Here is a 288,358-nt window from a genome sequence, read left to right on the forward strand (position 1 = left end):
AACCTCAAGAACAGGGAGAGATGTTAATGGAGAATAAAGCAAGAAATGTGTAGAGAACAATAGGAAAGGGTTGAAACATGTCACTCATACTTCCTCATATCCACGACTCACTTTCTGATAGATGGCGCTCATCGTCTTCATGTTGGTCTTTCGCCACTGCCGTCCCAGATATTTGGTCTGCATTTTGAGCAGTTTTAGCACGTACAGCTGCATCATCGCATGTTTAACCTGCAAATTCTCCAACATGTTAGTATATTACAATACTCCTATCATCATGTCATTTCCTATGTATTCTTACCGTTGTACTTTAAAAATGTTAAACCAGGGCTGTCAAATTCACTCTATCTCCACAAAAATGATAATATGCATTGGCCAACACCAAACATTGTACACAACATATCATACAATGATAACTGAGAGCCTGATTCTTTGAGCAGTGAAACTCTCACAAGTAAGTCCTTCAGTATGAGAACAAACTCAAATGATAAGGATATACATACTGTACCTTAAGTGTGCGCTTCAGTATGGGAGCAGATTTGAAGACAACGAGCATCATTATCCGGGAGTGCTTCCATTTGCACAGCTTGTTGAGGATTCTGAGGAGGTTGGTACAGGAGAACATGTTCCTCCAGCAGCAAGTAACACTCCCATGGTTTGAGCCGCCACCCCCCTCTCCACACCCACCACTTGGACTCCCTCCACTGCCTCCGGGGCTTGTGTTACCTCCTGCGGGACTCCCACTCCCAGCTTCCAGGGCCTCGGCTGTCATCTCTGGAGGGTCCCCAATAACACACGCTGGAAAGTCTAACAAAGGTATCCTGGGGAAGAGAAAATTAATGTGAAAAGAAGCAACACAAGTAATAATTAAAGTGTTTGATTCAACTTTTATTTGGGTGATTAACAAACATTAAGTAAAGATAATTTTGCTTGCAAATTTTACAGTCATTATCATCACACCGTTTCATTGTTTCATGCCGAGACAAAGAGGATATGAAAATGGATGTGTTAATATAATATAGAACTATACAGTGTGTACAGTATCATTATAACCCAATCCATACAGCTGATGCAATGCTTGAAATTAGTATGGCAGTAATTTCAGCAATTTTGTTGCTCAATGAACATTTGTTAGGGATAATCCACTTTGCTGGGACAATTTTCGCAGAGATTTCAGTCAAAACTGATGAGCACCGAACATGTTTCCTTTCACAAACTCTTCCTCTGTCTCAAATTTAATCTACCAGCCTGTTTATTTTTCCTAATTCCCCAACATTAACTGCAAGAGGAACAAATCTCCCTGGTTTGTTTTTTCTCCTTTCAAGTCTTTTATTGGCCGGACTCAAAAGGTAAATACAGACTTTCCCTTCAGTCACTGTTGTACATTTATTCTTAGTTATAACAGATCCACCCTGCTAGATCATCCCCCTTTCAGAACAATGTTGGCAACTCACGTGTTCTTAGCCTGGACGTAAGCCATAATGTTTTGATTGAAGAACTTTAAGATGAGCGGGATGCAGTTGGCAAAGACGAGATGTTGGGACATGAACTCAAACTGGTATATGTGATTGATGCGGAAGTGTTTGAGGAGCAGCAGAAGCGTGGCTGACACGGCCTTCACCAACACCTCCTTGTGGCGGTTCACGTCTACCCCAAGCTTCATACTCTGGACCACCGTCATACTGTGGGGTCAGATAAAATACAGTATTAAACAATGGAAAAACTATACTGTTCCTTCCAAAACTTTTCATATAAAATTCCCTAACCCATAAACACCTTCCCTAGTTCCTCTTCCCTCCATAATTCCATTTTGATTTTCATACCTTCGAGTTAATTTAGCCTTGCAAAACCTCCTCATTACCTCGTCTCAGCACGTGAACATATTTTCCCCCTTTTGAGAAACTTGCTATACACAAACTTCTCCTGTCTCTCCATACCCCAGGTCAATAGTTTTTCATTTCCTTATTCTCTCTATACAATACATCAAAACAACCTCAATACTCAGGATGATAAATAAATCTGTTGTGGAGAGAGTTGGTGAGTGAAGGAGCATTCCAAGTGTGATGATGAAGAGGAAGAAAAGTCCTGGATTAGCCATACAGTGAGGAGGCGCAGCTGTTATGGGGTGTCAGAGGGAAAGTATTGCACATGCAGGAAGCGACCACAAGAAAGCCCAAAGGCTGGGTTGTTGGATGAAATGAGGAAGATCAAGACCAGAGGAGAGTGGATAAGTAAGATGTCAAGGGTAGAGAGCCAATGATACTTAACACGGCTACATGAATAACTACTGTGACTGACCGATTCAATTTGATTTGACTTAACACGAGTGATTTCATTTGATTTCCCAGACTGATGTTTTTAGCCAAACCATCTTGTTTTATTATTAATCGCTAAATAGTTCAAATCTAAGAAATAAAAGGACGGGGAGATATGTACTCACGGCATTTCTTCAGGCAGCACATCGGCCATAATGTTTATGGAGTCGGTCTTGGCCTTGGAGGTGGGGGCTGCTGCCAGGAGGATCTTTAACAAGGCTATCATACACTGTGGTAGCGTTGGCAGCATGGCCTGAGGGAACAACACCAACTCACTCACTCACTCTTTTTCATAAATGTATACAGTCTATGTAAAGTAGTTTTTTCTCCTACAGTAAACAAAGCCTTTATAATTTCTGACACAGCTAAGATAACAGCATCAAAAGACTGTCCCCACATGAGCATAACTGTATATACACTTCATACCAACATCTGTACTAATATATTTATAATTCTGAATATAATTTTAAACTCTATGTCAAATCTATTTCATCTGCAAGCTGCTGGTATTTTGAACACTTGTATAAGCACAGATGAATATAAAACAAATTGAGAGATATAATAACAAGTAAATCCACCCCTCTAGATCCTAGGAGGTGCCGCCCAAGCTAGAGAGGAACGCCACATGTCCAGTTATCCGACACAGACACCAACAGACCAAGACCTTACCTGGTAGAGGATCTCGGAAGGTGTCTGGGGGATGTCTGACTCGGGGTGAGATAAAGGATTCCTCGTCATCTCTTCCTCTTGTCTGATTTGAATTTCCGACAGCGACACGTACACATGCTGTTGATGATGATGATGATGATGAAGCCTTGAGAAAATTCCTGATATGGTACAAATAAATCAAAATGAGCAAAATCACTAATACTAACCCCTACTGAATTCACAATGACCTATACTGAATTTACTGAATGATTTGTGAGATGCAGTATAGAACCTCATCCATATACAGTTAGCACATACCTATACTGTAAACTCATTCATCATACAAACCCGACACATTTCTTACCCACACATTAAGCCTTACCATTTAGACCTGACACATTTCTTACCTAACCAAACAGAAGACTTACTTTACTGAGAACCTTGACACCTTCATGAATAGGTAATGGTAGACCAGCCAGAGATGTTCTGTCTCCCTGCAGCTGAAATCCCACAAATTTTATACGAGTTGAATCTAGGAATGAATCTATGTCCTTCTGTCGAACTTTTGGAGTCCACGGTAGACCTGCGGGAGACAAGTCCAAATATAAGGAGGGGGGAAGAAGGTGTTTTAGAAATTACAATAAATATGTTGTGCCACTTGACAAACAAACTACCGGTGCTCCAGTTAATAGTTGTTTGGACCATCAAAACAAGACACACACAATTATCATTAGGTATTATCTGGACTAACATTGATCTACAAATCCTGTATAGTCTCTCCCTCAGCCAATTTCAACACTGTACTTTTAGACTTCCCTTATTTAAACAACTTCATCTCCAGACCTGAAATCTTAAGTCTGTCTCTCAACCTTACTCCACTCTATACAACATGAGCTAAAACAACCCAGTAACTTACCATAACTACAAAAGAGAATTAAGGTGTAACAGATGGTGAATTTGAACTGTTACTATTTCAGCGAATTCTTATAAACTCTTGATAATCATTTGTGACTCACCCTTATTAGTTGTATTATTGGGTACGGGCGTCCCGGGGCGAGGCGACGGAGGTTGAGGTAGGTCGGGGGGTTCATCTATATCATTAGTGGGCTGCTCGTCATCATCGGCAGCAGCAGTTAGGTCTAGTTCCCCTACACTGTCATCAAGGCTGCTCTGTTTCATCAGACCTTGCTGCTGAACACAGGAAGTTTTATTCACCAACTGACATAACAACATATGCAAAGAGGATAAAAACAAAACAACAAAAATAATTAATTACCAACTAGTACAGTATCAGGATTCACAACATATCATATAATCGTGCACTAAATTGCTGGTTCCACCCACTGACAAATAATGTACGTACACCTGTAATGTTTTGCCACTCAAGAACAGAAATCACATTCACATATACAAGCCCACATCTCAACACTAAAGCACAAAAGAAGTGGAAAAAGATAATTAATGTTGGCATGGCTTATATATGTCAAGCTGATGGGAGTCTGAAAATATCATATGATGTGAACCTAAGACAGTACTGTAGTAGTATAGGAATAAGAAAACAAAAAAATAATTTATCTTTTACCCTATACGGTACAGTATCGCATTCCTTATGATGTGTTTCCTCAGAACACAGGAGACTGGTGATAAAAACACTGTCAAACAAAATAGACTTTGCACGTCACAAACTCCATCTCTGTAACACAAGCCTTAGTCAAAGTGTAGTGCAGACTGTCCAGTTCTCCCTCTGGTAGTGTCAGTGTGGAGGAATGGCTGTGTTGCTTCTATACTTCTCACCACAGAAAGTTATAACAAGAACAAAGACGGTAAATTACAACCTAGCAGCTCAGAGGTGGTGAAGGGCCTGCACGAGTCTACAACTTACCCGTCTAAATGGTCTTCTTTTCTGGTTGTTTTGTTGTTCTATTAGGTCAGCTGCTGATGCTGGGGGGGAGGACGCTCTCATGGTGCGGGCCACGGTCAGTGTGTCCTCCTCACAAGGCTGCAGGCCGTACTTATCCCGGTATGTATCTGACGAAGAGGCTTTCATCACTACCCAAGGCTTTCCATAAATATTTTGGTAAAAGATCCAAAGAAGATTTGAGAAGGCTGAGGATCAAGGGCTTACACAGTATACGGCAAATCATTTTCCTGAAAAAACTAAGAGACTCGGATAAAATGAATACGAGGAAACAATAATACTGAAAGTAAAATCTGCGCTGTCCCCCAAATGTCACTAATCAGTCACCTGTGCTGTCAACTACGAACACACTGACCCAACTTAAACTCCAGGTAGCATTAGGGTGTTTATTCATTGGGTGAAACAAGCTGGGGGTTAATCTTCAAGTGATCCAGAAAATCTTCCAGGAAGCAACATACTATTACTCTCCAGCCACTGCCACCTCTCCTGACAGTATTCTACCAGGGTGTTGATTGCCTTCCCATTACCCCATATACAGTAACCCCTTTGACCTCACCCCAGTACAAAGTCTTAACAATCCCCTCATCCAAACTACTTGAAGGTGTCACTCTTAATATACTCTGTCCCTTAGGTACCGCAACTCACATCTCTGGTAAATAACTGAAGTGTTTGAGAGATGCTTTGACTTGGACTAAAATTAAACCCAGAAGCCCTGTAACTCAAACTTTCAATAAATAATCTCAACATTTAGAAGAAGACTGTGTTCCCATCAACTTGCTCTCAATAAAAACTCACTCTTTAAGACAGCTAGTTGTTGTGTTCCCCCTAGTGATGACAGTAACACCTTCCACAACAAGAGCAACACCTTCCTGATGGGGAAGTGTGGCGCAGAAGAGTTGCAGAACCTCGTCACCATCCCCAGCAGCGTCATGGCTACTAGTTCCTCGTCCTCTCCCTGGGGTTGGCCCAACTCCTCGCAGAAGTATAACCTGTAGTGAAGGTTAAGTGACTCAGTGATGCTTGCTGAACTGGACACACCACTCCTGTTATGTTACTGTATTTCCTTGAACCTCTTAAGTAGAAACTTGTACATACATTATAGAGTACGTACTGTAGATGCATTTGGGTCACGAGGTTACTAAAGGGAAAACGTGTTATAAAGTGGTTATTTATCAATGGGTCAACTGACAAAAGAGCTGAGGGCACCACCACTCAAGATGTATGTAAACAGTGACATACAAGGATAAATGAGACAAGAGAAAACTTTGAAATCTAAGAGATAATTGTTGATGTGTCTCACCTTGTTTGTGTTTGTGCCTCCGTGTCATCATCACTTGGCACTCTCAGTGTCTCCACAATGGTATACAACACAGAGAGGATCACTCGCAGGTCTGCAGAGTCAGCTAAGCTGGCAGACACTGCAAGCTTACGTTGGTTTTCATTACCTCCTGTACTCCTAAAAAAGACAATTCACTAAATGAGGTAAATAGGATGATATTTTATTGTGTTAGTAAGCTAAGTTAGGAATGATGAAACTTAATTTACGACAGCCAAGAAAGAATGATCTCACTCTATCTCCAGGTGCAGGAGCTGGAGGAAGGACGGCCACACACCACACTGGACCAGGAGGAAGACGTTGCGTCGTGCCCACATTGTCTGTTCACGGTCACTCTGTACCTCTCCCCAACATCCCTGTAATATAATAATACAGGTAATAATATTTATTCATTTAAGTTGTCTTACAATGTTTACAATTGGATAAGCTTGTTTATAAACTATGCAGCTATACATTTCAACATGAATATAGACAAGGTAGGTATATGGTGCAATAGGCCATGGGAATACACAGTTCCCTGAGTGGCGAGACAGTGGAAGTGCAGTAAACAACAGTAAGGCAACTTGACCAAGGACAGCCAATAAAGTATAAGTACACTCCAGCAACATCACACTAAAATTAACACACTGCATGATGGCAATACAAGTGCAATATGAATTTGAAGAATAAATGGTTTAAAGCCTTGTTGGGATATTGTCAAGAAATGCCGGGAATAATAAAAGTTAAAAAATGTTTAATTATACACCTACACCTATCTTATGAGGATGAAGTGTCTTAGTGCAGCAGTGATTAAGCCTCTAATGGTGACAGACAAAGTAAACTAAACCTACCTGACCCAACTTTACTGAAAAAATACTGAAAAATCACTAGGTTAGGTTAGGTTTATTTGGTTCATTATATTTGTCACCAGTAATGATGTGGCCAAACATTACATTCTTGTCCTTATTTCTATATAAACATACATTATATACAGCATACTGTGTCCATACATCTTTCTACTACAGTCAAACACAAATTGTCACACTCTGTACCTGAGAAATGTACAAGATGGCTCGAGCAGCTCTCATGCGTAGTGAGCGGTTACACAGCTCCAGGTGGTCGGCCAGACGAATGATGAGAGTCCTGTGGCTCACGTCTGAGGCCGACTGCCACAGCGGCAAGACACCGAGCTCTCCACACACTTCCTCCCATGCCTAGAATACACAGACACATGATATAGTGTTACAGTAAACCCTAGATAGCCATTCTTGCAATATACCGAGTGTCTAGAGTATCCTCATAACTTAAGTAAACACACAATAACAGAACTGTCAAGACATCTTTATGCCAAGTACAGGTAGAATAAGTTATGATTTTAATGGCTTTATATCATGGTTGGTGATCTTATTTAATATTTTTTTGTTTTTTAAATCAGATTTATTTAATTTTTGTCCATGTTTAAGATTCAATGCAACATATAAAAAAGATCCTTTTCATTACTATAAGTTCCTGTAGCACTAATAACACCACCAAACAATGACACTAACAATAACATTTTAACTCTTTGTGTGACAGAAAATAACCAGGTAGTAAGACTCACCTTTAGATTAAGCTGGAATTCTGGTCCCTCAGTATAGGAGTAAAGTTCTGCTACCTCATTCTCGGGCAAGTCAGCATCATCGTAGTTGAACTCTATGTCCGGGCAGTCCGTCATACTGGCCTGAGGAGAGACAGGTGAGGTCATGGTCACAAAGCAAGGAAGTTGATGGATCATTTACACTGTGTCTAGGTACTTAATATGGTATTATTATCGTTTTGGCCATGCAACAAATTTTAGGTTTTAAGTTTAGGTTAAGTTATGTAAAGTTAGGTTAGGTTGAAATTATGGTTTTCTGATGGTTTGTGTGTTTTGAATGACCTCCAAATAGATGCATGTCCAAAATGATAATTTTACCAATTTTTCTAGGCAGTGGATATTTTGCCGTGACCGGTAAGTTCCTACTAACGCTATTTTACCATGAATGCACTGACTGGGTAATCGTCCATTACCAGCAAACAACTCGAGAATTATATTATCTGTGACTGGCGGCATTTGGCATTTATTTCGCCATGAGTCGATCGTTGTGTAACTATAAACATACCTTACCATATATCTGTCATGCACAGAAACTTATCATTATAAAAGAGGCGACATTTACTAGAACCAAATAGAACCTAACTTAACTAACCAAAGAAACCTACCTAACCTTACCTAACAGAAAGTACTTAGCCAATCAAAGCACACACACGGTAAAATTGCATTAGCAGAAACTTAGCTGGTCACAGCAATATATCCACTACGATTTTATTTTTCTATACAAGACAAAAGCTTTCTAACCTCTCCAACACCAGGATTCGGATAGAACCCATTTCGTCGCCAATCCATATCGTCACCGAACCGGTTCGTCATCAATACCTCAACTCTTCACCAATATCAATTCCGTTTCGTCACCACTAACAGTCGCTGGTATTAATGACAAATTGTAAGATATTATTTTACAAGAATAGAAATTACACATGTATACAGACGACTCGAGAAGTATTGTGTTATTATTGTACATAAATATTAATTATTTAATAAAGAAAATTATTAAAACATTGGTATATAAACCAAATACAGAACAAATGAAGAATTATTGTGTTATTACTATACATGAATATTATTGTTCAATAAAGAAAACGATTCAACATTGGTACATAAACAAAATACAGAACAAATGAAGGTGATTTGGCACCAGCGCATGAACCACCGAGCAGTGAGATGATTGCAGGAGTATTAACAATGTTTTTATTACTTATTTTCGTTTTTAATAAATTGTCTTGTGTTTTTTTTATTATTTTATAACCCAAGCAACAGTTATTATCAAGTACATAAGGGGAATGAACGGGGTGACGAAAGGGGTAAAGCAGTGGTTACGAAACGAGTTAAAAATAGTGGTGACGAAATGGACAGACCCCCCATGATTCCCCCCTGTTTATTTGTTGACATCTGAGGCATTTGATTTCACCCACAGCAACACTTCCAACAATTTCCCGAATATTGCTGCATTATATGATTTATTTGGGATAAAATGAATCAACCTAACTAACGTATTCTAGGTTAGGTCAGGTTTAGTTTGGTAGATTAGGTGGTAAAATTGCAGATTACGGCAACCAAAAAAATCTAATACAAAAATTGTGTTACCTAACCTAATGTAATATAAGAAAATGATCATTGAAAAAATTGTTCTATCGATTAAGTGTAGTGAATTTCCGGTATTTTGTGGTTGCTGTTTACTGCAATATTACCAGTTAAGTTAGATAGTTTCATTTTATCTCAGATCGCAAACATTCTGGACTAAACACCAACATTCTAGACTAAACACCAACATTCAGGACTAAGCACAATCAATCTGGACTTTACACCCACAACATAAACAATAAACATTCAACAGCCTCGCCCACCATCAATCAATATCTCTCCCTCCTCCTCCCTTTAAACACCTCTATCTCCATTTTCTCCCCTTATTTCCCTGGAAGGTTAGGGTACGAGAGGGTAGAGTATGGCGTCACTCACATCCGAGTCCTGTCGCTGCCTGGTGAATATCTCTCTCAGCTTGGGTAGACTCCTCTTGCCGTCACCATTATCCTCCATAGTGTTGTCTTGCTACCCGGACCTGTCACTGACGCCTAGTTCACTATATGGCTAACTGGCACGACAATTCCTCTCACTTCCCACCATCACCAATAGATGGCATATTAATGTACTCTACATAGGTCAATAAATAGATTAATAGATAAATAAATACATTAGTAAACATATAAATGAATACACATACACAAAGAAAGGAAGACCGTTATAAACACTTCGATTTTTGTGAGAAGAATTAATAGTTAAAAAAATATCTTGCTTGGTGGGATGTGGAGGAGCTGCCAGAGACAGTCTTCTACAGTATACTTTAAGTCTTTAACCTGCGAGCTACGACGGTAGGTTACCACAGGGACCCGAGAAGATGACTTTTTAGCTTATGCGTCTTATAAATCTTGCTTCACAAACCTCCTTCAGACACAAACTGTAGATGAAGGTTATGGTGTGGACGTCATCTTCTTGCACTACCAGAAAGCCTTTTTAATACTGCCCCTCGCCGACGTCTCCTTCAGAAGTCTTGGCCTAGCTCTTGTGGCGTGTGAGTGAGTAGACTGATGTTACTAATGGCGTCAGTATTTTTTTTTTATGAACTATAAGCAGTACACATGAGCTCTCCTCCATGACAGTGTGAATCCTAAACCAAGTTACAATACTACTAAACCAGTATTTGTATGAATGAATGTTTACATATGTGTGTGTGTGTGTATCTTTACGTACAGTATGTGCTGGGGGGGGGGGGTGATCCATGCGTCTAGTGTCAGGTTTTAGTGTTTTTCCCCAGTGGTCAAGGTTGTCCAGGACCCGGCCCACAACCTAAGTAACCTTGAGAATCTTTCTCCTATACCTATCCTCTAAACCTGTCCGCTCTGCCCTGCCCAAGCCTCAGTAATTGGTCTCACTTGACTAGATGAAAATTGTCTTCATAGGTATCAAAGACTACAATAAGAAAGACGGGAGAGCAAGGCGAAAACCGCGAAAGCCACATAGCATATAGTTGGCTACGGGATCAACAGATGGTGTTAGTGTGCCAGGCGCGGGTAGTCTGAACGTCATCTGTCAGGAGTCTGCAACCTTCCTTTTCCCGGCCGTATGTGGCCGGGAATTTTTGTACATGCGGCCAGCTGAACGACGTTCAAAATTCGGGCTATGCGGCTGGAAGTTTTATCCGCGAGCTGGTGGACGTTGACAGCTGCCGCTCCACTACAAACACTGGCGTTATCCCGGGCTTGATCCACGCTGAGTGCTCCCTAGTTTTCTTTGCACAGCCCCAAATATTGATATGTTTTATACATAATAACATTATAAATTAATCGTGAATATATGTAGAACAAGGTAGTTTATATAACAATGAATTATTTAGTTGCAATGTAGAAGAAAGAGCGTGTGTTGTCGCAACTCGTCTGTTGTTACCTCAAAACTGCATCTTTTACTTTTATCTACTGATAGTTATTAGGCTACGCTCACTACCGTAGATATTTCTGATAACTGCACTGGAATTACGATGGTCATATACACTTTTATATCAAACACGAGGGGATTTGTGCATACATCACAGCTGTGTGTAGGGTCAAGTTGCTTGCTGACAAGCTTCGTCTGCTAGGGCCAGCACAATGCTAGACAAGGCTAGGCTAATTTTTCATTGCATTTTGTTTACCTACAAATTTAGCTTTTGCCTATCACTGTGTCTATAATTAATTGCTACAATTAATACTTTTTGAAATATGCCGCCTCCAGCAACAAAGAAACGAAAATTGCAGAAGAAAATCTCAAATTTAACCTTCTTTGAGAAAAGGAATTCCTTGTGATTGCAAAACAATCAGAAGTGTATTTGCTTACCTTTGTGAAAACAAGTACCGTTCAAAGCTCACCAACATTCACACCACAGAACTTGTGAAGGCTGCTGCTACCAAATTTAAACCAAATTTTGCTGGAATTGCAAATCATATCCAGGCTCAACCCTCACATTAGTTTTAGTATTGTTCTGTGAGTGGAATGTGAACCCTTATTTCGCATTGCAAAAGTCAGCTTTATGCTACCTTATAGTAACAGCGGAAAGACATATTTATTCAAAATATATCACAAGGCTTTCTGCTCTGCAATATATCGTTAGGTACCTTTCTGTTTTGTTTTGTTTTGTTTTGTATTTCAAATGTGAATGCCTGTATATCGGTATTGTTTGTAAGAATTCTTCTTAAAGTAAAATATAGTCCTGCATTTCTGCTTGCTCATTCAATCCTGTGGAATGCGTTATTGACTTTTTTTGTCTGAATACAGCTGCGGCCGATCGCTGATTATTTTCCAGCTGAAGTGGCCGACTAGTATAAAAAGGTTGCGGACCCCTGGTTTACAGGAAGACCGGGATATTTAACCATGAGTGGGCGTCACCATCACCGTGTACCGTGTGCGCACGTACAAAAACATATCACCCTGAGCTTGTGTTTAACATTTTCACGTTGCTATATAGCATTGATCATATAGAATTTACTGTGTGATATTGTATGTGTGTGTGTGTGTGCATGTGTACACATTAAGAACGTCAAGGGAAAGACGTCAATGTAATATTATTACCTTGACGTCTTTGCCTTGACGTTCTTAATGTGGATACATGCACACACACGCATACATACTGACACACACACGCATACAATATCACACAGTAAATTCTATATGATCAATGTTATATCGCAACATGAAAGCGATAAACACAAGTACTCCTTTGGTTACCATGGAAACATGGAATGCTACCCTTATGCGCCCCGGGCTTTTTAGTTAGCCGCGTTGCCAACAGATGGCGTTGATCGGAGCTTAGTGGCTCACGTTTATTTTTATTGGTAAGGGTAGACGCTTTCCTGTCTTTATTATTATATTCTTTGATAGGTATCTTGGCCTCACTTAACAGGTAACTTGACTTCATTTCGCTTGTAAGTTGAATTCGTTTGAATAAGGATGATGTTCTATTTCCGAATTAAAAGCTCAATACAGTATATTTATATATATATAAGGAACTGAGATGGAAGAAAATACATTATATCTACAAGCGATTATTGTCATCTTGGTAACTACTGTACCTAAGTTATTATTATTATAGAGCATTTGTTGTGATGAGTGATATAAGAGAAAATTGACATCTGTATACATATAAATCTTCTTGTTTAAGTGTTTTACTTTTGGTGCAAATTAACGGCGACGAAAACAGTATTGATCATATTCGTTTCGCCATTTCTTGAAAAATATAAACAAAACGCACGCGATGCTCGATGTCTCCATTTTCGTCTTCAATGTTTCTATAAGAACTTGATCCTGTCTATAGAAACTTGCTCCGAAAAATACGACAATAGTGGTAGGAATAAAATAAAAATAGTATAACAGTCCTTATTCAATTACAACAGGATAAAAGTTTACATATTACAAACGTTTTCAAATTACCCCAGAAGAGATAAGAATTTCATTAAGTTCATTTAATGAAGCAGAAGAACCATCCCATAATACCCAGCTACTGTATACTGTACGTGTTGTCAGGTTCAGAAGAAGCCGCCCTGCTGGTTAGGAGAACTGCAGCAGTAGTAGTTGTTGTTGTAGAAGCTTCTGCACCAGTACCTGCACCCACCATAGCCGTAACCTGGGTTGTGGTTGAAGAAGTTGTTGCCCCAGCCTTGTTGAAGTCCCGGGTACCACTGAGAGTTGAAGTGCTGTGGGTTGGCTGTCACCACGACCACAGCCGCCATCACCAAGCATGCTACCAGTATTGTCTTCAACATTGTACACAACTGACAAAGAAATAATGTGCGTTAGTCTACTTTTCAGAATTATTGTATATAAATATTTTATACTTCAGTGGACTAGGGATTCGCCACCACACAGTTCTCTGAAGGAGTTGAGTGATGGTTTGGTCTTAGAGAAAACAGAGAAAACAGTCAGATGAAACAAATAATGTCAAATAAATATACAACATAAAATTAAGCACCACAAGATTAAAAAAAAGCGTGTTTTAAAAAAGTACAATATCTCCTGAAATAAACTTACTGATAAAGTTTAGTTTCAGGAATAAGTTTAATATAATTGAGAAGTATTCTATTTACAAGATGAAAATATACTTTTAAATTGTTAGTACGGAGACGTAGAGTACAACTTACCCTATGCGAGTCTGATGTAACTCTTAGCGAGGAACGGGTGATGGCTGCCCCTATATACCTCCTCTAGTAGTTTTTTTTTATACGAGATGCGCGCAGTGTGTCACCTTAACCTTGCACTGTCCTCCATTACGTCTAAAATTAACTAATATAAATCACTTTCTTCATTCCCTGAGTCTATTTTGTATATGAGTATAGATGGAAGTTTTTAATGAGAGTAGTAATCATCGATATCATTCACTGAAAATGGGAAATATTTTTATCAGTGGAAACGCTCACTAAGATGACAATACCGCTGGGCCGATATAAACTGGATTGGGCGTTCCCGTTTATATGATGTGTGTGTGTCCTGTACTATGACTTTCTGAAAGGTGTTTAATATTTCCTGAAAGACGCTTAATAACCCTGCCAGCTGTAATAAACCCGACACAACAACAATAATAACAACACCACCATCTTTTAAGAGTCCTGCGCGGTTAATCTACTAACATTATCAAGGACGGGGTTGATTATTCTAAGCCACTTCAATGTGTTCCTTATTCTTTAATACACCTGGCCACTGTTTCCCCCACTGACACACTATATTGTAGTATAGTGTGACAATACCTATCACTACAAGGAGATATTATAGGTGTAAATGATGGGAGGGAGGAGTGAGGGAGGATGGAATACAGAGGGAGGGAGGGTGGGAGGAGGAGTGGAATACAGAGGGGAGGGGAGGGTGGGGATGGAGGAGCGAGGAAGGATGGAATACAGAGGAGGGGAGGGGGGATGGAGGAGGAAAGGATGAATAGAGGGAGGGAGGGGGGATGGAGAGGAGTGAGGGAAGGATGGAATACAGAGGGAAGGAGGGTGGGATGGATGAGTGAGGAAGGATGGAATACAGAGGGAGGGAGGAGGGTGGGGATGGAGGAGGAGGAAGGATGGAATACAGAGGAGGGAGGGTGGGATGGAGGAGTGAGGAAGGATGGAATACAGAGGGAGGGAGGGTGGGATGGAGTGAGGTACTAAATATGAGGAAGGATGGGATACAGAGAGAAGAAGGGAAGTATGAGTGAAGGATGGAGTGCAGAGGGATGGAGGGAGGCGTGAGATAAAAGTTACATAATAGACCCCACAACACCTCCCCAGGCTGGCTGGATTGTTGGGGTGTGGTGTGGAGGAGGAGGAGGAGGAGGGGCCCCGGGAGGGTCCGAGGGACAGCTGTGGTTACCCCTGAGAATGTGACCACACCCTTACCACAACTACCTTGGCTCCTCCTCTGTAGTCATGTAATAGCCACATGATCATGAATCCCACAAACACACATGGATACAGCTTCTCTTAACGTACAGGTGTTATAATACAGGTGTTATAATACAGGTGTTATAATACAGGTGTTATAGTACAGGTGTTGTAATACTGGTGTTATAATACATGTGTTATAGTACAGGTTTTATAATACAGGTGTTATAGTACAGGTGTTATAATACAGGTGTTTTAGTACAGGTGTTATAGTACAGGTGTTGTAATGCAGGTGTTATAGTACAGGTGTTATAATACAGGTGTTATAATACAGGTGTTATAGTCCAGATGTTGTAATACAGGTGTTGTAATACAGGTGTTATAGTACAGGTGTTGTAATACAGGTGTTATAATACAGGTGTTATAGTACAGGTGTTATAGTACAGGTGTTGTAATACAGGTGTTGTAATACAGGTGTTGTAATACAGGTGTTATAGTACAGGTGTTACAATACAGGTGTTATAGTACAGGTGTTATAATGCAGGTATATTATAGTATCATCCCATGATTCAAATTATCATAGATTTTTTAAAGACTTTTATTATAGTTCAAGAAAACATAATCTATAAGCATTCACTTAACATATATCCTGACTTAACAGTATATGTTATGATAGGCGGGTGGTGTGACACTTGTACGTAAGGAATTAAATTGAATTGGAGGAGCAAGACAGTGTTGTGGCAGATGGGAGACTTGCAGGTGTGGTGGTTGAGAGGCAGTACTGGTGCAGGTGTGGTGGTATACTAGTGGTAGCCGGGAGACTTGCAGGTGTGGTGGTTGAGAGGCAGTACTGGTGCAGGTGTGGTGGTATACTAGTGGTAGCCGGGAGACTTGCAGGTGTGGTGGCTGAGAGGCAGTACTGGTGCAGGTGTGGTGGCATACTAGTAGTAGCCGGGAGACTGCAGGTGGTGGCTGGAGAGGCAGTACTGGTGCAGGTGTGGTGGTATACCAGTGTGGCTGAGACTGCGTGTGCTGGAGAGGCACAGGGCACGTGGTGGGTGTGGCTGAGAGGTACTGGCAGGTGTGGTGGTAGCCAGTGGTAGCCGGGAGACTTGCAGGTGTGGTGGTTGAGAGGCAGTACTGGTGCAGGTGTGGTGGTATACTAGTGGTAGCCGGGAGACTTGCAGGTGTGGTGGTTGAGAGGCAGTACTGGTGCAGGTGTGGTGGTATACTAGTGGTAGCCGGGAGACTTGCAGGTGTGATGGTTGAGGCAGGTGTCATAACAGCACTTCTGGGAGCCCGGGCAGGAGGAATCGCTGCTACACTGATTTGGTCTCCCGGCGAAGCGAGTAGGGGGGCACTGAGGCCTGACTGGAGGGCATCTGCCAGGCTTCACTGTGGACGACAAACATCATCATCATCATCATCATCATTTCCATAATTATCACCTCTCATAACCATCAACATACACTGAAATCATACTAAGGTCACACACACACACACACACACACGACAAACATAAACAATAACAGAAAACCAAACAAAGACAGACAAACAGACAACTTATAAAAAAACTTCCTTGAGTTATTCTTGGTTAAATCGACATAGTGTTTACAACTGTTTATCTACCTGCACCGTTTATATACATACTCAAGTAACTGGACTAATGTAAGCTAAGACAAGGCGTAGGAAGATGGAAGGTACTGAAAGTGACAAGATGATGTGAAGTAGTGTTATGTCTGTCTGTCTGTCTCTCTCGTTCGACGTACCAATGGGTCGGTTGCCAGGGTGGGAGCCGCCATTCTCACAGCAGTAGTACTGATTATAAGGGGTCCTACACCAGTACCTGCAGCCGCCCCCGCCGCCACCGCCACCGCCACCGCCACCACACCCGTAGCCGCCGTTACAGCCGCCGCCGCCACCCCCTCCTATGCCCGCAGAGATGAAGCCCCCGCCAAAGCCGCCACGTGTTTTCTGAGCCACGGTAACAGCCGCCACAGCCGCCAGCACAAAAGTCGCCACCTTCATTCTCACCTGATGAAAGTAGATTTGGGAATTATTTACTCAATGTAATCCTTTACACAATGATCAAAGCAGCCAAATGAGTACATTACTTCACACTGTAAGCTGAATAGGATAGGATAAGTTAGGTTAGGTATGGTTTGGGAAGGCTAGATTACGTTAAGGCCAATAGGTGATAATTTAACCAAGTATATGGAGTTCATGTGTCAAAGAGTTCAAAATAAAAATGAAGAACTCATTTGTCACTGCTTCAGAATAACTGCTGTCTTGGGGTTTATATACACTCCGTCTACCATTACCTGGGTAAGTTTCGGGGAATCCTCGCTTATAATGTCATTGTTGTTGGTGTTTCTTCATCGTGTATGACATCAACATCACGGGAGCCTCTCAAGTGCTGACGATAACACCTCAGGGTGATGACACTGCTCCTATCTCTCTACTTCGCTGAGTTGTTTATCTTCGCCAAGTTATTTACGTCATTTGCTATCTTGTGTACTTACACCTCTGTATACTGTTTTAGATGCTAGTGCTTTACTTTATTAAATGATATAACTATTGACAGAAGAAACATGAAACAAGTAAATCAGATACATGAAAATCCTCACAGAAGAGATGACAATATTGTGGGATACACCAACCAACTTCTTTATCCTTTCCTTCTTGACGGTGTGACCAATACAACGTTGTCACCATTACCCACGAAGATCTAACTTAACCTGCTCCAAGACTCACCATTTTAGTATACAAATAAATAAGACAACACAATAACAACGCTCTGTGGAATAATAATATCTCATAGTTCGGTTTTTATCATAAACTATAACTTTTCCCTCTTGTTCGACGTGTTTGTGTACGACTCGCCTCTAAGTGGTTGGTGAATCAGCCAATCAAAGACGCCGTCGTTCTATTTAAAACTATGTCATGTTAATGTACTGCAGGAGGCCAGCTGACAGCCCCTGAGGTGCTCGCTTAAAAACCCACTGGAGTTATATCATAGTTATCATGAATTAATCTCATTGACTAGCATCGCCAACATACTCTCGCTTAATAGAATATATATATATATTTGCTCATGTAAATCACCAAGACACAATAAGTCAACTAATTCACCAGGATACACAGAGTTTGGTGGGAGAGGGAGGGAGGGGGGGGTGACCAACACACACACACACATCACCTGACATAAGCTTAAGTGCCTTCACAGTGCATCATCAGTCTCACCTTGACAGCTGCTGAAGGTAGAGATGAACACCCAGTGTCAGGTGGCCTTGGGAGGGAGGGAGAGTGTAGTGAAGTAGGGAGGGTGTGGTGGGTGAAGGATGGATGGAGGGAGAGTGTGGTGAGGGAGGGAGTGAGAGGAGAGGCCATTTTGTGATCACTATCTAAAATATCATTGGAATCTCTTAAGAAAACCAAAACAATTCTTTAAACATCTTAGTTTCCTCGACTTTGAAATTAAAATAAGAATATTTTAATCGGGCCATAACAAATACAGATACGACAATATTGATATGACAGAGTCGAGCGCTGGATCATCACGACAAGACAACACTCCATTTGTTGTCAGCATATGTAAACAACAGTTACATGGAGAGTGGAGGGGTGCTGTGTGGTAGATGGAGGTGGAGGGGTGCTGTGTGGTAGATGGAGGTGGAGGGGTGCTGTGTGGTAGATGGAGGTGGAGGGGTGCTGTGTGGTAGATGGAGGTGGAGGGGTGCAGCAGTGTGGTGGATGGAGGTGGAGGGGTGCAGCAGTGTGGTGGAAGGAGGTGTACTGTAGGTGTAGTTTCTGTGCCTCGTATCATCACCAACTTGCCCTCAATGTCTTCTTGTTAACACCGTCATGTCACCTGTTGTTATGACTTACACTTGTGCCTCTCTCTTTCCTTCACTCTCTATCATTCTACTTCTTTGGTTATTTATCCCACTTCCTCTGTCTCTCATTCTTTCTCAATCTCTGAATTTTGTTTCTCTTTCACTCGCTAATTCTCTTTCTTTACTTAATATAAGAATTTATGGATTAACAGCTCCACCACCTTATCTATCTGTGGTAATGATCGTTTTTCTAAGACGAGCGAAGAAGTGTCGAACGAAACCGCACAGTCATTATGGAGAAGAATGACTCAGGAATGGTTCATCCTCGGGGGAAAACTCGCGGACGATGGCTTGTGACAACTGAGGAAAGACTACAGCTACGTCAGGTGGAGGGTGTGTGGATGGAGGGAGAAGGAGGGTGAGTGGGTGGAGGGAAGTGAAGGAGGGTGAGTGGGTGGAGGGAAGTAAAGGAGGTGGGGATGGAGGGAGAAGGAGGGGTGTGTGGGGTGGAGGAAGTGAGAGGTGGGATGGAGGAGGAGGCAGGGTGGGAGGGAAGTGAAGGAGGGGGATGGAGGAAGGAGGCAAGGGGAGAAAGGAAGTTGAGGTGAGGGGTGAGGGAAGTGGAAGAGGGAGGAGGGTGGGTGGGTGGAAGTGAAGGAGGGGGGAGGGAGAGGGGAGGGGAGGGGTGAGTGGGGTGAGGGGGCAAAGGAGGTGGGGGATGGAGGGAGAAGGAGGGGTGTGTGGGGTGGGAGGAAGTGGGGAAGGGAGGGAGGGGTGTGAGGGAAGTGAAGGAGGGTGTGGGATGGAGGGGAGAAGGGAGGTGGGGGAGGGAAGGGAAGGAGGGTGTGGATGGAGGGAGGAGGGGTGAGTGGGTGGAGGGAAGTGAAGGAGGGTGAGGGGTGGGAGGGAAGTAAAGGAGGTGGGGATGGAGGAGAGAAGGAGGGGGTGGGTGGAGGGAAGTAGGGAGGTGTGGAGGGAGGAGGGGTGAGTGGGTGGAGGGAAGGAAGGAGGGTGTGGGGAGGGAAGACAGGGAGGAAGAATGAGAGCAGAGAAGGAGGAGAGGAGGGTAGAGGAAGTGAAGGAGGGTGGGTGGAGGGTAGGAGGTGGTGGAGAGTAAGGAGGGGAGGGCAGTGGTGGGTGGAGGGAAGGAAGAAGGGGATGAGGAGAAGAGGAGTGGAAGTAAGGAAGTGTAGAGGTGGATAGAGAAGGAGATGAGGGTGTGTGGGTGGAGGGAAGTGAAGAAGGGTGTATGGATGGAGGGAGAAGGAGGGTGAGTGGGTGGAGGGAAGTGAAGGAGGGTGTGTGGGTGGAGGGAAGTGTAGGAGGGTGTGTGGGTGGAGGGGAGAGAGGAGGTGGGTGGAGGGAGAGTGAAGGAGGGTGTGTGTGGGTGGAGGGAAGTGAAGAAGGGTGTATGGATGGAGGGAAGTGAGTGGGTGGAGGGAAGGGTGTGTGGGTGGAGGGAAGTGAAGAAGGGTGTATGGATGGAGGGAGAAGGAGGGTGAGTGGGTGGAGGGAAGTGAAGGAGGGTGTGTGGGTGGAGGGAAGTGTAGGAGGGTGTGTGGGTGGAGGGTGTGTGAGTGGAGGGAAGTGGATGGCCAGGTTAGGACGAGGTTGGGTACGTGGTCGACCCTCACTGATGCCTTACATAACCACTAGTTCGCCCTGTTCATTGTCCACCTTCAGCTCAATTATCTCTTCCTTTGTCTTATATACGTATTTAGCTGATTGTCTTCCTATGTATTCTTCTATCTCTTGTTTTATCTACTTATCTGTCTACATGTATATTTATTTTTCCTTTTTTTTTCTCTCGCTCTTGTTCTGTTTTACTGGTGGTCAATATTCACTCGTCTAGTTCAATGTGTAGATGTATTCACTGCCCATCTCTCAGCCGTGTCTTATATTGTGCTGCACATTATTCAAGCAATGGGTAATAAGACTCAGCTGAAGTGTGAGTTAGTATACAGCAGCGTCAGGAGCCACTAAACGGAGTCCCAACACCTTCCCGCTTCACCAAATATATTCACTAAGAAAAAAAAAAAGAACACGAAAATTTTATGAAAGCTAAATTTTATTCCATCCTGAAAAAAAAAGTTGTAAGCGATTGCAGTAGCAGTTTTATACAGAGATTTTGTGGGATTTATTTTTACTTGTAATATTGCGAATAAACAACACCAAATGAGCCTGTGACAATGAAACAGCAACGAGGCACAACAGAAGGTGGAGCCCAGGCCGTATTAACTATAAGAGCTACGATGGTTTTGGTCACGTGTGGTCAACAAGGTTGATGATGACGTAACCACCACCACTACATTGATGTTATCTGGTAATACTAGTAGACGTGCGGCTTACATCTGGCAACACTAGTAGACGTGCGGCTTACAGGTGTGGTGCTGGAGGCAGGTGTCGTAGCAGCACTTGTCTCGGCCGGGGCACCTGGAATCGTCACTACACTGGGTGGGACGAATGGCGAACGACCTCACAGGGGGACACTGATGCCGTACTGGTGGACATCTGCCAGACTTAACTGTGGATATAAGACGAGTCAGTGTGTGTTATAATTATTCTTTATGTAGGAGTAAATCATGTTGTTCTTATCCTCAAAAGTCAAATTAAAAAGCAAATGATAAACAACAGAAGAACATAATTGTACCAATCTATAAAAAATAAATACGTTGGCGACATTGCACAGAATTGAGAGGGTTGTGACTCACCTCTGGTCGAGAGCGAGATTTGAGGGTCAGAGTTCTCCTCACAGCAGTAAGACTGTCCCATGGGTGTCCTGCACCAGTACCGACAGCCGCCTTTAACAGAGCCTCCTTTAACAGAGCCGCCATCATTCAGCCCAGCGATGAGGGAGCCCAAGTTGAACCTGGTCTCGGCGGCGAGGGTGACGGCGGCCAAAGTCACCACTACCAGCACTGTCACACACTTGATGCCTCCCTGTGCCACAGATAGAGAACAGTCATCTCAATACAAGAAGGGAAACAGTAGTCTCAGACGTGACTTAATCCAACTCACGCCTCAACAAGACATACATTTACGCTAACATAAATGAATTCCCTGTTTTATAACTCACCCTAACACTTTACGTTTTAGCTTGCATTACCTGAATTTTAAGACAATCTTCTCTATATTTTAGACTATAATAATGGGCTTCTACCACCATCTACGTGATGTCACTAAGCTGCAGATCTTACCATGTCTGTCGTGGTATGAAGCTGTCGTGTGCTGGCAGCTCCATGCACTTGTTGTATATATACCCAGGCTAACGGCTGGATGTTTGCTCCAGGAAATTCTTACAACACTTCTTTGATTCAAGTGTCAACAAGCATTTGGAATCCGCCAACCTTTTTGTCCTTGAAGGAAGTTGACCCTCCATCGTGTGGGTCCTCACGATCATCTATTTGTGTTATGTAGTTATTATTTATCTTTTATTATTATCACCAATACAAAAAAATAATACGGACAAAATTACAGTTTCAAAAGTTCTCGAGCAACAATACATAAACATTATCCTCGAGTATTTATAGTATATGTTTAGGATACTCCATCTTCTGCACGAGGCAGTGGAAGTAACTTTTCCTCTATAACAACAATTGGAGGTTTAATTTAAGATAATATGTGGAATATTTATGTGTTAAATCATATAAGAGAGATAATATCAACAAAGGATTTACAGGAACATTAGGATATTGTGAAAGTTTCTGCTCTCGGGATTTCACGTAAGATCTCTCTCTCGTCAAAACAATATCTCTCCGGGAAACCCCAGGAAGGGAGTGTCATGTTGAAAAGAAATATGAAGATTTGATTAAAAATGCGTCGAGTGTGAAGCTTAGGACAACTTGGCTGAGGTTTACAACACCCGTCAAACATAACCGCTGCACAACTTATCACACCAGCCATCATTTTTCCAGATAGGCTCCCCACTGACTCCACCCACTACAATGACTGACTATTCACAAAGCAAAAATGAAACCTAAAGATTTTTATACAGCCTTCATGATTGGGTAGTGAAATAATTGTGAATTACGAGAGAACTGTGAGGAAGAACTGATTAGGTTAAGTTTGGGTGTGTTTAGGGAGATGGAGTACCGTGAGTGTGGTGAGCCTGCGTAGCTACGTGAGTGTTATCCCCGCCTCATACCATGGTGAATAGCTGCAATACGAGTACGAGATATAATCAAATGTTACTTGTCTAATATCTTATAAAACAAATAAGATTGAGTTAGGTTAAATTAGATTAGCATTAGGGTGGTTAATCTTCAGGTGAGCTGTTGAGACCTTTATAGCGGTTACCATTATATCATTTTCCCTCTTTCTCCACTCAGGTAATTAGACAGTCAAACATACAGTCACTCAACACACAGGTATGGACACAAAAATTCAGTTTAGTGTGTTCAGTTGTTTCCGGTGTCAACTCAGCCTCAGATTCAGTGAAATGGTCGTCATGAGGGGAGTCGGCGTGTGTGAAACGTCAAGTTCAAGGTTATTGTAGTGTAACCGTTCTCAGAATACATTGTAGACGGAATAATTAATGGCTTTGGGTAAATAGGTTTTTTTTCCATTATCGTGTTAGTGGCTGTGTGTGTGTAGTCATGTTCCGTGTTGTATTTGTGTGTATAGGTTTGTGGCTATAGAACGAGTCTACCCTGATTACATATTAATATAACAGGTAAGAGACTACACATAATAGCCTACCTTTTCTAAAAGAATTATGTAAAAAAATTACGATCGTGAAATTACTCTTGAGTTTCTATGGTAATAATTAAGTTACTGATCTGTCACCTGCAGTATGTGACCCCGGGTGTTTGTTCTTACCTGTGTGACGCAATGACAATCCCAATATTGTCAACCATTACACTGCACATCCAGGTAAACCACCATTAGAGGGCTGGGGGGACAATCTGCCAGTATATATAAATGAGCCAGGTGTGACATTTCTCAAACAATCGTCTTTACCGCGACTGACAACAAGATGGTAAGCTTGACCACCTCACCTAACTTGAATTACACTTTGTTAATTACAGTATTTCCTCTATTCAATATACTAATAATCCACATCAGATAGGTCCTCTATATCCTTTAATGGGATGTAAATTTACCGTCACTAATTCTGTCACTAATTCGTCAGTGAGGGTAATATTTCCATCAATATTGTCTTCCGTTCTTGTAGGTTGACATTAAGAGCCTGAAGGTGGCGCTGCTGCTGCTCTCCTTGGCAGTCATCACTGTTGCTGCCGACACCCTACACAGTCTCGGCTCTGGGCGTCATCATGTTGGCGCTGTACTGGTGGAGGGAGCTGCAGAGGGCGTTGGAGGCGTGGCTGTCGGTCGTGGTCCCCGAGGGAGGGTGGTGGCCCTTGGTCTGGAGGCTGGTATGAGAGGGGGCGGCTTCAGGGGTCTTGTGGGAAGGAGTGGATTTGGAGGTGGTCTTGGAGGTAGTCTTGGAGGTAGTCTTGGAGGTGGTCTTGGAGGTGGTTTTGGAGGTGGCCTTGGAGGTAGGGTCATAGGTGGTGGTTTTGGAGGTCTTGCAGGTAGTCTTCGAAGTGGATTTGGAGGAGATTTTGGAGGTAGGGCCATAGGTGGTGATCTTGGAGGAATTCTTAGAGGTGGTTTTGGAGGTGGTGCTGTAGGGGGAGGCTTTGGAGGAGGGGTTGTAAGCGGTGGTCTTGGAGGTGTAGGGAGTGACCTAGAAAGTGACTTAAGTGTCGACCTCGAAACTACAAGCGATGCCGTGCTTGGAGGTAACATTGTAAAGCGTGGCCTTGGAGGTGGGGTGGTAGGAGGAGGCTTTGCAGGTGGTGTTGTAAAAGAAGGCTATGGGGGTGGTGTGGTAGGAGAAGGCTATGCAGGTGGTGCTGTGAAAGGTGCTTTTGGAGGTGGTATTGTAAAGAAAGGCTTTGGAGGTGGTGTGGTAGAGGAAGGTTTTGCAGGTGGAACTGTGAAAGGTGCTTTTGGAGGTGGTATTGTAGAGAAAGGCTTTGGAAGTGGTTTTGGGGGTGGTGTGGTAAAGGAAGGCTTTGCAGGTGGTTTTGGAGGTGGTGTTGTAAAAGAAGGCTATGGAGGTGGTGTGGTAGAGGAAGGTTTTGCAGGTGGTGCTTTTGGAGGTGGTATTGTAGAGAAAGGCTTTGGAAGTGGTTTTGGAGGTGGTGTGGTAAAGGAAGGCTTTGCAGGTGGTTTTGGAGGTGGTGCTGTAAAAAAGTTATGGAGGTGGTGTGGTAGGAGAAGCAGGTGCTGTGAAAGGTAGTTTTGGGGGTGGTATTGTAGAAAAGGCTTTGGAAGTGGTTTTGGAGGTGGTGGTAGAGGAAGGTTTGCAGGTGGTGCTGTGAAAGGTGGTTTTGGAGGTGGTGTTGTAAAAGAAGGCTATGGAGGTGGTGTGGTAGAGGAAGGTTTTGCAGGTGGTGCTTTTGGAGGTGGTATTGTAGAGAAAGGCTTTGGAAGTGGTTTTGGAGGTGGTGTGGTAAAGGAAGGCTTTGCAGGTGGTTTTGGAGGTGGTGTTGTAAAAGAAGGCTATGGAGGTGGTGTGGTAGGAGAAGGCTATGCAGGTGGTGCTGTGAAAGGTAGTTTTGGGGGTGGTATTGTAGAGAAAGGCTTTGGAAGTGGTTTTGGAGGTGGTGTGGTAGAGGAAGGTTTTGCAGGTGGTGCTGTGAAAGGTGGTTTTGGAGGTGGTGGCTCTGAAGGTGTCAGGTGCCGCTATAACTGGTGCAGGACGCCCCCGGGTCAGATCAATTAAAAACTATCAACAAACTCGCCCTCTCTACACAGGTAAAACGCCCCTATGGGAAGATGTCACTGTAGTGCTGAATAACGTAAAGTAAAGTAAAGGAACGACTTGGTTGAGTATTACAGCAACAAGTAAAAAATAGAATTACCTTAATCTACATGTTTACTTTTTTTAAATCTTAGGTTGGTCTTTTTTTTTGTATTTTGCCTGTAGTTCCTGTAAGATGGTTTACTTGTGTTTGTTTCTGGCTATACTGTTCTGCCTTTGAGTTGAGATAAAAGCAAATTACTACATCATTTACTTAAGTGTCAATTACTGTTCTGTAGTTAAGAATACATTAGAATGTGAGTGAGATGATTATATGCAGTACATTAGCCTTCTCTCTTGTTTGTTATAATTAGGATGGGATAATGTTTGTGTTGTGTTTCTCTTTTTGGGATAGTAACAACCCGGGGCTGGTGTGTGGTCAGTACATCCCACAGTAGCCAGTGTCCCCTTCTAGAAGTCGGGTACTCGTCTCCCCAGCCAATGTAGCCATAACTCCAGTACCCCAACAGAGAGCAGTATTACCACAACTATACCTCCACCACCACACCTGCACTACCACCCGCCTTGAACATTATGATATAAACTAAGGACTGAACAACTGAACACACCAATGAACTTTAGCTGTAATGGACCCTCGATATAACGCACTTTTATCTCAAAAAAGTTCATTAGAAGGAGGTATAATATGTAACTATCCGAGTGGTAGTTATATATTTCTTACAATACATAAATAAAAATATATCCTTTGGTTTTAAGATTATTAGGAAGTTAAGAAATAGGGAAATAAATTAATTTTGACGAGCTTCTCCTTTACACTTGTACTGTCTGAATAAACAAGTTAAATTTTATATTAATGCTTATTTTCTGTATATGTTTTAATAATGATTTAACGATTAGAACACAAGAGTATTAAGATCACTGTGCAGAGAGTGTGGCAGGGTGGTGTGTCAGTCTACCATCAGTGGCATCAATCTAATAATAATAAAAACTACATTATTTTTATGCCAATGCAACGTTTCATACCATAAGAAAACTTCAACAAGAGTTTTTTTTTGTTAATTCTATAAATTACTACAGAGCCCAACAAAACAGTACCTTGCCTGCAGCCTTCCCTACTGCAGCTACGACACCAGTCTATAATGAACACTTTCAGTCCTCCTCCTCGCCAGCCACTTACGAGTCCAGTAGTTTTTCTTTTCTTCGATTTCTCTTGTTTCTTTTTAATAATAACCAGAACACCGAGGATGGCTGCTGCGTTGTTGTGTTCCATGGCGGCCTTACTTCACTTGTTTTATTCTTGAGGAAACAGTAGGGAGAACTAGACGAGTGACCACATTCTAAAGAAATTCATTGTATTTTTTTTTTACTCTAAAATTCTTGCTTAAAATTATTTGCTAAAAAAAAGCGCTCGTGATGATGACCCGGACATTTACGTAAAATATTATTGGAAACTGACAAATCATACACTGTTTACTTCTTGGGGGAAGGTAAACACGTCTCCCTGATTCCCTCAGTAAACAAACACTGACTGCTGACACTTAACAGAGAGAACAGTGATAGTTAAGAAGGAGAGGAGATAATAAAGAAAATGGTGGAGGAGGAAGAGGTTCATCAGGCCTCATACCTGGGCAAATATGAGGAGGTTAAGGTCAAGGTGCTCGCTCATAATCGTCTTCTCACAGCCACTGACGATGTAAGTATCTGTCATGTGGGTTAGTCTCTGGTACAGTATTCTCACTATTTTTATCCAGTAATTTCGTTGTTTCAGTAAAGATTCGTTTGTGACTATAATGGGAATTTAAGGTAAAGTGGAGGAGACAGTGCTAACCAGCGCCCCCCGACCCCAGCTTCAAAAGAAACGTACCTTAATATGAAGGTGGGTCTAGTGCAGCGATGGCATCCAACTGTTACACCTGAACAGGTATTTTTCCATTAATGTCGGTTCTCTGCTATATTTTGGACACTTGCACCGACTTCCAGAAGTTCATGATCACATATTAAGAAGCACAGATGGCTTGTAATAACTTATGGATTTTTTATAATAGTGGAGCAGACTGTTAGCACCAGAAAGACTATGAAATTACACCAAGTTTCAGGATATGTTGTTTGGATGATATAAAGAAAATTGAAATGACAATGCACAGAACCTTTTAGAACCTTACCTTACCTAACCTAACCGTTAGGGTGCTTACCGTCTCCTACACCTTTACCCGTTATTTGTATGATTCACATCCTTCATCAAATAAAGGTGAACTATTACTGAAGTGCGGCTGATTTTGGCAAAAAAACAAATTTCAAGATTTCGATAATGCCCGGTGGTCCATTCTTACTAAAATCAGGTATAGTTCAGTGATGGTTTGTTTTTTATTCATCAGTGCATATGGAAGAAGTTACAGTACAGTACAGCACCAGCTTTGTACTTCATAAGTACATTAACATACAGTACCATACTGTAATGCATTTATTTTTTCCTTGCTCCTCACTGGATTTGGATTCTGTGCATTGAAACAATTGTATTGATGAAGATTCCACTGAAATAAAATGTATCCTGTATAATCACTGTAAAGATTTGGTCATCATACACATTTATTGAATATTTATTTGCAAATGAACAAATTGTTTTAATTTTAGATGAGAGTAGATAATGAAGAGATGAACTAACATAACCAAGCCCATATTGCTGACTGATATAAAACTTGATTATTCAGTTTTCTTTAATGCTGCAGCACTTCTTCTCACACAGATTATGTGAATCAAACCTATCCAAGGTGAACTTTGGTTGGTTAGTGTTGTTTTCACATTTTTCTCAAAGTTGAGAATCAGTCTTGAGATCATCACTTCTTAATGCTTGTCTGTTATTTAGTAACCTACCAAGGTCTTTATGCATATGGATACTTTTACAGAGTGGGCGGCATCCATTGCATTGGGCAGCCTGTGGGGGACACGAGGAACTTGTCAGCTTCCTTATAGAGCACGGAGCACCTGTCGACAAGTCTGATGATGTAAGATTTTTTATGTTGGGCTAATGTGGACAAGGATGTACTTCTGGGTGCACTATTAATGATCACAGGAAAAGCCAACCAACCAAACTTTGTATTATTTTTAGGTGGGTTAACTTTGGTTGGTTCACTTTGCCAGTTGATATTAATGAAACTTCCAGAAACTATGTCCTTGGTCTAGTGTCTCCATAAGCAGATTTTACTTTTGTGTAGAACAGTTAAAACATATATATTATACTGTATAACTGCTGAGAGAAGAGTGATTTTCTATGCTCTGTAGCTCCACTAAAATATTATTTATTAAGCTCTCATAAATACACTACAATATTATTGAATAAGTGCTGAAGACAGATGTTGTGGTAAGCAGAGATGCATGAGAGATGGAGACCACTGGCAACACAGCGAGTGAGGCTGAGGATAGTCAGTTGTTCACGCTCTGTAAACAAAGCACTGGAAATTTAATATGATGCAATAACTTATTGGGAGGGTTATTATTTTACTATAATATATTTTATTAACGCATCGCCAAATGAACCTAAGTCAGTCATCATCATCGCTTTACGGCCATTTTCCATGCTTGCGTGGGTTAGCCACGGTTACCTGATGGCGGCTCTCCTCTCCATACTGCATGGTCGGTGGTTCGATTTCAGGGCACTCCCAGTTCACCCAGCTGTAATTGGGTACCTAAGTTTACATCTTGGGGAAGTGAATGCAGTTGAGTGCAGTACTAGCCATGCTGCCTCCATGTGTAGCAGAAGCTTAGTATACAGTGTATTGTATCTACACTGTTCCTAACAGGCAGTCATGCATATGGGACCTACTCTCACAATTTTATTAATGTAGTGTTTTTTCTTCAGTGTGGTTGGTCACCATTAATGATCGCATCTTCAGCTGGGCGAGAGCAAGTGGTGAGGCTGATGATTGGCCGTGGAGCTAATGTTAACACCAAGAATAATGGGGGCCACTCAGCACTCCAGTACGCTGCATCCAAGAATCACCACGAGGTACCAGTTTTAATGTTTGTTTAATAAAAAAGGAAATGAGTCTTAGAGAATTCACTGCAAGGAAGATATTAAATACTGTCCATAGATAACACCCACATCCTCTAACATAGGTGTACAGTACATTAATTAATATATTTGTCATCAACCAGATTGTGAGTATATTGATGAACAATTGGGCTGACGTGAATTTACAAGATAAGCTGGGAGCAACACCTCTGCACCGTGCTGCATCGAAGGGCAACATACGTGCCATGATACCCATCCTGCAGTGCAACAGGTGTTCCATCAACCTGCAAGACTCAGAGGGTAACACTCCACTGTAAGTCCTCTCTTATCCAGCATGAAAACAAATCAATGCAAAACAGAGTTAAATAAACACAGATACTGTACACAGAATAAAAGTGAGATTGTTTATACCTCAAAAATGATCACGCAGAATATCACCCAATGTTCTGACTGAAGCAGACTCAATGCCTCTGGCATGGCATGCCAATTACTATACAGTAGACGATCATTTTACCACCGATCGTTTATCTGAGCCAGGGCTTTACCGTGCTTATTAATTGAAACCGATACCACTATTTAACTGCACCAAACTCTTTAACCGTGCCACCAAGCACGTGGGAATTGGCAGGAGAGAGAGGTGGCTCTAGGCTACTCGCTTTCATCTTGTAGTGTACTATTGTGTATTGTATGATGCTTTTTTAAGTTACGAGTTATGTGAGATTATTGCGTATTGTATGATTTGATTCTATATCTTTCTGTGCCATGTTCTTTGATAATACAGGGGGTATTCATTCTAGTACAAACAGACATTTTTTTTGTTATATTCCTGAAAGGTTAACCGCTAAACAAGCAGAAATTGAATGAGAGTGGTGGTGATACACATATAGTTGTGTTAGAAGCTCATTATCTCAATTTTTTCTAATGGGGGGGGGTGACCCCCAACCATGCTTAAGGCTTAACCGTGAACCACCCTCAAGCATGGTAAAATGATCGTCTACTGTCTTTTCATGTCGTAGGAGTAGTTAAAATGAGGATGTTTTGACTTCTAATCTAATATGTCTTTTATTTAATTCCCTTGGCCATAAAATAGAATTTCATGCATTACTTAAGTCCTTTTAGTTTTTTGTCACAGTATATTAATGTTGAACATTGAGAGAAGTGTTGGCCATACAACCTCCTTTTGTCCTGAAGGCTTCATATACAATGTGTTGTTGTATCATTGTTTTTAAGTGGCCAGCATGCCAATGGGACCCATTTTCATTGTATTAATAATTACAATTAATTACAGACATCTTGCTTGTGAGGAGGAGCGTCTCGAGGCAGTGCGGCTGCTCCTGGAACATGGTGCTAGTACACAAATATGCAACAAGGCCAGAAAAACAGCACTAGAGATGACATCCTGCCCTTCTATCCGTCGTCTCGCACATATGAATGAAATGTGACAAGTCTAGCCTACTTTTAAGTTACCATTATGTCCTTTAAGTTTATTGATATAATGAATAAAGTGGATATGCAAAGATACAGATGTACTCTTCTGACACAACATTATTGACGCCCCTGTAAGTTTATCGGTGATTGTCCACTTATTTTGTAACTACAGTATATATTTCACTTTACCTTTTTAGGGGGTAACACCAGTGGTGGTAGAGTAGAGGTTCATTTACTACTCATAGTGCTTTAATACAAGTCTAAGTGTGTTAAAACAATGCCTGTTTCAACATACATTATAAAGGATGCCATTAACAAACTCCAAACAGTATTCATCAACTTAACAATTCCAATATTGTTGAGATTTCATAGTACAGTATTATGCTTTTTGATGAAAATAATATGTACCAAATTGTAAGTGTCAATGTGAAGTAAACCATTTAGCAAAGAGTCAGCCAGCAAACTTAAATGGGTTCTGTTTTAATCATGTCATATATAGTGCAGTACAGTAGGCTGAAGTCAATAGTGATAAGCAGTGTGAGAAAAGTCTTGAGTAGTGATTGTCAGCTCTGTCATGATGTGGGTAAAAAAAAATATATATATATATTTTTTTTTCAATAAATATATATATTCTCAGTAAGTATTGATTCAGTGCTCATTATTGAGTTCCTCTTTAGGAGTTTTTCTTAAATTAGAAACAGACCTGATAACCACAGTCTTTGGGGGTCAGCCCCACAGCTGCTGCTCAACATTGTCAATTTAACATTTACATTTTCTTGATATTTCCTTATCCACTCCCACATACATAGGATGAATTAAGGGAAAGAAGAACCTCTTGTTCATATTGAAAATAAATATGACTCAATCCTTGTTCTCTTTATGTTTTTGATCTATGATGATTGTTTCTTTTTTGCACATTCTGTATGAACGATTGTGTGTGCATGTAACAGTATAAAAAATAAAAATAAAATAAAATTATGTATTACGTACATCTAACCAAAAATACGAGTTGAAAAATAACTAACGCAGTCTGGCCAGGTAGACGAGAGTTAGTGGGATGTAGTTACATGGACAGTCTAATTTGGCAACATACAAACACACATTCACTTCACACACACCCATGTTCTTTACTTTTCTTATTTTATAGCAACATGCCAGCACCACGGCAATGTATTGTAAAATTTATCGTGTTTTACTATTTTATGTCTGACTCAAATTTAATTGAATGAACAATACAAGTATATTCAGTGAAGAAGGCAATTTAGTTAGGCTTTGACGAGTGTTATCCATGGCCATGAAGCCAAACCCCCTATTTCCCATAAGCCTTTATTTAGTCTTACCAGCCACAGATTTGCCAACCACGGGGTTTTTCAGGAACCTAACCCCCACAGTTGGTGAGGGACTACTGTACTATAATGCTATATGATTTTTATATGAGCTTTGCATTGGGGAAGGTTTTGTTGCAAAAAAAAATTTAATACTGTACTGGTTGATACTTTCATTTCTCATAGTGCGTGGGAGAACAACACCCCAACTTGTTAACAGTCTCACCACCATGTACATGTGGTGTAGTATTGATCCCTGCTGTCACTTCAGTTCTCAAATAGCAGAAAATGAAGCGAACAATGTTGACTACAGTGTATGGGAACAGTATACAGGTGTGTGTGCTCTGGGATTCTGGGAATCCTTTTATATGTTCATGTACCTGCGTGTTAGTGGAGTGACATCCCTGCATGTGTTAATGGAGTGACATACCTGTATGTGTTATTGAAGTGACACATACCTGATGTGTTAGTAGTTAGTTGTTTCACATAATCAATGCATTAAAGGGCCCCATACACACTCGTACTGGTCCACTTCATAAAAAGAACTCTCCCACACACGATTCAGTCTAGCCTCAAGGCACAGCTCAGTTACCTAGGACACGATAACGTGCTCAAAACTACGGCCACTGCTAAACAATGGGGGAGTTGAACATACCTGCAATTATAGCAGCTGCTGCAGGACATTTATCAAGGCAAGCCTGCCAAGAGAATAGGAAGAAATATCAGACAAAGTGGACAAAAGTGTTGAATGAAAAGGCAAGACTATCATATACAGTATGTCATTATTAAAAGAGTGCGATTAGAGCCAAGAGATTGGTTCAATTACCTTAAGATGGACAAGGAAACCTACCTGAGGCTATCATCTCTTAGTGTATCCATTAAGGAAAAAACAAAATAACTGTATGCAGGAAGCCATTTTTCCACACGAGAAGTTGTCTGCAGTTTCTCACAAATACCTCCATACTATGAAGATGAAGTTATTTATTTTTTTTTCCCCACAAACCTTGGGATATTATTCAAGGGCAGGTCCAGGGGGTCTGGACCCCCCTTTTAAGAAAAAAGGACAATCCTTTTTTTAATTTCTTATACAATACAGTACAGTGATTGATATGCCTAATGGCTTCAACAAGGTTAAGGTACAGTATATTGACCTATTCTGTCCTCAGTTATAATTTATATTTTTAATATACAGGTACATACCGGTATATGTAAACTTCATTGTGACATGTTATTTCTACCTAACACACATGCACACATTGTTTAGAATCCTTCTGAAAATCCTGGATCTGCCCCTGGACATATTATACCTGAGACCTATGATGCAATTAAATGAGCTAAGAAAAGTAGCTGACTATAATACCACAATTTTTGGGTGTAAACATCACTGGTGGCAGCACTCGACTTCATAGAATATGTAACTTTCTTAATTTCTTTACGAAATGAGTCTCGTATTATTGATTTTCGTTGACACTTCTCAATTCGCTGAAGTGTCTTTCTCTTTCAATTTATTAATTAACAAATTGTAAGCTGCAATTTCTTTTGCCTTAGAATATTCATTAACAGGTGTTTTCCCTATCTTCTTGTGTGGCATTCACTCACAAACTGGCCAGAACTTCACGGGTGGGCAAAGCCAAATATCAAGCAGTGCTTAGTTCAATGTAGGCCAGAGACCACTTGAATGAGCCAAAATCTTGGCCTAAACCAGTCCCAGTTTTGCCTGAACACCTTCCCATGAAGGAGAAACTTGAAATGCTAGCCATGGTCGTCAATAAATGCTCTGTTCCCAAGATAATGCAAAAATTTTGAAATTAATATACTGAAACCATATACCTGTAGTGTGATCCACTTCATCCCCATTGAAAGTGAAAATGGGTCCCATACACACCTGCATAATCTTCCCTACTGTACATAACACATGTTGCCAGGCAGCTGTGGACTTGAGATGGCTATGCATGTTGTCACTGATTCATGTAATGAAACTGTAAAAGTCATGAAAACCATTGTTGTTGTCAACATATGTGCCACCTAGTAGCCAGCCGGTGCACTAGAAGTACCAAACTTTGTTCCCTGGTGATGCCACATGGCTGCAATCCTGTAATTCAATGATTATTGATCAGTATCAGTGTTATTACTTAGCATCGTTTTTTTTTTAACATTACAGTGAGAGGACATCACCCCAAGTTCACGGTGTACTATGTTTTGGTGACCATGAAGTGATTTTTGTGAATTTAAAGAACATACTGAACATACAATATTTACCACAAATTTAGTGATGTTGAAGATGGTTGTTGGTTTATTTTTCAAGTCATATTTCTCCATCAAAACTTTGCAGACACACCTTTCTCATGATCTTCCAGAACTGCTAACTTGTCCTTCAAGCTACATTCCTTTCTGGCTCCCTTATGATTTCCATGTGAAGTTGTCTCCACAAATTCACAAATAGTCCACAAGAGTTAAGAGATGCACACACAAAGGCTGTAGCAGCGTAACTGGCTTGTAAACGTAGCTGAGGCTGGTGTTCGTGTGTGCCAGACAGCAATCTAGATTGCCAACTGGATTTTTCTTGGTTAATCCAGACTTTTACCTGGTGAAATAAATCTCCTCCGGATATCACTTTATCCAGAAATTCGGTTAATATGGACTGGATTTCCCCCAATTAGTCCAGAATAAGAGGGTTTTACTGTAATGAGTATTGCTTGTGCCACACTACTCGACTGCCAAAGATTTTGTGGTTACTTTTGATCAAATACAGGACTGTATATACAGAAATTTCTTAACTATGAATTTTTAAAGGCTTTATTGAAGCTTTCTACATGCCGCTTTTATGTAATATGTCCTAAAATGTATAGTTCACAAAAAATTAAAACCTATCAAAAAATAAAAAATACAGTGGACACAAATTTCTGCCCATTCCAAAATAAGGTGTGACCCTTGACCTTACAGCCACCACTAGATAATACACACTCTCAAGTTTGGTTATGCTCTTATCTGGAAACTTATATATGATGCAGTGACCTGTGGTACTATGTTTGGTATGGTCCTGCCTGGACTGTAGCAAGTACCCAAAATAATACAAATACATAAACAGATACCAATCATTGCAGATAAAACCCACCACACGGAAAAATGCAGTGCTCAAAATTTTATGTGTTTTTTATGTAATTCTGGTAGCCATACATCACCCAAAACAACATTTACCAATAACAATATTGCAAGAACAATAATAATCCAATTGCAGATGAAGATATTACAAAAAAATTATATACAGTACATAATTTGACAATTTCATTGGTGGCAACCACTGAATTCCAGCTCCTTGAAACCTAACATTTTATTACCCTAAGTTTTCATTCTGTAAAATAAAACTTGTGATTTTACAAATTCATACAGAAATAGTTATTACAAAAGAGGTTGTCAATCTACAGAAGTTTTGCATAAATCCAGAAGATACACTTCCCTTAGCCTTTACAAAATGAACATCAATACATGTATCGTTAATTGTCCGTTTACCTTATATTTACCTTTGTACCTTAGGTTACATATCATTCATCTCTCATGGGATGTGTCCAGTAAGTATTTTGTATTTTGAGGTCATCTGATGATATGCTAGTAAGCACAGTTTTAGCCTTTTAATTAAAATAAATCATATCTATTCATCAGATATACACCATAATTACGTCTTCATAAGTATTGTCTAAATAAACCTACTTATAATATGAAGAGGTCCTATTGAAATATCACTGAATTCCAAAGAAGTTATCAACCATTATCCATCAGAGTGCACAACACTTCTGATTCAGTAATTATGTACATGTTATTCAGGACTGTGGCATCGTTTTTGTATTACATTGACTTGACAAACCATATATACATATTCTGAAAATGGGCATCAGAAGCTTGAACCTTTATGGCTGTTGGTGAGCAAGTGAGATCCAGACTTTTGTGTAATAATCTAAATGATTCTGAGTGAAGGCAAATTGTATGATGAAAACTATGCCATCTTCAATTTTTAGTTTAAATATATTTTTATTTTTCAATTAATATTTTGAAATAGCCACTTGGCAGGTTTTAGTTTCTTTAAATCTTAATTTATAATTTCTAAGAAGAAAATTTGTGGTATTTAAGTTTTATTGTTAAGATAGAAGAGATTGCCCCCATATTGTGTAACTGAAAATGTTTCCCAAGACACTTTAAGACAAGGTTAACAAATATCACGTACAAAAGTAAGAGCACAAGAAAAAAAAATTATGAACAAGGTAAAGGAGTAAGAAATCTTCACTAGAATCACTATTTTTCTTCTCGGCTGTAAACTCAAAATTAATAATTTTTGAAGATAAAAAGTAAAATTATGAAATTTTTTCTCAAAGTCTACCTTAAATAATGTAATTTCATGTACATGTAGTGATTAATATGAAAAGGGAAATATAAACAAAAGCTTGTGGTACTTGGGAGCCGGCCATCTCTCACACCCCAGCAATACAACTTGAGTCTGTATCCACTTAATACCAACTAAAGCAACACGTCACTGTCCACACTCTTTGGTAATTAAGCCGTACATAATATCCACGAGAGATCAGTCAACTTTACTAGAGTCATGTAACCTTAAACAAAATATATTACTATGTAAAATGTTGAGGTTTCACATTTTGTTAACCAGAAAAAAAAAATAAAGGGACTTAGACTTTTGTGAAGTATTTTCCTGGGTAGAAAAATATTGGCAATACTGTGAAGGGACTACACATACCCTGAGGAAAATGTTAAATTCTAGATTATATACCCACCACCTTAATACATCAGTAGACTACTATTGACAGTCTTCCTCGTGCACACTTCCCCGCCACCCCATGGCCACGTTAAACCTCATACTAACTCTCATCTATTACATGATGCACTGTGCGTCATGATCATTCACCAGGTATCCCCTGCTCCATGGTCAATTTGTATGTAATGTCACCCATTACTCAGTTCAGCATACTGATTGTTTGCCACCGATATGTTCAATGTTCACCAAAATTTCCCAAAGCACTTGATTGACTGTACTGTTCATCAGATGTCCTCCATTGTTTAACTGAATAATTTACACGGCATCTCCCTCAGTTTGGTCGACTAGTGCCTACTGAACAGTCACCAGTAATGACTCGGGAGTACAATTTTTTTTTTGCCAAATTTCCAATTTTACTACATCAACGTGAATTAAATTCTTTCAGACTATCCCACAAAGAGATCAACTTATGCGTGCCGACTGCTCACCAGTGTGTAACAAATTACAGTCTTACTAGTACGTACCAATATTTCACCACACTTCCCGTTGACTTGTGCACTTTGACTTGCGCCGACGTCCCTCACTGCTTGGTTAAGTTCCATGTGAAGTTCACCAACATCCCTCATCACCAGGTGTAGCAAGTGTTCACAGCTGGGTGACTTGACATGCTTGTACAATAACTGGTACTGTATAGGGATTACCACTTGGGGAACATGAAACATTTTTATTATAAAATACTGTACTACCGAATATCGCCATGGATGAATGTTCACTGACGTTGCAACTGAAAGATATTAATAAGGTCTAGTAAAAGTCACCCATTATTCAACATGAAATAATTTCGACAAAGCGGACAGCTTTTCTATAGCGTGCACACCGAGTCCTGTTCTTGAAGGAAGGTGGCAAATGCAAAACAATCCTGCATATTACCTTGTCTATCAAGGTATGAGAAGCAGATGTGAGATACTTGTACTGTTTACATTTCACATAGTTTTTGCTGCTGTTGTCACAACAGAAAAACAATTATATTCACCCAAACACCCTGGTCAGGCTTGATCTGACATCAAGTGAGGAAAAAATCACTAGTCTGACCTTTAGAAAGATGGGTATTAAAAGAAGGGCGTCCTGGTGTGAATCCTTTATTTGAACTAATTCTATCACATTAAAACTGAAATAGAATATACTAAAACACCAAATCTTCCTGTTGTGTAAGGCCATATCTGTGGTAGTATTCACTCCAGTTTTTCATTATTCATTAATAATAACTTTTCCATTGTTCAGTAATAATTGGTTGAAACAAGACCTGGGGCGGCACACCTGGACGTCCCCGGTCCAGAGTTCCAGGTATTTGTGTGCAAGTCTACTGATTAAATAATAATGACACCTACAACTACCTATAATGATGACGCCGATGATGATGATGATCTCCGGACCCACAATGGTCAATGATCTCCCAGGGTAAGGGTGATGGGGAGTGGGCAGGGGAGGGAGTAGAGAGGAAAGGTAGAACAGGGTTGGAAGGTATGGAGGGTCGGGAGACAGAGCTTGGGTTTTGTTGCTGTGACGACACACTCGCTGCCGTCCTTGATTTTATCTTTTTACATAGAAAAATAAGCATTTTTCATGGGACTATACAAGGCAGGATGTTGTTGTTGTTGGGGGAGCCACAGAAGCCAGGAGCAATACTTCGTACCCAACAAGACAATGTTTCTATACCTGACCCAGGAACATAACAAAGAGGGCTTAAGTAATATCTACGAGCAACTGTGCCAACGGCCCAGCTGCCACACCACCACACTACAACCAATAATACAGTACACCATCGACGACCACTACACCCTCAAAATCAGGAGAAATACTATCAAAATAAAAACTGCAGATCCCAGCAGCCCAATGTGATATTCACTACAGTTTCTAAAATGCTAATGTACAAGTTTCAAGCACAGCACTGGCACAGTCTGGATGCTCAACCTCCTTAACTCATTCATTAAGAGATAATCAGTGCCCGCCCAGCTGATTTTTTCTGAAAACAGTAATCTGGAATAAGTCACTATAAGTGTTGGGTGCCCAAGGGCCACAGACGACTCTCCTGGCACTTCCGTGGCTTCTTGCTGAGGGAGTTGGTGGCGGAAGGGAGGGAGGGAGAAAGAAGGCAGAGGAAGGGGCTGATACGCAGCATGGACCTGCTCAAGAAAACACTTCGTTTTCCCCTGCCGAAAGTTGCTTCTCAATCAACAGAGAACACGAGACAACTTTACAATTCAAGAGGCACCATTGTCTAGAGCCATGGTGACAACACAACCTATTGGACAGTGTGCTGGAGCCTCTTTGGTGATTAAAGTTGTGAAAAACTTTCCTCCCCACCCACCCCCCTCGGTTGAGGGGACACAACCTTCCTCCTCTGGGATAGGCTAAAACCCGTCCAGTGTCTGAAAGTACTTGGGGTTGACATCTAGACCACAAGGCCTCCACAGCATGTCAATACCAAGCCCTTTACTCAATATTAAAGTGTGGGGATTTTTTACCACATAATACATTAAAACTAAGAACAAATATTGAAAATAAATATGAAACTTGAATAAATAAAGATGTATTGTGGAGGAGGCAGCCTGAGCATATGAAGCCACAGTGATGTGGGCTTCTGTGTGTGTGTGTGTGTGTGTGTGTGTGTGTGTGTGTGTGTGTGTGTGTGTTTGCTTGCTTGCTTGCTTGAATACATGCAGAGATTAATACAAAATATGCCATATATGCAATCATGAAAGATTAACTTAATGTTAGGGAATTTGTAAAATTATTCAATTGTAAAGAACACTAGCAAGCACTAAAGATGTACTGTATTCTGCAAATATAAACTCTGCCATGTGTGTTTGTGCATGTGTGCATGTGTAAGAGCCATACACAGTGGGTAAGAATGTCTTGTAAGAATGACAGTGTGTAATAAGTGACATACACAGTTTAAGAAAGGCATACGTACGTATGTAAAAATGACATACAGTGTGTAAGAATGACATAGTGTATGTAAGAATGACACAGTGTGTGTGTGTATGTGTAAGAATGATATACAGTATGTGTGTATGAGTGCACTACATAAGGGCTACACAGTTGTGTGTAAGAATAATACAGCATGTGCAGTGATAAACACTGCATGTGTAAGTGAATAGTGTGAATATGTAGGAAGGAGCACAAGTTTGTGTGTAAATTTAGTGTGCTCATTAATTTCCGAGGAAGTTTGGGGAACTTTGCGGGGAGGATAAGAATAAATACTGAGGTATTCACCTGCAACCGAGGCAATTGGAAGTAGTAGTCCCAGTTTTGTCTTGTTGCTGCAGTGCATCATGACACCCATCCATGGACTGTTTCAAGTGCTATGTAATAATAATAATCTTGACGCACCCGACTATGATTAACTTCTTTAAGAATAATGTATGCATCAATCAGTAAACAAAGGTGCTCGTGTCTACACCTTGGGTCACTGGCACAAACAGCAAGGAGTCAAGAGTGGCTCCCTTCACCATCGCCCGTCTCGCAGTGCGCCCCCCCCCATGCCGTCTTTCACCCATGTCATTTCAGTCTCACCCAATTTTGCAGTGATAAGCACTACTAATTTTTTCTCACACTGGTAAAGGACTATCTATGAAGGAGCACTGAAACGGCTATGCCCAATGCATTTTGAACATTTTCAAATTGGTGCGAGCTTAAGTGTTGGAAATAAATTTTTGTGGAGCTGGCTTTGTAAAGCTGAGGGAACCCCTGGTTTATATCTTTCAAACATTATATTGATATTACTTTTTTTATAAGTGACAAACGAAACAAATCATGTTTTAATGAAACACATTCATGCACGATGACTTATGGGAGAATGCATCTGTACCAATTTACACAAACATGCCAAAATTCTGATTAATTACAAATTCTTGCCATTTCTAAAGGGCAACGCAAGTCTCCCAATAAGTGTGGATGAACATCAGTATGCCAGGCCAACGTGGGCTAAGTCCTTGTGACGGCGGGCGGGCGGGGTCTTGGACATGCACGCGTAACACTGTTGTGACGTTTTGTGCCACTCCCTCGATTATTCTTGGGATAAAACCATGGCAGGAACACTGAATTTCACTGAACCTTACTGGATGTTAAGGGCAGATATCGGTGAAGGAGGAAGTGATGGATGGTGGGAAAAACTCATATTAACAATGGCAGTGGACTGAGGATTGTGATGGGGACTTCAGTAGGATGGAGATCACACAGCGCAGGTTGCACCATTCAAAATCCAACCAACCTTGTACAAACTCCTTAAAATGGTAAAACTGGCTAAAATACTTACTTATATATAAAAACTATGCAAAAAGTTAAATAAAAACACTCAATTAAGGGAGTCACAGGTCCCCGGCAAGGCAGGCAATGAGGAGGTGCAGGCCCTGCCTGAGGCTCAGTGACAGCTGTGGGTGAATTAACAAATGAATTCTTGATTATATGGGTAGTTCTTTACCTGCTTGGTCTGAGGAGTGGCAGTCCTGACTGTAAAGGACTAAAGAATAACTTTAGACGTACCGCATTCTACGTGCCACGTCCACCACAGAGTGGGACGACGCCCTCCTGGATAGAGAAGAGGAGTTGAAATATTTTCATAGTCCAGCGCCTGTGTAGAGGCAAGTGATATTTTATGTTCAGAACTACAAATCTTATCCAGAATTCATTGTGCTAAACACACACCATAGCCACGGCTAACTTGAGCTGCAAACTGGAAAGTTTGTGTACAAAATATTGATCATCTCTCCATGATAAAAGCCTCTTGGAATGTACGTTACACAAGAGTGCACAAGGATGGGGGGATCAGACATCTGGGGTAGTGCGGCACTGCTGCTGGGGCATAAACTTGGTCACAACAGTGTTACATCCCCCCCACAAGCCCATGCACCACCACACGATGCTGCCAGGCCTGTCAAGGGTAGCGAAGAAGAGGGCAGAGGGTAGAGTGGGGGTTGGATAAGGTGGTCGTAGAGTGCACCAACCACCACACTCGCATACAGGTGGCAGTACAGTACGCAACCCACCGCACTCCACATTCAGGTGGTAATAATAGTACGCAAGCCACCTCACTCCACATACTATTAGTCCACCTTCACTTTCTTCTGTGCTGGTTCGTCAGTGCTGTCTGGAGGGCTAACGGAGACTGAGCTGGCTGAAGCTACCCCGGGCAGCTTGCTGGGCACATCCTGAGTGTCTGACTCACTAATGGCTTCTGAGATGGATTCGCTGGGAGCTTCTGATGCCGGCTCACTTGGGACCTCTGACAAAGCCTCGCTGGGAGCCTCAGACACTGCCATGGAATCATTAGTGTCCTCACAGTTTAAAATCGAGGCTCTGCTGTTCTCTGCATCAGAGGTGCCATTGGTATTTGCCGTGAGATTTTCCTTATTAGCAAAAGCAGAATCCATAGAGTCGTTGCTCTCATCTGGCACGGGACCACCCTGGGGGACACAAACAATCAAATTAATCATACACTAATAACCACATGGATGGTCCTCAGAACACACATTGCCTCTCGAGTATGTTTTTCCTAGATATTCCCGGCTAAGTTGGGTGTATCTAATATGGTGGAAAATATAGTAGACCCTTGTCATTCACTGTTTTATGGTCCATGGCTCTCAACCCCCCCCGCCCAATCACATAAACAGCACCTTCCCACCCCATAACCACTCTCTGGGTGACCACAAGAGACAGGTAGATGTGACTGACTGGCTGGTCAGCTGTTCACATATGTAAACAAACTCAGTAACTCATCTGGGTTGAGTGTGGGATTTTATTCAACTATAACCATCATCATCAACCAGTGCCAGAAAAAGAAGCACAATTAAACATTTCACTTACATTTTTTGCCTTTTGAGGAGACTCTGTCAGTGAATCTCCATTCTCAGTAGTTTGCTGTGTGGACGAGGGGGCGGTAGTAGTAGAGAAACCAGGCATGTCGTTAAGGAGTTCCTTCTTCAACTCTGATAACACAAAGTGCGCCCACAGTGCCATCTCAACCTTGTGAGGGTTCCACGTAGTTGAGCTCCCTGAGATAACAAAGGTGTTGAAAATTAGCACTAATACACACAGACTTAACAATATTCTCAGCTGCACCTTCTCTTCTAGCCATCTTTAATCTTATTTCAGAACTGAATAATAAAAAATTAAAATGGGTACAACTACATACTGTACTAGAATACAAATCAAACAAGGTACTCTGCAAAAAAAATTATGGTTATAACACATAAGAATAATATTAAAAAAAAAGCCGTAATTTCACAGGAAACATTACTGTACTTGTTCCGACTGTGGGCCACAACACACTCAGGGGGATGAGGGTAGCATGACACAGTAGTACCAGCAATGATATCTGCACCCTTGTACTTACTAACTGTGGTGTTTTAACTCAAGTGCTATAAATATGCTGCAGTACACAATGAACACAAAACAAAATAGAAAATTATGCAACTGTCATGACCAAACTTATTTTTTTCCAATACTGTACTGTTACAAAGCTAGACAGTGACTGCCTTTTAGTTTAAAATTTGAATCATAAAACCTAACAATTCTTGTTACGTAATATAAACCTATCCAGTACATTTTGTATTAGACGTGACTGTGTGTGGGGGTAGCAGGAGGGCAGGTGGAGTGACCTGGTATACCACCATTACTATCTTACAATTTAACCTGAGATGAAAAATTATTTTCTATTGTAACCTTTTTATTCATCTGATGTTATGCATTTCGATTTTTGTGGCGATAAGATAGGTTCGGAATGCATGTCCTCAATTCCATTAAGCTATTTTGAATATTGTCAAGTTTTAATTTTAATTTGTATATAAACAAAAGGTCTGTTTACACCTAGTAGGCTATAGTGTCGTTTGTGTGCCACGATCTGTAAGTGAGAGACAACTCCCTCGAAAAAGGATAATATTCACTTGTTCTTTTAGTCTCCACAATGAAGTCCAGCTGCTTTGAGGAGACACACTACAGTACATAGGTGTCTAATAGAGAGCTGCTCAGGGTTGGCTAAGGTGATGTATACATGCGGTACTGAGACAACTGAAAGTGAGACTAGTAATTATTAAACAAAAAATATAAGTATAATTGAACTGTGAATGGAATGGTAGGAGTTAAAAGGCTAGACCAAGGAGATGGATATATAGGAGGATGGTGTATGAGTGTTAGGATGTGGCATCAACTACTTTATGAGGATGGATGACAACAAACTGAGGTCGGTGCCACCCCCATCTGGTTCCGGTCTCCCAGTTATGTATCAGTGATGGGCTGCAGAAAGAAGAATTACTCAGGCTCATTTGAAAAACAATACAGTTCAAGTTTCTTACCTTCTTTATTTAACCTATTAGCTGCTCCTTTGAGTTGCTCCACAAAGTTGAGAAGTTCTTTCGTGGTGTAGTCGATGCCTTCAATTTCTGGGATTGCCAAGAGACACTCGTCTGCCATGAAGCCACACAGCTCTGGGTTGCCCGCTGTCAAGATTGCTGTAATCAGAGAAGAACAGATATTAAGTTTAAAATATGAAAATTTGCAGATTACTACACAGTATATAAAAATGACATTAAATTTTTTGTTCATAGCCTTGCCAAAAAAAACCATTTCTTCACCTTTTTGTAAGAAAATAATCAAATGAAAAAATAATTTATTTTTTCACAAATGGGAGTAATGGACGACGACTTAATGCACGCATCCTCAACTGTGGGCGAGTGATTAAACTGTGACACTGTACCAATACTTTCCTATTTTACAAGCAGGGTGGTGATAGCATTATCCTCACTCATTCTGGTCTTCATACCTTCACAATAAACACCTGAATTTAAATTTGAGGAGTTTTTCCTCCACCAGCCAGTAGAATGACAAGCTGTTCCTACAGCAGTACATGAACAAACATTTCAACTTGTCATGTACAGTACAGTGGTCCCTTAATTGATTAAGAATGGACCAAAATCAACTTACAGGATACAGATAATATAGTAAAAAATTGGCAAACCCACAAGAATTACTTTTTTTCCCAATTTCATTAATAGGTTTAACTTGTGCAGTAAGCCATGTACAGAGAAAGACAAAACAGGAAGGCAGATGTTGACAGAGCACAGCTTTCAGTGTTATATCTAATAAGTTACTTCTCTAGAATGGCTGAAGGTCTTGGGGCCAACATGTATTGGGTATCACTTGAATTTTGAAAGCCCTGATATACTGAAGGGCAGAGGTGACCATGAGTACTGTTTAAAAAATACTTACTAGAAGCCATTGCAGGACCGACACCTTTCAAGTTACATAAGGCTTGGATGGCAGATGCCAAGTCCTCCTTCTTCATCAGTGCACGGAAAGCCTTTCTGGTTTCCGCCATACAGAGGCGGGGCGTGTTCATCTGGATCAAGTCTTTTAGTCTGGGCGAAAATTTTCCACGCTGAAAAACAAGCAAAACATCCGTGAAGTCTGTTGGAGTTAAAACAAAGAATTAGAACAAATAACATATTCTATTACTAACCACATCAAAAGACATTAAGAAGATGACAGTTTGTCTGTCTACAATAGTGGTTCTTAACCTTTCTGGAGCTGCACCCACCTATGGCCAACCTTGAATCCATGGTGGCCCCCCTGATCCCATAAGGGCCTAACAACACATTTTTTCAAGTTCCAGTTTCACCGCCTTTATTGCTTCTCTTGATCCAAATGAACATACTCATAACAAATGTAAAATTTCTAGACGTTCAATTGTATTTCACTTGGAATTAATGGGAGGGTTGGCACTGCTTCTTCTCCACAAACATGTGAATTTTTGGTGAGGCTGAAGAAAAGAGTACAGTACACTGAATGTCATATTCAACATTCACTTTGTTTCAATACTTAAGTCTTCACAGTAACAAATCTCTCACAAAGGTAGATGGAAGAAAAAGGAAAAATTTGCAACACTTGCTGACTAAGTTTTGGGTAAACTGGCAAACATTTTACCCAAAACTTTTCCAGTGGTTAGGAATAGGAAATCATCTTGGGTAGATGAATTGAATTTCATCTCCAGAAACTTAAGAGTACCTCCCAAGTGTTGAAGGTTTCACAAATTTATTGAAATTTTTTTGAAATTTAATGAGAACATAAATAATCTTAAGATCTGCACATACAGTATACAGTATGTCTGTAACTATTCCGGAAGTGCTTAAAATAAACTGGGAACCCCACACTACATTAACACTGTCCCAGCTCAGTCAAGCAGAACTGGAGCTCTCATACAGGTTCAAACACCATTGTTTTTTAATCTCATTTAAAATTTTTGTGTTAGTTTCTATTACTTCTTTATCTCAAAATAAATGTCATATTACCCCCCTGAGGGACCCCTGAAATAGTACAATGTCATCTCTGGCAATACTACATGAAGATAAGATTAATGAATGGCAAGTTTTTCCTGCCTCACTCTACCGACCCATTTTTAATTTCAAAATTATTTAAATGGGATAGATATTTGGAGTAAAAAGTCTATTAACTCCTTTGCACGAAAGATTGAAATGAACCCCCAAGTTAAGAACCACTGATCTACACAATAAAAACTTACAACGCTAACCACAACTCTAAACAAATGTGTTAATATTATAATAGAGAAGCACCTCACAATAAAACTTGATTAAACTCTGACATGCCTAGGGCCAGGTTACTCACTACCATCTACTTTAATGATCTACTTGTACTGAAAATTAACAGTTTATCATCTGTTCACTTTGTAAACAACACACCACGTTTCACCTCATAAGGACACAGCACTCATGTTATTATAATATTTGTTCTAGCAGCAATGTATCAGTTAGGGACGAACCCAAGAGACTAAGACATATAGCTATGAACACTACAGGCATCGATTAAACCTTCATACAGTTAAACCGTCCATTCTAGAGGGATAAGAAGAAATCAGTTTGCAATAAAAGCAAACCTCTCACATCACTGTAACTACTGTATAAGACTGATCAAAATTCTCTTCAGGTTGTGTGAAGTGTCGCTCCCTATTTTTAAATTCTTATTCTTCCTAAACAAAAATGGATGTGAAAACATTCCTGCAACTCTTTATCATCCAAACGGTTAAACCCTCTCCATTTATAATATAGAAATTAAAGACAGTAAGCCAAACACAGATGAAGTATGTTAACTCTTGATGGGGAGTAAAGAGTTTAGGCCATCATTCCTTAAACAACAAATTCTCTTGACTGTCATCATGTTTCTCATACTGTCTGTAGAACTTTGTATCTACCGCTTGATCTACAGTTGCTTTGAAACACCCAAAGTTCATCTCTACAGTACTGTATAAAGCGACAACAAACACATACTCTACACTCATTACACAATGCTCCTGGTCTCAAGTTCTTTTATTCTTTGCATTACTGTTAATTTCAATCTTTCCATTTCCCTCTACCAGCTTGTAATGTTAAGATTTATTATTTATGTTATAAGGAAACCTGTCCTTATGTCCCCTCATATTGTTCCCTACAAAATAACCTAAAGTCATCAACATAGCTCCTTCCTTATACACTTAAGAGGCAACAGGTTTACTAAGGCTGAACTAGAGTTAAGTGACCTTCCTCCATTGAAAAGAATCCCTCTAGAAGTTTTTGCAGAAAAGAAATTGTTGTCTTGGATTACCACCACCAGAGGGAGCCATAAATAGTTTGCTTACCGAGAGTTTCCATTTCATACAGAGACAGAGTTCTTCATGGGTGAGGTGAGCATCTTTCCCTCTCGACTTTATCTTCGTAGGCAGTTCTTTTTGATACCTGGGGAAAAACAATAAATATTAGCTCATTTGACATACCACACAACTTTATTACATCAATACAATGATTGGAATGGTGAAAATATTTTAATTATTTTCACCATCCCACTCTCGGCCTGGGCTTCCCAACCGGGTTCATTTTTCCGAGGTCAGAAAAGAGGGTGAGGCATAGAAGGTCTGGTTAAGTCAATGAATTAACATCAGGTTATGGGAACATTCAAAGGAAGAAAGTTGAAATTTAATGAATACTATTTTACTGGGAAAAAGTTGCCTATACTCTGCCAGACAAGCTGAAGTGGACAATTTCTCTCATTTCTCACATTACCTAGATTTCACAGCCACGACAGAATTGAACTGATGACACAGTGGACCTTACGGAGAAGCAGGATTTAGCAAAATATTTACAGAAACTTTCAGCATATTTTCATGATGTAGTGCAGTTCCCCATTCAAGATTAATTCTCCAATGCCCTTGAAATGCCAAACTTTCAGACTGACAATGAAGCAATGATGAAAATTCTGACGTCTGTGACAATCATGCCATGTTATGGATCAGTTTACCAGACGCACCCAGTGGTTAAGAATCATGCTGTCATAGTGCTTGTATAATTTGGAACCCCTTAAATCTGTGAAGCATTTTCTCTTCACTAGTGTGCATAAAATCTAATTAATTACTGTACTACCACAATACAGTACAGCACACACCAGGTACAGAAACTGAAGCAAATAATCATAAGCACATGGTGCATTGGGTACCAATGTTTACTTTTAAATAAACCTATCTGGGATCTCGTGACGGGGAATCAACACATCAAAATACTATAATGTACTGCACAAGTGTTACAGCAATGAGAATAAACGAATGACCACAAGGACAGTTTGTAGAGTAGAGTACAGTATTTGCTCTTGATCCCCACCATCCAGCATGACCACAGAAAAGGGCTTGAAACAGAAAGAAAAATCAATTCCCATAATCTAGGTTTAGTCTTAAGTGTAGAACCATAACAGCTTTTCAACCACTGGTTCTGGATATCACACACATACAGTGGTCATGTTAACAACACTGTATGACTCACTCAGCTCACACACCAATGCACCCTTCTCTAATACAGTACTTGTAAGACTTCCATTTTCTGCATAATGGTCTACACACTGTTCTTCCTCTGCACAACCCAACACCTAACACTATCACTCTCACATGATTGTTGGAAACGATTATAGACAGAATTCACAATAATACACCCCCAAAAAATTAGAAAAAGTGTAGTTCTGTGAGATGTTCACACAGGAAGAACAATGGCCACAAGGTGTCAGGGGGCTACAACACACAGTAAACAGACTGTCCAACTAGAGAGACTTGTGCTCGACAATTCTGGTCAACTTGACTGTGCTGCAACATGATCTAAATAGACCTAGACTTTCAATATGCTCCTAAAGTAACACACTACAACAAGACTGGTTTTAATCCACCAAACAAAATGTTTCCTACAAGCATCATAGAAGACATGTTCTACTCATAAAACACATATTATTTGACTTCTTTTTAGCATTACAAATTTTATTGTAAAAATTAGCTTAAATTCACATTAAAAATACTAAACAGTATCAGATATTTTCCATCAGTTTATCAGTGTTTACTGTCAGTTTTTTGACAGCGTAAAAATTATTGTACTGAAGTACGTCAAATTCAACACTCACTGTGCTAATAACTCCTACTTTATAAAAATATATACAATTGTGCAAATAGTGATGTCTGTGAGGGCTTAAGTGAGCAACCCCAGGAAACAGTGACGATAAGCGAGTCAGATAGCGGACAAAGGATCAACCTGTGGACGTACAGTATGAGGAAGCCTGGGGTTATGTACTGATAACAACACTGATATGTCACTACACTATAAAAGTCTTGTACTAATTAAACTTCAATCTCTTTACACTTAAAATTTTGTGTACAGTACATTATATCAACTAGTACTGGTTCAGTTATGATAAAGAGGCACTAAAGTAGGTCATACACCATACCCATTTAAACATGAAAGAATATTATAAACATCATACAGTAATACACATCACCTACCAGTCTGTACCCGTCCACGCCATGAATGAAATTACTACAAAATTCACTGTGCAGGATCCTCTTCCTGGCATTACAGTACAGTACTTCAATTTTGTCCTATTTCAAGAAAATCTATCTTAATCTCTTCCTATTGCCCTCAAAATTTTTGGCCAAGAAGCTACAGCTGCCAAGTCAACACTCTTGAATGTGATAAAAAAAATTGTGATCCTGACAGCCAGTGGAGAGCAAACCATAAATATGTACAGTATGCTGAAGCCTCTCAGGTTTTCCAGGATACCCATTTGCCAGAGACCACTCACACCCCCTGATGACCATCACTTTCATGAGTGATTAGAGGCCACATTTGTCTTTTAAGATTTGGTTGTGTAATAAGTTACAACAAACACAACCCAGTCTTCCCCCTGTACACATTCCAACTTGCAATAGTATGTCAGTAACTAGGAAGAACCTTGTGATGTCAGACAGCCTCCAGGGACACACTAGAAAGTGGGTGGAATCTGGGTTGCTCCAAAATGATACCGTTATAAATGGATTTTAAGGAGAAAACCCTCATGTATAACTTGGGAGCAAATTTAAATTGACTTATGAATCAACAGCCAGCTAAGTAATGGTAAGAGGTGGAGAGACGCTCTCACTGTCATATGGTTCACAGCCTCACAACCAAATGGGGAGTTTACAGTCTTCATAAAAGGTAATTTGGCACACACCTTACAAACACTTCTTTGCCTATGCAGAATTCTGGAGCTGTCCTTAGGTTCAGAGGCCAATTATCCTATTCAGAAATACATTTCATAAATATGGAATACAATTGTTTAGGTACTGTATGATAACCCAGTGTTGTTATGAGTACCCATGAACACAAAGAACAAATACAGATAATGTTCTAACTAATAAGTTTCTTTTCAATACATGTACACACAGTCTCTGCACCCAAAACACACAATACAGACATGCAGTGAGGGATGCAAATACAGTGTATCGCCCATCGCTAATGGCAACCTTAACCTACAATAAATTATGCCTATTATACTACAGCTATTACTGTATCTTGATGACATTCAACATTAATGGACCATATGGGGGTGTGAATGGTGGTTGATCATGGAGAGAATGTGTAATGAGGAGAGTACTACCTGCTGCTCCACATGTTTTAACACTACAGGTTTTTTATACAACTCTTTCTTTGTTTTAACACTTTAGTTTTTTTATACAATTGCAATCATTACTTTTGTGCATGCTTTAATATTTTACTTTTTACAAAAGCAATCTTAAACAGCTGTAGAGAATATAGAAAAGTTTGGGGAGGGAGAGTGGAGCACCGCACAGTATTAGTAAAACAATTACTCTATTGACTAGTAAGACTCTCTTATATATACAGTATTAGTGTACAAGTGAGTCTCAGTAGTTCTAGGAACCTAACCTGTATTTCCCCATTTCATAAAAATGAGTGTTTACTGTACTGTACAGTGATGCTTCTATCATAAATACATTTAAAAAAAATTTACCTCCCAACAAAAAACAAAAAAAAAGGATAAAAAAAGTTTACTCACAGGCAAACATTAAAAAATACATTTAGTGAAACATTCAAGGAAACTCGACATAAGCTGGGTGAAGGTCATACAGTGTTTGTCTACACCACACAGCAGAACACACCAACAATAATCTTTTTGACTCGAGTGATTTTATCTTTAAATTCAGAACACACCAACAATATTTTTTTTTACTCTAAGGTGATTTTGTCTTTAAATTCAGTCAGATTGTTTTGTTTCGGTCGCTATCTGTAATCTGGTGTACAGTGCAGCATGTAGACACAGCCTAAAAGAAGTCAAGGAAGTTAACTTTTGTAAATAATGAGAGAGAGAGAGAGAGCGAGAGAGAGAGCGAGAGCGAGAGAGAGAGAGAGAGAGATCCACCACCTAGTACCACGACCCCCTGCCCTTTACACACTCACTCACCCCTCATTAACTACAAGTGCTATGCTCAACATTCATGTCACTAAATTCTAATTCACTGGTGTTATTCTATATGTAATATCTTTCCAACTTCTTTCTCCCAATGCTTTTTTCTTGTTCACTATGTTAGTTAGCCTTTGTTTACCTCTGTACAGTAATATACCAGAACTGTCTAGGTATGTAAGTTGTTTGTACTGTATACTTCCACTGTCTTTGTTGAAGATAATATATCAGAGTAACTTCCTTGTACATCCTCATTTAAATTTTTATGTGATTAACAAACCCAACAACATTATCGGTTCCCAGCTACAAACAGTACTGTATGTCTGAGGCAATTTTTTGTGGAGGAAAGACATTTGTAGTTTGTAATTCATAGCACAGGACTACAGTGTAATTACTGTACAATGCATGTACACAAACTGTACTGGTAACTTTATGTACAATGTGTTAAAATAAAAACTGAATAAACAGATAATATTTAAGACTGGTTAAACAAGACCTATTTTCCATGATCACCTAACACATTAACACACCAGAGCTTTCATAGGATAACCTAAACATCAGCCCTTGTGTTTATATCACCTTTAAGACTAATGCTAACCTAACCTAACCTAATCTTTGAAACCCCAAACATTATTTTGTGTATATACTCTTAAATATTTTTAATGCACACACACAGTTCAAAGCCGCCAATATCACCCATTAGCAACTTTTTATTCACTCTCAAGAGACTTCGCTTGATACTATACAGCACAAGTATACATTATATTGCAGAGTGACTGGATCCTGGAGCAAACACAGACTCTCTCTTTATTTACCACCACTCAATTCCTTTTAGTGCTGTGACATATGTGTTCTACTGTGGTGTTCCCCTTTCACTGAGGCCCTAAGATATCTACAGTACAGCACAGTACCTCGTTTAGTCTCACAACCCGGCACGATGATGAAAAGAACGATATCACAATAGACATAAGATTTCATAATCCCAGATATATTTTTGGTATTGTTACTTTCTTGAAACTCACAGTATTTTTCCATTACGTTCTCTTATTCTTTTTATTCTGGAGTGAAGTAGTGATACATAAAATCTATATTTCCCCGAGACCTCAGAGGTACAAATTTAACCAAACAGATACAGTTGTAGTTCAATGTACTATTTATAGCTGTCATCTTGGGGTAGGAAACGGCAACTGTAACACAATGAGAAGGTTTTTGCCCACACCATCAAAATAAACATCCTAGTATTTTGGTCATTACTAATTTTCATATTTCTTAAGATAAAGAATTATATAAAGATGAATTTCTGCCAATAATATTTCCTTACTGAATGCACAACACAGTCAAATTTCTTCAAGTGCCACAAATATCAACGTAAAACAAACTGACGTGAACTTTCATGTCAGGTGGCACTAGGAAAAATGTTGGCAACGTTCTTGACAGCTACGAACATTAGCTACCTGCTTATGGGATGATGTGTTCAGTATTACCATAACCTAGCACAATAATAATAATGTTAAAGACTTATAATTTAATTTACAAACACTTGGGCTTTATATTTTTTTTATCAAGAGAAGATCAGTCCCCAGCTTAAGATAACCCACCATAATGCTAACCTAACCTAACCTCCCAAAGCCTACAACAAGAACCACTTATTTTTCCTTGAACTTGATGCAACTTATTTCATTGACATAAACACCTCAAACTTGTCAGGATGATTCATACTCTTCAATGTTTATTCTTTGAGTAGCAACTGTTGCTGACATCCCCTCTCACCCCCCCACACCCTCACCAGGCACTACACCCACACACCCTCACCAGGCACTACACCCACACACCCTCACCAGGCACTACACCCACACACACCCTCACCAGGCACTACACCCACACACCCTCACCAGGCACTACACCCACACACCCTCACCAGGCACACCCTCACTCACCAGGCACTACACCCTCACCAGGCACTACACCCACACACCCTCACACCCCACACACACCCTCACCCTCACCAGGCACTACACCCCACACCCTCACCAGGCACTACACCCACACACCACACCCTCACCAGCACTACACCCACACACCTCACCAGGCACTACACCCACACATCCTCACCAGGCACTACACCCACACACCCTCACCAGGCACTACACCCACACACCCTCACCAGGCACTACACCCACACGTGGATAAAAATATCACAATATAGAATATAGTACTGGACTTTGGGAGGGAAACTTTCAACAATGAATGTGTCTGGATGTAACAATAAAGTTTAACACACTACAGCATAACATAAAACTAGTTCCTTGTTGCTACAGTAGACAAGTTTATGTAGCAACAATTAAGCTGCAGGACTATGTAACGTAACTCAATATATAATCTGTGGGACTGTTGTTAGCAATAGAGGAACACAAACAATTAAATAAAAGATCCTGTTCTCAACTAAAAATTATAATTAGATCTATTTTTGCTGTCAGTGTCAATATTTAATGGCAGCTAATGTTTGTCAGTGTTGAGGTGTGTAAAGGTGATGTTTGTGCTTCCTAAATCATTTACTGTACTGTATTCAACTTAAGTAACCGATTTAACAATTGTTTGCATCCAAAATTAATACTATATACACAAACATAGCAAACAAGCAACCATGTCCCTTACACATCAAAGCCTAACCTTTTTACATTTAAAATATTTTGAGTAATTGATGAAATTTTGTCCACCATATTGCCAAGTATGATCAGCCACTTCAAATATAAATATATATATATAACCAGAGGCAGCAATATCAATCACATTAACAATCAAACCAGAAAATTTTACTAAACTCCTGAGTTATATTACTCAGAAATAATTAAAAATTTATATAAATGTTTGTCATACATTAATTTCTAATCGATAGTTACAACTAACACCAAGACTTTATAAAAAAAATTAATAAAATCATCAATGATCAACAAATGTGTCAAGAGAACATATCAACACTTGATGTTATTGCAACAAACACACACACACCCTATTACACACACTGTACACCAATCACCATAAAGTTTTACCAGGATTCATTACTAAAATAATCCCTGCACAAAAACACAAACTTCCCCAGCATCACAGCAAGCAGCCCACTTAATAGCAATAATCTCAGCACCGACATCTACCCACCAGACAGGATTCCATATCAGGCAACATCACTAAACACCCTCACCTAAAATGCTTTAAAAATATAACCATCGACCCATAGTTACATCCTGACAAAATTCCATGTTATCCCAGCTTCAACAGATAAGAACATAAGAACATAACTTTTAGTCTTTCTCCCAGCCATCCGATTATGCACCATCTGTGAGGGAATTACCATACCACGTCAAGCCCCTCATAACACCACCTGTGAGGGAACTACTACACAACGTGATGCCCCTCATAACACCATCTGTGAGGGAACTACTACACCACGTGATGCCCCTCATAACACCACCTGTGAGGGAACTACTACACCACGTGATGCCCCTCATAACACCATCTGTGAGGGAACTACTACACCATGTGATGCCCCTCATAACACCATCTGTGAAGGAATTACTACACATCAGGTCCCTCATAACACCATCTGTGAGGGAATTACTACACAACATCAAGCCCCTCATAACACCATCTGTGAGGGAATTACTACACCATGTCAGGCCCCTCATAACACCATCTGTGAGGGAGATACTACACTACGTGTCTGCTGTTCAACACCTCAGCCCACAAGGTCTACATGGCCTCCACTGTAAACATTAATCTGTATGTTCACTGTATGTTCCTTTACCTTTCTCTAATGAAAACTTTGTTAAACCACCAATGTATGTATTAAGTCATTTAAGTCCAATGTATATTTTCAGCCTTCGGGCTACAGAACTTTTCAATAAACCGTTAATTATTATTATTATTACTAACCGAATGAATAAGTACTGTACAAATGTGGTTTTAAGGCCAAAAGCATTTACTGATGTGTGAAGAAATACATAGTCACAGGTACAGTATACAGATGCACCACACACCTGTAGCACACATAACCATAATAATAAATTGAATGGCATGATGGTAAATACTGCTAATGAATCATACAACAGCAGATTAATCAACAACAGCAGATGAATCAACAGAAAATGAGTAAAAAAATACAGAAAATTAATCAACAACAACAGATGAATCAACAACAGAAATTGAATCAACAGAAAATGAATCAACAGAAAATGAATCAACAACAGAAAATGAATAAAAAAAACCCTGAAAATTAATCAACAACAGCAGATGAATCAACAGAAAATGAGTAAAAAAATACAGAAAATTAATCAACAACAACAGATGAATCAACAACAGAAATTGAATCAATAGAAAATGAATCAACAACAGAAAATTTATCAACAACAGAAAATGAATCAACAACAAAATGAATCAACAACAGAAAATGAATCAACAACAGAAAATGAGTAAAAAAAATACAGAAAATGAATCAGCAACAGAAATTGAATCAACAGAAAATGAATCAACAACAGAAAATGAGTAAAAAAAAACCTGAAAATTAATCAACAACAGCAGATGAATCAACAACAATAGTAAATGAATCAACAATAACAGCAGATGAATCAACAACAATAGTAAATGAATCAACAATAACAGCAGATGAATCAACAACAATAGTAAATAGATCAACAATAACAGCAGATGAATCAACAACAATAGTAAATGAATCAACAATAACAGCAGATGAAACAATAGTAAATTAATCAACAACTAATAACAGCTTCTAAATCAACAATCACTGAGGTTGATGTGATAACAAAACAAAACAATCAACTGAAGCATTAAAACAAAACAATCAAGTGAAACATTAAAACAATCAAGTGATACATTAAAACAAAACAATCAAGTGAAACATTAAAACAATCAACTAAAGCATTAAAACAAAACAATCAAGTGAAACATTAAAACAATCCAGTGAAACATTAAAACAATCAACTGAAGCATTAAAACAAAACAATCAAGTGAAACATTAAAACAAACACTACAATACCCAACATAACATAGCATTACAGTACAGTACACAGCGTAAGTAGAGCACTGACGTAAATTGTCGGAGTACCACATAGCACCACAATATACAATGGAAGTACAGCACCACAGCACCAGTGTAACATCACCAATCCAGCACCAGAGTACAAAATACAGCACCAATACTTTATCTATACAGCAGTACAGTATAAACAGTACTGAACATCAGTGTAAGCCACAGTGCAGCACCACCGTACACAGCATGAGTGCAGCACAAAGGGCACAGCATGAGTGCAGCACAAAGGGCACAGCATGAAGCAGCGTGTTACATGGGAGCATCAGGAAGGTTCACAGCATCATGCAGCCTGTTAGCGGAGGTGGCCGCGTGCCGCGTGCACCCCCTCCCCCTCACACCGCCCACACCTCACCCCCCCCTACACCCTCACGCCCGCGCCGCCACGTGCAGGTCAACACGTGGTCATCTTCACTCACTCGACATTATAAATTCGACACAAAATAAAACAAATATCAAAAAGTGAGCAGCAGCAGGGGAGGTGACGGGGTGGCGCGACGTTGCCAAGTCTTTATCATGGCGTTCAATGTGGGCGTGCGGGCGGTTCTAGTATAATACCACTACCACGCCCGCTGCCACACACACCACACTACACAGGCCTCCCGCGGCCTCTCCAGCGGGCGGGAAATACAAAAAGCATGACGTTTGTGGGACGGAGGGTCTGGCTCGCCCTGGCCCGACCAACACAAAGTAAAGGTTCAATGACATGCTCACTTGTCTCCTCCCGGCTTACCATTTGTCCAGTTTAAGGTACTCCTCGGCCTTCTTGTTCTTCTGCTCCGCCTTCAGTTTCACCGCTTCCTCGTATAGATCGTGCACAAATTCAAACTGAGCAGCGGTGCCCTGTGAAAAGAAAGTCCTAGGGTCTTTCATAGCAGCGGCGGCCATGGTGGAGACTCAACAACAGCGGGGATCACGTCAGGCTCCGGCCATGACACCGCTGCCATCACGGCCCCGCCACACACCTCGCACGACACCCTTATTTACCTCCTACTACCTTCATTTTAACCATTCTCAACTGTGAGTACCTGATGTTCTCTTATACCGTAGGAGTTTGATATAAATTTATTATTCTCAAAAGTCGGAGAAGTGAGAGAAAGGGGTCTAAAGTTGTATTATTTTGTCGTTCCGAACTGGTAACAATGGACTCTGAGGACGCCGAGGATCCCATTGGTCGACGCGTCACCCCGGTTCACTTTCCAACCAATGAGAACACTTCCTCTTTCTCGTTTGACCAATCGCGCCTCATCCATTCTATCCACCAGCCAATGAGGTTGCCAGGCCACGCCAGGCTGAGGCACATCTGTGGTAAATTTTTGCCTGGGCGGCTCAACGTGCATGTGATGTTTAGTGATATATTGCAGAATGACATTGCTAACGTTGTATTATGGCCACCATATCAACACAGCTTAAGTAATACACTCAAATAATACAATCCAAGCTACAACTGCCAACATGGCCGCCCTCCCTCACAAACACACCCTAACACATCCGTCACCTCTCAGAGAACAAAGGAAGCCTAAAACCTTAATTATAAGAATGGAGTTATTTCTTTTAGATGTTTAATGGCGCGGTTTTGCTTGCAGGCAGGCTGGACCCCCCGCCAACCCTCCAGCAAGCAAGGAAAACGTTTCTCCTTGGAGGGACAGACAGAGGCAGGGAACGTGTGATCCACATATAACGTTTGGTGGCAAAGGTTTAAGACTTGAGGGGTCCGGCCAGGGCCTTCCCGCTCTCTACCTCTCTCTCTCTCCCTCTCTCTACCTCTAACTACCTCTCACATTCTATCTACCTCTCTCTTTCTCTCTCTACCTCCCTCGTTCTCTCTACCTCCATCACACTATCTCATTTTCTCTACCTCTCATTCTCACTCTCCCTCACACTCTACCACCTCTCCATTCTCTCTACCTCCCTCACTCTATCTACCTCTCGTTCTCTCTACCTCCCTCACTCTCTCTACCTCCCTCACTCTCTCTACCTCCCTCACTCCCTCAATCTCTCTATATACGCCTCTTACTCACTCACTCTCACTCGTCATGGCTTTATTTGATGACGTCATATGATCCTTTATTTTGATGACGTCACGTGATCTATTTGCGTAAAGCCTAGTTTATTTATATACGCTTAAGAGACTTCATTCCTCGTGGTCATTCACAAGCACAACGGACCTATTATATTATTATTGTTTTGCTGTCATTATTCACTTTTTATTTGTTTCTCTACAGTTTGACTCATTCTTCTACAGATTCATTTTTGTAACTTGTATTTGTTTTGCTTTGAACTTGAAGGCATAAAATAATGAAGTTAGAGAAGTTAGTTTTTTTATATACATTGGGCCCTTTTTGTATTAGTAGTAGTTCACTTCTCGCCAGCGTTCATTAAACATTATATTTTTCATTCTTTAACATTATACATTTTTCTTCGTAAATTTAATCAGTTTTCTACAATATCAACTTTGAAGAAAAAATCAAACTAAAGAATATATTGCAATTTATTAAAACATTGAGGATAGTTCACCCCTTGCCATCATCGATAAGCACAACAAACTTATAAAAAAATATTTGCATTCAATATATCTATTTTTTTCTGTAATTTGATCCTCTGGTAAAAAAAAAAGATGAAATAAAACAAATTCATATTTCTTTTTTGCAGATTTGATCAGTTTGACGATACTCTAAAGTGGTTTAATTACAGTAATGAAGAGAGATTATCATAATATTGACGTCAGCAGTTGGGGTGTAGGCCGGAGGGGGAAGGTTGGAGCCTAGTCCTAACTCTCTCTCTCTCTCTCTCTCGGTCCTTAACCACTGTAGCCTTATGTGTTGGTGGTCCAATCTCTCACTCTCTCTCTCTCTGTCTCTCTCTCTCTCTCTTTGTCTCCTTTCCTCTCATTCTTTTGTCATCACACACACTCTCTACTCTTCCTTTCCTATCGTTCCTCCCTCCGTCTCTCACTTTTCCTTCCCTCCCTTCCCGTCTCACTTTTGTCTCCCTTTCACCTTATTTCTATCTCTCTACATCTCTCACCACACAAACATGTCGACACACGAGAGATAAAACATTACTTGACTAAGGAGAGACTGAGAGACTTCAGTACATGTCAATTAATCAACGTCTCTCTCTCTCTCTCTCTCTCTCTCTCTCTCTCTCTCTCTCTCTCTCTCTCTCTCTCTCTCTCACCATGGAATCTATCTCTCAGTGTTTCAGCGAGTGAGAGAGACACAGACAGACGGACGTACATACAAAGATCAATGTTTCAGTGAGAAATAAAGAAAGAGAGAAAGAAATCAATGTTTCAATGAGATAGAGAGAGACATTGGCGTTCACATAACTGGGATCACCTCACCTGCCTGACACCTCATTAACTCCGAAGCTTCGTTCACCTGTGTCTCATTAACCTTAAAACGGTATTATCAAAGGTCCTTAAAATTAATAATTGTCGTAAATAAACAAAACGTAATTATTGTCAAAGGCTCAGGAGTTATAGAACGCACTCAGGAGTTATAGAACGCACCCGGGAGTTATAGAACGCACCCAGGAGTTATAGAACGCACCCGGGAGTTATAAGACGCACCCGGGAGCTATAGAACGCACCCGGAGTTATAAGACGCACCGGGAGCTATAGAACGCGCAGGGGTTATAAGACGCGCCGGGAGCTATAGAACGCTTGGGGTTGCCGAACGCACCCGGGAGCTATAGAACGCACCCAGGAGTTATAAGACGCACCCGGGAGTTATAAGACGCACCCGGGAGTTATAAGACGCACCCGGGAGTTCTAAGACGCACCTAGGAAGAACATAACGCACCTAGGAAGAACATAACGCACCTAGGAAGAACATAACGCACCTAGGAAGAACATAACGCACCTAGGAAGAACACAACACACCTGGTAGGAGTTCAACAAGCGTACTGATGTGTTGCCTAACAATCGAGAGAGAAAAACGTGGATGAGTTGAGGAGTCAGTGAAGAACGTAAGCCTCAGTCACGTGCTTCTTGCCATTGAGAACCAATTAAATGTCTGGGTGTCTTACTACCAGTCCGCTCCGCTTACTGTCCTCTCCTCCACCACCACCAGACTCTCATACACAGTTTATTGATTTATCGGTTTATTCCAGTTCTATAGGTGGTTTTATGGTGGTGAGAGTGTGGTTGTGTGGTTGGTGGGGTTTTGGTGTGTAGGAGGCGTGGGTGTTTGTATTAAGCGGTGTGCATAGACAACGGCCTTGTGCTGGCGTCCGAAGAGGCGAAAAAATAGACCGCACTAGTGGTAGTTTATGTTTTGTGTTGTTTATTAAGAGGAGACCATCAACACCTCTTGGTCTTGTTTCATCCGTTAATATTACAGTGGTGTTGAGTGAAAGCTGATGATAATACAGGTGGAAGGGTGAGAGAGGGGAGAGAGGAGGTAAAAATACGAGTGTAAGACCAAGGTAGGGGCGGGAGGCATGCGCTTCCCTTGATTACATCTCAATGTTCCGAGCTTCGCACGGTTTGTTTTCATTTCGGCTTCATTCTATACTTTGATCACCCGTTGCCACCTGTAGTAACGTGTTTTTTTCTCGTTTATCCCCATAGGTAATGTATGAAGTATCGTAATCATCGTGATACATCCTCTCATGGCTAAATTTTTCCATTGAAGACAAGAGTGAAATAAGGACGGGTGCGTGAGAGGCGGGGAGCTGAGTAGCCATATGGCGTGAGGTTGCAACTTGTTGTGGGAGGGGGAGGTAAGATGGAGGGCTGTCGTGGCCACCATGCACCAGTCAACTGTCACCTCGGGTTGCATGAACACCCCACTGCGCTCTTCTCCTCTTGTGGGAGAGCGTGGGAGAGGTGGTAGTGGTGGTGGTGTGGCGACCTGCTCCACTGCGCTAGGCTGGCCATGTTCCCAAACTCTCTCTCTGAACATCATCCCACACACACCACTACCACCGCCTCTCACCCTCACCTCTCCCACTCTCACACCACCAGCGGCCACATCACCTGTCTTTCTGAATGCTCTGTTCATCAAGGACCTGTCTAGAAAGCTTTCTGTTCATCAAGGACCTGTCTAGAAAGCTTTCTGTTCATCAAGGACCTGTCTAGATAGCCTTCTGTTCATCAAGGACCTGTCTAGATAGCCTTCTGTTCATCAAGGACCTGTCTAGATAGCCTTCTGTTCATCAAGGACCTGTCTAGATAGCCTTCTGTTCATCAAGGACCTGTCTAGATAGCTTTCTGTTCATCAAGGACCTGTCTAGATAGCTTTCTGTTCATCAAGGACCTGTCTAGATAGCCTTCTGTTCATCAAGGACCTGTCTAGATAGCTTTCTGTTCATCAAGGACCTGTCTAGATAGCCTTCTGTTCATCAAGGACCTGTCTAGATAGCTTCAATAATGTTCTAAGTCCTTTCTATCACGTGTACCAACCCACTCTATACAACAGTCCCAATAACCAAGAAAATACTTCCCATAATTACCTCTAAAATATATATATACACCTTATGGGTTATCTTAGTCATAGGTCATTTAGGTTCATCTGTAACTGTATATCTTAGGTCATAGTGTTTACTGTTAGAGTGGATAAACAGTCACTACCTTGCTGGCCTATGGCGATGGTTAGTGACTGTGAGGTGTTATAAGACAGTTAAAACAGACAGGTTCTATAACAGGTATATGAAAATTACTTCTATAAGATACCTTTTATACGACAGAACGAAAGACAGACAGACAGACAGCCAGAATTACAAAAGACTTCTATAATAAACATCTTTTAGAACAGACAGACAGTAAGACAGATAAAGAGACAGATAGACATTCAGACAGACAAGTTCTTCACAAACACCATACCAACACCGGCAATTTATTTATAACATGATTGTGATATAATAATTATGCTCGTGTTCTATAATGGCTTCTTGTATTTTTACCTAACCAATTCAACCCATTTAATTATAGACCTTTGTAATTGGCTATAAAAATGGGCTAGGCTAATTACGCGTCTAAAATGGGTTCTTCATACGGGTTCTGATGAGGATGATTTTCATGGTTTGTAACACACACACACACACACACACACACCACACACACACACACACACACACACACACACACACACACACACACACACACACACACACACACACACCGTATAATCTCGTATAACCTCGTCATGTGGAGTATGAGAGCATTAGCTGTGTGTGTGTGTGTTATTATGACAATATAAATCAGTGCTAAGTCAGTGGTGAGTCATTTACCATTGTTTTAGTCAGTAGTGAGTCATCTACCAGTGCTTGAGTCATACAGGCGTCATGGTAGCCACTGACTCCGGAAAGAGACGGCTGCCTGTGTTAATTCAGAGAGAGAGACAAAATCGGTCAATTCATTGTGTGTGTAGAAGAGAGAGAGAGAGAAATGTATCGGTCAGCTGCCCTCCACCACACCACCCTCCACCCCCAATACACACCACTATCTCACTTGCTCGTACGCCCGCGTCTAAAATATTTCACTTTCGCTTCGCTTAGGAAAAAAAACAAAAACTCCCACACAAATAACTCCACATTTTTTTTTCTACAAGTTTTTATACACAACTCTTAATTGATATATATATCTGAAACTCAATCGCTATTATTTATTTATTTACGTCGGTGTTTTTAAAAATTGACAAATATGTGAAACTGAATCGCATTGTTTACAACTGAGTCTTGTGATTCTTTTTACGACAACAAATTCGAATCTGAAAAAAAATCATATCGATAGTCTGATTTTTTTTCGTGCTGACATAAAGCTGCAAAAATTATTATATGGTATTTGGAATATAAATTTGATATTTTTATTCTTTGTTAATGATATCATGTAAGGAATTAGGAAAATGTGTAATATTTTTGTTTTGATAATGGCTTATGTAAAGGAGATGATATGAACGATGTACGATGATTATATAATGTTTGTGCGTCTAGGTACACTCACACATACACACACACAAACCGAGGTCAGTAGCCTTGTATCGTGAAGCCGTGAAGATAAAGTGTTATCATGTAATGGTGGTGGTGATGGCAGCTGGTAGTGTGACATCATCCCCTACGCATATACAGTACATGTACACATACACACAAACACGCCCACCTACAACGTACACGTAGACATACTTTCATGTACAAGTACTTACATGTTAAACACATACAGAGGGAAAATTACATACTCAGTTACGTATGTCAAGAATCCATTACGCTTGACTTTCGCTTCACTACGCTTCAACTTTTCGCCGTCGCCATGAAAATTCATCTTCAGTCAGGTTAGGTTTAGTAGAGGATGACACGGTCGGTAGTTCTTTCCGTAACACCCTGTAAGTAAGTGTCCACAAATGTCTGTACTTATGACAGTGTTGACATGTTGTGACAAGTACTGACATAACACACACACACACACACACACACACAATAGCAAGAGTCTCTCAGGAGGCCACACACTTTACCTCACTACCCTTATAGTGTATTTGTTTTGATTGGGGCCATTTTTTTTACACCACACCCTGTATCGCACTTATCTCTGACGTGGTTCATATCAGTATACCGTCTATCATTGTTTATATACCTGTACGATCTATGTACATTGTTTATATACCTGCACTGTCTTTGTTCATTGTTTATATACCTGTACTGTCTATGTGTACTGGGTGGTGGTGGTGTGTGTGGGTGATGGTGGTGTGTGCTGGGTGTTGTGTGCTGGGTGGTGGTGGTGTTGTGTGCTGGGTGGTGGTGGTGTGTGCTGGGTGGTGGTGGTGTGTGCTGGGTGGTGGTGGTGTTTTGTGCTGGTGGTGGTGGTGTTGTGTGCTGGTGTGTGTGTTTGTGTGTGGTGTGTGTTGTGTGCTGGTGATTGTTGCTGGGTGGTGTTGTGCTGGGTGGTGGTGGTGTGTGCTGGTGGTGCTGGTGTGTGCTGGGTGGTGCTGTGGTGTGTGCTGGGTGGTGGTGTGTGCTGGGTGGTGGTGTTGTGTGTGCTGGTGTTGTGTGCTGCTGGGTGGTGGTGGTGGTGTTGTGTGCTGGTGGTGGTGGTGTGTGTGCTGGGTGGTGGTGGTGTGTGGTGGTGGTGTGTGGTGGTGGTGTTGTGTGCTGGTGTGGTGGTGTTGTGTGTGCTGGGTGTGGTGGTGGTGTGTGTGCTGGGTGGTGCTGGGTGGTGGTGTTGTGTGGCTGGGTGGTGGTGTTGTGTGCTGAGTGGTGGTGGTGTGTGCTGGTGGTGTGGTGTGGTGGTGTTGTGCTGGGTGGTGGTGGTGGTTGGTGGGTGGGTGGTGTGCGGTGGTGGTGGTGTGTGTGCTGGTGGTGGTGGTGTGTGCTGGTGGGGTGGTGTTGTGTGCTGGGTGTGGTGGTGTTGTGTGCTGGGTGGTGGTGTTGTGTGCTGGGTGGTGGTGGTGTGTGTGCTGGGTGTGGTGGTGGTGTGGGCTGGTGGTGGGTGGTGTGTGCTGGTGTGGTGTTGTGTGCTGGGTGGTGTGTGCTGGGTGGTGGTGTGGTGTGTGCTGGGTGGTGGTGGTGTGTGCTGGGTGGTGTGTGCTGGGTGGTGGTGGTGTGCTGGGTGGTGGTGGTGCTGGTGGTGGTGGTGTGTGCTGGGTGGTGGTGGTGTGTGGCTGGGTGGTGGTGGTGTGTGCTGGGTGGGTGGTGTTGTGTGCTGGGTGGTGGTGGTGTGTGTGTGCTGGGTGGTGGTGTTGTGTGCTGGGTGGTGGTGGTGTGTGCTGGGTGGTGGTGGTGTGTGTGTGCTGGGTGGGGTGGTGTGTGCTGGGTGGTGGGTGTTGTGTGCTGGTGGTGGTGTGTGCTGGGTGGTGGTGGTGTGTGCTGGGTGTGGTGTGTGTGTGTGCTGGTGGTGGTGTGGTGTGTGTGCTGGGTGGTGGTGGTGGTGTGTGCTGGGTGGTGGTGGTGTGTGCTGTGGTGGTGTGTGTGCTGGTGGTGGTGTTGTGTGGTGGTGGTGTGTGCTGGGTGGTGGTGGTGGTGCTGGGTGGTGGTGGTGTGTGCTGGTGGTGGTGGTGTGGCTGGGTGGTGGTGGTGGTGGTGCTGTGGTGTGTGCTGAGTGGTGGTGTTGTGCTGGTGGTGGTGGTGTGTGCTGGTGGTGGTGGTGGTGTTGTGTGCTGGTGGTGTGCTGGGTGGGTGGTGGTGGTGTTGTGTGTGCTGGTGGTGTGTGCTGGTGGTGGTGTGGGTGGTGTGTGCTGGTGGTGGTGGTGCTGGTGGTGGTGTGTGCTGGGGTGGTGGTGTGTGTGCTGGTGGTGGTGTTGTGTGCTGGTGGGTGGTGCTGAGTGGTGGTGGTGTGTGCTGAGTGGTGGTGGTGTGCTGGAGGGTGGTGGTGTGTGTGCTGGGTGGTGGTGTTGTGTGTGCTGGTGGGTGTGTGCTGGGGTGGTGGTGTGTGCTGGGGTGGTGGTGTGTGCTGGGTGGTGGTGTTGTGTGCTGGTGGTGGTGGTTGTGTGTTGGTGGTGTGTGCTGGTGGTGGTGTGTGTGCTGGGTGGTGGTGTTGTGCTGGGTGGTGGTGGTGTGTGCTGGTGGTGGTGTTGTGTGCTGGTGGTGGTGTTGTGTGCTGGTGGTGGTGCTGGTGGTGGTGGTGTGCTGGTGGTGGTGGTGTGTGCTGGTGGTGGTGTTGTGTGCTGGTGGTGGTGTTGTGCTGGTGTGTGTGCTGGTGGTGGTGGTGGTGTGTGGCTGGTGGTGGTGTGTGTGCTGGTGGTGGTGTTGTGTGCTGGTGTTGTGTGCTGGGTGGTGGTGGTGTGTGCTGGGTGGTGGTGGTGTGTGCTGGTGGTGGTGTGCTGGGTGGTGGTGTGTGTGGCTGGTGGTGGTGTTGTGTGGCTGGTGGTGGTGGTGGTGGTGTGTGGGTGGTGGTGTGTGCTGGTGGTGGTGTGTGCTGGTGGTGGTGGTGTGTGCTGGTGGTGGTGGTGTGCTGGTGGTGGTGGTGTGTGCTGGTGGTGGTGGTGTGTGTGCTGGTGGTGGTGGTGTGTGCTGGTGGTGGTGGTGTGGTGCTGGTGGTGGTGGTGTTGGGTGGTGGTGGTGGTGCTGGGTGGTGGTGGTGGTGTGCTGGTGGTGGTGTTGTGTGGCTGGGTGGTGGTGGTGTGCTGGGTGGTGGTGTTGTGCTGGGTGGGTGTGCTGGTGGTGGTGGTGGTGCTGGTGGTGGTGGTGGGTGGTGGTGGTGTGCTGGGTGGTGGTGGCGTGCTGGGTGTGCTGGTGGTGGTGTTGTGTGCTGGTGGGCTGGGTGGTGGTGTTGTGTGCTGGTGGTGTGTGCTGGTGGTGGTGTGTGCTGGGGTGGTGGTGTTGTGTGCTGGTGGTGTGTGCTGGGTGGTGGTGGTGGGTGGTGGTGGTGTGTGCTGGTGGGGTGTGGTGGTGGTGGTGGTGGGTGGTGTGTGCTGGTGGTGGTGGTGTGTGCTGGGTGGTGGTTGTGTGCTGGTGGTGTGTGCTGGGTGGTGGTGTTGTGTGCTGGTGGTGTGCTGGGTGGTGGTGTTGTGTGCTGGGTGTGTGCTGGGTGCTGGGTGTGGTGGTTGTGTGTGCTGGTGGTGTGCTGGGTGTGTGGTGTGTGCTGGTGGTGGTGTTGTGTGCTGGTGGTGTTGTGTGTGCTGGTGGTGTGTGCTGGTGGTGGTGTTGTGTGCTGGGTGGTGTGTGCTGGTGCAGTGGTGTTGTGGGTGCTGGGTGGTGGTGGTGTGTGTGCTGGGTGGTGGTGGTGTGTGCTGGTGGTGGTGGTGTGTGTGCTGGTGGTGGTGCTAGTGCTGGTGGTGTGTGCTGGGTGGTGGTGGTGTGCTGGGTGGTGGTGTTGTGTGCTGGGTGGTGGTGTTGGTGGTGTGTCAGGTGGTGTTGTGTGCTGGTGGTGGTGGTGTGCTGGTGGTGGTGGTGTGTGCTGGTGTGTGGGTGGTGGTGTTGTGTGCTGGTGGTGTGTGCTGGGTGGTGGTGTTGTGTGTGCTGGTGGTGTGTGCTGGGTGGTGTGTGTGCTGGTGGTGTGGTGCTGGGTGTGGTGTTGTGTGCTGGGTGGTGGTGTTGTGTGCTGGTGGTGTGTGTGTGTGTGCTGGTGGTGTGTGCTGGGTGGTGGTGTTGGTTGCTGGTGGTGTGTGCTGGGTGGTGTGTTGTGTGCTGGGTGGTGGTGTTGTGTGCTGGTGGTGTGTGCTGGGTGGTGGTGGTGTGTGCGGTTGGTGGTGTGGGTGTGGTGGGTTTGTGTGGTGTGCTGGTGGTGGTGTTGCTGGTGGTGGTGTGTGCTGGTGTGTGTGTGTCTGGTGGTGGTTGTGTGCTGGGTGGTTTGTTGCTGGTGTGGGTGTGGTGTGTGCTGGGTGGTGGTGTTGTGTGCTGGGTGGTGTGTTTGTGCTGGTGGTGGTGTTGTGTGCTGGTGGTGTTGCTGGGTGGGTGGTGTGTGCTGGGTGGTGGTGGTGTGTGCTGGGTGGTGGTGGTGTGTGTGCTGGGTGGTGGTGTTGTGTGCTGGGTGGTGGTGTTGTGTGCTGGGTGGTGGTGTTGTGTGCTGGTGGTGTGTGCTGGGTGTGGTGGTGGTGTGTGTGTGTGGTGGTGGTGTGTGTGCTGGTGGTGGTGGTGTGTGCTGGGTGGTGGTGGTGTGTGCTGGGTGGTGGTGGTGTGCTGGGTGGTGGTGGTGTGTGTGTGCTGGGTGGTGGTGTTGTGTGCTGGTGTGGTGGTGTGGGTGGTGGTGGTGTGTGCTGGGTGTGGTGGTGTTGTGTGCTGGGTGGTGGTGTTGTGTGCTGGGTGGTGGTGTTGTGTGCTGTGGTGGTGTGTGCTGGGTGGTGGTGGTGTGCTGGGTGGTGGTGTTGTGTGCTGGGTGGTGGTGTTGTGTGCTGGGTGGTGGTGTTGTGTGCTGGTGGTGTGTGCTGGGTGGTGGTGGTGTGTGTGCTGGGTGGTGGTGGTGTGTGCTGGGTGGTGGTGTTGTGTGCTGGTGGGTGTGTGCTGGGTGGTGGTGTTGTGCTGGGTGTGGTGTTGTGTGCTGGGTGGTGGTGTTGTGTGCTGGTGGTGTGTGCTGGGTGGTGGTGTTGTGTGCTGGTGGTGTGTGCTGGGTGGTGGTGTTGTGTGTGCTGGAGTGGTGGTGGTGTGTGCTGGGTGGTGGTGTTGTGTGCTGGTGGTGTGTGTGCTGGGTGGTGGTGTTGTGTGCTGGGTGGTGGTGTTGTGTGCTGGTGGTGTGTGCTGGGTGGTGTGGTGTTGTGTGCTGGTGGTGTGTGCTGGGTGGTGGTGTTGTGTGCTGGTGGTGGTGGTGTGTGTGCTGGGCGGTGGTGTGTGCTGGTGGTGTGTGCTGGGTGGTGGTGTTGTGTGCTGGTGGTGTGTGCTGGGTGGTGGTGTTGTGTGCTGGTGGGTGTGTGCTGGGTGGTGGTGTTGTTGTGTGCTGGTGGTGTGTGCTGGGTGGGTGGTGTTGTGTGCTGGGTGGGTGGTGTTGTTGTGTGCTGGTGGTGTGTGCTGGGTGGTGGTGTGTGCTGGTGGTGTGTGCTGGGTGGTGGTGTTGTGTGCTGGTGGTGTGTGCTGGGTGGTGGTGTTGTGTGCTGGGTGGTGGTGTTGTGTGTGCTGGTGTGGTGTGTGCTGGGTGGTGGTGTGTTGTGTGCTGGTGGTGTGTGCTGGGTGGTGGTGTTGTGTGCTGGGTGGGTGGTGTTGTGTGCTGGTGGTGTGTGCTGGGTGGTGGTGTTGTGTGCTGGGTGGTGTGTGTGCTGGGTGGTGGTGTTGTGTGCTGGGTGGTGGTGTTGTGTGTGCTGGTGTGGTGTGTGTGCTGGGTGGTGGTGTTGTGTGCTGGTGGTGTGTGCTGGGTGGTGGTGTTGTGTGCTGGGTGGTGGTGTTGTGTGCTGGTGGTGTGTGTGCTGGTGGTGGTGTTGTGTGCTGGTGGTGTGTGCTGGGTGGTGGTGTTGTGTGCTGGTGGTGTGTGCTGGGTTATGCTGAAGGGGGGTAGAAAACTCTGGACCAGAACAATGGGAGGGTCGGCAGCTGGGACGGGCTGAGCTTAGCTGAGAGAGAGAGAAAGAGGAGGGGGAGGGAGAGACGGGCGGGGGGACAACTGTGGGACGGGTGAGATAGGTGAGATGGGACAGTGGCGGGATATGATGGGACAGGTATGGAGAGAGAGGGAGGGAGGGAGGTAGGTAAGGTCTCTTCCTCTCTCACTACCTCCCTCCCTCACCCCTGACTCCTTCCTCCCTCTTCACTCTCCCTCCCTCCCTCCCAGGCTCTCACCCGTGAAGTTCGGCGGCCAACACTGCGCCGCTGCCACATCTCGTATTGATTTCCTCTGGGTAGTGCAGCAGCAGGGCGGCCAACACCGGCACTGCACCATGAATATCTGATGACTGTCTGGGCGGTGGGTGGGTGGGCGTGGGCGTGCGGGCGTGCTAGAGTGCTTCACTAAGGTGTCACTACACCATAGTGAAGCTCCTCCACCCAACACACTACGTATGTGTTGTAGGTCAAGCGCCTGAGTCACCATGTTGCCGTCACCTCACCCCCAGGCTCTGTCTTTGTCAACCTTCATGTTTTCATCATCAACAGTGATCGAGGCATCAAGATATTATTGTAATGGGTTAAAACTGTTGCCTCTTGTCGGGCGTCCTTTGTTGAGGCTCCCACCCCCACCCCTCCTCACCCTTAAAATACGCCGTTTCTCCACCTCCCGTCCTCCTGGGCTCCAGCACCAGCGGTTCCGGGGGTGTGCGTCAAGTCGGTGGTGAGGGCTACTTGTTGCACACCAATGCACTCACTCGGCTGATTGGTATTTTGGCAAATGTAAGGAAGGCGGGCGAGAGTGATGGTGTGAGGGAGGCCAGAGCACCGTGGCAACGCTGTGCGCCTCCCCCAGCCCCACACACACACACACGCCCAAACTTTTGAAGCCAATACGAGGCACCGACTTTCACCATGTTTCACACTCCTTAAACACCTCCCCGTCTCCATTCTGTTTGGAATCAAGTTAATAGTCAGTGACAAACGTTCCATACCACGTCAGGACTTCCGCCTGCAACGTTTGGGTCAAGATAAGTCTCGCGAAAATAAGACTCGGCGTTTAGAGCGTGACGGTAAGGTCGGACGGGTAAGGGCTCAGTATAGACCATCGACCATATGAGTGGCTGGACTGGTTCTCACCCCACCAACGTTACCTTCCGTATAATGTTATGGCAGGCCGCTAGTAAGATGTGTCCTTTATAGCCGTGTAATTCCACTATTATGTAATCAGTTGACAGAGGCCGTGGGGTGAGGTGTTGAGCAGGTGGTGTGCCGGGCCAGGAAACACACACACACACAATAACTTGTAATAAACCAGTGTATTCACTCCCAGTAAATACTACTTCTTGCACTGTCACTGTTGAAATGCACTGTAGTTTGAGCTTTTCCCCATCTAGTTATTATATATCTTATTTGTATCACTTATGTTACTTGTATATTATTTGTAATTCGAAACCCATTCCCCAAATATGTAACTGTATATTTTCAGCCTTCTGGCTGCCAAGCTCTTTCAATAAACCGTTAATTATTATTATTATTATTATTATTATTATTATTATTATTTATATCACACACATACACAGACACACACACACGAGTGTATATCTCAGACATACACAGACACACACAACTTGAATTCTGGTTATATCATTCACATTGTTTTCGACGAAGCTGTTCCTCACGTCAACACCTGCCAACCTGACCAGTATACGTCAACACCTGCCTACCTGGCCAGTATACGTCAACACCTGCCTACCTGGCCAGTATACGTCAACACCTGCCTACCTGGCCAGTATACGTCAACACCTCGGCCAGTATACGTCAACACCTGCCTACCTGGCCAGTACACGTCAACACCCGCCTACCTGGCCAGTATACGTCAACACCCGCCTACCTGGCCAGTATACGTCAACACCGCCTACCTGGCCAGTACACGTCACACTCCGCCTACCTGGCCAGTAATACGTCAACACCTGCCTACCTGGCCAGTATACGTCAACACCTGCCTACCTGGCCAGTATACGTCAACACCTGCCTACCTGGCCAGTATACGTCAACACCCGCCAACCTGACCAGTATACGTCAACAACTCGCCTACCTGGCCAGTACACGTCAACACCCGCCTACCTGGCCAGTATACGTCAACACCCGCCTACCTGGCCAGTATACGTCAACACCTGCCTACCCCAGTATACGTCAACACCTGCCTACCTGGCCAGTATACGTCAACACCCGCCTACCTGGCCAGTATACGTCAACACCTGCCTACCTGGCCAGTATACGTCAACACCCGCCTACCTGGCCAGTATACGTCAACACCTGCCTACCTGGCCAGAATACAACACCTGCCTACCTGGCCAGTATACGTCAACACCTGCCTACCTGGCCAGTATACGTCAACACCCGCCTACCTGGCCAGTATACGTCAACACCTGCCTACCTGGCCAGTATACGTCAACACGCCTACCTGGCCAGTAACGTCAACACTGCCTACCTGGCCAGCATACGTCAACACCTGCCCACCTGGCCAGTATACGTCAACACTCGCCTACCTGGCCAGTATACGTCAACACCTGCCTACCTGGCCAGTATACGTCAACACTGCCTACCCGGCCAGTATACGTCAACACCTGCTCACCGGCCCAGATTAACTAGATCACACCTCACACTGCCTAACACTGCCACACCACCCTTATACTGCCCACACCACCTTACACTGCCCACACCACCACACACCCACACCACCACATAGCTTAACCACCCTCACACAGCTTACACCACCTCATACAGCATTACCTTACACAGAGTACACCACCCCCCCACACCACCCCACACAGCTTACACCACCCTACACAGCTTACACCACCCCACACAAGCTTACACCACCCCACAGCTACACCACCTACACACAGCTTACACCACCCCCACACAGCTTACACCACCTCTTAAGCTTACACCACTTACACAAGCATACACACTTACACAGCTTACACAAAGCATACCACCCTTACACAGCTTACAACTTACACAAGTACACCACTTACACACAGTACACCACCCTTACACAGCTTACACCACCCTTACACAGCTTACACCACCCTTACACAGCTTACACCACCCTTACACAGCTTACACCACCCTTACACAGCTTACACCACCCTTACACCACCCTCATACCACCTACACCACCTTTCCCTCCACCCAGAGCGCAGGAGGAGGTACGTTCGGGTTGGTAGTGTGGACTTATTTGCCGAACACGACTGAAAATTTGTGTATGGGGTCATGAGAGGTGACCAAGGTGAAGGTGGCGGTGGCGACCTTGAGGACAAGTTTTGGACAGGTGGTGCAGTCAAGGGAGAGAGGGAAGGAGTGAGGAAGAGAGGGAGGGAGGTGAGGTGAGGGAGGGATATGGCAACACAAAGGTAGTGGTGGGGCCGTGACGTCACAGAGTATAATTAACATGTAAACTTGTTATTCTTCCATCAGCTATCAGGACTATCACGTCAGCTTATGTTCCAAGAGTACATCAAACTGTACAACAACTCGATTGAATACATTTACTCTCTGCTTTTAATTGATTTTGTGCGCTAGAATCATGAGTGTTGGCAACTGTAGCTGTTACCATACACACAATAAAAGCGGAAAAAAAATAAATACATGATACAGAGTTATCAGGAGATGTGAGCAGACATTTAAACTTGTCGTGACCGTAACAGCATGAAAAGTGATGACTAAACCCTCCCGTCCTGGGTACACTCTTGTGAAAGTTGTGAGGGAGAACACCAGTGGGACGCCACCCCCCCACACCCCGACGTCCTCCCCCTGCCTCCGCCACATTCACACTGCACTGCCTCACAAACCTTGTACGCTTTATAACTATTATTCTCACGAGTACGCACACACACACACACACTGGCCCGACGTGTTCTAGTAGCGTATTTAACCAGGTATTTCAAGCTGCATTTATAACGTTCTTACCAGATTTTCACACAATTGTTTTAAAAATGTTCCCTCCCTTGTTGGTGTCGGAAATATGACAACGTGTAGAGCTGACTCACCCAAGCCAAACAGATAAAAAATTGGTGGACACATAACGTCGAAATCACACTGAGACTTAACCGTAATTAAAATAGTGTGGTATCCCCATCAGTTAAGTGAACGTAGGAATGCTAAAAGCTATGAAGAGTGAGAGAGGAGAGTAGAGAAGCCCAGCCTAGTGACGTAATGTAGTGTTGCTTCATGACCGACACTCTCCATTCTTCTTCATCAAAATATTTTCGTAAATACTACACTCCCTGGGGGCATTGTCTTACATTTAATGGCGTTTACTCATTTAATACTATTATTCCTCAATGAAAATAAGCTCAATTAAGCCACAACTGTGATGGAAAAGCTGCATGAATTTAGACCAGAGTTCACAAAGAACATACTCGAAATCATTGTCTCATATATTTTCGTTCTAATTTACATCTATGAACACGATATTTTTTTTTTTATTCTCATTAATCCTGTTAGTTTAGAAGATGCACAATAAAGCACTCTTACATGTACGGACTCAAGAATTCATCCCAAAGCAGGAGAAATTTGTGAAGTCTATATATACGTTACGTTGTATACAGATGGCTGACAAAGGATTGTAACGGACTCGCAACCCAACGGCATAATTTAAAGGAATATTTTTGTTGTGTTTTTTCTGGAAGTTTTTCGTTATATTTTTCTTCACAAATAATCGCCGACATGATACTGTGTGTGTGTGTTCCTCTGTGTGTGCTTGTGTGTGTGTGTACGTCTCTGTATGTATGTCTTGAGTATGTGCGTCTATGTACTTAAGTGTATATATGCATGTGAGTGTATATAGGAGAAATTCAGTTGTATTGAGTATTTACATGAAAACAACCCCCAGTTATAGGTAGCGTAGTCATAGGGAGAGTAAATATAATAGTCGTAGGGAGCGTGAATATAATAAGTATAGGGAGCGTGAATATAATAGGTATAGAGAGCGTGAATATAATCTTTGGTGAATGTGAATGACGATAGAGATAATAATAATTATTTGACACTGATGAGAGATGTCACTAAATTATACAGCCTTCAAATAATCATATAAAACATTAATTAAATTACTATAGTCAGCGTAAATGAACAGTTTTTCATGGATATAATAAAGTTTTTTAATTTAACAATGAATTATAGAACCCAAATAATAATAATAATAATAATAATAATAATAATAATAATAATAATAATAATAATAATAATAATAATGATAATAATAATAATCACGTCAGATTATAACAAGGGTAATTATACACCTCATACATAAATAACTAGAGATTATACAACATAGGTAAACAGTAAATCTAAATTATATACAACTTAATTATACAGCCAACACAAAATAAACACAAAAGCCTGAGAAAATTTTACAAACATTTCTCAATACAAAAATACTAAATGAATATGTATAAATTCCATAACACTAAATTATACACAACAAATTATACATTCAACTGAGTCATACACAACAGGCAACGCAAATTATACAAATTGTACTGATTCTTTCTCCTACAAAAAGAAAAGTAATGCATTTTTTTATTTCTGTATAACTGTTAAAATTATAAGACAAAAATATCGATCATTATTTTTTCTTAATAGTCTTGGGTTAACGCGATGGTCCTGGGTTAACGTGATAGTCTTTGGGGTAACGTGATAGGCTACCATGATAGTCTGCGATGGTATGGGAAGCAAGTAGGTATAGCGGGTTGCCTTGATCTAGATTCTTGAGAGGTCGTAAGATAAATATAGATATCCTCGTAAGTGACTCGTGTTAAGTGAACGTATCTAGTTAAGGTAGAGTCTTGGTATTAATTGCGTCTCGTGTGTTAAGTGAACGTATCTAGTTAAGGTAGAGTCTTGGTATTAATTGCGTCTCGTGTGTTAAGTGAACGTATCTAGGGCAGGTAACATGGGGTGTTTAATCATCAGGTGAAATAATCAGGTGAGATAATCTTCAGGTGATCTGGAAATTTATCAAATTCTGATGAAGAAATAACGGATTGAAACAAGATAATTACATCAGTAGTTTCAAATGAACAGGTGTAATAAATGATGAACATCGTGACACACACATGTCATCTGGTCACCTGTGTCTGGCATGTTGGTCAGACGTGACAGATATAACGTGTACAGGAAGTATTGTGGCAAAACACACCTGTCTGACTTTATGGTGTTTTGTTGTGTGTAGTACTGTCATGTGGTGTGGCACTGTCATGTGGTGTGGCACTGTCATGTGGTGTGGCACTGCCAAGCAGCGTGTGACACTGTCAACTGGCTATTCATAATATTATGTATACTATATTTTGTCATATGAGTCATAAGCCAGACGGGGTAATGTCAACAGTGTGTCACGCTGTTGAGGACATCAGTCTTGTCACAAACCTGGCGGAGGGATTTTATGTAGACTGGTACTGTACAGACTGAAGTTGTAACGTACAATATTTACTTATGTTAATCAGTTAAACATCGTTATCATTAAATTTGTCAGGTTGTTGTTGACAGTTAATTAATACTGAAGACGATACTAACTACTATGTTCACGCGTGTCTTGGATCACCTCCGCGACCTGACAACTCATATGGTGAGTGTTGATGCCTGACAGTTCTGCCACATGACACATGCCATGTGCCCACGAATTCCTCCCAAGACAGGGACCAACTGTTAGTCAATCACTGATTCGTGTTTTCATGTCTTCATCCACTTTAAGATATCTGATTGGTCAATGTCTACTGGTATGCCACTTATCTGGTACACAGTTGCCACCTCCACACTGATTCATGATTATTTACTCTTTTTTTTCCACAAATGTAGGTAAATAAATTTTTATATATTTTTCGCTCCTATATATTCTAGTAAATGCCATCAACTGTGTTGAAATTGTTCAGGTTTAGGAAAAGAAAATTAATAATATTAGGGTTTAAAAAAGTACATAATGACATCGGTGGCAAGTGTGACGTAATTTGTTTACCAACACTGCCACGGTGTCGCTTCTGATAACCTGATTCGTTTGTTTGTTTTCGTAAGATAGGTGATGATGAAAGTGGCTACAGCCGAGGTAAAATGACAAAGTTAACTATCTCGATCAATTAACATAAGTTAGTGTCTGTACAGTAATTAACCCACAGCCTCATTTAACTTTGATTATTACCCAACAGGAAATCAGACAACATAGCTATTAATTTCCAGTGAAGATAATGCACACACTTATCTTCAGGAATATTACAGAGATAAATATGAAGTTAAACAAACAACTTTATTATCGATTATTAGAATACGGAGGAACTTTACTACTGCTTCTGTTAATACTACTAATATTACGGTAACAATAATATCAGTACCAATTACTACTTATAATAATAAATATCAAACAATATTATTAACCATTATTACAACAACAACGTAATAATAATAACAATGTTGACAGGATGTTTACCCAGATATGTCTCCCAGGATGAACAGGAGCGTCTTGAGATAAGGAATTAAAAATTCCCCCCAAATTAAGGTTTGATCTGGTTTATTATGTTATGTTCGTTCAGGGTTTAGTTAAAACACTTAGGATATACGGTAGTGGTCAAAACATATATATCGAACCGAGTGACTTATTTTGATATCAATATGGAGTTAAAATTGTGATGAGACAACGCTTTAGCTAGTTAGGGCATATAATCACGCAATAAATGACAAGACTAATCCAAGGCATTAGGAACCTTGAGTTCAGAGACAGGTTAAAGCATTATAATTTGCACTCCCTGGAGAGACGTAGAGTGAGGGGCGATATGATAGAGGTGTATAAATGGAAGTCAGGGCTAAACAAAGGGGACATTACAAAGGTACTCAAACTATCCAACCAGGAGCGAACTCGTAACAATAGTTTTAAATTAGAGATTTAGATTTAGGCGCGAAATAGGTAAACATTGGTTTGGAAATAGAGTAGTGGACGCGTGGAACAAGTTACCAAATAGCATCATTAACTCGAATACGCTGGATAGCTTCAAACATGGGTTGGATGGATATATGAGCAATAGGGGTTGGGTGTAAATGGGACTGCCCAGCATGGGCCAATAGGCCCGCTGCAGTTTCCTCCATTCTTATGTTCTTAATTTACGTTAGGGTTTGCATATTTCAATAAAGTTATGGATATAGGAGTTGATATGTTATAGAGAGTAAGCGAGGGTGTAGTTTAAGATGGTGAAATTTTGAATAATATTCCTGACATGATTAAGTACTACAGTAAAACCTCTATTTAACGTAGATGAAAGTGCTTTATATCGAGGGTCTGTTACATGTGAAACTTCATCTAACGTTATTTGAAGGTTTAACTGTATATATTACTACAGAAACGAATTAGAAATTACTTACGTACACGGGGTTGTCTGCGTCTTGTTGCTATTGTTGACATGTTGACGCGGGACACTACGACGTTAAATAATTTATGAAAGATGGCAAATACCAAACTAATTTAACCTGGCATAGCCATTGTAATTTATTGATCTTAGTTGTTTTTTGTGAGAGTAAGTTCAATTAGTTTGGGCTACGTTATCTTTCTTTATTGATTCAATGCCGTAGTCTCACAATCGACGGGTTTGTTTATGTAAAATGTCACGCGATCTCATTTTAACACTTCACAATCAATCAGAGTACACACTTCACAATCAATCAGAGTACAGTCTTCATATCTGATGAATGGCAACCACAGTCTTCTACTCTAAGCGTTCTTGGGCTGCTTTTACCAATCCTCCAAGTTTTTGTATCTCTCTGGAGACTCGGCTTTTAATTTCTTCACTCATCCATCCCAGTCTCTGCTTTTCCCTGGCCCTCTTACCCTCAACTTTGGCCATTAATATTTGTTATTATCCCCTCATCCCTAATTATATGACCAAAGTCTTTCATTTTTCTTTTTCTGTACATTTCAAGTATTTCTCTTGAAGTTTTGGCTAATCTTAGGTACGTACTTCTTTATTTGTTTTCCTGCCAGTAGCTTATTCTTACCATTCGTCTATAACCTCTTTCTGGTGTCTGCTAAAAGTGTCCACGCTCCTGACCCACACATCAGTCCTACCCATATAAAACCTCTCAGCAGCCTTTGTCTCAAATTGGAGCTAATGACCATTTTCAATAGGCCTTTTAGATTGGTAAATGCTGTTTTTGCTTACCCTGTTCTTGTTTTGATATGAGTCAGACAACACAAACACAACCATAACCACTCCAACACAACTCCATGACGCGGGCGACGAGAGACGCCGCTAACAAGTGTGTTGCAAAATGTTGAACCAATGTGAGCTTGGTAAATTGTAAGTGACATTATACATATATTAAAGACGTATGATGGAGCCCAGTGACTCTGAACTGGTAGGGATGATGTGAGTTGGTTACGAGAAGTGAAGAAATATTTTATAAGATATAGTTACCGAGAGCGGTGGTGGTCGAGTGGACACAGTGTTCATCTGTCTCCAGTCTAAAGGGTCGATGGTTCGCTCCTGAGGCATCCACAGTCCACCCAGCTGTAAAGGGATACCTGGATTAATAGTTGGGAAAGTGAAGATGATCGAGTGAGCAGTGTCGGTCACACTGCCGTCTTATTTACCGAAGACTTAATATTCAGTGTATCATATATTTAAATCCAAGCTGACCCTAACAATCCGCCAGGCCTCTAGACCCACTATCAAACCTGTTAAATGCCAGTCGTCACAATCACTGTCAGTGTTATCGATAACCGGGCGGTGTTGTTGACACGTCACAGTTATGTCGACGATGATGTGTGGTGGGGAGTAGCCTACGTGTCGTGGAGGACCTCACAACTTATTCACACAAGGAACAAAACCCCACAAGTTATTTTGTTTTAATTTACCACGCGAAGGGGCTAGTTATTGGGCACCCCTTGCATCCTGTGCAAGGCGTAGAGCAAAAAGTGTTTACAGCGCCCAATACGGAAGCACGGAGAGTTCATGCTTACCGAGTCGACTCATGCATTAAAGGGCCTAAGTGCCTGAAGGGCCATGGATTTCATCGGCAAGTTACATACTGTATAGTGACAGGATGAGTGTGTGGGGGAGAATTCCCGATACAATACATCTGTTTATGGCTTGCAGCAGCACAAGTGTGACGTGTTATGGCCCAAGCTGAGTCAACATTTGCCTGTGCAACGTCTAGATTACGTCAGTGTTGCACTTTTGTCGCTAGTTAACAGTGAGTGTTACAATGTTGACAGCGTCTAAGATAACGTGTCCCCCCTCTTTAACCTCACCGCCTTAATTCGATCACGCTCTGTCACTTCCCCTCACAGCTGTAGGAGAGTAAACAAAACTACCAAGGAACTGAACAAATATTGATGCAAGAGAAACTAATTAGTACTTTGGCAAGAATTATGTGTACGTACTAGAAAGTTATACGAGAGCGAGTCACGAGGATAAAATATCTAAGGAGTAGAGTGGACACAAGTTATGTTAGCAATGTCAAGACCCGTAAATATAATGTAGTTAGTCATACGTAAAACTCGCCATGTTTGACTCAGAATTCGCGGAACAAACACAACAGCTGCACCCAAGTCCACCGACAATACACACGGCCACCTGGTATTAGTTGACGCGAAAAATTTTTAGTTACTATGAAATGAAAAGTCCAGGATATTTTTTCAGGACTTTCTGGGTATCCAAGACCAATTTTCGTGGATTTCTAGAAAACCTGAAGGAATCTGATAATTATTACATAACTGTGTTGGTGTTTTAGGAAATAGTTAGATCTGAGAGGGGATGGGACAACATACTTTTGTGTTATGCTGTCTTATATGCTAATTATGGGAAAACTTGTCGTATGTATCTTTGTGAATCTAACATCAGGGAGCATAGTGAAATGTTCCTACACTGAATATAATTGCTTACTTGAGATTTGAGAATGTATCTAACTATTTAAACTGAAATAAAACACAAACACAAGTGTGGTACAATACAGAAGACTCAATTGGTAATACAAAATCATTTATTTATGTTCTCAGGTCGACAATTTTAAATTCAGCTAATTCGATATTAAGATGCTTATTTGTTCCAGTTGCGAGGAATATTCAACCAAGCACAGTAAAACCAAAGATATTTCTAAACCTTTCTGGCAAGATATGATTTGGTATATCGACATAAAAAAGACACTCTGATAAACTTAAATCTAACCTAACATAATTAGAATTGACTTAAGATAGATGATATAGCTCGAGTGTGCTATGGTGGCGAGGAAGTTTTAACAATGCTGAGGATGTATAGACTGTTCTTATGGACGAATGATAGCGAGTGAGTCTTCAAAGTCGTTTTCTCTGATATTGACTTCCTCCTTGATCTCAGTAACATACAGGGTGTCTCAGAAAACTGTCTACAGATTTTCATGGAGATTTTTATATCGCAACATTATCCTCGTATGTTGATTTACTCATGAATGTTGTTAAGTTATGTGTCTGGATGTTCATGTGTTTGTGTCAGTGATGGGTGACAGCTTGAATAGTGTGGCTAAGCTTATTTCTCTTGGAGACATAGATTACTTGAGGTTTATGTACCCCAGCTTATTTCACCCGGGAGGTTTAGGTTAGGTGAGGTTAGGTTAGGTTAGATTAGGAAAGGTTTGATCGGATTAGGTTAGGTTAAATTGAGATAGGTAGGTTACCTTTAAGTTAGGTTATGTTAGATTAGGCTAGCTTTAAGTTAAGTTAGGTTAGGTTGAATTGAGATAGGTTAGGTTAGCTTTAGGTCATGTTACGTTAGCATTAGGTCAGGTTAGGTTAGCGTTAGGTTACGTTAAATTGAGATAAGTTAGATTAGCTTTAGGTTAGGCCATGTTAAGATAGCGTCAGGGTGTTTAATTATCAGGTGAAATAAGCTGGGGTGTATATCTTCATGTGATCCTTTAAACATTGCTGTGTCATGTTGTGATCACGTGTTGCTGTATAGAGTTATTTGGACTATCCTTGGTTAAATACTTACTGCTTACTATTGTTTGTATACCTGCACTGTCTATATACACTGTTTGTATACCTGTAATGTCTATGTACTTTACATGCTAAATCAATGTATGAATTTGACAATTTTGCTGAATAAATATATGTACGTATGTATGTGTATACGTAATGTCAATCAACATACCCAGTTCCTTCTTCCTATATGCATTATTAGTAACATAATACAATGTATTAAACTAAAACATCCAAACGTAAACAATAGAAGTCTCTTGTTTAATTACTTGAAGTTGAGTCGTGTTAGAGAGGGTCTAGTTTAGTTGAATCAGTCTTGGTGTTGTGGGCGCGGGGAAATATTATCCCAGATTGAGACCATCTGAGACGAGCCGCCCCCCCCCCCCCACTGTGTGACGTCATAGTGACGTCAGGGACACGGTAGTGGGCGCCACCTGTTGCTGAGAAGACCACACGAGTGACCAGTGGATCACGGCCAGCTGCTGGTGGTGGTGGTCCTGCTCCTGCTGCCGTAGTGACTGTGGTGAACGTCAGGCTGTGGCTGACTAGTAGCTGTTGCCTCCTACTTTAGTGGCAAGACTCGTTCACATCCTTCTCAAGTCCACACTCTCTCTCTCTCTCTCTCTCTCACCTGTTGACTACTCTTAAGTTTATTGATTCGGGAAAACTCAAGGGTATTAAATATCACGAGGAGGTGATTTAATAGCTGTATTTTTTTCTCTAAGAGTTTCGAGGAAGTTGATCAGACCTTATCATTCTCGTCTTCCTGGAAAGAGAAATTTGTATCCTTCAGTCCGTGAGTCTGGGAGATATCACCGCTCTCATGACTCACGTAAGCAGTGTCTCAGCCAGCCTTGATGTGTCGGCATTTCACCAGATCTGACACGTGTGTTTGGTAATCACCATTTTCCGGATCTGTCACTGAGTTATGGCGCTGAGGAGTTTGTTATGATGCGGCGGACTGCAACATTATGCATTGATTGGTAGATATTCAGTAAAATCTTCATACAAGTTCACATTGGTTCCTCATATATAACTAGACAATGCGGATACGGTATGCACTTAATATACATAGAAACTTCAGGTATACAACAATGTACAGTGCAAGTATACAGACAATATACATACAGTACAAGTATACAAACAATATCCACAGACAGTACAGGTATAAAACAATGATAAGCAGTCCATTTAACCAAACATAGCCCCCAAAACACATTAAAGGCTTTTATACCACTAAGCTCCTTCACTTGATAGCAGTTGAGTGAGGTAGCTGTGAGGCGGAACAGGATGAGGGTGGTGGTGGTGAACAAAGGAGGGGCTGTACTAGAGATCCTTGGTGTATATTTATAAATTAGCTTTGAACGTCTTTCTTGGTCTTGCATTGGTTTAATTGACTTACTATTTACCATTGTTTGTTTACCTGCACCGTCGATGTAAATTGTTTGAGTATCTTCACTGTCTATTTAAATGATAAACCAATGTGGATTTATATGATAATTTTACTGAATACCTTATCTATTTATCTCGTCCAGGATCAACATGTCTAGTGTGTGTGTGGAGAGAGTATAAGAGACACTTAGTTGGCGGAGTGCAACTGTCATGCACGTTCCTCTGACAGTTGCAACGTCCTGTACTTTTCCCTGCATTATGTGGTTAGGTTAATGGAGAAGGTTATTGTTTGTATAATGTTGTGTTATCTCTCTATGTCTTTGTCTCTTTTAACCCTGTTTATCTTTCTATCACACACATTATCGAACCAACATTGTAATAAGAACACTTAATGTATAAATTAATTACGTGTCAATAAAAAGTAACATTTAAAAGACACTGATCTCTTTTTCACAGCTACTAAAATTATCTTTAGCTCGGTGGAGAGATGCCAGCGTGGGAGAATTCTCTATTCAAGGGAAAGTGTGCCGTTAAAGTTCTTGTGCACGAAGGAAAGTGGGATGGAAAGTTGCAGTAATGGATGTATGCATGTGTGTGTGTGTGTTATTGCGGGTGATGATAAAATAACTAGGTTTATTGATATTTCATTAGTCCATCTCAACGTAACGGAATCTTTGAACGTCTTGCTTGGGATATTATGTACAGTACAATGTTTACCTGCACTGTTTATGTTGGAATCAGTGTGACACCGTACAATGATTTTACGATCTATTTATCTATCACTTTTCCCATCTATCCATTTATCTATTTACTTATCATCCATCGCCTTATTCTATATATTTATCAACGTCTCGATAGCTATCAAACACAACAACGACACCACCACGCCATCACCACCATAACACCATCACAACCCTGACACCACCACCACCACATCACAACACCACCACATCACAACCATAACACCATTACCACCACCACTATAGCAACAACTACTACTGAGATATTTAAAAAAAACTACCAGGCATTATGCCTTTACTGTTATGTTGAACGAATCTATCTGGCGAATGATCACCATCTTCACAAAACTTTCAAGAGGTATTGTAAGACGTGAAACATTTAGCAACATTTCTGGGACATGTGGGAAAAAGAATAGAGGTCTGACCGTGGAGTCGCATTTTGAGTTCAGTGGATTTTTCAGGTTTCATTCACTTAACCTGTTTGTTAAGCCATATATTGTACTTGGGTGTACCTGTGTTTTCTTGTTATTACTGTTATTTTGTTATTATCAGTTATTATCTAATATTGATGTTTTTATTACTATTATTATTAGTTATGATTGATGTTTATGCCGGGGTAAAGTGAGGATATATTGTTTGATTATATGTATGTATGTATATATGTATGTACGTCCGTGGCAATACATCGTGGTGAGTGGGACAGCATCGACACGCAGGCAACACAGCTTCACCACTTGCATACGTGTCCTCCGTTGGGTGAAATTTTCAATGGTTCCAGTTTGTAAAAAATGGCAATATATTTAAAAACAATCATCTAAGACAGGAAAATGTGACAATAAATGGAAGTTATTTTTGGGTGCTTAAGATGCTGTAAGATACTCGCAAAAATGTGTTCACAGTATCGGTTTGGAAACGAATTAAACAAACGACGTCACACACACACGTGGATACAATTTGTTCATCGTTAAATATAAAGACTGGATTGGATTGTATATAATTTTTTGTCATATTTACAAGAATTTGGTAAGCATCTGTAAATTATTTTATGATGATAAATTACCTGTTTTTTGCAGTGCGCCAATTCTGGTACATTCTGAGATGAGCATAACTGTGCTTAATCATTACTATTAATACAACTAGGAAAAAAGCGGCGGAGGGGGAGGTGGTGAGGATGGGGGTAGGGAGGAGTGGGGGTGAGGATGGGGGTAGGGAGGAGTGGGGGTAAGGAAGTGTCGGAGGGAGGGGTAGGGGAAGGGAGGTGGTGTCATAGGGAGGGTTAAACGATGGTGTTTCGGGAATGTGGAGATGGGTGTGGAAGAGGTGGAGGAGTAAAGAGGTGTGAGACGGAGGGGTGGGAAAACGATGAGGGAAGTAGGGGGTATATAATCAGATAAATCAATAACTTTATTAGCCCCTGCCTGGTGATCGGAGAGTGCATTGCACTTATTCCTGTATCTGTTTGTTTGTCTGTCTCAGTAATCAAAATCTTATTTACTGATTTTATGAAATTTGACCTCCGGGTTGATGTGTGTGTAACAACTGAAAAATAGTACTGTATATAGGCCTGTGAGCACGACCAGCATGATGTGTAAAGTACTTGAGAGCATCATACGAGATGCCTTGATGGAACATCTACTACGAAACAACCTAGTAAAGGAATGTCAGCATAGTTTTATGATGGGACGCTCCTGCTTGACTCAATTACTTAAGGTGCAGGATTTGTGCACACAGGTCCTTGAGCGTGGTGGGAATATTGATACACGTATTGTATATCTAGACTTTGCCAAGGGTTTCGACAGTGTACGTTATGAAAGGCTGAAAATTAAACAGGGAGGGTGTGGAATTCTGGGGAGAGTCCGAGCGTGGATAAAATTATCTTCATGACAGTAGACAGTGTGTGGTGATTAATAGTACAAAATCGTCACATGTACCCATGAAAAGTGGGGCACCACAGGGCAGTGTACTGGGACTGACATACTCAGGGACGCTAAACACCATGAAATTGACTGGTCATGTGGTGGCTTCCCCCAATAGTAAATTACAGGGCACTTCTCCTTTCTCTACAAGTAGATAGGAATAATGATTGAGTGTCCAACTTCTTCTTTTGATATTTTGAATCAGTGCACAATAAGAGGTTCATTGAACAGTACAGTACAGTACATTACTTATTTCTTAGGTTCTGATTTTATGACTGAAAGAAAAAAATATCAATCATCAGTCACACAGTGTATAAGAAATCCATTGTGAAAATCCCACTACTGTATTCAAATATACATTACAGTACCCCAAGAATTCCCCCTTAACCACACACATCAAGTAATTCCAGTGAGTGTGTGCATGCTCTCCTGTCCTGTCCTACCAGGCTGCTGCATTAAACGATCACAACTTACTTTGCTTGACACAATATTAAATCTGCAATTATAAAGGACACACATGATTATGCACCTATTAATGTTGAACAAATTTTTATACTTTCTACAACAAGCTACTTTTAATATGATGGACCTACAGTATAATGTCTATAACAAGTTATTAGGTTTGACATATGATGTTAAACATAAAACTGTACAGGGAGGGTGAGTGAGTCTATGACCGTCATGAGGAAAACAGCTCTGAACACACCACCAGAATAGCACTGTACAGTGTATTTTGACCCTGAAGAATGAAAGGAAATGGATGAAATAAAAGTTGTTCTTTCAAAATAAGATTTGTATTAGAGATGTATCATAACCTGACCCTTAGATTATTAATAATTATACCATGAAATGAACTTATTATCACATATTATTATTAAAAGTAAGAGGTATACAGTATCTGATCAATTTCAGTGAGCATTAGTATAGTTCAGTATCTCAACAGCAATTATAGTTGTACAGGTAGTTTACTTGAACACAAATTACTGTCCTAAGGTTATAATTAGATGTAGACTTTACAATTAGTTAATTTCATTGTTGATTCTTATGTTAGTGAGATAATTCTACACTATATGATGAAGTAACTATGTACTGTACAGTCACGAACAAAAGTCCTATTGCCTCTTCTACTGCTCCTTGAATCTCGGGGTTTGTAGAGCAGCAGTAGAAGTGACAGGACCTATGTATGCTACTGTACATCACACACTCTGGTTTCACTGGTGAAAAATATATTTATCATTGATACAAACTGGCATTAATTCAGGGGAGCTCTGAAGGTATGGGAAGAGTTGTGTGTTATTATGGATTAAGGTTCAGTGTGGGATGTTGAGAAGCAAGGACAGTGATGTTAATAAGGCTGAGATAGTACTTGTGGACCAGGTGGGTTAATGATTCAGCCTCACCCAACACGAGGCATTTCTTCACTCTCTTATGATACTTCCCACACACCTGTATTAATTTGTTTACCTGGTGTTTGATGCAGTTGTTAGTGGCTTTATTAGGGAGGGAAGGATGGCTGTTCTTGCAGCCAGCCACCATTATTTTGTGTTAAGAATGAGTACTATGAGTTGAACTATTGCTGAATAGCTGATAAAAATGGAGGATGTGTTTGTGTGTTTTGTACTGGAGAAACACTGGACATAATATATCCATTTATCTTTATTTTGACGACAAAAATATTTTGAGCCAAAAGTGACAGTGAGTACCTGTATGCTTCTCATACTTGGGGATGGTCAGGTGTGGACCAGCACAGGACACACACTGACTAAAATTCCTTTTATAAAACATGCAAAATAAAACAAAATTAAAATAATACTTTCTCTAATGAACAATAAAAACTGACACAAACTTTCAATTATACAAGAAGTTTGTGTAACTTAATTCACAATAGTTATGAACTACGACATTCACACCATATTTGTCCGAATGAATAATGTCACTGGGCCCAGGTACAGAAGAATATCTTCCAAATTCTTTCAGCTGGAGTTTGGGCCAAGAAGCATTGTTATTAAGTCATCTCTTGGTAAGTTTAGCCACACATGCAGTACAAGTACAGTACTGTTATATGACAACAACTTCACACATCAGCATAAAGGTTCTTGATGAAAATTAAAACTAAAAACTAAAGAAAATTTGAACCTAAAAGACTAAACAAGGAGCAGTCTTCCAGAGACATCCAACAGCCAGAAACAAATATTAAAGCAAACTGAAGATACACAACACGACAGGCCATCAGGCACCCAAAAACCTGTTATCATTTTGTCAATTGTCTCACTTAATGATACATGCTACAGTGACAGTTATTATAAATTATAGATATTCACATTACTGTTTCTGGCAATTGGATGTCTCCAGAAGGCTGTCCCTTAAATAAAATATGAATACAATTTTAAAAAGGACCTTTTCATGTTTCTTTATTACATTATATGAAGAATATATAGTACTGTAGTAGTAGTAGTAGAGTATCAATATATATCTATATATATATCTGCTGTCTGATGAGGTTTAATCTTCCAGTGTAACATTCCGGAAGAGGTAACTCATGCTCTCATTGTTGTGGATGCGGCGGATGGACTCGGCCAGCAAGATGCTGATGTCAACTGTCTTGATCTTGTGACACTGCATTTTCTGAATTTCATGAGGCACTGTGTTGGTGACCACCACCTGCAGGGAGACAGTTTGTGTGTCTCAGATCATGTAATGTCAGTTATGAGTCATGTGTTAAACCTAAAACATCAGCAGTTTTATTGACACCATGTGTGTGTGTTTAAACAATAGTCTGAGGTTAGCACTCACGTGGATCATCATGGAGAGTAAATCAACAATCTTTGTATATAACTTCAGTATCTTACTATTAGCTGAACATACAGCAGGTGATGTACACTTAGTCTTCTCTCAACACTTCTGTCAAATCCTAATTATATCCATCAAACCATTTACTGAAGGACATGTATGTGTACAGGCTTGGCTGAACAAGAGCAGTCCAGACAACAACAAATCCCCCCAACACAGAGATAAACACAACTACTGGAAAGGTAATACAGCATCTCTCACACTAATGAACCTACAGGACATATTTCAGGTACTCTTGATTTACATGTGTTTGGTTTCCACCATTTTTAGAATAACGTTGTTGGTCCATTTACACGTTTTTTTATTTTATTTAGGTGGGCTTATGTTTGCAATAATGCAACCATCGACACACATCATCATTGGGCTGGAAGCGTGGTGGTATGGCACCGTCATCCCCGTATGAGAAGCACGTGTACACGTGGCATGAGAATGCATGCCTTGCGTAGATACAGTCTATAATCATGAAGTGCTACACTGCTACAGTATTTTGTGTTGCCGTATACTGTACGTATATTGCACATGTTTAGCCCAACTGATTATGTCACCAAAGCATCCTGTAAGTTGTCCTGGTACCAGTGGTGCTAAGAAACATAAGGCCATCACCACTGAGGGTAAGATGGATGTGCTCAAACATTATGACAAAATTGAACAAAGAGCTAATATTAAACGTGCCCTTGGAGTTAATGAATGTCAAATATGGAAAAATCGTGACTGCAGAGAAGATCAAGGAAAGTGGCAAAGAGTGAAACATTAATCAGTGCATCAAGACCTTGTATTCCTGAAGTTTGATTAAGGAGAGAATGTTGAGTATTGTACATAGATCGAACACCAAACTCACGAAAATGTTCCTGTCAGTATGCTTGTGATACATGCCAAGGGCTGCTGCTGCACCTACACAAGGGCAGCATGTATGTCAGTGTTATCTATAAGGGCTTTCTTTCCCACTTAAATTTTATTAAATTCCAAAACTTTACTTATTGTACCTTCCATACTAACAACATCCAGTACTGTACAAACCTCATCAATAGGAGAATCATCAATGAGTCTTGGAGCATCAGATGACAGCAGACCGTGTGTAGCCATTACATAGATCTTGTATGCACCGCGGTCTTTTAATACCTCTGCTGCAGCCACAAAGGAGGCAACGTCGTCAATCATGTCATCCTGCAAAGGGAAAACTAATTATATCTACAGACCTCAAGAAACATGTAGTGCTTCATCAACATGTCTGAATTACATGAGTCAAACTCAAATATGACTGAAATTTGCTTAAACATTAGTTTATCCAAAGGTTAAAAGATGTGTTGCTTTGTAGTAAGTTTGCTTAAATATGATCAAAGTTTGTAAAGTTGTTGCATAAACAAAGAAATTACATTAATGGATTGAATCCTCTGATATAGTCCTTCGCTCTGCAAGTGGTGGGAGACAATATATATTATACAGTACTGTATATTAGTAATCAAACCACTTACCACCATGATAGCGATGCGACCTCCCACATCTCCGACCACATTAATAGGAGGCTTCTCCTTGGCAGCAAGAGCTGGCACTCCCACACCCACGTCCATGATGCGTGAGTGTTGAACAAGTGGGGGAGAGTTACGTCCATCAGCCAGTTCATCTTCATTTGTTTTCTGCTCACCGTGAATAACTGCAATTCCTATGACCCGAGAGAGAGCATTACAACAGTGATGTGTGGGTGTTGGACTGTACAGCTGACCTGGCAGTACACACAATTTGTATATCAAACTCACATTTAAAGAAGGAAAATTATATGTTAACAATACTGTAGTAGTTGATATAATGTTTCTATCTCTTACTGTGAGTCAGTTACACAAATGTGATACCTGTACTTATGTTACTGAGAATCCTTTACCATAGTACAGTACAGGCAATAGTGACAAGCTAAACAAGTGCTGCAGCAGACAACAGTTTGGTGCTAACAGGGTAGCACTAATGCAACAAAAACCAACAATGCTAAATGATAGTGATGACAACACAGTAGTTGTCAATGATAAACAATGAGAAATAAGCATTGGTGAGAGAAACAAAGACAATAAAGACAGAATGGTAACTGCAAATTTGGATGAATAATGAGTGTACGAAATATAACAATAAAGAACAACTGTGTAGGAAGAGGAAGAAAGTAGTGTGATGTATGAAGCACTAGCAACAGTGGTGCACTGTCTACAAGGGGTAAACTTGTGAGCTCCAACAGAGGCAACACATATGGTTGTCTCATCTACATTACATTCACTCATCCTCAATTACAGATCTTCAACATCAGACAATAACACCAGCCATGTTATGTCTAGGTAGAAGACCTAGACTTATATACTTATATACTGTACAGGGTATATACAGTACGCAGAACATTCCTCGACTGTATATTACTAATTACAGTGAATCTACTTTGTCATATCCATGTCAAATAAGTAGGCCAACACTACATGCATATTTAAGTAGAACTCACACACTTAGAGAGAGAGACACACACACATTCAACATTTAAATCAAGGAAAAACACAAAAACATCATAATTATCTTTTCAGAGAGGAGGCGACTAGTTACAAAAAATGGATAATACAGGAGTTGTGCACCGTGCAGAAGGAACAGGATGTGACACAAGATATGAGCTGGTCTGGGTATTTTTGGAGTGTTCCGTGTAGCTTGGGTCGGTGTGCATGAATTCTTTAAGTCATCATAGAAATAAGCTCGATAAATGTGCACCTAGAAGTACTTTTACATTGTCCCATCTCTCGCTCTCCTCCTCCACCTGACCAAGTAACACATTTACAGCATCCTTCCCTAAAACTCTTGGCTTCAACTGCACCTACTGTACTTGTTGAACCACTCATCACTGTACTCTTTTCAGTATGACACTCCCTCCATCTCCCTGTTCTTTATTACATCAATCATTTACATCTATATGTCTTGTGATATTCAGTCACCTCTCTTACACCTAATAAGTAACTTTACTCTTCTGCCCTGTGTTGTAAAACAGTCCATTATGTTTAGGTCCAACTCAGTAAAGGTGAGGCAGTCTTAGTCCAGACATTAAAAAGAGTCCAAACCTTTGATTACCAGGTGCATGTTCCAAAGTGTGGTACAGTTCATGTACACCATCACTGTACAACACCAACAAAGCTTGTACAATATAAAGTACAGCACAGGTTAAGTACTCCAAAAGCATCAAGGGTGACCACTGTTGTTGCTGCTTTATTTAACACCATCATATTTCAAATACTTTAACAAGTTTATTTTGACAAAGACACCTGTAGGATGATTTTATTTATAGATGTTGCATCCACAATTATTTTTATATACAGGTAGTGTACACATCCAGTGTACGGAACGAACTATCCATATAAACAGTGTGATGCACTGAAAATATTTTTACAGTGCTGTACAGTAATTTTGAAAATTCACAATTACGATGATAGATTTTAAATGGACTTGGCTTATGCCATCAAGCCCTTTATGCACAATTCTGAGTCAAAGTCTGTGGTTCTAAGTTCAAGTTTAAGCTAAAGTCCACAGAAACTGAATAAAAGTTTAGACTTGAGTCCAAGTGTGAACTCCAGTACTGTACTGTACAGTGCAACACAGTGTGTTCCCCATACTACACTGCAGCTATCATGTGTGTGACAGTGAGGGTGTACAGTACCAATCAGGTTGTTGGGTCACTAACCTTTTATATATATTTTATGAGTAGAATTTGCTTCTTAATTACAGCATCTTATTTAACAATATTGTACTTAAAATATTAATAAAATTACACTAATTGTCTAAAGGGAAATATTAATGGGAAATGGAATGTCGCGCGAAGCTCCTGGTATTTACCTCACAAACTTCTGGGTCTGTCAGTCCCCTCACCCCAGTCTTCCCATTACCATAGTCTAATACTTTTGTGAATATGTTTTTATGTACTATTCACTGGTCCCTACAACAATGATACAACACTGCATGTACTGTACTATATTATGTTTAATATATTAATTATAACACAAGTCACATCAACTCCACCTATCAATACCCAGCAGCAAGAATACAATAAGTTTGGGGCACTGAACAACAGAATGGCAGCTTCCATTCACTAACTCCATCCTACACTACCAGCCACCCCACATGATAGATGTTCAACTACCAAGGGAAAATGGAACGGAATAGAAGAAAAATTTTCCCTAACCTCCCTCTAGGTTTACTGAGCCTCATTACTCACAAATATGATCTTTAAAGTACCTGTACCAAATTTCTGGTCAAGTAAGCAGAGCCTTCAACCTCAAATGGTGGGTGATGACTATACTGATACCAGCCCAACACAAGTAGTTTCTGACATAATAATACATTTTGAAAACCAACAACATAACTTACCAGTCATCCTCACAACAGACATAAATTGACACAAAACAAATAATTGTCGCGTGGATTTCTTGACAATAATAATCTACATCAGCAAAGCAGGAGTGATGGGTATGGGTCAGAATCAGCAGCTGACTCACTGATCAACAAACACTACCTCTGGTTAACATCATCCAACATTAAATGACTGCTAATTACAATCATCTACAGGTGAAAACAATTACTGTAATATACTGTAACTCCATGTTCCTAAATCAGTACTGTACATGAATTATTATGATTAGCAGTCCCGTAATTTTGTTAACTACCGTACAGTATAATACAGAACACATTAAGCTGATTGTAAACCCATCCCATAAGAAATACTGTATGTGCAAGACAGTCTATCAGTACCTACTGGTGCAAGTCTTTGACATATAGTTTTACTGATACAGGATCAATAGTGACAACATCAACAATTACTGGCGGAGACACGTTCTACAGGAATGATCCTCAAGTTTAAGACGTTCTTGTTTCGTGTGATAATTTTATTCTTTATATAAAAGGTCTTGTATCATTCTTCACTGCTACAGTAGTATATATATATTATGACAATCTTTGTAGCTGTTTAAACTGATCATTCTTCAAGAACGCATCAAATACTCAAATATTTTCAACAGGTAAGTTCATTTTATGCAGTAGATTCATTGTCTCAGTTTCTGCAGAATTATAATGACAATTTTAAGTGTAGGTTGCATGTGACGCTAACACGTGTCTCTTCCACAAGGTTTGTTCTATAGTGACAAAATTGCTGCTGACAAGCGAACAATACCTCTGGGCGACAGTCCCTCTGGCAATGCAGTAGACCAAACCTTGTGTGAAATTCAAACTGGAAAGCTACGCACAAACCACTGAACAATAACAACAATAACAACAACAGCGAGGACATCTGGTGCTACAAGCCTGTAAAAAGTGTTCATACTCACCGTTTCCTACAGGTAGTTGGGGGGGAGGGGGAGAGACGGAATATATAAATTGAAATCACAAAAAAAAAAAGCTGTATTTATATTACATTTATCACGAGGACATGGATACATAAACAAACTTTCCCGTCTGTCACACTTTTAGAATAATTACCGAGGTTAGTTTCGTTCTAATACTCTCCTTAATGTCAGTTCACATCCATACCTCACCTCTTGTACATTATCCTTACATCTTACACTATACAGTATCTAGGAGCCATCTCTCACTAACCTGGACGACACAAATATATTTTTCTAAGTACATACAGTATTCACCATCCTTACACCAAAAATAGCCTAACCCTATTTAATAAAACCCAACAAAAACTTAACTTAGCTAACTTTACCCAAGCTCGGTGACTATCAGTGTTCGGTGACTATCAGTGATCAGCTCAGTGACTATCAGTGTTCAAGACCAGCTCAGTGACTATCAGTGTTCAAGACCAGCTCAGTGACTATCAGTGTTCAAGACCAGCTCAGTGACTATCAGTGTTCAAGACCAGCTCAGTGACTATCAGTGTTCAAGACCAGCTCAGTGACTATCAGTGTTCAAGACCAGCTCAGTGACTATCAATAAGTAGAACATCTCCCCACTGGCCTAGCACCCCACCTACCCACCCCACACTAGTCACTAACTCCAGGAACAATGTCTGGATGTAGGTACTCAACTATTCCTGCCATAAATGTCCCTCCACATCAAGCTACCATATAATCTCCATATACAATTCTGGCAATATTTTACCCATATTTCTATTGCTGCTGATAAAAATGATTATATATATATATATATATATATATATATATATATATATATATATATATATATATATATATATATATATATATATATATATATATATATATATATATATATATATATATATATATATACCGTACTGTACATCCCAAATTACTAATAAGGAAGAAACTAATATATCAAGGTTTATGAATTAAGCCTGAGTCTCACAAGCCTGCACTAAACACATTAATCAATTACTATACAGTCAAATTTCCTTGTGTATCCTTGAATCTGGTACTGTGCAATGGTCATACACAAAAGCCATAATGCAGATAAAATTTGGACATTATGTAGCATGTCTGGAGTTTGAATTAAATAAATAAATAAATAAATAAATATCCTGTATATATAAATAAATAAATAAATAAATAAATATATATATATATATATATATATATATATATATATATATATATAATATATATATATATATATATATATATATATATATATATATATATATATATATATATATATATATATATAACTCAATTTACATCACCTTAAGTTTCAACCCTCTGGCTTATTCCATCTGAAAATTAACCAACTTGTGACCTAATCCCATTTCCAAGGAAGCATCAGGGTGGTATACCTTCAGATGGAATAAGCTAGGGAGAGAGAGAGATAATAATAGGGGGAAAGAGATAGGTAAAGAAAGAAAGATAAAGAGATAAGATATTAACAGAGACAAGGATAAAGAGAGACACCCTGTACACGAAGAAAAAGTTTCCAGTTAGTTATCAGTGACTGTACCAATACACACATACCAGAACCAACTCTCAGTAAGTCTATACATCTATCAATCTCACTTTTTTCAGTCTAAATGGGCGAGAAAATAACAAAATAAATAAAAACTAACCCATCAATAACACAGATCTTCTGCAATCACCAGCACATGAAAAACCCTTGAGGAGGAACAGGGCGTCTATACATGATGTTACACCAAATCTATGTATACATCTAAGTTAAATATGCTAAGCATTTATGTACAGTATCTATAAGTTAAACAAAGTATCTATGTATCTATAAGTTAAACTAAGTGTCTATGTATCTATAAGTTAAGCTTAGTATCTATGCATCTATAAGTTAAGCTAAGTATCTATGCATCTACAAGTTAAATAACACTTAGTTTCATATTGAAGACTAAAACCCACGCAGAGGCCACAAGTACGTTATCACCTTCACTCTAAACCGACATTAAGTAACGACCAATCCACCTCCGTCAAGTTATAAAGGACAAAAAAAAAGACAAAATAGGACTATTTACAAAACATAATAGGAACACATTCATCACACATTCTCTGAGCACAATAATAAAAAATACAGATGTTTTGCAAAATAAATACAAATAAAATAAATAGGTACCATAATTTGCGTTTTATGCCAGGAGAAATAGCCGAGACGGTCGGTCAACATAAAATAAGGCCTTTGTTATATTCCTGTGTTGTTGATGATTCTGAAGCAGCCGGATGATATCATGTGGATGACTCACCATATTAAATTACTATGGAAGTTATTATATATCTTAACATTTTTTTTCTTCTTCAGGATTAATTATTTCAATTTGCATCAAACTCAAATTACATAAGACTTGTATCACTGTACCATATAACAAAAGATTATCACTATCATAAACAAAAGACTATCACTGTACCATAAAAAATAAGACTCACTGTACCATATAACGAAAGATAATAATCAGTACACCATAAAATAACAATCACTGTACCATATAACCAAAGACTCTCATTGTACCATACAACAAAAGACTCTCATTGTACCATATTAACAAAAGGGGGTATTAAGTAACTAACCCAATCTGAGACGCTCGGCATAGGATGTGGCCTTCTTGGCTGAGCCGGGATCACGCGCCACGATGACTGCATTACGGTAGTCAGGAATCTGTAATTAAGAGAGCCTGGATATTTTCTCCTCTGTCAAGATCAGTGAGGCAGTATTTTCATGGTATTAGTGGGCCAGGTATTACGGTACAGGTAAGTTCGAGGGGTTAGTGGGCCAGGCAGTACAATATGTTCGAGATGTTCATGGGCCAGGCAGTACAGTATGTTCGAGGTGCTAGTAGGTCAGGCAGTATGTTCATGTCATCACCCAAATATCAATATGAATCAACAAAAGCCATCATTGCTCATCCCATGTATATGTCTCAGTGCCCAGAAGGACCTAGAGAGAGAGAGAGTGAGCAATGTGTAGTACTCACACTCTCCTGGATGTACTGCAGAAGGAAGGGGGAGGCTCGCAGGTTGTCGACGGGGCACTCGAAGAACCCCTGAATCTCCTTCTGGTGTAAGTCCATGGTGATTATGTGCGTCAGGCCGGCCTTGTCTGTAAGTATCATGAGTGTTGTAAATATTTGCACTATTCATTCTGGGTCCCAGGTACAGTTCACCGTTATCAACCAGGAGTTAAAAAGTTCATGTGTCTGCTGGAATGGATGAAAATTTTGCCATGGGATAATCTTCAGTTATAACCTATCATCATATCTTTCCCAAAAACTCACTCAATATCAGTTCTTTGGTCATTCTCATGCATCACTGTCCCTTGGAGCCCCCACCCACCATTATATTTAGTGCCTCCATCACCCCCATCCTTCCAGTGACCCACAAGAATGTAACCTTTTCCCTTACCCAAAAGAAATGTAAAAAAATAAATTATGGGAAAGAGGAAGATAAGGAAGAGTGAATTCATTGGGTTTGGATCCAAGTCCTGTGCTTGATTCGCTGTCATGGTGGAGGTGAACCATAGCCATGCTAACGATAGACTCCTGCAGAAGAAGGAATGGCAGAAGATAAAAGGTCTTAAGTTAGGAGGCAACAAGATGGTTGATGTGAAATGTGACTCAGTGAAGCTAGTGGCTGGAGGGAAAAAGACAAGAGAGTTTATGTCAGATGAAGAACAGTGGAATTGCACAAAAGAAATTAATTCCAAGTAAATATCAAGTTTTAAAACTTATTCAACCAAAATAATGTTGACTCTGATTAAGGTGAACTGAACAAAAGATACTTACACATCATTTTGGCAAGTAATTTTGACACAATACATCCCCTCTTCCTCATTTTGCTCTGCTTACAGTAGGGTAAGTATGGGATGACCCCCACGATGTTGCGTGCTGACGACGTCTTGCAAGCGTAGGCCATGATGAGCAGCTCCATGATGTTGTTATTCACATCCCTACACACATTAAGAGCTTTAGCATACAGCAGGCAAGTATGATCAGTCCTAAGGATGCCACCTTGACTCTTCAATATCAAAACTGTGTAAAGAAGTTTGTACTGTACTCTAGAGATAATATATAATAAATGCAAGGAACTGAACTACTGTAAGTATGCAATAGCACAAATAACTCATTTTATTCTTGCAGTGTTAAGAAAACCATACACAGCATCAGTACCACAAAGGAGAACACTTGAGCAATCTAAGTTCTTACATTTAAGCAAAACATCTTAACATAAGCTCCATAATCAAGAAAAGCTTTTAATAGTTTTACTTATGAAAGACAACTAGAGAGGAAAATACCAAAAAAAATTACAAAAGAGAGAACATCAACCCTTAACCGATGGCTAATGTTTCCCCCATGACAAAAAAAAAAAAAAAAAAGGGAACGCAAGGAACATGAAATTTCCAATGATGACGAAGACAGCTACCGGTTAAGGGTCAAGTTTAACATCTAGCTACAGCCGCACCAACAACATCCTGATACTGTAATAGTCTGGGTCCCACCAGAACTATCAGGAGTACTTCAGCAGCTGCATCAGTTACCTTTATCAATGTTGATCATGAGTGAATTAGTGACGAACTGAATGAGGGAATAAGTGAGTGAACAAATTAGTAACTGATGGAGTGAGTGAGAATGAGAATGAATGAATATAACTAACTGAGTGAGTGAATGAATTAGTGAATAACTGGGTGAGGTTTCCGCTAAATCTTGCTTGGGGTATAAATTTAGGTCTTGAGGGTTTTTATCTACATAATAACATCAAATAAGGTACTAGATTTTTTTTATTATTATTCTAGCAATTCAAACATCCCGTTCCAACTCACTAATAGGCTAATTTATCCTCGTAACACACTCTGGAGGGTACATAATGATTGGGGGTTACACAATGACTGGGGTTATATGATGACTAGATAGCAAACAATGACCCAGGCACACAAAGTAACCTAACGAACTATGCCATCACCCCTAAGATAACCCACGTGTCCTTTACGAGTATTCGACAATCAATGTTTTGGTCTATGCGTCGTCAGTGACTTCTTAGCTACTGCAACAGTGCAGACACGACCATTCCGGATCTTGTAGTCAAACCAAAACAAACCCTAAAACCTCCCCAAACAAACAGGTCTTTAACATGCAGTGAGTAACAAAATAAAGCATGCAGAGCACGTCACCAGTCGATGCCTTAAAATTATGAGGAAACTAGTAGGTATGTAAATAAGATGAGATAGAGGGAGAGAAAGTGTAAGGAATGTTAGCTAAATAAACTCTCTACAGTCACTGGCACGTTTGTAGATATCATTGAGACCAATAAAGCATTCTGAGTATTAATAATTATAAGAAATGAATTACTACAGATACTACAACTACAACAACTGCTGTGCTCCCGGCACATCCTAATTGACCTTTTAAATACCTGTACATATAGAGTATTCTAAATATTTTTAATTATTTAAAAGGTCATTAATTAAAACTAATTACTCTTATTTTTAAATTATGATTCCAGATCCTTAATCAACACGTAAAGAAGTAACTTTGTATGATATTTGAAGAAAATCCTCGATATGACCCCAAGTGCCGAAATGCAAGGTATTAGGCCAGGCATATTTTTTGTCAAACTAATGTGTTTATATAAAGATAGTCTATATTTTTAATAAAATGTAAATAAAAATTATTCAAAACTTATGGGAACAGCAGGGTTGGTAAAAAATACATATTTTTTAAACAAAAACCATTGTTAAAATATACACTATATATTTTTTAAATTCTATTATGTTTTAGAGATATTTAAATAATCCTCATAATAGTACTGTATGGTGTTTAGGGCACTCCAAGCAGTGAGAAGCAAGAGATCTATGAGCCAACCTTAGTGTACTCGTACCTCAGTTGATGGATGAATTACTTCAACCCCTTGAATACAACGACTAAATCTTATGAGTACAAAGTTTTTGTACTCGAGGGGATTAGCCATCGTTTTAAAAAGATAGGACAACATATAATAGGTGTTAAATATTGCATTCAAGGGGCTAAGTCATTGTACTCGAGGGTCAAGATATCTTACTCAGTGGGTGAATTCATAGTACTAGGCAGAGGCATAGTACTGAAGGGGTTAAACCCAAATTACAGCTGTGAAAATAGTAAAGATAATCCTGGACTTTCAGTGAGAGGCAGTGCAGTACAGTATTTCCATTGCAGCACAACTCACTACACACAAAGGGACAGAATAAAAGTTAAGAATTATCCACTTACTGACACACTTACACCTTTATAATGAGTAACTAGTTGCCCTGTCAATGTGTCACATCCCCCATCCCACAACTGTGCTCACTCTACATATAAAACACTCTTGTGCATTCTTCTCCTCTTGCCCACCATAACTTATCCCTCATGACATGAATTCTCATTTATTGTACTGTACATAATTACAGTATGTATCCAGTAAATCTAAATTTAGTTGTGCATTTCATAACAACATTCCATTACACAGTCAGACTCACATCAGTTCCAAACCCTAGGATTTACTTCTACTACAGTACTAGTGACGACACAACTCACAACCACTGCAGAAGCAGACCTAATGTGTGTGTTGTTCATATCAAATACAGTCATGTCACACCTCTGCATCACATGGAAGTTAACTGCACATGCATAAAGCATAACATATGTCTGTTTCTATTTCCTGGATCACAAGATAAGTGGGTAACTGAGTGACCTGAACACTGCTGATGAACACCTGAAGCAGAACAAAGGTCAACGTTCCCAGTACTCTTACTTGGGGTCGGCCGTCTGAATGAGGTAAACGCTCTTCTCTCTCACTGACTCCATGATCTCAACACTTGTCTCTCGGTTGGCCATTTCCTTCACCTCTGCTCGCCCTACTGTCACCTCTAGCCGGCTGCAAAGATGCCGCACACACAAAATAAAACAGGTAAGGGGCTCTAAACACAGCATTTGCCGATTACATAGACATAAAGAGAGCAAGCTGACCCTCAAGACTTTCATTCACATACACTGATCAAAACATAAATACTGTACAGTGTTGAATACTCTAAACAATTACAATCATCTTCATGTACTGTTAAAAATAATCTGTTCTTTTACTGAGTGTTTAATAACATTTACAACACTATACTGTACAGGAGTGGATGTGAATGAAGCACTGAGGGTAATCAGACATACAGCAGGATGGCAAGCCAAGCATGAAGTTTGGTTTGGGGAGGTCTTCAGACCAAACACAGGCTTGTGATGGGACAACTCACTTGGCAAAAAGTCATATTAAAGAATTTCCCGTCAGTAAACAGTTGAAGGCGTGCGAGGAGCTGCATGGAGTCAAGAAGGTTTGTCTGGACACCCCCACATAGAAGTAACAAAACTTGCTACGTGAATGAGGCGTGACCAAAGGGGGCAAAAAAAAAAAAAGGATATAAAATTAAAAAGAAAAAAAATAACAAGCAAGATAACAGCAAAATGGCAAAGTGCAACAGAGGCGAGAAAAGCTGTTTGTCACACATGGGAGCTCTTCTAGTCCTGCAGCACAACACTACAAGAATAGCCAAGTGGAAATGAACAATGTAAACATAAGGGGAATCAATGATCAGGTTATGAGAGCATCCTTATATGACTATAAACATGTCTTAAATATTAGTACAACTCCCATTAGGTCAAGAGTCTGTCACTCCTAACATTACTGCACTACCCTGTACATGTCTCACTCCTCCTATTACTAACATGTAAAAAGCAACACTTGAAGCACCTGAAGTCATAATCACACTGGAGTAAAAATCATGGATACAAGGAAGATCATTTTACATAAACTAATCACAATAATATGGTCTCATGGTGTTAATTATGAGTTAAGTCTGAGTTCATATGACTTCCACCACCCACAAACACAATTTAACTGAGGTCATAAATCCTTCACATATGGATGGATCTCCCCAAGGCTCAAATTCATCCTGGGTGTGAGTGACAGACAGCATTAAAACAACTTCTGTACTGTACTATGAAAATCCAATCACTGTACATTTAAATCATACCATAAACAAAACAAGTGTCATGGATATTTGGTCAGATGTATGAACAAAAACACCCACACCTCACCACTACGGACAGCAACGCAGGGCAAAGGGTAAACAATGAAGGTGGTGTACAGTAGTCAGAGGAGGTAACATACAAGTCATCATCAAGTGAATCTTCTTCTTCAATGGAACCTTTATGCCTTTATGCTCAACTTTGATGTGACTGTTGACAAGCAGTGAAGAAGTGAGACTTATGAGAAGAAAACCTCCAATAGTAGGAACAGTTACAGAAGACTAGGAATAAATCAACAGGGTACAGTTACTGAGGCAGACATGATGGTACAGTAGGTCTGGCAAAGAAGACAAAATACTATTGTACAACACTTCCAAATATAGTTTACACTGTTAGTCATGTTACATATACAGAGCTTGAGAAAGAGAGAGAGAGAGAGAGAGAGAGAGAGAGAGAAAGAGAAAGAGCGAGAGCGAGAGAGAGAGAGAGAAAGAGCGAGAGAGAGAGAGAGAGAGAGAGCAATAAAACTGATCCCGTGAGGTATGGTGGTTGAGGTACTGTACAGGTAATGAGTGCTGGAGCAAGTCTTGTGATGCACAAAATAAATATCTAATGCTGCTTTACCTGGTGTTAAAATGCCAACACTGTACAATAGGTGGAATCAATGGAATGGCTCATTCCGTTAAACATATGATTTTCTTTGTCTGATGCACCAAGCGACCCGTCTGGTTAGTGGACCTTGGAGGACAAGCTACGGCACCCTCTAAACCCCACAAACTAATCAAAGAACCCCAATTACCTTCTTTTGACCTGACACCATTCAAGCTGCAGGATATTCAACTAGGAACCTTGTCCTAAGTCAAATTCTCTATGTCAGGTATTTTGGAAATTCTCGTTATCATTTGTTAATTTCAATATTATGGGAAGTTCGGTTCTTTTGTCCCATCTAATTATAAAATCGTTGTCTTGTTGTCTCTTAAACATGTAGTCTCTTTTGCTTTTAGTTATTGTTTCTCTGACGCTGTATGCACTGACTACCTCCACACCCAGAAATGTTTGGCAGTGCTGAAGCCACAAATGATGTCCTGTTGAAAATATCCTAATTATTGGACAAAAAGAAAAAAATAATAATAAATAAACAAATATAACAAAATAAAAATCAATCCAGTGAATGGTTTAAAATGGAATGGACTTTTCAGGTAAGAGTTGAACAGATGCAACACACTGAACCGTACTCTACTGACAAAATATGGTGAGACACAACACTGTAATGTGTATAAGAATGTTGGTGACTACAGCCAAAACAAATATATATTGTATAATGTGAAGTGAAGATTGAACACCATCCAAGACACACAAAAAAAAATTTAATCAACTATTTTTGTGAAAACATTAGATGTCTACACATTTCTTTATCTATGCAGTTATACTGTAATACTTTTTAGCAGAAACAAAACTCCACTAGCACCTAAAGGTCAAACTGGCGACTTTCAATGAGTAACTAGTTTATACAACACTCAATATACAGGTATTAATCAATCTTATTTTTTGTCATCTAATAGTTTTATATTATCATAATCAAACATCTTTACTGAGAAAACACACATTAAAATTTACAACCATATTAGCCTACTGAGGCAAACTGTAAATTTGTGGCCCCACAGCTTAACTACTGTACTGCACCACCCAAAAAGAACTTACAACACTGTCGCCTCTGCCCCTCAGACTCACTTTGTACCTGTCTGAAGAATAAACACATCTCGTCCCCTTACGGAGTCACCGATTTCCACCATTGTTTCTTGGTTGCTGCTGTGGTAGGTAGAAACGTTGCCAAAAGGCTTTCCCAGCCGACTGAATGAGAGAACCAGTGTGTGAGAAAGTGGATTTAACACCGAGTGTACTACTGTGTCTTACTGAACACTTGTCATGTCTCTTTTTCTTAAGTTTTGTCTCATAATATGATCTACTGCTATCTTAGGTACCCTACTTTTACCTTAAGATGTAGATCTCATATTGTTGTCTAGTTATATAGTATATACTGTATATATAAAATTCTTTGTTAACAGTCAAGTGCCACCTGATGAACTGAAGTCATAAGAGCAACATTAATGACACAACAACAGGTGAGATGTAGCGTGTTTGTCAGGTGATGTTCACAGACACACACAAGTGAAGTGTTTATCGTGGGAAGGAAGCGAGTCACTATCCTAGGATGACAAACACGATGAAGAATTATGTAATAATACCAGAAACCTGTACAGTACATACGGTAACTGTTTTAGTCTCATCGTAATTTATCAGGTTATGTTATGCCTTATCTATATATAAGAGAACTGTAAATTAACACAACAGAAAAAATCTTCCGTCAGCCCACATAAAAAAAAAAAAAAAAATCAAACAAAACTTTCTGGTACATTTGACAAAACACTCTAAGTTGCTAACGTCTACTGAATACATAACAATTTGGATCACCTGAAGAAGAACCCACCTTATCTCACCTTAAAATTAACCACCCTAATACTAAATTAATCTACAGCCTCCCCCCCTCCCCAAGTAGCATCAAGGTGAAATAAGCTGAGGGGCTAATCTTCAGGTGATCCAACAATTAACCATCAATAACAAATACTGCCACAAGAGGAAGCAGCCATGGGGAGTAGTCTACCGCTTCTACTGAAAGGAAATCTTATCAAAACACAAATCAAAAGAATACAATATTATATTAATAAACAACTAGAATATAAGACTCAGAATCAAAAGTTATGTTAGTAATTATACAGTGACCATCAACCATAAGGTACAGTATATCACTCTGTATTACATAATGCTTCTCCTAATGTCCATTATGGTAACTCCTGTAGACTGGTAAGTTCTTTCCAGATGGACTCACACATGCAAGCACCCATCCACATATGCTCTCTGTCTCATATTAAACAGAAGGTTAACTTTTCTGACTTGGCTAAGATGATCTAACTTCAGTTCTCTATCTATCCTTATAATAGACATCTATATTTTTCAAACTTCACTAAGTCAAGAAAGTGTCGAGTCATCTTCGGACACCTTCCTTATGGCGGCAATTATCTGAACGAGAGAAAGATGAGAACCACAGATCATCAGTGTAGGAGAAACCTTACTGTTGGTGAGGTTCAGTTAGTCCTCTCACCACACTGTATGGAATGAAAGACAAAAATCTAATGAGCTTCCCTGTACAAGAAGAAATCTACTTTTACATTACTGGTATATAAGACTTTTTCAACACAAAAATACAGTAGCACCTTTGTATGAAATTGTAACAAATCCATGGTATGACCCCAAGTGCTGAAACACATTTCCGTAATTGTAATAAAGTCACAAAAAAAAAGCCGTTACAGAAGAGTTGAGAACTTTTCTATCAGTCATGTGGCTGACTCTTGTGTCCAACTGAGGCTGACTGATGTTTAGAAAAAGTTGGTCACCACCTTAACAGTCTGAGGTTATACACATTATGCATGATACAAGAGAAGGATTTGTCAATTCCCTCAGAGACCAGAACTCTCCAATTTGACCTCACCAGGATGACACCTCAACAAGAGCAGTCTAAGTCCTGGTGACCACACTACACAACACATCAACAGCTTGAACTGGATAAGTGAGGAATAATGAAATGTTAAAATGTTATTCTAAAACACACAAAAGTGGTAAAAGTACACATAATGACAAACTGGAATTTGATATGAATTAAAAAAATAAATAAAAATGACAAATAACTTGAAAAAAGTGCACTACAAATTACATTCCAGAAGGTTGTATCTCTCAGCACTATGTTGATCCATTATTACCTGGTATTCTTCAGTCTAAAGGGATGTTAGTGTTTATTAAATGAGTCAGTGTTTGAAATGTCACAAATAATCAGTAAACTTGTAGCCTAACACACCAAACTTTGTGTTTTGTTCAGTCATTTTACTTAATTTGTGTTATCTACCCCTGATTCTTTTGTTATTATTTTGTTATCAGTGGACGAATTACTTCTATAACGTAAACACACTAGCAAGACCTAGCACGCAATCTGTATAAATAAGAGTAACGCCTAAAGAACTAACAAAATAATAGCAGCTCACAGGTTTGGAAAACTAAGGAATACCCAATCATACAACAGATCAATTCTTCTTCTAAAATACGTATTGGTCTATATAGGTAAAATCTTCCAATAAACAAAATGTCTGATCTAATACACTTCAGTGCTGTCATTCACTACCTAACTCAACCTACTACAATATGTAAGGCACAATACTTCAATTTCTTCCTCAGACTAAAACTTTACCAATATGAAACATTTATAATAACCAAACCTCCAAACAATAAACTATACAGAATGTGTCGTCCAGAAGACATCATTACGTAATAAACTTAGAGTTGAACGTGACACTGTCAGAGTCTCACCTTGCTATGAGGTGGGCAAGTTCTGGGTGAGAGTTGCCAGCCAGCAGCACCATCTCCTTACTGCCTCGAGTCGTGTCCATGGTGTGAGCTGCTTGTTTTCTGTGGGGGGGATACAACTTTATATACACACCCCCCAAAAAATTATCTCTAGTTTGGTGACCAATAAATAGTATTCAATTTGTTCAGTTTTTCTAGAGATGCAAGGGTAGAAAGTAGTCCTGTAAATCCTTATAAACTAATGATAAAGACTGAAAAATAGCCAGGCTCTGTCTTGATTCATCCTAGAATACTAAAGGAGAGTTGGAAAGGTCTACCAGCCTAGGCTGTGGAACCAAGAAGAGTACTGGGCTTCAAAATATCCCTTGACAAAATTATCAAGAACAATGGAGGGATCCTACACAGGCCACTAGCCTCCTTTCCTCGGCATGGGCACCTCTAGTGGGTGGCCATTAGGTAAATAAGGTAAGGTAAATGGAGTCATTTTTTCCATACTTCCGTCTCTGGGTCCTTAACTACAGGTGCACTCAGGTAACAAATGTTCTATGACAAAATCCTCAAAGCTCTAGTTTATCGAGGCTGGTGTTAAACAGTATTACCTTGTGTACCAGGAAGCAGGTAAGAGGAACTACAGGAATAAGCTCATTAACACAGCTCGCACAGTAACTGCCGACCAAAACACGGGCCGTGACTCCAACATTTAACCATCAAAACCCACAAAATTCTTTATAGATATCATTCCTAACACCCTCGATATCACCAATGTTTATATAGTCGTCAATCTACAAATATCAAGTCCTCTGACACTCACATTCGCCGCAACGGTTTACAAATGAACTGATAGAAAATTTATTTTTCCGTCGTGAGACTGCTGAAGCTGGTCCCTACTTCTAAACGACGAAAACAAGATAAGACGCATATAAAAAGCTTATCTTAATGTTATCATTACCGTTGAAAGTATTTTTCATATTTGTATATATAATATTCAAGTTTTTCATTTAATTCAAAGAAATATGTATACTGTATACAAATATTTTTTTAAGAAGATAAATTTCAATTCGAGTGTATTTACTATTCTTGTTATATCAATATTTTCACAATTCAAGATATAAATCACTACATGGAGAATCTTCCAATAATGAATATTAATAATATTTTGTTCTCGAGATATAAATATTAATGTTAATTCATTTTTTAATTTATCTATTAATTTTCGTATTTCAGAAGTATCCTTTAATATATAAACAAAAGAACCAAATACTATGGAGTCAACAGCTGAAGATCAAGAAAACAAAAGAACATCGGATGATACTTTTAAAACTTTTTGCGGCCTATAAAATATCGACGACAGAAGTTTATAATTTCCTAACCAAGGAAAGTATATAAAAGGAAGTGCGTCTCCCATACTTTACTTTGATACTCCGATTAGCCTCCCATCTAGTGGCCAAGCGTTTTTAAGAGAATGTTTTTGTTTTAAGGGTATACTTTAATAAAAAATATTATTTAACGAAAACCACATTATGTATATCGACGACTCAAAATTCTCCTTTTGATTTACTTCTTATACATTAATTATTACTGTACACAAGAGCATAGATCCTGAGGGATGCCTCTTCTTACGATCAAATTGAGAGATTTCCTATATTATCATCCCACCTACTGCACAATTCATGTACTTCTGCTAAGGTCAACCTATTGGTGATCAGAAACAAAGTCACAGGAAAAAGTACAATGTGCTTTTTGTTATGATTATGTTCAAAGGCACATTTCTACACATTTCAAGTCATTCCTTTCAATCACAATATATCCATATCAGTGGATTTGATTTGTACACACATACTGTATATCACAGGTATACTATTCATGTACGGATTAATAGAAGAGAAACTTTTATTGTGTTCTTTACAAGTATTTTAATCAATATTTATAAATGGTCTTACAGACTACAAAACACTTTATTTGTATTTAAATGTGCTACATGCTCTACAGTAATTAATTACATTAAACTGAATAGCTAAGCTACTTTTATTGTCTAATAATTATATTTACTTGTTACATATTTTTTATCAGGTCAGTCAGCAAATGTAAGAACCATTTACAGAGATCATGAACATCATCTAATTAAAAAGGCATACTGTACTGGCAAAATAAAAGCATACTCGTGACAACCAGAAGCAGCAACAATTAAAGCATAACACGAATAAGTGCACGACAATTACAAATACACATTCTTACATACCCCCCCCGCAAAAGGCATTCATGCTTAACTTGATGGGGGCAATAACTATTACTGTACAAAGTATAAGCAAGAGCAAAAAGCAGCCATGCAAAACAAAATTGCTTAAGACAAGCGTATAAAGTAGCATGAGATTAGGTCAGTATTGTTGGATGTCCAAATCATAAATTTCTACATTATACGTTAAACATTTATCATTACCTGGTGCTGATTTCTCACTAGTGAACATATGGAATGGCATGTGTACTGCAGTAAAATTTTTAATATTTAGTATTATCTAAATGTATGCATAACATACAAAAGTATTCACTTGTAAAACGTATTTGTTGGATTATTGATAATTTATTGGGTTTTATATATATATATATATATATATATATATATATATATATATATATATATATATATATATATATATATATATATATATATATATATATATATACACAGCATATATGTGTGTGTGTGTGTGTGTGTGTGTGTGTGTAAGTTAAGAGAAAGATGACATAATATCTCATCAGCTAACCTTTTATTGCATCAATTATCTAAGGAAATAAAGTTGGACATGAGAATAATTACTGATTATTATTATTATTATTATTATTTTATTTTCGCCCGGGTGGGCTAATCCCCGTAAAAAAAAGTTTTTACCTTTAATCTAAGTTTCAAATGAAACTATGGGTAAAGATGTAGTATACAGCTAACACCTGAAGGACCTTATCGAGGCTGTTCATTTTTGCGCGATTGTTTTAATGGTGATACTGAATAATGAATGTGATAAGAGAAATGTGTGCCTTTAACTTAACCAAACATTACCTAACCTAACGAATACTAATCTCAATTTACCTAGCCAACCTAACCTAACCCAATTTTATTTCCCATTTTCAAATACAGTATGAAAATAAAATTGTCACAAACAAATAGAAAAATGTTGCAGCGATTTTAATTGTGTTCAAAGTATGTGCTGGGTTTGTTTAATCTTTTCACGGGTTAGGTAGGTTAGGTAAGGTTAAATAGGTTAGATAAGGTTCGATAATGTTAGGTCAAGCTCAAATAGGTTCTGTGTATTGTTATAACATTTTTTACTTATTATCATCCAAACAACTTCTGGAAATTTGGCGCCATTCCATAAAGTCCTTCTGGTGCTAACCATCTTTAAACTTGTATTACGCTTACTAAATATATCTACTTTCCTTTACTTGTCCTTTGAAAAGTAATGAAACCTCAAGTTTTATTTTATTTTAATTATGCTGCACACAAGACACTGGTTAAGCCCTTACCTTCCCGCCATGGAGTCAAAACAAATAGCCGACACAAATTTTCCCGCCATTAATCACCGCCATCTAGTGACCAAGCGACGCACTGCGGCCCTACACTTGGTAGCTTTAAGATGCGCTTCCTTCTGTATACTTTCCTTGCTTTACAAACAGTTGAAAAATAATGTTATAACAATGGATTGATAAAACAACACTGACTCATTCATCAAGACAAAAAAAAATGTCACAGCTCAGGTATTTAAAGCCTGGAGCAACATTTAAACAACCGCACTAATAATAATAACAACAATAAAGATAATAATAACAGCAGCAGTATTAAAATAAACCCGTCTTACATAATAGAGTAAAATTACCAATGATGGTACAATAAACTATTTCTTTAACAAGATTTGCATCAGTAAATAATTATTTGTCATTAAATATATTTTATTATAGAGTAAATTAATTTAATTTGTAAGTTATTCTTTAAAATTATCAACATATATCTGTAACAGGTAGAGTATTTAGTTATGTTTACAAGAAGTGAGGTAAGGTGAGGAGGCCGAGGATGAGCTGCGCCGCGACCTCCCAAGACACTGCCTATCATATTGGCAATGTCCTCTCTGGGTCATGGGAACTTACTCAGGTACGATGTGAATAAAGAATATATTATGTTCAATATTTGTGATACTTTAAGGTGGTGAAGAGGAAGGTTTTCACATTCAGAGATGAGAACTTTTCCTCTACTTTAATTATAAGAGGACCCTCGGTAAGTAATGCCATATTTCTATTTGTAAGTAGTTGTCTCATTGTTGTTGCTGCTGTTTGTATTAAATAACTGTTAGCATATATTTAGAAGTTCCCTTTTTGTAGAATAAATTAAACCCGGTAGTGGGCAGGGCTACGGAGCAGGAATATATTGCATTAAAAGCAAATATTGTTGATAATTTACAATCTCTTTACTCAAAATCCTGTTGACAAATATTCACTGATAAGCTGGCTATGGCCTCTGTGCCTATTGGTTAATTCAGAATATTAAGCACTAAAATTATCAAAGATTAGGTTATTAAGTTATTCATGAAATTTCCATAGGGGAAATAATGTGCATGGGTGTATAAAATTGTACATTCTTATTCACCAGAAAATTTTCGAGAATCTCAGTTTCCGAGAAGTATCAAGAGTTCGATCTGTATGCAGGACTTGGGCAGACGTTGGTGCCAAAATTCTAGAAAAACGCAGGAAATTGCATTACCTGACCATACATCCTCACAGCATTCCCACAACAGAAGGCAAGGTGAGTCTCAGCATGTAAAACTTTTCGTAGACTAAGGGAGGCCTGTACAGATGAGAAGCATTTTACACTTGTGGTCTCTGTGAATACTGTACGATAAGTCTCAGGGAAGTATAGAGACACGGTAGTCGTATTTACAAGATTTTCTGATGTTCCTCTAAACAAGACCCGTGCTATCTTTCTCTGTTCAACCTGAGGCACTACTTGTGAGATGTAGACAAGCAGCGATACTGTAGTAGAAAACTAAAAAAAAATACACTTAAAGTTTTAAGTTTTGAAATAAGTGAAACTCTTGAACTAATAAAAGCATGATACATATATATTTTTTAAACTCAAAAGTACAGTATGATCGTATAAAGGAAAAGCAAATTTAATAAACAAACTAAAAAAAATATAAGACGCTGTAGGTTTATTAGTCAAACATTTACACTGTTCAGTACTTCAAAACCATTAAATTTTATCATTTTTTTCTTCCATATTTTACTTTTGTTGTTTGTTTACTTCTCGTCTGAAGTGCCTCATAGTACTGTTTACTTTGAATTTGGTTATAATATTAAACTCCATACACCGGACACTTCCACTGTACCAAACGCACTGGCCATACATACTGGTAGTTTAGATGTATATAATATAGCTACACTGTATTACTGGGGATCTTAAGTAGCATTAGGGTGTTTTATCATCAGGTGATATAAGCTGAGAAAGGTTAATCTCCAGATAATTTCACTACCCGGTATGTATATTTTCTTATGCAGGTGGCCTTAGGAGAAGCAACGGCCACTGGTCTGTTTGAAGGTTTCTTTGATCATATTGTCAGTAAGCCAAGATACTGCCTCGCCTTCTGTAGTGAAGATTGGTCGAGCAAACCAGAAGTGTTCAACATAAAGGAGGAAAGTGGTGAGAAATTATTACTTATTTATCTGCTTTTGTTATATAAGTTTCAAATCACTTTTATACAGTATACATTTTCTTAAAAGTAATGGGTATCTTTACCATATAAATACCCTAGTTTTCACTCTCCCCAAAAAAGTCACATTACATCAAAAATAATCCTGACTTAATACTGTACACTATTTGGCACTTGAGGTCATACCACGGATTTTGATCAAATTTCATAGAAAAGTATTACTTAACATGCTAATTAAGTATCTGAGCTCTTAGGATACTGTATTTAAGAAGTCACTTACTCTGTGCCTGTAAGTTTTGAATCACATGGTGATAAATTGCATAACAACTAGGATTTAATGTAATAATTTGGGAAAAATTATTGAATATTCTTCAAAATAGCTGAAATGGAAGTTTTAGATTTCTGTTTCCATAAAAAAAAAATATTTTTACAGGAAAGTTGACACTTCTTCAGTATTTAAGTGGGTCTCTACCATCATCATGTGACTTTGGACTGGTGTCTGCCACAGGTGTTATAGGAACAGTTGAAAACAACTACCAAGGACACTGCCTTGAGTCAGCCAATAATTTGAATCAAGAAATATTGTCTTTCCTTCATCAAAAAGAACCACAAGGACGAAAACCCAACAGGTGGTGTCGGAGGTCAGAAGAAAGTGGCAGTCAAAAACCAGAAGAAACCTCACAGAAAACATCACCACCACAAAAGGAAGCTGCATCTGTAAATAGTTCTTCCAGCTCATCAACAGATACTAAGGACGTTTCTGTAAATAAAAATGAGAAGAGGCCTTGTGTGGGATACAGCATTGAGGTAGAACAGATTAGTGACTCCATGCACCAAACAGATGCTGTTTCTTTAATTCTGATCCCACACCATCCTGGAGTTCAGCTGAAGTTCTTTAATCTCTGTGATGTGAAATTTTTGAAAGAATATGTAAGTATATTCACTAATATTGTATGAAGTGTGAATGATGTACCTGCAGAAAGCAATGCTCTACTTATATTCCTCTGTTGTTATTTTTTCTCTCCTATTTTTTAAAGCGCAAAGATGAGGATATGAGTTGTGACAACCTCACTATCTCTGCTGATGAGTTCAACCACTTGACGTCACTGTCTCAGGATGACCATCTCAAAGCCCTACTTGTGTTCGATGCTGGTCTTGATGAAGGATTTACAGAAGCTTTGATTCACTCTGCTCTTCTCAGGTAAGCTGTTTGATAATAAAGAAATTGAAAATACTTTGTACTGTACCCTAAGTGTATAGTTTCCTTCAGTGCTGAATAAAATCACTGGCATTGACCAAATAGAATATTAAAAGTGGTGTCCCCATAGTGAAGGGGTTAACAATCATAATTAGTGTCTACCTCAGTACAGTATATCTATTAGGATTTGTTTCTTGTACCTCTACTTCTATCTTTCCCCCCCAAAAAAATTACTGTATAGGTCACAGTTTTTCCCCAAGGCTCTGGATAATGACCGGTGATGATGAAACACAGCTCACTCTTTCCCTCGTGTGTAAGGAAAATTAAACTGAAATTCACTACATGGTGTACTGTACTGTGATCCTGGATGAACACTTTTTCCCTCTTTGATGTAACTTCAGAGATGTAGGTGATTATCTTTGTCAATATTTTTTTCCAGACAAAATCATAAAGTTGCACTTGGTGGTGGTATAGCAGATTGCTTGTATGCTGGAAGAAGCAATTCATTCAGTCAGAGCAGCTTTGGTGTGGCTGTATCAGGACCAAATGTTATGGCAGCATCAGTCATTATCCCAAAATATGTTGATAATCCAAAAGTCTTTGAAGAATATATGAAAGAGGTGAGTGGCAGGTTTTCATACTGTAGCTCCAAAATATTTCTTGTTGCAGGTGATTGATAATGAGAAAAATTTTATGGTAGATTTGGGAGATTATGATTATATTTACATGTATCATATTAATTCATTAATTGTGGTGTTTTCTTTTTTCTTTTTCTTATTAAGCTGAAATCCTGTGGTCTTCCCGAAGACCAAAGTGTAGCATTTATGTTCACCTGTTGTGGCCGTGGCTATTACTGGTATAGACGTCGGGGTAAGCCTTGGTTTGATTACGATAATGTGGAAACAAAGGCATTTAGACAGTTCTTCCCCAACACACCCATCTTTGGCTTCTTTGGGGGAGGGGAGATTGGCTTAAACCACCTCCCCAAGTTCAGTAGACAAGAGGAGGATGAGAGAGCCCCCCCTAAGAAGAGAAAAAAAAAGATGTTTCACCAGGTCTCAACTGTCATTGTTCTTTTATCCTTTTTATGATATACTTCCATTGTTGATTGTTGCATATCATCATAATAGGTGAACTTAACTATTAGTGTCTCATCATTATGAACATGTCATTATTATTTTCATTATTTCAGTCACAAGAAGGTAGTGTTGCAGACACCGTACAGTACTGTACAGTACTTGGTTACATATAATGTAGAGCCATTAAAACCTTTATTGTACTGTACGTTAAATTGCAATATTCTGGAGCTGTATTTTAAGTTGTACATACAAATTATACTTTGCAAATGTCTCACACTATAAAGTCAGTTGTTCTTACCAGAGTAGGGACCAAGGGTGCATGATGGGACAAACACAAGGAAAAACATATTGTGTGAAGTTTGAACATATCCAAAATGGTGAATGTAAAGTCACCCTGAAACTTTGTTTTACAGCTTCCCTGTATCTATTATGCATTGTAATTGTTTTCCCCTACTTCAAGAACAACCACAAAGTAAAGCAATATTCAGTACTTTGTTGCTAAGAAAAGAAGGAAACATGCAGCAACTTTTTGTAAATGTGGTGATGTTATGCACTTTTATGGAAGAATCTATTACCATATAGTCAGCTAAGGTGTGACATCATACAGAGCAAAAGACAACCATTATCCTGTATTCACTATACTGTACTGTATAGATGAATAACATTTCAAACTCAATTCATTAATCATGAGACAGTTACGTAACCAAATTAAGAACAGCTGTTTAAATATTACTGATAGATTATTATAATTAATTATCTTGTTCATATCTGTAGGTATAAGTTTCATTTTTTGGCCAGGGATACTGTTGGTGTCAGGTGAGGTCCCAGGTAAGTCACCTGATAACATTTTTCATTGTAATAAGTTTACCATCCTTGTGCACCATAACCGTCTATTTGCATACAGTATTTTATTACAGAAAAAAAAGTTGTTTGTTTCTTTCTAATTGATATTAATCAAATTTTAGAGATTGAAAATGAGCATTTATATTGATTTGGTTTTAAAATAAGTCACAGACCCTCAGTTGAATGTTTGTTGTATTTCTTAAATAACAAAATCAAGAAACTAGTGTTTTATAAATACTGTACTGTACTTTAAATAAATAAAAATTAAATTTAATATACAGTAGTTGAGAGCTCCTCTAATACAAACTGAATGGGTTTGTTGATGTTCCAGAAGCCTCTAGTGAGTCACCACATTTGTCAGAAGTAGAGATTTACCAGTAATTCCTTGACTTCCTTTCAAAATTGTCATTCTCTAAATTATTAATTCTCTGGTGCCGACAACTGATTCATATTATTAAATGGTAAAAAAAAACTTTTTTTCCATCATAAAAATTCGTGAAGTACAGGGATATAGTTGTGCTACATAAGGAAAGTAAACTACTTGTATTATCTTTTTATCATATTATTATTAAGCTGTAATATGTGCTGTACACTGTTCACCCTTATGCTGTACAAGTTATTGCAGTTAAATTTTGAGCTGTAACTAAAGCAACTTCCAGTGTCAGTGTTGATGTCAATGTAATTTAACAAGGATCTCATCTGCTGGCATCACACTCAGCATTAAGAAGTTGATACTTTTGTCAGATGGTTTATTTTTTAGTTTTTTACCCAAACTGTGCCTGAATTTTTCTCAGACCAGTATCCATTTTATTGAATATATCAACAATTACATTGAAATGAAAATAAGACTGGAATTGACCTTTACAGGCAGCAGTTTTTTCTAGATATGCCTTTCTGTTTACTTGTGGCTCGGGTTACAAAGAGTATATAGTTCAGGATGGGATCTGGCATGTGGTTCATTATTTTACTTAGCCAAGTTAATCTAACATGAAGTTGTTCAGTCTGGTCATCTGATCAGAAACAATGTTAAAAAATAAAGAGGATTCATATTATATGTAATTTAGTAGACATATGTAATTTACTAACATGTATTGAACTTTTGCATTTAATTCCTATATATTTTAGGCAATACTCATGGTGACAAACATCATAACTGAACCAATAACTGGTAATCAAATGGTACTTTACCTTTTTCTCATCTCGCTTACTAATTCTCTTGATATTTTCCATTTACAGATTTAATTAGAATATTTCCACATACAGTTCAAGAATCCTTTATCAGAAAACCATGGGGCAGATTACAGTACAGGGGGTCCCCGAGTTACAAACGAGTTCCGTTCCCAAATCGGAACACATACTTTATGTGCACCATATCAGAGTGCAAATTTAATGACGAAATACAGTAAAGGAAAGTAAAAATTAAAGTTTAACATTTTCATTGAAACCTTGGACTGGCTGATCTTCCAACCATATCACTAACAATCTTTCCATTTCAATTAACAATCCACTTCTTTGTTTTATCACAGTTGAGTGCATTTGTTTAGATCCTTTTACATGTTCAATAAATTTCTGGTTCTCTTTCAAAATTGTTCCGATCGTTGACCGACTGAAGCCCAACACTTTACCAATGATTGAGGGTGTTTCACCTTTTTCAAAATGCTTAATTACATCAACTTTCACTTTCATTGTAATTGTTTTCCTTTTCTTGGATGCCCTACTATCACTTGCATTAGGTTTGCATTTGGGAGCCATGATGAAGGCAGAATAATAGTTAATAAGTAAAAAACAACAGTTTGCACTTGATCACACACATTACTCAGGTGAGGGTAAGGTGTACCGACACTCCCTCAAGGCATGTGGCTGGGCGACGCATTACGCCCCACCCACCACTCCGTCTTGCGCTAGCAACGCAAAGTTCTCTTATGTTACTACTATGAACCAGTTGTAGCTATGTCAGTTCTGAATATAATTTACATTATGGGACCTCGTTCGTATCGGTGGGTGCTCATAAGTCTGACGTTCGTAACTCGTGGACACCCTGTAATTAAAATTTTCCAAGCATTATTACGACCACTAATTACCCTGCAATCGAATCATGGACCATAGATTCGGAATCGGCATGCTCATGAGTACCTATACTGAGATTTTTTAGCAAAATCTAATTTTGGGCCGAAACCACCAAAATGTATGCCTTACATCTTAGTAATTTCTTGACCGAAATATACTTCTTTTTGGAATTGGAATTTAAGCATAGGAAATATCACAATAAAACACAGTTCACTGTGACAGCATTATATTAACAACTATGGTGGCATAGCATTTAAGCCTATTACATCCTCCCTAATTATAAGTTATACAAATTAAGAACAAGGTTAGTACAAGCACTACAATAGTGTTACGTCAGAGAAAAGTTCAAGGAATGTTGTCGTTGATTAATTTAATCCTTAAAAACTTTTCTTAAACAGTACCTACATAGCTGTACACATATATCTGGCAGCCAGCACAAATATCCTAATACCTGTACCATGCAACTTACCCCTCATTTTCACATTCTGTGCCCCTTTACACTTTCTATGTTTAATTTTCTTCACTACACTCTTGTTACACTGAGAATGATGGAGAAAAGTATACATATACAGTATATGAATGTACACATGCATGAAAGAAGTGGATACAACACCTGTTAACTAAGCCTTTGTCAGTCATGAAATAGTAGTGTAGCAAACATTACACTCAACCATCACCACTTACATAGTCCACAACACACTACTACTGGTAAGATATGTGACAAACAATAAACTTTTCATACAGCTGCTAGAATATATTTTTTCATGACAATATCACTCAACATATGAAAGCTCAGGTCCTCCTCTCCCATTGAAGAGTCAGATGGTACGCAGGAATACTAAAATTTTGGACAAATGTGTGACGAAGTATTTCACAAGGATACTGAAGATAGACAATATTACATAATAACAAAGTTCTCGGGAAGATGATAACTCTTAATACTATGCCATATATTGATAGTTACTATATTATACAGATGCACTAAACATAAATGTCCTAATAGTTAATATTATATAAAAGTGAGATTTAAATTTCATGTAGAGAAAATGCATAAAAATGTCTCATTTCAAATGAGAACATAAAATTATATAATCAAATTTCATCTTGGAATGATACGGAAAACCTCTCCTCCTAAGCTATTCTGTACTACGATGTCAGTAAATATTGATAGAATAATAAAATTTTTGTTATGTATTATGTGAATATTTCTCCATCTCTGGAAAACATGTCACTGCTAAAGCCAACAGTACACGGCACAACGATTGTCTAATGTCCAACGTTATTTATAACTTCAATCAAATTCTGTTATTTACATATTACTGGATTTTATATTTGCGATGCAAGTTTTGTGATAAATTATATACATATAAAATTTTGAGGGTGTTGAAGGACACATGGATGACAGTTTAAACCTGGAGACCCTCATAACTGGGTCCATCACTGGGCGGTTCTTGTAGTCGGAGCTGAAGGTGAGTTAGAGTGTTTGTCAGATGTCTTGAAATCTGATCAGTTTCCTCACTAGTCTCTAAGTTGGCAAGATCTTCCTTTACTTTGCTGATTAGCTGATTAAGCATTGCCACAGTTACCTGAAATATAGTTATGATGAAAAGCTATTGAGGAATTACCCGAGAAAGAAAGTTTGGCCGTAAAATAAATTTTCTCGAATCAAGTTTTAATAAAGTAAAGCTGAAATTAAGAAAAGGGAAATATTGAATACCATCTCAGAAATGGGTGGAGGATAACTGTAACATGGTTAGAACTAACACAGATGATGCAAATGAATTTAGTCTGGATTTTGTCAAGGAGGGTAAGGAGATCTTGTACTACTTAAATAAGATGTATACAGTATTCACAATCCAGTATGGAATAAAAAATCAATAAGAAACTTCCACAATACTTGAAACTTACCTGTGAATTGCCTTTCTCATAAAAGTAAATGTAGTGATTCAAGAGTTCAACAAAAAGTTGAATTTGTGTTGAGGGATCCATGCACTGGTTAGCAATACGGACAGCTTTCTTCAGGCATTCTAGAACACGTTTTTCATCATGCAACTGAAAAAAATATATAAATGTAACTTTACAGAATTTCAACACTGAGAATGTGCATTAGAATGTATTAAACTCACAGATGTAAATAAAACAATTTAGCATCTTGTAAATCTTGACAAGGTTGAGTTTTCAATGAAGATAAGAGAAGAAATGAAGGTTGCCTCGGCAAATATCCAAAGGGGAACAATTACAAACAGAGGTAATGTGGTGATGGTCACTTGTTAAACTGTTTGGTGATGACTGTTCATGATGCCATCCCATAATGGGCAGTTTATTGTTATAGACATACCGGTATACAGTTCAATTACAGATTTTTATATCAACTCATTAAACTCAGTCATGAGTAAAATAACTTAACAACAGAATATCAAATGTGGAACTAGATCCAAGTCCTGCTGTTGAGACTATTGTACTGTAGTCCCAGAAGTAACAGTTACTTGGAATAGATTCTTCCTGTACCATCCAACTCAAAACATGGGAAAACCAGACACTAGCAACAGATGATGATTCTACATTTACTGTATAGGAACTATAAAATTTGCAGCAGATAAATTATAAGCATTGATACAACAAGAAGCGTGTGAGATACCTCCTCCTTGTTGGTGTGTTGTGACCGTGCTGACCAGAAGAGGTGAGAGCACGTTGTGACTCCACGGGCTTGGTCGGGTTTTTTCAACAGTTTGGAAGCTGCCAAGGCACATTGTGTTCTTAGAGGTTCATGATTTTCTTCGCTGAAACATGTTGTCTGCTGGAAAGTTCCCATTATTAGCGTCATAGCAGCCAACTGGGCTTTGCTGTCACTGATCTCATCTTCATAGAGGGAGAATGCCTGCAAAGTATGGGTGAAAGCATTTTTTTTCACATTCACATTCAAAGCAATTTGGCAAATTTTTGCTCTTTCAGACCTGAAAAGCATATGAAGTCCCCAAATGAGTATTTAATATGCAAAGTGCATAAGAAAACCCGAAGATACTTAAAGAATAAGACTCGCTGCCATATAAGAGTTTGGTCAACTACCTTAACTACCCAAATAAAGTGAGTCTTACGATAAATGATGTCTGCAAAGCTACAATAGCATATACTGTACAGTACATTTGATTGCTTAACATTATCTTTTGGTGTATTTTGTAAATTTTACAAGAGATTTACATCAGAATCTAAGACATGATGTACAGTACAGTACAGCACATACCTGAGACATGAACTCATAAGCGACAGTTTCATGGTTTTCAAAATCAATCTTGTCAATGGCTAGAGCCCCTTGCAAGAACAGTCTCAAAGGTAGTTCAGCATATTCTGCCTTAACAAGTGCTGTGATGGTCTGATGGCAAAACTGGAAGATCTTGTGGACTTTTTTGCTCCATTTATCATCCTAAATAAATGAATAAATATTACTGATACTTGGGATTACTTAGGGAAAGAAGGTATTATGCACACTGAGAAATGTATGGAAAGAGAAAAGGTTAAAAAAAAAAGAGAGAGAGAAAGAAGCAGTATAAGAGAAAAGAAGAGAATGTATAACAGAAAGGGTGAGCCAACATTAATGAAAAAGAGTGAAGTGAAGACTGTGGATGTAAGAGAAAGATGTAAGTTAGAAGTGAGAGAAACTAAAGAGATGTGGAAATGAGGCAGTATGTATGGTGGACACAACAAGAGAATGGGAATGAAAGTTGATAAGAGAGAATGTTTAATGCAAAAGTAGAGAGTAAAGAGAGAGAGGAGAGATAAAAAAGAATGCAGAAGATAATAGTGAGTAAGGTAGGTAGCAGCAACAGTGAGGGAGCATAACTAGTGAACAGTGTTGAGTGGTTCATGGAGAAGGATGTGATACTGATGGGTGTTGCTGGGATGTGTGACACAGGTACACCAGATGGAAAACTTGGGGACTGTGTTGCTGATGCGGAACCTCTCAGCAGAATACATCTGTTACACCAGTTAAAAATCTATGTCTGTGAATAACGGGAATGTTTGTGTTGCACTTGCTTACTGATTCCAACCACCCATTGCCATGCATTAAAAGGGCCTCCATAACTGAAGAAAATAATTACAAAGGGACCTTTTTAAAATAGTAAATATAGTTTCACTGTATACTTGGCAATAATGTTTAAACAGTTCCTCATTGATGACAACCTAAGGCCTAAATGTAAGATTGTGATAAAATAAAACTCATAAGGAACTACACTTATGATATTCATCTTTCACAGAATAGAAAACCTTCATTGGACTAACCTCTTCTTTCTCTGTATGGTATTTAAAAGCCAGTTGGTAAGCCTGGAACACAAGAGGTGGCAGGGTGTACAGCACCCTTTTGTTGCCACCAGCACCTAGGTGTTTACGAGCAGTTGTCAAGATCAAATACTGCTGGTCACTACTTGAAGATTTGAAAAGGTGGAGGAACCTGTGGATACAAAAAAAAAAATAATAACTTTAGATGAATTGAAATAGAAATTGGGATTCTTTTGTGGAATCCCATTACATGATTTGAGATGGAGTGAATAACTTGTGATTCAGAAACCTTACTAAGCCTTCATGATAAGAGCTGCCATGTCACATTTAGATATGGCAGTGAGGGAAGTAGCTAGACCATTGTATGTTAAAATAATAAACAAATACTTGCATTTTCATATGATCAATAACCTCTAAGACTTGAAAAGAATATGTCATCCAGAACTAAAATTAAAACTGTACTGTAGAAAGAAACCAAAAAGTTAAAAGACAAGAGACACTACCATACCACGATAGATCCACAAGTTTCAACAAGCTACCCCATCTAAAACATGCCTCACTAGCTAGATCAACTTTCCTCACATTATATCTTGCTTGTTTCAGGATGGTTGCCATCTGTCCTTTACTGTCAACCCTTTATTTCCATATGCATAAACAGTGCAGTAGTCTCAAATAATTTAATACTATATTACAGGACCTTACATTGGTTACTTTCATTCTGAATTAGGTATACCGAGGACGTTATTACCTTGCTAACAGTCCCTGTTCTTCAGCCAAATCCTCAGGATCTGGCTCAACCAAAGGCTGATCTGCCTGGTCACAGATCAATGAAGCAACCATGGACAGCACTGAATCAACCTAGAATTGAAACAAAACAATAATATAGGTTCCATCAAAAATTTACATACAATTTTGAGAGAGACTGATATAACTGGTCATCAGAACTTACTACAACCAACTGTATACTACTACAGCATCACCCAATGACTTCCAAGTAGCGTCAACACCATTACAATACTACAAGTAACTGCCACATACACACAAGGAGAAATATCATGTGTGTGTGAGAGAAATCTATTTTTTAAGCATTAATATCTAACTTCCTTGTTCTTCATACACTACAGACGGTAAAACGGGGAAAAGTGTGGTACCAGCAAGAACTGTAGCATTGTGGTACACCATAATGTATAGTTTTACCAGCCCTTGTCACAGAATGGCATTAAATGATTAATCTATAAGGTAGTAAATCTTCTAGTGGTTCATTTTGTATTATGAATGAAACTAAGGCATTGATCAGGAAGTGTTGTTTTCTAAGTCAACACAAACTTAATGGGACACATACAGTAAGCATACATGTTAAGACTCCTTAACCTTCTACCACTATATTACATGTTACTGAACATTCCATCTTTTGGGACCCAGGACACATGGACTTCAAGCCATACACATGCAATCCTCAAGACTGGCACTGGATTAGAAATTTTACATGAAATAATTATAAAATTTGCCAACAGTGGTGGTATGGTAGTGAGCAATGTAAAAAAAAAAAATATATTAATAAATAACATGAGATGCATCACTAACCTGTTCCTGGGTAGGTACATCGGTCTCATTTTCAACAGCATTTGTAACAAGATAGGTGCTGAGGATCTTACGCCCACTGTAGTCCAGGAGACCAAGCAGAGGAGTGTAGTACTGTAACTGTAGAAGTGTCAACAGGTTGTTGTAGTTGTCAGCTGGCAGACGCAGGAGGCGACTCAGTTCCTTGCCTAAGGCTGAACCTGAGTGAATCCTATTCAAAGGGGGAAGAAAACTGTGATTGCTCCTCAGGACTGTATCAGCATATCACAGTATTAGCAACCTTTCCAATCTTTCTTATTTGCTTATGCATTTTGCTGTTTTACCCAAAATATATTATAAATCTGCAGGAACCACTAAAATGAAATGTTATTCACATAACATCAACCCTGAACCTTATCACAGCTATGTTGTATAATGCACCAATATAATTTTACTCAACTAAATATAAGATCCAATATCAGAGTGATTCATCCACTATTTTCCACAAAGTTCAAAAGTAAAATTTTAGTGAGCACAATCCATGTCAAGAATTTTAAAAGTAAACTGAAAATGATTAATGGAGTTAGCTTCTAAGTTTAATATAAGAATATTAAGAGGAATAATTAGCAAGACTGTACTGTACAATATGGACAATATTGACTACCATCTAAATAGTTCATTTGTTTTGTGAACACATAATGGATACTTTTCAAGGGTACAGAGGTATCAAGTTTACCTTAAATATACAGAGCAAATAGCATGAAAGTAGAACTTAATCAAATATTATGGTACAGTACACAGTAAATAATAGTCTAAGGACAATACTCAGTAGAGAGGAATAAACATGGACTTAATACATACATTACCATAAAGACATATCATGCTAAGATGACTTACAGATGCAGAGAGCATTTAGTGGAAGAAGGCTACACTATATTAAAATATGAGAGATTAGTCCTATAATCCTATGTTCCTGCTGTACCTGTAACCAGACAGCTCTATTAATACAAGCTCTTACTGGGGGGCTCTTATGTCTTCACAACTTCTCCCTCACAATGGCCACAATCAATTTATTAACAATAGGTATAACAATCACCACTTCTATCCCATCTTATCATCTGACTCCCTAGTAAGAACCTGCAGTATAAGAGGTGCCTGGCTTTAAGAAGCACACTAGTAACCAAAAGCATTCTCCTAAAGCTCCTAGTGGACAATTCAGGAGCAACATCTTCATAATTTTACTTCCTACTACCAGCCCAAGATGTTTAAGGCACTCTACCACAATGCCGGTCTGGCCCTGTAAAGTAGAAACCAAGGAACAGTTGGTTTCTAGAAAAGTTAAACCAGAGGAAATCCTTTTGCCAGAAATACTACCTGACAAGGGAGCATTACATGCCATGGACCCCAATTCTCCTTCCAACAAAATTTGTGACAAACAGAACTGTGCTATATTGCTAAAAATTTTATGAGCAGATAATATCACTAAATCAGACACATCAAACTAAATCACTCACACACAAATTGAAGATTGTTCCCTCAACTAAAAGAGCACAAGTGAAAAGGATACATCCGTACCCTTTTATCTAAAACCAAAATGAAGTTACTACAGTAATTTAAATAAATGAAAATCAACAACAGTAGATTAGAGGGAGGAAGTAGTAAAGCACAGTCTGCCAAGGATGAGATGTCACTATTCACCCGTGCAAGATTAAACATGTGGAGTATAAAGGGGAAATCCTCCTTAACATGGTAAAACAGAGTTCGAGATGAGTTAAGTTCAACAAAGATACGTAAAGTGACAGAAAATATTTATACAGTACTCGGAGCTACACTAATTAAGACAGCTCGTTCTCCATTGTTTACTTGGCTCTATAACGGCACTTTTATCTATAATTGAAAGCTACAGCATATGAAAAATGGCACGTTTTCTTAAAGGGATATAAAAGGATACCTTCATGCACACTGAGAACTCACTCTTACCCCTGAGTCATCCTTGTTAAGGAAGGCAAGGTCAGAGAAATGAAGCAGGTACAGTACAGTACTTATGATACTTGAACAAAATAGGGATTAGTTTTAAAGTAAACATAAAAGCCAACCATTTTATTACCAAGACTAATGATAAAAACGTATTTCCCTATCATGAGAAACCTATTCCACCCTTAACAACTATACTGATAAAATTACTTGCCACCTTTTTACCTCAAGACACTTCTTCCCACCCTACTTATGATACTTCAGAATGTCCCTTTAAACTACTGTATTCGGATAATCACACAAACTAATGCTGCAACTCTTTCACTGTTATACCTCAACGTGTCTGCTTTTTTTTCTTCAAGGTTTTTGCAATGAAATGGCCACTAGCCACAATTAATATCTAAACAACCTTGATCCCCGGACGTCTAACGTCTATTACTTGAGTTACCTTCTACTGTTGAGAATTCTGCCAAAACCCTGTTCACTCATACCCAGCACTATCTATATAACTTTTTGCCACACCCACTTACACCTATTATATACTAATAACCTGTATTTTATAATATTTTCTTTAATGGCTGGATAGACACATACAGCACATACTCCTCAAATCACCACTCATCTTAATATAATTTTCATACTCTATTCTCAAACCTTTATCAACAGCACATCATCTTAAAATCATATAATACTACATCTGCAGCCTTTCAGCCCCCACAAAGGAAAAAAATAAAGGAATTTCTATCATGTCGTCAAAATATTTCAAACTTACCCCTAATGATTACTGTATAAAGACTTAAAATTTACTTACTTGTCAACATTCAACTTCTGGAACACATCCAATGTATTCTGTAACACCTTGTCCACATATTCTATTTCATTAGGATAACATTTCTGTGCCAAGTTGACTAAAGACACTTGTAAGCTGACAGTGTCCTCCATAGGCATATCTGGCCGTGACTGAAAAACAAAAATAGTTTCGTTCTGATGCTTCTATCATGTAAATACAAAAAAGATAAAGAGTGATAGGATAAAAATAGAATCAAATCAACTGCCTTCTGGGTAATGACAAACTGTTTATGCAGATCAAAGTAAAACAAAACTAAAGAGCCGTGTTGTCAATATACTGTAGTAACATTAGAATAATCACCTTGATAACTTGTGAGACTTGCTCTGAGAATATCTCAAACAGTTTGATATCATCAGGAATTCCAGTTCCATCTTCACGATGAGCAAAGTTTGCCAGACGATCAATGAGAGAGATTATGATGTTCTTGACATTAACTTCAGAGTGGAGTTCAGCACAAGCTTTGAGGAATGCACTTAGTGTCTGAAGGTGAAACTCATCTGGGAACACCTGGTTTGGGCAAGAAAATAAAGAACTTAATAAAAATATTTCTTATTATATCAAACAATAAATAGCATTGTTTTTTAAGTTATTTTGAAATATATGGTCCTTTTCTTCCTTGCATACATACACAGATCTGGTCATGACCAACAAATTTTTCCTGTCCTATAAGTATGGCTTGACGACCTATACCCACACAAGAAGAAAATTTATAACCATAGGATGAGAATAAACCAACACAGTTGCCTCTTCTTCCCTTACCTGAATAATGCATTCCATCAAATATTCCTGAGAAAGTGGATCACGGCAGCTCACAGCTTGTTCCAAGATCCCTGGCAGAACCATCTGAAATTTTACATTACCGTACACATATGAATGTAATTTTCATCAATTTTTACCACCTTAAGTACCAATATTATCCAGCTTCTAATTACAGTACAGTACTATACAGTATAGTAAGCAGCCGAGGTGATACTCCACAAGCCTGCCTCGCTCCCATAATAATTCTAGATCACTTTATGTACTATGTAAAGAGAGTTTAAACAAAGTAAGAACTGAGAGTGATGTCGCCCAGGCCCACTTACTCTTTTGTACCTCTGAACGTCAACGAACTCTAACTGAGACAAGCGCACCAAGTTTGTCCCAACCAAGATGCGTAGTTCTTGCCTCTCCCGTTCTCTCTTCTCTTTATCCCTGGAGTGGCCTTGGTGCTGCATCCTTACCCATAGTTTGTTCATCTCAGCAAAGTTCATTAGAATAAAGTCCACACTATCTGAGATCTGCAGGAGAAAAAAGTAAAAAAAAAAAAAAAAAAAAATATACTGTAATAATAATGTTGTTTCCAAGTGTAACACCATTAATGCAATACCTTATGGGAGAAGCATACTGTACACTTTATATTTCCCCTGGATGATGTGAGAGATCTCTGGCTTAGTTCTAGTCACTTGTATCAAGAAGCTGAAGGGGTTCTAACCCTAACTTGAGGAGATATACACAAGTTGATGAGTCCTGTACAAATATGGTGTTAATTGATTATAAAATGGCTGTGAGGAGACAACATTACTCAAAAGCAATACACTAAAATTATGTTACATGACAGACTGTGCCTGGCCATTAAAAATTCTTAAGAGAAGAATTACTTAGCTACTGAACACTACATAAGCAAAACAAACCCTATGTGCAATCAAATGCATATTCACAAATGCAAAGTCTTTAACATCCTACTGTACTGTACATGGTCAGCTGATGAGTTACTTACTGATCCATGTGGAAACTCTTCTGGGTTGTGTCCAGTCGGCGGGTCATCAACATCTGGCAAGATGTTCCGGCTACACTGAAGAAGGTAGTTTCTGAAAACCAGAACAAAACTGTATATATTTTTATTAATCATATACGTTCCCCCCCCCCCCATTATGTTGCCAGGAAATCTAGCCCAGACATTACTGCTTTTGGTCTTTCTTTTTACATTAAATATCTATACGAATTGAAATTAACATTAAAATGAACAAAATGCACAAACCTACCCAAGGATGATCAATGACTCTGAAACATCCTCACAATGTAAGTGCATGGTACAGTATTTACTATGTCTGAGGGTATATCTTTGTCTTTTCTTCTGTTTCACAAATAATACAAATTAATGGAGCTTCTAATGTCTAAACTTCAATAAAAAAGAGATGGAGATCACATAATCCGTAATCAATTATTCAACTCACCTCAAGAACAGCCCACGAAGGGGATGCTGAACACCTCTACACATTTCAACCAGATCTTTTAAAATGTCACGCTTGCAGGTTTCATTTGTTTTAATATACACCAGACCAACTGTTATCAGCAAATACCTGTTAAAGTTTAAATATTATTACTATACTCTCATTACTAATAAGCAATAATCGATGTATATCAAGTATTTATGCTGCCAGCTATTAAAAAGTTCTCTAGCCATGGACTTAACACATATACATTTCACTTACAGTCTTGGAACAATATTGCCAGCATATTGGACCAGCTCGTACAGATCTGCTACACGCTGGCCCTTCTGGAACTCATCAATGAGATACATTTCCAGGTGTCTCAGCTCATCACAAATACACATGTCTGTCTAAAGTTAAGGAATACTACCTACAAATAAATAATCATAAAATCCAAAAGGCCGTGAAAGTTTTTGTCCTGTAACTGGGAAAAGATGCAAGAAAACAGAGTAAATATATCTGATATTATTCAGCAATTGTACCTAATTCTTTAAACATCAAAACACTCCAACAGTAATTCCTCATATCTGTAAACAGTTGTTCTATTCTTTTAAATCCAGTGTGACAAACAGCTTTTTCTACAGATATAGTGAACAGAAAAAACAGACATATTACACACTGAGACCAAAGGTTATCTAGATGCTGTATGCGAGAAGAAAAACAAAACAAAAGAACCATCACTAAAACTAGAGTACAGTACAAGAGGATACAAAGTTCATAGTAAGTTTTAGGGGAGAGCAGTGATGTCCTCAGTTCTCCAAGCATGTTTGACGCGTGCTTAAGGCCGTCCATTAAGCGTCCCTTGTCCAAACATCGCTTCATTTGAAATGCCTGGCCTCGAACGGCTCCCATGGCCTCATCCAGAAGCTTATCTTGATCATCCATAGGGGAAACCATGTTGTCTACCTGGTCAGTCCTGTAATGTAAAGAATGAAAGGTCACATCAACACAATACCACATTAACCAATAAAGCTCAATTTGTTCCTAATGTCATATCCCACACAACTTCACTACCAGAATGTACCAATCCACAAGTTGCAATGTCCCGTCTCCTCGTTAAACAATGTATACAGTACTTGTGATGGGTTGCAGGAAGAGAATTCCCACACTGCAGATTCTTGTCTCTAAATGTCATCCAAACTACACTACTGGCAATGACATCTGATGAAATTAACTAATTAAACAGCAGAGACTGAAAGCAACCAACCACACCCAAGCTTCTCCATCTTGTAGCTAAGTAATTTGTTATTTTTTAAGCAAGAGAGGCAACAGGGCCAGACCATCAGTATGGACACACAAACAAACCATTACTACCTGTATTATCGTTTCGGTCATGCAGCGAATTTTAGGAGCTTGAGTTTAGGTCAGGTTGAAATTACATTTTTCCGATGGTTTTTGATGCGTTTTGAACGGCTTCCAAAGATGTGCATGACTGAAATGATAGCTTTACCAACAAACTTACTGAACCATACAAATAAACATCATTAGATTCGTTTAGGTTTGTTTGGTTTATTGTTTTTTTGTCACCACTAACGACTTCGTGCTACAGCTTCCCTCGTTAACAAATGTTGACGTGATTCTGTTTGAGGCCGCTCACAACATATTATCATTGACTATTTATTGTCGTCTGATTTTGCATATGGTGACACATTCAATTAACACAATTCTGAATTAATTCTTTGATAAAAAAACTTAATATCAATTTGTAATAAAGTGGCAAAGCAGACATATATTTAACCATAATAATTCAACGTGTACTATGGACATATGGAACAGCTTACCTAACCCAGTGACCTTAACCTTTGAAAAGTAACAGGTTGTATCACCACCACTAACACTCCTACTTCACTATTAGTTGGTCAGGATGAACACCTAGAGGCACATATCTCTTGTTCTCACCCACAACATTCATTTATATCATTAATTAAGAACACACACACACACCAACACGTACATATAAATTAACCAGTTTAAGCACCCAGGAACACTCGAGAATCACACATCAACTTATCAAACACCAAATGAAATTAATAAAATAACATCAGTACTTGTGGTGACTGAGATTAACTTTAAATATCACATTAATATAAATCTTCCATTTCCTTAATAAAATTTGTCCTTCCAACACCATGACAGACCACACTGAATCCTCTTATTCTACGACACTAAATAATAAAAGACTATGAAGTATTACATTGGTATTATGTTACTGTAAGAATGTGGCAGTGTGGTGTTGAGAGATGGGAGAGAAGTGAAGGTTTTATCAGAAATAATATACCACAAGAGGGAGGCGGCAGGGCTGTGTTTACTATCACCTGATCATGTGTCTCGACCCCTCCACTAACACACACACACCATCAACTATATTCTAATCTATTAACTCAAACAAAATTATTTATTATAGAAAAACCAATATAAAATAATCTAAAATAATTCTTTGTTACTGAAAAAAGATTTAGAAAAATATACCAGGATTATTTTGTATATTGTAAAATAATAGAATATCTGTTGAACTAATTCGAACATTTAAAAACTCCTCTGTATCTTAATTATCATATTAATAATGTATAATATATTACAATGAATATAGATACAAGTTATTACATATTATAATAAAATAATATAACTTTCTTCTAAATACAGGAAAACCATAGACAAAATAAAACTGCTGACGACAACCAATATAAATTCTATCCAATGAAAAGTTAGGTATAAGTAGAAACAGAGTTCTGATTGGTGATTGAGGTGCCACGCTACATCCTCCCCTCTAGTAACGACATCATCAAGTGTTTGTTTATGTTGTTGTGAGGTGTTGATGGCCTCAGTCCTCCTCACCATGACCCACACTGACTTACCCCACACTTTACCCCACACTGAACCCCACACGACCTCTAACAAGCTACAACTACCTATTATAGAGGAGCTTAATCTCTATGTCAACTCTAAGCTCGCCAAGATAATAGCCACGGGAGTTATGATCTGTTTCATTACCTACCATGGATTCCTACATGCTGTTGATGGTGAGTATGGTAGGCTCCTGTGTTGGTCGAGTGTATGGTAGGTCCTGTGTTGGTCGAGTGTATGGTAGGTCCTGTGTTGGTCGAGTGTATGGTAGGTCCTGTGTTGGTCGAGTGTATGGTAGGCTCCTGTGTTGGTCGAGTGTATGGTAGGCTCCTGTGTTGGTCGAGTGTATGGTAGGTCCTGTGTTGGTCGAGTGTATGGTAGGTCCTGTGTGGTCGAGTGTATGGTAGGCTCCTGTGTGGTCGAGTGTATGGTAGGTCCTGTGTGGTCGAGTGTATGGTAGGTCCTGTGTGGTCGAGTGTATGATAGGTCCTGTTGGCGCACTTGTCAACAAAAAAGGATTCTAACGCTAAACAACATTTCCCTTGAACTTTCCATTTGAACTGTTAATCATCCTAACCTAACAACCCAAAATATTGTACTTTCATTCTATGATAGGTACCGTACTGTATGTTATGTTACGGTATATTTGGTCGGTTCATTTTTATCGCTGTGTTTATGATAACCCAACTAATAATATGAAAATTACCATAAGACCTTGTTGATACTGATTAATTTAAGAAACAATTTTTAATAATTTTTACAAGCTTTTGCCCAAAATTGCTGCTGTTGGTTTTTCGTGTACTGTATATGGAAGAGAAGCGTTAATATCTATAAGACATTTGTGCCTCTTATTACTCGTGTAAACATGTGATAATGGCTGCACACCGAGGTGGGGGTCCACCAAGATTTGTTTCCATGAGAAAAAAGTTGGAAAACAGAGGGAAGGAATTGAGGTTAAAAGAGACAAACGTGATAAGTGATAACCGAGAATCTTGCTCTGATATTATATATTTTTGTTTTTTGTATAAGTAACATACTACTGTACAGTATTATGAAACACTTTCTTGCAGCATCAGATTTAGTGCTAAAAACACTTTGTAATGAATGTGTCATTAAGCATGAAAAATACTCGCTGCTAAAAGCAGTACAAATGATCATATGCTTCTGGATCCTCAGCTATGAATCATCCTGCAGCCATGTCATATATTTCTCAACAGTATTATTTTCCCGCATTTTACACATTCATACTTATTAAGTTATGCAGTAAATCCGCTGTCTTAACGTTGTTTTGGTTATTACGTCACTAAACTTTAGAGACCAAAAATTTGTGTAACGTCCAGGTTTGATACCGCGTCGTTTTGCGTCGTCGCGGACTACTTTCTACGGCTCATCACCCTCTCTCGTCTGGCTGCGCTACGCTCTCTCGGCTTGGCACAGAGTCTCGGTGACTCACCGCTCTCCTCTCCCGTCCTCCTTCGCTCCTACCTTCCTCCTCCTCTCCCACCCTCCACTGCTCCCACCCTCCTCCTCCCCTCCCGCCATACTCCTCCCCTCCCGCCATACTCCTCCTCCGCTTCACTACCCGCCACACTCACTCTACCACCTCCGCCATCAGTGAGTACCAATACAAACTTAGTATAGTTGTATATGTATGCATTATTTTCTATAGAAATGGAAATGATTTTCTGTATATGTAATGTATTTCATGGGGCAAAGGGAGGCTCAAGAACGTAACTCCCGTATTTTATCTATTTCTTATGGGGAAAATTGATCCGCTTCATGTTGTTTCGCGTAACGTCGCGTTTTTAGGAACTTAACCCCAACGTTAAGCTAGGACTTACTGTACTTGTATACAGGAAAGGAATTCTTAGACAATCTCTTATCATAAAATCTTAAATGTCTAGCCATATATATAAAGCCTGTCTGTCAACTCTTCTGCGTGCAGTATACATTACATGAAGAACCTTGGAATATTGCTGAGTTAGGAACACCTGGGAGTGATAAAGTGAATAGTGTCTAATGAGTAAAATGTGATTACTGTGTACCGTGTATACACATGTCAGCATTTTACTGAATACTGTACCTGTACATGCAGAATGGTGGTAGGTGTTGGTTGTGGTGGTAGATGATGGTTGTTGTGGTGGTGCATGATAGGTGATAGTTGTTATGGTGGGTGGGTGTTAGTTATGTGTGGTGGTGGTGGTTGGTAATGGTAGATGATTGTAGTGTGTGGGGAGGGGTGATTAACAACAGGTGTTCAGTGGGTGTTTCTTTAAGTGAAGGGAATGAACCTGACTCCTGTAGATGGTTGCAGAGCTCCGGCAAATGCTCAAATGATTCTCTGACATAAAGGTGATCAAGTGTATTGTTCTTGGAATTGTTCTGTTGTTTGTTAATGTCCCCTGGCATAACTCAGAACATTAATGGTTTGTGTAATTTGTATGAATGATGTGATTTGCGTCTGTCTGTGTCATTACCTTTAGAGAGTTAGTTTACTTAACCTCATGACCACTAATGACTTCATGTTGGTTTAATAATTTTGTGTTTCTTTTGTCTCAGGAGGAGATTCTTGCCAAAGACTACTGTCAGATGGGAGGTTCCAAGGTTCTCTGGTGTGGCAGCCATATGGTTGTATGCTCCATACATATTCAAATATGTAAGTACAGTCACCAACTCTCTTGTTTACTTTGAATGGATGTAGATTTATTATTAGAAATTTTGTATAAAAACCTAATTGTTTTTATAATACTGTATATGGCAACTTAAACCTCAGAAAAAATTTGTTAACTATATCTGTGCTGGACAGAAAAAAAAATTAAATACTGTCCTGTAGTACAGTATAAACTATATTGCATATAGAATCTGTATGACCAAATGTATAATTTTTTATTAATTTAATATTTCAGAGATTCTCGAAGATGCATGAGATATGTGGCCTTCCTGAAGCAAGAAAATTATATCTTATTTATTGGTGATTCCAGAATCAGGCAGCTGTATCTTGCAATGGTTAAACAGGTAAGGTGTTTCTTATATTCTGTCCTTTTTTAATTTACTTGATGCTGTTTTATCCTCTTACTCTTCTGTAAACTTCCCAATATAAGTTATCATTCTGCCTAATGCACCAATTATACTGTCTACTCTAACTCCCTCCCTGTTGTAAGAAATATTTACAGTATCTCTTGGCATAAGTTATTACATTTCATCTTGTTCTCCACAATAATGATCATTTTTATTTGTGAAAAATGTATTCTTAACTTTTATGCTAAAAAGTTCTGGTATATACAGTATGTGTTCAGATTGCAGTTAACCATCCAAAGTTTCCCGAGACAAAACATGAAGATTTGCACTACAATGATACCAACCTTCACCTCAACATTGAGTTCCTCTGGCAGCCATTAATGGATCAGAACGTGGTCAAAATTCTTAATCAATTAAAGGTAACAATCATGTATTTGGTTTGCTTCATTTAATACTTAGAAAAATTTTAAATTATGTTTTAGAGCTGTGGTTCTCAACAATATTTAGTAGACCATAAAGTTTTAAAGTTATTGAAGGCAAAATCAGTTCCTGGTCTGACATCACACTATTAAACCCTATTTGAGAGTGGCAGTGGATAACAAAGACCTACAGATAGCAGCAAATGGATAATAAACCTAAAAAAGGTTGAGAACTACTGTACAGTACTGATTTAGAGCATGAATTTATTTTCTTTTGTGGAAATATTTGTGAGTATCAATATCCAGTATACCCCACTTGAGTTTGTGGAGTAATCACGTGGAAATGAGTTAACAGCGACGTGTTGGTCCTTGGCTCAAAGTGTGGAGTGGATTGTGCTGATTGGGCAGGTTTGTCTCACTAAAGTTCTGCTGACTGTTACTCCACATCACCATTAGTAAGTGGATGGTGTTATAGGACAGGTAGGGTGATGGGTGTATCCAGTTGAGTTAGTAGATCACCCTTGCTTACATGAATGGGAAAAAGAGGTTATATCCTAATTCCTGTATTATGAGAGTTTTCTGGCTGTGGTTTGCTTAAAAACAGGATTTCAGGATAAAACCTTCATTTTGTTGGGTTGGGGAAATGAAGAATTTGTATACTATACTGAATGGCTAAGTAGGAAGTTTGTTTCAGGTTGAAGAATATTGAAGGTGATACAAGTTTTTAAGAGAGAAGAAGGGAAGGTTTTTATTACCTTAATGAAAACAAGAGGATTTTTGTTGAATAATTTTAATATTAATAAATTGGTGTATGTTTTATCCATACATAATACAAACATTTGTTTACAGAGAAAAAAGTCTTTGCCCAAGCTGATAGTGATGGGAAGTGCCACCCACTCCATTAAGAACACTAATGGCTCAGCTCTGGCTCTAGAGGAGTATAAGAAAAATCTTACTGGATTCTCATCTGTAAGTTTATTTAGCAAATCCTGTTTTGTCCGTCCCATGTTGTAAAGAATGATTTTGTTGGCAAATTTTAGATGTTGGGTAAATTCTGCTCACCACTGAAGTATAGATAAGGTATTTAAATGACAATAAGAACAAAGTTACAGAGAAAACTTTATATGTAAGAGCTGGAAAGGTGCTGGTGACATTACACCACTAATCCAGAGTTACACAACAACACCATAACAGCTGCTAATTGACCACAACAGGGATTGGTCTTCCCTGGTTGTCTCCACACCTTATTTTATTCACTTCAAATAGCTGTCCTTTTACCCCAGGGTTGAGATAGTATGTGTATATGATATTATGGGTAATTACAGCAGTATTTGCCAGTTGTCAGTCATCAACTTCTGGATTTCAAGTAAAATTCATGTACAGGTACTGTACCATAAAAGTTTATTTTTTCCACAGGTCTTTCATCAGATCGGAAACAGAACCCAATTATTGTGGATGCTGCAGGATCCAGTTGTACCTGAGAGACTGAAGCATGAGAGACTAGCCATAACAAATGACCAGCTAGATCTTTATAACATGGCTGCTATGGAGGTACAACACACACGTTCTGTTTGGTATATTGTGTGCATAAACTCATAGTGTGTAAACCATGACCAGTACAGTATAGTAATTGAGCCATTATAGGAATAAATATTAAACTGAACCAAACTATAAATGTACAAATAAATGAATGTCAGTCAGTGTATGGCAAGAAAGAACAGGAGAAAAATAGCTTATGGTTGAATTTTGTAGGTAAATGAACCTTTTATGTATTGTTTGGTGAATTTTGAGTGTTCCAATCCTTAGCCCTTCATTTTTTATTGAATTATATGTCTTTTTACATCACAATTTTATTTGATTTGCGAACATTCTAAGTCTCTACCTCACGAAATAACTGTTAATAGTCTGTGCTGTAAAGTGTGTATTAGTAAGTTTATTTTGTTGTGTTTTGTTCTTAGTATAACTTTACATTTAACAGATTATTAATAAATACATAAATGAAAGTGTAATAGGTAGAAAAGATATTGGAAGAATGGAAGTGGAACAAAAATTAAGGAAGGTTTTATACAATGATTTCAAAGGTTACTCAGGTTTGTTCTCACACTTCCTCATTGAGTCATATGGGAGACCTGTATTACTACAGGTATTATTATTATTAGTATTGTTATTATTATACAGCAGATACTCTTACCTGCTAGATCTTCTGGTGTTTTTCTTCTTACACAATAATATGCACACATACCTACTGCATACTCTTGTGTGTGTGTGTCCTTCACACCTGTAAATATTGCTAATGAATATTAGGAACCCCTGTGCTCTGTGTGTGTTTGTGTGTACACTGTACATCATGTGCCACACATGTGATATGTACAGTATATTAGATTATTATTATTATTGTTGCTGTTATAGTTATAATTATTATTATTTTTGTATTATTATTATTGGCAAGTTTACCTTTATCTGTTGTTGTACCGGTACAGTATATTGATTTTGAAAATTTGTAGGTCCTGTATAACACCAATGTCCGCATATGGTCCAGCTCACGATTGGTAGCCCAGGGAAGCATAGCAGACTTCTCTGATGGCATACATGCTGGAGAAGTAGCTGTAAAATATGATACACAGGTAAGTTAATATTACAGTGTTTCTTCCATTTTAATTCAGATGTTAACAATCTCAAAGATATTGTTTTTTCTAATTAACAAGAAGAATCATGACTTTTTAAGACTACGTGCATGTGACTTGTCGTGAGTTGCTCACCACTGACTTTTGACAAACTGTCCCAGTTGGATATCCTCGGAAACATAAAGCAAAACAGCTTCTCTAAGAGGGATTTGGTTCTGAGACTTTTGGATATACAGTACAGTCCCTGTAAATGGTTTTGCTGTATATTGCTGAGTACAGATGGTGCTGTGTGTGTTTAGAAACTTTTGTTTGTAAGAAACTCCTTGATGGCATCATAGTTTAAAAGAGAAGCTGTACTATACACAGTTACAGAGTTGTTGTTTGTATCTTTTTAATTTAGTCGATGTTTATCAAGTTAAAAAAATTGCCTTTCCTACAGATACTGATGAACTTGTATTGCAATGACCATCTCAACTTCAATGATGGCACTTGTTGCAATTCAAGAGAGGCTGTAACAATGACCCAAATTGCTACATTTGCAGCATTGTGCTCATGGTGAGTGTACAGTAAAGCAATAATCATAACTAAATTTAGTGTAGAGTATTTTAAGCATAGAGAAAAAGAGGTCTACCCCTTCCTTCATCACCCAGTTCATCATCAAAACTAATGGCTCCATGCAACATATTTCCCCTGTGCTTTTTCTTTTTTGTTATATCAGAAACATGAGTAACTTTAAAATCTAATTCCTATTTACTTGAAGATCAATGTTATTCAAAATTCAAAGCATGTTGAGTGTGAAACCTTCAGCTGAACCTTAAAAATCCTTTCAGAAAAAAATAGTCTTCGTTGGCTGTCACCCTTAAGCCAGTGGAACTTACCGATACAGTATTTTAAAATGTTCAGCTGGCCCAAAACTGGTCTGCATTCGAGTATTAAGTGTCTTCTCATTTTATTTTACAGCCCCATCATCATGATAGCAGTGGCTGTTAAGCAATGGTTCTGTGTGTCTCACCATATTAATGGCAGTGTCACTTCCCCGCCATCTGCTGACAGAGACTCTGCCCAGCCTCTGATGATGGGAAACAAGGGAAGCAAAAAGAAATGTGATCCATCTCCTCAAGATTTTTTGATGGCTCTTGGAAAACTTGGACTTATTATGGGATATTTTTTTTTATGTGACAGGTGTGTTCAAATAATTGGTATTTTTTTTTTTTAACTCAAAGCCAACAGTTAGTTTCTTAGCACTCTTTTTGCACTTACCGGTAATAATGAAGAAATAAATGGTTTTCACTTAATAGTTTTACATGAGGGCAAAGGTGTGTAAGTGTAGAGTACCCAAGCCTTGCCCTGAATAAATCACTTTATATTACAAGAGCCACCTGGTGGAGGATAAAATTATGAAAACTTCCCATTATTTTTAATTAGGTACAGTATTGATGCACTTCCAGTTCAGGGTCCTTCCTTATAAATTGAAAATAGGTTTAAGATGTGGGCATAAAACAATCAGGGGCCCTTTGTATTCAACCCATATGGAATATTTTGTATCATCCATTTGGCTGATTGAATTAACTCAATGGCATAAAGATGCACAGAGTTCTTCAAAACAGAGAGAGATTATGCTTGTACCTAATCAGTCTGGGTCTCTGGGAATCCAATTTTCAACCTATAGACTTGATGATATGTAAAGTCACCCATTCCTTGCTCAGTTAGAAAATGGGATTTGAGAAATAATCTGTCATTCAGAGTACTGTAGTAAGGAGCATTATATGCAAGTAAATATTTTAATGTGATTTAGTAGGACATAAAGTAGTTATATAGTATGGTAGTTTTAATTAAGTTATTGCAGTAGTATATGGTGAACTTTTCTTTTCTTCTTCTTTCTAGAACGAGCTTGTTTATGAAGGAGAACAAGTACTTCTCACAGCTCAACTTTTGGTTGCCTCTTGGTTATGTGTTTGCCCTTGGCCTGTTCTTCACAGAGGACACATCCCAAACACGACTCCTACATCGGGACATGACAGACGAATGGAAAGGTAATAACGGGAAAAGTCTTAAGTTATTCAGACTCCCCAACAGTTAGATATTGTTCATGAAGACTTGGTCTTTGGAGTAGATGGTGCAACTTCAACACCCATAACTATCCCTAACCGTACAGCTGGGGAAGGACGTCTGCCTGGTACTGTAGTTGTATTGGCATGACAGTTCATTTAAAACACTTCCATCCTGTTTTTTCTCACAGAATAAAGAAAGTTCCCACAGTGTAAAGGAAAGTAATTTAGGTAGCTACTCAATTAAAAAATGTCACTAACTAATCACAAAATGCCAGTACTGTGCACCTATTGTTGGAGTTAAAATGAAGGAAATTGTTAATAGTGCTGATACTGTTTTCCTGTACTTACTAGTCTTACCTCTTCTTATTTGTATCCATTTTCCCTTGTGTTGGGTTACAGTACTAAATATGTTTTCACTCAGGGATGTTGTTCACATTCATTACTTATGAAGTGTGTTTCTTGTACTCTAGGTTGGATGCAGTTGGTGATACTCATTTATCACATGACTGGAGCTTCACAAGTTCTGCCAATATACATGCACATCCGTGTTCTTGTGTCTGCCTACCTCTTTCTCACAGGATACGGTCACTTTTCATACTACTGGAGTGGCAGAGACATGGGCATTGTCCGTTACTGTCAAGTGAGTGTTTGTGTCTTTTGTAATTTTCGGAAAGTTTTCGTATTTTATAGAGAGTACGGTAGCTGCGTGATTCATTGTAACAAGTGTTCTTTAGTCTGGTGGTTTTTATAGTCAGTAATAATTTCTACCTTGTTGGGGATGTAGGTCATGAGGCAGCAAAAACTCCTGAATAATATGGATAAGAAGATAAGTATGCCTTTATGTATCTGTGCTGGTAAACAGTACAGGACAGGTAGATATAAGAAAGTTTTGGGATCATTTAAATAACTATATCCAAAGAATTCAGGAAATTAGATAAATCATAGTACTGTACAGTATTACCTGACATGAATGTGGGCGTAGGAAATGAGAGAAAGACAAATGTGGCAGCAGTAAGGAAAGATTATTTAAGGGGGGAGAAGTTAACTGAATAGATGTGTGTGTTAAGCAGCAGGCACATAAGGGGCCAGATCCTGAGTTTTTATGTATCCCATATTTTAGGTAAAGATAATATTTAATGTCTTCACTGGAATATCCTTTCAAATTACAGGTAATGTTTCGCCTGAACTTCCTAGTGGTTATCTTGTGCTTGGTGATGAATCGGCCGTACCAGTTCTACTATTTTGTACCCCTGGTATCATTTTGGTATTCCGTGATGCACATAACCCTGGTGTTGCCTCCACGCATCACTCGACCTGCTCATGCAAACTCGGAAGCTTCGCCTTTCAATTACCTGTACAGCATCATCAAGTTTGTCGGCCTCGGAGGATTCATCACAGTTCTGTTTTTGTCAGAGGTCAGTACTTTTTTCTTTTTTTTTGTCAACATTTCAGTACTTTTTTTTGTCAGCGTCCAATACTTTTTTGTCAGAGCTCAGTACTGTTTTTTTTATATTGTTTAATCCTATATGAATTGAATGGTAATTGTTATGTGCAAATTGAAGGATATATCTGCAAGAAAAAAGTCACTGGGTTGCCTTATATAAACATATCTTTTGAGGCTCTTTCATTTCCCTCACTTTCATATGAACGTTCCTTTACAGGCCTCCCCTATTTATTTTTCTGGAATGTTGGCTCATAACTTTATTTACTTGCAGCTGTTCTTTGTCCTGGTGATGAATAGAAATAAATTTGTTAAATCCCAGTTCTTCAGCCATCTACCTGTTTAGGGTATCTTCATGCCACTGGTTATTCTTATGGAGTCTGGTATGAGAATCAAGGGTAATCTGATTTTTAGATTTATTTAGTTTTGAGATTTCATTCACATCATTTGGGCTTCTCGGACATGATGATTCAATCCACAAGACTTGCTAGTTATACATAGATGCTCAGACCAAGGTCTATTGTGTGGAATGGGTATCCAGGATCAATCCCTTATTTTTACAATGTTTATGCTCTTTGCAGGTCTTCTTTGAGAAAATTTTTGTAATGCGTCCATGGAAGGCGTTGTTTGTTACAACAGACGATGATATTCATGAGTGGTGGTTCCGATGGCAGCTTGACAGATACAGGTACTGCACGTCTTATCATTATGACAAAAAGTTATTTATTGGAGAAAAAGGGGCTTGTTTATTTGTTGCACTATATGAAAATATTTGAAATTATACTTCTCATGTACTGTACTGTAACACTATACTACCATCATTACCTTATACTGTATACATTTCATGCACAGGTTTACCTCCAATTTACGAAACAGTTCCGTTCCTATAAAACCTTTCATAACTAGATGTTGTATACTGTATATTGAAGCACATTTGGTACTGCTTTTGTGTTTCTTATGTTTGTATTTCCATTTAACATTTTATTCTTTCTACTGATTCATGATGATAAAACCAACATTGAATAAGTAAGCATACTGTACTGGTAGTAAACAAACAAAAACATTTTAGCATACTGTATTGTCCTTATTACATTGGAAAATTTTATGAAAATAATGAAAAGGAATTCGTAAAATCATGTTTTCTTTTGTAAATCAAAGGTTCGTAAGTTGGATCTACCTGTACTGTACTTACTGTGTACTTTTCATGTACTGTAATAATCACTTCCCAGTTATATTTAATGTAATAATTCATCTGTTTCAGCCTTCTGTATGGTATGGTGTTTTCACTACTGTACAATGGTCTTGCACAATACAGCCTTATAGATGACAAGAGCGGCTCAAACTTAATGGGTGGTCGCTTAGCCTTACTGGTGTCCTTTGTAGCAACCATCTTTATTGCCTCGTACTCCACTATGACCATCATATGCACAAACAAACCAGACTGCAATGAAATCCATCCATATGTGGTGTGGGTGCCAGTAAGTGATTCTTCCCTGTTTACTCCCCGGCCACCTAGATTGGTGTGCTATCATCCACTGAAGTAGGCTTCACATACAGTACAAGAATTTAGATTATGTTTTCATATATAGGCAGTGTTTGGTCCCATGGAAAGCTAAGTTAGGCAACAGTTAGTTCAAACCACAATTCCATTTGGATGACAATTCAAAGATGGTGTAATTTAGTGTGTTTCATCCATAATAGCCTTTTTATTAAAGGTCTTAATTGGTTGTCATCTGCAGTTTTTTTCCTCATAAATTCATGCAAATAACTTCAATTTTATTGTAACTGATATTATTGGCTTCTTCCATTTAGACATCATTATTAATAGTATCTATTTTATTTCCAGATCTTGGGTTTCATTGTTCTGCGCAACATGGTTGGGATTCTGAGGACTCGTTATTCTTCCTTTTTTGCTTGGTTTGGCCGTATTTCTCTGGAGTTGTTTGTGTGTCAGTATCACATATGGTTGGCTGCTGACACTCATGGAGTCTTAGTGTTAATACCATCTTACCCTGTTGCAAATGTTCTCATCACATCATTTATATTTATATGTGTCTGTCATGAAATTCATCACATCACCAACATTATCACCCCATTTGTGGTACCAAATGATTCTCTGAAGGCAGTGAGAAATCTAAGTGTGTTTGTATTCCTTCTAATGGCAATTGGTGTTCATGATGGTGTTTTTTAAGCAGCTTGATGATTGAGTGCTTGGTAACTACTCTGTAGAATGTGATTAAGTGCCTGCACTGCACAGCAGCCATACCATTGGGCATTTCTTTTGGTAGTTTTGTCCTCAAGGTCTCTAGTTTAAAGTCTTTTACAACTATTTTGAAGGAGAAAGGGCATTTAAAGTAGTACTGTACTTTTACTTTGATCCAAATAATTTATAAAGCAGTATTACTGTACAGTAGTTTTAATTATATTATAGAGGTGCAAATTTCAGGAATACTTAAGTTTCATCATATGATGTCAGCTTCTTCATTCTTATATTCATTTTGAAGCATTTCCCATTTTCATTGTTGCAGTTGCTGTGGTTTGTTTACTATTGTTATAGTTTAGTAAAAATCTTACCAAAACCCCAGTTACTTATATTAGAGCAAAGTTAGTGAATCGTTTGTCAAATGTAATGTAAGATGGTTGACAGTGTGGGAGACACCATAGGCTGATAAAAGACATGTGCACATTGAGATGGAGCTTTGGCAAAGTAGGTAGAACCTTACCTTCTCTGTGACATATTTTGTGTTGATCTAAATGGTGCAGTAACACTACACAAAGATACCAGGAGGCAGCAAAAAATGAGAAAATGTCAGTGTGTGCACTCGGACTGGTGTCATCAAAAACTCTGACAGGAGTCTTATAAGTAGATGCAAATGCTCATCTATTTAATGCTACTGAGTTGAACTATGAAACTTAACTGGAGAAGGACAAGGTCTACACCAACACCAGATTGATAACAATAGCCCTTCATATTCTTAACAAACAGGCGAGCAAAAATTAATAAAGCCAGGTACTTTATGGAATCTGTCTCGCACTTTTGTTTTACAATAAGAATTAAATTATAAAAAATAAAGTATTACCTCATACTTTATGGTAAATAGTTAATATTTAAATAAAAAGAGACAGGTAAAAGAAGATATACAGTACAGTATACAGTACAGAATTGAATATCAAAGTCATATATTCTTTGGTAAATACATCACATTACTGTATTCATTTATTGCACATGTGACCATAATCAAAACCCCCAAAAGTACAATAGTATGGTAAGGTTGGTACAGTTTTCATGTAGTAAGAATATAAACTGTAACCCAAACTTGACTAGCATAATAATAATCATTGGCTGTTATTAATTTGCTCATGCCGGTACAGTACAGTATACTATTGTAATATCCTGGTAAACATAGTACAGTACATGCCTGGGACCCACTCATACATGATTTATCTCTGCTGTAGAGTCTTTTATGGTTTCACACCTCCACTAATGTTTGTGCTGTACCATTGCAACCATCATCCTAAGAAGAAAAAGGTAAAGTAATGCCTGCCACTGACACCAAGAACTCTGTGTGAGGTCATGGTGACAAGCTAGTGTACATTCACTTTGGCTCCACCATCTTGGAATTTAGTCGTGTCCTGTCATGAATTATATCTGATTTTGGAGGTCAGTGTCACTGTCTCTTTCATATTTGCTCTTTTGGAGAACTTATAGGCTGGAGCTATGCAGTTCCATATAGCATACGTACAAAAATGCATTTGTTGTGTTTATGTCTTGTTTTAAAGGCGTTTTCACTTTGCTAATGATCCAACCTGGAATTCTCAACAGTGTGTTTGCATGCGAGGCTGATGAACTCCAAGACTACATCAAGGGGAACCCAGTTTTACAACCCATGACTCGGTAAACTTGTAGGTGTTATTTATAGCGAGTTGTCAGAACCTGAACCACAAGGAAGTCTCTCTACTTGTAGAGAGATTTTACTTCAGTATTTGGTTTGGGGGATCTCTGGAAGACCCGGGTTGGTAACAAGGGAGGCCTGTGTGCATTGCCAGTAAAGTAAATCCCAAATTTCTATGGCCTTCAAGTTCAGGAATTTGAAATACAGTACCACGATGAACCAATATAGACAATAATTTCCAATTCTGCTCTGCCATTTGCTGTACTACATTATCTCTTTCCTCAGACTCAAAGATATTTATATCCTCTTGAGAACTCCTGTGTTAAGAGGCAAAGTTAAACCTCTAATCATTTGTTTTTGAGTAATGGTTGTATGGCAGAGTTAAGTGAATTTTTGTAGTATTGCCTCCAGCTGTACATCACTGTACTTAAAGATTTAATATATACCATTTAAATCTTGTAAACTTTGCCATGCATTTTCACGGTTTACTCTTCACTGGTTATTAGTTTGGTTTTCAGGATTAGGCCATTTTGGATGTTTATTGTGAGTGTATTGAAGGCACAGAAACTCTGCCTTTCTCCTTATATGAAGTGGACATTCCTTGCCTTGTGGGTCAAATGATGTGTAGTTTGTGCATTTATTTGGATCAATTAGGTATGACAAGTTATGCATTTAGTTGTCATCAAATAAATTTTTACTTTATATTGATATGAAATGTTTTTTTGTTGTTCTTCTAGTTTCAATAGACAAAACATACAGGTAGACTCTCTAACAAAAAGTACCTGAAGCCCGAAGAATATGAAACATCCATTGTTGTTCGTTGCTGTTCAAGGGTTATTCCTCGCTGGTTCTTGAGACAGCCACTGATTCAAGTAAGACGTTTTTGACTGAATCAATAGGAGGAAAATGGCAGCTCTTAAAAAAAATAATCTGGTTACTTAGTTCAGCTTTGTCATTAAACTATAAGCCCTTTCTGATTAGTGTTTAGTGGGTGTCTCACAGCTCACGTCTTCCCTTATGTCATAAACTTAGATTTCACTCCATTTTTTTTATTATTTTGCAAATGTCAAAATTATTACATTTGAAACTTTTTTATTTTATATACTATGCAGTATATATTTATGTATTTTACTTGAGCTTATGAAGATATTTACTTTATGCAAATTACCTGTTTCAGTATTCATATACAGGCATAAGGTTGAGAATCACGTACCGGGTAACTCATCTTGTGTTTAGGTATTAAAAAGAGAGAGCTGTTGACACAATAATGCCAAACAATCTAGAGTACTGGGGGTCCCCAAGCTACAAACACCTGTACATAGGAACTTCATCCTAGCACCATCCATTCCTATGAGTAAGTCATCTTCAGGGCTCAAGGTAATTAAAACAGTTTTTTTCTGTACTGTACATTACAGTATTTACATTAGAGTACTGTATACCCCGGTACTGTTTGCTCTTGAGTGTCTATGTCAGCACCTCAGTATCTTCGGATGCTATGAAAAAAATAACCAAAAATTTCTTAACTTGAATGTTAAGTATATAAATGACCATTAGATTTGCATATAATTGAGTGGTCTAAGATGTAATGTGTTTTTTAAGTTTATGTTCATAGATGGTAAAGACATATAAGGATACCAAAGGATATATTTCAGAATGTAAGAGAGTAATTTAACAGGCTGGTGGGTAGATGAAGAAGCCTACAGTGTGGGAGGGAAAGGGGAATTGAAAAGATAAATATATGTAGTGATAGACAGACTGGAAGCTCTTTATCTTGTGGCCACCCCTCAGAGGGAAGCTTCCCTAGGGACTGAGCCATCACACATATAACTTTCATAGAATTCTTTTGTGATATTATATATTATAGCAATAGGCTCTCTTTCTCCATGTCATTATAAATCATAAATTTCATCTTACTGTAATACTGGTAACTTCAGATCTACCAGTAAATAGCATCTGTGTACAGTATAATAGTGGAACTCCAACACTATTGAAACTGAACACATGCTGGACTTATAGATTTTCAGATTTAGTTTTTAAGAAAGTCACACTCTTCCTATGCCCCTTCCCCTATTGAACTCTGAAGCATTCTGTGTTGAAGTTTCTACAGTACATCAGAGTTCCCCTGAGTGGTGCTAAAAGCGGCACAGACTTATAAACAAATGGGAGCCAACCAATCAAAATTTGTTTTTATTTATGTTAAGTAGGGTTTGGTTGGTTTGTGTTGTATGTTATTATTAATGATGAACGCACACTGTGTTTGCAAGACCACAGCTTATTATTTTTCCTTTTCATTTTATTTTCATACAATTACACCTTTTCTCAGCTAGATAAAGTGTCTTTTCAGAGCAATAACAAATATTGTGAGTGATTTCTGTATGGAAATTGTCCTCACCAACAAAGAATTTCTTAATAATTCCTTCAGTTTAATAATAAGCTGCATTGTAAACTCTTTGAGTTAATTAGATTTTTTGTTCGTGATGTTTGATACTGAACAAACAGATAACCTGACTAGCCTATGAAGGTTGGAACACACTACACTGTACTGTAACTTGCTTGGCTCTCTCGCGTACGCAATAAGTTTTCCGTGACCATGACAAAAGTCACGTGGGACCACACATGTGAGTTCTGGTTATCTTTTTTCTGTAGCCACATTATCTCACCAGAAAGTGTTAGTTTTTTAATGATTTATACATCACTGGCTCCTCAGTTATACAGTACCTGTACAGTGTGTAGTTCAAGACCACAGTATCACAGAGCAAGTACAGTATTGCCACAAACAAATCCAGCTGACTTCTGTTTACATTAACAGTGTGGGTAGTGGGAGTTTCTAAATGGCATGTTGCCTGCTGTCTGTGAGTGCTGCATTTATGAGATTCCAAGATGATTGGTGTCTGGAATTCTGAGGTTCTACGTTATCTTGTTTCATATAAGGATAAAACAATTATTTGAAGTGTGTGGCTGTAGCACAAAATATGGTGTTTCTAACTTATTTTGTTTCATTAGTATTATAAGCACTGATCCTCTTAGGGAATAGATTTCTTGATTTTATTGAATGTCATAGTGTGTTAGATTTTGCACACACCATCTGGGTTGATATACCACACATAACTTTAGGCCACTTATTTTGATGAGTGATGGTGCCAGAAATGTCTTTTCTTTTTACATTTTAAGATTTTCTCACTTAATGCAGAGTGGCCACAAACAATAGCAAATTACAATCACATTTTCCCTTCATGCCTTCATACTGGCTTACCTCTCTCACTTCACATTAGCCAACATCACCACATCCTCCCCCAAAAACCTAGTGTCATATTCTCAGCTCATTTATGCACACAGATTTTTTACCTGGTTTCCATCCCCCACATTTCTTGTGCAGCTTTTATCTCATTCTTCCTTCTCTCTCTCTGGTGTTCCTTCTCCCTCCCACCATCCACTTTTCTCTCTGTGCTCCACCTCAAGACTATATGTTATTTCTCTCCTAATTTGCTCCTTTTTCATGCACCTATAGTTTATACTTGTTTTAATTAGTTCTCTGTCCATTCCCATATATTTCTCAGTCCACCTATTGTTTCCATTCTATCTGGTCCTGTGTGGTTGAGTTCATAATTCCTCTCCCAAGTATGTGAAACACTCCACTTCCTCCATCTTCTCTTAATGCTAGCTAACATTTATTATTTCTTGTCTTCCTTCTTTAATTATTTTGATGGCTTTATATTTCTTCACGTTCACAGTTACCTTTCTCTCGGCAGTTAGTTATTTTCCCAAGTTCATTCATTCACTCACATTTTTAAATTTAGTATAATTTATCAGCACATTTTCACTCACTTATCATCTGTAATCATTCATATCTAAAGTTATTTAATGAGTTTTATGTATTCTGTACTTAGAATTAATACAAGTAATTATAATTTGAAGAAAAAAATATTTTTTACTTATACTGTACTTTATATATAAATGGAAAAATTAATTATTATTACATTATGGGAGTGTATTTATAAAATATTTACCATTATTTCAGAAGATTTAATCAGTTAGCAAATTATTTTCTTGTGTTTGTGTGAAGTACTTAGTCACTGATTGCATATGATTGTTAAGAAATTTGATTTTGCCAATTACTTTTCAAACAATTTCATACTTTTTTTTATATCTTTCAAAACCGATGCAGAATTAAGTTACCATTTTCTTCTCTTGGTTTATACAGTCAGTCCCTTTGTGTGTTTAGTGAATGGCAATAAATTATAAAGTAATATTTGGCACCTTGTTAGTGTTAATGGGGTCGTCGTCATCAGGTATCACACATCTTGTTCCGTCTTGCTTTCAGATTTCTGTAATAAAGATTGAATTAATAAATATTGAAGTTTAATTTGCCAATACAGTTCTTGGTAATTATTGATGACTGACTTGCCAACGATTTTAAAAACGCATTAAATTTCACTGAATGGATACTGTTTTTTTTGTGGACGTGAGAGCAGCCACCGAAACCAAACGGCTCATAAGCATACGCGTACTTCTCTTGGGAACTATTTTTACACAGTTAACAGGTTGAACATGCCGCAGTCTTCTTCCCAAATGTAAACAAACAGCCGACACAGCAAGACTCAGTTGGATCAGCACCTGTACCTGTTTACACACTCCAAGGCATCTACACCGATAAGCTGAGTAATAGTGCCTTCCTCTATACAGTATTTCTTGGTAAAGTTTTCATTTTATTGTACCCACATTATGGGATCAACTTTAACCCCGTTTTTTACATACTTTCTTCTATGTCATTAACTTACATCAATTGATTCATACTAATCTATTGACATCTTATACCCCCCCTTGAAATAAGAATGAAGTAAAGCTTGTAGATAAATAGGGTGTTTTAAATCAGCTGCTTATGAGTGACTTTCATGACCAACTTCTTCTAGGTTCAATCAAACACAGACATCTTGCAGAAATAATTTAATATCAAGACAAACTGAAATATAAAAGTACTGTCATCTAGTAATCTTGAAACTTTCATCGGCAACTCCTGATCAGTACTGTACATTACAAAGAACCACTACAGTCTATACAATACTTAACACTATAAAACTGGCAGTATAATTTTTGGATAATTGTGAGGGGGAGGGTGGGGGGGTTATTACTGTAACCTGCCTTAGCTACTCACATGCTTAACACATAAACTATATCTTTTAAAATGAAGTAAATAAATCTGCTTCACTTAGCTACTTTAATTTAATTTCAGCAACCTTACATTTCTCTAATAACCTAAACAGATTTTCCTTAACTAAAATCTGTTAAATCATCATAATTAATGCTGATGATTTTTTTTTCAGAGACCAAGAAGGACAACAAACCACAAGTACTAACAAACATACAGACAGACAGACATAACCATACTGTGCTATAACCAGGAAGGGAAAAGCAGATCATCAAAATCACTGCAGAGAGAAAATGGGACATAATTCGGGTGAAGATGAAATGAAATTCTGAAGAAAACATTCCTCATGCATGTGTGGTGAAGATATATCAGGGCAGAATATTATGACAAGGAGCCATTAAGAACAGTGATTACTCCTAATAACAGTTGGGTAAGTACACTGAGATTAAAAGGCCGTGCTTCTTGTATTCTAAATGATTAAAGGCAAAGGTGATAAAGGATGAGTGGTGCAATGGACGGAAGATGAAGTGGAAGCACTTTCACCAACAATGGTGAAGTAGGAGTTAGGTATTTAGCAGAAATATTTTTAAAAGGCAAGAAAAAGCTTTGCTGGGGAGTTTGTCATGGTCTACAATATTGTTTGCTCATGGTACATGGACCTTTAAAAATGGAATGGTTGATATCTGGTGAACAAGTATTTTATGAGGTGAATATGGGGGAACTGATTGGTTGAGGACTAAGGTAAACATGAGGAATACTAATGTGTAGGAAGTGGCTGACGGTACAAGAATCACCAAGAATTTATCAGCTGTATCATTAGTACCTTGTCAAAATTAATCTCTAAAGTCAGCTAAGATCGACATTAACACAACTGACTGATGCAACTAAAAAGATAGAATATTGAATTGGTAGAACACATCTTTTACAGCCAATATCAAAGGAGAAGGGAATCTGTTGCATTTGATCCGTGTCACCCTGAAGGATAGCAAAAAATGGACACTGTTCCAAACCTTGCTCAGCTTGGGCCAGCAGTAAAAGGCCAAGACAATTTCCAAATAATCCAGTGAAATTAATGTCTATACAAAACAGAAAATATAATAAAGATCATCAGCAACATTATTACTACGATGCCTGAGGTGGTTGGGAATATAAACATGCAGACTGATAGAGGCAAGAATGGATGAGATGTAAACCAATGGATCAATCAAAGGTACTAGCCATGTAACAGAAAAAAGTTTACTGGATATTCTGGAGCAAGAGAGGTAATCTGGGTCTACTGGACACTAATTGAAAGATAATGTTTACAGCATTAACTGCATTACAGATACATAAGGTTGCAGGCTCCATTAAACACATGCAAGTCATACCAATATGTTTAATAATAATAAAGAGATGGTTTCAAAAACATTCATTTACTCCAATACAATATTACACTTGTATACAGTTGTGGATCATATATTTATACAATGAAATTTATACAAAAAACAAAATCATTCTAGGAAGGCACCAAGGATATATTCTACACGATACAACTGATTTTAGCTACATTTCTAACTATTAAATCACAGTGTTAACAAGATCTATATTGGACACCCTGTTGTAAAGGACAGAAATGGTTTACAGGAACAGATTAATACCGAAGCTATAATTTGGAAAGATGCAAATTGGTTACCTATAATCTTTTCTCCTATTCTTGTGCGGGATGGCTTAAGGGGAACAAAAACCTTGCAGAGAATGTGTGTGTGTGTGTAGGATTTTATGGGATAGTGGCACTAGGTAAGTGTACAGAGTGACAGGGAGGGGTCGAGGCAACAAGTGGAAATACCCATACAAGGTTGTTGCAACTTATCACATTATAAATATTGCCTACATGAACTAAAATAATTATACCACTTCAGTAGTGTACAACCTAAGCTGTTCATAAGTAGATATATAAAGATCCATTACATTTTTTCTAATCGTCCAACTGGAAGTCTTCAAATGTTCCTATGAAATCTTTAACATCCTCAGAAATTTCTCTCCTCCCATGAAAAAATTAATAAATAAAAATTATCAAAAGATCCCAAATTTACTAACAAAAATCAATTCTTGAATTTGCTGTCTCGGTACCAGTGTTGTAACACCGCATTTTTGAAGGAAAGTTAAAGGGGGGAGAGGGAGGGGCTGACCTATCTCAAACTACAGGGTATATCGTAACTGTAGAGGAATCTGGTTGACAATCCAATTGAGGATTTAGAATGCTTCTGAAAGAGCTGCAGTACATTCAACGATACATTAATGTTTTATGGCCATTTTCCATGTTTGCATTCGGTTAGCTGCAATTACCTGATGCACAGTCTCTTTCGTTAGGTTCTTAACCAAGATAATTTCTTATGTCATTTTTGCCCTGCCCCTGGCTCTCCTTCCCTCCACACTGATGCTAATGCACCTCTTGAAGCAAATGGCCCCCTCTATTCTGTCTGCATCCTCAAATCATCTCGGTCTACATCTATACAGAACTTCACTAATACTCTCAATACAGACAGCATATGGCCATTTTTCCCCTAACATTCCCTCACACACGCCACTTGTCAACACTTATGCTTCGTCAGATTCAAGCCCTTTTACTATAACATCCTTCCATTTCTCAACAGTCTCTTCAATACTATCTAGTTCATAATATACCTTGCCAATTATTATTAACATTTGTATACATTATGTACTTTCCAATTCATATACTGTATATATTAAAAGGTAAATGATGTGTGTTGGCATTTATTCATCACATTAAAACTGGTACCCTTAACTCTCCTTCTTAACTGGTAAGACCTGAAGACAGCTTGTGAAATGCATTTACAAAATCCTATTAGCATTGTGCATCTTCAATCACATACATAAATCATAAAAAAGGGAATAATTGAGGGATAACACAGCCTCTGACGGTAACAACTTATTATTGAGTTCATAATAATACAGTATATTAAACAATGTTAATTTTTACCTTTATCTTCCTTTAAGCCCACAGTTTTATTAAAGACCATATATTCTGGAGTGGTGTCCGGGTCTACAGAAAAGAAGCCCATGCGCTCAAACTGGAACTTGTCGTACACCTTTGCACATTTAACAGATATGTCTGCTAGTCCCACCGAGATATTCAGTGAGTCTGGGTTGATGTCAGTAAGAAACCCACCAGGAACCACCGATGGGTCTTCTGGAGACTCGTGTTTAAATCTGAAAGCAGAAAAATGTTATCATTAAACCTTCATATTGTCACACATCAGATGGATGCAACAGGCACTGCATGAATCATACCAGTGAAGAAAATTTAAGATGGTTACCACCTCTAAACTGTCTTTAATAACATTTTAATACTCACAATCGTTCATATTGGCGCACTTCACACCTGACAGGATGAGCCACCCAGTGAATGAATGCTTTTGGTTTGTTTGTTTCTGTGGCTGGTTCGCATGTGACTTTGAGGTGATCTACTCCACCAGATGTTCCCTTCACCGCCTCCTCCACTCTGATAATGTAACCACAATGTCGTAGTCCAACAGTCTGCTCTGGGGTTAATCTTCTGTAGCCTTTTTCTTCCTTCTGTGAACATAAAATTTTCTCCCATTACTATACTCTGCATAATTACATTACCCAATACTGTACAGTACACTGTTTCATATATATATTCACTATTTTCACATTTCTTATTTCAAATACCACACATACTCCTATACACTCACTAAAACTTAAACTACCAATGCATCTCAGGAAGCCAAATAATTAGTATCTCATTGCAATTTACAACAGAAGACTCTCTTAAGGTGATTCAAATGTAAATGAACTGAGCAGTGTTTGTAATTTGTTAATTATATCAGAGCAGATCACTGTAAAACTAATTTTGTTATTAACTGTATAAAATGACAGCCGATTTTATCAGTGTGATAATTTACAAAATCACAAGCTGTATATTATAGTATTGTACGGCAAATAACCCTGATTTAAAAATGAACTTCATCTAATTAAGAGAATTTTTGTACAATAAAATTCCAAGTAAATGAAGCAAAATTACTTTAGCTAAGATAAGTCACTCACCTCTCGGAAATCTGACCGTTCAATCCAAAGTTCCCTGTCAAAAATGACTGAATGGGTGCCTTTAGCATCATTGCCTGGGATATTTGGTACAGTTATGGTAATGGGTCCATCTTTTGGGAAGTTGGTAATGACTACTCTCAGTGGATCCAGAACAACCATAGCTCTGTGAAAACAAGCACATCAAACAATGGAACAAAATCAGTAGCCAATATATAAAAATGGTATATTACACTGCAGTAGTTTAATCATTAAGAAATATAAAACTCTCTCCCTACAGGCTGGCCATCACAAAGTACCATCACCTCAATTACCTCTTTTCAGTTTCTTTCACTTTTGTTTTATCCAATGATGATGATAATATTATTGAGTGATATAACCAAAGTTTATGCTGTATTCCATCAGATAACTTGAAAATTGTGCGGGCGAGTCTACAGAGTCAAGACAGACTGGAGAACCCCCATGAACACGAAGACTGTTGATACTGTGTGGTACTAAATGGGTAATTTGTTTAGCAAGTTATCCAAAATGCAGTACAACAATATATCCCAGGAGACTTAAAACAACGAGGAAAGTGAAGAAATGCATCGCTGAATGAGCAGCGACTCTGTGTAAACAAAGTCAGGTATTACGGTGAGTCTCTTCTAACTTACCTCTGAGCAGTAACATTTAGAACATCACGCACACAGGCCTCGAGAGCATCAGGGTGGATAGTTATTTGAGCGCCAGTTAGCCCTAGAGTTGCACAGAAGTTATTGATTGACTCCGAAGGGAATCCTCGACGACGGAGAGCTGTCAGGGTAAAGAGCCGGGGATCGTCCCAGTCTGTAAGAGAACGGTGAAGAATGTTAGCTACCAAAAACAGTGTCAAGCTTGCAAACATAATTTTTTGGTGTGCAGTAGAGGTAGCTACAGTAATACTCTTGTGGTGAACAAACAATGAAGTTCGTTCCATATCTTAGAAATTAAGGGAAATGTAACAAACAATTCATCTAGTCAAGCCACACTAAGTAATCAGCTAGCTTTATTTTATAATATTGTGGGAATGGGCGCTGACATAATATGGACGTTTCAAAAATATAAATGTAATATAAAGATCCATCTAAAATCATGTTTCTTCCATCTTAGAGCCATGGTGTTCCCCTTTCACATTAAGACTATAACATCCATATGGTTCATCTCTCTCATCTTTAACACAATATATATTCAATATCTCAATCAAAATCACTGGTAGGTCATCGTTGCTCTTCACTTAGGACCATAAAAATGCATCTTCAGCTTTAGAAAAATAAGTAAATCTCTCACCCACCTCGCACATGGCCTTCTGATATGAGCTTGGCAATTTTTCGTTTGGAGACAACAGTGTAGTGCATGTTTAAGCGTCCGTACTCCCACTGCACGGGGCAATAAATGTCCAGAGCATTACACAGCCAATAGTAAGATGATCGTCTGCAAGGAAAAGTTTGGTATGAGAGGAAATATTTACAGGCAAGAACTAAGACACCACTGTTAAATATTTTCATCAAACCCAAAGAAAAGTTTATTTCACCTGATGATTAAACTCCCTATTGCTTATCTAACTTTATCTAATCTAACCTAATTCTCAATTTAGTGTTTGGGTTTTTAATCTTTATGGGATCTGCATTCACAATAAACAACTTACACAGTGAATTGAGACTACAAACCATACCTTGCCTGGAATTCTTTTGTACAAAGAGAGTGTGTGATATTTTCAATGGAGTCGCAGAGACAGTGAGTGTAATCGTAGGTAGGATATATGCACCACTCGTCCCCTGTGCGGTGGTGTGGTACAAACTTGATACGGTAAGCAACGGGATCGGCCTTCCCTTCTTCCAGAGTCACTTTGAGTCGTAATGTTGCCTCACCTTCGTTAAATTTGCCGTGTTTCATATCCTAACGAGGGGGTGCAAACAGAGATAATTATTAAAGTTATTAGATCACACAAAAATTAGCTTTAGTTTATTTTATCTTAAGATTAACCACTTAACACCCCCCCCCTCCCCAAGTATTGCTCGGGCATTTAATCAATCGGTAAAATAAGTTGTGGGCTAGGCTAATCTTGATATGATTCAAAGTGTTCAATGTTTTACAAGCATAAGATTACCCCAAATCAAAAATAATACCCGTACGTTTCAAACTACTAAATATTCCACTTTTAAGGCTGAATAAAAATAATATTACACATCAATATTAACTGTACTGTACATGATCAACAACTGTGACTATTCATCTACTCTCAGCGCTTCACCTCAAACAACTGAAGAGATTCATGAGCAGGTCGGTCCCTCCACGGTGAGGGCGGAGCATCGTGTCCTCGAACCTCTTCTGGCTTCTGGTGACAAACAAATGCCATACCTTTCTTGATAAGCACAATGGCCCACTCGTATAACTGTTGAAAGTTATCAGATGAATGAGTGATCTTGTGCGGCTTGTAACCTGTACAATGAAATTTTTTTTGTTAAAGTCTGTTGAAGAGATTTTGTCATCCTACTTTTATGTGTTCAATAAAATATACAAAATGATGGCCAGAGATAAACTTACCAACATACAGTATTTACAGTTATACTTAATCTGTTTTTTTTATCTAATTTCTGTCAGACATTACATCTCCCATCTTTGAGTTTCAACACAATTATAGAAGTTATGTCTCACACCTACCAAGCCACTCAACCATTTCCCTGATCCCCACAAAGAACTTCTCTTCTTCCTTCTCTGGGTTGGTGTCATCGTAACGGAGGAAACAAACTCCATTGTTGGCTGCCGCATACCCAAAGTTAATGTTGATGGCTTTTGCGTGACCAATATGAAGAATCCCATTAGGCTCTGGAGGGAAACGGGTGCGTACCTGTGAGGAAACATCAGGCGTTTCATTCATATGTTTACGGATATGTCCTCCAGAGTATACAAGAGACAGTACACTCCAAAACTAGTAAACATCTTTGGTGAGGAGGAGTTAACAAAGCTGGGTTCTTGATATAAACAAACAGTGTTAGAGTATGATGAGCCATCTTAATCAAACTGTAAATAAGAATATTTTCACAACATCACCCTTCTTAAGAGTTACATCAAATTTTCACACTAGGAAGTAAAGTTTAAAATGGGAGACATTAAATCCTCACGAAATTTAAGCTTAAATACTTCAATACCTATTTACCGTAGCTGCCCAAAGCTCAGTATCCAGTACTAAGGAAATCTTGAGTCACATAATGTCACTAAATATGAATTAAGACCAAATGGTGTGTGTATTCTTAATCTAACCAGCCCTAACACATATTTTAAGTACATATTAACCTTCCCCCAAAGAATAATGGCCCATGCAGTTTTCCTCACAAGTTCTCTGCAGTGATCATCCTTAATAAAAAAAAAAAAATAAATAACTAACACTCTTCTACACCAATAACACAGAAGCGTTATAATAGTCTTTTACAGCCACATGAATGAGTTACCTGTCCACCTGTGATACTGAGGTGTTCCTTTAAGATTCGGTGAGTGTTGTCCGTTAAAACGTAACCTTCTGTCTTGTGGTTCTCCCCGGGAGCGTGAAAGTTTACCGTCTTCAGCAACTCCGCCATGGTCTTTGACTGTTTCTCGGCTGGATATCATAAGGGAGGTCAAAGCTACCAATAAATTTGATCACTGAACAAAAATTTGACATCATCTACATTAAGTTCTAACATTCAGCTTTAGCTTCATATTTCTACTTGTTTCAGCCAAAATCATCATGTCATATGACATGTTAGTCCTCACCTGGCTGTTCCACTGCAGTCGATGACTTCACCTCAACTTTCTTCTCTTTCTTCTCATTTTTTACTTTGGCCGGATTGACTAAATCTTCTTCTCTCTTGGGACCCAGAAGCGTCACAATCTGCAAGTCAATTTCTTCCTTCACTTTGCGACTGTCAGCCCACGGGAGGGACGACCGAACCTGGCCCATTAGAAGTCCAGTATTGTACTTATACCTGAATAGAAAACCAGAATGATTAAATCCACTTTGCACTGACCAACCATAGAAGCACTACCCTAGGAAGAGATGTGTTCCCTCTTCTCCCATTGATAAAGATAATAAAACAAATTTTGAGAACATGAAAAATATACCAATGAAAGAAAATTATGTTTACAGTATAATAGCAGACAAGATAACAAATATATTTCTATCAAGTAAACATTAATATCAACCTCACCTCTGTTTCAGAATGGTGTCTTTGTGTTTGGTAATTAAAAGCTCCACAGCCGCCTCAATCTCATCCTGGGTCACCTCTACGTTCACGCCACATGCCTTCTCAAAATCAGCCTTGTTTACTTCCCCCATGGCATGATCCTACAGAAAGCATAATATATCTCATTGCTGTGACCGAATATTTACCATCTTGCTACATTACCATATTCTCACACCTGGGATTAAAAATATATGAGTATAACATGACCAAGACAAAATGTGGCTAACAATTACCTGTATGAATTTAATTGCCGCTGTGAGTTTGGCCTCTTGGTTAATGAGACCATCAGCCACATAGTTAACCAGGAATGGGAGATGAGTGTGGAACTGGCGTGGAAGTTTGGTGCCCAAGTTGTACAGTAAGTTCCCAACCTTCTTGTTCAGCTCACCTCTACCACAAGCCTGTACATGAAAAATATGGATTAGTATCAATATGGAAATTTGGCTCTGAACATCTGCTTACACTACTTATAAGAATTCCTGCTTTGCAAAACACTAAATTAAAGAATGAATTATTTTGGTTCAAGATATAATTAAACACAAACGTAACTGTACTGTACAAGTGCTCCTACCAGGTACTTACAAATGAGTTACATTCCTGAAGTTTATTCGTAAGTCCTACTTTACTCTTGTAGATACCAAACACATTACGCTGCCTTATGGGAGATTATTTGTTAAAATTTTCCACAGGTGGTCTTTGGATGATAGTAAGTACAGTAATAAAAACAATACAACTTCTCTCACGTCCACACAAAACATACAATTACACCATATTACTGTAAGTTCTTTCTCCTTAATATGTTGGGGATGCTAAGAATTTAAGTAAGGTTAGGTCAGGTTCATTTAGGTTCTGTGCATTGTCGTTTCCATTTTCGTGTTTAGTATCGTACAAATAGCAACTCCAGAAATTTTGATGCAATTACACTAAGTCCTACGGGTGTTAACCGTCACCACCGGGTCCGACTAATTACCCAAATGTAGCCGTAATGAAGTCAAATAATGGTCCTACATGAATAAATCGGACTGCCAATCACTTCTCGACTGGTATTTGGTGTCACGAACTCACAAAAAATTGGTAAACTTTATTTAATCTGAGTTAACAGATCGAGTGTATGTACCGTACCTAACCTAACCTAACACAACTCAGATTAAATTAAGTTTACCAATTTTTTGTAACTTTATGACACCAAATAAAAATCGAGAAGTGATTCACAGCTCGATTTACGCTTGTAGGACCATCATTTGGGTAATCACTCGCTCCTTCGGTACATGCACGCGATCTATTAACTCAGATTAAAATAAGTTTTCCAATTTTTTGTGACACCAAGTACTAGTCGAGAAGTGATTAGCAGTCCGATTTATTCATGTAGGACCATCATTTGACTTCATTGCGGCTACATTTGGGTAATTAGTCGGACCTTCACCACCTATACCATGAAAACACATTTAGTCTATTGAAAAATGTCCAAGCTGCTGGTTAAGGAGAGCAACCTTGGTAAAGTATTACTGGGCCTGTTAGATCATCGTTAATGATAGCCTTCATTTTAACTTATTTAGTATATATTAATACAGTGTATGCATACAGTAATCAACATATACCGTGGATAACTCATTAAATATTAGTCTATTTTCCAATCATATGTGCTCCTGTCAGTACAAGCCGCCGTCTCACCTGGTCAGTAATGGTAGCCAGCACCGCCGTGAGCGACTCATTCTTCATAGTCTCCTTCACCTTGCCCTCTGACAACCCCAGCAAGCTTAACTTCTCAGCCATTTCCATTTTGAGAGGTACAATATGTGTTGTTTACGATGGTCACGTCAGCTGGCGGGGCAACACATGTCACACCGGCGGGGCTGGGTTGGCTGGGAGTAAACAAGTTATACAAGGAGGAGATACTTGTCTTATTATGATATGATGTGTGATCAATGTTTAACCAACACCACGAATGGAACAGTTATATCATTAATTATTCAAATCAAAACAAATAGTTAACCTAAATTAGCCTATAAAATATTATTATTATTATTATTTTTATTTTTATATTTATAACCATAAACAAATAAATTAATTTGATTAAACCTGTCTGTTCGTGGTAATCTCTAACATTTATATCGCTACAAAAGTGCTGCCATCTTTTGCTTAGTTGCGTCATGTTGTCCATGAATACATCACAAGTAATATCTAATGGCATTCCATCACTCTTATTCAAGAACATCCATTTAACAAGTTAATATTTAGAATATTAATAAACTTAATTTAATGCTTATTTGGCCACTCAGGCAGAGGCGTGGGAAGATATTACCAGTCCTCAAGGTCTACCTCTGTATTGCATCATCTAATTTTTCTGTCATCAAATAATATTTAATAAATATGATATTGATATAAATACAGTACTCTTATGCTATTATGGTGCGTATAATGATAACAGTGGTAATTATATTTTGTTTACATGAGAAGAATAAATTTATTGAAAGAATAATACAAAAGATATTGTTAGTCATAACTTATTAAAGCAACTCCTATTACACCTATATTTATAGTAATTCATTAGAATAATATCAAGCCAAGAATATTCCGTCATTATTTTTCCTTTGTTTAATTTATTTGAAAGTTTTGGTGGTATATAACAGTAACTCCCGTACGCTGGAAGTAAATATTTAAAGATAGTAAAAGAACATTATTGTATCAGTAAAGTAGGGCCCGGGGAGAGTGTTTGTTTACCTTCATCTAGGGTGGTGATGCTGCACACACCCTCCACGATACTTGAAGTGCTGGTGTTGTCATTATTTTAATATCTAGGTAAATTAATGCCCATGGTTCACCTGTGTTACGATTCAAGTGTACAGAGAGATAAGACAATTGGTGAGAAGTGGGAAGGGAGGTGTGTGTGTGTAGGGCGTCTGATGGCGACTTACAAGTGCACTCCATTTTGGCGGTATGCTGTAAGTTATGTTTATTTTAATAACTACCGCCAGAAGTGATTACATGGTTGTCATTGTCATAAGTTTGCTGAAACTGAAAGAGGCTTACAAGGTTTAACTACACACTTAGAGTATATTTCCTATGTTGTGTAATACTGCCTCTCATATGACCATAATACGCCTTAACTTTTCATACAGAGGTCCAGATAATAGTTTTATCGTAATAAATGGTGTTATGTATTGGAGAAATTATTTTGAACTTTAGAATTATATTAAATAGGCACGTTAAATGTACTCAAAGTCAGGTTAGTTGTTGATATTAGGCAGTGGATATTTTCTTGTGACCGGCTAAGTTCCTACTAATGCTATTTTACTGTGAATGCACTCTAATTGGCTTATCGTCCATTATTTGTGAACAACGCAAGAACGATATGTGACTGACTGGCTGCATTTGGCATTTGTTTTGCTGTAAGTCATTCGTTGTGTAGCTGTAAACATACCTTACCAGAAGGAGTTGTTCGATTTTGTAAATTTTTTCCCCAGATGTTCTTATCATTATAAAAGAGGCGACATTTACTAGAACCTTACCTAACCAACCAAAGAAACGTAGCTAACCAGGATAAAGGTACTTAATGATAAAGTTCGCCTACCACCGTAAATGACCCATGAAAGTTTGTGACTTTTAACCCCTCAAAAATAGTACATGTACAGTATATAGTCTCACCCCCTACTTTTTACATAAAAATTTGATATGAAAACTTGGACTATACTCAAGTAAATTGTATACTTGTACAGTAAATTGATGGCAGTGATTATTTGTCCAGTCAGACCTTTACTAACTTTGGCCATTTGTCCGGCATTTATTCTGATTGGTCGAGGTTGATGGTGCAGACACTAGATTACTGAATTCAGTCACTTTAAATCACTGCTAACCTAACCCAACTGAACACTAATATATTTAATCCAATTTTGGTATTTTTGTCTTGGTTTTGGATTTGCTGGCCACTTTACCCTTCCACTATTTCGGCCAACTTAACCTAACCTAACCCAACCATATTTATAAATGACAAATCTCTGCTGAACAAATAGCAAAAGTTAGTAAAGTTCTGTGACTGGAAAAACAACCACCTTGAAAGTTATTTTAAATGAGTTCATGCCATTTTTGACAAGTTATGTCTTAGCCTCACAGATTGTAAATTTTTATCAACAGACTCAAGTGAGTTGGAAATACTGTACATCATTATATGTTTGGTTAGGTTTGGTAAGCTAAAGTACAAAAAGGTCGTTGCTAAACAATATGGTCATAACATTTCAGTACAGTACATGTATTGCCCACAGTTGTACACGTATATTGCAGTACATGTACTACTTGCTTATTCTGCTACATCTTGTGTCTAATTTTTGATAACGAATTAATTATACAATTTATGATGGCATATAACACAATCCAAACCCAACCCAACCTAACTTATCAAATTTAGGTGAATTAGGTTTGGTTTGGCTGGTTAATTTTGCCCATTTTAAAAGAGTTACTTATTATTGCAGTTGCCATGATAGATCTGTGTTTAAAAAGTTAGTACTGTAGCATTTCTTTCGAGATTTGCTTTGTTTAATAATTATTTCACCATAGGGAAAGTGTGGGGCTAAAATGAAGTAGAAATGAATCAAACTATTTCACAACATTAGAGTAACCAAATTTAAGCCAAGTTCTGATAAAATACAAATTATAAAAAAACCTTGTAAACTAAACTTCACTCTACAACACCTCACTTGTTTTTCAGAATGTTTGCTGTCTACCGGTTACCGACAGAACCTACAGCTGGAGGACTAGAGTAAAGTTATCTTTGCTTGTCGAGATAAAGGAGCCTTGTTCTTCAGGTATTTATTCTACACTTCAAACAATGACTTTGACTGAAGAATCACCAAGAGCAAAAAGAACCTAACTATTAACTCTGCAACTGGTGATTTGAATATATAGTAAACCAGAAATTGTGACAGATAAGGAGATAAATGATATTGACGTCTGGAAGAATAGTTGAGAGGAAGTGAGTGTGATCATTCAATGGAGTGAAAGTCATGTGAGTGATCAAATATTTTGGTCATTTGGAATAAAAAAAAAAGGACTAACCCAGAGAATAATGAACAAATGAATAACATGGAAAAATTCGACAAAGATAATGAGAGCGAAGGAAAGAAAGAAACGGATAACTTGACGCGACGAGATAAATGTGCCGTTAAACCTCGGATAGAGAAAATGGAGGATAGGGAAATAAATAAAGGAGAAGATATTAGTGACATGCAAACAGAGGATAATAAATGGGAGCAAAAGGACACGGGTGAATTAAAATCGGAAACACTCGGTGAAACAGAAGACAGCGTTGAGAAGATGCACGAGGAAATTCTATCTGATGAGGAGACGCTGAACCTTTTCCTCGAAGATGACGAGACATTGAACCAAATAAAAACAAACAGCGACAAAGATTGCAACCCTAGAGTGGAAGGAGATACAGGAGGAACAGAGAACCAGGAAGAGGCTGAGAAGGAGATAGAGAACCAGGAAGAGGCTGAGAAGGAGATAGAGAACCAGGAAAAGACTGAAGAGGAGATAGAGAACCAGGAAGAAGATGGGGAAGAGATAGAGAACCGGGAAAAGGTTGAGAAGGAGATAGAGAACCAGGAAGAGGCTGAGAAGGAGATAGAGAACCAGGAAAAGACTGAAGAGGAGATAGAGAACCAGGAAGAATATGGGGAAGAGATAGAGAACCGGGAAGAGGTTGAGAAGGAGATAGAGAACCAGGAAGAAGCTGAAGAGGAAATAGAGAACCAGGAAGAAGCCAAAGAGGAGATAGAGAACCAGGAAGAAGCTGAGGAAGAGATAGAGAACCAGGAAGAGGCTGAGGAGGAAATGGAGAACCAAGAAGAGGCTGAGAAGGAGATAGAGAACCAGGAAGAAGCTGAAGAAAAGATAGAGAACCAGGAAAAGGTGAGGAGGAAGTAGAGAACCAGGAAGAGGCTGAGGAGGAAATAGAGAACCAGGAAGAGGAGGAAATAGAGACCCAGGAAGAGGAGGAAATAGAGAACCAGGAAGAGGAGGAAATAGAGAACCAGGAAGAGGCTGAGGAGGAAATAGAGAACCAGGAAGAGGAGGCTCAGAAGGAGATAGAGAACCAAGAAGAGGCTGAGAAGGAGATAGAGAACCAGGAAGAGGCTGAGGAGGAGATAGAGAACCAGGAAGAGGATGAGAAGGAGATAGAGAACCAGGAAGAGGCTGAGAAGGAGATAGAGAACCAGGAAAAGGCTGAAGAGGAGATAGAGAACCAGGAAGAAGATGGGGAAGAGATAGAGAACCGGGAAGAGGTTGAGAAGGAGATAGAGAACCAGGAAGAAGCTGAAGAGGAAATAGAGAACCAGGAAGAAGCCAAAGAGGAGATAGAGAACCAGGAAGAAGCTGAGGAAGAGATAGAGAACCAGGAAGAGGCTGAGGAGGAAATGGAGAACCAAGAAGAGGCTGAGAAGGAGATAGAGAACCAGGAAGAAGCTGAAGAAAAGATAGAGAACCAGGAAAAAGGTGAGGAGGAAGTAGAGAACCAGGAAGAGGCTGAGGAGGAAATAGAGAACCAGGAAGAGGAGGAAATAGAGAACCAGGAAGAGGAGGCTGAGAAGGAGATAGAGAACCAGGAAGAGGTTGAGAAGGAAATAGAGAACCGAGAAGAGGCTGAAGAGGAGATAGAGAACCAGGAAAAGGCTAAGAGGAGATAGAGAACCAGGAAGAGGCTGAGGAGGAAATAGAGAACCAGGAAGAGGATGAGGAGGAAATAGAGAACCAGGAAGAGGCTGAGAAGGAGATAGAGAACCAAGAAGAGGCTGAGGAGGATCTAGAGAACCAGGAAGAGGCTGAGGAGGAAATAGAGAACCAGGAAGAGGCTGAAGAGGAGATAGAGAACCAGGAAGAGGTTGAGAGATGGAAATAGAGAATCAAAAAAGAGGCTGAGAAGGAGATAGAGAACCAGGAAGAAGCTGAAGAAAGATAGAGAACCAGGAAGAAGGTGAGGAGGAATAGAGAACCAGGGAAGAGGCTGAGGAGGAAATAGAGAACCAGGAAGAGGAGGAAATAGAGAACCAGGAAGAGGCTGAGGAGGAAATAGAGAACCAGGAAGAGGCTGAGGAGGAAATAGAGAACCAGGAAGAGGCTCAGAGAGGGAAGAAGGAGATAGAGAACCAGGAAGAGCAAAGAGGAAATAGAGAACCAAGAGGAGATAGAGAACCAGGAACCCAGGAAGAGCTAGGAGGAAATAGAGAACCAGGAAGAAGGTGAGGAGGAAAGAGAACCAGGAAGAGCTGAGAGGAAATAGAGAACCAAGAAGAGGCTGAGAAGGAGATAGAGAACCAGGAAGAGGTTGAGAAGGAAATAGAGAACCAAGAAGAAGGTGAAGAAAAGATAGAGAACCAAGAAGAGACTGAGAAGGATCTAAAGAACCAAGAAGAGGCTGAGGAGGAATTAGAGAACCAGGAAGAGGCTGAGAAGGAAATAGAGAACCAGGAAGAGGCTGAGGAGGAAATAGAGAACCAGGAAGAGGAGGCTGAGAAGGAGATAGAGAACCAAGAAGAGGCTGAGAAGGAGATAGAGAACCAAGAAGAGACTGAGAAGGAGATAGAGAACCAAGAAGAGGCTGAGGAAGAGATAAAAACCCTGGAAAACACTGGAGAAGGACTTGAGGAGGAGGAGGAAGAGGAAAGCAGAGAATTACCAAAGTCACCAGTTCTGGGTAGAAAGCCTATTAAACTATACATTATGACCAGCAAAACAGAGGGTAGAAGTCCTGTTACCTCTCGTACTGAAGAAGATAAGGTAGCTGCTGTGAAAAGGGAAGAGATCGAGAGATGCTTTGGTTTTAACAGTGACGACAGTATGCAGTCGAATAATTCTAACGAGGAGGACACCCAGAGTAGGGAAAGGTATGTCAGATCAGGTGGTGATAAAGTGTCCATAAGATTAGATGGTGATAAAGTGTCTATGAGATCGGGTGGTGATAAAGTGTCCATAAGATTAGATGGTGATAAAGTGTCTATGACATCAGATGGTGATAAAGTGTCTGTGAGATCAGGTGGTGATAAAGTGTCCATAAGATCAGGTGGTGATAAAGAGTCTGTAAGATCAGGTGGTGTTAAAGAGTTTATAAGATCAGGTGGTGATAAAGAGTCTGTAAGATCAGATGGTGATAAAGAGTCTGTAAGATCAGGTGGTGTTAAAGAGTCTATAAGATCAGGTGGTGATAAAGAGTCTGTAAGATCAGGTGGTGATAAAGTGTCTATGAGATCAGGTGGTGATAAAGAGTCTGTAAGATCAGGTGGTGTTAAAGAGTCTGTAAGATCAGGTGGTGTTAAAGAGTCTATAAGATCAGATGGTGATAAAGAGTCTATAAGATCAGGTGGTGACAAAAAGGGAGAGTATATAAGCTCTGGTGTTCATAATAAGGAAGAAGAGAACATGAATTTGGCTTGTGAACGTAGTGAACAGGACAAAATTTTTAGGTCCCAAAGTCCTGCGATTGATGATATGTTTTGTTGTAAGGATGTTGAGACAGAGGGTGATTTACATGTTACTCCCGTTGCCAGTACTAGTAGCAGTGCCTCTCATTGCGAGGTTGGTCAGCCGTCAAGAGATTTGGAGCAGACGTGGAAAGGGGGTCACATTTCCGTAGCCTCGGGTCATAGAGGTGAAACAAAACCTCACACTGCAGTACAAGACAAAACTGATTCAGATCATAAAGATGTGGAGTGCATAGATATTTTGAGTGATGCTGCTGATGATGATGAAGATGATGATGAAGAAGAAACTTCTGTTGCCTCAAAAAAAGCAACCGACTCAGATCTATTATATCTTCGCTTAAAGAACTTACCAGGAAAAAATGTTCCCACTGTGTGTCAAAAGTGTCGGAATATCTGGAATGACAGAGTTTTGAACATAATCTCACTTGGCACTGAGTCTGTTACTGTCAACTCAAGGATTACCTATGGAGCTATCATCTGCATCAACAACTGGGCTGAGTCACATTTCTCAAGTGGGAAGGAAGAGGCAGTCAGGAGCTTATTAGATAGGGCAGATCTGGGAAAAAATATTGGATCTTTAAAGATAAGTGAAGTTAATCACTGGCTTGGCAACATCATGAAGTCCGGTAAGATTAAGTGCTGTCATGTATTTACTGCTGTTTACAAACCAGATTCCACTAAAGAATTTCTCTCAAATTTGATTGGTGCAGATGTAACCTCTGATGTAGTGCCAGTAAGAAATAACAAAAGAGATGCTCCTGTGACTCATGAGGAGGAGATTCCTGCCAAGAAAAGAATAAGTGAGGTGAAGAAGAAAACTAAAACAAAAAATCTGAACAAAATACTGAGGAAGCCTCTAAAGAGTACTGGTACCTTATCTTCATCCCAAAAAGTTCAACCTTCCTGTTCAAAATATATACCAACTGTAAGTGAGGACGTAGAACCTGCCTCAGAGAAGATCATGCTGTCGGGTGCCTGGGACACACCCATGTTTGCAGAAACTATAACAATGCCAGAAGTATCAAAAGAAGTTGAGGCTGTTTCTTTAGAGACAAAAAAGAGTTCTTCTGAAAGTGGTCCTGCTCTTGTCTCAGAGAGTCCAGTGGAGACCCCACCAAAAGAAACTGTACGGCCTGTTATTCAATCTCCTAAAATGAATGAGTCAGATCTCCCAGAGGAGTGTACACCGTCTACCTCTGAAAAAAGTGTGCCATTGTTATCAAAGGAAACCACTCCGTCTATCTCCAAGAGAAATAAATTATCGCTTTCAAATAATAAGTTACAATTAAAATTACCGAGACATGTACCACCCAGTACCAAGACAACGGCTTTGCCTGTATCTGAAACGGCAACTTTGTCTGTATCTAAGAATGTCACATCACCTCTTTCTGAGAATCAAACATCACATGAGCCAGAGAAAGATAAATCAAATACCTTAAGCACCACTGAAACATCAACTACAGAAAACATGGAAACCATCCAACCTGCTTGTGAGACAACCTCTACAACAGCCTTAACAGAGAATACTGTAACTACTCCAATAAAACGTACATCGAAATTGAAATGTCATATACCAAAGATTAAAACTTTAAAACCTTCAACATCTGAAAATAATAGAGAATTAGGAGCCTCCACCAGACAGACAAGGTCTTCAACTTCCTCCTCACAGCAGCCACCCTTGTCTCAGGATGCCTCTGATTCATTTCCGAGCATTTCGTCACAGCAGGATGCAGTTGCTGCTGCAGTTTCAACAGTAGAGGCTGACAACTTAACTAAGGAAAGTTTAGTAACATCCCATGAAAGCATATTAAGCAATGATGATAAAATTCTTACTACGGATACTAATAAACCAGCCCAAGCAGTCAGTCAGCAGGTGGTGCCTTCAACTATATCTCCGCAACACTCTTTGATCGAGTCACAAAATTCTACCAAAACAATAGTTGATACGGCCGACGAAAATTCCATATCATCTGATACTGATATTGGTGGTGAAGGTGAGGAAGATAAGTCTGTTCCCAGTGAGGAGAATACTGGTAATAATTTATGTGCTGTTTTAGGGTTGAATGTTAATACCCTAGATACCTACTGTTCTAGCACAGATATGAAAACTATCACAAATGGAGGTATGGTAAAACATCCTTCCAAGAAATACAAATATAGTTTTTCCCACTATGAAATGCTGAAGGAGAGATCAGCTTTGTGTGGGTTAGCCAGAGAAGCTTTTGACCTCTTGCCATTCGAGTCGGACAATTGCCGTCCACTGACCCCAGGTACAAGAGGTAGAAGACGCTTTTTAACAAACAGAGAATTGTTAATGCTTCAGAACATTTGTATCTTAAATCCTGAGTCTCCAGATGTTGACTTGCTATTCCGTATTTTAATCCAAATACTCTTGACCCGTAAAAGAGTGTTGTTAGTTCCCAATAGTCTTACCCTTCTTCTTGTGGCTGAGAATTTAAGAAGGGACTTTAACCGTGCCAAAAGTAAGGGAACATATTCTATCTTTCTGTCTCAGGATTGGGATCCAAGTAATATTTATACAGCAGAGGACTTGTGGCTGTCTAAACTTGAGCTCACGGAGGGACCTACAATTCGCAATATTATCTCGGTGTTTTGCTTGTGGAAAAATCTAGAACAGCACCTTCCTAATGTTTCTTTACCAGAAGCTGTGGAGGAGCTGTGTAGAAATATTAACCTACGTGCTACTGACAAGACACAGTTCTGTATAAAACTGTATACAAGATTTTGTAGTTATTTGTATGAAGAGAAAAACAGAATTTTGGCAGAGTTCTTCCTCAACCAACCACTTACTGAGTCTAACCCTCCCAAGTCAAGAAAGCAATTGATAAATGCTATGATGGCATCTTTAGATATGACAGACTTGTCATCTGCTGGGAGTTTGAATGGTGCAGAGAAAGAGGTTCAGAGTGCTGAACAAAAATGTGTAACAGCAGAGAAGGCAGCACTTCAGTCTCCTGATTTCCAGAAAAAGGAAGAACTTCGTGTTAATTTGACCATTTTCAAAGAGAAGCTCAGTAAGTACAAGGAAATGAATGATATGATGTTAAAAAGAATCAAACTTGCTGAAAATAGAAAACAAGAAATTGTTAATAAGTTTGTGGATTCCAAGTCAAAGAAACTAGTACAAAAGTTGAGTGAAACAAGAAGAGCTATTCATCAGTCCCTTGCCAAGAGGAAAGGTGATGGTAGTATGGAGAATGTGGAAAATAGTAAGAAAGCATTGAAAGTGGATTACACCAAGAATATTCGATCTTCTACTGAAATTTGTTCAAGGGAGAGGTTTAGTAGTGTAGCTGCTAGTATAGATCTAGGAGAGGATGTTCCACAGACAGTCAGGGAAGGAATTTATGAGCTCTTAGCCAATGGGGTGGATGTGAATCAAGTGAGGACAGTTGTCCACACCATCTTGACCAAAGTGGGGGGTGAGGAGTCTCCTGCCCTGCCAAGTGTTTCATGGATAAGAAATTTTGCGCGCCTGAATGGTTTTATGATAAAATAAGGATGAGAATAATGTCAATTAGTGTGCAAAAAACTATATATGGAACTACTGTATCATCGAAACATGATGTGTACTGGTATTGTAGATTATAAAGACTTGTAAAAAATTTACTTTTTTGAATGGAAACTGTGTACTGTAATACTGTACTAGGAAGTTAAATTGACAAAATTGAAAATGTTTGTTTGGGAAGAGTTATTTGTTGTTATTATTAAGATATATGAGTATTCTGTACAGGAGATAGAAGGGTTTGTGAAAATACCCGGTACTGTAAAAATTTTAAGTACCCTGTACAAAACAAAATTCTGAATTAACTCTTGATGAAAATATTTACAACTAAAACACTTACCTAGTCAAGCACTTGATCAGAATAAACATTGATTAATTATGTATCTGTCTATTAAAGTGTTTAAATCTTTTTCCTGACTAGTTCAATTGTTCAGGTTATGTATAATGTACACCATAATTTAAATACCAATACCTATGTCAATTGGTCATAGAGTTGCTCATATTGACTAAGAACATTAAGATTATGAGACGTTCATAGATGTTTAATTGTGTTTTCATATTTTGTAATTGATCATGGTTCTTGATGACTAAATAAGTGTCTTAATTAGTGTTGGGAAACTTTTTATATCATTACTAGGTTCTATTTTTTATGATTAATATTTTAGCACATTAGTGAGTCTGTAATGTAGTTTATCTTGTAAATGTGTTTCTATGAAGTTTTGTTTTAAATTATAAAGGATCTCAGTAATTATGTAAGGTTTTAAATGCTGAGGATATTCCACCTTTATAAGTACTGTAGTATCCTATTTTATAAATAGATTTACTCTACTGTATACTGTACATACATTTATTTTGTATATCATAACTATTAAGAGTTATAAGGTCAGTACAGTCCAGTACAGTATAGGGTATACTGTATAATATATTTCAAGTGTAAATTTTGCAGTTTTCCATATACCTGTACTGTTTAGATACATTGTGTAAACTTTATTTAATGGACAAAATTTGCATTTAAGGATATTCGTCCTTTTAAACTCGATACTGTACTTGGTAAATAAATATTGATATTGGATGCATTGTGTCTTATTACCGGGTATCAGATTTTTAACTTTTATGATATCAAAACCCAACTGAATAGTTTTATAAGCTTTGAATAAAACAAAGGACTATTTTTTATACTGTACGTATTGAGTTTTGATAACACCTGAATATATAGTGATATTCTTGACTAACACTGTCTGAACATGTCCATTTTACGTCACTTAATCTCACGATGTCTTTCTACAATATCTCTATCTCAGTACAAACATAGGCAAATTCCCCACCTTTATGTTTGTCCTCACATTCCAATTTCTATGTGTTTGGGATCATTGTGTAAAGTTTAAGGCTTTGTATTGATCAGACAGTACTGTTCTATACATACTGTACTGTATTAGCTTTTGGTGGAACACTTGATGGTAGGTGTGGTAGATGACATGAGATGCTGACCCAAAAATAAAGCTGTACCTAAAAATGATGTATAGCAACTGCCCATAGTAGTTCAAAGGACACTGAACATAAGTGAGTAAAGAAGCCCAATGCCTTTCCTAACCAGAAAAGTGTAAGGAAACATAAAGATTGTATATTGAAGTTAAAGGTCACATACACCTCATTGGTAAAAGACCAGACCATCTGTACAGGATACAAGTACAGTACTGTATACAGTATCACTATTTTTGTTTCAGGTGCAGATTCATCACAGAGTGACATTGAATCTTAACAGCCATTCCTTTGGCTATGCCAGAAGTTGATAGAGATCTTTCTGCAGTGCTTCAGAGTCATTTGGTTCTTTATTTCCCTCAGTAACTTGGCATCGTCCACAAAAAAAGAGGTTAAGTGAGGCTTGAGGATCCACATGTATGAAGTGTTGTTAAATCTATTTTTCTTCTAGGATCTATTTGTAATTATAAGGCCTACAATATTTGTAATACTATACTTAAATCTTAATCTGGGAAGAACTGGACATACACACTCTAGCATGTATCACTGGCCAGTGATAGTGCTGTGATGGTGGAAGGCATGCTGCTTCTTGTGAACCTCCTCCCTCCCCATGCTGTAATTTTTGGGGGTAAAGAAGCTTAATAAAGTGGTAGATCTACAACAGAAGTAGAGAGACACACACTTATACAAATCTAATTTACAGCAGTGACAAACTATGTTGTATTGAATAAGTGATATAACTAATCTTGTATGTGTAGTGTAAACCCATCACATTTTTTCTGTTTTGATCAACAAAAATTTTTTTTTTTAAGAGATAATGTGACAAAATATAGGGGGAAAACTGACACACACAGACTCGAGAGAGTTTTGTGCTAGAGGGATATTTCCAAAGATTAGGACCACCTGGAAAACCAGTACAGTTATACCCACTACGTACTAGTTTTTATTGTTTGAGTCGTGGTGTACATTCCTACTGAACTTAAAAGAATTTACATTTGGAGTTTCCACAGTATTCTCCACTCTGTATGAGTTAGTTCTGTCAGTGTCTGTCTGAGTAACTAATTTGATCTCACATGATTCAATTCATGAAGGCTTTGCATACCCCTGGTAATTTGAACCTAGTTTCAAAGTACAGTGGGGGGGAGGGTATGTTCTAACTACCACAAGTTCAATATACCGTATCCCGGGGGTAACAAAAACTTAGGTTCAAACTACCCTCTTTGGTTTTAAATTACCCCCTACACAAACTCATAGGAAATCATGTTTTGTGTGTTAGATAAATACATGTGCACGTGACCCTCGGGCACATTCATTTGCGTGCATACAGATATAGGCCTACATACTACACATGTAATCTCTTCTCTAAGACTACACTGTCATGATACTGTATATTCAGCATATTAATGGAGATATTGTTTTGAATATTATTGATGCTTTGATATTTATTGTTCATTTAAGCTCATTTTTATGTATAACAACAAAGGTGATATCAACAAGAGACATAAGTGGAATTAATGTTAGCACTTCAAATGATTTGGTATTTACAAGAAACAGGTTTAGTTTTGGATTTAATCAAATTTTACAGAAGTCTTTTGATTTTTAAATACAATTACAGTGTGTAATTACATTTTCAAAACTCAATACTGTACTGTACTTGCATAATCACACAAAAGAAACAAGCATTCAATAAAATGTGGTCTATATATCTACGTGGCCAAATCAGCTGTGAGAAATAGGGAGTTATTTGAGGCTGGAGGGGGTACTTTCAACCTAGGTTCAAATAACCGTGGGGGTAATTTGAACTGGGGGGGGGGGTAATCTGAAACTGCCTCATAATAGTACCTTGTTAAAACCCAGTCCAATCAATTTACTAAAGAAAATAAATGATTTAAGTTGGAATGAAAACCAAGTGGTGTTATACTTATGACCTAACCATTTCCTCTGAAACACCAAAAATGGGATTTATGAGCATTAGACTGTGTTTTGCCTTTATTTAGTATATATGGTAACTTTTGGCGTTTGGACCAGTTTGTAATTCCCGCCAGTACAAGTAAGAGCTTGTTATATAGGCTACAAAATATTGTGTAATCGTGCATTACTATTGTATAACATGATTTACATATTTTTTACTGTTTAAAATAGACTCAAATTTGTAAACAAAATGTTTTAGATTGAAAAACAACAATACAGATAAAATGTGTCGTGTAACATTAAGATTTTATTTTATACAATTGTTCTTAGTAGAAGAGTTCTGGTGGTAAATATGGGTTTTATTATTTGGTGGAGAGATTAAAGTAGAATGTATCTGCCTAAAGCCAATTCTAAAAATAATAAACCTTTAATCTAATTCTTTTTATGTTTTATATGTCGTGCATTTCATACTTTTGTTTGTTTTGGTTCTGTATAGTAATCTTTCCCGATTATTGCGTGATCCCTCCTCTAATATTCCTCCCGCTTGACTGTGAGGTGAGTACACTTGATCCTGAGTATATAGAGATAAATAATAATCCTACATGATGGACCATAACTATTAAGAGGGGGGTAAAACGCTGTATTTCCATGGCGAAGGTTGTCTTGGCGGGATGGCATTTTCTCCTCGTCTGCTTTTCATCCTTAATTTGTTTACGTTTCATCCAAGAGCAGGAGCGGGGAGTGTAACACATACCCAAGGAAAAACGCTCTTAAACCACCTGTGACACGAGTTTTTGGTCCTAAAGAGAGTGTGGGAAGAAAGATATGAGACTAGCCAAGTGTTATAGTGGCCATTAACATGACTTCCCTAATTATCGTGGATAAAAATGATAAAGAAAGTGAGGGCAATGTGTCGGGATCTGAGGAGGAGGCGGATGAGAAAGACCCGCTACATGTTGGCTCTTCCACACCCTCCCCCAGTGGTGATAGTGTAGTGGCGCCGCGATCCCAGAGTAATATGGTGGAAACTATAAGCCCTCCCGGCCAGTGTGTTCCCATAATGGTGGATGATGTGCCAGTTTACTTGACGCAGTTAGAGGACGGATCACCTGTCTACCTCCGTCAGTATCCCCCAACTGTTGAGGAATTGTTGTCAAGCCCTCTAGATCAGTGCTCCAGTTTTGACGGATTTTCTGAGGCTAGTGGGAGCACTTTTGAAGGGTTCTCAGAAACTAGTGGGAGCACTTTTGAGGGGTTCTCAGAAGTAAGTCGGAGTAGCAGTATTACTTTTGAAGGGTTTTTACAGGATAATCTTGAAGACTTACAAGCTGCTAATGTGCTCAGAGACAGAGTGTTGCGGTCTGCAAGATGTGAAAAGGAAGATTTAGATGAACTTATTAAAAAAGAGGAAATTGTTTTTGAAGATGTTGGTGATGATCCACCTTTGGAAGATGATACAAAGAATAATGTGTCTGTGATGTTTCCAAGTGAATTGTCAAAAGAGGCAACTGAAAATTTCAAGACAAAGAATGTGGACTCAATCCAAGGCCAAGTTGAAACAAACAAAAGTAAAAAATTAGTCCTTGACTGTCACGAAAGTACACCAGTATGTAACAACCAGCCAACTACATCTGGAATTATTCCTAAAAAGTTGTTTTCTTCAAGTAAATCCAAGAAATCGCCTCATCAAAATTATGAAACTAATAAAAGTGAGCATGTAAGAGATCAACTTCAAACAGTGGAAAAAAAGGCAGAAACGTCTACTCGGCAAACAAGACGCAGTGTTGACCAGAATGAAAGTGAAGGAAGTGATGCTCAGGGAGGCTCACTTAAGACGAGGAGATTAAGCAGCAGGTTACCAGTAGAAGAGAGAAATGAACTGTCCTCTGAGGGGATAATTATTGTTTCAGATTACGACCACATAGGGGAATTTTGCACTTCAGTCGGTTGCACCATAAGTTTTTTGGAGAGTATGAAAATAAAAAATGTCACTGTCAATAATGGGATTGTTTATGAGCTCGATGAGTTCGCTAAGAAAATTGCTTGGGAACGGGTTGACGTTGCTAAGTGGATTCAGCGATTAAGTGGAGTCAAATGTAGGGAACCAACAGTTGAGGACTTGGAGAAAATTCACATGGTTTTGAAGCGTAGGAAGGCTCTTAGAGTAACACTAGCTGGGCAAAAGATTGGTAACATGAAACTAAGAGCTTTTGATTCAACACAGTTTATTTTGCCATCATCAGTAAAGGAGGAATTCCCAGAGCATGAGGGATTACTGTTTGTTACTGTTAAGGAAGAAGAAGTTAATGCTCAAGGTAACCTGTCAGGAAGTCAGACATCACCTGAACACAAAGGAAGTACTTTAAGTAAGAAGAGGAAATTATCTTTTAAAAAATATCAGGCCGAGACATTTACCCATGACGAATCATCTTGGTGCTCGAAGGAGGACAAAGAAATGGGGTTAAAAAAGAGTAAGAAAGAACCAGTAAGGAATAGATGTGCAACTGAGAAAGAAACCAGTTCTATTTGGAAGACACCGGAGAGTGAAAAGTGTTCAGTAAATGAGAAAGAGGAGGGCAAAGATGAAAGGGAAATGAAGAATGAAAAGGAAGAAGAATATAAGAAAGATGATGGTAGAAGGAAGAGAATTAATTATAGAAAAAATTCAAAAATTGGGAAACATTGTCTGGACAGGGGTGATGCAGAATTATCACTAGTCAGTAACAATGATTCTGTCCTCATACAAAAAGCAGCAGCAGAAGTGAATGAAAAACAAACTCAAGAAACTGTGTGCATCAATTTATCAAGTGAGGTGAAGGAAGAAATAGAGATAAAGACAGAAAAAGTGCCATTGACTTCTGAGGTACAGAACGTTGATGCAGGGACATTTGGCGTGAGTAAAAGTGGGAGGCTTCGGAAACTTAGTGCAAAGGGGTTTTCTTCTTTCGAGCTTAAAAGTCTATTCATGCCTACTCAACCTCCTCTCTCTACTCAGTCATCACAGTCAACTAATGTTACAGAAAAGCCAAAGAGTTGCTCTCATTTTACCAGTAAGAATGAATATCGAAAAGAAAGAACACACGAGTTTGTACCACACCAATTTAAGGGGTCGTTATTAAATTTTTCCAATAAATATAGAAATCTGCTTGATGTTGATAATTCAGTGATTTCATTTACATTTAAAGATGGCCATTTAGTTCCCAAGTTTAAGGAAATTGATTATTACCTTGGAGATTACTGTTGCGAGGCGGGGGTGACAGTCGAAGATTTAAATTCAAATGGTCCCAAAGATGTGGACATGACGTACGGTATGATAAAGGAGCTTCAGGAATTTTACCTCTCAAGAGGTGCAACAAAAACTGCTTTGGCTGTCAGATTGTTTCAGATGTGTCAACAGAAAATAGTTGATTATACACATATTTTGACTGCTGTAATAACTGTAACCAAGGCAGCCAAGACAAGTAGCTTAGACTTCCCTAGATTACAGAAAGAATTTAAATTTCCTAAGAGACAATTTCCTGGTCAACCAAGAAAACAGAAGGAACCCAAACCCCCACAGAAAAAGAAGATGCTTATTTCAACAAAATCACTCATGAATTTATCTTCAAAGAAGAAGAAAAAAGATCTGTCTCTCAAACTTAAAAAGATGAAAAATGCAAAGACTGCAAATGTTCGTGGTAGGAAGAAAAAAATAGAGATGACAGTTAACACCACTACAGAAGATGTAGGTCTTGATACTGAGGTTGTAAGGACAAGAGGGAAGGAAGGCTCAATCACACGAGGTGACATTGTATGTCTTTACACTCATTGGTTAAAAAGCAAGATGGCAGTAGGTAGTAATGTTTTTGTTACTGATCTCTTAAAAGATGTTGAAAAGTTGATGATGGAGAGAAAGGTTCAGTTGATTCGCATCCCAGCCGGCACTCTCATGTCATCTTCCGTCAAACTTCATGATGAATACAAGCAAATGCTTAAAGTCAGCAAAGAGGATGCCTTGATGTACCTAGAAGAAGATTGGCTTGAGGACATCCAATATTTGGTTTCTCTTTCTGGACCTTCTCGGCGCAGCACTGTTGATGGAGATAATGGTGATAACACTACAGAGAAAATGGATGTTAGTTCTTCAGCTCAGAATGAGAAGTCAGGTGTTAGTGATTCAGAGTTCAGTGAGAAAAGTTTGGCCATAGATGATTCTGTAATTTCTGATGATTCAAGTACATCAACCAACAAGAAGACCCCAGGAAGCCAAAAGACTGATGATCAAAGTGCAGCAGCCAGTATAGGAAAAAGGTCATTGAAAAGGAAGGGTATCAGTAATTCTGTAGAAGGGTGTGATCTTGAAAGTTTTAAGGGAGATGACATTAAGAAGTGTCCAAGAAAGCAGAAAGATAGTCTGTTTACTGAAACACATGAAGATTTGATTCGTAAGACCATCGAGAAGAAGAATAATAATAACCCACTTTATAAAGAAGAAGATTATGAGGTTCAAAAAATTCTTGATCACCAAATTATGTATGATGAGAGTGGAGGTACACATTATGGGTACATAGTCAGATGGTTAGGTTTTGGGCCAGAGGATGATTCCTGGGTAAATGAAGCAGACCTTCATTGCCCTAAATTACTGGATAGCTATTGGAAAACTGCGAAGAGAAGGAAGGGGGGTGGCAGATTGTCTTGGAAAAAATCTTTGAGTAAGAAGCCTGAAGAAGGTGAAGTTCTAGATGTTGCCATTGTTGGTGTAGATGGACCTGATAAAGAAAATGGGAATATTATTGAGACAATGATACGGCGTACATCTCAAGATAATTCTTCTGGCCCTAAAGATCCCCAAAAAGGGGAAAATGTAGTTACAGTGCGTGAACTCCTGGATTTATATGATACTTGGCGACAAGAGAACCAGAATGTTTTGATGGCTGGAGGTTCCAACACTGTCAATCTAGAGATGCTGGTGACCCGAGCCAGAGCTTTAATGACCTCCAGATGTATCAAGTATTTTCATCCTGAGTCTCTCCTAAATGCTTGCTTTATGATGACTTTGATGAGGACAACATTAAAGACTGAAAGAACATTATGTAGGTTTCTAGACAGCGACTGCTCTGAAGTTCTTGAAGCAAGCTATAAGCAGCACCTCAAAACACAACAGAGGCACAGAAATGGAGGAGTACCTGAGAGGAAAAACAGAGCCAATGGAAATATTAACATATCTATCCTTCAGAATGAATTAAAGAGGCTGCAGCAAGACTTTTCAGAGGCTGTAGGGTTAAGATTGGCAAACCGCAATATACTCAGAATGATGGAAGAAGAGTTGCATTGCCTTGAGAATATCTTAAAGTCTTCCAAAGATGGTAGTGTCAGTACATCCTGTCTTCTGCAGCAGGAACTGCAGATATTGAAAGAGGATTTAAACAGCTTAGAAAATAAGAATGGAAGACGATCAAACTCATTAGTATCTAACACTAAAAGAATTGGGCGTGGAAAGAGTGTTGAGGACTCCAAACCTCTAATTGCTTTTACAGAAACAAATTCCAACAAGTTTAAAGAAATAGTTCTCCAAACTGGCCAAGAACTTATTGAATGTGGAGTACCAAGCCAAAAAGTTGACAGTGTTATCGAGTTAGTCGTGAATAAAATTGGTGGACAAAGACTCCGGGCTTGGCCTGTTGAAGCTCAGAGCATATCGGAAGTAATTGGACTGAAGCACAAGTGATTGTGGTTTTAATTCTGAATGAGTGTATTTTGTTCTATAATGAAGGATTTTATATCAGTACAAAATGTCTGTTTTAATGTAGGTGAATATAAGATAGTTTTAATTTACACTGTATTTTAAAAAGATAAATAATTTTACTTTAAGAGGACCATACTTACCTACCCTGAGAAAGAATTGTTTCAGTTGCACATTAGAACACAGTACAACAATACTTTAAATGTTTACAGTAGCTTGAGAATTTAAAAAAAATAATAAACAATACCTTGAGGATTCCATTCTTATCAGTTTGATTGGTAGTTGAATTGAACTGCCATAGGTCTGGCTTGAAAATACAGCCCATTAGCATACAGCCATTTATAGTCCAACAGAGTACCAAATACTTCAGGATGATTTTATACACTGATCTTGGAAATATTTTACTGTACAGTACTGTACTGCATTTTCCTTGCTGAATAACTTTGAAAGGCTTTTGTGAATGACATGAAGATTGTTTGAGATTATTGTATGTTATTGTACTCTTGCAAATTGTGGAATGCCCATTTCTGCTTGTGTGATATTCACCTTGCTAATCAGTTAATTGTAGCAGCACCACAAACCTTGGTAACAATGGTACTTTTGAAGTCCATAAGTACAAAGTAGTTGTAAGTGATGAAGAAGATGCCAGAGGAAGTGGTCGATGAGAAATTCTTGAAGAAGAGAAGTTTAAAAATTCATATTGCAAATCCAGTATGATGTGAAGAGGACCACAGTTGGCAGTGTAATTTACAAAGGTTGGTACAGCCTGTTTGTCCCATCTGTTCTTTTATTTAGTAATTAAGTTTCAGCAATCATGAAATTAAAAACTACCGGTAGCTGTGTAAAGAGTTTGGAAACTAGACCATTTGAACAGTGTCAACTTGTCCTGGGTGGTACAAATGGGTTAGGTTGGGTACTGTTCCCTGTCAGAGTTGTAACCTTGACCTTTTGACCCCAGAACATTGTCATGGTGAATGCAGGATGTAAGGGGGTGCCCAATAAACTAGCCCCCTTGGGGGCCAACAAAAAAATTTCAATTACGGATCTTATTAGATCTGTCTGTTCTTAATATATGCTGCTGACATACAGTACATACAGAATATCTGGTTACATACAGATGCCCTACTCATTATACAGTATATACCTTGTCAGCCCGAGTTAAGAGTATGGCAATATAATTTTTGCTTCTCATTAAAGTGTTTGATATAGTGTACAATAAATATACTGTACTGTAATTGTGCATTCTTTCCTCAACAGAGAAATAGCAGCAGACACAATGGCAGCATTCCGTGACCGCCGAAATAATGCTGGGACAAAAATGTCCTGCCTTTTGGAGGAAGAGGAGGAGGATGATTTCTACAAGACTACTTATGGAGGATTTATGGAAGAGGCAGACGACATCGACTATCAGTAAGCTGACTTAAAAACTTTATGTTGTGAATCTTTTGGGCCAAATAACCAGTACAGTATAGCATCACAATTGCAACAACTGTAAATTTACATTGCTGTTATGTTTTGAGTTGTGCATTTAATTCTGATTGGCTGAAATCAGAACAAACAACTTTGGCAATGCATTATAAATGAATTCCACTAATTTTTTGTTTTGTTTTTTATTATTTTTCTATATTTAAAAAAAAAATAATAATCTTTTAATTAAGAGGCTTCATTACCAGAGGGGTACTGTACCTGTACTGTTCATGTATAGACATTTGTCAACTAGAAGTTCATGTCAAAGTTTACTTATAAAAGTTAACTTCAGTATTGCTTATATGCTGTGGGTGATGTTGGTGTGAGTTGGTGTAAGTAAGTAGGAGGTGGAGCAGTGATGAAACAGGGTCTCCATTTGTCATTGATGGATTTTAAAAGATATATGTATTTATACATTGAGAAGTCTGTGTTTTTGATGTGGGTAACAGGTATGGTGTGTCATTAATCAGTGATGTGTACATTCAGGTCGGAAGTGGAACAAGATGATGAAGTGGACTCAGACTTCAGCATCGATGAGAACGATGAACCAGTGTCGGATGTTGAGGACGATGGGAAGGGAGGGAAAAGGAAACGAGGGAGGCTCATTACTAAGGCTTATAAGGTGATATTTAAAACTGTTGGAAATATGGTAGAATTTTTGTAGTGGAATTTAACATTTAAGTGGATGACTTGCATTAAAAGAGTTCTTAAGTATTTATTGAAGTATGGAGGTCATGTATCTCTGTTGTAATGTTTTTGTAATATTGAAAATGTCAAGACTAATGATAGTTCTCTAAAACTCAAAGAGACTGCATTACCACAAGAATATTTTTCAATAGTGTATGGGGTCACTTAACTTCTGCATGGGGTTTCTGGAGGTATGGAAACTTCCTTTGGATTTTTATAATTGTTACAAACACTGCCACTTAGTATCTTGTATTAACAGGAACCCAAACCTGTGCAACGGGAATCAACTACAAGCAAAGTGAAGGAGAAGAAGTACTCCCCCAAGAAGCATTATGCTGTCTTTGATCTAGCAGCTTTAGGTAATGATTCAGCTCAAATTTGTTGTGGAAGCTTTCATTAATAACTCATTTAGCATATCAATTTACAGAGAATTTTAAGATACATGTATTCAGAATTTTTTTTTTATTGCAATGTAATTTTTTTAATTTTTTATTTAGTCACATAAACACAATCTTGCATACAAAGTGAAAAACAAAAATATTTAAAGAAATGACGGTATTTGTCATTAGGTATAAAGTATTTTTAACTTGTAATTTTGGGTAGATATACGGTGTAATTTTTTTTTTTTTTTTTAATACTGTACCCATTTACCTCCATACATAAAGTGGAAAAATAAATCAAATAAAGTTATCTTAAGGTACTGGATAAAGTTTTAAGTATCTAACGGACTTTCACCGTGAAGCTCTGTGGTGGGTGTTGGAGGGTCTGGTACAGCACCCTTACTAGGGACGGTACAGTACCTGGGGCGACTGTGTGACCACTAACTTGTATCAGTTTGCTCTTTTTATGCTTTTATTATTGATGTTTATATGACAACAATGTTAAGGTTTAATGATAGAGTGTTCAGTTAAAGCTACTATTAGGGGTGAATCTAGTGATCTGAACAGATTCTTTGCAACCTGTTACAGAAAGTTTACTGTACATTTTAGGCCTGGTGCTCCTAATTCTGGGAAAAACCCTATCTGGCAACTCACAGGCCCCAAGCATGTTGGATAAATGGTCTTATACCTGTACAGCTGTATGGTACAGTAATTGTATACAGTATGCGTAGTTTGTGTGTTCAGTGATTACCTGTGGAAGTTCCGACTTACAGATAGCTTTCATGAATCAAACCGATCAGTAACCCAGGGAGTGTTTGTATATTGAATTTTCTTATCCTAATTTGTGCTTGCACCTTGCATTTTTTTTCATTCACTATTCAGTAAAGTTCATCTTCCCAGAATCTATTGAGCTCATCAACATAAAAGAAGACTGAATTACATTTCAGGCTAATCTTTATTTTATTCATACACAGAAAAGAAAGGCATTCGCAAATCCACCCAGCTGAAATCTGCCGAAACAGTGAAGAGGCAGAGAGAGCGAGCCGAAGTAGAGAGGAAGCGTGCACTGAATAAGAGGGACCGGATGCCCATTTTTCCTAAGTTGACACAAGAGGAGTTACTGGAGGAGGCCAAGCTGACTGAGGAAGTCAACATTAAGTCACTTGGTAGGTGACGTGATCACTTCTTTTATTCGTCGTGCCCAGGTCAGGTTGTTCAACTTGAGCGATAACGTCTTAGATCTAGTTTTAGTTTCTTTGCAGTGTACCACTTAAAATATGATTATTTCCTTTGTGGTGTTTTTAGCACTGAAAACAGTTGGTTAGTAAACATCTACCATGTACAGGTATGCAGTAGGTCATCAGTACAGGTAATTGGAGACTTGTTATGAAAGGGAACCATAACAAACACATCTATTACAGCAGTTAAGAGAGGGAATGAGGGAGGGTCTCTGTTGCTCTTCATTTTAGCAACTTGATACCAAGGCAGGAAAGAGTTATCTTTGAGCAGAATAATTAGGAGGATAAAGTTATCAAAATTACTGACTGAAGAGGTGCACATGAGCCAGTTATTAATAGATTTGTAATAATTGTGGTGCCTTAAAGACATTGTGTGAGGTAACTTTGATGTGGAACTGGAATAAAATACTAAGGTGTATAAACTAGCTAATTTTGTTATATGAGTAAACTGGACCTTCCTTGAACTGAGCCAAGACGTTTTTTATATAAATTAAAACATGCCGTGGTCCACTAATATACACGGGTGTATTTGTATTTGACAGAAAAGTACGAGTTGGCAGAACTTGACCGCAAGAAACCGAAAGTGGTGAGGAGAGGTTTCACGGGTTCATTCATCCGCTACCAGTCAACAGCCATGCCTCTCATACAGGAACTTAAGTCATCACAGGAATCAAACCTTGAAGAGCCCAATGTTGAAGTGGATGTCACTCAGGTGAGCTAGAGGGATACCACTTAAGCCTTTCTTTATTCTTTATGTACTATTTTTTACCTGCAGCCAGATGGCTTATGTGGATGAACCCAGCACACCACTTTCCACTTGACGCTCCTTAGATTGTGGGTCAACTCTGGGGGGATGTAAGATGGATTGAGGTAGATTGAGCAACAGCTGAAACATAGAGATCCTTTTTATGTTTGACCTTCACCATTCTTGATCTCTCTGTGATCTAGGAGCAACTGCTGCAATTAGACACAGTCCAAGATGCCAGTGAAAACAAGGAAAACACAACAACGGTAAAGGAAGTGAAGGATGATGTAGAGAAGTGTGAGCGAACTTTCGTCACTTTCTCCGATGAAGGGACTTACAAGCGGGCATTTAGGAAAAGCAAGCTAAAGGTTGTCCAGAAATGTATATGCCCCATTACTAGGTAAGAATTTCTAGCTTAGTTTTTTATTCTGAATACCTTGACTCTTTAGGGATAGAAATTATATAACTTTGTCCTTGTAATCTCAACCATACTGTACATGTGTTTTGCTGCTGTGTTTTGCTTCTTCACATTACATGCGAGAGACAGAGAATCTGAATTTGTTGACTGAGCTATAACATTTTTCTCATCTACGGAGGAAATTAAGGAACTCAATGTTTATATGCAGGTTACCAGCGCGATATTTTGATCCAGTGACGCAGCTGCCGTACGCTACGCTCCAGGCATTCCGCGTTTTACGTGAGGCTTACTATCAACAGCTGGAAGACAAGGGAGATCGTAATAACAAGGAGGTGAGGAAATTCATCATCTTTATTTTGAAGACCGATATCTGAGGTTCTACTCCTGATATAAAAAATATGTAAATGGATATGCTGGATTTTTTTATAATGAGGAGGAGAAGAGAGCCAATACTACAGAAATATTCCACACGCTTAAACTCATATCCTCAACAATTTCCATACAAAGTGAATTTTTAAAGAGGTTCTGTGATTAGAGAGTATATATTGGCCTTAGTCCTGCATAAACAGCAAAAACAATCTTAAGTTTTGTCATTAGATGTTTTTGAGAGTACTGTATGTATTAGTTTATGTACCTACTTAGTGATATGGGATATTAATTTAAATTTTTATGCTTTGTTACCAAAGGAGAATGGCTCTGTTGTTTAGCCTTTTGTGTTTGTAAAGTGATTATGTTCGTTACGGGGTTAAATGTTGTATGATATGTCACATGAAGTAAACTGCTTTTGCTGTGTGCCTGGATCATCATGTCAAGGGACTTATTTGGGTATTTAAGATTTTCAGGATATGGTTGTGTAATATCATTAATCTAGTATGGGTTGTAGTTATTCTTGTTTACTGGTGTAGTTTAATTTTGGGGAATTTAGGAGTTAATGAGTCATGTCTGTTGTTTATAACCTGGTGACATGGCCATGGCTGATGTATTCTTGAATCTTCTTACTACCAGGAGTAAACTTTGCCTATGTGGGCTTTCAGAGGTAGCTGGACATTTATATCATGAAAATTGGATATTTATACTTTGTGTCTATAGTAAAAGAATTTTTTTTAATATGAAACTATTTCCCCATAGGTAGCAAAGTGGTTGGCATGGCGCCGTGAGTACAAGAAGGTTCGTGCCTCAGCACAGAGTATCAAGCCCACAGTCACTGCTCTACAGAAGTCTACAACTTCATCTACTCTGTCGTCTGCCACTCGTACCACAGCCATGCCTACACTCGCACCAGGCACCACCTTAACACAGGGTGCTACATACGCTCACACACTCCCATTGTCATCAACATCCACCTCGGCTGTAACATCTGTGGCAGCCGTGGCTCAGATCCTTAGGTCAGCTGCCCCTGCATCATCAACATTAATAGTTAGTACAGCCACTCCTAATACCTTACCTACCACCACTGTAGTTGCTGCCACATCTTTACACCTTGGCCCTCGACCTACAGCTGCCACTGTCACCACTGCTCAAGCAGGTACAGTACTAGAGAAAACACTCAATTGTATTATTTTTGCAATTTATGGAATTGTAAAGCATTTGTCAAGTAGATTGGGTATTATTGAGATTAAAGGAAGGGTGACTCATCAAAATATAATTTATTGACTAGAAGGAATGCAGTAAGGTACTAAGAAGAGGTGTTTGATATCTTGGGAAGTTTTGAATTTTAGAGCAAATGTCAATAGGAATATAATTTTGAGAGTTGGTATTTTTATGCTGATTTGGTTTAAATCTGGCCAACCTTAAATCTTTGTAAGTTGCGTGGTTTCTCGGAAGTTAAGGTTGATAATTATTTTTTGGAGACTAGATGACAATGAGGCTTTAGTTGTTGGTTTGAGATGTTGTTAAATTATGTTATTTTTTAATCTTGGTGATCATTATGGTTATAGGTGGAGGACTGGCAAACCTACAGGGACAAACTGTTCAGCTGGTACAGACAGTTGGACGTGGTATTGGAAGCACAGTGCGGCCTGGTCATCAGATGGTCGTGATGACTAGTGCTGGCCCGACTGGTGGTCTACAACTAGTTGGGGGAAGCGGTGGCAACCTTCTGGTGCAGGGCAATGCTGGTGGGACACCTAACCTACTGGTCCAAGGTGGCACATCAGGCAATGTTGGCAACCTTCAGATTGTCCAAGCCAGTGGAGGCAGTGGTGTACAGGTGAGATGATGTCAAACATATTGGAAAGATAAGTCTGATTGGAATAGGTGGTCATTGGTTCAGTGAGTACTATATGGCATGTGATGTCACACACCAGCATCAACAGTAACATTCTTCCACAAATATTGCTATAAGTTAGGCTTTCTGCTCATTAATCGTGCTCTGCTGCTTCCTGAATGTCCATCTCCATCTCTGAAGACTTCTGGCTTCCACATCATTTTACTGTACTCATTTTTCACTTCACATACAGTACTGTACTCTCATTATATCCATGCCACCCTCGTCTACTTCTTATTTATCAAACTTATTACTCTGAAGTATTTAATTTGTCACATCTAAATTTCTCCTTACTGTATGCTAGTTCAATTTCCTTGTATGTACCCATATTTGCCTTTTCTTTCTCCATAAATTTTTCATTTCATCTGTTCCTATACTCTCTTTCCTCCTGCTCCTCTTTGGTTCATTGCTCAACATTGTATTTCCTGAGACAACCACTGCCAGATATTAGACATTAATTTTCCCTTTTCTGTTTCCATTCAAGCTAATATTCATTTTCCCCACGTCCCATCCCAAGTTATTTTTTTCACTGCTTCTGTTCACATTCATACCCAAATTTCTCCTTGTACATGCACTTCCATTTTCATTCACTGATATGTGTAATTTTTTTCTGAATCACTGACTAGAGCCGTACCATCCGTAAATAGTAGAGAAACTCCCATTTTCATTTTAATATAATTTTCACCAAATTTGCACCTCACCACCACTATTGCTTTTGTCACTCTTTCCTGATCACTCAGATTATTTTATACACATTGTTTGTTATTTCCTTTTATAAAGCATTTTGCCACTTTGAGAGTTTGTGTAATATTGTGATGATTGCAAAATACCCTAGCTGATTTGCTTCAAATTTTGAAACAAACAATCCTTGGAGTCATGAAATGCAGGGGATTGTTCCAAGATAATATTGCATATAGGTAGCAGTTATTTACATCTGACATACATACTGTACTGGACTGGTAGGAATTGGAAGAAACTAGTTTTGCATAGTGTGCCCTGAAGGTTGAAAAATAATGTTTGATGATACATCTCCTAAACAGGTTGTGCAAGCCAGCGGTGGAGGGAATGTACAGGTCGTCCAAGGGGGACGCTTCACCATTCGCCCTGTAGCAAGCCCAGCGTTTACTAACCTGCAGTCTCTCCTCAAGTAGCTGTAAAAAGTGGATGGGGTTCTCCAGGTTCTATCCACTTTGATGTCACACACAACTATAACAGCACTGAGGTGAAATATCCTAGTGAGCTCCTGAAGCATTATACAAATAGAAAGTTACAAAATTTGCCTCTTATTCACATAGTGAATATTGTTTCATCGGCAAACCCCAGAATTCCTTAGAAAAACCTGTATGACAGAACATAACTTGATATCAACGTTCACTATTCAAAGGAGGGGTAACTTGCATACTTCTTGGTGAAGTAAACTATTGTTTGTCTTGTTGTAAGATTATATTAGACACCATTGTAATGCCAAAAACCAGGTATGAGCAACAGTTATTATATCTCTCTGTCCAGACTTTTTTATATACTCTATATTACTCAGTTTTATGAAAATGGGTTTGGCTGTCAATTGACTAAGCTATTTTATGGCATTGAAAGAGCAATTAATTTAAATGAAATTAGGGGTATGTAACCATCTTTGGTCATTGCATATCTTCCTTTATGATCATGTTTAAATACTGTAGTAGCGTACCTTACCTGCCTTAGACAAACAGTTTGGTGTCCCTCTTATCCTTCATCTACTGGAAAAGTCAATAAAGTTACATCTTTTGGCATGAAGAACTTTTTGACTGATGAATACTGTTGTGTCTGCTGCTGTATGAATTTTTCTTATCATGTTTAATGTGGTAAGTTTTGTTGAGTTTATGTGATATGTTTTGTCATATCGGATATTTATTGGTCCGTGATAAATCATTAACTTATTAAAGCTACATACTGTAATCAGAAACAGCATGTTTGATCCTTGATCTGTTGATTTTCCTCAGTAATACTTCTTTAAGTTTTATCCAACATAACTGCCATTTACAGGAATTTTATAGTTATATAGTTAAGACCAAACTAATTTTCCTCAATAAGTATTCTCTCTGATGTGTAAATCATTTGACTGCTGGTTTTTGACACCATGTTCTCTGTGGATGGGAGAAACAAAGCATTGACCCAAAGGTTATGAAAAGATTTTAATGGAATAAGTTAGCGTGATACAGTAAAATTATTCATGCACTTGAAGGATTGTGTTAGACTTCTGCAGCAGGTTGTAGAATGTATTCAACTATTGTAAGCATTATGCTGGCATTCATGTGGCACAGAAATAAAAAAGTTCTGTGTGCTCTTGTAATGCTGGTTTAAGACAAAGCTTTAAAAAGGAATTCATATAGTGTATATATATGCATATTGTTTATATTACTTTCATTAGGTTAGTATGACTGGCTTATTATTGTATGGTCCAGTGAATTACACAAACTACTATACTTTCACATCATGCACAGTTTTCTTGAACTTTATATTACAGAAGTACTGTACATTATTTATGATTTGGAGTTCTGCCTGAAATTTATGATACAATCCATCCCTTGGGTTAAGAACTAAAAAATTTTGTTTTAGGTACAGTATATACTGCACAGTATACTTTTTTTTCAAACAAGATGTAAAGGTAGAGTATTGTTATTTTTGTTCAACTTCCATTTGATTAAGCAGTTTAGTGAACATTTATTTAGTTCGGGAAAGCTTCTCTAGTTTTTATGTGGTGTGACAATATTCTTGTTAACTGTCCACCTGATATTTATGTTTAATCTGCGTGTAAGTGGATACACTGTCATGTGTTGTTGAAGAGAGGTGAGGTCTATTTCAAGAAGCCATTATTATTGTTTAGGTCCTTTCCTCCTACAACTATTTTTCTTCACTTTTTATTTTTATACTTAGACACTGATATTTAGTATGATCTCAGTCATTTGTTTTATTTTTCCTATAAATAGAAGAGCTAACAATAAATAGAAGAAATAGCCCATTGGTTATATTTTCTGACTGTTTAATATGACTTAACACTGTGTAAAGGCCAGGGTATGTTGTCTGTATGATGCAAAGTACAGTACAGTAATCTTCTCTGATGGGTTAATAGGCAGAAGTTAAATTGCTGAAGTGTAGTGTGACCTTTATATTTTATAACATATTGCAGTCAAGGAATTTTCAAATCAGTGATGTTTAAGTCACAATTGATGTCCAGTGTTAGACGAAGTGGATATTTTTCAGAGAAGTGTTATTAAAAGTGATTCCTGAAAGGCCTTTTGAAAAAGACTATTTCACTCCAGTTATGGGCAGATATTGAATTGTAAACCATTAATTTTCCATTTTGGTGGAGACAAGTCATTATCATACCTAGCCTACGTCACTCATGTTAATAACTGTGTTAAGGCAAACCTTTTTATTGTATGTACTAACCTTAAGGTACATTACACATTTATAAAAACTATATACTGTATGTAATTGTATCATTTTGTCGTTTTGATAACCTTTGTAAACTCTCCTACTTATGCACAGGTTGGCTGGAATTGAGACTAAAACACATTCTTATTTATTCATTATTTGTAACTACAGTACAGTAACATAGGTGTTCTGCTATGCTGTTGCCCCTCCACAACATGGCCCCAAGATTTCCTTTTGCTTTTTCCACGTCATATCATACACCTCAATATTTGTTTATCATTCCCTGTCCCCAGGTCCTCACTTCTTTCCATTCTTGTCACTCATTGTTTTGGTGACCCATCTGAGACATCCGCCTCCTTTACTAAACAGTTGCTCTATCGTAGTATATTTTCAGCTTTTAAAGAGGAACATATCAACTGTTATATTTTAAAGAATTTACGATCCTCACAGGGAGTTGAGTGATCAAATGTCTTCTCTGGTACATATATTTTATCATTTCTTGTGAATTCAGAAACTATGTATAAATAAAGCTGTAATAAAGCTCATTGTTCATTTTCCGCTGCAAAAAGGTTATGACAACTTGAAAAAACAGCATTATGTTCTTGTTTATTAGCTGTGTCTAGTGCTCCAGGTACAGTCAACTACTAAAGTCTGTTTGCCTCTCCCCATGAACCACAAGACCCTGAGATTCAGATTCGTGAACCCGAAGCAGTAGATTGATACATACGGTAATACTGTCCATAAATGGCTTGGGATTCATGAGTCTGTATCTTGGGGTTCGTGGTTCAGGAGAAGAGGTAAACGGACTTCAGTAGTTGACTGTACATATGATAATGTATCGTACAGTACAATATGTAGGTGAGATGTTTATTAAACCATGAAACCATTTATGGGGTAGCAGTCTCAGTGCTTACCGTATATAACATGTGTGAAAACTGGTCGAAAAATTGATAATAGTAACTAATGATAAGTACAGTATAGTAACATGTTTTAACAATAGTGATAAAAGAGTCATGTTGTACAGGTTTATTAAAGAATTTGTAATTATGTACAGTATATGAAATTTTTTCGACTAGAACAATAATTGTAGAAATATCTTAATTTATTTTCTACCAAGATATCATAAAATTATCAGTTTATTGCAGTGTAATGGCTGGAAGGTTTATTCTTTATACCAATGTTTATTATTTTATCCAAACAAATTGTATATAGTTCTGTACATTAGTCATAATTTTCAGCTGTACTGGTCACTGAAAAGCAAACAGTAAGTGAGCTAAGATTTTGATCCTTATTTTGTAACTACACATTCAAGATCATTGTTAATATCCCTTCAGTAGAAAAATTGGAGTACTGTACTGCCATTTAATGAAGTGAATTCAGTTATATATATATTTTTTTAAATCTATTAAACACCAAATTGACTGCCAAAGTAATAGGCACTTGAGGTTGGGTAATGTTTACTATTAATATGCTATATGAACTATAATATACTAATTCAGTTTTCACAATCCATAGGCAAATATTAGTTAAGCATGATGCAAATGGTTCTCTGATACCAAAATACATGTGACCTGAACTAAGAAAGGTGGTTAACAGCTGTGCCAAAAACCTTGATTGTCAATATGGTTTTGAAATGGTACAATGTGGGTCTGTTTCTGAAGTTTTTTTTTTACTTGCTCACCTTTTGTTTCAATGTACAGTACTCCTAACTCATTCAGTATGAATGACCCCATTTCTTGGTTCAACTTGCATATACAATGTAAAAGAAAGTGTTTGTTGATATCTGGTTATTTACCATTGTAAGGAGAAAAATTTATGGAAATAAAACACTTTTTAATGTTTTTTGTAACTGAAAATATTATCTTAGGAGAGAAATATCAGATGTTATAATACTTTATTAAGTTGTTAATCTATGATGTTTATCTCTTACTTTTGTTTACTGGTACACAAACTTTCAAGAAAGGGAGAATCATGCAAGACAAGTGTACAAAGCAACAGAAAATGGTCACGATGACAATTAAAATTTTTGTACTTTTTTACAGTATCATGTCCACTTACTTGGACAGTCTGCACTCAATATTGGCAGTACTGTATACCTCTGCATCTCCATGAAGCTGTGTTGTGTAGTCTGACATCAGTACAGTACTGTGCAGTTTTTAACTCGGTTATAGGAGTGCATACAGATTGGAATGTGGATGATGCTTTCTTAAATGCTGTACTCTACAGTATACATTTTGACAGATGGTTGGTACATGTACTGTACTGTATTATTAAAGTTATACTGTATTGGAGCTCATATATGTGCTGATACAGTACAGTATACAGTACTAGTTGGAAGGAGATAATGTAAAGATGCTGTCAAATTAAGCACGCAAAATTATAATGTCTGGTATGACTCGTAATAAATGTGAACCAGTTCATTAACTGGATGTATGTAAAGAAATATACAAATTTAATTTTGAAGATGCATATTTACTTAGGATCCCAGTAAATGTAAGTTATTTATGCTTTTACTCACTGCCTGAAGGACTCCATATTAGTACAGCATACTGTACAGTATCTTCCTGTACCTCGTATTAGCATATACAGTACAGTTCAGTATATGTATTTGCATTTGTCCTTTGTTTTCTTCAATATACAGCATGTCTTTACATTTGTTTTCGGTGTTACTATATCATTCATATGAATGTAAGTGTCTTGAAACATATACAGTAATAGTATTTTGGGTAGGATTAATGATCACTTAACATTTGATATTTTAAAAGCTGGTTAGTATTTATATCAGTAACAGACCTTATTGTTCTCTTCAATATGTGAAGTGGAGAAGGTAGAGAGGTGTTACACATCAAACAAGGGGTTGGAGTGTTATTTATTCTTCATTGATGATTTCCTCAAATTTATTCTCACTGTGGACAATAGAAATGCACAATCCATATGTAATTCCATACCATTTTACTGTACTGTGATGATAACCAACATTAGCAATACTATATTTTCTTTTGGTGTCAGATTCAGGAACAAGCCAAGATATCTTGACAAAATCAGTTATTTCAGGCATAAGTGTCACAGGTGAGGGCCTTGAGTAGTGTCAAACACTTATTTTGAAGCATAATGTAAATCTCCGGAACACATTACAAACTAGAATTATAATGAAACTGTTACTCATTGAAGAGTGCATTAGGGTTCATCTAATTAAAGTAAGGTTTACATTTTGCATAACTTCAGCATCAAGACAGGATGGCAGCTTAGAATTCAGACATCACAGTGTCCCAAGGAACAGACTCTTTCCAGTACATCCTGTGCTTCGGGTACTCCATGAGATGCAGCATGTTTTATCAGGTTGTGGGCATCACTGTGGGAGGAAGGAATGAGTTTGTGAAAAAGTGAAAGTGGGCTCCACAGGTTTGATGGCTAATAAGAGATGGTGTGTATATACAGTAGTACACTGTATACACAAAGGGTTAGGTAGTGTGGCCAGCTGTGCACTCAACCACCTTCATTTCCCCAGCTGTGTAAATAAAATTTTATGAACTCGATAACATGTCTGATATTTTGGCATCTTCAAGTTAATTAAAGTACTGTATGCAAAATTAGGTTGTTTCAGAGTTATATTCAAAACTTGTTTGGTGATGGATTACTGAAATGGAAATATTTTAAATGAAAGCTTATGAAAGTATATTTTACTTAAGATATAGTATTCACTGTCATTCTTTATAAATAATGAAACTCGTCAACAGGAAGTTACAACTATTGAAAACAGTCAGGAAAAAGACTATGGTTGTACACACTTTAGAGTACAGTTACAACGGCCACATAAAGATTGTTTTTCACTCTCACTTTGCCTCTTTCCAAGTCTTTCTTTTTCATTCTTTGTTAGTCTTATTGTGCTTTTCACTCAATTTCAGGCTTTTACTCTTGTTCAGTGTTCTGTCTGTCATGCTAACTCTTTTAGTCAAACACTCTGCCTTACCATCTCTTGTCAATCTTTTGTAATTTCAATTCTCATAATCAATCACATTTTCCATCCCCTTTTCAGTCCCTCCCTCACTCACTCACTCTCTCAATCTTTCCCTCTTATTAATTCTTAAAAATCAGTTAATGTAAGTCATTCTTTCTCCCAGTCTTCTATGCTCACTCGTTCTTTCATTCCTCACCCTGGATTGAGTCCCGTGGGATGTCCTTGAAGGTAACCCACAGCTACATTGTAGGCAGCCTCAGGATGGCCTTGGTCAGCTGCTTTCTTGAACCAATCCATCGCCTCTGAGTGGTTCACCTCCACACCCTTGCCTGCTCATGGGGTACAACGAAGGATGAAGTGAGATAGACAGTATAACTGAGAAAGAACCGGAGTATGTGCACATGCAGAAAAATTATAACGATAAATGGTTCATGATTGTCAGGAAGTGACAATTGGGTAATTAATTTGATGTTGATGTACACTGATTTTATTTACCAATATTCTAGGGCATATACAGTACAGTACAGTATAGACAGTCTCATGGTTTAAATTAGCCTTTGATGATTGTTTAATTAAAAATTACTGCTTAACTCCTTTTAGAAGTGATTTTATCCTTTAAGGCTTACATTGTAACCCATCCCCAAAGGGTTAACATCAGTTAGACATTAGTGGGAAGAGAAGTATGTGATGTCCAAGCTCCCCTCTTATGCCTGCCATTGTTTTCCATTCATTAGTGAAAATGCGTGATGCCTCACCGTTGAGGAATTTGTGGCCAATGGATGCCTGGGCGTCCTTGTGGCCAAGGTGGGCGTACACCTTGGTGATGTGGAAGTGCATGTGGTCAGAGTGGTACCAAGCATAGTACACCAGACCCACTGCTCCCGCCACCACCACCACCTGCAGTAGTGATTTTGGCTTAGGGTATCAAATTCTCATAACCTAATGTAAACATATCTTACCTAAGAAGACTATGTCAAGCCAAAGTTAACCTAATCTAATCAACCCGTACCTAAATTTAACTATCCAAACATCTTTAACCTCAGTTAACCTGCTCAAACCTGATTCACCCTATTTAAACTTATGTTAACCTATCCAAATCTGATTTAATCTAACGGTACTCAAATATAAGTTAACCTATCTCAACATGGATTATCCCACCTTCACCTCGCTAAAAGAATTATAAAACGATATTCATAAGCCACAACAGAATACTGAGGGGTAGAAGATAACTGCTCCCATAATTATGCAATATAGTAAAGAAACATTGGCTGAGTCTGTAATTAGTCACAAGATCGTGTGGGCGAAGAATTAACCTATTTTAGATTCATATAAAATAAAGTCAAGATTAAAGGTTTCAAATTTAGAAACTTTGTGAGTGATTACATACATTTATTCGCTATTTCTAGTGGTCATGTCACAGCCCCTGGCTCTCGGGGATAAACAAACCAGTTCCTGTTATTAATCAGTAAAGGTAATTTATGAAGAAACCGCTACCATCAAAAGGAGTAGTTCGATTTCATTAATTCTTTCTCGCGGATGTTCTTATCATTATAGTAAGCACTTTTAAAGGCGACAACTTTTTATTTTAATTATAAGTGCAGTGTTTTGTTTAGATTTTAGTTTTCTCTATCTGCGATCATAAATCACCTGCAGTGGGTAGGGCATGAAAGATGAGGGGAGATTGCCTGGTTAAACACGGTGAAAATTGATTTTGACACTAAAACCCTGTCTACGTGCTTTGTACTGTACAGGAAGAAATATTCGTCCGGTAACTCTGACGAGTCAGTGGGTGTCGTCTGTTAGTTTACAACCGACTTGCTGGGTCAGCTGTTCTGTACAGTACTGTGCTGGCACGGCCGCTGAAAACGTGAAATTACACCATAACGCTTCAACAAAGTTGCTTTCATTGGTACTATATTTTAAAATAAGTACGTTCTGTTTTATGTAGCTAGGGATCCGCCCTCCTCTCACCGGTTAGGAGGTTAGGTCAGATTAAGTAGATTTCTTTGTCTGGTTTGGCCAGGTTCTAGTTAACGTCGCCTCTTTTAAAATACTTACTGTAATGATAAGAGCAAGTAGAATAAGTTAACGAAATCGGACAACTACTAGAGTGAATTAGGGGTCAAACAATCAGCACACAGCAGCCATGATCCAAATTGGAACACGATTTCGGCAGCACACAGTAAAGGTAAGCAAACTACTGTTTTTGTTTTGTTTTTTACCTAATGGTCACCCACTAGGGGTGGCCATGCCATGGAAGGATGCCAGTAGACTGTGTCGTAAGATCCCTCCATTGTTGTTAATAGTTTTGTCTACACGTAGGGCTAATGTGAAGCCCAAGTTAATATTATATCCAATAGTGAGTAGTGACCACCCATTGAACTTTATATTGATGCTTATTTAGAAAGACAAGATATTAATTTCAGAAAGTACAAGTTCGCGGGCATATTTTTGTTCACCCTTAACTCGGCCAATCAGCACAAGTCTCGGTGTCACGTGAATTTGAATTGGCGGGAAGACACCTCCCGGTAGGTCTCATGGTTCAGTAAAGCGTTCGGGTGTGTAATTCAGGCTGCATTTTGCTCGGTACACGTGTCGGGCTCATCACAACGCTCATAACACCTTATTACACCACTTCCTTCTTCAAGTGGCATCACTTTATCCTCCTCCATCTACTATTTAAGGTAAGTTTTGTTTAGGTTAGGATTACACGGTTAGGTCGGGTCCTTATGGTTTCTCTGGTAGGTTAATTTAGACATGCATACTGATATTTAAGAGTCGTTTTTACGGTTTTTGTGTTTTACACCACATTGTTGGTAATTGGGGGAGGGTGGGTCATAGCTCCCAAATTACTCATTACCGTCGGATAAGTCATTCGCGTGAAACGGTGAAAACAATAAAAACGATTTTGAAATTTTAGGGAATGGTCACTACGGAATATTTACTGCGATATGATATATATATATATATATATATATATATATATATATATATATATATATATATATATATATATATATATATATATATATATATATATGTGTGTGTGTGTGAGCTTTTCTATAAATGGTATTAGAACCTGTAAAAAGACGCAGAACCAGCTGTCTGGGAGTTTCCGTCTGGCGAGGTACACCTTGCCGCCGTAGGGTAGGGAGTCATCCCAATCGGCAGGTTCGTAGCGCGGGCGGTCCTCTCTCTTAATTCTCCGCCGCGCCCCGTCTGACCATCCAGGAAATAAAAATAGTAGGATTAATTAATTATAATTTAACTTTCAAATCGTCTCTCACTGTACCCTCACCCATCCCTCCAAAATGCATTGTTTACCCGACGTTATTACTGATTTTGCCGGAAAATAGACCCTACCTCCATTTTGACCTATCAGATGAAATGTCTAATAATGATTAGGATTACTCACCAGGTAGCAGAGGTGTCGTTATTTCCTCACCAGTCACTACTTCCTTGAGTACTTCCTCATCCCTGTCCTTCGTTTTGGCCTTGGCCTTAATCTTCACTCTCAATTTGCCCATCACCGATGCAACCTAGCCCATGTTGAGAAGATGGTTCTCGTTAACATGTGGAATATAGTATGATTTACAACACACATGATCAGTATTAGTTTAATCCATAGATTGTATATGAATTTAGTGTAATAGTATTATATAGGAGTAGACACGTGCCCGGAGAGGACAGTGAATGTACAGTAAACACGATGATTAGAAAATAAGGAGCATAATTACAGAGGAAAAGAGATACAATAGCAATAAAAGCAGTAATTGGTACACACATAGAAGAGACGAACAGTAAATAAATACGTATACCCGCCATCACGACAGATAACAAATAGAGGGAACCGAGATGGAATAAAAACAATAGTTCAGAACCGAATACGAGAGGACAGACAAACATACAGGATATAGAAATTAACAAACAAGAAACGGGCACAAAGAGTAGCAGTGTGTTCAGTTTCGTCAAGTCGCTACCAGGCACACGCGCCATGATCAATACATGCCACTGTTCTCTTCCTCAGCTCACTAACTTCAACCCTCCCACAACACTGTATACATTCTCGCCAACATATAATATTCTGTCTCCACATTTTCTTTATTATTGATGGGATAGGTCTGAAAAGACACGGTGGAAAGACTTTAGGGAAGAAGTTGTGAATGAGGTGAAATAAGCTAGCTTACCTATATGATGGGAATGAGAAGGGTGTAGCGTACACCAGGAGTGGTGTGTTTGCGAGGGAGCTCGTGTTTGATACTAGTTGCCATGAGTAATAGTATGCCTTCCCCCTGTCCCCTTCCTCTCCCCCTTACCACCTACCCTAACCATTGAATTTGAATTTTGCCGCGGACAGCAGCTAGTTTATTGTGCATCTTATGCTCATCCTGTGAACGGTAGCGCAAAAAGGATTAGAGTACAGGCCACAAAGGGTGTTTATTAGACCAGTGGTCGGGATATCATAGTACTGTTACAGAGTATACCCAGTACATTCTTTGTTTAGTTTGGTAGCTACTTAGAAATTGCGTACCCAGAGGAAGGGAAGGGGTACCCTCTAAGTCTAATCCTATACGCACAATACAGTTTGACAACTAATTTTCCTGGAAATTCCCGGCGTTATTTTTATTACTTATATTAATTAATTTTAATATATTTATCAGTGTATCATTTGGGCATATTGCTCAATGTATGTCTTTATTATATTACATTATTATTATATTTTACATTATAATATTAAATTTATAGTTATTGCAACGGAATCATTTCAAATTTAATAATATTTTTATTGGGGAAACTTATGTTTTCTTAAATTTTATTGTTTTCATTTTTCACATGTATCCCAGGGGCGGCCGGCCAAACTTGGTCGTTGGGGGGTCGTTCACCGAAGTATCCACATACGTATGCGCTTATATAATTTTTTTTTAATCTTTTTTGTGAGAGGGAATTTTCTGAAAAAATGTAAAGAAGTCTAATATTTTATCCTAAGTATTCAGAGAAAAAAAAATTCTTTCCCCCCAAAAATCCCTTAAAATTACTTTTGGGGAAAATTAAAAGGGGGGGGGATTAAAAAAAACCCTTCAAATATTTTTCCAATCCGTTTTTTAAATTGGGAATGCCTGTACTACAGTGCTGCATATGGTTTGGTTCTACACTTTTTAATGCCCAATTTCATGATTTATTCTTTTGAATTTAATTTAATTTAATTTACAGTACAGTATATTGAATGATTACTCTGTGCTATGGTTGTGGACAATTATACTGATTTTTTGATTGTTGAGGTGCTGTTCACTAAAGGAAGGTTGCCAACCCCTGATGAAATTAAGGAAGGATAGATGTACAGTACAGTAATATATGCAGTGAAAAAGGTTGTTGTTATAATGTTATTACTGCACTTCAACAACTAAGGTCTTTAAGTGCATAACAAGTTTAGTAACTACACTAGTCCAACATTTAAAATATTATGAGAAAGAAAACTCTTCTTGATGAAGAAGGCAAAGGTAAAGGAAGAGAGGAGAGGTGACCTGTGAATGGACAGACGACATTCATAAGTCCACCTTGTTTTCTGTTTACCCTTTGTTAACACATTGAGTATGATGAGTTAAACCTTGAGTACAATGACAACCCCTTGAGTAAAGATAACCCTTTGAGTATGATGAGTTAGCCCTTGATTATGATGACTTGGCCCCTTGAGTATGAGTTAACCCCTTGAGTACAATGTCTTAACTCCTTGAGCATGACTTAAAGGGTTGTCATTGTACTCAAGAAGTTAAGTAAATACAATAAGTCTAATGCAACCAACAGTATAAAGTATAGTATAAAGCATGTAATATGAGTCAAGATTAATCAAATAAATCTTTATTCATACATAAGTACAAGTATATTTTATGTATACATTCAGATCACTTACAATGTTCCTGTATCCATTTGATTTGGACAGTTGTAACACTAATAAAGTATATATATGATTTTTTTTAAGAGATCTAACTTAATAACACAGACAAAATTGTCAAACATCAAGTACAGAAGATGTTTAAATACGTGTAAAATTAGAGCTACGAGCTCCGTAATTCCAAAACCATTACCATAACAAAGTACTGTATTAAAAAAATAATCAAATTCCAAAATAATATCCAAGCCAGTAACCCTTTTATTGACAAAACACAGTGTGGGTATCAATGACTTTTATCCTTCACTATTTCAGAAGTAAATTATAGATCTGTTGTTTGGAAATGGCTCTTCACTCTTAACACAGTACTACAAAAATATGATCCCTATGCTGTACTTCTCTTGAGAGTACACATCAATGAACAAAGCTTAGAAAAATCATTCTCTTATGAAATAATTCAATACACCAAGCAAGCCTTACTCCCTTATTCACAACTGGCTGACAGAAGTTAAAGAAAACAACAAATTAAATAATTGATGTTCTTATATGATAAAAAAATTCACAAATTAATTCAAATGTAATTACAGTATACCTATCTTGGTCCAGTTGTACAATTTGTCCTGAGATGAAGTGGTTAATACTATTTATTCAAAATTTGTAAATAACATTTTACAGTCACTTCAAACGTACTTGAAGATACAGTATGACAAACTGACATGCAACATGTTAAACATAATACTTATTACAAATTACAAATCTCATTTTGTTCGTTGTTATTTCAAACTCACTTGACGCTGCTATGCTTTGTCTAAAATGTGTAATGCAGGTTCAAGATGGCTTTAATACAAAATTCTTATGATCCTCATGATTTTAAGTTTTTGTGCCCTTTGCAAAAACAGGGGAGTAGTCAAGGTAACAAACAGAATGAATACTGTTGCCTCAACCTTTATTAGTACTGTACACTCCGGTCCAGACAAAAAGTTTTCCTTTCTGGTGTAAAAAAAATTTCAAGGTCAAACACCTTGTGAAAATTCCAAATGATTCCTTCTTTTCATTCGTTCTTTCTTTCCTTCTTACTCAAAAAACAATGTTTTCTACTCCTCCCTTCTCAAATACTATCTTCCTCTCCTTTTCCTTCCTGAAAAAGTATCAACCTCCTCCCTCTTTTCTTCCTCCTCACACCCCATCTTGCTACAATACCTATACTGTATTTGGTTACCTTCCTGAACTACTGGATATCAAACATTTTCACACCCCGAGCATACCCCCAAAACAAATTAAAAATAACTCCACATATCACACTAACGCTGTATGAGAAACGTTAAGAGTCATACATACGGGGCTTGTACCTCCCACTGCATATCTGACGAGGCATTTGTTGAATTTTAAGTATAGTCTGAACTGTTCACTGGCCAAAGACAACCATATCACCTTCAGCCAATAGGCAATCGGTCATTCCCCACACCAATAGCATTCAATTATCATATTTCTTGTATTCATTTTAAGGGTTACAATTGAAAGGGCTCTAATCCCAATAGGTAACAGCCCAACTTGCCCCAACCTAACTTAAAGAACCCTATCAGGTTTCAGTCCTAATCCTAATGGTTAAGTTTGGTTAGATGAGGGACTATTGGGATTGGGCCTATTTCACCAGTTACCATTGTGAGCATATTGTATAACCTTGGAGACATGTTATGGTGTAAAGCAACACAGGGAGACAAGAGTTAAGGATCAAATGGACCACAGTCCTTACAGGCCCTAACTCAACTAAACCATAAGGATTGGGGTGTACTAGGATTGAACTTTGTTAGGAATGGGCCTCAATTATAATGGTGAAGTTTATTTAGGGCCTATTGGCACCATGGCCCAACTGAAGAAAGTGATACAAAAAGTATAGAAGTGGAAGCCTTGATGCGAATGATTGTATTTATCTGTTTGAGTGACAATAATTATGCATACAGTTGTACCCCACTTAACGCGGTCAATTGAACCCAGAGGGTCCCGCGTTAAGTGAAAACCGCGTTAAGTGAATAACAGAACATATGGGATTAATTCCAATAGAACCCAGCCCGACCCCCAAACTCCACTTTTTGACGACAAATAACTATGTTGTAGTAAAAATTCTATCTTAACTTTATGGTGGCATGAAAAACAAGTAATATAGAAGAGGTTAGGTTAGGAAAGATAAAGGTTAACATAGGAAAAATAAAGAATAGGTTAAAAAACGAAAATTTTTGAGGAACACTCACGGTAGTAGAAGAGATGGGTCGGCATACGGGGATGGAGGCTGGTTCCGAGGCAGAGGGCAGATTACTGCCCCTCAGGTGAATCACCATTACTAGGTGAATCACCATTACTAGGTGAATCAATATCACTGTCACTTACAGTTGTCATGGCTTCCCTGACAAATCCCTCAAAATCAACTTCACTATCACTATCACTGGCTAGGTCAAGTGTCGTCTCTCCTCCCTCCCTCCCTCCCCGGGGTAGTCACGTCATAATACTTTAAGCCAATTACAGCTAGCAGCAGAGGGGGGGTAGGGCTGCATGGCCAATCACAGTCCGAGACGCCATATGACGTCAGTGATAACGCAACAAAGACACACACTGCGCAACCTTACCGCGCCGCTTACCCAAGCGGAGGGAGGAGGAGGGAGAGGCAGGCAGGCAGGCGGGCGGGTGGGTGGCGCGTGGCGCGTGGGCAAAATCTAAAAATAGCATCCGAGCCGGACACTCACCGCGTATATGTGGAAAAAACCCGCGTTAAGTGAAAGTTCAGCTTTGGCAAGGCACCGCGTATATGCGAAAACGCGTTAAGTGAAAGTGCGTTAAGCGGGGTAAAACTGTATATTCGTGCTTACCAAAAAAATATTCTTTTGAACTTGCTGTTATGTACCAGACAAGTGAACAGTATCTGATATATGCTGAGGGAAAATTTTAACTGTATAAATATGAATATTCAAAACTATTTGAATACTGTACAGCCTAAATATACCAATTTAATTAATATATACCTGGTACAGTATATATTCAAGGGTGGCAGCATCATATGAAGTGTATTGTCACATCAACATAAGTTAACAAGTTTACACAGTTACAGGTTTATTACTTTATTAAACCAACATGACATCTGATACCTTGTAAATACGGGTGTCATAACCAATAAATCTGTATAATATATTACAGTTAAAATAAAGTTTAAGATTTTATGATTATTGAAGCATAGTCAAAAACACCATTGTGAGACTAACATGCTTAAAGTTTTTGAGGTGATCCCCAACATATACAGCACTGTATTGGTAATATGCCACTTTACTGTACTAATTATTGCACTGGATGATCCAGAATAGATGGAATTCTAGTGTAACAGCTTTGCTATCCAGTCCATCTCCCACTACAGTATAACCTTGCATACTCAAACTATATGGGACAGACTTTAGTTCCAGAATGTGAAAAAGTTTACTTCACTGCAAATACTTAAATAATTTTTTTTACCTAAATGCGCTGGAAGGTACTGTAGTATGACAATACTGTACTGTTGTATTAACAGGTTCATAAACATTTAATGTTAATACTGTAACTGTATACTATATGGACATTAAACTAATCAACTGTGCAGTTAAACTGGGTAGACAATATATTTTAACATGCCAAAATGTAGTCATTGACCTTCCTTGACCTGTCACATGGTCACAAGACAAAGAATGACCTAAGATTTAAGAACACTTTACTGCAGTCATCTTGCATAGCATGTCAGCATTGGCATCCCAATAAAAGATATACACTTAGCTCCCTCTCCTACTCTGGTTAATACACTCTCACTGAATAAAATAAAAGTATTGTAAAGGGTTTTACTACACATATTAAGGCCTAATTTTGAATATAACATTAAAATACACAATACAGCTTGGTAATCTGACTATGGCAATTGGAATTTTACTTGAGTACAATACATCTATACAGTTACCATAATGTAAATACATATAGTACAGTAAATCTGTATGAAATAAATATACGAATTTATTCAAAATATTAGAAATTTTGATCAATATAAATATACGAATTACAAAATAACTTAAACATGTTGACAGTAATTAAACGTGGTATCGTAGCATCTTTAACACATGATTAGTAAACAAGAATATTTTAGTGAACAAACTAGAGTTTTAGTTCAATGCAAACCTATCAGAAAAGACACCGATATTTAATTTATGCGTGACACACTGGTGTAGAGCACTATCACTTTTACCTTACATATCTTATGTTCACTCTCTTGTAATTATTTTGTTACATTTCTCATGTTTGGTCTTATGTCACTTCCAAGGCGCAGGAGACCAGTAATTCGATGTACTGTACTACTTTGTGTGTAATTAATAAAACTTGAACGCATTTTTGACGTGCAAATGGATTTGATCACATATTTTGTGTGAACTGAAGTTCTTAAAATTTCATGAGAAAATCACTTTTTGTTCAGCTAGCTACTAGGTTCAATAGTAATAGCCTTTTGAAGAGAAATACTTATGTTCGAGAAAGCTTTTCTGGTGGCATGTAACCACAGTCACCCAGCTGCCAAAGTCCAACCCTGCCATCAGGACGAATAACAAGGTGTGTTATACTTCCATTGTATAAGGTCATCCGTAACCAGGCTTCAGGGGGAAGTTGCAAGGCTCTGTAATAACAAAAATAATAATAACTTTCAAATGATTTCAACAACAAAGGTGTATGGGTTAGCTAGACTAAAATACCTAAGGGATATTTGCCCTCTAAAGGGTTAAGTGAGATAGGTTTCAATAGGGGTACAGAATCATTTACAAATTGCAAATCCTTCCACACATAACTTTACTGACCTGCACACGAAATATCTGATGACATTGGCATGACACACGAACAATTCATAGCTGTCCTTTTCCTGAGATGATGGAGCACGATGAACATACTTCCTAAAGGCAGCTTCAATACGGGCACCGTCAGCATAAAACTTCTGAAGGAAATAAAACACTTAAATATGGTTTTAACACAAATGACATCTTCAGCTATCAAAATATATAACTACAGTACAGCTTGTTGTGTTGTGTATATAACTCCTCATTCTTAAGTAGAGCCTGGAGACTGGGCAATGACAGTTTACAGCCTTCAGTTTAGTGTTTTTACAAAGTTCCCCCAAACCTTCATCACATTTTCACTCATATCTTCCTGTTTTCATGATGTTATATTATTATAAAAATCTCGAAGGGTGAGAGTAAAAATGGTAAAGCCTCTGTCAAGGGCTAAAAGCATTAGTCGTCTCAAGGGGTGGGACAGAAAACTAGTAATATTAGGATTCAAAATCTTTCTATCCAAAATGTTAATGTAAATGGGTTTATAACATAAACTTTCCGATGAACATTGGGAAAAGAAAAGAATGTGAAGGCTTGATGCACTCAGCAGTCAGAACATAAAATAAAAGACAGACAGACAAACCAAGTTAACAGACCACTTACCCAGCATTTCTATATCTGTCTTAGGGTCACATTAGTCTTTTAAACTATCCCTACCAAACATCGCAGGTTTTTCCGTGTACTCTGGTTTCCTCTTGTACTAATACTGGACAATATAAGTCATAACAATTATGTAGCAAAGAACAGACCAAATACTTGAACAGCTGGTGAGTTGATAAGTGGTGAAATGATAAATGAAAACTGAAGATGGCAATCATTTTAGTTGTCAAATAGGATTTTCTTAAAACACCTATCTACTAACTAAGGAACAACAGTAACATACGTGCATTTCTGGCTTCCAGCTACCAATGGGTGGCTCGGGGGGAATGGGTGCCCCTTCCCTTAGCAGATCACAGCTTTCCACCTCCTCTACACCACTCAACTTTTCCATGATTATATTCGCTGTTTCTGTAGCCCGGGTCATAGTAGAGAAGACAACACGTGAAAATGGTAATTCAAGGCATTTAAGGCGCTCTCCAGTTAATGCAGCTTGTTCACGACCTGTAAAAGGGGACTTCAAAATAAAAATGTGGGACATCTTAAATATGGTCATCCTAATCCCAGAGTATGCATTAACAGGGTGTAATACAGTATATAAAGCTACGGGGGAAACTCTTTATATCAGTAGCATTATTCTGACCGAAGAGAAGCTGAAGCAGATAATCATTGTAACATAACGAGAGTCAATATGGTTTATTCAGTGAACACAATAGACTTTGAGTAAGTTTTTTTTTTGCTAGGTACCCAACAGAATTTTAATTATTTAACTATAGAAGAATGGACAGAAAGCATAACTGTATTACTCCCCTGAACCTCTTCATTTTGGGATGACAATTGCACTTACCTAACTTCGTGAGATACCGATCAGAGTCTTTAGCTCCTTCAAGGTTGTACTGTCCGTGACGAATGAAGATTATGTGACGCGTGGCTGTCACTGTCGGTCGAACTTTCTCCATGCGGTCCTCGAAATTGTCATTGAGAATGTTATTGTTCACATCACTCTTATGTTTGGACGGCTTCACCAGACTATGGATTTCTCTTCTGTAAAATTAAAGATTGACAAAACACTGAATCAAAGGTATTAAGTAACTGATATAATTGCAGCTTTGAGAGAAGACCAATCACAAAGTATACCTTGGGAACTCTCAAAAGCTACTGGTCCTTAATATATAGTCTTATCTCCCTTTATGAGGTTGACAGTTGTAATATTAGTACTTCCAAGTGTCAGTGTTAAGCCTAGTCTATAACCTGTAGACCTGATGCCATACTACAGCCCTACACAGGTTACTTCCAACTGACTCCAGGTTATAATTAATATACAGGTATCTATATTCATACTAACCAACTGCACTGGTCAACTTTTCCCATATGTTTATTTTTTAATCAAAGAATAAAATCCAGTCAACCCTCGCTTTACGCGGTCCCACTTTACGAGTTTCCACGTTTACGCGGTACCCTGCCGAACACGGAATGCTCACTTTCCGCGGTGTGTGTACCCTTTTACGCGGAGAGCGGCGTGAGCAGGGTGCGCACAAGGTTGCCCAGTCATCAAAACAATACCGAGTTCTTCACCCGCCACCCACCACAGCCGGCCCAAGTCAGTGATAGTGATAATGATAATGAGGATATGGACTTATATGGACTTTGAGGGGTTTGACAAAGAGGCCCTGCAAGCTTCTGTGGTGGATAGTGATACAAGTGATACAGGTGAGGGCCAATAATCTGCCCTCTGCCTCGGAACCAACCCCCCATCCCCGTGTGCCCAGCCATCTTTTCTACTAATGTAAGTGTTAAAAAACCTAATATTATTAATATTTCTCTTAATTATTAATCGTGTGTGCATACCATCATAAAATTAAGAAGTTATTTTTACTACAACATAGGTATTGTGTCTGAAAAAGTGGAGTTTGGGGGTCGGCCCGGTCTCTATTTCAATTAATCCCATATGTTACGTTGTTCACTTTACGCGGGCCGCCGTGGGTTCAATTGACCGCGTAAAGTGAGGGTTCACTGTACCATGTCTTGATTTGATAAGAGTGACTAATTTGGAGGGAGTTTACACAAGGGTGATTCAGGAATAGATATTATGTTCTCTCAGCCATTCAAGAGTGGTATTCAAAAAGCTGAATAATGTCGCTAAAAACAACCTACCAACCTATCCCAGTTCCAATCCCACTTGACTGATGGGGTGTGTCCAGTCGTCCATGAGGCCAGGGCTGTCTTCTTTTTATCATTGGCCACAATGTACCCAGTGATGGCCCCTCCTGCAGCAGCTATCACACTCGCACGGCCTAATTTCTTCATCCACGCCATTCTTCTTCCTTCAGATCCTTTAGGTTCTTCACTTTAGGAGATTCTGAATAGCCGTCTTTTTTCAGAATTTCTTGTTCTAATCTTTTTTGTGAGAATCAGAGGCTTTTTGGGAGCAATGTGCTGGTTCCTTTACTTCATGGCTGTATACCTCACTTTATGTCACATAATACAGGAACATTCATCAAGTCTGCAGATAGATCCCTCATTCACCATTTAAAACCTGAGAAAAGATATTACAAGTTATTAATAAGTAAAAATTATACAGTATACTGTATACTGTATATAGTACAGGTACATATAAATGGAAAATTGATCCTGAAATTCCATTTTATAACTAATAGCCTGGACCCTTGTCCTTAAATATTACTCAACATTCATAGATCAATTGTCATTTAACTTTTAAATTGAGATTAATGCAGAAAATATCACTGACCTATATTTGACCTTCGAGTCAAATATAGTTCAGCAGCATTTCTTGGTAGTTCATTAAAGCACCACAAGCACAGAGGCCCAAGACCATTTCCACTTCATAGTAAATTTCCGTACGACACTATAATCTCTCTGCCACTGATGGGTGGTCAGTCATGTCTGTTATGTAATGTTGGTAAATGCTACTGGATGTGCACTGGGTCTATAATGAACCAAAACATGAGCCAGTGGTGGTCGAGTCAGTCCTTAAATGAGTTCACTCGGTGCCATCACAACACTCGAGCACATTGTTCCAAGTGTTAACACCTCAACTCCATAAAAGTTCGTACTGACAATTTTTTGTACTTGTGGTTTCTTTACCTTAAGGCTGTGAACTCTAGTGAGGCAGGCATCCACCAGCTCCAGATATGAACACTTGAGTAATGTCATTTTATGTTTTTATAAACTTTTAATAAATCATTCTTGTCCATTTACAGTATAAACTAGGAAGCTGAAAGCATCCTAACATCTATTGGTACGAGAGGACCTCAAGTACAAGCACCAGTCTGTTGGCACTCCTTTTACATTCTCAATCTTGGGGATCAATCAAGACAAGAGTACTGTACTCTACTCCAAATGGATAATCACCACACTACTGCACTCAAGAGCCTTCCGACGGATGGACCATCTAGATAGGTATGTGTGTAAAGTATTAATGTTATTTCTTTATAGTTTTAACACTGGATCTATAAACTAGAGGTATATATTTAAGTAATGAATGTCCAAGAAACAAAATCTCAGGAACTGCTAATATGGTGGCACCCATTTTCTCGATATTTATACAGTACGATGAATAGAAAAAAAATATGTGGTGGTACAGCAGTAACATGAGCATCTCTCACCGCTATTAGGTCCTGGGTACAATCCCTGGCCAAAGACAGATATGAGAAGGTTGTTATCCATCGATACTACTAAACATCACAGGCTGCCTCCTGTAATAGCACTGGAAAATAAAGTTCTCAACAAAGTAATGAAGAACAGACCAACTGCCCAAACGGCTAGTACAGTGATAAGTGGGGAAACGATAAGTTAAATTATGCACTGATTTACAAACGAGATTAAGTACATATACTCAACCAAAGTTTGAAGCCAATGGTAAATCCTTAAGGGTGTAATATACACTCGAAGTCTTAAAGTGATTTATCCTCCAGTGTAAAACAATATTAATCTTCAGACTATCCATAAATAGGAATTAACTACACTTCACCGACTACTGTACTGTCATTTCCCCTGGAGGCTAGTGACCCCATGTTGAGGTTTTTCACCTCCAGAGATAAAGGATTAGTGTATATTTTATAACACTATGCGGTAGTTTTAGCTTAATAATACAGTAGTTCAAGTTAATAAGACCTGCCTCTATTAGCAACTCCAGCAAGGCCGCCAGTCAACACCAAGAGATTGATGTTAACGTGTTGTCAACTAAGACAATTCTTGAGTTTTAGTTTGTCCTGAAGAGCGAAAACCAGTTAAATTTTGTAACTAAACAGGAAAACTTTAATGTTAACATATTTCGTGGATTTATTCACACTTTTATATCTATTTTAAGCTTCATGTCATCGTATCTATATTTTCATTATAGAATATGTAAAAACAATCTTTAACAAATATAAAGAGCGATCTAGAGTTAAATTTTATCATCTCTGCATTTCCATAACGAAAACATAAACCTTTAATATTAACCTTCATATTGCGTATACAGGTAATAAATTTATTAAACAATAAGAATGTTGAGGTTAATTGAAGCTGTTGTTGCTGGTTTTGTTCGTTTAGTGAGTTTTCGCAGGTAGAGAAAGAAACGATAATGTTAGACTCACTCACGAACAGCATCGATAAGCTCCTTTCTATATAGACAGAATATAAGACCAAATTAAACTTATCTTAAATTAAAATATTGTATGATTGTATGGATTAAGTTAGACTAGGTTTTTGTTTACTAGGAAAGAAAAAGAAGCAGAGGGAATTGTTCGTGGTATTTTCGCAACACTAAATGTATTGCCTAAAGGTAAACACATGAGTTGCCAGCGCCACTAACACCAACTATTGTGTACATTCACAGGCTGGGGGGTGCTGGTGGTAGAGTGGTACCGCTCTTGCCTTCGCAAGCGAGATGTCACGGGTTCGATTCCCGGGCCGGTGGAAGTTGTTTGGACATACTTCCTAACCCTCATTAGTCCCTGTTCACCTAGCAGCAAAGTAGGCACCTGGTGTAAATCGAAAGTTGCGAATTCGTATTCAGGGACAAGTTGTTGGAGCTTCCAATAACTTGATGACATAAACCATTGACTCTTCAGGCTTCTACGCCCTTAACTCATGAGACATGAAGGCAAGCATGAACTTAGCATGCTTCCCTGTTGGGCACTGTAAACGCTTCTGCGCTACACCTTACACAAGGATGTAGGGGAGTGCCCAATAAAAAAAAAAGTTCACGGGCTTTTGAAGAAAATGTGAATATTAATTGTTAATGTACAATCAAAGACATTATGAGAGCCCCCTACCACAGGCAGAACGCACCAAAAGTTTAGCCTGTGGGGTTCAGGATATTTGGTTCACACTCAGGATGGGTTGGAGAAAGGAAACTCACAATGTGCTCTCTATATACATGTTGTATTGGATGTACAATGCAGCTTGGTGCTGGGAAGGCAGCATGGTTACAAGCGTGATGTAGAGAGAGCTGGTTGGTGAGGATGCTCAGAGGAGGACCAGCTTGTGGGTCGCCAAGCTCGCCGGCGGGAGCGAGGACCACCAGGCAGGCGGAGGAGGTGTTGCTGGCTGGTTGGTGTAGGTAGAAAAGAGAGGTCACCACGAGGTCAGGTCTTAAATAGCGGGGGGTAGGCGTGGCTTAGTAGTTGATCCCTGCTCCGTGATGTATGGCGGCGCTGGTTGACCTAGACCACGAGGCATACACTGGGGAATTGGTGAAGTCGGCTACTCAGCGACAAACAGCGTTTGTAGGGGAGAAATTTTCGTGATTCCATATGGCAACAGTGTCTACCATTAGACAATACATTATGCTTCCAATATCTTCCCATGCGGTAGTACCTCCCTGTTTGGTAGCTGCTTACTACCTAGCTCATTATATCTGTTACTCTGCTGTTTGTTTGTTTACATTTGGGAAGAAGACTGCGGCACTTTCAACCTGTCATTCTGTCAAATACGTAAAAATAGTTTTGAAGACATGAGTCATGGTCCAAGACATCTGTGCGATGATAGGAACAATGGATTGTCATTTGGCCTTTTAATTTAATTATACAGGTAAATGCTTATTTATTTTAGTTTTCTCTATCCACAATCATAAATCACCTGTAGTGGACAGGGCATGAAGGATAAGGGAAATTGCTGGGCAAAACAAGGTGAAAAACTGATCATATGACCCTGAAGTTATGTACCCTGTATCAATGTGCTTTGTATATGAATAAATTTAATTATTTACTGTTAATACACCACTGAAAAATCTGCCGTTGTCTATTCAGTTTGTTTGCAACTGACCCACTCGGTCCAAATCCCATACTGTTTTAATTTAATTCTCTGCCTTTCATGGGGTATGCTCTCAAAAGCCTTGGTAAAATCCTGATATATATTACTGTCCTGTTCCAGAATTTGAGTCCAAACAAACAGCACCTCGAGTAATTGTGTCTAACAGGAACGTACTGGTATAAAACCGTGATGACTAACACCAGAACACGTTGTTTGATATTGGTAATTTTTCCACATGTTCTTTAGATGATTGTAATTAATAAAAATACAACAATGGCACACAACCTAATAGAACCTGACCTAACTACTTTACTTTACTTTTATCCTCTTGACCACTGACCTAACCTTACCTAACTTTGTAACGGGGGCTAATCCTCTTCCTCATTAACGAGAAAGTACTTATTATGATATATGGTACCAAGGAAACTGTATCCAGTACTCCCGCAGCTTATGTGCACTGTGTACCTACATTGTCTTTATTCATGTTGAACTGCATACCCACATTATATATATACACATGCTTAGCCAATTGTAAACCCGTATGACAATGTTAGCATGTTTGTTTATGGTCCTGTCATGTACTTAAGTCTATCATAAATACTGTAATCATAAAAAAAAAAAAAAAATACCGTACAATAATGACAATAGAATCAATCGCTAACTCAATATATTTTTAATTTGGTGTTTAAAAATATTGTTGTTATCCTGTGCAAGTATAAAAGCAGCTAGTGGGCTGGATGCTGGTGTACGGGATTATTATTAACCCACCCATGAGCCGAGGACCTCAAATAAAAACAAGCGTGGACAAAGATCGGCAGGACTTTATTTATTTATATTCATCTTAGTACTGAATAGAACTGTACTGCACATGTAAAGCCATACAGTATATCTCCCCAAACACAAAACCAAGACAGTTGATGAATGCTCAAGAGACCACATCATAACTACTGTGTGTTGACAATATTTATACTTATCCAACAACTTCAGGCTTTTAATTAATACTTTACTTTACATGGGTTGTTCATAGATCAGGGCAGTACAGTACAAGCTCTCCTTCAAGTCTATAATTATTATGTTATATTGTATAATGTGAGAGACAGGTGATCAAGTTAGCTCTATACAGTAAAGTTCCCATAACTCAAAATAATAATAATGGGCTCTAGCTATTATGAGATCTTACGAAATATGAGGGACACCTTCTTCTTAGGGAAAAAAATATCAATGGTACTTTTCCATTATCTGCCCCAATAAAAATGTAAAAGTTTCTAAATACATTACCTCTGTACCAGACTTGGGTGCTTGGTCCATGATTATCAGATATAATGGCTCAAACACAGGGCATTGATGGAAAAATGATTGCGCATTAGACTGTAGATGTGCATGTGCACTCACGACTAACTAACACGAACTGACTGTGACCGAAATGAGTGAAACATATAGCAGTAAATGTCTTGTAATGTGAAATTTTACCAGATATTAAAAAATTTGTAATATATATTTCGTAGCACAAAAACATTACAAATTATGAGTGATTCGGAATTAAGGGGGTTTCAGTGTACAGTACAAGTACGAGCAAATGATGATGTTTAACAGAATCACGAATATTGTTTATGTAAAATTTATCAATGAACAATTAATCTCCCTAATCAGTAATATTTAATTTTATTTATCATTTCACCAGCACACCACCACACACCAATGCATACCTTCACTGTACTACCTCCCACCTACACCACCACTGCATACCTCGACATACCACCATACACCTACTCACACACACCATCCATGCATTCAACAGGATCTGAAAGACTCATGATAATATATATATATATATATATATATATATATATATATATATATATATATATATATATATATATATATATATATATATATATATATATATATATAAAATAGGCACTTCTACACCATAAAACAAAATACAGTATGTCTAATTCTTCCTTAATATATACTGTACACTGATCTTTGGTTATATTAGCCATTGTACATCAGAAAACATAAGCACTGTATAATTCTTTCTGTATAAATACACTGACCATTAGTTACTGTGTAAGTGTTGAAGAAATTGCTAACAAGAAACAAACAGAGCTGGCAATGAGAGGGAGGAAGAAAAGTTTATCGGGAAACACAAAAAAATAATGTAAAACAATTGCTAAAGATCCAAAACATTTTTCATCTTTGGGATTCTTCCTTATATTATAGAACTGACAGATGGTTTTAATGATTTAGTTTTGGTCAGAGTTATCTGTCAACTTCACACGCTATGCCTGCCTGAAGTGCCAAGCGTTACGGTAGTGTTGCGCCGTGTAGATTTTCTGGGTGGATTCTGTCTAGTGGCTGATTGGAGTCTGTTTCTGTAGTGGAGGATGGTGATGCTGTGGTGGTGGTCGAGGGTGAGGAGAGACCTTGGTGGTGGTCGAGGATGAGAAGACCTTGGTGGTGGTCGAGGATGAGAAGACCATGGTAGTGGTCGAGGATGAGAAGACCTTGGTGGTGGTCGAGGATGAGAAGACCTTGGTGGTGGTCGAGGTTGAGAAGACCTTGGTGGTGGTCGAGGATGAGAAGACCTTGGTGGTGGTCGAGGATGAGAAGACCTTGGTGGTGGTCGAGGATGAGAAGACCTTGGTGGTGGTCGAGGGTGAGGAAACCCTGTCAGTACATGTTGCTGACGTGTCGCTCCGTTTCAACATCTTCCTCATCGACAAGACCATTAGCTTGAAATAATGGAGGTTACAGTTGAGGAAAAATAAAAAAAAAGTATCATAGAATCGTACATGAAATCAAACATTAGTGAAAAATAACTAACGATAAAGTCTGCCGCCATCTTTGTTGTTTACATCCTCTAAGTCAATCAGCGAGGATCTCAAAATGTATACAGTAGCCCACCAAGATTCATGTACATTGTATTGGGGTTGGTCTCTTCATATTTTTGCTATCTACGTATGTTTTGTGAACATTTTAGTACTTAAGTACTACTGTAATTTTGTACCTAATTTATGTAATTACTGTAATTTAGTACCTATCACATTAAGAAATTAATGAGATATAAATATGGTTCATTACCTTAATCATCTTCAATCAAGATGGCAAATTTATTTTGTATAGTGGCTCTAGGTTCTTCCTCTTCACTCTCTGTCTCATTTTCTTCAGTATCTTCATGGTTCTCTCTTCCTTCCATTTCTTCACCCGGTTCATCCTCCTCAATGCCTTCATCCATTGCCTTCTCTCTAGGTTGTGGCTCAGTGTCTTTAGCATGAATTCCTTGGATAAGTTTTATCTCTTCTACTCGAGGATTTGCTTCAAATTTATCTGGCAAAAGATTAAAGTAATTGTAAAATCTATAAACTAAATCTCAACTGCAGGCATAAGTGAGCAAAGGAAGAAATATTTTAAAAGAAACAACTCAAGTGTTTTTGGAGATCTTACACAGCCATTGTGAATTAAAAAGCAAGAGCTCTTACTGGATACAGAGGGTGAGATAACTGATGTGGCATCAAATATGACATGAAAAGATTCCTCTAGTATGAAGCAAATGTTAAATTAGGTAGCAGTATCTGTGATTCATTCAGAACTGCAAAGAAAATGTTTATATTTATTTTTAAGGCTGTATCCCCTCTGGACACATCCAACTCCACTTGCCTCTGTCCTTGCAGTAGCCTGGTGGCCTGAAGAATAATACCAGAGATTTTTGGCCATTGAGACACATTCGAAGGAGCTCATTGGCTCCTCTTGAAACATCTGGTCCACCTCGAGCGCGTGTGAAATATCCTCGCTTTCTGGCCCAAGCTGTCGAGTTGTGATAATTTTGATAAAATGAAAGGGATTTAATTTTATCCCTTATACACTATTACACAGCCTTCATGTAGTAGCATTTCTACACTGAAAATAAATATAATTTAAATATCCTCAGACAATTTGAACAGTTCTTACATATATTATGAGAGGAAGAATGTGTTTACTTAAATTAACAAGAATCTAAAGTACCTTCACAGATATAGTAAGATGTCCACTTAGATCCTTCCACCTCATCACTGAACAGCTTGAGTAGTCCTGGAATGTTTAGCCTCGAGGCAATGTACTGCACGACACCTACTGGGTCACGAACCTGAGATATAGGATAGCTGCCCTGCACAACCTGTGGGAATCATAAACAAACTGTAACAACTTTGGTATGATTTACATCTAATTTAGTTATGCTTAAGAACCTTTCTGGCAATAGGACACAATACACTTGCCACTGATACACTCCTTCAAAATATTGCAATACAGTACAAACAAAATTCAAGAGACAATCTTGAGCATTTTATTCTTCTCAAACAACCAAAATGTAAACACACATGTAAAACTCGTACCTACATCACGTATATATTCTATTTGAGTAATGATGTAATTATGCACATACATTAATCTAACATGAAATTAAAGCATAGAGGGATTTAATGTTTACCTGTAGTGGTGTGCAGACTGTGGAGGGGAACACCAAACCTGGACAGTCACACAATTTGACATTCTTCGTGAGGAAAATGGTCTGAAAGTGCTTGGTGTGGCCTGGGGTTTTGCTCACACTCACTACCTGTAACAGGATGTAGCAGTTGTAGTGAAAGCCATCTTCTCCAACAGAGCAACATTGATACACAAGTTCAAGACACTATGGACATCCCTTGATCCTTAGCTTCAATGTTTCACATAATTTCTGATGTTTGTATATTTTTGTTAATTTTATAATCTCAAAAAGGTTTGTTTAAATCTCTTGATCATCCCTCCCAGCACACCTGGCTGATCTCAATAATCAAGATTATTGTTATGTTATGTAAATGTTTTAATTTTTTTACATTACATTGTTCAAATTATTAAGTAAAATTTATTATGTATTAAGCAAAGTACAACACCATTTATGAGAGATAAATTTCGTGAAAAATAACCCCTAAGAACATAAACCCAACTAATACCTACTATTAGGATGGAACAGTCGCAGTATGACTCAGATACACATTCCACAACATTTTCCTAAAAGATAAATTTGTACCCAGATCTTCCCCAAAATACAGCTAGATCAATTTTTACTTGTACCCTTCCTGACTAGGAGACTGTGGTATGTGGGTCCTGTTGCCCAGGCTGTGACAGGTTCAGAATGTGAGTACCTGAATATCTCGACACAATGTAGCAGCTTTGTCATGTTTCTTCAGACATGTATAGGTGATTTTGTGTTGCGTGGGGACAACCTGATTGGGTTCTGACTAAACTGTACTTGAATATACAAAGAGGCAAAACTCTCAACTTTTCCCCCCTCAGGTACCTTCATGTTAGACTGCAATTCTATTCATTAAACTTGTGGTAGCTACTGTCATTAATATCTACCTACACATATTTACTAAAAGAGAATACTGTAATAGACATCTCACCTTCTTCCCCATAATTGCATTAATAAGCGATGATTTTCCAACATTTGGGTTGCCGATCGTCCCAAGAGTGAGGATTCCGTTCTGGAAGCGCTGGTGGAGCTCAGGCCTGGTGCTCTGAGCCATCACTGTCACACCCTCTGTTGCTTCACACTCATGGCCTGCCTCACTTTCCAATTCTCTTTCCTCCTCTACCTTCTTCCTCCAAAGGTCTAGATTCACTATGGGATAAAAATCAAATTATAATTATAAAAAAATGGAAAGATATTAAGATGAGCCGCTAATGGGCACTGCTGGTTCAAGGGTAAAATAGGAATTAATATGAACTCCACAAACCTGAATCATCCACCAACTTTTGGCAAGCATCAATAAGCCTGAGTGAGCCTTCCGCGGCCATTCTTAATGTTCCTTTGCGGAAAGCATAACCCTCCACTGATGAGAATGGGACCACAATCAACTTGGGAAACTTGTTGTGAAAGTACTGCTCCCAGGCTGCTATTACAGCTGGGGGCAGAAGGTCACACTTGTTCAGGATAAGTATAATTCCCTTATTATCCTTCTCCACTAGGTGCTTGTACAGGTATGGTGGGAATTGGGCAACCTGTTGAGGTAGACAGTTGGAACCATGGCAATCAATTGCTAAATATATATTTGATGATGTAATAAACATAAAAAATCTCTATTGGCAATAGTGTATCAGTCAATATATATTAATAAACCAGTATAGTAAATGCAAACTCGTCTAAAGAAAAATTCACTCACGAGGAACATCATATGACAGTACTGTACTCCATATAAATGTACTGTATACCACCTTACATGCATTCATTCTTCAGTCTGCCGTTTTTATATTTTCACTTCTAAGCTCATTTTGTTCTTTAAATTGCTGTTCTAACATAATTCTATAACATTTAATCTCTTTCCTATATTAATTCTGTGCCATGCCCTACACCTGGTACTCAACACATTTTGTCAAGACTGTCCGCAATCCAATACTTTTGGTGTACAGTACAGTACTGTACTATTGTATACCTTTTGAGGAATAATCCTTGTAATATACACTTACTGAGAATCGAGCATCTACGATAATTAGTAAAATGTCAGACATCTCTGTTACTCTCCACAGTTGTCGCCAGGTTTCCAGGTTCAACTCGTACAGACTTAGATCGACTGCAGCAAAATCCCGATCCAATTTTTCACAAAAAAGTCTAAAATGTTTGTTTTCACTGTGATCTAATTCTTGCTTTGATGTGTTCTTCCTCCATGGTGGTCGAGTTGGGTAACCAAGGCCAGGGGGATAGAAGTGGTCTGATGTAGCTTCCAATTTATACTCCGGTACTTGATCTATTTCAATATAGTGATGAGCTTTTCGCCTTTCAGCTTCTTCAGGTGTTTCTTTTCTAAACTTCAAATTATACCTGTAATTCAAGGTATCACTTAAAACTTGTTATTAACAAAAAGAAAATTGGATTTGATCATGAAATCCCATTTTATAACCAATACAGTACTGGGCTGGCTGGCTCACATTGTACAACCAGATAAGTTTAGGAGTTGGAACCCCTATTTCACCAAGAAGCATATGTTGGGACTACTGGCACTAACATAAGTTTTACCTTCTCACTGAAGGAGTTGCCACCTAAGTTTTAAAAAAGCTAATTGGACCAGTCCCACAATAACAGTGTTCATTTCACCCATCACTTGTTTAGTTAGAACATATGAGCTACAGCATCATCCCAATCTTACAGTACCAGCCACATCACATGCTAGCTATGGCAGGAGGGAGACTAACCCATCTGGTTTCAGTTACAAAATGGGATTTCAAGATCATTCCATCATTTATAACCTAACAACTGTCCTGGGTAGCTCATGTTTGTCAAAGTCAACCTGACAGTGGGAGGAGGATAAAAGTAGAAGCTCTAATTAACAACACTCACTCTGAGCCAACAACCCCAGGTGATTATTACCACCTTTCAAGTGACTCATATGTAACAAGGTTCCCTGTGAAAATGGGCAAGTCTCCTCACTACAGTAAACTTCAAAGGGCCAATACCTTGTACAATGATAACACAAAATGTGGCCATACAGCATTCATCCACCCTCTCCCCCCCTCACCTGTTAGCATTACCCTGACCCCTGGGCTGCTGGTTAATGGAATTTATATCTTCTAGGTAGTTCAAACACACTGGCTCTGTAGAACCATCTTGCTTTAGCTCGGCAAACTGTGTCTCGGATAATTCTGATCCCCCGTGATGGTCGATGCGTTGATGTTCAGGCACTGAAAACACCGTAAAGTTATTGATTAGAAATATGAGTAATGGTTTGTCTTATTATAATGCCATAAGTGCAGCTGTATTCAACATAAAAAATATATTACCCTAGAGGTTCTGAAGGCAGGTCTAGAGCAACATAAGCAGAGTCTTCCTGTTACTGTACTTTAGATTTACACCGAGTCACAAAAAAACTAGGTACTGTATTGTATACATTTATGAGTAACAAGACCACCATAATTTTGAGTCTGTTGTCCAAGATTCTTGTTTCTCGTGACTGTGCAGTATTTTGCTGAAAGTCTTACCATTTCCTGTGGGGATAAATAATTTTCTTTCCTTTCGTGCTCTGAGCTGCTCCTTTTTCTTTTTGCCACTGAAGGCAACACTTTTGTGTGTCTGCGGCATGATGGCTACTGGGTTTCACATCTCATAACTGTTGAAATTTGCTGTAAAATATAAAATAATGATTACGTACAACAAATCATAGATTTTCACATATCAGGAAAAATATTAGTTGACAATCAGCTGAAATTAAACTAAAAATACATTACAGTACTATATTGTGGTCCTGTAAATTATGGTACAAAACATGCATAATCTACTCAAATATGCACCTTCATAATATGATACTGTGCACAAAAAAAACAGCTTCCTGAAAACACTTTGTATTTTCCAGGCCAAATTTTAACGTCAATTTTACTTAATTAAATTTGGCTATTCCGCAAAGACAAGCAAATAAGCCTAAATCATATACTGTACTGTACAGTACCAGTGTTGGATTATGAGTCTAAATCCTGTGCCATTGTTTTGGGAATATTTACCCAGTAAATGAGTACAATGACCAGATTAGGTTAGGTTGGGTTCTTTTAGATTTTTCCTTTTTCTTTAATGCCTTACCAAACCTTTGGTAACATGCGGTAGGAAGGGTAATAGCTCAATAATTACTCTCTCTTATTCTACACATTCAATATATGAAGTGTCCAGGGTACATTGCCGTCACACGATCTGGCATGAACATCCAAATATTATAAACGAATATAACTATTACTTCATGTTTTTGGTTAGAATTTTAAAAGTATGATTGATGTGCTGAAGTCACTAAATAGTGAGGCTACCTATCATTAGTAAACAATAATATTAAACGGGCAAATTACCATGATGTTGACTTACGGTTTGAGTTCTTTACACAACGTAGTAACTGACGATGTTTAATAATTTCTACGAACAGAATTCAACCATTAATTTTGTAGGTTAACATAAGTCAACCATACCTTACGTAATATAAAATATAATATAATAATACAGTATTGTTATATTAGAGTAGGTTTGTGTCTTCTAATTTCGTAAAATTATTTAAGTTTAGTGCCGTTCTTTAGGTATTTTTCTAACATGGTGTTTTTCAAGGAGCATTAGTCGTGTGGCACAGTTTAGGACATACTATATTTTTATGTGTTTTGTTAAAAGGACAATGTCGTGTAGGGAACAATGAAGGAATGATTTAATATAAGCTATCGGTTTCTTTTTTTTTCAGTTCAAGGCATTAGTCAAAGTTTGTATGCCATTATATACTACTGTTTGTATACCGACACTGCCTATGCATATGATATGCCACCACGGGCCTTGAACATTCTGGACTATGCTGGACTAGTAAGACAATTTTATTTTTTATTCATTTATTTATCTATCCATCTATGAATTCATTTATTTGTAGTACTTCATGAACTTGCCGCTAAATACGAAAACTGTGGCAAACAAGATTTAAAATTATGATGCAATGTTTACATACTGTATAGTGTTGATATAGCAAACATGTATTTAAATCTATTTCATCTATGGTGCTAGGTTCTTAGTAAAGTAATTTCGATTCTATATAATTTAAAGGGAAGTGCAGAGTAAAGTTCTTTAATTTGTAGTCACATCGCAATTAGGTTTATTCTTTTATATAAACTCTCTCTTCGTGAAGAAATTAATATCTATGTTGCGATTAAAATATTCTGAATAAAATAGATAATTATAATTGCAATATTATAGGGGAAAATATCCACCAAGAACGAAAAGAAAGACAATACCTATTTTCCAACTGTCTGACATCTCATTCTTTGATTGGACGATAGAATTGTTACTACCTTGTGATTGGTTGGTCATCGGTGAACTAGCACATGATTGGTCATAGCCATGTGAATTGAGCTGTGATTGGTGGGTGTCGCTAGTGGTGAGTTGGAACCTACAAGTAAACAAAAGTCAAACTGGGCGTCTGCTGTGGAGGACTGTAATAACTGAGGAGGACTAACCCCCGGTCGCCTGAGGGTGAGTAGAAAGGAGGAAGAATAGATAAATTTGTCCTGGATAATGAGGTGTGGTTGAACAGATTCTGGTAGAGATTTAACGATGGTTCTCTACACTGTCAAGAACTCGCCTCTCGGTAATTTGATCCCGAGGAAGGTCTTCGAGAAGTGATGAATATAAATAATCTGAAAGCTAATTGATGAATGTGGCATGTTTGATACGTAAACATAGAACATTTAAGGATTAATATTTGTGTGTGGTATATTGGTGTGAGGGAGGGTTTGTGTGGTTTAGATGTATCTGGGAGAAGGACGAGTCTAACTTTTTGCATTTATCCTCTTCACTGATCGGCTCGTTAGCCACTTGAGCGATCGGTCACGTCTCTATTACTCACTGTTGGCAAGTACTGTGCATGCACCGGCTCCTGAATGTACCTGAACCTGCTCCAGTGTTGGTCAAGTCTGGTCTTGAAAGAGCTCGCACTGCCGTCAACACTTTCTGGCAGATTGTTCCAAGAGTTCACATAAAGGGTCATTGTTGTATTTTTTGGGTAGAAATATAGAGAAAGGGAACCAGTTTATTACGCGGAATGTTGGGAAATATTAAGATTTTGTGGTTAATATATAGGACTAACCCGCCAGGGCTGCATAGCGCCAATGCGGCCGTGTCATCTTGCGTCCAGAAATGTTTCAAATTTCACCACATCATAGTAATTTCTTTCTGTTTAATATACTGGGGAAGTTAGGTAAGATTTGGTAGGGTTTGGTTTGGTTGGTTAGGTCAGTTCTTCATACCCACAAATGTTAAGTAGCGTTTATTTTAAAAATATCTATTTCGTAACATATTTCCACAAACTACAACAGTGTCCACTATAATATAACAATGAAAATCCGGCTTTTATATAATTGTTTTCATTCAATTTTGCTCGCGGGTTAGTCCTATATAATTACCGATTTTGTTTATTGAGCATTTGGTACTTGAATGTGCAGCCTTGAATTCACAGTAAATGTTAAGAATGGGCTCCACTGGATAAGTTTTTGGGAGTTTGCTTTTTGAATATTTGTCACTTGAGTGTGACATTGAATTTATGGTAAAGGTGTAGAAAGGGTGACCATCAGAAGGAATTGTCCGAATTGGTTGAATTTTTTTTTACATTAATGAAAATCGACAAACAACTTTTGGTGGTCACCCTCTTGTACACCTTTACCGAATTTATTTATGAAGTGGTAAGTAGGTCTACATTTGGTTTAGCTAGAAAAAAACCAGACCATCCCTGTTAAACTAAGATACAGTATAGTTCAGTGATGGATTTAGCAATTGATGGAAGCACTATAACCAAGGAGATAACTTACTTGTTGTTTCCTAAGTGAATTCTAGATTTTTAGTCATAGTTACGACACTGCATCCATTAACTGTGACTACTTTTGTGTAACTAGTGGCTGAAAAAAAATCAGCAGTTGTAATTGTTTAGTGGTGCTCTTCCTCTGTACAATTACCAATGAACATTCGAACATGCCCAACATACTTTTCTGTATCTTCTTTGTCACTAATTGGTCTGTTAGCCGCTTGGACAATCTGTCAGTCACATCTCTGTTTTACACTTATGGCAAGTACTGGGCATGTGCTGATTCCAGAATGTGGTGATACTGGTGGAGATGGCTAACACCAGGAGCAGTTGTTCGATTTCGTTCCTTTTTCCACGGGTGTTCTTATCATTATACTAAGTATTTTAAAAGAGCTGACCACTTTTTATTTTAATTACAGTATAAGTATTTTTTTCCCTCTATCTACTTTTGTTTCTTAATTTTCTTGAATAACTTGGCATCATCTGCTTACTTGCGGTCAAGAAGAAAGTCTCCGATCCACACTAGGACACTCCTCCGAATTACGTACTCTTTCAGCTTAATTTTCAGCCTTTCATGGGTTACTCTGTGGAAAGCCTTGGCGGCAAAGTCTAGATATATTGTCAATACAGTATTGTCACCATGCTCCAGGACCTTGAGAAATTGTGTCCCTGCACGAAACCATGTTGGTATTCTTAACTAGTTTGTTACGTAGCAGATGTTCCGTCATGTCTTCCCGTATACTGCTCTGTAGTACGTTACACATTTTGTTGGTCAAGCTCACCAGCCTATAATTATTTGTGGAGTGGCTTGTCCCAACAGCTACAGATGCATGGGCGAGCAAAAGATCCTCGGTGACTGGAAAATGGCAATTGTGAGTCATATATTCAATGATAGGGTAGTTTTTCCTTAGGTTAGGTTAGATTAGCAGCACTGTAGTTTGTATGGAGTTTAGTTCTATCATCTCCCAACCTAGATTTTGTAGAGGATTAAAAAAAAAAAACAATCATAAGTTAACACTTGTTTTCCCTTAAACCAAAATCAACCCAACATTCTTTGCATTAAAAATATATCAGGAAAGACCATGACAGAATATCTTTACTATTTCTTGGAGTCTTTTGTTGGATCTTTGCTAATACAGTATGTTTATATTCACGCACAGAAAGCAGATATGCTGTAACAGTAAAGGGGAAAATGTATGTGATCTTGGGTAAATTTTTTTTAATCTTTATACAGAGGGAAGTGTTTTGTTTGTTGATCACCGTACTGGAGACTGCGGGTATAGATAATTAACCTTTTCTGACATCAGACAACATAAACCAAACCTATCACTCCAAGGTTTGGCTTGGTTTCGTTAGGCATAGTTGAGCTAATGCAATCCAACAGGGTACCACCAACTGAGCAGGTTTAGGGATGTTTTAATTTGTTTTACTAGAATACCCTGTATTTGTTATTTGAATGTATAGTACTAGTACTATAGTAAACCAATCCAGTGTCCAAACTATAAAAAAATACAAAAAAAATAAAATATCAAGTAGGTCATGGCTTGGTGCTTTCAAGGAAGTGAGAAAAATTATCACTAATACAGTGAGTTCTGCTATAACGCGTGTTTTGATAACGCGAATTTGCTCTAACGCGATTTATGAATTAGGAACGATATTTGTATGACACGAACGCTTGTTTGCTATAACGCGATTTTTGCTTACTATTTCTCCAATTTTGTGGTACAGTGGGGTATGCTATAACGAATCTAATTGGTTCTAGAACCTTGTTCGTTATAGCATTCGTTCGTTATAGGATTAATCCGTTCCAGGCCCCCAAATACAACCACTTAACACTAAAAAATATAATATAAAATTGTAAAAATTTTAAAAAAGTGCATAAATATGCATCTAAACCCCTGAAATAAAGAATATCATTAATATTTGTAATAAAAAAACAATAAATTAGAAAAAAAAAATTAAATAATGTTTGTTGTAGGAGTTTCGTTCGTTATAGCATTCTCAATTTTATAGGTAAAACCATTCGTTATAGGAATATTCGTAGTAGGATCCGTTCGTTATAGCATACCCCACTGTATTAACTGTGAATATAGTAAAGAAGAATATCAACAAGAAGCGTTCTGGTGATAGAATTCCCGGTGATGATCGTAAAAGAAAGGATATAACAGGCCTGGCATTTGACATTATTAGGGACCTGCCACTCTTTGCCATAAACAGATAAAATGTACCGGGAACTTTCCCCCCACACACACATCATTCTCTCACTTTATGTAACTTGACAGAACCTATGACCCTTCAGGCTTTTACGCCCTTAATGTACGAGTCATAAAGGCAAGTATGAACTTCTCATACTTCCCTGTTGGGCGCTGTAAACGCTTCTGCGCTTCACCTTGCACAGGATGTAAGGGGGTGCCCAATAAACTAGCCCCCTCGGGGGCAAATCTGAATCTGAGTATTATCAGAGATGAATTGTTCTTATAATTAAGTGGATATTCCACATATTTATCATGAGTTATATAGGTGGATCTGGAGTGAGGTTTTCGGTTTTGCTGGATTTCCGTCTTTTTTGGAACGCCCTGGTCGACCCACCTGAATCGCACAAATCGAGGATAAAAATGTGGAAGGTCTTTGTCAATGTTCATCACTAGGCTTGGGGTGGGTTGCAAAAGGGTCTTCAATTTCTTGATTAATATCATTTATATCATCTTTAAATTTCCCAATACAGTAATATATTCATATTATTGAAAACCTCTTATTTTGTTATTCTCTTTTAATAAATACTGAATTAATGCACGTACCTGGAATTTTTCAAATTTACACCTGGAAAAGCTAGGGAATTTTGTTTTGTCTGGCCAGTATACACCCTGTCACAATATTAACAGGGTAATTTCAATGGTTAAATAAATACTGCAGGCAGCGCTATCAGCTCCAAAATGATCAATCACATTCGATGAAGGCTTTCTATCACCTTCTGGCGATGCACCCTCGTGTGGTTGCCCGAGCTGGCTCTAGGCTTTTAGGGGGCCTAGGTGAGAAATGATTTGTCCCCCCCTCCCCCCCCCATCTCACTGAGAAACGTCTCCATCCCGCCCCGCTCAACCTCCCCTCCTCAAAAGGAAAGCAAATCAGTACAGTACTAACAATTTCTTGTTGCTGCAATTTATTATTACTAAAGTAATTTACATATTAATATTTTTGCTTCCTGGTTTTCTTTGAAGCAAAATTGTCTGTAATGTCATCATATGACACTTGTTTCCCGACAGCAATATTTATGCTAATTACAGCAAACCCAATAAGCCTATCCTGAGCCATTGTAGACCTTAAGTATGTTTTGATAAGCTCCTCTGCTGAAGCTTCAGTTACAGGGAGTGACTGCTATCCTCAGGGCTGTCCACATATTTGGATAAATCTCTTTAATCTGCTTTTCATGTATGTGTATATATTTAAGAAGTTCCAATGCTGCCATATTATCAGAGGGTAAAGTCTGGTAGGTTTTTCATCTCAAAGGCCAGTTCTTTTCCATCGATATCTGACTTTCCACCATAGTTCAGGGTGTCACTCAGTTCCTGATATTGTTTTGTGAGTGAATCAATGGACAATTCTTTGAAGTGAAAGAGAACTCCTAATTTGTTTCTTAACTTCTCCCAAGCTCTGGAACCTTTCATTGAGTGATATGAAAACAGCCTACCACCACATTGAAAAAAAAATGCTTCTAATCTTCTCAACGCATCAGAAATTAGCTCATCTGGAGCTTCATATCCAAAGTGTCTCTCCGTCATTCCAAGTTCTCTTTCTTTAACACAGCCTCCACATTAATTTCCTCGCACATTTTCTTTATCTGATGCTTGTGCTGAGACAAATCCATTCTCACGGTAGCTCACTATAGAGGCTTTAGTGTTCTTGAGTAAACTCATAGCCACATCAAGCTGCATAGTAGTAGACTGCAAGAGTTTGGAGTTTGCTCACTTGTTGTATTTGTTGCAGAATGTCATACCATACCACGGTGCTTATAAAAAACTGGTAAGACCCAACTTCCTCTGCCAGTGACTGGGCTTCTATCCTTGTCACAGGGCTTGTGACTTTGTTCCTCATACCCAGCAGGACCTCCCTTACTTGTTTATTTTGATAACACACAGCCTCTATAGCTTTGATACGACTTTCCCACCTTGTATCTGACCATGATTTCAGGGAGATATCTACCCTGTTCTCCAGTATTGCCCATCACTGTGTTGCAGCGGAAAAGATAGTTAACAGCTTCTGAAGAATTCCAAAGTACCCTCATGCATCTTGGGAGCTTTTAGCTGCATCAGCCACCACCGAGTTCAGGGTATGTGCACCACAAGGAACAAAGAGTGCACTGGGATTTGTAGCCAAAAGCCGTGCTTGCACTCACTTGTTTTTCCTTTCATGTTTGATCCATTATAATAGAACTGACCTCTTCAATCAGCAAATGTTATGTTCAAGTTCTTGAGTTTCTCCAGAATAAGGTCTGCCAATCCTTGACCTGTTGTTTATTAAAGGCCAATAAAATTAATTTTGACCGGGGTGTCTTCTAGCGTTACAGTCCTCAAGATGACTGACATTTGTTCTTGATGGCTGATCTCAGGTGTGCAATCCTGTATAATTGAATAGTACCTAGACATTTTTACCTGTGCTAAGATTTTCTCCAGGATTTTGCCACTGATTGACTCGATGAGCTCATGTGTGATGGACTGAAGTGTGATTGTGCATAGTACTATAGGAAGTATGTCAGGAAATAAACTATAACAGCAGAACAAGAGTTAATTATGTTATTGTATGTAGTAAATATCAAGAAAGCAGTAATAATTAATGTAATGCTTCTTAAGGTTCAAATTTTCATTATAAGTGTTCCTAACTCGGCAGATAACTTGAAAAATTCACTCAGCCAGCCTCGTATTTTTAACTAAATTCCTGAAGGAGGCATCATGGGCTCCTTATAAGCTGGGGGCCCGAGGCGGCTGTCTAGTCTACTTATGCCTCGAGCCGGTTGAGGTAGTTACCCATGCTTATACTGTACTGTATATTTGCACTAGCAAGTGACGAAACTTATGAATCGACAATGAACTCTTCAGCAAATATGTACTGAATTTGCAGTACCACTTACCTCTGCCTTTGGAGACGAAAAAAAATAATCCAAGATCAATTATGTTTGCTCTGTATAAACAGTTTATTTTTCTTGTTCAAACGGAGGAAGTCATCATAATCATTCCAGGGGGTCAGCAAGATATGGTCTGGGTGCACTATGTCAGGTTTATTTTTTTCATTTGCATCTCAACACCAAATATTAAGTCCTAGTTCCCTTCTTCATTTGGAATTTGAAACTTGAGTCTTACAGGTAATTAATCAAAGACAGATGTGCCGTACTGCTATAAACCAACCCTTATTACACAACACTTCAAAAACTGTAAATGCGTTTTATTTATTGTACTCTGAAGTGCCTTGGCTAGTTATATCTGGCAAAAGAGAATTCTTGACATAAAAGGTGTTGAGGGGTGAAGCGGGAGAGGGTAGGAGGGTGACCGGGAGTGTGAGGAAGGAGAGCGAGGGTGGGTGGGTGTCAGGAGGAGGAGGATGGGAAGTGACGTAAGAATGAACAACGTGGAACTACACACGCTGGCACTCCACTGACAGACGCTGTGGGAGACTTGGGCGTCCTTGGCTGTTGGCACGCCACAGGCAAGTCAGTTCCTGCACACTCCCGCCAGAGCTTAATAAACCAGTCTGGTACAATAATTAGTGGTAAATTATGCACATGATAAGCACAGGACACAAAAACTAAATAATAGTGTGTTGGGTCAGCAAGATGGGAATGTTAGGTACCTGCTATCCGATTTGTATCGAGGATCCCCTTTACGAGTCACTACAGTGAACTTACCGCACCTCCAATTTATACCTAAAACTGATTATCTATTTGCAAACTCGAGAATAATTGTACATTAGTGTAATATAAGGCTAACTTTGTTAGGTTTACATAACACTGGTTAGGAGACGAAGTTAACTACGCTTTAATTGGTGCTTAATGAACGTACAGTATCTAGTTAAATTAATAGCACTATTTTTGCTATTTTACGTTATTTTTTTGCCTTTGCTTACTCATCTAGGAATAGTTTTTACGTGTTCAGTCAAAAGGAATAATCATCGAACAAACATTTGGGAATTGTACTCTGAAAATTCTCGTCATTACTGTTGTCGGGTTGGTTACATTCTAGCGAAACTTATGGAGGCCAGCGACAATCACATGGCAGGACCATAATTGTGTTCCTCTGTGAATGGGACCGTAATAGTGTGCGGGGGATGGAATCCTAGTGTTAGGAATGTAATTATCTTGAAAGGGAGAATGCGCTATTTGCTTTTAAGGATGTATCAAACACATACATGACTGGATTTTGCGGGAAATCTAACAACGGAGGCATATGTTCCCATCAACACCTGTATCAAGGACTGGCCGTGTCATAGTGGCATTTGTCTTCTTATTTCGGTAACGGGAATGACATTCTTGGTGATTTACAGGATCAACTATAAGTAGAAGTGTGGTACAGGGTTGTTGTAGGGAGTGTTTCAATCATCATCCACGTCACCCCTCCGCCACGTCTTCCTTTATCCCCCTCCCCCCCCTCGCTCTGCATCCCTCTCCTTTCCACCCACAGGCACTAACTTTTCTTCGTAATAACAAGTGATGCCGTTATTTCTCATTTAGTAGTACATTCCTGATCGTGGTGTCTTAAGGAAATGATAAAAGGACTATTCATTTAACCAAAATAATGATGAAATTGTGGGAACGTTTAGGCAAGCTCCACGTCACCATGTTTGACGTTGGCGCCCCTCCCCCTCCCTCACCAACTACGGGGCTCGGTGCAGGAGCTCCTTTGGCGTAAGTGGCACACTGTTGTATGAGTGGTTTTACATTTGGTTAAATATTTCAAAGGGAATGTTTATTGAACAGCTATGGTACAGTAGTTGAGGAACATTATAAACCATTAAAAATGTACAGGGAAGACAATGTCGGCGCAGATGGTAGTAGTGTTCTCCAATCTCACCGCAACTACTCACCCCCCTCCCTCTTCACCCTGTCGTTGGCCTGGACTCCGTTTTCTCTGCATCCCCACATTGCCCCCATCTGTCACCTTCCCGCTGGTTACTTTATCATTTTCGTCACTTGCTAACAAATGGGAAATGGCTCTGCACTCGACTCGTATGATTCTCTCATAAACATTAAATCAATACTACTATCACATCAAACATTTCCTGTAATCTTGTACATTGGAAAGAAGTCAGCAAATGCCTAATCTTCAGTTGTAATTACATACATACCAGCAGTAAACATAGTCATTGTTACCAGTGCCTCCTGTTCGCTCTTCCGCCTCTCCGTTCAAGTGACTCACAGGTGCTCATAATGTTCCTAAGTAACTCACAGATGTTCTTAATGTTCCTACGTGACTCATAGCTGTTCTTAATGTTCCCAAGTGGCTCACTGGTACTCATGGTGGTCCCGAATGACTCACAAGCGGTCATGATAAATCCAAGTGAATCACGGATGCTTTTAGTAACACCTAGTCGGGGAGGGGGTTAATCCATTTCTCTGTTGGCTCTAAAGTTCGACCAAAGATAGCCGACAAAGGTTTATATCCGACAATGTCCAGATGCGTAATGAGTTCTTTATACTCACCAGGGAATTTAGAACCTAGTCAATAATTCCGTCTTGTACGACCCAGCCTCTCTCTTCCCACTGCACCTCACCAGACTTTCCTTTCCCCCCCTCTCCACCCACTAGTTGGGTGGGTTACGTGGGAGGGGAGCGTGGAACCTGTTGAGGGGTGGTATCCGAGGACGACGGTTTCAGTGTACCACTGCCTCGGGTCACGTTAACAAGTGCCCACACACCAGCCGCCAACTCCCACCACTCGGATTCGACTCTCCACCTTTACGTTGGTAAAAACAAAAGAAATAATCATAGCCTATTTTCGATTGTTTTTTATCAGTTGGGAATTAATTCTTTTTAATGAACTGAGTTTGTGACACTAGGGTTTTAGGTAGATGCTGGCGGCTTTTGGTTTAGTATTATACTGTATACGTACGTGCTGTGTACTATATGTACGGCACGCATGTTGAACCTATGTGAGTATGTATGACAATTTTATCGATACGCTAAGTAATAGAGCTCCGGTAATTTGAGAATGAGCTTGAAAGTGTAAAGTTATTAGAGATGGCAAAGTTTTGAGCTTTGAATAATTTGTGTAATTTTGACAACTGTATATAGGAGTTTCTTTATCGAAGTGGGTTGTTCTAAATGCTGATTTGATAATTTATAATGGCAAAATTTATGCTTCATCCCTCTAAATAACACCGACCAAACGCCCCAACGGTTTGTTAGCTGGTTAGTGGTGGAAATGATAAAATAAAAAGAAACGGTAGTCTGTCCGACATAACAGTATTATTAACATGACGCCGCTGTGTCAACTGTAAAGCCAGTAGGGGGAAGTCCACCCAGAGTTTTATTTAATTTATCACTCGTGTAATCACAGTATCTATTTTAATGCAGAATTTTCTGGTTTATGACTGTTGCACCATTAATTATTAAGACTTGAATATTGAGGGAAGTTTGGGCTTTCAAATTAATGTATTTCAGCTTATACACTGCTTTCGAGTTGCGCGCTTTCATTGCAACCAATGCCAGCAGCGGATACCAGTCGGCTAGAATGCCCTGAAAATTATAAAAAGAAGATTAACACACTTCAATGCGTGTCCTCCACTGCTGAAGAACACGTTCAAGCACAGCTGGAGTTATGCTTCTAATGGCGTTGGTGATACGTTGTATGGAAACTTATGGGACACCCTGTGCGTATATATATATACGGTATATATATATATATATATATATATATATATATATATATATATATATATATATATATATATATATATATATATATATATATATACACTTACTGTATAAGAGTATGCAAAGCTTTTGAGTGTTTAATTTTTGATACGCGAAGAAAGTGTAATTTTCATCACAAATTTCTGTCTTGCACTGTACAGTATATAATGTATTGTACACAGCATATTGGCGTTCATTTTACTATATGTCGGTGATCAAGCATGTCTCGAAGTATTAACATTTAATTTTATGTGAAGGATAGTAGGTATGTAAATTAATAATTAATAACGTTAGGTTGTTATACCTTAGAGCTTGGCTATAAGGAATACAGTACAGTACAGGCAGCAAGGCTTACAGTACTGTATTTTTGACAAACTGACAAGTATGATAAGTAAAACTGTGAATAGTGTGGTACAAGTTCGGGAATGGGTCATTTGGTTAATGTTAACTGAGAACATCGAACATACAAAAAAAAAATTTAATAAAGCAAGGAAAATATTTCTGCCTGTTACAATAGATTAATGCAAAGACTACAAAGCAACATTATCATTGTGGGGTTACCTGCCAGAGCAGGTGCTTAGTGTGGATAAGACTGGATTATATTGAAAGAAAATGCATAATAGAACATACGAATACATTGCCAAAGAGGCTGTACTGTAGAGTATTGCTCTCCATTACTTCATATTAAGTTAGAAGTAAATTAGCTTGCTAAACTTTATTGTCTAAGCCACAGATTGGACTGTTAACCACTTGGGTGGTCTGTTGATACATTTTTTTTTGAATAGAATACACAGTACAATAGTTAGGAGTGCTTATTTGTTTGAACTTTAATTTAGTCCTGGGGCTAAAAGCATGTTTCAGATTTTAGTACAATATTTTGGTCTTTTGGGTAATTTTAAGTGCTTTGTATTTTATCCAACAGGAGTTAAAATTTTAGTACCCACCACAATAAATCTGGTCCAAGTGGCACAATGGCACGGCACACACTGCTTTGCCTACTACTAGTTGCAACGGCTTTAGCAAAACCTGCTGATGAGGAGAAAAAATCAAGAGTCCACAATGTAAGTACAGTACAGTATTTTTCAATTTTACAGATGATTATTTGACTTGCATACACATCCAAGTAGCTGGTACAAGGCAGCTGGTTAACGTATGCTTTTTAAGATCCTTCCAGGCTGAGAAAATATTTGTTCATATTGTGTAGTGGTTCACACTGATGTTCATTCTTGTTAATAGGTACAGTATTAGGGCTCATTTCTGATGCCTTTGAAATTACAATAGAGTATTGATGAAGATACTTTGTTTGTTTTGTTTATTAATTTGGGATTAAAAATTAATACCTTACTATACTGCTACATTTCTTGTTATACAGTATTTGACTTCATTTACCATTGATTACAAATATTGTCATAACATTTCATGAAATACTCTGCTCTGATTTGTGATGACATCCTTTTTAAGTCACAGTGCTACATTGACAGGAAAAACTGAGTGACGAAGAACACTTTATAGATGAAGAGCATAATCCAGACTATGATCACGAAGCCTTCCTAGGAGAAGATGAGGCTCGGACTTTTGACCAACTCACACCAGAGGAAAGTAGAGACAGACTGAGGTATGTGTTTGGTGTATTAACCTGAGAAGTACAGTACAGGTGTATTTAGAATATTTAAAAGACAATTACAGTGTGCCCGTAAGTTTTAAATTACCTTTATATACCTTATTGGCGTCTTGCCATGGATTTTGATCAAATTTCATACAAATGTGTATTGTATCTTGTGATTTCCCACCACTTTTTTGCTTTAGTCTGAGGTTTCTGTGCCCTACAATCTACCCCAACACAATAGTGGGAGAGGAGTAAAGAAAATAGTCTTAAAAATTAAATATACCTATATACAGGTACAGTATTGCAATATATACTGTATATAATATGAAAATGTCTGAATTTCAGCAAAATAGTTGACAAGATTGACTTAGACCATGATGGCAATGTGACAGAAGGGGAACTTCAGAACTGGATAGATTACACTCAAAAGCGCTACATCAGTGAGGATGTGAAGAGGCAGTGGAATGCAAACAACCCTGAGAATAAAGAAACTCTTCACTGGTTAGATTACAAGGTCATGGTTTATGGATTTATGGACAGTAAGCATCAAAATATTTTTTAATAAACATATTCTTGAGCTTGCCTGCACCTGTCCAGTATATCTGATATATATATATATATATATATATATATATATATATATATATATATATATATATATATATATATATATATATATATATATATATATATATATATATATATATGAACTCAATCCGTTCCAGAAGGTCGTTCGTTAACCGAAACCATTGTTTCAATGGGTTTTTGGGTAATTGGTTCCAGCTCACCGAAAATTTCCTAAATTCAACAAAAATGGTAGAAAAGTTCACTTACTTTGAGGTGTGTATGTAGAAGGCTCTTGGATAATGATGATGATGATGGGATTTAGAATGGGGGTGGAGGAGAAGGAAGAAGAGAAGACATTGGGGTGTAAGAGAAGTCACCCCATGGTGCCATTTCACCCATAAAATTTTAGCTCTCTTGGTGTAATTCAAGATTATTTTCTTTAAATCAACACTGCACTGCATTATATATTGTCAATATGTAAAATATATTTCAAAATGACCAATAATTTGCTTGGAAACACAGAAAAAAAGCGTTTAGTTGAAGAGAGTCTCAAGCAAGATGTTACCTCCAGTGAAAACAGAGAGAGACTAACTCCCTGTTTGCTGTGTTAAGAGGCTGGATGCCGCGCATTAAACTAGTCACTTTACCTTCAATTATGTTCAATAATTGTTAAAATGACTAAAAAATTGAATATTAAACTTTTAAAAATATTGAATAGTATAAACTTCTTGATATTTACTAAAATAGTAAGGAATTTAAGCCCTAGAACCGATTAATGTATTGGCGGACTGATACTAAAGCTGGTTGCCCGGTCAGTGCAAGCGAAAACATGTTGAGGTCGGTTCGTAAGAACTTCGTTAACCAAATTTTTTTTCGTTAACCGAATTGAAGATCCTTATGGAAGGCAGTTCGTTAATCGAAATTACGTTAACCGAGGTGTTCGTTAAACGAGGGGTCACTATATATATATATATATATATATTTATATATATATATATATATATAAATTATATATATATATATAAATTATATATATATATATATATATATATATATATATATATATATATATATATATATATATATATATATATATATATATATATATATATATATATATATATATATATATATATATATATATATATATATATATATATATATATATATATATATATATATATATATATATATATATATATATATATATATATATATATATATATATATATATATATATATATATATATATATATCCCTGTTGCACACTTGTCATATGGAGAGGGGGGGTGGAGTTAATTTTTTTTTCATGTTTTTTATTTATTATTTTCTTGATTTCTTTATACCTGCTTAATTTTCTGTATTCCACTTTCTAATTTAACTTCTTAAAGCACTTTTTCTTTCAGTTTCTTACTTTATTTATTCCTTCTGTTATCTATTTCATAGTTATTTTACATCTTATACAAATAACCTTTAACCTCTTCAACATGTGGTAGCGTGGCAAGGTCTAGGGCACGTGGATACAGTTGTATTAATGGCACCAGTGTATGGGGAAGAAACAAAGGTAATACTGCAGGGATCATGATACCCCAACATACAATAAAGATGGTTAATTTAAAATGAGGTTGAGTACCAGACCATACACACATGAACCACTCCTTGGGCTTCACTCAAGACTTGACCAAATTTACATTAACACTGATACAAATTACAAAGACCACTTGGCCTTACTTCATCATCAGCCTAACACACAGTTCCCTGCTTATTGTGTTGTACAGTACAGTATATTTCTTTTCATTGTTCATTTTAGTTGAGCATTCAGTTGTACATTGTTTATATAGTTACCGTGTGTGAAGTAATTATATAAACAATGTATATAATCCACAGTGGACTACATACATTATGTTCCTATAATGTATGTAGTCCACATTTATATAAGTATTACTGTCTGTTAAGACAGAGGCTAATACATTGTGATGGACTTATTATTAAAGATACATGTACGTACTGTATTATTATTATGATTATTATTATTATTATTATTATTATGATTATTATTATGATTATTATTATTATTATTATTATTATTATTATTATTATTATTATATTAGATATGGACCCATCTGAGCTTGAAGATGAGGCAGAAGGAATGACATATGCAGAAATGGTGAAAAGAGACAAGCGACGGTGGGCCCTGGCAGATCAAGATGAAGATGATGCCCTCACACTTGAAGAGTTCACAGACTTCCTCCACCCAGAAGAGGCTGAGCGCATGAAGTCTATTGTGGTAACTGAAACAATGGAGGATATTGATAAGGACAAAGATGGCAAAATTTCCCTGAAAGAGTACATAGGTAGGTTATAAAAGTGTGTACGTACAGTATTGTAATTTTAATTGTGTTGATTTACAGTGTCATATATACCCCGGTGTCTGCGATATTACTGACAAATAAGGGAAGGAAGAGAATGAAGAACCTGGCAAAAGACTTAGCTCAACGTGTGGCATTACTTGGGGCGCAAGAGACAAATTTTGAGCCGTGGTGCTACCTTAAGTTTCCCTATACCCTTCCTGTACCTACTCCATCTGTCTTCTCCCTTTCAATATACAGTACAGTATATGAGAAATCAAATACAAGTACACTACAGTATAGATAATTCAACAGAAGCAATATAAGATTTATCACTACACATCATGTTGTACTGTATATAGGATTTCCATGACACTGAACAGGCATTATGCATAATATCAAGTCGATTTCCTTCTGATATTTTTATTTTGAATAATAATTTGTACAGGGTGACAGTTGATTCATGGACACTTTAAGAAATTTATTTATTTAAGCAGGAAAACGTCACAAGATACCAAACATGTGTGAGAAAACATTTTGGAAATATTGATGACATTCACATTTCTTCATTTCTTGAAACTGACTGATGTTAGATACTGTAACTTCCTTTAAAATGCATGTACAGCACAGTATTCAGGCAGTGGAAAAATTAGTTTTCCAAAACTGAAGTGGGGTTATTTCACCTCTGATTGCTTTTTTTAGTTCTGGTAATGTTCTTGGCCTATTCATATACTGCATACTGTACAGTACTTTGGAATGTAAGTGGCCCAAAAAAATACCTGGGGATTTAAGGTCCGGTGATTAGAGTGGCCGTGGAATATCCCCAAATCTTGAAGCAATATGTTTTGGAAATGTCTCTTGCAACATCTGCCTTATTTCATTTCTTGTGTGGCAAGTTGAAAGAAAATGTTACTGAAGTTTAGTACTATATGTGGCAATGTAATTTAGAAATGAATATTTCTCCCAGCATTTCGTGGTATTGATTACCATTCACACACTCGGTTTCCTTCCATCCATTCTCAAAGAAATAGTCCTTTTATGAGGATTTGCTTTGCTTTATATTTAATCATTTTGTTTGTTGACAAACCCCAATAAGTGAAGATGTGCTTCATCAGACATTATAGAGTTATTTGCCAAGATTTGGGTTACATTGCAACAATTCTAATATGTTGTTATACACTGCTAGTCAGTTCTGATTAATTGTCCATCAGTTTGTTTTTGTGCCTTATTCTTGAGACTTCCTTCTCACCAGTGTCTTTGGGTTCTGTTGGACTGCTTCTCTCACTCTTTCAATTGTTTCTTCAGATCTTACTGATTTCCTGTGCCCTGACCTTTTTGCTTCTGCTACACCGTGTGCATTAACAGCACAATAATTAATTCCATACTTTGCCCAAAACTATTTGAGCAATTGTTAGAGTATTTATTGACAAAATAAAGTTCTACAATGGCAGCTCTTTGCTCCATGCTTCATTTTTTCTTTTTCAGTTTTGATGGCATGGTTTAGTTTATGATTAGAGTACAGAATGTCCATGACTCATTACTATTACAATTTGAGCATGGATTTGGACTGATGGTTTTCCTGTAGGTGACGGTTCCCTTGTAACATTATTTAAATATTCTGTTCAGTATATTTAAAGGAAATTTCAGTAACTTATACCCTGTACTTAGAATATAGATGTCACATCTGCTTTTCATTGATAATGTAATGTATCAAAATATGCATTGGTGGGGTTTGGCTCATAACTGCTTCCCCTGACAGAATTAGCTGGCCTGCATACACCTGTATTGTATGTGATGGTGACTTGGCAAGGGTATTTAGCTTACTCAGTAGTATCAAATGTTTGAAGGCAAAAGGTTTTGCATCTTTTTGAAGTTTCTTTTAATATTTAGTATTGTTCTATGTTATTTTACTCTATACAGCAAGTCTTGTTGAAAAGGGCCATTGTTGGCATCATATGTAGAGTAAAATACATCTCTTGGTCTGGGCACTTCCTCTCAGGACAGCTCAAACAGTCTTAAAAAAGGTTTTAGTCACCCTTCTCCGACTTTTTAAATATTTAAATAAGCTTTGTGACTTATCTGTAATTTGGATAAAAACTGGTGGCTTGGTATAATTTATCTTGTCTGTACAAATTTTTGGTCTATTGGTGAAATGAAAGGCCTTGATAGGTGATGATACAGTATTAATTCCAGGAGGGGGTATGGTATGTACAGTATTACCACTTTCCATTGAATTAATGCTTCACTCTTTGTGTTTCCTGAGATCACAACTCCAGTGCTGAGTGAGGATAAGGTGTGGTGTCCAGTAAGTTAATTTCCCCCATTGTACACGTTTTGGTCAATAACAGGCTTTTTCAGTGTGTTGCTTGGCATTGATATGTCTTACAGTTGTCTTCATCATTTCCTAAACTGTAAGATGGGGATTTTCTACAATTCTACAGTATATAATCTATAATTTATACTGGTACTCACTTCTGATTATTACATCAGAAGTATTATTAACTAATTTTCAATTTTGCAGTAGATTCAAAATTAATAAGAATTTTTTTAATGGCCAGGTGACATGTATCGTGGTGGTGATGATGAGTTTGAACCTGCATGGGTGAGCAATGAGCGTGACCAGTTCCGAGAATTCAGAGACAAGAATGGAGACGGTTACCTTGATGAGGAGGAGGTAAAGTAGGGAGGACATGTTGCATATAAGCATTTAGCACATGTAGGGTCATTGGAGCACAAGCTTACCTAGTACTTTAATACTCTTGTTATGGTCAAAACTGAATACAGTACGGAGGGTGGTATACTGTAATTTATCACCAATTTATAATATATCCCACTTGCAAAGCAAAGTTTTAAGCAGAGGTATTTCAGCCATTGGCTCGTGTAGATATATTATGTAACCTAGATCCCCAAACTGGAGAATATATTTTAAATCTTCCCTCGGTATTTTATCTTCACAAGATAGTGTACAGTATGTGTTTTCACTTACATATTTATAATCACATGCTGTGGATGAAACATTTTTACTTTGTACATACTGTGTCTGTGTAGGAGTCCATCACTTGTCACTTTTTTTTTTTTTTTTTATGGGAGACTGCACTTACTCTGATAATTGCTGGAGTTACAATGACAAGGGGTGTTAGAAGCTTGATCTTGGCTGCCTTTGAATCTCGCTGTTGAAAATTTGTACAGTTGATGTACACAGTGGTAGGTGTTTTGTTCAAAAGATATCCTAATAAGTTTGAACAAATGAGTTTTTCCTAATTCTTCCTTTTTGTGCAGGTGAAAGGCTGGATTATTCCTCCAGACTATAACCACTCGGAAGCAGAGGCCAAGCATCTTGTTTATGAAGCAGACAGTGATGGTGACAAGGTGCTCACCAAAGAAGAGATCCTCAACAAATATGATGTTTTTGTTGGTTCTCAGGCAACGGACTTTGGAGAAGCATTAGTCAGACATGATGAATTTTAGGTCTTTTCAAATGGTCCTTTTCTAATTCATTTCCACTTACTTGTAAGAAAAATACCATTGGGACGTGTATAGTTATGGGTGTGCTTATGCTTTTCCCAGATTTACTGAACCAATGATCATAACATAACTGACCTCTTTCATGGTTTTTATGAAAGTTATTTTGTAAAGACTAACTAAGATATAAGTGAATCCACATTTTTTGAAGGTGATTCAAGGTAACTTAAATTTAAGTATTTCAATATGGACTGTGTGGTGTCTTGAGACCTTATATTAGGATTTCAGGTCATTTCTCTATAGTTCAAAATATAACTGAATGCCTTTTGTATATAATATTTAATGAAAAAGTTTGAGTTCCCTGACTGCTAATTTTATTAGGGTAATGCAAAATACAGTATAGAATTATTTTGTATTATGTTTCCTTTAACTAATTTTGATGTGGGGAGAAATAATATAAGTGGAAATTAATATCAAATTACTTCATGCAAACTGTCACAAATAATTAACCAAAAAATTTAATGCAAATATTAAGTGGCTTAAATCTTCCAAATTACCCACAATATAATATTTCACCCATTATTCAAATCAAAGTGTACTCTTATCATGTATGTACAATACCACTTTTTACTATATTACCTGTATACTTTTTCTCAAGTATCATTGTAATTCTTTGGCACAGATTATAGAATGAAGTGACAACGGGCAATAAAATAGACAATGGATGTGTGTAGTTAGGTTCAGTACTACTAATGAGGTAAGGAATTTCACATTACCTGTATATCATCAGGTTAGATATGTTTCTGACTGTATTTTAATAGCCAAAGAGGGATTAATAAGTTCTGTGTAGCCTTTGGTGCAGTTTGCACATTCAGTATATGACTGATAGGTTCATGTTTCAGTTTTGTGGTGAAAAAAAAAAGTCGTGTGACCAAGTGCAGGATTTTAAGACGAAAATGTAGGAATATTATTATTGTTAGTTAGGTAGTCATAAATAAATCAGCCAAAAAGTGCATGGATGACCTAATATTTCATACTTATTCACAAAGTGACACTGAAGAACTTGAGCATCAATTTTTACTCCACTATTTGAGCTTCATTAAAGCCAACTCTTGCCTTCTGTGTGAATAGCTTCCAGGATCAATTCTAGAGGGGTTACTACAAATTTATTAGGTATTGGTTTTCAGTACCCGGTATTTAAATTATCCATATTGTTGAAGATATGATTTTTGTGTATGTTTAAATTCAGACAAATTTAATTTTAATGCCCGTGATGGTAGTTCCAAATTGAAATTATCAAAATGTCTGAGCAGTTAACCAAATTATTTTGTCTGTTGTATTCTTAATACAATACAGGACAGTACTGTATTGCAAATTATGTTTTATTTTTATATGAAAAGTGAATTAAGTTACTTATAAGGTTCTTTACTAAAAGAAAAGACGTTCTCTTTTTCAATGGTGCTTGTGGCAGGGAGTGAATTTCATCCCTGTTCAATTTTTTATCAGGATATACCAGTGTTGCGGTTTTATACTAGAGCATTTCATATGCATTGACCAATTTTCAACAAGTATATTCTGACTGAAACAAGGCATTTTTAATGATCAACTCTTAGTTTTGTCTTGCAATGTCAGTACTGTGTTTATAAATATCATGATCTTTGTTGAAAGAGCCTTTTCATTGAAATTTCAAAATGATTTAACATTATTTATGCATAGGTATTTTCAGTTTAAAGAACAATTGTAGTACAGTGCAGTATTTAGAAATTGAGAGCAAATGTGTCTATCATAACAGGATAGGTAGCATGTTATTGCTGCTTTACTGTTGCATATCTTTTTTTGTAGATTCTCAATCTTCATATTTTTTTTTAATAAATATTAAATAAATTTAGATTTTTATGAAATCCGGTGCTCGGCACCAATTTGTTTCAGCTAATGGAGATATCACGGATATCTTCATTTGCCGAATTTTTATAATAGGCTCTGATGATGGAGAATCTCCACAATCAGAGCCTATAATATAGATTCCCATATTCTATGATTTAGACTTCCCATTCTTTAATTCAAATTTCCCATTTTCTATGATTAAAAATTTCCCATTTTCTATGATTAAAAAATTTCCCATTTTCTATGATTAAAAAAAAAAGGTTATAAATACAGTACAATAACTTTGATATATTTATATATTTTGACTCTTGAAGATAATAAAATCACAGATTTATAGTTTAAATAGACTTCTTCAAAGTATTTACATGTTGAGTGAGCATAAGAAACTGTTTGAAATGAGTGAGGTGGAATGAATTACCTTGAGCCATGTTTTTCAATCATGCTTCCTGCAAATAATTTCCTATCAACAAACTAATCATATAAATTCCCAAATTTACAGTACTACAGGTATTTGTTATGTTTAGACCCCTGAATGTAAATTTCAATGTTTTTTTTTACTTAAGTTACAAATCCAATTTCATTATGGATTGCAGTTAGCAAGATTGAACGACAGTTCTCTTGGAGCAGTAGTCTTGTGGCACTTCAGTGCCACCCTGGGAGGCAGAAGCTCCAGGCCATTACCACAAGTTTGTGCACCTCTTCACACAATTCAGACAATGCCCGAGCCAATTATGGCGGGGAAACTTGCACATTTGAGACTGCTGCCAGCTAAGAAATAGGGGCATGAAAGGGACAACTTATATGTGACATGTAATTTCATGGTTGGGTAATGTTGTACATGTAACTGGCCCCATTTATTATACAAAAATAGGGCCAAATGTACTGTCCCATTCATAAATTTACCATCACACAATATGCTGAATTCACAATGCCACTTGGGAAAGAATACTTCAACCAATGACTGACTTTGAAGGCATAATTGCCACAGACAAAAACAGATTACACAATATTATGTACAGATGGTCAGTTGTGAAATAACTACAAGGAAATAGGCTGACAAAAATAAAATAATTAAGAGGCAGGTTCTGATTCAAGAACATCAGGGTTGTCAGTGCATTAATCATGGTTGTACTTTTAAATGCAATTTTTTTTTTTAATTAATTACCAGTTTCAGTCATTCAACTTACTCAGATATTCTTTGTTTCATTAAAATGCTGGATTTCTATATTCAGGTACCATTACCAATAACAAATATCATATTCCTCTCTCCCCCCCCCCTCCCAAAATCATACAATCAGGAAAAGATGCCATGTTACTCTTGGAATCAAAACATTAAAACTTAGCACTGTCTTAAACACTTGAAATTTTATGCAGTTGCTATTATCATCAGCTATTGACAGTGACTAGTCACCTAAAAAAAAGAACATGCAATTTAATATGTAGCCAAATTTACTGCAACAGAATAAAAATGGCAGTTTCATCACATGACAGTTCAAATAACCTCCAGGTAGCCTATGGAACATATGCTAATGATTGAACACTGCATGAGGGATCAAAATCTCTCTACTGTCACTGTGGTTTCCATAAGATATCAAATACTGTGCGACCAAAGATTCAATACCATGTTTGGTCTACTGTACTAACTGATTAATTTAACAGGAGACACAGACCTTACAAATAATGAGCTCTTCAATGATTACTTCATTTTGCTATAAAGAGGGCAGGAATCTGAAGATATTGGATGACAAAGAATGATATACAAAATAGACATAATTTAGACCTTTCCCAGCCACAAAAGAAATTAAATTTGAAATTTGCAAATGAGAATACACTACATGTGTTTAACATGCCAGTACCTGACATTGCACTGCCTATGTTCAAAACATCATGTGATAGAGACATTACATGCAGTTCAGTTCAGTTGAAAATGAAAGTTCTCATGTTGATACTACCTGTACTACAAAAACATTTATAAGGCAAATCTTTTCTTATGAATCGTCATATTCTTTAAAATGTCATTCATGACATAATTGGAACGTACTAGTTTTGTTTTAAGACATAATGGGTGAACAATTGACTGACTACAATGTATGAACCTTGACTCATCTATTCACAGTAAATGTCTTGGAAATGAATCACATAACTGATATCAAATGGCCTATAAAAAACTGCTACCAACACTTATCTGATAACAAATAAACATTAAATCTGACTTTAGGAACAACTACAATGTGCAGGAATCATCAAGTAACTTCTCATATCATTAAAAGCAACCAATGCAGAAAACAAAGCAATGAATTTTAGGTGTCACATCGATACAATGAAGCAACAGCCACATAATATCCTATACTGTTGGTTGGGATCTAGTTACAGAACTAGTGAATCATCCCTTAAACTGCATGGCACAAAATATTAGATGAAGTAGAGTAAACAACTCTACATAATCCCAAATGTTACTTAATACAGTGCCTCATTCCATAGTTTGTGATTGCAACTTTTCATTCTATCACAATGTTCAGAGTAAGAAAATAAATTGGCACCAATAATACATCATGGGTGATTATGATTTACTTAAAACCCTAGATAATTATGGTAATGTAACTTCAAGAGTAACTGCACTTTCTCCAATCCTATTAACTAGATTGCAATTTTAATTTCTCAGGATAGGACATATTTGCTCCCAGCAAATACAAACACTTCAGTCATTCCTTACAACTCTCAAGAGTATGGAGGAGATAGTCATTAATGCCCAATCCTCACAGCTGTCCAATTTCTCTTCTTTTTTTTTTTTGTTACTGAAATTATACCACCACAACACCACTATTTTCCCATCAACATTCACATAATCTGTAACATTCATGCGATGGCTAAATAATGTCAGTAATAGAAAATGTGATTGATATTTTCATATGTTCACTTTACTAACCGAAAACAAAAATCATAATTAAGAGAAACTAATGCCAATGTTATCTGAATAAGAAAAAGGAAAAGAATGAGGGAATAGACCTTGAAACTTCACTAGCAATGAATATTATCCACATACAGCATCTATATTCCTTCCTGTAATATTAAAAATTGATGATTCTACAATCTTCAATTGGGGACATTCTGGTAAATCATAAATATCTTAAATCCTGAACAGAAAGGAAAATATATTGCTTACTTGCAATACACTACAGAGACCTAACGAGCACCAATTTCCAGTTTAAAATTTGAGTATTAATTACACCAACTTTCCACGACATCTTTTTAAAAAGCATTAATAAATTTTGAAGCATCAAGACTGTCAACACACTGATGTGGTTTAAAAATTTAGGTTCACAATAAAACCAGAAAAGAATTTCCTTTGAAAGCATTAAACCATCTCCAAATTTTGGGCATACTATGGAGCTTTGTACAAGACCAGAATCCCATTCAATGAAATGCTGTAATAACTTTAAGTGATGAGCAAACACCTCCCACTGTGAGTCTTTGTGAATTCTGGATACAGTACAGTAAAACCAAACCATTTCAAGCTAGCTGTATGGAGGAAAGGCAAGCTAATTTTTTTTTAATGAATTGAGTAAAATTCACACAACTTACAATGTATCCTCACAAAAACTGTTACTGTATTTCCCTTATTGGTCTACAGCACTAGCACCACACTCCTCTTTATCTGTCACCGTGACTGTACAGTAGCACTTCACAAAACCAAAAGCTTTGGGAAAACATTCACTTGAAAATAATACAATTAAAAAAATCAAGAAAATTTTGAAAAAAATTTGAAAAATTAACATTTACCAGAAGAGTAAATGACAATGTCCCTTCCCCAAAATTAAACTAATTTTTATTTCTGGACAGCTTCCCACCAATTATACAGCTCCATCTTCTTCATATGGAGATGCTAAAATAGAAAAAAACACAAACTCTGCTAATGGATTAGCTTGAAATGTTAAAGAAGGACAACATGCTCCCCTAGGCCATGTACACACACTGTCACCTGGTTCAGTTTTTCTAACTTTGTTTTAATGTTAAGGCAGTCATATTTCACTTCATCAATATATAAATAGAGGGTTTGGGAGATGAACTAGAAGGTCACTTAGATGACATTGCACTAGTCATGGAAAATCCATTCACTGAAAGCATAGGTCAACACACAATGGTCAATATATCAATGAAGCTAAGGAACATGTAGGCTGCCTCATTCTCCACTCCACAAGGTCTCATGCACCCCAAATGCACAATGGAGTCCACATATGCCTACATTGGTAACACAACCTTTGCACATCAATCCCAGTAGGTGGCATAATTGAAAAATTTTCTCACAAGAAGCAGAATTGCTAGAAATAGGGTCTTGACATAATAGCAAAATTGCAGAAAGTGAGGTCACATAAAATTATGGACACCTGTACATACAGTATTACTCCCAAATAGCATTTGATAATGTAATCCCATCTTGAGCCACCAGAAAATTTTTAGCTTAATACTGTACTGCAAAAATTAATAACCAATTTTGCCAAAGGCCCATTACCTGTTACATAATTTGGTGGGACTACAGTAGTGTGTGTATACAGGACTGCTTGTGACGAGTAATTTTTTCATGTGGATACCTGTGTCAGGATAAAAAAGGCATACTGTATGATTTAAGCTTCCTGGTAGTCAATAAATGGATAGACAAGTTTCTACAGTTATCACAACAGCTGATGAACAAATAACATAGCAAGATAAACTTTAGCCAGACTGTACTGCACCAAGTACACAATTTCTCATTTAGGAAACTGTGATTCCTTAAAAAAATGCAAAAATGTATCACTGGAATTGTTGACAAAGTCAAACATACCTGTATTGTGGGAATCAACTAGAACTTATCATTACCAATATGGAATTAATTTTACCTTATAATCTACATTTAAAATCATCAATTGGTCAGCCCTATATCAATAATGTAAGACCACTGTCAAGTAAACTTTAAAAGGCATACAGTATACAGTGAACCCTCACTTTATGCCGTCAATTGAACCCACGGCGGCCCGCGTAAAGTGAACAACATAACATATGGGATTAATTGAAATAGAGACCAGGCCGACCCCCAAATTCCACTTTTTCAGACACAATACCTACGTTGTAGTAAAAATAACTTCTTAATTGTATGATGGTATGCACACACAATTAATAATTAAGAGAAATATCAATAATATTAGGTTTTTTAACACTTACATTAGTAGAAAAGATGGCTGGGCACACGGGGATGGGGGGTTGGTTCCGAGGCAGAGGGCAGATTATTGGCCCTCACCTGTATCACTTGTATCACTATCCACCACAGAGGCTTGCAGGGCCTCTGTCAAACCCCTCAAAGTCCATATCCTCACTATCACTGACTTGGGCCAGCTGTGGTGGGTGGCGGGTGAAGAACTCGGAAATGTTTTGACGACTGGGCAACCTTGTGCGCACCCTGCTCGCGCCGCTCTCCGCGTAAAAGGGTACACACACCGCGGAAAGTGAGCATTCCGTGTTCGGCAGGGTACCACGTAAACGTGGAAACGCGTAAAGTGGGACCACGTAAACGTGGAAACGCGTAAAGTGGGACGACGTAAAGCGAGGGTTCACTGTAATCATATATCATGTCTATTTTGCTTCCAAGATTTGAATTCCCTAAACTGTATAAAATAAAATTTTAAGATCTTAATGGATTCCTCCATAACCAGTAATTAAGTACATCTGGTTTACACTACGCCCTGCGAAGTAGGCATACTCACCCCATTACTCAGTTTGAGCCGTTTTAGACACTGGTTGGATTAGATTTCCTATCTTATAACCTGAGAAAATCTTACCCAACAAAATTCTACACTAGAACTCAGACTCTCAGTGATGGACTTTCATGTATATCTACTAGGAGTGTTGGATGACATCATAGTACCAGGTTTACAGTAACTTTGCAAATAAAAGAGAGTTGCAAGGAATTTTTGGGTTGTGATTAAATGAAGAGAAAGGCATGAAATACGAATACAATAATAACAATGATTCTTAGCCAGTGAAAGTGTAGGAGCCTATGAGAGAAAGAGAAAAAAGTTATTATTTTGCAGGCATTTCCAACTATGGTATAACATCTCTTCACATCCAAGAAGAATCCAATCTATTCTCAAGGTTAAGTCTTAAACATTAGCTGCTAGTTTACCTGAGTGAAAGGGGTACTAATCATACTCTTGGTCAGCAGTTACATTCTCCCCTAATCTCTAAGAAAGTGGATCAAATCCCACAGGTTGTGCTCAAGACTTAACATTAATGCAAGATTCAGAATATAATTATGGGTCTATGTTAATAAGTTTCAAGTTACTCCCACTAAAGAGGTTCCTTTAAGACTGTCGACTTATTCCGCAACAAACTGCATAATAAATTGGGGCAAGTGTTACATCCTTTTTAATAATCATGTACAGACAAATTCTGACAGTTGAATGCTGACAAAAAGTAAGGCCCTAAAACCCTCTCATCTGTCACAATAAACAAGCAGTGTCGGAAAACTTTAAAAGCTAAGAGGAGAGCCAATATTAAATGCCAATATAAGAAATAAAGATCAGCATAATGGTTTACAGACTTGACCATAATTCCAAAAATCAATTGGCCTAACTTCTTTCCACATTGTTACTCTTCAGCTGTGTTCTATACAAGATCATTTTAGGTGCAATTTTAATCTTTGGACAATATTATGTTCCCCAAAGCTCTTCACCCTGGATTATGTTTCAGAGATAACCAACCCATTACAGTATTAAAAAAAAATAAATACAAATTTGCTGCTATACAGTATTAATAACCAGACAACTCATTTACAGATTCCCCATGAAATTTCAGGACTTGTTCAGTATTTAACAGCAAAAATCCTGCACACTTTACAGAAACGATATTTATACTGTACTGCACAGTATATATAACCTGTGAAACTGATGGTGAAGCTAATTATTATGAATATCACAATGGATATAATTAACCAGGTGGAAATAACAATCAGTAAGGATTAACAATACACACTGAGATGGTACTTGTACGAGTACTGAACAAACCCTTATGTTTCACTGTCAGCCGCAGTATTTAGACTAAACTGCAGTTGAGTATTCCCTCCAACTTTAACTGAATGTAGAGAAATATATATATATATATATATATATATATATATATATATATATATATATATATATATATATATATATATATATATATATATATATATATATATATATATATATATATATATATATATATAGAACGTAAGATTATAGAAATATACACATCATTAAAGAATGAAGTCTTCTAACAATATCTGGAAGTGGCTCGGCTAAAATAAATTTAACCGAAAATGGTAATAAGCAAAAATGAAACAACAGAAAACACATGACATAACAATATACAACATAATAAAATATTGTTTATCATAATCAAAAAATGAAATGGTAAGTGATGCCCTACAGCTAATCTTTTTTACATAAAATATAAGAAATAAAATGTCACATCAAAATCCTTCATAGTGTGACAAACTTAATAACAGTAGGTAAAGCATGAAAGCATGTTATGTATATTCAAGTCTGTAGATGCAAAACACATGACTGGGAATGATGAAGAAATGGAATGATGGAGGTGCGGGGAACCATTCTCCGCACTCCGTGACTAGATAAAATGGACCCAATATGTCGGGTCCCGCTGAACTACAAAACCCGACCAAGGCAATGGCAGTTGGTCCAAATTCTAATCTTGTGGGACATCGGGTGCTAATGGACATTATTCAAGCATATCAAGTATTCTATGCATACTGTATCAAGTATTCTATGCATATCAAGTACATTATATACATATCAAATATTCTATGCATATCAAGTATTCTACACATATCTCTGCCATATGATAAATTTAAACGAGGAGGTAGGCTATAGTGTGAACCTAAAATGTGATGTCCAACAGGATCAAAATTCCAACCAAGAGGATCCCGGAAAACCGAGATATCGGTTTAGCTGATGCATTGTTATATTCTGCAGAGCATCGATTCAAATATATTTCCAGACTACTAATTTTGGTCTATAATTATAAACAACAATGTCAATGTGGCAAGAGGAAAACAAAGGATATAAAGACCAAGAGCAGCTCCAACATATGCAATTACATGACAAGAGTATGGTAGTTCATGTTTGGGTCTTGCTTCCAGTTTTTGTGTACAGTACAGTACTTGATTGGCTACAGCACCATAAATTGCCACTTTTGTAAATGCTGACTTTGTTTTTGTTTCACAAAATGTTTAACCTGCTTATCCATTTTTACACACTCCTGTCAAACCACAGTGAAATTTTGAAAATAATCATAAAAGCAACTGGGGTCTAATTATGAGTGAGTAAGAGATCAATCAAGATTACTGTGCTTGGGAAATATTCTACACGAGTCACCCAGCTATAAATTCTGAGGTGCAAATGCTGAATATCAATGCACACACATTAACGTATACATACAATTAACATTTTTAACACATATACCGTCTTATGATGGCCCGATTAAATAGTTAATGTGCCAAGGCAAAGTATACCTCTAATAAAATGTTTGAAAAATAAATAATACAAGTAAAACTGATATCAAGGTAAAACAATTAGGTTATTACAGCTCCTCCCCGACTTACAACCTGCCTCAGTCGTACCCAAATTTCGTCAAATTTCGTATTTTCGAGTCCCAAAGTCAGTACACAGACAAAATTTTCATTTGTAATTCACTTTAAAATGGCTGGCAAGCTTAAAAGTGAGAGTTTTGTGGTGCTGAGAAGAAAAAGACACCCATTTTAGATTTTCTATGTACAATTTAAGTATTTTCGACTTACGACCTGGATTTGGGTCCCTAACCCCGTCGTAAGTCGGGGAGGAGCTGTACATACTTTGGCCGAGGATAAAGGTGACTGTGTCCCATGTTGAGGTACACCATTACTACTGCACCATGGTAATGCATACACATCCCTAACAATAAAGAATCTACGTGATTTTCATACAAACTGTAATTTATACTCAACTGATCAGTTTTCCCTTTCCTTGATGAGTAAGCTACTCTCAATAAATGTGATATTTGTTGGTTACCGAGAGTCAAGTTCACTGACTCTGAGAATCTCTCCATATCAAACAAAATATAATTCAGTAACATTTGGCAACTTTCTCCCAAGCACCAGTGTTTTCTCCTTACCAATGGTCTGACAGCTAGTGACAACTAACATACATACTTAACAATAGCTCCCAGCATAAATCTTTAAGCTCTGGTGGACTAATTATAATGTTTGTTAATTTGTTATCTACAAAGCAGTTTCCAGCATTCAAAACTGGGTGGAACTCACACATTCTCCTCCAAGCACTTCATAGTAAATCTCTTCATACTAATATTATGCACTAAACAAACATTTAATGGCTTCTCATCCACGATCCCTTAATTTTAAGTATTCTCATCAATACTGTACAAATAAATTTTCAATTTGGTTCCAACAACAATTGAATTTTGTTCAAGGTATCTAATTTACACATTTCATGTTATCAACTTACCCTATTAATAAAACATAAGCTAAAGCCAAGTTGGGGAAAATGCTATTTTGGGGTGAGAAAGTTAAACAATATCAATTATCAAAATGAATCATAGTCTGTTATGGCCTCTGTTGAACAAAGTTTTAAATTTTTTTAGTGGCAATATATGGTCACATCTAAAGTTACATCTTCATCTTAGTATTTCTAACTACTTATACTGTATTACTTATCCACAAGTTAAAAAAAAATTGTATATACTGTATATAAACCCAATGTAAATCTCATGAAATTAGTTTTTCATATTAATTCTTCAAATACTCTTAACAAAAGCTTGAAAATTACCCAGAGAGATGTGACTAGCAATATCAAGGCGTCTGTACGCAAAGACCCAGCACAAACCAATATCGATCCTAATCCTCTCCAGTAGCACCAAGTCTTCTTAAAGTTGCCAGGATCAGCACAGGGTAGCCATCCCTCATTATTCCAACACTAAAATTAACAATTCCACAAAGGCAGAATATGAACTAATCTTTTAAAATTACCTTTGGTTAAATTTTCTTGTCATAATATGAACTAACTGATTTCATAACTTATTGCCATAGGTGAGGACAGGACCTGCTATAATATTCATAATGTGTTGGATTAAGGGGGGTTGACCATATTGCCTTTAGGTTCATGCAATTGCAGCTTAAGTGATACCCAGAGGAAATACTTAGTTGGCACTTTGAGGGGCATTTCCAAAAGCAGTGGAAATACAGAAGCAAGTCTTCAGGTTAAGTCTGTGCTGTAAACACAACTAGTTTCATTTATCTGAGAAGTTAATAATGTAATTGTGTGTATTCCTATTATCAACAAACTGATACAAGTGACTGATTTTACTCCAAATTCATATATACTGCACTGATATATATATATATATATATATATATATATATATAATATATATATATATAATATATATATATATATATATATATATATATATATATATATATATATATATATATATATATATATATATATATATATAGTTCCTCCCTAATTTACACCCAATCCCGCCAATTAACTGTTATTTTTTTGAGGGAGTGACACTACAGTCGTGCTTATTACACAGACCCAGCCTTACATTGTCGGGACTAAATTTACCCTTTCCTGTCTCTTTAGTTTGCTTATATCAGCATTTTCTCTAAACAGAGTGAAGTCATCAGGTTTCAACTTTAAAAAAAAATAAATAAATAAATAAACAAACACTAGGCCTGAACTTCATCAAGTAGAACACTGGCCTCAGGTTCATGAAGACTGAATACACTGTAACATCAAACCCATACCAGATAAAGTACTGGGGCCAGAGCCTCAAACACATGTTTACATTAAACTTTTCCCAGGAGTGGTGGTGTAAGACCCCATTTAATTATCTCACTTAAGTTACAGCACAAAGATGGCAGCTCAAAATGGTGTTGAAATTGCACTGAAACTTTACCTAGTTAGACGTGTTCTCTTATCCCCAATCAGAGGGAAAAATCATATATACATATATTTGAAAATCCAAATCCAGTATTGGTGTCAACTTCCTAAAGAATATTTAGACCTTGCAAGTGAAGCACCACCTGCTGTCACAAAATCTTTTAAGCGCTTGATATTCTTTATCAACAAAGTGACAACAGAATTTCAACATTATCCACGCTGTGAAGACTGACAATGATTAGATTTTGTGGACTTTTAAATGGTAATTCAGACACAAAGCCTTTATATTTCCTGCATACTTTTGGCATTTGATATACAAGAAATCTGAATAAAGAGTAGAATAACCACAACAATGGAATGCAGTCCAGAAGGCAACTTGTAGAGAATTAAATGGATATAATATGCACTTAAAATGCAGATACTTCTGCTCTGATCAGTAATGTCATTTTCAGTTAATAAGATTCTAAAAAGAAAATGATGGCTGTAAATCCTGAAAGACACTGAGAAATCCTTAATAACTATTTTAACATCTAAATGTGAAATACATTTCTATAATGTAACAACATACATACACAAACATAACTTATAAATGATACTAAATAGACAGGCATGAGAGTACCTTTGTAAAATTTGAAAAGATTAACATTCTATTTATGCAATCATAATCAATAACCAACAGAAGAAAAAATAAAGAATAATTAACAAAGAAGAAATACTAGTCTGGTTGAAATTTTCCTGTCTATTTAGAGAGATTAGAAATGGATTTTACTATTACAACAAATAAACAAGTCAGTAAGTGTTGCAATCAGAAAGTTGAAGCCTAAAATAGTGACACCATAAGGTTTATGTCCAGTTTTGTAAACAGGAAAACAAGTACAGTACTGCATTATGGGGCTGTGTTTGGTGTTGTCATTAGGAAAACAAGCCTTACCAAATACTTCGGGCTTCCATTTCCTGATTTCAACACACTTGTCGACAATTGCACTCACTCCACTCTGAAGTATCCGCATACACAAACACTTCCACATCACACACAGTAAATTACAGTCAATGTTAGGTTTTCATACAGTCAACTAGCTGTTGGCAGAGTTGCGTATACTGGTCCTCATCCCCAGACACTCTGCGCATCTTAAGGGCACGGGAGTCTGCCGCAGATCCCTCATGCACCTCTAAGTCCACTTGGGCCCCAGTTGGGTCCCTTATTGAGAGGCCACAGTCTCGAACCCCCTCCCGGATGATAGAAGGAGCTCGCCTCTCAAGAATATGCATTATACTTCCTACCAACTCTTGTTGTGCCATACCTGACCACTTTGTTGGAAGGGTCAGTAAAAAAGAGCCACTTCCAGTTTTAGGCAACTCCAATTCTATCACTCCACGTTCCATAAGGGGTGATCGATCCCCCGAGGGACTAACATCTATCATTTCTGTGTCACTTTCACCCATTCCACCATTGTGTAATGGAGGAAAGCTATGTCTGAACTCCACATTAGTAATAAGCATATGGTGCCGTGGGGTTCCTGTGATGGCATTTTGTCGCACCAAGTTTCGTTCATTGCGAACTCTGTGGACATTGTTGTTGTCCGTGGTTGTGGGTCTTCGTGATGCAAAACCACCGGCTGTTCCCCGCGTTATGGATGGCCCTTGTGTGTCATATTGGCCAACACATGGTAATGGCGAAGAGTCTAAACTTAAGCCTTTTGTTAACTGCTTGGAATATAAAGGGATGTGGTCTGAAGGTGGAGGTGAATGAAAAGGCAAGGAATCCATATCATCTGACACATCAGGTGAAGAGTCTGACGACGACCCAAAAATCACCTGATCCCCACTCGTATCGGTTATGGAAATCTGAGGGTTTTGAGTAAATGTGTGCGTGTTCCGAGGTACACGATGAGAGATGTGGCATCCTCTTGGAGGTTCCTCTCGAATACTATCCAACCCAAGTGGTGGGGGCGAGGCCCCTGACCGTGGTATGAGGCCTGGTGGTGGCGGTGACAGGGGTGCACCTGGGCTTAACAAAGACACTGGAGATGCAGGCTGAGGTGACAACACCAGAGGAGGTGACTGGCGATGTGATGGGCTACGAAGACCAGCAGGTGAGGATGGGGGATGGAGGTGCAGTCGACTCAAACTGAGTGCTGTGCCCTCTATGCTACTCCCACTGTGGTGTAGCGGGGAACCTGCAATAAGGTGTAAAATAACAATTCACAGTACAGTATATACTGGTATACCTGATATTTCACATATCTTCAAAAAAAAATAAAAACTAATGGTTTACAAATAATCCTGATTTAAGAAGATAATTAAATGATTATGATGAAATCAGGCCTATATTCAAAAAGTGCTCAAGTTACTAATGAGAATATAGTGTATGTGAAAACAGAGGCTCAATTTAAATGTTGAAAGAGTAGGGGAATTGACAAGAAGGTATCAAGTACCAGAAAATATACAGGTGTGTGTGTTATTCATATTAAGACGTCTATAGAGTGTAATGTGATGTTGAGATAGGAAGCCCTGTTCAAAGCTAAGAAAGTGGCTGGATATTGAGATTAAATGCCCTCTAACCCTGACTAGCTTAATCTGGAGTGGGGTCCAGGACCAGCCATATGTATCCCCAGCCCGGGAGAAAACAACCAAAATCCAGTTAGTATGAGGGAAAGTTTGTGTAACTCGGGGGCTGCCACTGTGGGGATACAGATGAGTAACTCAAGAACTGCCTCTGAGGAAGCAGCAGAAGTGTCTAAAAACTATGAATAGTGTACAGTACATATAGTCAATGAAATTAGCAGTGAATAAATAACCTCCGCTCCCTCCACTTTTGGCGGCTTACACTGTGTGTCGTACAATCACCTCCTGCCTCAACCACCTCAAGACTTAACTGACTCATGATAATTTAATAATTAATAAGTACAGTACCTGTACTTTGTTATCAACATGTACTATGTGCTTATATTTTTCATCAAAAGACATAATAGTACAGTAACAAAGTACAGGGGGGGTATACCATACAAAATTAAACTTTTATAAGGTAACAACTAAACTCTACTGACAATAACTAAATCCTACAATGAAAACTAATAATTCTAGTTATAGCCAAATCCTGCAAGTAATCCACAACTTACATGTTAAAACCAAAATCTACACTGAAAAACCACATCATATTAAAAACACAAATCCTACTGTTAAATTCCTATTCTAGTTGTTAAAGGCATCTCCTACCAATTAAAGCCAAGTCCTACCGCTTAAACGACAACCTATTCCTAAACATTAAAACCAGATCCTACCGGTACTAAACAGGTCTGCTACCGTCCACAGGTCTGCTACATCCAAAAGGTTACAATGGGTGACTCCCTATCACTCAAAATAATAGGTAAATTAAATCACTGCAAACACCAACAAGTTAAATGGAAGAAGCCATTATCAGTTAAACAGGCCCCTAACCAAAGCACTACTACAGCAGGGCCACCATTTAAGCCACAAGGGTACAAGTGTAAAACAGTTTTAAGGAGTTAGTTGCCTTTTTCAGGGAGTACATGAACACATTACGGGTTAATCCCAAAGGTGGCACACTGACTACTGTATCAGAGTAAGGGTCTTGATAAGGGATTAAATTATAAAGCATCTCGGTGAGTAGAGTATAACGGCACGAGGAAATGTTACAAGGGCTAACTATGTAACTGTGACAAGGGACAACAGACACCTCCTCTGTGCCACAGCTGCCTGCAGGGAGAAGAAACATCAAGTGAGGATGTGTTGCTAGACTAAATGTAGAAATAAAATAAAAATGGAACAAGTAACGATGCACCTATGCCTTAAATAATTCAAATCAATCAATCAATCAATCAGTGATGAATCTCAAATAATATCACGGTACACTTTTGCCATAAAAATAAATAATTAAACTAGTGTAATTAAATCAATGATACTTCTAATGAGAGGTGAAGTCTTGTTATCTTAAATAAATAAACTTAACCTAATCAAAGACAAATCTAAAAATAAAAACACCAATTCATAATAATATTTCTTTTAAAATTAACTGTAACTTGAAAGTAAAACAAATTTCAAGGAAAAGATGCTAAACATAGAGCATATAACAAAATAAAAATATAATGCCAGATATGTACAATCATCATCACACACACACACACATTGTCAGGTACAAAAGATAATGCCTTCAGAAAAAGATAATCACCTCAAGGACAAAATGACATGACAATTAGAACTGTTTCTCGTCAAAATTATCTATCATACTCAACAAATGTGTGTGAACATAACAACACATCAATGGTAAAGAAGTAAACAATGTTATATGGTAACAAAACAAACACAGGGTCAGAGAGATACCTTGTACTTCCTTTGTTACCATATAACCTTTGTCTAAATGAAACTTACTCAAATACAACAATACAGTAATGTATAACTGTTAGTAAAGGAGTGCAACATAGTAGTAGTAATAATAATAAAAAAAAAAACTTTCTTCTATGGCCCATTATAGTCGCTTGTTACTTGATCCGAGAGATTTCACGACAAAGAGAAAGTTGTGCAGATTAGCAGTGCCCGGCATGCCTGGACTAGGGGGCTGCACAAGTGACTTTTTCATGTCCATGTGCCCTGGCACTTGCCCGGCAGACAAGCTATTATTTTCTGGTAAATACCGCCACTGACACCATTTACAAGGACACAAGTGATGTGTGCGTTGATACACAATAAAGTCAAGATGTTCATTTAACCTTTCCCCTAAAAAAATCCAGGCAATCAAATTATCTCCAAAACCTTGTCAGGGCAAGTAAAAAAAAATATCCAGGCAATTAAATGTTCCACATAATCTGCACAGACTGGCAAAGAGTATGTCAAAGATGACACAAACTAAACAAAGCACACAAAGGAATTTGTACACCTCACTAGATAAAGGATGAACCTTACAAACTTTCCACTTCAAGCTATATTTGTTATTTAGTTCACCTAGTAAGTCAATGATTTGATTTGTAATACACAAGAAACGCAAAGCAATATGAATCTAATAAGAACAAAATCCAACTTGTTCAATCTTCCAATAGCACCTTCATTGAGGGAATACTTGTATAAAGAAGTAAACACTGTAGCTGATAACGAGGACTAAATCAAATATTAAAGCAACTGCTGAAGCCAGACTAGTCTTACAAAAGAGAGTACCACCAATAATAGGATGCTCTAACAAAAAACTTTCCCCAAAACAAATATCGAAATGAACAGAACATAAATACCATATTCATAATTACTTGGTATTGACGGTGGTGTGGTCGGTGGAACTGGTGGAGAGGGTGTTGGTGAGATCAAGGGGATGCTCTGTTGGTGATGAGGGCTTGGTGACGGGGGGAGCGGGGACCGGCAAGGTGAACCCCCAGCTATGGACCCCCCAAGCATGGCTGTTGGTGGACAGGGGGACATGATCCCCGGTACAGGTGAGCCCCCTCCGTGTGGGCACGACGTTGGAGAAGATGCGGCTCCCATCCGATGGAGAGAGTGACCCCGCTGAAGTTCTGCCTGCATGGCCGCATCGGTCACTCCGCTGTGCTTCTGCTCAAGGACAACAATACCAAAATGAGCCATTCATAATCATGATATTCTATCAATAGTTAAAATATTTTTATGAAATGAAACATAAACAATGCACTTCAACAAAAACCACATCTTTCTACAAAACAAATATAAAAATAATTTCAACAAATATTTATAACCAACTTATTTAATTTAAATAACCTTCTTCCATTATGATACGTGAACTAATTCCATCCCCCAAGATTTGGTTTTCTACAAGTGCAGCATATAAAGTACCGTAAAACAGTGAGACTTTAGGCAGTAAGTTAAAGAATTCCCTCTATTGTATCTCTTAAGTTAAATTGTAATTCACCACCTCAAAGAACACACTGATACCTACTTTACCAGTGGTTAACACCTTGCAATACAGTTCAATAATGTCTGATGTTTATCAACCTGTCAATACACTACTTGCTACTCAATATAAATTATTTTTACATCATTCAGCTTTTTTACATTCCTCAATCATTTAAAAAAAAAATTCTGACAAAAGAATGCCTTCCAGTCTTTGTTTGCATGTCCCCATTCCTCAATATTTCTTTCACACTTACTGAATTTAAGAGACCAAGCTTTAAAATTTCTGATATTACATATACAGTATTGTTTACTGTACTTGGGTTACCTCAGTGTGCAGTGGGTGAAGGTGCTATGTCTGTTTATCCTCATCATCAAAATCCACAACACCAGTTGGTACTACAGTGAGCCACTAGCATTACAATAAGCATACACAGCACTTGAATAGAACAGGACATCTCAAATCAGTCCTGTTTTTACAAAGTCAAAAGTTGGAAAGAACATGACTGAAATTATGAAACTGCTTTCCAACACATCTTTGTAACTACGTATCAGTACGCTGTACATATACAATACAGGTATAGAGAAAAGGTGAAGAAACTTCCCTTATACAATAGTGAACAAATGCTTCTGCCTCTGTACAACTATAAGCTAAAGTTGAACCAGTAATACAGTTTTCAAAATACAGTAACTTGTAAATCTGTTCACTATTTACCATGAAAATGTTAGCTCCCACTACATGATAATCAATACAATATCTATTCTGCTGAACATTTTCATATTTTAACAAATATCAAATTGTCAAATTTTTTATTCTCAAACAAAAATAATAAAAAAATAAAGACTTGTCAAAATTAGAAGTGTAATATGACTTTACCAATGGCCAGTTGGTATCATATTACTCGAGCAGATGCAAACTGAAGAGAAATTCCACGGATTCCTCTCCACCCATATTTACCTGAATACGTATGTTCATTTTACTGATACCATTTCTTTAAATTAAGCAACAGAGGAGATACCTGAGTTGGGCAGTTAATCACAGTTTCCTTCTGATATATACTGTATTGTTAAAGTAATTTTGTTACGATTATTGTTACCGACTAGAGGTGCTTCAACTGCCAGGTTTCATGAGCACTTTTCTCCTGATCTAATTTCTAAATCCACACAACTTTTAACAGCAATTCAATACAATATTAACTTACTACCAAAAGTCATCACCACCGTCCTGCTGTGATCCTATTTTACGGAAGAATAACTCCCTACAGTACTGGATGTACGGTACGTGCCAACACACAAGAATAAATGAGTTAAATGGCAAATGAATACTTGTTAAACTACTAAGAGCAAAATAGATATTAATTAAAATAGATTACAGTTACAAGAAATAGTAAATATCAATGAATTACCTTTAAATGTATTTTTTTTCCTCTCATCTGACATTATACTACCTCATAGACATGAAACAAACTTAACAACAAGCAAACATATAAAACAGCCTACCAGTTAACAGTTAACCAATTAACAATAAGCAGCTCACAAAAATGCTAAGTACTGTATCTCACAAAGAACATGTGCAATTATTCGTGCAGTCTCAATACTGTACTGTACCCCTTCTCCTGTACATAGATCATATCCTTTGGTGAGGAAAAAATATTAACGAGAAGGACTATGTAAGGATTTTCCTCCTTTGTTTACTGAACACTTTCTCCTAAGATACTCGTCTTGCTTCTTCATAAAAAAAAAAACTCTTCCCAGGACGCAGTAGTATACAACTACAGTACACCAAATCAGTTTATATTCTTTCAATGACAATATACTGTACAGTATATGCAACTTCCACCCACCACCTTACCCATTTCAAGGTTGCCTTTATCTTGGAAGCTCTCACCACCTGGTAGCCTCTATCGTATCCTTGGGGGAATCCACAGAAATGGAAAATCGGGAAAGTGGCTAATTCGCCCTGTGTTCTACAGTATATGCCTCCTATAAAATCCACCGATATATTGACACCAGCTTGTAGGTCACCACAACAACCCTACCATACTGCTGTATATAAACACTATTCCTGATTATTGTATTTTTATCTGAAAGGAAATTATGTGTATCATTCATCAAACTCTGACAACATTACACTCAAGGGCAAAGATTGTTGATGTTTTACAGTGAAACATCCATATAACGGACTTTTCACTTTATATAATCCATTAGACGGGGGGTTTCACATTAATGGACCCTCAATATAACAGACTTTCATATCTATATACAGTAGTTCGTTATATGGAGGTTAAGAGAAGCAGCCATTTAGAGAGAAATTCATCAACATTTAAGAATCAGGGCCTAAAAGTTTCCCAGGGACAGTACATTTGAATAAAATAATGCCTCTGGTAGAATACTTTTTGAGAGTAAAACTGATGTATAAAAACAAAAACAAAAAAACAATATGCAAGATAAAACAATTGAAGACTACAACACGGACCAATATAACTGTTGTATACCTACAATATTTTACTATAACCCTGAATCTAAGCACTTTATTTCATTTACCTTCAGAAACATCATCAGTATATAAAAAAAAAAACATTGAGAAAAAATATTAACTAATACTGTACCTACAACACACTAATGAAAAACAAGAAGAGGGATTTTTCCTTAGTTTAAATCTCTCACACACACTGGATTTCTTTAAACTTTTATTTCTTGTTTGTTCCCCACTTGTATTCCCTTACTAGTGACGGTAATAGCTGGAATCAAGAACTACACAAACTTTCCCTTATTCACGGTCATTTATTCTTTACTGTAACAAGGACCTACCCATAACATTTCTTACAGCAACAACAATTCTCAGAAGAGTAAAGATATGCTGACAAATATTAATGGTAGACAAGATACTGTAATACCAGACTACATTCCATCACTCACATTGATCAAATATTGCCTGTAAATTGTAATAAGTTGCAACCACATATAAATTATGAAAAGATCAAGTAAACAGAAATGTGTTGTTGAATGCAACCACAAACTTTAGTTGGAATATACTGAAGCTGATAAACATGTGGATGGAGATTAAGGAGGGGTATACAACACCAAACACTAATCTGACCCAATTCTATACCATCTTAGTAGTTAGTTTCAGCTTTTAATAATGCTTACGGCTGATTCTGAAACCTGACTAATTGTATCAATGTAGATGTAATTTGTTGCTTTAAGACAATGCGAGGGCGGCTACCCAAGGAATCAATGGTACACCGATCTAAATTTACTACAACAATGACTTGTCCCCTTTTCCAAAATGGTACAGAATTTAGCACAAAGTGTGACTATATCTTCTTCTCCAACTAACACAAACATATCCATACATTCTAAACAGCCAATACTGTATTGTTTTACTTTAGCAAGTCTTTTCTCAGTATGATGCAGGGTGGTCAAGAGTGAAGGGGAACCTAAGCCTCTTCTGTAATTTGTTGTCATGAACTCTGCTACGGTGTTCCCCTTCCATAACATTGCCCCAAGATTTATGTTCCTCATGTCTTACTGTTCAAATCTTATTGTCTTTTTTATATCTTCAACATTTGCAGCTTTCTCCAAAAAAAATAAATAAATAAAAATTCATGTCACTAACTTCTTCCATGGATCTCAAATAATTTAAAAGAAGAGCAATATGGAACTGACAATCGAATCACACACAGTCACAAAGGATCCTACTCACCCTATTAGTGAGACCCCCGCACAGGCACATCAACATTCCAGAGAAAATATGAACACTTCACCAATACCACTTTGATAGGTTGATGAGCTATGCTGTTCACATTCAACTGGACAGGTACAGAAAGGCTTCTAAAAGGAATTATTACTATACTGTAGGTCTCCTGCATCTTTGCCTGAATCTAGTGAGACAAAATTTCTGTAACATGGACATTACGGAATACAGGTATTTCCCATTACACACTTCTCAATGAGTAACTAGTTTCTTCATCGCTATTACGTTGGTAATTTGCAATACTGTATAAGATTATCAAAAGACTGGGTTTAAAAGTACAAAATAATAAAAGATGCATCTGGTTTATGATATGATGGCAAAAATTTGAATGGAACTATTCTCTGGGAATCTTTGGCAATCTTATTAGGAATTTCTGCCGAGACCTTTTGCCCAGTTCATTTGACACAAAAATTATGTAATAATCTTCGTTTCAAACAGTTAATCTATGTGCAAAGTTTCAGTGAAGTTGGTCCACATTTCTAAAATACAGCAACATTCTTGAAGAACTTCTGCTCCCAACATGTACACACATTTCATTCAAACAGAATAATTTAGATTTATTCTTAACTAGATAAAATAGACAAGTGACAGCAGAGAACCCACTCATTAGATCAGTTACACATAAAGCAGGAAATATGGCCACTTATAGCCTTAAGCCATTGACAGACTTCCTCAACACTGTGCTTAAGAAGAAACGTATTAACTTTAAATGACTCGCAAACACAAAGCTCACTCAACTGATACCAATCATCAGACGATAAATAAAGATGCCCCTTGTTGAGCATGTCGGTGATACTGATAATACGTACTAAATTTTCTGCAAGTGGATGTATCCACTGTAGCAAAACAAGCTAATTTACATTTATGCTCCGACACACTGTCTCCCTCAAAGCCTCAGCCATCTGTAGATTACAGCCAAGATATTCTGCTAACAATAATCACCTATCTGTACTTGAGGAAGTCTGCAAGTATCTTGCAGGTGTAGTTGTGCAGGAGTTCTCATTCCTCAAGAGACTGACAACACCCACAGTCTCTCCCATGTTTTATTTATATCTAAATATACATATATATTGCAATATAAACTACCTTTTAGTCATCAGAATTGACAAATTACCCTGAAAAATTCAAAATTTGAATCACTGTCTGACTTGATGGCAACAGTGCAAACACTACAACTTTAAACAGTAAGCAGTGTCTACAGATAAGTTTCAATGCATAATAAAACAGTGTGGACATCTACCTCTGTATGAAGGATTAACACCGATAAGCGTAGGCCGTACACCGTCATGCAACATCACCATTCAACACCCCCAAACAAGTGCTCGTCCACATGCTAATTTAGGTGATACATTTATGTAATTCCTTCCTGACTTTCTCCTTCAATAGGTACTTGATCTTAAACCAAAATGAGTTGTTGACTTCATAAAAAAAATAAATAAAAAAAAAAAAAAAGATAAAAGAAAATATAAATTACAGCAGATATTTTGCAAATTATCCGTAGCTCATTCTGATTTAGAAAGACAGCACCTAACCTCTGCCCTACATGATTGACAGTGAATGTAAACACAAAGTTTTAATAACACAAGATATGACGGCAACACAACGTACGTGTTACCGAGGTATCTGGTACACTGAACATATAATGTTAGGAGTAACATTAACCCTTTTGTCCACCATGGGGTTCATACTGTGTGTGTGTGCCTAATACTGGGTTAAACATCACTTGAAAACACCTTGAAGGCCTGCCATCAGAGAATGCCAAATAGGAAAGGTCAAATACAACATAATGAGCTTTAAAATTCTGTCGAGCATGAAAATTATATATCATTCTCTTTATGTTTGATCCTAGAGAGATACAAACACTGGTAAGGATTGAATATTCGATTACTGCATCTATGGACCAACGAGGTCGTAAATTAGAATCTCAAAACTGATGCAGCTAAGCAGTGTGCTGGATGTTATACTAATTCAAAACTGTATTTTCTTATCCAACCGGCCTTAAAATTCTTCCCATTCTAAAAGACATCCAACCGTGTTCCAATGGTAAAAAATTTTCTGGCCAAATTTAGGACTTGTTTGTGAGGTTGTGACAGAAAATAATAGCCCTCGTGAGCCCATCCACCAAGTTTTTTTTAATGAACACACTGGCACGTATATGCTTGTTTAACCCTAAATTTGGTTCACTTAATGTGCAAAAAATAATAATAATTTAGGCCATATTCATATCATTATTGAATGTAACTATGTGCTCTCTAGTTGATGTGAGACAGTAAGCAGTCAGTTCATCATTACATATGGTTGTGTGAATACTAGAGAAAATGTAAAATTAACACCCATATGATAGTTTACCTACAGTATTTCAAAGGTAAAAGCCAAATTTAACAGGATTAACTCACAGATGAGATAAAGCAATGAAGATAATATTATCATAGGAATAAAAAGTTCTAAAGCACTTCAAGGTTTTACCCTCCGAGATGTCTCCAGTTACCACATTAAGGGGTTGAAGATGAAGACATTTCTTACTTGGCACTTTAATGACAGGACCAGCCTCTCACCATGATACCTCTCCTCCCCCTACAATAGTGTATCAATTCTGTCTTTATTAGATGACATCAGCATGAATAAACGTCAAAGTGTGTACTGAGGGGATATGAAGATGCAATACCCATTTACAAACAATACTGGCCAAGTTTTCAAAGTATGCTTGAAGTTGTAGAATTTCTGTTTAATAAGACACGAAACATTCTAATACCTGGCGACTGTTTTAGAGTAATGGGCTAAGTGCTACAAGGACACCAAGGTAGGTTATTCTACGTTCTCTTTATGGCCCCTGGACAAAACCTTCAAGCATCACTTGAAAACTGGGTCCGTTTCCGCTGCCGTCACATTGTATACACTGCTGAACCATTTCCCAGCCTAGTCTACCTGCCACTAATGGGGCTGAACTGGGCATACGGTCACGACTGGCCACTGATGAGCCAGTTAGAGGAGCACCACAAAGAGCACAACCAGATACAGGAGACCCAGTTCGAATACTAGAGGGTGGCCATAACCGGGAGCGGGACTGGCTTCGCGCGATACATCCCTGTAAGTGGAGCATCGCTCAAGAAACAAAACAATCTTGACTTATCGCCAGCGGAAAATCTTCTTCATGCATGTACAAAAAATGTATCAACTTTATGAGCACCAACTTACCACACTGGATGTCCTATTAGCCTGTATGAGCATATCATTCCTCGTGTGCCTTATTGAGCTTCACACCTCACTTTTACTTTAGACTGAATAAGTTTATGAGTATTAAAAATAATAATAAGATTCATAAAACCTAAATTTGCAACCAGTAAAGAGGTATAGTCTTATGGATAAAATCAAAATAAATAAATAAAATACAGTATATAGAAATAAACATTATTTCCTTTTCATTTGTAAAAGAAAAATAATTTGTCCGTGGAAGTTGGAATCATTTTTAAAAAAATGATACATCAACCACAGATACTTCATGATATAGTATATAAATAAATATACAAATAACTCAAACTTAAGTACTATACTGACAAGTTAACAGGACAATAACATAAACTCCACTTCCATCCAGTTAGTCATCACCAGCACAGAGCCAACCCCGTAGTCTTAAACACCCCTTTCTGTCGACAGGTGTCTCTTGGTGTTGACACCCAGTTTTAAGAATTTAGAGTCACGAAGGACACTACACTATAGTGCTCAACAAGAAGGTGTGGGGTGGTAAAATGAGCTAATTCCAACATTATAAGTTAGTTTAACTGCCATACCTCCCTGACAAGTGCTATAATGCAGTGTCCTTCGCTATTAAAATTTTTAAAACTTTGGTTGTCAACACGAAGGCCACCGTCAATGGAAAGGAATGTTTAAAACTATGTGGCCAAGCCTTTACCCCAGATAAAACTGTTACAACTTTAACACCTCACAACACAAGGATAATACACAACAGTAGTGTTTCAAATATTTCCTGAAGAATTTCCACTGACAGTGAAAATACCTGTACAGAAGATACAATTGTATGTACCTACACTAACATGAATCCATCAAGAAATATTCATTAATGAGAGAACAAGACTGCCTCATGAAGCTCAAATAACCCAAAAAGATTATTACAAGATAAAAATTGAAGGAGGGAGAGCATAAATATGACTAGACAACAACCTCACCTGATATATCCAAACAAACCCAGGGATTTGGCACCATCTTTGAATCGGTTCCTAGCCCAAACAAGTAACAACACCTGGGGAGTCTGAGCCACATGGAAATAGTTTCTGCCAGTAAAAGGAATATCAATCCTATATTTCTAACTCAGGTTCTTTACCACTTGGCTCTTGAAATTCAAAGCTGACTAGACATGAAGGAAGAGGAGGTACTGTACTAGGAACACTGTAGGATAACCCTGACAAACACTGACACCCTGTATTATAAGAGGTCACCTAATAAATGACACAGCAAGCCCTAAACTGATGATTTCTGACAAGTGCTAGAGAACATACATCCGGTGGGTTTATCTTCACTCAGCCCCCTTATCAATTTAGGAGAACCCAACACAAATCCTGCAGCACCCCATCTCCTTGACTAAAAAAAATAGGATATAATTATTTTATCGTTATTAAGGCTTCCATCATAATTAAAAAAATTATAAACGAGGTGTAATAAAAAGAAATTAATGATAAATAACAACAAAACAAAAGATTAAAAATATAAGATTAAACATAATAATACATCAAGTCAAAGGTGAATTAAATCTTTCTACTTATATCAAAACTTATTACCTTTTACTTCCCAAAAACTTAAGTCATTTCTGCTCTTGGTAATAACAGTGACCCAGAAAGACCTGGTGCTCCTCCCTGTGAGTACAAGTCCAACATGGAGAATAAAATATATAACATTACAGTACCAAGAAACAATGGGGGTAGTGGAAATTTTTAAACTGCATACATACTCTTAATTAAAAAACCACTTATCATTTATCTACAAACTATAAAAACTCAACCTGATGGTACTAGATTTAGTTTTTTCATTCCTACAAGCTCTTACCCTGCAACATAGTGTACAGGGAGAGGGCTTGTAGTACCGAAGAAACTAAATGAAGTATAGTAGTTGATATGAGACAAACCACTGCAAGAGACGGTGTTGTACCCCTCACTCAACAAAACCATCTAGTAAAGACACTTAAGATCCAAGCCAGGCCTGCAACTAGTCAACTATTAGTGAATATTGATAAAAAAAAAAAGATAACAGTCAAATAAAATAAAACATGATACCATTATAAGCATTCAAAAACAAGTGACCCAGAGAGTTGAGAGAGATACCTGAAGTTGTTGGAATTCTTGATTTATGTTAGAGAGGCTGAAGGTGGCAGAGTCTGACGCGCGTCGTACAGTGTTTCCTGGAGAGTACCGATCAGAGGTGAGATATATGGAATCCTTATAGTTGTCTCGACCTGTAAAAGCCCAAAATATGTCTAATTATTGGGGAAAGATATGAGCCAGACATGAACTAGACATCATTCCTTGTACTATCTTTACAGAATTAAACTTATACTGAAGTAGCACTTTATAGGGAGAGACAAGTCCAATAAGTGAGTCTCCTACTTTCTTTGCAGTTAATATTATTCTCATACATTGTTATAAATTTATTAATACACAAAATTATCAACAAAAGTTATCAATTTCTAAGGATGGTTTATACAAGTGTCAGGCAAAGTGATCATATCTGACCAAGTCACTTATCCTCAAAAGGTTAAACACCAACACCTGCTAAAACACACAACCTTTGTGTGTGTCAACTACAGCAAAATATGATACATTAGTTAAGTTATAATGTACACAATGTTTATGTCAGTAAAATCTAACTTTTGATCAATAATTATATACAGTAAGGAACAAACTGGTGTGTTCATTTTTTACAGCTAAGTTAAAATGTTGAGAGATCAATGACAAAGTTGTTTACAACATGAGTCTTACTGTCCTAAGGGGAGGAATTTTTCACATAGTACACAGTAGTCAAATATGTCAATCTATGAGTCCATTAATACAATTCAGCAGTAAATGTATGTTTACTTTTGTGTCATTTTTGTGAACTTGTTTCCTCTACAATACAGGTGGGATGGAATTAAATGTAAATAAATACTCTCCCTTTATCCACTATAATTCACTCTGTAACTGCTGTAATAGATAATGAATGACATCAAATAAAGAGGAAGTGTGTGTGTTTTCACTTGATCCAGGCCATCCTGCCTCTGTATACCCAATGAAATAGTTTCAAAACTTTTACTGCCTTACTTTTATATTGCAGAGGCCAAAGTCAGCAAAAGTTAGAAGGTATTCAAATCAACTTTGCACAGTAAAACAGCTTTACATTGTAACTGGGTGAGCTGCAGCAGGCTCCTGTGATCTTGAGCAAAATATCACATGGATAACCCTCTTGGATTAAGCTGCATGTGAATGGTGAGCATCTGGGTGGTTTCAATTCCCAAGATCTTAGTTCTTTGTGTCTTTAGGTTGTAGTGAAGTTTAGACCCCAAGGAATACTATGTACTGTAAATAGTGATCACCATACAATGAATTTCAAGGGTGGTGACATTCATATATAGTAGTATGTACAGTGTCATGGGATTGAGAGAAAACATCATCATCGCTGGGATACTGTACAGCGAAGTCTATAGTGATAAACAACTAAATAGAATTACAGATAAAGAATTGGACAGAATGATAATCATACTGGATAGTGATAGATAGACTGGACAGAGTGATTAATAAACAAGTGGATAAATATATGAATTGTTCTATAACAAAATAGCAAACGGGGAAGCATCTCATCCCCACGCACAACTATTCACTGTTCCCACACGAGAGCTTCCGGGGGGGTGAAAGGGGGGCAGGAAATCCAAGCAAGTTGCTAGATGTCTCTGTGTAAGAAAATGCCAAAACCCATACATCATGATCCCCAGATTAGTTCTCATTACTGTATTAAACAAGCACTTGCTCGTTTAGCTTTAAGGGTAACTTTTTTTTAAGTATGCCAACGATTTTAGCAGAGGGAACGTGCAAGGTGTGGTCTGACCTCGTAATTTGGCGACCTCTTCCCTTCTCTTATTTAAGTGTCAACCATTATGTTTAATATATTTATTCAAGTGATCACTTGCAATTCATAAATGCATGAAGTATTTGATCACAGTTCAAACATAACTTATTGAAAATGAACAGTAAACATATGAGTAAAGAGGGTGAGTGGGTGAGCAATGAATAGTTACAAAATGTGTGCAGTTCAAAGATGGTGTAATTTACTTGAAGGTCCAACAAAGACTAAGTCCTTAGTTAAATAGAGCTGAATAAATTAAAGTAAACAGAATGTGTTGCTAAGTATAAAGTCATTTCACTTCATTATAAATGTGAAGTAACTATTTTCTCATTCTTAGGATGTGGTTGTGGTGTAGGTACTGTAGATGAAGACATTGAAGACAGTAGTTAGGAGGGGCTGGAGTAGTGGGCAGAGGATGGATTCCTATAAGGTATGCATAAAGCACAGCATTCACCTGAAGTCAAGGATCCATTCAAAATGTGGCGCTGATAAGATAGCAGCTTTTGAAAGAACTCAAGAGTATCCATTTAGGTGTCTGGATAAAGACAATACAGTACCTTGCTTATTATCACCATGCTTCATCCATAATAACCTTGCTGCTAAATGTCAGATCATCTCACATGAGCTTCTTTAACAGTTAGAGAGTTATGGGAGCATTCACAGGGTTACAGCAACATTAGCAATCATGCAATCACTCATGATCATTCAACATTCAAGGAAAGCAACTACTATATTTATAAGAACAAAGATAAACAGCACAAACTCAACCCGCCATGCACACAGCATGCAAGGTGCACTAAGATATACTGTATATGCTTGCACAAATCATATTTTTTGGTAAAGTTTAAAAGTAATTCAATTAATAAAACTAAAAATACGACCATAGTAGTAACTAGAGTCACACTGCTTAAAAGTTACACATACTCTGATAACCATGTTGTGCACGGTAGCTTCAGAAACCAGAGTAAGCTGGCCTACCTAGGATGCTTCACCACTGTATTCAAATGCCAAAGATGTAAATTGAACTAACTGTGGGCAGAGGCTACTATTCTGAACAGCCTAAACCTGTATAAGTAAAAAATTAAAGTATTATCCAAAAGTTAGTTTACCAGCAACAAATCATAATAGTGAAAGAAAAAAGAACAGAAAAAAGATAAGTAAAGTACTGTACGGGTATCCCCCCTTGGCATGCACACACACACTGGGTCTTCACTTTGAACTGAACACCGGCCAAATGAACTGACATCTGAGCCAATTCAAATTATTCTTGAACTAACATTATCATTCACCCAATACACAAAAAATAATTAATATGATTTAAATTTATGCCTAATCATATAAGAACTCACTTCATTACTCACTGTCATTTGCTTAACAGCTCAAAACACACACAAAGAACAGACTCATCCCTCACTTCTTCAGACCTACTTTCAAATTTTAACTTATACCTCAGTATAAGTGACCTAACATACTGAACTATGACCCATGAACTCACGTTGTTTAAGTACAGTATACGGTTATCATCCATTCATACAATCTTCCAATACCTTGTACTGTACACAACCATTTTTTTAAATAATTGACTTTAACCTTCAAAAGTTCATCAGGTCCAGAACTTTGTATATGTTACTTGTTATGCAGCTTTGGTTAACATTCATTCATCCCTCCTTATGATATCTTATGCACAAGACTGAGAAGGGACCAATACAAAACTAATAAGGATATATCAATGTGTCCTTTTTTACAGTGTAAGAATGTATTTATAAGAAAGATTACAAAATTAAAGAACAAGATGTAGGTGATAAGAGAAAATTTTAAATAACAAAGACAAAAGGCAGGAATATTTTTTTTAATTCAATATAAACAAAATTCTGGATAATACAGTTATTCACAGTGGGCTTTATAAGTAAACTTGTGACAAAAATAGTCAATTATTTACCTTATAGAACTGGAAGTTACCTCAGTAAAATAATTATTTGGTTTAATACAATCAAATTACAATTTACTTTAGTAGAGCCAGAAGTGAAGAAGAATCTCTTCTCAGTCACCTATGGAAACATACCACCACCACCGCCACCTGAAAGGCCACATTTGCTTCGTCCAACCACCAAAACACGGCTAAGGCCCATTATAATTACCCACTGTGGTGCATTCGGTCGCTTCTTGCGGAGCCGAAACAAGCCAGTTATTTTCCAGCACTGTGGGAAGACCCGTCTTTCTCTTTCGATCTCTGTGTTTTGGCCATGGATTGTTGTTGTTGACGATGTTGTTGTTGTTGTTATGGGGTGGAATACCTGAGACTATTCCTGGGGTTGTGGAGGGACAGGAGTGGGAAGACGAGGTGCAGGAAGTGGAAGAGGAAGTGCAGGATTGGGGCCCATAGGTTGAGGATGAGGAGGAAGACAAATTAAGGGGTGGAGAGCAACAGCTGTACCCAATATAAGGATGGTTGGAGAGGCTGTGAGGAGTAGAGGATGGAGGCCTTTTAGAGGATTGAGGATGGGGAATGCCTGATACGATGCCTGATTTGAGAGGATAGTTTGCACTCGAAGATGGAGGAATGCCCGTTGTGATGCCCGAGGGTAACGGGGGTCCCATAAACAAGGCATTATTATAAAGGTTTTGCAGGTGAGACGTCACATAGTCCCGTTTCATTCGTTCCTCAGCTTCCAAGATCAATTCTGGATTGATTACTATTAGTCAGCCGTACATGAGGTTTGTGTGCAAGTACCATTGATCAAGTTGACATGACATAATATTGAAGTAGTAATAATAAAACCAGATTAATAATATAAAAATTATTTACAACCAAAATTGATTGCAATTCATGGCATAAATTTTTTTTAAACAAAAATGTTACATTAATGGGAATACAATCAACGATTCCCCAAAAAAGCAAGATACAGTATGAGCAATTATCAAGCAAGCAAAGTTAAACGAAAACAATGGGCCAAGTCAGCAAATAATAAATGGCATCACGCAGGCATCAGAGGCAGGCAGGGGTAAGGATAAAGGAAGGTAAGAGAGAACAAACAAAATGAGTAAAATTCGAAATACAAGAGAAAAAAATTATAAAAGTAAAGTAGCTAATGATATAAATTATAAAATAAAAGACTAAAAACCAAAGTATCATGCACCTTTGACTACCAGCAGTGTACACTCCAACACATAGCAACATGCTGTCATGTGAACACACAACTACTACTAAATGAAACAAAGAAGTGCATCATAAAATTAGGGCTTGCCTCTGGTATTAATAAAAACTGTATACAGCATAAAATAATGATAAACTCTTGACACACATTAAGTAATGTGGCCCAAAATGGAACAGGTACTGGTGCCACAATATAACATTCACAACTTTAGCTTCTCATTAACAGAAAGCAAACTAAAAATTAATAAAAAAAAAAATTTAGTTATATAAAAATCTAGCTACCATCCATTCCAACCAAATAACTAAACTTAGTGCCAAAAGAAAATTGTTAGAACAGTGTCCATTATCCAAACACGACAAATTTTTAAATAAAGGCAACTGTTAGTATATGTTTGCTTATCATATAATATTGATATGCCTTACCAGGTGGTCTCTCTGTCACCATTGGCAAGCCAGTTTTTCTTGCTCTGTTAGGAGTTATCTTTCTCTGTGGCTCTTGGACGTCTTTGGGCGAAACCAGTGGTAACGTTGCTCTCTGGCTTCTTCCTCTGCCAGACATATACCTGAAGGGCAGATGGGGTAATAAACAGGGATTTCAGTGTCAAACAGCAGCAATAAAACAAAATGATTCAACTGGAATCTAGGACCAGTTTAAATTATTCTAGGAATAAGATCTTCAACTGCCAATGTAGCCTGTCCCATTTATCTACTGATCTATGATATATAAGCCATGTCCCCTAGTTCCTCAGCCTCTTCAACTTCTCACTCAACAATTAACAATATCCCAGCTAAAAAAAAAAAAGTAAAAGACTGACCCATTGTCATAACAGCTGGTTGGTTCAGTGATACTCATACACAATGAAAACTTTTAGAATATACTGTATAAACATGTCAGCATCTTGGAATCCATCTTTCTATATCTGAATAAAATCTCCTAATACTTGCTTGTATCTGTGAAATACGAACAATTTCAAAGATGTATAATTGTACAGTGTATGGGAAAGCAATGACAACTATTTCTCAACTAATTGTTTAACTTCATTCCTTTGTTCTATTTATGATAATGAACATTAATCAAGTATGAGCAGACAAATACAGAAAGAGATAGAGATAAGAATCATAACAAGGGTGGGGGAGCTGCCTTAGGTGCCCCTACGTCCTAAACTGCAACTCACTGAGCAACATCGCTGGGGTCGATCTCGTCATCTCTGTGGCCCAAAAGGTCATCATCTTGCTGAGGTAGTGGCTGAGAGTGACCCCCTAGGCAGCTGGCACCAAGACCCAGCTGAAAATATATCAAGGATGTTATAAGTACATAAATGAAGCATGTGTGTAGTTGATAATCTGATTTTTTTTTTACTTTAATGTAATGTAATTAATGTATTACCCCCCCCCAAGAGAAGAGATAAGCAGATGGAGTTAGGATGACAATAAATAGGAGGAGGATGGATAAAAAGGAAGCAGAGGTGTGTGTGTGAAAAAATCATAGCAGCAAGTGGTCTTGGGGGAGGGGTACATTAGGGCAGGGGTTCTCAAACATGGCAAAGCCAGAAATTCATGTGACATGATACATGGGATTTTTCTCTTTACTCAAAAGACTACAAATACTGTGCCAAGTTTCAAGCTATTTGGGGCTGATTTAGAAATGGCATAAGTTTAACACTAAGTTGGTTCTAAAACACTGCAAGGAAGATGATTTTTTCAAGACAAAATATCCCAAACGTTACAAAAATAAAGTATGAATTTGAAATGCAAAATGAACCCAATGAGTGGTAAAAGCACAAAATAAAATTTTGTCCACTACCATAAATTGATTCAATTACAACATTCTACAAAAGTTCAACAGCTCTGAGTGTGGTTTCACCTGTGTAATTTGTTCTTGACTGTTTGGATGACTCCAGCCTCCTTCTGGCAACTGACGCTGAAAGAACATCTGTAAGTTGGCTCCACCATCTGATGCTCGTCTTCCCAAGCCACCAGCTAGGGACAAATTAAGTTTCATGTGATAAATAGGTACTACTACTTATCTAAAGGTCTCAGTCTCCCTCTTACCACACACCTCCTTTGATCTCTCTATTTCCCTTATCCCAACATAATTCTCCCCCTAACATACTGTTCCTACTACTATCACCATCACTTATTATTGTTTCTATCACTCACCACCACCATTGCTATTTAGTAATAAAATACTGAAATAAAGAAGAGATATGACATTATCTTTCCTGAAATATACAAATGTAAATCAAATCATCTCAAGAAGAATACAACAAAGCGTTTATTAGCTAAGACAAATCTGTTTTCTCAATGTGCATCAAAACATAATGGACTTACAAAAAGAAAGAAAAAAGGCCATTTTACTCTTATCTATTAATTAAAATTATTTACTTAAAACTTACCAGCATGCATAAAAGGAGGTGGTTTGAGAAGATGTTGGTCCTTGATAGAGAAATTTTGTGGTGGAAAGTTTTTCACAAGAGGAAGATTCTGTGGCAGGTTGGTCTGGGGGAGGAGGGACATGGGAGGAGTCTGGTAGCCACTCATCACTCCCATTCCCACTGGAGCTAACAAATGAAGCTGACCTCGCATGTGGGCTTCCATCACCTGTGGACAAAGTGACAATTAACTTCAGATTCAGACAGCAAGTGTCACTAAAAACAACTATTTCATATACAGTACTGTAATTATTTCCTTGGTCCTTTGAGCCACTCTAAAATCCTTGACCCAGAGAACTAAACTGGGCAGAACTGCTTTTGCTATGCTGTGTGTAAAACCTTTTTAATCTAAAATCTTAATCAAGCATGAGATAGTAAACTCCTTTCTTTTTTGTCCTCAAGTGTATACAAATCACATGCAGCTGCAGCACATGGCAGAAGAAACAAAAAGCCATGACCACTGGATAAAAGTTGTGGATTAATTCTACACTCCATTTTCTAAAGCAAGCTAAGTATTCAGCTGAGCACTGAATAATCTGGCTTCAGTTCACCCCACAATTATAACCAGGAGAAAAAGAAATGATAATAATGTTAGAAAAAAAATCTATGTGAATCATGCTTATTCATCATCTTTGCACACAACATACATGATGACAAGATCAATGAGTAGCCATGTTAGACTCCAAACATCAGCATATGTTGTGTGTTGTAACTAGTTGAGAAATATAAGGGTAAACGTCTTTTACTTAGGATACCTACATGCTGTCCCATTTGAATTACCTTAACACCCTGCAGACGACCGCACGCTGGGCGGTATATATCCTTGTGTTCATGGTGGGGAAGAGGGAGGAGGGAGGTTATCAGACCTCACACAGTGCTAGGAATATATGACAGACGACACACAGATACTTCAACATATCATCGTGACCCTTAAAGTGTGGTACGAAAGAGAACTTGTATATGACACACCACCCATACAGTAACTTCAACCTGTGGCACTCCTCTGATGATACCTACCTCTTCGTGATGTGTGTCTCCAGGGCCAACAGTGTGTCTTCTGGAACATAGGTACTTGTCTACTGTCCGCTGATTTGGCTCATCTGTATCTGACTCTCCACTGATGTCAGTGTCACCATACTGGAAGGTAAAATCTATGTTATTTGGAAAGAGCAAACCAATATTCTAATACATCTACAGTCTACACTGCAGATTATCTCTGAACGAAACACTGCTCTTTCTATTGTGTAGTCATCATATATCACTTCTCACACATTCACCCATCTCCTCATACCCTTCCATTTCTGTTCCTCTCTTACCAAAGACCAAACATTGACTCTCACCTTCTCCAAAGAGTAAGAAGTCTGGTATGGGTCATGGAGTACGGGCAGATTTTGAGGGATGGGTGAACACGAGAACAGAGGCACAGCACGTGGGGTTTCCTCCGTGTCGGAGACTGGACTTCTGTCAACGAACCCTGAGGGAGTATAATGTGATTAATAACACAAATGTTTACCTGTACTCAATTATATGAAATCATACTAAAGACAGCCCACAGAGAACTAGTGCTCAAAATTAGGCCAAAATTATAATCAGTTCTGGACTTTAAACCTAAAAACAATGAAGATTGTGATGTATTGTAAAGATTTTTCTAAGTACTGTAGTTGTAAACTACACCTGGACCTTGGTTATACTGTATGTGATATTGCTGAACTTATATCTTGACTAATTAGACAAAACAAAAAAACAAAACAAAAACAAAAAATATAATCTTTCTAAGTACTAATTGTGGTAGTAGAAAAATGTTGCAATAGCCAAGAAAGTACAAAGGTGAAGATGAGTTTATTTTGGAAGATTCTATGGCTGGTGTCTTTTAAGAATTTAAAATTTTGAACACAAAATGCAGTAAAACTACAGGACAAAAATTATAAATGTTTTCTGGCTGTTTCCACCTTGAGTTGTGTGTAAACTTCAGCTGGTTGGAGCATAAACTAATACAAAGTGAAAATTCCAGATCACCTAAGAATAATTACTGAGGTCCAATTGTATACTACAGTATTCTATCTAGAACTACAGTATGTTCCTCCACTACAGCAGTTGAAAGGGATGCCACAACCTAACAAACTGGACCTTGCATAGCTAAGCCTGACCTAGACTAACCTACGCTAATCTATCATAGCCTACCCTGACCTAGGTTTATTGTACCCTAGTCTAACATGACCTAGCCTGACAAGGACTAACCTACTCCAGTCTAAGATAACACAGACAATCTCCACGCCTTAAAGTCCTCCACTGCAGACCCTCCAGAAACACCTCAAGACATTTCTTGAATGTCTAAACATGCCAGTTTAGTTCTTACAAAAGTGAAGCAGATAATATTTGCTTCAGATAAGTGAGAAATATTTATAGACAGATGGGTTCCTTCAGACACCATATACAAGCAGAAAAGTAAACGAAATCAAGCAAGTGAGAAAAAGGGAGCAAATGGAGACGCAATAAATAAAACTGGAAAAAATAAAATAAAATCAAGAGAAAGGACAAATGGACAATATGCAGCTACAGAAAGTGTAGCAAATGTAAAATCTGCCAAAACAAAGAACCAATAATAGATCAGCACCACCACAGTAGAACTACCATCAGTTCCCTGGGCCAGTCAGCCTATTACCCGGTGTGTGCTAATGCTTACCCTTAACTCTCATACAATATCTCTCACTTTAATTGAAGTACATGCTCAGAATTGCACCAGGGTTGAGAGAGAGGGGAGGGGTACTCACCAGTGGTAATGGATGACTTTCTGTGGTGTGTGGGTACAACTGGGAGGGCCTGTGGGTAAAGGGCGATGGAGGGTGACGATGAAGCTGATGAAGCTTCTGCCACCTGCTCTTCCAGGAGGTGGTATATGGCACTAATGTGGTCAAACTTCATCCCATGCACACACTGAGGAAGTTGTAATGTTTAGTTAGTACCACAATCTACGCAGGATTAGTTACATCATGCAACACTTAATATAATCATAAGGCAACAACATTTTCAACATTATATTGTACAAGTTTAAAGTCATACAACATATTATGAAGGAATTTGGAATGATTAACCAGTTTTATATCAGCTCAAGTATATGGCAATGCAAACTATAATTGTCATGGTGTGTTCCCCAGTTTGTGAACTATGATGATCATGGCACTCCCACACATGTTAAAATGGGTCAGTAGCCTTCAAGAGGACGAGCTGTATGCCAGTGTGTGGCCCTGACATAACACGCTCACATACAACAAGTGACACCTGGCTAGCTTTACTTGGTATCTGGGCTCATGGGTTAAGGTATGTGCAACTGCTACCTTATGATGCCCTAATGTATTTATCCATATATATTCGGGAAAAATCTTTTAACACAGAGTAGAAACTGTAAAACCCATGTGTAATCCAGACATACATGGGTGGTCGATAATGATTAAGCAAGTGTGTAGGTAATCAGCAACATATCCCTAACACACACAGGCAGCTGATGGCATGAGGCTCAGTACGTATTTAGCTACAGTACAGTATATATCAATAGTGTATGTCTCTCTCCAGCATGTAGAGCAGAGTGGCTGAACATTACTCGAAGGTACTCATTAGAATTAAGGGCACAGCACAGCTAACACATCTGACAACTCCCCAAACAGCTCTGGCTGACAACCGGAGAATATATAGTTTACATTACAATACCAAAAGCATTGTATGGTATAGTGCCTATGCAATGCACATCATAAAGCACAAATGTTGCTTCATTAGGTTTATAAAGGATTTATTATTCTGTAATTTCCTCTTTTGTTTTAGAACTTAAAAAGCAAGCAGAACAAAAACTAAAGAAAGAAGAAAGGTCTTAGTGTAAAGCACAGGCACTAAACATACTAGATTTTAAATAAAAAAAAAAAAGACAAGACATGCAACTTTTGTAGAACATCGAACGTTAAAAAAATCCATCATCTTCGTACAGCTGACGTAACTACACAAGAAAAGACTCACTGTGATCAGCACACACTCCCAACTCAGGCCACTCACGTCCCTCACCTGCAAGATCTTTTCTCTATCTAGGTCAGGTATTATGTGCATCATGTGCTCTAACACCTGTCCATTGTCAGGTGGAGGCAGATAAGACTCCTCTTTGTTGTAGTGCTGGAGGATTTCCTTAATTTTTGGCTCTATACCTTCCTGTGAGGAGAAAAATGCAACATAAAAATGATAATATTTCTAGTAATATCTACAAATACATTATCTACTCACAGAAATGGTCCATCTGTAAGTTTATGTGTATATCTTATCTTGAGTCAAAAATATAAGGTGGGGAGCCAGAAAGACTGATAATGCAGCACCACAGTGTTAAGACAGTGTTTGCAATTTGTTCACCATTCCACAAATTTTATTTTTCTATTCACTTTTCAAAACCATTTTGCCTCTAGAAAGCATATAATGTTTTAACATTTTACTTTACATTTTAAGCTTCAGTTATATCTACCTTTTCTACCATACCTAAGTGAATGTTGGTCAACTCTAAACCCTTATGATCTGTTTACCCTTCCAAGATTGAAGTACCGTATTTTTCGGCTTGGAAGACGCTGCATCGTGGAAGACGCACCCTGATTTTGGAAATTAAATAAAAAAAAAAAAAAAATTACGGGTTTTAGCCCACCTGGGCACAGGTCACTGACCCACATTGGGGCCTAGGGGGCGAAAATGTAATAATAATAATAATAATAATAATAATAATAATAATAATAATAATAATAAATACAAAAATTAAAAAAATTATCAAGAGTGAGAAACAATATACCTGTATGTATGTTGTGTTGTCAAAGTAAGAGAAACCATTGAGACCCTACAGAAAGTCAGATCATCAACCTGGGACTTGGTCTCATAGCAGCAGGGTCTACCATTAGACAATACATTATGCTTCCAATATCTTCCCAGACGGTAGTGCCTCCTTGTTTGGTACATTAGCTGCCTAATACCTACACCAGTGTAACTGTTGCTTGATATACAGCCCTTTTGGCACAAGTACACACACCTCTTTGAATATCATCACTTAGAACTGCTTAATTATCAGTCGTCATTTTCATCAATTTAAAAAAAAAATCTGTATAAGGTGAAGTCTCTAATACAGCACTCATTTTATACACCTGGTCACCTCCACATCTTAGGGGCTGTCGTGTTTACATTCTTTCTCTTGTTTTGTGGTATAACAACGACGGGAAATATTTTCCAACAGTAGAAGGTAAGCATATGTAAACATGTATATCAACGTCTATATAAAACAATAAATCTTTATTTAAAAACAAAATAAAAGTAAAAAAAACAACTCGTTTTTTGCAAAACCAGTGACTGATTGGTTCTACATAATTATAAAACCGAAGAAAATAAGTCCTCCATTGTAGCTGTATTAAAATTAATGTAGAAAAATTAATATGGTTGTTTTAAATAATGTTATTTAATGTTAATAAATGGAACAATGGAAGTAGCTAACAATTAAGGGTAAAAAAAAGTGAGGTCGTGTATGTAAGTAAGCACATTAGGGGGCAGTGAAATTTTGCTCAAAGCATGGTAATTTTCGAGGTATATTTTTGTCATAAAAAGTGCGTCTTTTAAGCCGAAAAATACGGTAACTGGTTTTTCACTAAATAATTAGGCAAAGGTCCACATAAGATTTGAGAAGTTGGGATCAAGCAGTGATTGATTAATGTACATAGTAATATCTCCGTTACCAGGAAATCTCTCATTCCCGGAAGAGCTCTGCACCAATTATAATTATTCCGGCTAACGGAGATATCACTGTACTTGTAAATGTTAAACAATTGGTACAAAGTTTAGCAATTAAATGATAATAAAGTGCATATGACTTTTTGAAATTAAAATTATTGGATTTATACTTTTCTCTTGAGTACAATTAAATACTGTAAATCAGTACTCTCACAGTAACAATATGACTTGAACCAGTGTCAGCTAAATTGGTCAATTCAGGCAACAACCAGTTGTTCACAATGAAAATCCTGTATATAATCTCAACATTCCTATTTCTTAAATCTCACATGAATCACTTTAATGCTTGTATGAGACAGTGCCCAGTTTACATCACTCACTGCAACACAATTTCCATTCTTCATGAGCTTCATAATCCATGCACTGTACAGTACTTTGTAAATTTTAACCTTCAACAAACAAATTGGTGAATATAGCAACTATTCTATAACTTTCATCAGATTGCATAATTCTAATCAGAGAGAATTTAGAAATTACAATTACCTGTACTTAATAATTTTCAAATTTACAAAGCAGACACTTACCATTGCTATCCATCTATGTTGCATTATCCGTTCTATACTTATTCTCTTTTCGGGGTCTACTTGTAGCATCTTTCTAATTAAATTATCACAATCTGTAAGAAAGGAAAATGAAAGACTTGTATATAAGATGTTTCCTCAACTGAACCTTACTCCACTAACCATTCCTCATCAACTTAATTAACCATGCAAAACATAACCAGTCTCCAGTGCTAAAACACACACTTCACCCATCTGTAGAGAAGCATCACATGCAGCTTTCCATAGTGATCCTATTTACCCTAGTAATAATTATATACATATAAACATTTCATCCACATCTCCAGTTTCTTTGCAGCAACTTCTGGAAGTACTATTAACCTCAGGCCTGAAAGACCCCAAAGGCTCATGCTAAATTTGGCTGAGAACTCCTGAAAACAGCACATGTGGGGAATGTATCCACAACAACCCTGCACTTTACAGTAGATCTCTCAAGTACACAATATCCCATGAGGATATTTCAGGGAGAGCAGGAGAAATGGGTGTGGAGGAGAAGGGTTGTAAGTACATGCTAATTTAAGTTCAGCCTCACCAAAACTGTAGAGGGATGGTTTTAGTGACACACACACACACACATATATACATATACATATATATATATATATATATATATATATATATATATATATATATATATATATATATATATATATATATATATATATATATATATATATATATATATATATATATATATATATATATATATATATATATATATATATATATATATATATATATATATATATATATATATATATATATATATATATATATATATATATATATATATATATATATATATATATATATATATATATATATATATATATATATATATATATATATCAAGCCATGCAGCAACATCCTACAGCCACTCTCCAGAGCCGTACTTGTGCATGGCAAGTCTGGTTGAATATCACCAAAAAATTGCACATGTACTGATCACCAACCCACCAGTGTAGTGTACATGAAGCACAAACCCCTTAGGACACTATCTATGCCTACATTTTAAATCATTAGCATCAATATAAAAAACTTGGGCCTCATGTTGAAACACCCAACCTCTATAAACTCTTAAGAAAACTTTGCTTCTACCCTAAAATTCTAATACTGTAATTCATATCTTGAACATTGTCTTATAAGCTATGCAACACAGGAAATTCTTTCACCATAAAACTATGAGAAAAACAGACACCCAATATAACATTTTGCCAATTTTGTAATCTTAACTTTTACCAATCTTTTATTTATTGAAGACAACTTCTTCAATAACATGAAAGCCACTTTAACATGTAAGAATCATTTGGCAAAATTTATGCAACTTACAGTTCTGTTTCTTGTGAGAGCATACTGTTTTTAGGGTAATCATTTATGGATACACTGTATTTCTAAACTGAAGCAAACATGTATACTGACTCAAAAGTGTATGTATGATTATTTAATAAAGAGTGAGATACAGTATAAGAAATTCTGAAGCCTGTGCTCCCAAATATTCTGCAGCCTATTATCTAGCACCTTAAAAACTAAAAAAAAAAAATCTAATTCAGAATTTTATAAATCCTTTAAAGCAAGACTACCCATCCCTCTACTAAGGCTAAAAACCTTTCTCATCAATTTCCTTCATGACCTCCACAGATTAATTTATGGAAAATTCTTTCTATACAAAACAGACACCATCTCACCTGAGGACATGAAGTATGGTATTCTAAATTTGCCAGCTACCACAATGGATCTCAACGTCTGCATGGTTTTGGCATCGAAAGGCAAGTATCCACACACCAACACAAACAATATGACTCCTAAACTCTGAAAGACCACAAAAAATTTAAACATGAGTTGTGTACAAATGTAAAAGGCCCTGAGAAGATTTCATGTGGCCAGAGATCAAGAGGCATACAATGTACAGTTTATCTACATTTATATCATCAAACAAACTGGACACATCTTACCCAAACATCAGCTTTAGGTCCATCATATTCTTTACCCTCAAAGAGCTCTGGGGCAGCGTAAGGAGGAGAGCCACACCACGTTGATAAGAGGACTCCTGGTGTGTAGAAGTTACTGAAACCAAAATCTGAAACACATGGGAGAATAGGACTAACAATGTGATGATGAAATAAGCACAGCCCCACACCAACCCCCCCTAATAAAAGAATGCCCACAAGGTCTAGTACAGTATCTACGTTGTTCCCATCATGAGTGTTTATTTATCATAAGTTCCACAACGTTACAAACTAAATAGAAGTACAATACATTCAATAGGACAATGAAGATTCAAGCCATATATGATTCCATTTAAAGTCCTCACAAAACTACCAACTCCTCAAGAGTGACCTAATAAGATTCCAGTGCAGTATACATATATAGGTTAAACAAAGAGCTAGTCGAGTAACTCATCAGATACAGATTATGATTCACAATGGAAAGTAAGTTTGATACCGATCAATGACGACAACTTAGAGAAGACAAACACTTACCTGCAAGTTTAATATTTAATTCTTTGTCTAAGAGTAAATTTTCTGCTTTGAGGTCTCTGTGTACAATTCCACGCTTGTGACAATATCGAAGAGCCGCCACGATTTGCATGAATTTTGTCCGAGCTTCTCTTTCACTCATCTTACCATGTGCCGCGACATAGTCTGCCAGGAGAAGACGATGCCATTATAAAACTGTATAATAAAGTAATACAAAAACAGCTTCTATGATTTCATGCGAGTATTTTTCAGCAGTATCAGTACTAATATAGCTCCCTATACAGTCTATAGCTTTTTAACCTTTTCATTTCAAGATGGCTACTTAAACCCTCATTACATCACTGCTGACTCCACTACCAATGATAATACAAATCATAAAGAACTTGGTTAACAACTACAGTCAGGCTGCCAGCTTTACCCTGATTGGGTAGTTGAAGAATGTATAAATGGCTGGACATCAACTGGTAAATTCAAATTAATTTCCAATTTATTGTTGAACACTAGATGTTAACATTGCAACATATCCACCCCCCCCCCCCACAACTACTTTCATGTGCCCCTGTATCTCAACTTACTTTAAAGAATCCCCATACCCAAATATAAGGTAGAGTCAATTACATATCTAACTTACCATGTTTACAGTCTATTCTTTGTAAGGTTCTAAGAACAAGACACTGTACACATGGCAATAAAGAGCTTGAAGAAAAATATTACTGTACTTCCAAAATTGTGGTACTGTATTGTACTCTATATTATTTTTTAACATAATGATGAATAGGGGAGTACTGTACTATATTAGAATGGATGAGGGTGCAATAGATGCAACAGATAGAAGGAAGTTTATGTGAATATAAAAGCTTAAGCTAAACAAAACCATACAATAATTGGATTAATCAGCCTTGCTCATGGAAATGAGAGATTGGAACAGATAGGCACAAAAATTTCCTTTGACAAAGATGAGCAGGAAATGAATAGCTAGTATCAAATTAGAGATGGAAGACCAAAGTTTCTGTAGAAAACAGAATGCTATGTATAGGAAAATGATGGTTGAAGAAGATAATCCATAAACTGTTGCACTGCTACAGCACCTAGTGACCATAATCAAAGAATATTAAGTGTACACATAAAACTTATCTATGGAACCATGAACCATAAACCAAAATCAACAAATATTGGTACATCAGACATGACAGTACAGTACAAGGGATCACTAACCCTAAGACCAGCATTAAATATACCTTACAGAATTGTTTTTAAATTAGAAATTGTTCTTTCTTTTATGCTATCACTACCCCATTGCTTACATAATCTTGCATTTTATCTTTATTCTTCAAAATATTGTACACAATGATGATATATCTCAGACTAACCCTCTCCAACCTTTTTGATAACTGCTCAGCTGATCCTGTAGCAACAGGTAATTCGTACTCCTTTATTTGTAAGGAATGCCACTAGGTGTTGAGGGTTCTCTCATTAGCTAGCCAAAATAATGTACCTATAGTACAGTAGAGTATAGCACAGCACAGTACAGGCCTAAATGTACAGATATAAAGGTGAGAGCCTGACACTGTACAACACTAAGCCTCACCAGGAAGCTCAGAGGGGCACCATGACATGACTCGGCAAATTTTTCTTATCAACAGGACGTAACATACAGTCATCCCTTGGTTATAGTGCACTTGGTTGTCGCGATTTTCGTTATCACGCATCCATCAAAATCTGCACACATGCCGTTATAGCTTTTTTTTCAGGCCGAGAATTTGGTTATCACGCATTTGCCTCCAGGTGTAATGTTACCCCCTTGCTTCACCTACAACTATTGAGGATAAAATCTTTCACCTACAAATTGACAATAACACATTTGCTGTAATCAGACATATCTAGTTGCCTCAACAATTGCAATTTCAAATTCTGTGTCATTACTAAGGAATAACGAAGTCTCTGGTGCACTCTAAGATTGAGAGAAAACGGAGGACTCAGGCGTCCTGAAGCAAGAGAAAACGGACTCCTATGATGGGGGACTCAAATAAAGAAAGCATAGCTACATGTTTTGTGGACTACAGTATTGAGCGTACCCTTTTCATCACTTTGTAATAAACCTAGCCATGCCTATGTGTGTTTCTGATATTTACCATAACATATATCTATATCTTTAGTGGGTCTAAATGGTCATAAAATGGGAAAGTTGGGGTTGGGTCTTGGGTGCCTGGAACCAATTAGAATAAATCCCATAGGTTCTGTACTTTTGTTATCGCGTTTTTCGTTATCAAGCACTCGGCGCAGTCCCAATTAGGCGTGATAACCAAGGGATGACTGTATTTTGATTTCTTTTGTTCAATATTTAACTGACAATTGCCATGTAAACTAGTGATGGTCGACATGCTGTACAGGTATCTAAACTTAATATCTAATGAAACATGACATGTAAACAATTCTCACCTGTGGGTGCCGAATTTCGAACCAGGACCACCATGATTGGTATTTAGTAGTCAGGCAGTTTAGCCACTAGACTAAGACTACCTATTGTGGTGGTCTAGGATCAACACCCACCACCAAGAGGAGAAATTTGTTTACGATGATTTACCTGTGCAGATTACAGGTTCTGAGATAAACATGATATTTTAACAATTAAATAGAATGCCTGTATGTTTCAAACTACCTATATATACATTTTCTTAATAACATAGACTATTGTCACTATATAAACACTAGTTTTCATTAAAAAAAAAAAAAAATACGTCAAAAATACATCTGATCAATAATACCTTGTGTTTCGGCACTTGGGGTCATACCATGATAATTTAGTATGCTATCAGATATAAAGGTATTGTAGAACCACATTTCTTTGAAGATGAAGCAGGGCAAAAAGAGACAGTTAATACAAGAAGATGCACAGTTCTCCAGTGCATGATGGTGCATCCCCCTTACACACCAAATGCCACTGTGCAATTTTTCAGACGATACTCTCCAGGGGATCTGTTAACCCCACTGCACACCGAGAGTCCTTCCCCACCATTTGTCTCCAGCTGACCACTACCTTTGGGGACATCTTAAATCCAGAGTACTATATGCCAACAACACCAAAACAATGAGAGTTGTGGGGTACAATGGAGATCAGATGCATCCCAGAAGAGAGTCTCGGCGGTGATCCAAAACTTCACCCTCCCCGTGACCACTGTGGGGGCGGGGAGTGACGGTGGACTTTTTTTTTTTTTTTTTTACTAATTAATTGATCTATTATGTTTTCTTTAAGGCCAAAATAATCACAATTAATTCACAAGCAAAATAATGACATGCTTTTAAAATGGGTTACATCATTGTGGCTCACCCTGAATAAGAGCCATTGCATTATACAGAACAGGATTAAAATAAGATTAGCAAAGAAATCATATGGTGGGAAATGGGTCCTATAGGCATGACTAGTAAGAGTTTCCTATCCAATAAATTTGACACAGCATAGTAAGCTATTAAATACATTGCCAAAAATAGCACCCAAAAAATTTAACAGTGACAAATATGAGTGTAACAGAGCCATTAAATTGTACAGGAAGAAATTAAAATATATGATTATTGTAGGATACAGTATTTAACTAAGGTACTGTAGTTATTATTGTAAAATACTAAGAAAAAATAAGAAAAAGTCATAATTAGTAGTGTGTACTGGTGGGGGTTAAATTATCCAACAGTCAGTCAGTCAGTCAGTCAGCCCCTCGGAAGTTATTTTACAGTGACCGAAGAACACCAACGACACGGTAAACTTACCAAATAATTCACCACAACTGGCGTATTCTGTGACAAGGTAAATCATGCGTTCTGTTTCCATCACTTGGTACAGTCGAATGATGTACGGATGTCTCAACTTCTTCAAGATATCTATTTCACGGAGGATTTTTCTCAAATTATCGGCATCTATTTTGTTTTTGTCGATAATTTTGATGGCAACCTGCAAGAGAGAATGAACGTTGATGACACCTTCCCTCACACTAATCCAGAGCTAATAAAGAAGCGATGAAGGAAATATGATCTAGTCTTGGTGAAGATGGTAAGAAGCAAGGACTTGGCAACAATTTAGAGAAAAGGTACATGGCCAAGAGCTGGGGATATTGTTTTATTGTACATAAACCCACACCATACATTTAAAGGATAATTGTCTGATTAAACCTTCAAACGCAATGGACTACTCGAGTTCGGTTGGTTGCTGTGCAGCGTTTATCAAGAGACGTACACACACATGGCATAAACATGAAGCAGTAGGTGGCTGTAGCATCTTTATTTTCAAGAAAAAATAAATAAATGAATATGGAAAGAGTTATTCCTCCAGTCGATTTGCTTTAATCTTGGGGCAAGAATTAAGTTTTCATTGAAAAGAGATTTTGTGTTAGGTGGCTGCATAACCCTGACTTTTGTTTTTAAACATTTCACAATAATTTTGCAACAG

At 38.1% G+C, this 288,358-nt stretch overlaps 19 protein-coding genes and 1 pseudogene across 54 annotated transcripts in view; 9 read left to right on the forward strand and 11 right to left on the reverse strand.

Annotated features, from left to right (window-relative positions):
- The window catches only part of LOC121853401 (striatin-interacting protein 1 homolog), a 15,895-nt gene extending 5,932 nt beyond the window's left edge, over positions 1-9,963 (reverse strand). Inside the window, exons 1-15 of one of the 5 annotated variants that reach the window (XM_042347475.1) lie at positions 9,789-9,928; positions 8,571-8,696; positions 7,794-7,913; positions 7,246-7,407; positions 6,449-6,570; positions 6,179-6,334; positions 5,674-5,867; positions 4,843-4,988; positions 3,977-4,151; positions 3,389-3,543; positions 2,982-3,098; positions 2,438-2,565; positions 1,452-1,679; positions 506-818; positions 112-228 (exon numbers count right to left, since the gene is read on the reverse strand). In XM_042347475.1, coding sequence (XP_042203409.1) covers positions 112-228; positions 506-818; positions 1,452-1,679; positions 2,438-2,565; positions 2,982-3,098; positions 3,389-3,543; positions 3,977-4,151; positions 4,843-4,988; positions 5,674-5,867; positions 6,179-6,334; positions 6,449-6,570; positions 7,246-7,407; positions 7,794-7,913; positions 8,571-8,642 — 2,205 coding nt within the window. In that variant the 5' untranslated portion in view covers positions 8,643-8,696; positions 9,789-9,928. Of the gene's footprint in view, positions 1-111; positions 229-505; positions 819-1,451; positions 1,680-2,437; positions 2,566-2,981; positions 3,099-3,388; positions 3,544-3,976; positions 4,152-4,842; positions 4,989-5,673; positions 5,868-6,178; positions 6,335-6,448; positions 6,571-7,245; positions 7,408-7,793; positions 7,914-8,570; positions 8,697-9,788 lie in introns of all 5 variants that reach the window. The other 4 variants (XM_042347474.1, XM_042347473.1, XM_042347478.1 and 1 more) reach the window with 4 other exon arrangements.
- Positions 9,964-15,796: 5,833 nt separating this feature from the next.
- Positions 15,797-18,637, reverse strand: LOC121853420 (keratin-associated protein 5-4-like). 3 transcript variants are annotated; one of them, XR_006086317.1, is made up of 5 exons: positions 18,458-18,636; positions 16,984-17,248; positions 16,465-16,609; positions 16,327-16,395; positions 15,797-16,105 (listed from the first exon to the last, which is right to left on the reverse strand). XR_006086317.1 is itself a non-coding variant. In XM_042347517.1 (4 exons), the coding sequence occupies exons 1-4, from the start codon at positions 18,602-18,604 to the stop codon at positions 16,377-16,379; spliced, it is 576 nt and encodes a 191-aa protein (XP_042203451.1). In that variant the 5' UTR covers positions 18,605-18,637; the 3' UTR covers positions 16,327-16,376. The 3 variants fall into 3 exon arrangements, 2 of the variants coding, with proteins under 2 accessions (XP_042203451.1, XP_042203450.1); XM_042347517.1 differs by lacking the exon at positions 15,797-16,105 and having other exon boundaries at positions 18,458-18,637; XM_042347516.1 differs by lacking the exons at positions 15,797-16,105; positions 16,327-16,395 and having other exon boundaries at positions 16,400-16,609; positions 18,458-18,619.
- A 2,459-nt stretch (positions 18,638-21,096) lies between these two features.
- Positions 21,097-27,182, reverse strand: LOC121853421 (whey acidic protein-like). Of its 3 annotated transcripts, none has more exons than XM_042347520.1 (4): positions 27,000-27,106; positions 22,248-22,450; positions 21,762-21,990; positions 21,097-21,574 (listed from the first exon to the last, which is right to left on the reverse strand). In XM_042347520.1, exons 2-4 carry the CDS (start codon positions 22,248-22,250, stop codon positions 21,411-21,413), a joined length of 396 nt encoding a protein of 131 aa, XP_042203454.1. In that variant the 5' UTR covers positions 22,251-22,450; positions 27,000-27,106; the 3' UTR covers positions 21,097-21,410. The 3 variants fall into 3 exon arrangements, with proteins under 3 accessions (XP_042203454.1, XP_042203453.1, XP_042203452.1); XM_042347519.1 differs by having other exon boundaries at positions 26,918-27,045; XM_042347518.1 differs by lacking the exon at positions 22,248-22,450 and having other exon boundaries at positions 27,000-27,182.
- Positions 23,968-26,670, forward strand: LOC121853417 (glycine-rich cell wall structural protein-like). The gene is made up of 4 exons (XM_042347511.1): positions 23,968-24,028; positions 24,224-25,076; positions 25,383-25,815; positions 26,217-26,670. Exons 1-3 carry the CDS (start codon positions 24,026-24,028, stop codon positions 25,781-25,783), a joined length of 1,257 nt encoding a protein of 418 aa, XP_042203445.1. The 5' UTR covers positions 23,968-24,025; the 3' UTR covers positions 25,784-25,815; positions 26,217-26,670.
- Positions 27,183-27,275: 93 nt separating the features above from the next.
- On the forward strand, positions 27,276-32,237 carry LOC121853419 (26S proteasome non-ATPase regulatory subunit 10-like). 2 transcript variants are annotated; one of them, XM_042347513.1, is made up of 5 exons: positions 27,276-27,515; positions 28,726-28,824; positions 29,679-29,825; positions 29,975-30,144; positions 31,120-32,237. In XM_042347513.1, the coding sequence occupies exons 1-5, from the start codon at positions 27,411-27,413 to the stop codon at positions 31,271-31,273; spliced, it is 675 nt and encodes a 224-aa protein (XP_042203447.1). In that variant the 5' UTR covers positions 27,276-27,410; the 3' UTR covers positions 31,274-32,237. The 2 variants fall into 2 exon arrangements, with proteins under 2 accessions (XP_042203447.1, XP_042203448.1); XM_042347514.1 differs by lacking the exon at positions 27,276-27,515 and adding an exon at positions 27,628-27,743.
- Positions 32,238-35,364: 3,127 nt separating this feature from the next.
- LOC121853418 lies at positions 35,365-58,194 on the reverse strand. Its single transcript, XM_042347512.1, has 6 exons — positions 57,989-58,194; positions 48,031-48,127; positions 45,612-45,780; positions 44,699-44,854; positions 43,212-43,399; positions 35,365-42,811 (listed from the first exon to the last, which is right to left on the reverse strand). Exons 1-6 carry the CDS (start codon positions 58,141-58,143, stop codon positions 42,452-42,454), a joined length of 1,125 nt encoding a protein of 374 aa, XP_042203446.1. The 5' UTR covers positions 58,144-58,194; the 3' UTR covers positions 35,365-42,451.
- Positions 58,195-86,985: 28,791 nt separating this feature from the next.
- On the reverse strand, positions 86,986-107,839 carry LOC121853668 (phosphoribosyl pyrophosphate synthase-associated protein 2-like). 8 transcript variants are annotated; one of them, XM_042347999.1, is made up of 11 exons: positions 107,708-107,839; positions 106,900-106,998; positions 104,215-104,334; positions 101,225-101,347; positions 98,245-98,408; positions 97,438-97,562; positions 97,034-97,121; positions 94,385-94,390; positions 90,530-90,717; positions 90,075-90,221; positions 86,986-88,868 (listed from the first exon to the last, which is right to left on the reverse strand). In XM_042347999.1, exons 2-11 carry the CDS (start codon positions 106,977-106,979, stop codon positions 88,710-88,712), a joined length of 1,200 nt encoding a protein of 399 aa, XP_042203933.1. In that variant the 5' UTR covers positions 106,980-106,998; positions 107,708-107,839; the 3' UTR covers positions 86,986-88,709. The 8 variants fall into 8 exon arrangements, with proteins under 8 accessions (XP_042203933.1, XP_042203932.1, XP_042203935.1 ...); XM_042347998.1 differs by lacking the exon at positions 107,708-107,839 and adding an exon at positions 107,496-107,641; XM_042348001.1 differs by lacking the exon at positions 104,215-104,334.
- Positions 107,840-110,911: 3,072 nt separating this feature from the next.
- Positions 110,912-118,967, forward strand: LOC121853605. The gene is made up of 7 exons (XM_042347863.1): positions 110,912-111,034; positions 111,530-111,682; positions 112,435-112,576; positions 113,020-113,516; positions 113,624-113,787; positions 114,224-114,404; positions 114,567-118,967. The coding sequence occupies exons 1-7, from the start codon at positions 110,957-110,959 to the stop codon at positions 114,873-114,875; spliced, it is 1,524 nt and encodes a 507-aa protein (XP_042203797.1). The 5' UTR covers positions 110,912-110,956; the 3' UTR covers positions 114,876-118,967.
- On the reverse strand, positions 117,983-131,030 carry LOC121853604 (vacuolar protein sorting-associated protein 35-like). 5 transcript variants are annotated; one of them, XM_042347858.1, is made up of 17 exons: positions 130,997-131,030; positions 129,392-129,597; positions 128,904-129,027; positions 128,646-128,771; positions 128,189-128,279; positions 127,515-127,709; positions 127,192-127,275; positions 126,733-126,939; positions 126,394-126,542; positions 125,589-125,600; positions 123,633-123,840; positions 122,797-122,906; positions 122,052-122,220; positions 121,015-121,194; positions 120,412-120,651; positions 119,682-119,825; positions 117,983-119,359 (listed from the first exon to the last, which is right to left on the reverse strand). In XM_042347858.1, the coding sequence occupies exons 1-17, from the start codon at positions 131,002-131,004 to the stop codon at positions 119,180-119,182; spliced, it is 2,433 nt and encodes an 810-aa protein (XP_042203792.1). In that variant the 5' UTR covers positions 131,005-131,030; the 3' UTR covers positions 117,983-119,179. The 5 variants fall into 5 exon arrangements, with proteins under 5 accessions (XP_042203792.1, XP_042203793.1, XP_042203796.1 ...); XM_042347859.1 differs by having other exon boundaries at positions 130,876-131,025; XM_042347862.1 differs by having other exon boundaries at positions 130,960-131,022.
- A 455-nt stretch (positions 131,031-131,485) lies between these two features.
- Positions 131,486-149,321, forward strand: LOC121853637 (N-acetylneuraminate 9-O-acetyltransferase-like). The gene is made up of 15 exons (XM_042347911.1): positions 131,486-131,701; positions 134,085-134,181; positions 134,432-134,540; positions 134,822-134,962; positions 135,812-135,931; positions 136,379-136,513; positions 137,467-137,586; positions 138,026-138,141; positions 138,547-138,768; positions 139,471-139,619; positions 140,108-140,277; positions 140,807-141,052; positions 141,660-141,766; positions 142,340-142,556; positions 142,925-149,321. The coding sequence occupies exons 1-15, from the start codon at positions 131,497-131,499 to the stop codon at positions 143,267-143,269; spliced, it is 2,499 nt and encodes an 832-aa protein (XP_042203845.1). The 5' UTR covers positions 131,486-131,496; the 3' UTR covers positions 143,270-149,321.
- On the reverse strand, positions 149,159-160,307 carry LOC121853638 (probable glutamine--tRNA ligase). 2 transcript variants are annotated; one of them, XM_042347913.1, is made up of 14 exons: positions 160,092-160,307; positions 158,654-158,821; positions 158,385-158,521; positions 157,951-158,162; positions 157,650-157,795; positions 156,862-157,048; positions 156,452-156,639; positions 155,873-156,096; positions 155,492-155,631; positions 154,836-155,007; positions 154,186-154,348; positions 153,473-153,693; positions 153,098-153,327; positions 149,159-149,296 (listed from the first exon to the last, which is right to left on the reverse strand). In XM_042347913.1, the coding sequence occupies exons 1-14, from the start codon at positions 160,197-160,199 to the stop codon at positions 149,289-149,291; spliced, it is 2,304 nt and encodes a 767-aa protein (XP_042203847.1). In that variant the 5' UTR covers positions 160,200-160,307; the 3' UTR covers positions 149,159-149,288. The 2 variants fall into 2 exon arrangements, with proteins under 2 accessions (XP_042203847.1, XP_042203846.1); XM_042347912.1 differs by lacking the exon at positions 149,159-149,296 and having other exon boundaries at positions 149,901-153,327.
- A 762-nt stretch (positions 160,308-161,069) lies between these two features.
- Positions 161,070-165,530, forward strand: LOC121853657 (annotated as a pseudogene).
- A 152-nt stretch (positions 165,531-165,682) lies between these two features.
- On the forward strand, positions 165,683-171,489 carry LOC121853653. 3 transcript variants are annotated; one of them, XM_042347967.1, is made up of 2 exons: positions 165,683-166,716; positions 166,771-171,489. In XM_042347967.1, exons 1-2 carry the CDS (start codon positions 166,134-166,136, stop codon positions 170,409-170,411), a joined length of 4,224 nt encoding a protein of 1,407 aa, XP_042203901.1. In that variant the 5' UTR covers positions 165,683-166,133; the 3' UTR covers positions 170,412-171,489. The 3 variants fall into 3 exon arrangements, with proteins under 3 accessions (XP_042203901.1, XP_042203902.1, XP_042203900.1); XM_042347968.1 differs by having other exon boundaries at positions 165,683-166,689; positions 166,744-171,489; XM_042347966.1 differs by having other exon boundaries at positions 165,683-171,489.
- Positions 171,490-174,271: 2,782 nt separating this feature from the next.
- On the forward strand, positions 174,272-190,199 carry LOC121853654 (vacuolar protein sorting-associated protein 72 homolog). 5 transcript variants are annotated; one of them, XM_042347973.1, is made up of 12 exons: positions 174,278-174,362; positions 180,098-180,284; positions 180,787-180,939; positions 181,483-181,618; positions 181,943-182,042; positions 183,038-183,229; positions 183,844-184,013; positions 184,250-184,446; positions 184,673-184,796; positions 185,593-185,989; positions 186,402-186,673; positions 187,771-190,199. In XM_042347973.1, exons 3-12 carry the CDS (start codon positions 180,806-180,808, stop codon positions 187,879-187,881), a joined length of 1,833 nt encoding a protein of 610 aa, XP_042203907.1. In that variant the 5' UTR covers positions 174,278-174,362; positions 180,098-180,284; positions 180,787-180,805; the 3' UTR covers positions 187,882-190,199. The 5 variants fall into 5 exon arrangements, with proteins under 5 accessions (XP_042203905.1, XP_042203907.1, XP_042203908.1 ...); XM_042347974.1 differs by having other exon boundaries at positions 174,282-174,362; positions 180,101-180,284; XM_042347972.1 differs by having other exon boundaries at positions 174,346-174,362; positions 180,088-180,284.
- LOC121853652 lies at positions 174,416-179,514 on the forward strand. Its single transcript, XM_042347965.1, has one exon. It carries the CDS (start codon positions 174,667-174,669, stop codon positions 179,512-179,514), a length of 4,848 nt encoding a protein of 1,615 aa, XP_042203899.1. The 5' UTR covers positions 174,416-174,666.
- A 538-nt stretch (positions 190,200-190,737) lies between the features above and the next one.
- LOC121853656 lies at positions 190,738-198,362 on the reverse strand. Its single transcript, XM_042347977.1, has 6 exons — positions 198,290-198,362; positions 197,518-197,641; positions 197,182-197,321; positions 194,858-194,999; positions 194,299-194,431; positions 190,738-193,496 (listed from the first exon to the last, which is right to left on the reverse strand). The coding sequence occupies exons 2-6, from the start codon at positions 197,627-197,629 to the stop codon at positions 193,397-193,399; spliced, it is 627 nt and encodes a 208-aa protein (XP_042203911.1). The 5' UTR covers positions 197,630-197,641; positions 198,290-198,362; the 3' UTR covers positions 190,738-193,396.
- Positions 198,363-202,762: 4,400 nt separating this feature from the next.
- LOC121853655 (serine/threonine-protein phosphatase PGAM5, mitochondrial-like) lies at positions 202,763-207,995 on the reverse strand. 2 transcript variants are annotated; one of them, XM_042347976.1, is made up of 5 exons: positions 207,622-207,995; positions 206,311-206,507; positions 205,750-205,967; positions 204,837-204,967; positions 202,763-204,658 (listed from the first exon to the last, which is right to left on the reverse strand). In XM_042347976.1, the coding sequence occupies exons 1-5, from the start codon at positions 207,777-207,779 to the stop codon at positions 204,508-204,510; spliced, it is 855 nt and encodes a 284-aa protein (XP_042203910.1). In that variant the 5' UTR covers positions 207,780-207,995; the 3' UTR covers positions 202,763-204,507. The 2 variants fall into 2 exon arrangements, with proteins under 2 accessions (XP_042203910.1, XP_042203909.1); XM_042347975.1 differs by having other exon boundaries at positions 204,837-204,970.
- Positions 207,996-212,524: 4,529 nt separating this feature from the next.
- On the reverse strand, positions 212,525-220,693 carry LOC121853658 (guanine nucleotide-binding protein-like 1). 2 transcript variants are annotated; one of them, XM_042347979.1, is made up of 11 exons: positions 220,579-220,693; positions 219,714-219,854; positions 219,254-219,416; positions 218,208-218,559; positions 217,478-217,742; positions 217,145-217,362; positions 216,190-216,315; positions 215,727-215,877; positions 215,382-215,528; positions 214,806-215,051; positions 212,525-214,456 (listed from the first exon to the last, which is right to left on the reverse strand). In XM_042347979.1, exons 2-10 carry the CDS (start codon positions 219,811-219,813, stop codon positions 214,807-214,809), a joined length of 1,767 nt encoding a protein of 588 aa, XP_042203913.1. In that variant the 5' UTR covers positions 219,814-219,854; positions 220,579-220,693; the 3' UTR covers positions 212,525-214,456; position 214,806. The 2 variants fall into 2 exon arrangements, with proteins under 2 accessions (XP_042203913.1, XP_042203914.1); XM_042347980.1 differs by having other exon boundaries at positions 220,563-220,581.
- Positions 220,694-221,583: 890 nt separating this feature from the next.
- Positions 221,584-241,805, forward strand: LOC121853659 (calumenin-like). 4 transcript variants are annotated; one of them, XM_042347982.1, is made up of 7 exons: positions 221,584-221,715; positions 232,861-232,999; positions 233,420-233,553; positions 233,890-234,083; positions 236,223-236,465; positions 239,018-239,133; positions 239,739-241,805. In XM_042347982.1, the coding sequence occupies exons 2-7, from the start codon at positions 232,910-232,912 to the stop codon at positions 239,925-239,927; spliced, it is 966 nt and encodes a 321-aa protein (XP_042203916.1). In that variant the 5' UTR covers positions 221,584-221,715; positions 232,861-232,909; the 3' UTR covers positions 239,928-241,805. The 4 variants fall into 4 exon arrangements, with proteins under 4 accessions (XP_042203916.1, XP_042203918.1, XP_042203915.1 ...); XM_042347984.1 differs by lacking the exon at positions 221,584-221,715 and adding an exon at positions 228,715-228,736; XM_042347981.1 differs by lacking the exon at positions 221,584-221,715 and adding an exon at positions 230,834-230,989.
- Positions 241,806-252,530: 10,725 nt separating this feature from the next.
- Positions 252,531-288,358, reverse strand: part of LOC121853396 (serine/threonine-protein kinase SIK3-like) — a 37,887-nt gene continuing 2,059 nt past the window's right edge. Inside the window, exons 2-19 of one of the 4 annotated variants that reach the window (XM_042347464.1) lie at positions 287,683-287,863; positions 283,924-284,085; positions 283,396-283,520; positions 283,129-283,252; positions 281,408-281,499; positions 279,141-279,281; positions 277,862-278,024; positions 276,431-276,564; positions 276,108-276,227; positions 275,871-275,912; positions 275,055-275,259; positions 274,523-274,638; positions 273,834-273,943; positions 273,082-273,221; positions 271,643-272,197; positions 267,734-267,810; positions 258,031-258,328; positions 252,531-254,952 (exon numbers count right to left, since the gene is read on the reverse strand). In XM_042347464.1, the coding sequence (XP_042203398.1) occupies positions 253,829-254,952; positions 258,031-258,328; positions 267,734-267,810; positions 271,643-272,197; positions 273,082-273,221; positions 273,834-273,943; positions 274,523-274,638; positions 275,055-275,259; positions 275,871-275,912; positions 276,108-276,227; positions 276,431-276,564; positions 277,862-278,024; positions 279,141-279,281; positions 281,408-281,499; positions 283,129-283,252; positions 283,396-283,520; positions 283,924-284,085; positions 287,683-287,863 (3,909 nt within the window). In that variant the 3' untranslated portion in view covers positions 252,531-253,828. Of the gene's footprint in view, positions 254,953-258,030; positions 258,329-267,733; positions 267,865-271,642; positions 272,198-273,081; positions 273,222-273,833; positions 273,944-274,522; positions 274,639-275,054; positions 275,260-275,870; positions 275,913-276,107; positions 276,228-276,430; positions 276,565-277,861; positions 278,025-279,140; positions 279,282-281,407; positions 281,500-283,128; positions 283,253-283,395; positions 283,521-283,923; positions 284,086-287,682; positions 287,864-288,358 lie in introns of all 4 variants that reach the window. The other 3 variants (XM_042347461.1, XM_042347462.1, XM_042347465.1) reach the window with 3 other exon arrangements.

Source organism: Homarus americanus, unplaced genomic scaffold (genome assembly GCF_018991925.1).
Source record: "Homarus americanus isolate GMGI-L3 unplaced genomic scaffold, GMGI_Hamer_2.0 scaffold4896, whole genome shotgun sequence".
In the NCBI taxonomy this organism is placed as follows: domain Eukaryota; kingdom Metazoa; phylum Arthropoda; class Malacostraca; order Decapoda; family Nephropidae; genus Homarus; species Homarus americanus.

Excerpts from the sequence above, each read along its gene's own strand:
- LOC121853417 (XM_042347511.1), top strand. Across the intron at positions 25,077-25,382 it reads GGTAAAGGAAGGCTTTGCAG|GTGGTTTTGGAGGTGGTGTT; the intron begins GTGGTTTTGGAG and ends GTGCTGTGAAAG.
- LOC121853653 (XM_042347966.1), top strand. The coding sequence starts at position 166,134 with ATGACCAGCAAAACAGAGGGTAGAAGTCCTGTTACCTCTCGTACTGAA.
- LOC121853420 (XM_042347517.1), bottom strand. The coding sequence starts at position 18,604 with ATGGCCTCTCCTCTCACTCCCTCCCTCACCACACTCTCCCTCCATCCA. Across the intron at positions 17,249-18,457 it reads TACCTTCAGCAGCTGTCAAG|GTGAGAATGAAGGTGGCGAC; the intron begins GTGAGACTGATG and ends TACTTTCATCAG. Across the intron at positions 16,610-16,983 it reads CCCTGGCAACCGACCCATTG|TGAAGCCTGGCAGATGCCCT; the intron begins GTACGTCGAACG and ends TGTCGTCCACAG.
- LOC121853605 (XM_042347863.1), top strand. The coding sequence starts at position 110,957 with ATGAGCTGCGCCGCGACCTCCCAAGACACTGCCTATCATATTGGCAAT. Across the intron at positions 111,035-111,529 it reads GGTCATGGGAACTTACTCAG|AAAATTTTCGAGAATCTCAG; the intron begins GTACGATGTGAA and ends CTTATTCACCAG. Across the intron at positions 114,405-114,566 it reads TTGAAGAATATATGAAAGAG|CTGAAATCCTGTGGTCTTCC; the intron begins GTGAGTGGCAGG and ends TTTCTTATTAAG.
- LOC121853638 (XM_042347912.1), bottom strand. The coding sequence starts at position 160,199 with ATGGAAATGGCTGAGAAGTTAAGCTTGCTGGGGTTGTCAGAGGGCAAG. Across the intron at positions 157,049-157,649 it reads TCAGTATCACAGGTGGACAG|GTACGCACCCGTTTCCCTCC; the intron begins GTAACTCATTCA and ends GTTTCCTCACAG. Across the intron at positions 155,008-155,491 it reads ATCAGAAGGCCATGTGCGAG|ACTGGGACGATCCCCGGCTC; the intron begins GTGGGTGAGAGA and ends GTTCTCTTACAG.
- LOC121853418 (XM_042347512.1), bottom strand. The coding sequence starts at position 58,143 with ATGGCCGCCGCTGCTATGAAAGACCCTAGGACTTTCTTTTCACAGGGC. Across the intron at positions 44,855-45,611 it reads CGGTCCTGCAATGGCTTCTA|CAATCTTGACAGCGGGCAAC; the intron begins GTAAGTATTTTT and ends CTCTGATTACAG. Across the intron at positions 43,400-44,698 it reads TAATAGGTTAAATAAAGAAG|GGAGCTCAACTACGTGGAAC; the intron begins GTAAGAAACTTG and ends TTGTTATCTCAG.
- LOC121853654 (XM_042347971.1), top strand. The coding sequence starts at position 180,806 with ATGGCAGCATTCCGTGACCGCCGAAATAATGCTGGGACAAAAATGTCC. Across the intron at positions 180,940-181,482 it reads GCAGACGACATCGACTATCA|GTCGGAAGTGGAACAAGATG; the intron begins GTAAGCTGACTT and ends GTGTACATTCAG. Across the intron at positions 184,447-184,672 it reads TGTATATGCCCCATTACTAG|GTTACCAGCGCGATATTTTG; the intron begins GTAAGAATTTCT and ends GTTTATATGCAG.
- LOC121853656 (XM_042347977.1), bottom strand. The coding sequence starts at position 197,629 with ATGGGCAAATTGAGAGTGAAGATTAAGGCCAAGGCCAAAACGAAGGAC. Across the intron at positions 195,000-197,181 it reads GGTTCTGCGTCTTTTTACAG|GTGGTGGTGGTGGCGGGAGC; the intron begins GTTCTAATACCA and ends TCACTACTGCAG. Across the intron at positions 193,497-194,298 it reads CCCACGGGACTCAATCCAGG|TGATGCCCACAACCTGATAA; the intron begins GTGAGGAATGAA and ends TTCCTCCCACAG.
- LOC121853421 (XM_042347518.1), bottom strand. The coding sequence starts at position 27,092 with ATGGAACACAACAACGCAGCAGCCATCCTCGGTGTTCTGGTTATTATT. Across the intron at positions 21,991-26,999 it reads AAAGAAAAACTACTGGACTC|GGAGGCATCAAGTGTGTGAC; the intron begins GTAAGTGGCTGG and ends TCTGTGGCACAG. Across the intron at positions 21,575-21,761 it reads AATCTCGCTCTCGACCAGAG|TTAAGTCTGGCAGATGTCCA; the intron begins GTGAGTCACAAC and ends TTATATCCACAG.
- LOC121853604 (XM_042347858.1), bottom strand. Across the intron at positions 128,280-128,645 it reads CTTCGTGGGCTGTTCTTGAG|AAACTACCTTCTTCAGTGTA; the intron begins GTGAGTTGAATA and ends TCTGGTTTTCAG. Across the intron at positions 119,360-119,681 it reads ATGAGAAAGGCAATTCACAG|GTAACTGTGGCAATGCTTAA; the intron begins GTAAGTTTCAAG and ends ACTATATTTCAG.
- LOC121853659 (XM_042347982.1), top strand. The coding sequence starts at position 232,910 with ATGGCACGGCACACACTGCTTTGCCTACTACTAGTTGCAACGGCTTTA. Across the intron at positions 233,000-233,419 it reads AAAAATCAAGAGTCCACAAT|GAAAAACTGAGTGACGAAGA; the intron begins GTAAGTACAGTA and ends CTACATTGACAG. Across the intron at positions 233,554-233,889 it reads GAAAGTAGAGACAGACTGAG|CAAAATAGTTGACAAGATTG; the intron begins GTATGTGTTTGG and ends TCTGAATTTCAG.
- LOC121853655 (XM_042347975.1), bottom strand. The coding sequence starts at position 207,779 with ATGGCGTGGATGAAGAAATTAGGCCGTGCGAGTGTGATAGCTGCTGCA. Across the intron at positions 206,508-207,621 it reads TGGGATTGGAACTGGGATAG|AAGAGAAATCCATAGTCTGG; the intron begins GTTGGTAGGTTG and ends TTAATTTTACAG. Across the intron at positions 204,659-204,836 it reads ATCAGATATTTCGTGTGCAG|AGCCTTGCAACTTCCCCCTG; the intron begins GTCAGTAAAGTT and ends TTGTTATTACAG.
- LOC121853637 (XM_042347911.1), top strand. The coding sequence starts at position 131,497 with ATGGCCTCAGTCCTCCTCACCATGACCCACACTGACTTACCCCACACT. Across the intron at positions 131,702-134,084 it reads ATTCCTACATGCTGTTGATG|GAGGAGATTCTTGCCAAAGA; the intron begins GTGAGTATGGTA and ends CTTTTGTCTCAG. Across the intron at positions 142,557-142,924 it reads CATATGTGGTGTGGGTGCCA|ATCTTGGGTTTCATTGTTCT; the intron begins GTAAGTGATTCT and ends TTTTATTTCCAG.
- LOC121853668 (XM_042347999.1), bottom strand. The coding sequence starts at position 106,979 with ATGGACACGACTCGAGGCAGTAAGGAGATGGTGCTGCTGGCTGGCAAC. Across the intron at positions 98,409-101,224 it reads ATTCAGACGGCCGACCCCAA|GGATGTGAATAACAACATCA; the intron begins GTAAGAGTACTG and ends TAATGTGTGTAG. Across the intron at positions 88,869-90,074 it reads ATGATTCTCCTATTGATGAG|GTGGTGGTCACCAACACAGT; the intron begins GTTTGTACAGTA and ends GTCTCCCTGCAG.
- LOC121853419 (XM_042347513.1), top strand. The coding sequence starts at position 27,411 with ATGGTGGAGGAGGAAGAGGTTCATCAGGCCTCATACCTGGGCAAATAT. Across the intron at positions 27,516-28,725 it reads TTCTCACAGCCACTGACGAT|AGTGGGCGGCATCCATTGCA; the intron begins GTAAGTATCTGT and ends ATACTTTTACAG. Across the intron at positions 29,826-29,974 it reads CATCCAAGAATCACCACGAG|ATTGTGAGTATATTGATGAA; the intron begins GTACCAGTTTTA and ends GTCATCAACCAG.
- LOC121853652 (XM_042347965.1), top strand. The coding sequence starts at position 174,667 with ATGACTTCCCTAATTATCGTGGATAAAAATGATAAAGAAAGTGAGGGC.
- LOC121853658 (XM_042347979.1), bottom strand. The coding sequence starts at position 219,813 with ATGCCGCAGACACACAAAAGTGTTGCCTTCAGTGGCAAAAAGAAAAAG. Across the intron at positions 215,878-216,189 it reads CAGTCTGCACACCACTACAG|GTTGTGCAGGGCAGCTATCC; the intron begins GTAAACATTAAA and ends TGATTCCCACAG. Across the intron at positions 215,052-215,381 it reads AGGCTACTGCAAGGACAGAG|ATAAATTTGAAGCAAATCCT; the intron begins GCAAGTGGAGTT and ends ATCTTTTGCCAG.